At 47.3% G+C, this 261,260-nt stretch overlaps 3 protein-coding genes and 1 long non-coding RNA gene across 17 annotated transcripts; 2 read left to right on the top strand and 2 right to left on the bottom strand.

Moving 5' to 3' along the window:
* Window positions 1-33,470: 33,470 nt before the first annotated feature.
* On the bottom strand, window positions 33,471-41,698 carry SPINK2 (serine peptidase inhibitor Kazal type 2). Of its 3 annotated transcripts, XM_037896533.2 has the most exons (4): window positions 41,567-41,698; window positions 41,433-41,476; window positions 39,478-39,587; window positions 33,471-34,905 (listed from the first exon to the last, which is right to left on the bottom strand). In XM_037896533.2, exons 1-4 carry the CDS (start codon window positions 41,628-41,630, stop codon window positions 34,860-34,862), a joined length of 264 nt encoding a protein of 87 aa, XP_037752461.1. In that variant the 5' UTR covers window positions 41,631-41,698; the 3' UTR covers window positions 33,471-34,859. The 3 variants fall into 3 exon arrangements, with proteins under 3 accessions (XP_037752461.1, XP_043401477.1, XP_043401476.1); XM_043545542.1 differs by lacking the exon at window positions 39,478-39,587 and having other exon boundaries at window positions 41,567-41,686; XM_043545541.1 differs by having other exon boundaries at window positions 41,433-41,647.
* A 36,986-nt stretch (window positions 41,699-78,684) lies between these two features.
* Window positions 78,685-196,982, top strand: MFHAS1 (multifunctional ROCO family signaling regulator 1). 11 transcript variants are annotated; one of them, XM_037896529.2, is made up of 4 exons: window positions 78,685-82,063; window positions 178,144-178,270; window positions 181,977-182,078; window positions 185,083-185,544. In XM_037896529.2, exons 1-4 carry the CDS (start codon window positions 78,829-78,831, stop codon window positions 185,084-185,086), a joined length of 3,468 nt encoding a protein of 1,155 aa, XP_037752457.1. In that variant the 5' UTR covers window positions 78,685-78,828; the 3' UTR covers window positions 185,087-185,544. The 11 variants fall into 11 exon arrangements, 7 of the variants coding, with proteins under 7 accessions (XP_037752457.1, XP_037752459.1, XP_043401173.1 ...); XR_006290331.1 differs by lacking the exons at window positions 181,977-182,078; window positions 185,083-185,544 and adding an exon at window positions 143,225-143,317 and having other exon boundaries at window positions 178,144-178,275; XM_037896531.1 differs by lacking the exons at window positions 181,977-182,078; window positions 185,083-185,544 and adding an exon at window positions 172,197-172,264 and having other exon boundaries at window positions 178,144-178,281.
* A 25,049-nt stretch (window positions 196,983-222,031) lies between these two features.
* On the bottom strand, window positions 222,032-229,032 carry LOC119565986. Its single transcript, XR_005224990.2, has 2 exons — window positions 228,539-229,032; window positions 222,032-222,581 (listed from the first exon to the last, which is right to left on the bottom strand). It is a non-coding gene; the product is annotated as an uncharacterized LOC119565986 (long non-coding RNA).
* A 31-nt stretch (window positions 229,033-229,063) lies between these two features.
* ERI1 (exoribonuclease 1) lies at window positions 229,064-259,430 on the top strand. 2 transcript variants are annotated; one of them, XM_037896526.2, is made up of 7 exons: window positions 229,064-229,244; window positions 238,549-238,724; window positions 249,033-249,240; window positions 251,761-251,844; window positions 253,449-253,558; window positions 256,407-256,521; window positions 258,506-259,430. In XM_037896526.2, exons 1-7 carry the CDS (start codon window positions 229,155-229,157, stop codon window positions 258,746-258,748), a joined length of 1,026 nt encoding a protein of 341 aa, XP_037752454.1. In that variant the 5' UTR covers window positions 229,064-229,154; the 3' UTR covers window positions 258,749-259,430. The 2 variants fall into 2 exon arrangements, with proteins under 2 accessions (XP_037752454.1, XP_037752455.1); XM_037896527.2 differs by lacking the exon at window positions 229,064-229,244 and adding an exon at window positions 236,968-237,285.
* Window positions 259,431-261,260: the final 1,830 nt, after the last annotated feature.

Genomic DNA, 261,260 nt, shown 5'->3' with positions numbered 1-261,260 from the left:
CTTCTCCATTCAAAAGCTAACTGTCCCTACCTGTGCTCCCTCAGACACTTTGTAACATGTTTTGGCATGGCCTCTCATATACAATGTATCCAGCATGTCCCCTTATACAACGTTATACAGTGTTATACTTCCACACCGCCTAGAATGAGGCCATAGCTGCCCAAATGGTCACTTTGGCTGCTGTGGGATCCCCAGTGTCTCTGTTATTGGGGCAGGAAGAATAAATTGTTATTACCCTGATTATGGGAATCAAGGACAGTGGAACTGCACCTGGCCTTTTGTTATGATGGAGGGACTCGCCATCAACTAAGTAGCACTCGCTAAGCAAGGGACATGGGTTCCAAAACTCTGTGAATTGAGAGAGGCTAGGGACAGGTATTAATACTTGGTGGTATGGGCCCCCTGGGGAGGGCCTTACATGCTAATTGCACTTTCTCCTCTCTCTACTGTGGACTATCAGAGCTAATTCTGATTCTATTAGGAGTCTAGTTACAGGCTGCTGAGCTGAATTCACTTTGGGCTAATGGTGCACCAGCACTCAGGCTCCCCTACTACAAGCTGAAATCACAAAAGAGCTAAAAACTGACTAAGAGCTGAAATCACTGAGTGTTGTGTTAAGTAGTGGGGGAGCCTGAAGATATATGGTGGAGCAGTTTGCAGGACGGTGAGCAGAGCGGTTTGTCGGATGCCTAGAGCAGCTCATGGGGCGGCTGGCAGAGCGGAGCCCCATGGAGAGGTGGGGCCATCAGCTTTGGACCACGTAAGGTGCCCCTTAACTGCCCCCCCGCCCCAATCTCCACCCAGGTTGGGAGGTAAAACTCTGCAGATAAACTTTCAAACTCTGGGGCTGCCCTGACCAGGGACAGAGACTTTTGAGTCGTTGGACTTTGAGTGATTTTGGGTTGCTGGACTCAAGAACCAAAGGGAAAGGACATGCCCCAGTTTGCTTGGGGTGGGTTTTTTGCTCATGGGTTGTCTTATGAATCCTGTTGGTGGTGTTTCCCCAATATAATGCCACATTGTTTGTCTCTGTTATTAAAAGGCTTTTTGCTACACTCAGACTCTGTGCTTGCGAGAGGGGAAGTATTGCCTCTTGGAGGCACCCAGTGGGGGTGGTATATATTTGTCCCAGGTCACTGGGTGGGGGCTCGAGCCGGCTTTCCATTGTGTTATTGGAATGGAACCCCTAGATACTGAACCCGGACCTTGTTGCTGCCAACTCTGACGGGCAGAAGGGTTACAAACATATACCTACGTTCTTAGAGTACAGGCCTTTACAGACAGGCCTGAATATCTATATCCTAACACAAGACAGATCGTGTCCTGATGAGTCTTCCCCTGTCAGTACAGTAACAGGCACAACTCCAAAGAACAAAGAGAGAAATAAGTATGCAAATGACTAGGGTGCCCCTTGGAAAGCCGTGTCTCCGAAAAGGAGCTAGGTGTCGTCTGAACATGCGCTGCCGGTGCAATGCTGGGACACAAAGGGCTCATGCGATCCTGGGCTGGAGAATGGGGAGTAGTGTGAGCAGGAGCAGGGAGGTAGATGGCATTGGTGAGCCCGATGCAGGACTATTGAGTACAGTTCTGGTGTCCCCATTGAAAACTAGAGAGGGTACAGAAAAGAGCCACAAAAATGATTGCAGGTCTGGAGAAAATGCCTGACAGTGAGCCATTTGAAGAGCTCAATCTCTTTAGTTATCAGAATGAAGAAAGAGGTTATAGACTAGAAGAGCTTTCACAGGGAGAAAATACCAAGTACTAAGGGGCTCTGTGATCTAGCAAAGAAAGGCAGAACAAGAACCGATGGCTGGATGCTGCTGCCAACACATTCAAATTAGAAATAAGGCAATTTGTTACCAGTGAGGGTGATGAGCCGTTGGCACAAATTCCCAAGGGCAGTGGTGGATTTTCCATCTCAGTGTCTCAGATCAAGACTGGCTGCCTTTCTGGAAGAACTGCTGTAGCCAACCACAAGTTATTGGGCTCAGTACAGGGGCCACTGGGTGAAATGTAAGTCTGACTGGATGAGCTGATGGTCCTTCTAGTCTTGAACTCTGTGAACATGCCAGGTGGAGCAGGCACTGTTTGCAGTATAGTGGTAATCTAGACACCTCATAAAACAAGCTTTGCATTTAAATCTTTGTAAACAGACTTTCAGGGGCAGAGCACCTGGTCCTACATGCTTTACTTAGGCAAAAGACCAGCGCCCCATGTCCTGTTTAGCAGCACTGCCAGGCAAGTAGTGCGTGGGCAGCCTTCCAAATATACCAGAATTCACATTTGGAGCAGTCCATCTTGGGATGGGGTTGGGATTTCTGCAGCAGTGCCTTCATTGACTGTGTCTTGGGGGGGGGGGGAGGGGTTGCTAGAGCAGACCTGGCATGGATGAAGTGGGGGTGCATGGAGCAAGGATACCCCCTTGCAAACTCCATTGACAGGGCTGGGAGGGAGTACCTGGTGGAACCAATGGAAATCCCACCTTTCCCTCCCCCAGGGGCGTGTCTTCTCCCTGGCACAGGGAGATGTAACCTGTACTGCTCTACTCCAGAGCCTAACCAATCAGAATAAATTGTCAGTGTCTTTGATTCTCTCTCAAAGTGTATTTGATAGAGGGAGCTTTCTGAATGCAGCACAGATTCAAACCGGCTACGTATTTCACAACCCTTCCCCAGTATCATCGGCCCTCTCCCAACAATCTCCATAGAGTCAGGGGTAGCTGAGAGCTAAGTACAGACCTCAGCAGCTGAACAGATCTCTTGGGCTTTGGTGCTAGCCAAGTACTAGTCATAGGGCCTAGAGAATGTGGAACTGGTCTATTTTCTAGACTTGTCAGTTTGGCACTGCAGCAGAAAGAAGACCATCTACTCAATCTGGTGTGGATTTGTGTGTGTCTATTCCTAGCACATCAAAACTTTTCAAAACTTAACTCCCCTTACCCCTGGCAACTGTGAGAGGGAGCTCTTCTTCTCTCTTCTTCTTTATTGCTTCCTAGGAAAGGAAGGAACCCCTAATGCAGCAGGAACTCTTTTCCTTCACCTCCTGATCTGCAGCGAGCAGGCCTCTGATTTGCAGGGACAGGGCATTAGGCAGAGATGTATTTCAGTTTAACAAAGTGTTATTGTTGTAAACTTAGAGTTATTATTTCAGCAATATTCCTCTGAACACTAGAGCTGGTCACACATTTTCATCTGAAAGATTTGTTTTGACAAACAATGGCTTTTCAATTATAGAGCAGGCTTTTCAAAAAAAATTTCCAGTTTTGTCAAAAATTCAGGTTTTTTGTCAAAAATATAATCCCTCCAAGGCCAACTTTTATTTTGTTTTTCAGTTGTTGAATCCCTCCCCTGAATTTTTCATCAGGGGGGTGTTGGGTATTAACGAGAACCTACAAGATTTTGATGTAAACTAAAAGTATTTTATTTTCAGATTTGTTGAATAATTTCCTGTCCAGCTCTACTGAATAGTCCTGTCTGAAATCAGTCAGATGTGATTTTGCAGGATGTAAATCTGTTGCCATTAACTTTGTAGGTTACACATAATTGCTGTGTGTGGGATACTCAAAGGGGAAGGTTTGAATAATTCATCTGATGAGTCATCTCTTTTTCCATTGAAAAGCTCACAAAGGAGCATTAGGAGATTTGGAGGACCAGTGACTGCTACCCTCAGAAAGTTACTCTCACCAACAGAAGTTGGTCCAATAAAAGATTTTATTAAGATAAAGTTGAAGTAAAAAGAAAACGGTACAGAGTTTAAGCATAGAAGATTCTGGTTAGCAGGGAATAAGGTACAGATTATCAAGGGGTGCGAAATTCGGTTTAGGAACGGGTGGCGTAAGGAATACATAATCTGCAATCTCCCCGATTGGGGGTAAAAGTTTAACTGGTCAAAGTACAGACATTGAGATATGGGGGTATGTTGTCCATATAATGGCTATGTTCAGGTGTGGAGTATAACGAGTGGATACGATGATGAGGATGGATCTACCCTCAATTGGTGGGATTTAATGTTCAGTGAGTTTATGGTTCCAGTTCATATGGTCCAATGGAAAAAGCCTCTCAGTCCCTTTCCCATAGTGGATGCACGATGTTGTACCGGCTCACACCTCCTGGCACTGTCGGTGGCCGGTGATGTGTTCGATGTAGATGTCCCTGGACCATCGGATGGTGTCCGAGACCATGAGGCGCCACATGAGCCATGCGTAGCGTCGACCAATCCCACAGGTCAGCAGCACACGCTCGTTGCAGGGGTCCCAAGTGCCCAGGGCTCCGACGATCAAGGCGTCCAACTGCACCTCGTAGCCCTTCGCTCTCAGGGTGTCGGCCAAAGGGGCGTCTTTTTCCAGCTTACGAGCTCGGGCTTCGTGGAAGGCCGGGGTCCTGTTCTTGAAGGAGACCGTGATGTCGATGAGGATGATCTTTTTCTGGGCCTCGTCGGTGACTATCACGTCGGGTCGCAACTGGCTGTCAGTACCGGGTATTACTTACCCACCTTGTCTCTCTAGTATCCGGGGACTAACACGGCTACAACACCACTGCACGCCCTCAGAACAAACTTTCTGAAATAGGTTTCAGAGTAGCAGTCGTGTTAGTCTGTATTCGTAAAAAGAAAAGGAGTACTTGTGGCACCTTAGAGACTAACTCTCTAAGGTGCCACTAGTACTCCTATTCTGAAATAGGCCTTCCCCAGAAAAAGCCTGCATCTTATGCACTGTAGCCAGGACAAATTCTGCTCTCAGTTATGGGCTTGCAAGTCCCTTTGAAATGACCCTTTGAGCAGTCCCATTTGGGTATTCCAGGGGCAGTTGCTTGCGCCCATGTAACAGTATTTAGCCCTCTCTACAAATTGTCTGCTGGGGTAAGATGGGAGAATTGCAGGGTTAAGGGCAGAGGGAAAGTTGGCCAAGTGATCTTTAACTGAGTTTCTCCATACTTTCAGATGTTTGCTTTATTTTTAACATGGAGCCTGCACCTTGATTTCCAGACTCCCTAATGTTAAGTTTCTGTTTTTTTCAGAAAACTACCATAGTATTTTATGATGATCCCCCCTGAAGTAAGTGATATTGGGGAAAATAACTTAACTTCAGCTGAGCAAAGTCTCTGCCTTTGGATATAACTGAGAACTGCAGGACTCCCTGCACTGGCAAAGATACAGCTGCAGGAGCTATCAGTCCATCTGTGTCTGGCCAAAATGCAATGAGCCCCCACTGGGGCCACAGGGCTGTTCTCAAGGTGAGCTATGCCTTCCTGTGACACCTTTGTCCTTGGCCACTTTCAGAGAAGTGCGTAGGGTGGATTAGGTCTGTTGCTGTCTGGCAAGTTCTAGCTCATGGCTGGAGTGGTTGTATATTACTAGGACCCTGCCAAAGTCACGTCCATTTTCATCAACTTCACAGTCACAGGCTTCTTTAAATGGTCAATTTCACGGTTTCAGGTATTTACCTCTGAAATTTCATGGTGTTATAACCCTGGTGGTCCTGACCCAAAAAAGGGTTGTGGGGCTATTATAGGAGGGGGGTCATGGCATTGCCCCCCTGACTTGGGGGGTGCTGCAGCTGCTGCCAAAGGCGCTCCCTTCAGAACTGGGCAGCCGGAGAGCCATGGGCAGCGCAGATGGGAGGGTGACGTGGTATTGGTGGGGGTCATCACTCTTTTGGGGGGCAGGGCATGGTAGGAGCCCCAGTTTGGGTGCCCCCAGCTCTCCCCCTCCCCAGCAGATTTCACTGGGGAGACCAGATTTCAGTCTGTGACGTGTCTTTCATGGCTGTGAATGTGGTAGGGTCCTATATACTACCCACCAAATTTTGAGCAGAAGCACAATAACCCACCTCTCAATTCTCTTTTCTGGATTTCTGTTTCTTTAGTAAGATTTTATTATTTGACAGATAGCAGCCTGGGTTTCACTGCATGGCCTATCCCAGAGGTTACACAAGCAGATGCAAATTTCTCCGAAATGTCCCTTGCCCTGCAGTTAGGAGCGCACCTTTCCCTCTGCCCCTGCCATGTGCCATACAGAGCCATCATCTAGTCTGACCTCCTGTATATCACAGGCCACCAGCCCTCGCTGGCACCTGCACCTTAAACCCAACTGCTTGCATGGGCTTTTTTACTGCTCGGCTACATACAAACGAGTCCTTTGCTTGGCATTTCTAGTTGTAGGCTGTGTCTGATATAGATCCTTTCCCCCAACACCTTTAAGGAATGCTCCTGAGTGACTAAAATGCATACAGAGTCTACAGCTCCCTGCCAGGAGACGTCTGACAATGCTGTTGTCATCCTTAGGCACAGCATGCCCCAGCAGGTCGAGAAAGCATGCTAAATACCACACATGCACACGTGTGAGTTGGCTGCCTGACCCAGCTCACAGAAACACTGGCTTCTCACTGGAAATCCTAAGACCCGGAGAAAGATTGTAAGAGGTAACAGACCATTCATTTGGTCTTGGAAAGTTGGGCTGCTTGCAGAGATGAGAAATACCATTGTGGTTCTAAAAGGCTCCGCCAATGGGTAATCATCATCATGATGATCCCATTATGCCTCTGGCATTTAGGGCAGCAATGAAGATCCTCAGCTCCACCTCCCTTGTAAGATAACTCCCATCTCTTCATGTGCAAATATATTTATGCCTGTATCTGTAATTTTCACTTCATGCATCTGAAGAAGTGGGTTTTTTACCCATGAAAGCTTATGCCCAAATAAATCTGTTAGTCTTTAAGGTGCCACCAGACTCCTTGTTGTTTCTGTGTATACAGACTAACATGGCTACCCCTCTGATACTCCACTCCTGTCTGTTTCTGGCGAGTCTTTCAATGGTCCCCCAGCCGTGCCCCAGGTTTTTCAGCTCGGCTTCCACAGCTCTTCGCCATGTTGTTTTCGGGCAGCCTCGTTTTTGCTTGCCTTCAGGTGTCCATCTTATTGCTACTCTGGTGATGGAATCAGTTTGCATCCAAAGCACATGACTGATCCATCTCCAATGCCTCCTGGCAATGATGGTGCTCAGATCCGCTTGGCTGCACTGTGTCAATTGATCTTGGTTTGAGATCGTTCTGGGCCAAAAGATACGGAGGATTTTTCTGAGGCAGGTTGTACGGGATGAAGACGGTTCGGACATGTCAGACTTTCTCATTCCCCAGCATTCTGCACTCTAAAGTAGTGTTGAAAGTATGCAGCTCTGGTAAATCTTGAGTTCGGTTTTGGTGTTGTATTTTGATGATTTCCTGACTGTATTTAAGCTCCTGAAGGTGTTCCTGGCTTTACTGATTTTGTTCCAGATGTCTTGGCTTGTTCCACCGTCCTGGCTGATGATGCTGCCCAAGTATGTGAATATTTCTACATTGGTGAGAACATAATCCTCTATCCATACTGATGACGCAGAGGCAATATTAAAGGTCATGAGATCGATCTTATTGCAATTGACTTTCAGTCCAATTTGCTGGCTGAATGCATTGAGTCGAGTTGTTTTTTCTTGTATGTGGTTTTTGTTTTTTCTTGCCAATAGGTAAGGTAGGTACATTTTTAGACACCCTGAGCGTGAGACTCATTACAGTGTGCTGGATAGCTCTGTTAAAATAAATCCTATACCAGAGTCTCCATGGTAGAGTCTGCATTTTTATGGTGTTATAATGCAGACACAATGAATCTGCTACTGGCTGCCATTGGGTATACTTGGCAAAATAGATTATGTTTATCCTTCTGGAATAAGAATTAACTTGGCAGGTTTGTGTTACAGGACAGCTTTACTGAAAGAATAACACACTAGTAGACATGACCCATAACAGACAATACAGGACCAGATTCTGCCATCCTTGGATTTGCAGAGTACCCTGTGAGCAGCCCCATTTAAACCAGTGTAGATATCATGGAGTACAGTACTACTCTGGATGAGCAAGGGTGGTAAAAATCTGGCCCAAAATGGTGATGATAATACATAATCGTTTATATTTATTTAGTGCTTTTTACTTCCTGGGGTCCCAAAGTACAAACTTCCAGGCCAGTCAGTAAGCCACATTTTTAAGAAAACAAAACAACCAGAAAATCTGGACATGCTCAACCCCAAGTCAACCTTAACTCTCCTGCGTAGCCCTGATCACCATTCATCCCCTTGCTTACCGCTGGAGGCCACAGATCTCCACTGGTCCAAAGAAAACTCCACACGCTGGCTTGTAAGTTGCCAGACCAGTCACTAATTAAGGCCCAGAGACCAGATGCTTTCCAACGTTCACCACCTGGGCCAGAGACAACAACACCTCACAGTTTATTCTTAACACATGGCCCTGTGTTTGCAGAATCTGTAAACGCCTTCGGTCCAGCCCATTTGGATTGCAGATTCCATCAGCTACACTCTCAGAGTTAGTAAAGTTCATGAGGCGTAGGGAGAAATGTCTAAATATCCCCAAGATGGAGCAGAGAACTTACAGGCGCCAATGTTTGTAACAATTTATTCCAGAACAAACGACCCAGTCCGATCCAGCAGGAGCAGCAGTGGAAGTAGGTTTCAGAGTAGCAGCCGTGTTAGTCTGTATTCGCAAAAAGAAAAGCATCCGATGAAGTGAGCTGTAGCTCACGAAAGCTTATGCTCAAATAAATTGGTTAGTCTCTAAGGTGCCACAAGTCCTCCTTTTCTTTTTAGTGGAAGTAGACAAGGTTTAACTATCTTAAGTGAAATCCTGGCCCTATTTAAGCTGATGAGAGTTTTGCCATTGACTCTAGCGTTTCACTGGATATTGTTTAGCCCTGCTCGTGTTGGCTGACTACCCGTCTTGTGCTTCGTCCACTAGCACACAGAGCTTCCCAGGCAAGTCACTCCATTTCCCCAGTTGTGCAGTTCATAAACTCAGTCTGTAGGGAACCTTCACGACAACATTCACTATCACCAAGTGCCAGGAGCATCTCACTGGGGCGGTAACACAATGGCCTTCTGCCGGAGTGAGAGGCAGCCTACGCTGAGCTTCTTATCGCCTCTTCATGTTTTCTTCCCTCTTCAAGGTCTGGCTCAGTTATTCTTGGTCTCCATGTTGCATAGCTGCACCTTCTGAAGTGGGAGAGCCCTTCACACTGGAATGTCGAAGGGGAACTTTCCTTTTATGACCAAGAAAACGCCTTGCAATTGAATTCCAGATGATGAGGAGGCAGGGTGCTTTTGCATATGCAGTTGTTGGCAGCTGTGATGGCCATGTTGCTGTGGCAGGCTCACTGGAGGGGCCCTCTTTTTGATGTGGGATTTGGTTTTAATTTCCTCCAATAGCCATTTCTGTCAGAGCTGCTTGTGAAGGAGGCACTTGGGTTAATGTGGCCTAACAATGAAAGATGTGCTGATCAGAAAGTATGAACGGGAAGAGATGAAAAGGGACCTTGTTTGGCCACGTTCTTTTTATTAAATTATATTTTTCATAGATGTTAAGACCAGACGGGACCAGTAGGATCATCTAGACATGACCCAGGCCAGAGGACCTCACTCGGTGATCCCTGCATAATTTTAATGTGACATAATATTCGTGCCCACTGCAAGAACTTTCACAGGATTAGAACCATTCTAAGCCAGGCTCTTACCCCTAGCCCAATAAATCACTTGAGATTACAAAATGCAACAAAATCAAATACAGTAGGGTGTAGCAAATTGCCTTTTGACAGCATGTCATGTAGCACTCCGACATGACACCCTTTTATTACATATCCCACACACAAACTCTGTTAAAAGAACATTATGAAGGTTCTAAAGTCAAGCATGTAAAGGTTTGGAAATACCAGATTTACAGTTGTCCATGCAACCTTAATTTGGCCCCCTTGTGTATATACATTATGTAAGTGTCTCTAATTATATGATCACATGATCACATTGCCATATGACCTCATATTCATTCAATGCACAGTGTTCTTTTAACATTTTCTTGTGCATAATTTCCTAGGTTTTAAAAATAGCAACTTGAGAAAACAGAATTTCCATCATGTGGCATCATATTGACACCCATGTGGATCTTTGGTAAGGCTGGAACTTTTAGATCCATCACACAGCCCTCTGTCACTTGAGCTAATGGAAGAACTGATAGCAGTAGTAGGTTGTCATCCTCTCTGTGGATCAGCACTGGTGGGGGAGAGGGGAGGCACATATTTTGCCAGCGGGTTTCACAGCTATTTGCTGACAGCAGAGGAATGGTGAGACTCTGGATTCTTGGGTTCCATTCCAGGCTCTGGAGGGAGTGTTCTCCAAAGGGCACAGACTCTTCTGCCTATTTGCCACCTGTTTGATCCCTTCTGCCCCAGGTCAAAGACACCCTGTCTTTGTCCCAGTCCTCACCTATCCAATCCCAGTCTCCCCTCCTCAGGCTTATTATCCCAGGCTCAGTCTCTCCTTGTTGAGCGCTAGTCTCACTGTACAAGTCCTAATGTCCCCCGACTCCCAGTCTCTCCCTCTCCTCATATCCAGTCCCAGGCTCCTGCCCAGCCAGTCCCCATTCCTCATTCCCAATGCCTCATCCAAACTGTCTCTCCCCTGCACTCCTCCCTGTCTGTTTGTCCAGCCAGTCCCAGTTCTCCCTCAGCACTAATGCATTTTATCAGATCTGTCTACCCTCTCCCTCTGCCCCTGTTCCTCCCAAGAGTGGTTCCTAATGCCAGTGTCTTTGTCCAGCTTGTCCCACTCTCTCACCCTCGCCCCCAACTCTCGTCTTATCTCTGTGACACCTCCAGTCAACTGGGGTCCCAGTCGCGCTCTCATTTCCCTCACTGGCACCAGTCCCAAGCTCCCCATCCAACTCCAGTCTCAGGCCATGTCTCCACTACAGCTTATGTCAGCATAATCACCCCCTGAGGGATGTAAGTTACCCCGACCTGGTGTGGACAGTGCTATGTCAGCGGGAGAGCTTCTCCAACTGACATAGCTACTGCTGCTCACAGAGGTGGTTTGATTATGCCAATGGGAGAGCTCTCTCCCCTCGGCATAGAGCGTCTTCACCAGACGTGCTGTATGTGTAGCCAATCCCTCCGTCTTACCAGCCTCCTTTCCCCACACTGTTCCTTTCCCTCTCCAAAGTCCAATTTTTGTCCCCTCTGCATTCAAATACATTTGTTTCCTCCTACACGTTGCCTGCATGCCGGCAGGCGGTCACTGAGCGCACATGGCTAACAAGACTCCCTGCACTCTATTCCAGTGCCCAGCCCCATCCTGACCCAGAGTAATTGGGAGCAGAAATTATAGGGAAATCCTGTAGTCTATGGGGTGGTGCATGCTCAGATACTCTGTGGGGATGGCACATGTAGAGTCTAGGCAGCACTAGGAGTTGTGAGGGGACTGAGCATGCTCAGTGAGGATGGACTCTCTGAAGATTTTAGCTGAGCATATATGAACTGTGATTTTCCAGAGGCTCATAAGTTGGCCAAATTTGGGCTGATTTGTACAGTTAAAGTCACATCCCGGACACAAAGGCTACCCCCTTTCGAATTTCAAACTCCTGCTCCAAAGCACGGGGGGAGAACTACAGCATCTCAAAACACATCAGCTGGAGACGTCTGCTCGACACACAGGAACGGCAGTGGAGGACTGGGTCTAGGAGTGGGAGCACTGCATGATTCCACCCCAGAAAAGCTGAAGGCATGAGGCCTGATACCACGGGAGATGGCACTCAGAGAGGGCACAGACTGCTAGCTCTGCCACTATGACAAAAATCATGAGAGCTCTTTGGGACCACAAAAGCTCATTTAGGCCATTTTAGAGGAAATTCCTTGAAATGTTTTGCTCCCTCTACAGCAGGAGAGTCAGCTAAGCCCCCTGGCTTTCCAGCAGGAAGGATGCCTGAAATAGTTCATTCTGCAACCTGTTTGCCTAGAAAGTCTGGGGCCCATGCTGGCATGGTGCAGCACGAAGGTGGTAGAATTATTCTTACCATTAATTTAAAGCACCCAGAAGAATGTGAGACGCTTAGTAAAAAACATTGACAGGCACGGTCCATGCCCTGAAGCTCTTACAGTCTAAACTCTGGGCATGCGAAAGCAAGCAAGTGTTACAAACAGCAGAAACAGGTGACAGTCACGCAGTCACTCCCTTTCGACATCCGACCATCTGGCTGGTTCTGCTCACGTGACACCCAGCAAGGAAGCTAGATATGTGATAGTGAACAGTCTTGGTAGAAGGCTTCCCAGAGGAAGTGAGTGTTGGGGAGGGATTTAAATGAGGGCCAGGTCGTGGCTTGGGGGACCGGTGTGGGGAGGGCACTCCAGGGAACAGGACAGCAGGAACAAAGGTGCAGAGACACTTGTGGGAGAAACAGCCAAGCCATGGGTCAGGCTGGCTATCTGGGAGAGCAGAGGGTGAGCTGGGATACAAAGCAGTGGAATCCAGGGATAGGACACTGGACTAGGAGAATGCCGGATCCCTGAGTTCTCTTCCTGAGGCAAGTCTCCTCACTCTCTAGCCTTTTGTCTCCTCTCCTGCCTTTTATCAGACTTGTCCATGTAGCCAGTCAGTCCTATGGGGCAGGGGTGTTTCAGTACCTAGCATAATGGGGTCCTGTCTCTCTTGGGGCCTCCCGATGCTATTGTCAAACACACAGTAGTGTCAGCTAACTAGGGCAGGGTAGAGTTATGCAGCATTTTGAAGGCAAGGACAAGAAGAGGGAACGAGTGGCTTATGGCTTGGCTACTCAGGAGTAATGTAGCCATCCCAAAGGAGTGCTGATAAAAATCTTCTATGACACCACACCATCATGCAGCCCACAGCTGGCACACGTGGTGTTGACTCTAAATGAATTGCTGGAAGTGCAAGCTTAAGCATTCTACCCTGGATTGTCTGAGAATCTACGTCAGTTTCAACCATCCCAGAATAGCTGTAGGGAGATACATGATCTCATTTGCAAGGGTAGCTTGTCAAAGGCAGAAGAAGTGTTGCAATTACCATGCCTGTCACAGTAATGCCATAGTTACAATAAACAAATCCAGGTGAACAAATTACAATGACATTTTTAAAGTACATCTTGTTCCTTTTTTCTTACAGCTATTATTGGTTCCAGTGGCATTCCTGCAAGATCAGACCTTTAGCCATGAAGAAGTTAAATGCCATCTGCCTTTTCCACACGGAGAGACTGAAGCTCAGAGGTTAAATGACTTGCCCAAGGTTACACAGCAAATCCGTGTCAGAGCAAAGATAGGAAGACATGCTTCTAGCCTCTCCAACCAATGGCTATCCTCCTAGACCACACTTCCTCCCAGGCAGCCTGTCTAACCATTCCTTAGGAACCTTGATTCCCCAGCCTGCACATTCTGTTGCAGATTACCTGTCCTCTGCTACTTACACTGGCTTCCCACAGAATATCCAATCAAGATCAACATCTCTGGGCTTCTCTTTAACGCGCTCCATGTCCTGGGCCCAAGATATCTAAAAGAGTCTAAAGCTCTGGGATGGAAATTGTGGCGGACAGCAATGCTGCTCTGGCTCAGTGGAAGTCTTTACAATAATGGTAATGCTTGTCTGTGCAGGAGACAGCTTTTCCAGGGGCCGGGCCGAGACTGGAATGAGCTCCCATAGGAACTAAGAACCATCACAAACCTCCCCATCTCTCGCTCCCAGTACCGGGCGCACTGTACCAACCTGCCTTCTCTAATATAAACACATTAATCTAATTTAATCTCTCTCTCTCTCTCTCTCTATATCTATATCTATATAAACACATATGGAAAAAATATTCCAAAGAAAACATTTCACTGCACACCTTTCTCCCCCGGGGAGTGGAAGAGAGAATAAACAAGGCATGACAGTGGTTAGTCATGTTGCTTAGTGCATTACGGATGATGCTTCGATACTATGGTGATGAGTGCAGTATAAAAACCTGTATATACTAGACTAAAAGCGGCTCTTAGAAACTATTCAGCAATGTTGGATGCAGGGAAGAAGGATTAGTGGCAGGATTAGAGGCAGTCAAATAAAATTTTTGTGGCTCTGCAACTCAGCATGGAGATCATAGCTATGTACATGGTATACACCAGACTGACTGGATCTTTCCTCTGTAAAGCATTTTGAACAGTATCTAATCACACTAGCCCCAGACAGAATAGGAAGGGGTGTATATATATATATGTAACCCTTTTGCCAGGCCGAGTTGACAGCTGCAAGGGTCGGGTTCAGTACGTAGGGGTTCCCTTTCAACAATACAATGCAAAACTAGCTTGAGCCCCCACCCAATGACCTGGGAAAATTACACACACACCCCTGGGTGCCTCAAAGAGGCAATACTTTCCCTCTCGCAAGCACAGAGTCTCAGTATAGCAAAAATCTTTAATAACATGAGGTAAACAACTCAGCATTAAATTGGGAAAACACCACAGCTAGGGTTCATAAACACAAACCATGAACCAGAAGAGCCACCCCACAAGCAGATTGGGCTGTGTCCTTTCCCTTCGGTTCTTGAGTCCAGCAACCCAAAAGTCACCCCTCCCACAGTTTCTGTCCCTGGTCAGTGGAGCCCCCAGAATGGTTCTTGAGTCCAACAACCCAAAAGTCACCCCTCCCACAGTTTCTGTCCCTGGTCAGTGCAGCCCCCCCAGAGTTCAGAAATTCATCTGCAGAGTTTATCTCCCAGGTTGTGTGGAAGGGAGGGGGAGGTATGGGGGCACCTTACATGCTCCGCTGCTTATGTTAACGGCCAATTGCCACGCCTCTCTCTGGGGTTCTGCTGCAATCTTCACCACCAGCCGCACCTCCCCGCCAGCCATCCTGCTAGTGGCTCACTAATATGTCTTCAGGCCCCCCCCACTTAACACAGCTCTCTGTGATTTCACCTCTTAGGAACTTTAGCAATAATACTTAGACCTAGATATCAGTGATTTCAGCTCTGCAGCATGTAACAAGACTCCTAATAGAGTCAAAATTAGCTCTGTTATTACACCATGGAATAGAGGAGAAGTCAAAGTAGTGTTTAAGGCCCACCCCACCAGATACAAATACCTATCCCCAACCTTTCTCAATTGCCTAGCAAGTGCTACTTAGTTGAGGGTGGGTCCCTCTGTCATAAAATGCCCTGTACAGTTCTACTGTCCTTAATTCACATCACCAGGATAATAACCCTTTATTACTCCTGCCCCAATAACAAAGAGCCTGGGGATCCCACAGCAGCCAAAGTGACCATTTGGGCAAGCGGTCCCATCATGCTAGGCAGGGTGGGTGTGCCCTTGTAAACAAGATCAGCCCCTGAAGTCCTTTTCCACAGCTCACCACCAGATGTCAGGGTAGAGCCCGTTCTGACTAGACAGACTAGTGTTTTGCAGGTGAACATAGTTTGTTACCAAATTGTTTACTTGGTCCATGTGGGGCTAGGTCCTATGGCCTTTGCTCATACGAGCCGTTCCACTGAAGACAACAGGAATAATCACATGAGTAAGGGCTGTGCCACTGGTTAATAGAACTGGCCTGATAACTGCCTCTGAAACATTCAGCCTGATTCCTTCCATCCTGCCTTTGCTGGCAGCTCCCTCAGCCTGCAGGAAATGTTCCCGGTGCCTGTGAGGAGAACTCGGGGGCAGCTGAAATTGGCCTGCTTGCATGCAGCGCAAGAGGGCTTTATCTGCTCTGCAGGCCACCAGTTTCAGAGTGGCCCAGGGCTCTGTGGTTTGTCAGGTTTTCAGTAACCTTTTAAAGACAAAAAGAAAAGGAGTACTTGTGGCACCTTAGAGACTAACCAATTTATTTGAGCATAAGCTTTCGTGAGCTACAGCTCACTTCATCGGATGCATACTGTGGAAACTGCAGAAGACATTATATACACAGAGACCATGAAACAATACCTCCTCCCACCCCACTCTCCTGCTGGTAATAGCTTATCTAAAGTGATCACTCTCCTTATAATGTGTATGATAATCAAGTGAGTTTGTGTGTGTGGTTTTTGGAAGGGGGGGGGTGAGAAAACCTGGATTTGTGCTGGAAATGGCCCACCTTGATTATCATACACATTGTAAAGAGAGTGGTCACTTTGGATGGGCTATTACCAGCAGGAGAGTGAGTTTGGGGGGGGGGGGGCGGAGGGTGAGAAAACCTGGATTTGTGCTGGAAATGGCCCAACTTGATTATCATACACATTGTAAGGTGAGTAATCACTTTAGATAAGCTATTACCAGCAGGAGAGTGGGGTGGGAGGAGGTACTGTTTCATGGTCTCTGTGTATATAATGTCTTCTGCAGTTTCCACAGTATGCATCCGATGAAGTGAGCTGTAGCTCACGAAAGCTCATGCTCAAATAAATTGGTTAGTCTCTAAGGTGCCACAAGTCCTCCTTTTCTTTTTGCGAATACAGACTAACACGGCTGTTACTCTGAAATCTTTTAAAGACACAGGCAGGTTTTTACACGTTACAGCATGAACCGGATACCCATGTTATGGCAGTTTATGATTGCTTCTCAATGACAATAGCTGCCTCAAAGATCAAACCGGGTGCTGGGCCAGGGTCACTGCTCCGGTAATTAAGCGGCATTGGGGAAAATCCATGGGGAAGCTGACCACTGCAGCAGCCAGTAAGAGTGGTCTCTTGCTTCGAGGACTCCCTTTCTGATAGGCTGATCCCCAAGTGATAGCGGCTCCTCAGAAATTCCCAAAGCTGGGTGTTCTTATCCTTCTCTTGTAGAAGTGGAAATGAAGACCCGGAGCAGAGAAGTGATGTGTCCAAGTTCACAGTGAGTCGGGACAGTGTTGGCAAAAGAACCCTGGTCTCCTGGCACTTAGTTTCCTGTTTCTAGCTCTTGCATGTGGTCCCTCCCAGTTCAATGTTAAAGATTTCAGGGCTTGAAAACCCCACTTGCCCAGGGTGTGTTGGGCTCTGTCCTGGGTGCATGCCATCAACCTCTGCAGAATTGCCACCTTCATTTAAAAAGGTCATGGAGAGGTGGGGGTGGAAAGTTCTTACGCTTGCAAAGGATCCTTTTCCAGTGATGTCTTCACAAGCCTGCAGAGATGACTCCAGCATCCCCACTGCTCTTAGGGGAGAGGCTGCTGCTGCTCCTACTGTCACTGGCTGAAGTAGGGTGTCCTGGGGGGACCCAGCCACCCCACCTGAGATCTGGGGGTTGTGAGCCCCATCTGCTGTCACTCCAGGAGAGGGCTTTGCTATAGAGTCCTCTTCTGGGGTGGGAGGAGGGTCCCCATGCCCATAGCTCTGTTCTCAGGGGGTTGTGTCTGGGGACATACCCCCATAGAAGACACCTTGGTGAGGGTGGCAGGAAAGGGGCTTTCCAGCACTGGTCCCAGACTGGATGGGACCTCCCTCTGCTTCAGCCCAGTGATCTTGGGCTTGGGAGGGTGGGCTGGGTTCCAGACCAGGAGGAGGGAAACCTCAGCTCTGTGCCCTTGCCCTGCCATGTCCAATGTAGGGCCAGAGTAAACTGAGTAGAAGGGACCTGTGGGGTCCCATGGCTGTGAGGCACTGGGCTACCACCTTCCCTGAGCATGAGGGAGCCTCGTCTGGGCCTGCTGTTGATAGGGTTGCCAGGTGTCTGGTTTTCAACCAGAACATCTGATCGAAAAGGGACCTGGCAGCTCTGGTCAGCACTGCTGACCGGGCCATCAAAAGTCCAGTTGGAGCGGGGCTGGCAGGCTCCCTGACTGGGTCAGCGTGGCTCCAGGGAAGTGGCTGGCATGTCACTCTGTCTCCCAGGCATAAACTGGCTTCTCAGCTCCTATTGTCTGGGAACCAGGGCCAATGGGAGCAGTGGGAGCAGTGCCTATAGGCGCGGGCAGTGCGCAGAGCCCCTTGGCCACGTCTCTGCCTAGGAGCTGGAGAGACATGCTGGCCGCTTCCTGGGAGCCACCTGAGGTCAGTGCCACCGAGGACCCACACTCTGAACCCCGTCCTAAACCCCAACCCCCTGCCCCAGCCATGAGCCTCCTTCTACACCCTAACTCCCTCCTAGAGCCCACACCCCTTGCCCCAGCTCTAAGACCCCTCCCACACCCTAATTACCTCCTGGATCCCGCACCCCCTCCCGTGCCCCACCCCCTTTCCAAGCCCTGAGCCCCCTCCCACACTCTGAACCCCTTGTCCCTAGCCCAAAGCCCACACCCCCAGTCCAGAGCCTGTACCCCCTTCTATACCCCAACCCCCTGCCTCAGCCTGGACCCCCTTCCTACACTCCAAACCCCTCGGCCCCACACCCCAGCCCGGAGCCCCCTCCTGCATCCCAAACCCCTCATCCCCAGCCCCAACCCAGAGCTCACACCCCAGCCAGAGCCCTGACTCCCTCATGCAACCTAACCCTCTGCCTCAGTCTGGCATCCCCTCCCACATTCCAAACCCCTCTGCCCCAGCCCAGGAGTACCTTCCTGTACCCCAAACCCTCATCCACATGCCTAGCTGGAGCCCTCACCCCCTCCTGCACCCCAAACTCCTCACCCAGCTTGTTAAAAATGAGCGAGCGAGTAATGGTTGGGAAGAACAAGTAACGGAGGGAGGGGAGATGGCATGAGTGGGGGCGGGGCCTCAGAGAAGAGGTAGAGCAGGAGCAGGGCCCCAAAAAGGGGCAGGGCAGGGCGCCGGGCAAGGATGTTAGGTCTTCTGCGATTAGAAAGTTGGCAACCCTCGCTGTTGGTCAGTTCTCCGAAGACAGCAAACACGCTGCCTTCCAGGCCACCGCAGGCTCCATTGATATGCTGCAGGTTAGCGACAGGCACCCCCAACTCGAGGCCTCTGAGCATCACCCTGGAGTGCCCAGCCACTGGAAATCCACAGATTTGCTGCTTCCAAAGAAACAGGAAAGCCCAGCTTCCCCCGTTCCACCCCACTCACCGCACTGCTGAACACACAGCGCTCTGACCTGTTTCTAGAGGAATCGAGCATAAGTGTATTTCACAAAGCACATGGATTCAGGTGTTGGAAACAAAGGGGTACATAGCAAATAAAACCATAACAGGCAGTCCAGAGCCTAGACTTATTAACGAGTTACACCAATGGCTAATCCAGTACTGCTCATCCAGCGTCCTGGCAGCACGTGGTGCCCAGGCTGACCAGGACCCTCCTTTCACGAGACATGCAGGCTGTCCGTTTGCATCCCAGGTGACAGCTTCAGCGTGTCCCTCTGCACTCCAAGATATACAAAACCAACCCTTTGTCTTTATGCCTGGGCTGGACACCCCCTGCTCTTTGTTTCTGCCTGTAGATTTCCTCATCGCAATTTGCACCTGGCTCTATATGCACATAGGTGTACTGTATGAAGCCTACAATACACCAATGGCCAGACAGGGAGACAGGTGTTGGTTCCCTCTGCGTAAATGGAACAGTGTCAATGTATGTCACCTCTTGGTGACCTGCCTGAACTCCCAGTATGGCCACATAACTCCTTAAGTATTAGCTGTACAGCCGTTCTGCAATGATTATGGCACCCAGCAGGCTATTGGCTCTCAGTAGAGACCTCACATGCCATTCTTTGGTGAACTGTTGTGCAGCTGTCCGACGCAGAGAGTTCCTGTAGTAACCCATGAACCCTCCATGCCCTCTGCCAGTTGGCATCAAGGGGTACATGGGTCCCAGCCTCTCCCCCATAATTGTTTTATTTAGGGGCCGGAAGTAGCCTTGCATTAATTAGTGGCTCAGAGTGCAGTTAGTGAGAGGCTATTTTTTAGCATGTTCACACATGATTAGCAAGAATATATCTCAAGGGCGGACAGGTCGTGCAGGAAGGGGAGTGACACTATACATAACAGAAAGTGTAGAATCAAATGAAGTAAAAATCTTAAATGAACCAAACTGTACCATAGAATCTCTAGGATAGTAATCCCATGCTCTAATAATAAGAATATAGCTGTAGGGATACATTATCGACCACCTGACCAGGATGGTTATAATGATTGTGAAATACTCAGGGAGATTAGAGAGACTATTAAAAAAACCCACTCAACAATAATGTGGGATTTCAACTATCCCCATATTGACTGGTACATATCACCTCAGGGCGGGATGCAGAGATAAAGTTTCTTGACACTTTAAATGACATCTTCCTGGAGAGGGAATTATTGATTTAGTCCTAACTGGAGCACAGGATCCAGAAGCTAGAAATGGGCGGCAGGGGATGGATCACTTGATGATTCCCTGTTCTGTTCATTCCCTCTGGGGCACCTGGCATTGGCAATTGTCGGAAGACAGGATACTTAGTCTGACGCAGTATGGCTATTCTTATGTTCTTATGACTATTAAAACTCTGATGTTAAATTTCAGAAGATAAGGCCCAAGGGGACAAATAAGAATATGCCAGCACAGCAGGGTATAAAACCAGAATGTACTATGAGTATTTTAAAATGTACACAAAGCAACCTATGCAGGAAGAGATCAATAGTTTCAGTAGAAGTGTTTGTAGCGATGCCAGTTTGGTAATGCAGCCTCTGCTTTCAGAGTAGTTTGTAAAAGGTCATTTTCTGGTTCCTCTCAAACTGCGGTGGGTTTGTTGTCAGATGATGTTAAAAGACACAGGCCCTTGGGAGTAAGAGGAAACGACCATCAAACTTCTGACAGAGACAGGCACGGCTCCTTTTAGCTGCTGTGCCATTTACCTGACTGAAGACTGAAAAACCACTACCCTCCCTAAGGATATGCAGAGCTTGACTGGCTTGACTTCAGAGCATTATCTGAGCTAAAAAAGAAGTGTGGTTTGAGCAGAGACTTAACTAAGACAGCTTGAGTTCCAACATCAGCTCTGACACTGATTCCCACCCTGGGGACTGGGCAAGCCCTAACTCCTTCGCCTCTGTGAAAATGAGCATAAGATTTGCCTGTCTCCCAGCAGCACTGTGAGGGGTTAGTGTTTGTAAAATGTGAGGGAGATGAGCAGCAGTAAATGTCATTGAAAGTCCTATAGGAAACTGCAGGGTAACAGTTGCTATTATGTTTCTAATGCTCCGGTCACTGGCCGAATTTTGATATGCAGGGAAAGTCATAAGGCTCTAAACACTGGATTTATACACTGCATATTTATACACCTTGACTGGTGGGCCCCTACTTCATAAAGTGACATGAACATTCCCCATCTTACAGTACTTTGAGTACAAATTGAATTCTCTAAGAATTTACACATCAATCCACTAATTTGAGTTCCAATTAATTAAAAATGTGTCCTTTAAGGAATTAAGCACTCTGTTTCAGGCCTTTTTTTTGTTCCAAATGATGTTATTAATGGCAAACAGACTTCAGATTCCCATACAAATTCCATACTCCAATTTTTTGAAAAACTCCATGTGAGAACAAAAATCTTTCCCTTGTATTTTAATTGGTGTCAGAGCCAGATGGCATTCTGTATGTTTGCTCTCTGGGATGTGGCCCCTTTCAAATATCATGCCTGAGTCACATTCCATTCCCCAAAAGCCAGATTAAGATAGCAAATGTGAGTCCTACAGAGTGGGGGCTGGGAAGGGGGAAATGAAGATGGGAAGCCCCCTTCTGATTGGCTGTCTGCCTCACCTCCTTCAGGGGCAGGACAACGGTAATGATGCTGGTTCTGGCAGGACTCAACTGAGGATGCCAATTCAGGACAAATTGCTTAAAGCAGGGCAGTTACAGCCCAAGGCTGGGGTTTTTCCACCTCTAAGGCAAACCAAACCAGCCAAACAGAGAGGACTTTGGTTTTACCCCACGGGCCAACCACAGGTCATACAAGCAATTCCCTTAGACACTCCAGTTTTCCAGTATCACCACCAGTGCCACTCGTTATGGGGACAAATGGTTATGAAAACCAATACCCCAGTAAAAGAAAAAAGGTACTCTAGAAGATCTCAAAGGACCAAGCCCCAGACCCAGGTCAATATACAAATCAGATCTTACCCACAAATCACGCTGTTGCCAATCCTTTAGAATCTAAAATCTAAAGGTTTATTCATAAAAGGGAAAAGACATAGATGATAACTAGAATTGGTTAAATGGAATCAATGACATACAGTAACGGCAAAGTTCTTGGTTCAGGCTTGTAGCAGTGATGGAATAAACTGCAAGTTCAAATCAAGTCTCTGGAGAACATCGCCAGCTAGGATGGGTCATTCAGTCCTTGGTTCAAAGCTTCTGTAGCAAAGTTCCTCCAGAGGTATGAAGCAGGATTGAAGACAAGATGGAGATGAGGCATCAGCCTTTTATAGTCTCTTGCCATGTGGTGTTTCTTTCTTTGTTCCAAAGGCAAGCTGTCCATCACATGGCATGGAAAAACCTCACAGTTCTGTCCACAGGCATGTCCCTGCACACCTTGCTGAGTCACAAGGTGTGTCTACCTTCTCTCAATGGGTCACTTGTGTAGCTGATGGACCTTAATGGGCTCATCAAGCAGGCTAGGCAGAGCCGACACCAACTTGTCTGGGGTGTCACCCAGAAGCCTAGCATAAATTTGAAATACAGACGGTATAGAGCCAATACTTATGACTTTAAATACAAAAAATGATACATGCATACAGATAGCATAATCATAACCAGCAAACCATAACTTTGTCTTAGACACCTGGACACCCCCTTTATAACAGATTTGGTGCCACTACAGAACCTTGGTTGCAACAATGTCCTATACAGTCCCAGATTATGTCAATAATGTCGCAGCAACCAATCAGAGCTCAATCTCCCCCTCCTCCCCTCTGCCCTCCTGTGAGCAATGGGTTGGCTCCTCTGCCACCCCCCCTCTCCTGCAGCTATAGCACATCCCTGGAGGGGAGTAGCCTGGAAGGGGAGCAGGGACCCTGCTACATCCCCCCAGGGTTGGGAGGGGGGCTGAGTGTGAGGTGGAGGAGCTGCGGGGGCAGAACTGGTGGGGGCTGGATGGGACAGAATTGGGGACAGGTGGGGGCTGGACTGGTGAAAGGTGAAGACAGAACTGATGGGGGTTGGGGGGAAAGAACTGATTTGGAGACTAGGGGCAGAGGATTGATTTGGAGGTTGGGGGGGCAGAATGCATTGCTGGACAGGGGATGGGCAGATGTGGGGGTGAGAACTCCTGCAGCGGGGGCCAAATCCTCATAGCCAATTTGATTTGGGAGCCTGGGCAGCACTAACACACTCTCTTTCTGGGGACAGGCAGGGGCCATTCACCAGTCGCAGACAGACTGAAAAAACAATAGAATCTCTTTGTAAATAACCACAGTTTTGGGGGCCAATCTTCTGATGCGTTAGTGTCTGACTCATTTATTTTTGATGTCTTGAGGTTGGCAGTATTCTGAGTGGGAAGACTATTTTGGGAATGAGAAGACATGATTAATTATTAATTGCTTGTCATCCCAAAATATTATTCTCAAGTGCGTGTCACTTTCTCCACTGAACATACTTTTGTCCAGCATTCTTATATTTAGCGTTAATGTTAGTTTCCACTAATGTTAATTCTGCCACAAAAGACAGATCAGGCTCTAACATTAGCCAGCGTGGTTTTTTGATTTGAACCCTAATAGCCCCATTTGGAATTGGCTCATGAATATGCAAGAATTCATCTGGAGACAATATGGTGGTGTTCCTCAAAATATGTAAAGGCATCAAGGTGTGCCACGGCAGAGAAAAGGTGGGGAGCCGCTGCTCTATTTTAACAGTTGTCAAGGTTCCTCCCCCACTCTGAACTCTAGGGTACAGATGTGGGGACCTGCATGAAAACCTCCTAAGCTTATTTTCACCAGCTTAGGTTAAAACTTCCCCAAGGTACAAATTAATTTTATCCTTTGACGCTGGATTTCCACTGCCACCACCAAACTTTAACTGGGTTTACTGGGAAACGTAGTTTGGACACGTCTTTCCCCCCAAAATCCTCCCAACCCTTGCACCCACTTCCTGGGGAAGGTTTGGTAAAAATCCTCACCAATTTGCATAGGTGACCACAGACCCAAACCCTTGGATCTGAGAACAATGAAAAGCATTCAGTTTTCTTACAAGAAGACTTTTAATAGAAGTAAAGGAATCACCTCTGTAAAATCAGGATGGTAGATACCTTAGAGGATAATTAGATTCAAAACATAGAGAATCCCTCTAGGCAAAACCTTAAGTTACAAAAAAGGTACACGGACAGGAATAGTCATTCTATTCAGCACAGTTCTTTTCTTAGCCATTTAAAGAAATCATAATCTAACACATACCTAGCTAGATTACTTACTAAAAGTTCTAAGACTCCATTCCTGTTCTATCCCCGGCAAAAGCAGCATACAGACAGACACAGACCCTTTGTTTCTCTCCCTCCTCCCAGCTTTTGAAAGTATGTTGTCTCCTCATTGGTCATTTTGGTCAGGTGCCAGCGAGGTTACCTTTAGCTTCTTAACCCTTTACAGGTGAGAGGAGTTTTCCTCTGGCCAGGAGGGATTTTAAAGGGGTTTACCCTTCCCTTTATATTTATGACAGGCATCAAGGTGTGCCACGGCAGAGAAAAGGTGGGGAGCCGCTGCTCTATCTTAACAGTTGTGGTCTGACGATTGCAGTGGTACGTACTTGTTGCAATAAGACGTACTTGCTTGCTTTGTTACAGAAAATTATGTAGATAGTCTTTAGTCTGTAAACTTAAGATGTAAGAAAACTGTTGTAATCATTCCACATTCCAAAGATACTTGCTATAGCTCTCCCTCGCATAAAACTCTGGCAGTGTAACAATTTTCTCTAAGAAAGAGTGAAAGTGATGAATACACAAGAGGGCCAGGAGAAGATGGAACATCCAGATTCATTTAACCCTATTCCCAGAATGGTGTAAAGGTAAGGAAATAACAGGGCTGGAAAATGGAACTGGCAGGGGCTCTAAAGGATAAGGAGGGAGGCCAGGAGGGATAGCTCAGTGGTTTGAGCATTGGCCTGCTAAACCCAGGGTTGTAAGTTCAATCTTTGAGGGGACCATTTGGGATCTGGGGCAAAAATTGGGGATTGGTCCTGCTTTGAGCGGGGGGTTGGACTAGATGACCTCCTGAGGTCTCTTCCAACCCTGATATTCTATGATTCTATGATGCATTTGAGAAGATCTCCTGCAGTCTGACATGAGAGGAGTTATTTGTCAGGTATGATAAACAAAGCAGTTCTGGTGAAAAAGATAGTCAAATCTTCGAGATAGGTGTACCAGGGGCATCAGAAGAACACAAATAAATCTCCATGGAATACTTGCAAGTGCAGGACATCTAACAAATTTCTCAGATCCATGTTTCTTCTTCTCTGAAAAGTGCATATTCAGCGACAACCCCCATTTACACTCTCTGTCAGAACTAGCGGCCAGGTTCTCCACTAGAGTGTGCCAGCCTAGTGCCATTCAGATCAATGGAGCTAGGCTGATTCCACTAGCTGAGGATCTGGATCTAGAACTTGACCATGAAAACACTGTCTGTATTAAAAACCTTCCATTTATGGTACAAAGTCAATTATACTTCTTAATGGAAAGGTGTCTATAGGAGTGATTCATAGATTTACATAAGAGTACCCTGTGGTGAGAATCTCAGTGTTATACTTTTTTTGTGTGGGTGAGGAGGGGAGGATGAAAATATTTTGGCTCTTTGATCAGCAGGCTTCTTGTGGGAAGACTGAACATCATTTTATATTCATAACAGTGTAAGTGTTCGTAGCCCCCCCTAAAGTCTGGTACAGGGCGATTTATATTATTCCTTTATGCAGTTAAGCAACAACCTTGGTCTAGGACACTTCTGGGGACCTGGTTCATTAGGATGTGTGTGTGCCTACGAGAACAAAAAACCTAGACAATACTATGAGTTTCAGTTTAGCAGTTATCTTTATAGTTTCGCCAGTGACTGCCTGTCATAGTAAACTCCATTCTGAAGGCATTAAATTGCCTTTGTGAGCTAAGAGGGAACTGTAGAGAGTCTAAAACATTTCAACACAAGGCAGCTAATCTACAACAGGGGCTCTCAGCCTTTCCAGATGACTGTGCCCCTTTCAGCAGTCTGAGCTGTCTTGCCTACCCCCAAGTTTCACCTCACTAAAAACTACTTGCTTACAAAATCAGACATACAAATACAGACGTCACAGCCCATTGTTACTGACAAATTACTGACTTTTCATTTTTACTGTATAATTCTAAAATAAATCACTTGGAATATAAATATTGCGCAGACAAACAAACAATCCCCCCTCCCAACCCGAATTCATAGAGGTCATGCAGGGCATCAATTATTAAAGTGACTAACTAGATAAATAAGTGAGAAATGGCCTTTGAGTATTGGGACTAATATATACTAAACTGCAAAAGTAATTTGTGTGACCAGACATCCTCATATTTTTCCAAGCATTTCTGTCAGAGAGCGTCATTTTTTCCATTAATGCAATAGCAGAGAGCTCACTAAGCCAGCCTGTGCATGAGGGAGGAATTGCAGATTTCCAATTTCTCAGAATAACTCTTCTGGCTACTAAAATTAGTTACTGCAAGTTCCATTTCTTAATGTTAACACTGACTCATCCAGCACCCTAAAACACACAAGCCTGGAGAAGTAAAGACAGAGAGCGCTAACTATGAATGCAGAACACATGCAAGTTTGACAGGTATAGAGATTACTGAGGTGCAGAAGGTTGGCATGTAGCTATTTGCAACTCAGACATTCACAGTGTGTCGCCAACCTTGCCTTAAACAAACGTTCTGGAGTCCAGTAGCACCTGGTTAATGTCTTGTTCTGGAAGACTCGCAAGGAGAAAGCAGTTGAAGGATCTTTCACATGAAGCCAGATTCCTCCCAAGTTTCTGTTTTGACATTCAGGCAAGTTCTTTTTTCCATTTTGCTTTGCGACAGACGGAGGGGGTAATGCGAAGCATTAAGCCACCGAGAAATAACTCCTGCAAAGTGACTTTTGTTCCCATATTTCTTATTGCATGAATCCTTGAGCACAGCAGCTGAAAGAAGGAACCATGAGACAGCGGTAGCTGATATTTGTCACACATGTAATTGATGGAGGCCAGTCTATCATCTTGTATTACATCTTTAATTTTTGTGAATTCTTTCTCTATCCAAATTGTCCTTGGCCTTGATCCTGAGGCACGGGTTATCCCAAAGTGGTACGAGAAGATAATTAGTAAGATCGGATGCTGTAATCATCGTATCGCGTTGCAGGATGCCCCACGTAGATGCAAAGACTGGATTTTTCCTTAAGGTGTGGGTAGCCTCTTAAGGTATATAACAGAAGAGAGGGAACCAAATGGCACAGCTAAGCTTTTTTCCATCTCAAACCCGGCCAGAATGTATGCAGAACTACTGGATGGGAACCACCTTACAGGGCGCAACATTTGGAATGCTAGATAACAGATTCAAATCTGGCAACCCCATGCCTCCAGTTGCCCAAGATTTTTAAGGATCTTATATGACAAGCAAGGCTGTTTTTATCCCATATAAATTGCATACTAAGCCTATTGATTTCAGCAAAGAGGAGGGGAGAGGCCTTGAAAGGCAATAGGCTAATGATGTGAGTCGTTTTTGGGAAGATATTCATGTTGGCTACTTCTATTCTTCCCAGTAAATAGAAGGAGGAGATGCCACGTCTCTACATCCTTGAAAATTTCTTTTAATAGATAGTCCATATTTATAGAAACAATTTTGGGAAGATTAGGACAAATTTTAACACCTACATAAGTTATTTCCTTGCATATTTGAAATGGAAAAATGCTGAAACTGGTCCTTTGGATATATCCATTGCTTGTGATTTGTTCAAGTTACTGTGAAAACCAGAGATCTTTCCAAAAATACCTGCTACATTCAATAATGGTGGGAGTGATGAGGACAGAGTCTTCCACAGACACCCTCCTCCCAAGTTTTTCCAAATAGAACTACAGTGTTCTACAGCAGAAAGAGGCCTTCAGTCTACCACAGACATTCAACTTCTGGCACCAACAGATCACTGGCTCTAATTGTTCAGGAACTTCTCTACCTTGCTGCGTAATGGGATCTCTTTGAGCTGGATGGATCCCACACTAGGAGCACATGCACCCCAGGCACGGGAGATCACAGTCTTTGAACAGCAGGGTGTGCTGGGCTGTGCCTGCATTGGGCATGTTCTTGTGCCCCCCCACAGGAACAAAGGGATCCCTCAGTTCCCTCATTCATTCAGAAGCCTAGATAAAGGGGACTCCATAAAGGCCAGGCTATAGGGTAGGTTGTGGGATCCACTCCGAGAACCACAGTTACTCTAAGGTGAGTAACCTTTCTTCAAGTCCATGGTTCCCACAGCTGTACGCATGCGATGCACAGTGGGTACCATTGGCAGGGGCAGAGCTGTCCCCATGGCAGCTACCAGGAGCTGCAGCACTCGACGTCCACTACCCGCTCAGGTCTGGCCCCACCGCCCCTCCCCAGTTCTGACAGAGGGGTCATGGGCCCAAACCTGAGCAGCACTGCAACCCCTATGCACCAGATCACAATGCTGCTCGCTCAGTCCTGCCCCTGCTGCCCCACATCATGACGGAAGGACCCGGGGCCAAACCTGAGCGGGCAGGGAGGTAGCCAGGGCTGCTTCTCCTCGCCCCTGCCATGGGGCTGGAACCTGCACAAGGGCTCACCTGGGAGTCTGGATGGCGTTGCTGCACTTCCAGCAGCCTGTGTCCCCTCCACTCTGCCAAAAGGATTTGCTAAGTGTCAGCCCCAAGAGCTGCTGCAAGGACGAGGTGCTGCGGTGAGAGTCTGAGTGAGGGACCCAGCTGGGAGAGGGGCAGTGGGGCGCCCTGAAGGGTGAGCAGAGGCAGACATGACAGGCTCTGCCTAGGCCCCAGTGATGGGTCTCGGTGTGTGATCCTGTTTTGTTTCCTTGCTCTGGACAGGATTTTGTTGGAGAAGAAACTTTGGGCTGGAACCCGGAGGCACCATGCATTGTGCGTACTAGGTGAAAAATTTCTGGGGGTGTCCCTGTTCAATTCTGCAGCTGTGTGGTTCCAACTCTAGGAGACTGACAAGCAGAGCCCGTCTGGAACGTGGGATTGAGAAGTCCCTCCTGACTGTCACTAACTAAACTATTGTAATGCTGACCTACCAAGCTTGGCATCTGCTCATGCGGCCAGATCAAGGGCACATTGCTTAGAGGAAATAAGGGAATTACTCCACGTAGCTACCTTGCAAATTCCAAATATGGGGATGCTGCTTCAGCTTTAGTATGTGGAGGGAGCGGTATATCTCCCATTTGATAGCAAACTGTAAACCCTACATAGCCCTTTTTGATATTCTCTGGGACAAGATGGCTTGACCCTTAGAAGCACCCAGGATGGCAATAAAAAGACAGAACAAAACTCCCTCTCTCGGTAATATAACAAGGCCTCTGAAATGGGTGAGGTGTGGATTTTATCTCCTGGAGAGGAATGGGGTTGGGAAAGGAAACAGGTCATTTAAGAGGTTGGCTGAAGGAAAGGCTGATTTGGATAGAGCTAAGCAGGCCATTGCCATGCTGGAGATGAATGCACTGGAGCTCTAAAATGAGAGCTCTGGTCTGTAGCACACGAGAGAGACGTTCACCTGACCTGTAAGAGCTGAGAGAGGAAGGGTCCCTGCTGGATGGAGAAGAAAGGGTGTGTCCTGGTGATGGAGATGAGGAGTAGCCACAGAGAGGGGGTGCCGACTTTTGAAGCTACCTTAGTACCAAAAATGCGAGAACACACAGCAGTGCCGAGCGTAGAGACGCAGTGCCTATGGCAGTGCTGCAGACGTGGTTACAGAACCAGCAGGTGCCAGCACAGGGGTTGATGCTGATGCCAGTACTGATGTTGGCCTCTGCCATTTGTGAGCATTTTCAGGCACGGGCACTACCTCAGGCTTGCGCTTGCTCAGGGCCAAGTCAGAGACTGAGCCAGACTCACTTGCCAGTTAGGTGAGCAGGCTTAGTGACTTGTTCCCCAGATGGTCAAGGTTTGGGCCTCTCCTTATGGGAAGAGGAGGACCTGTACCCATAATCATGCCTATCCCTGGTCTGGGATGTCCATTGATTCAGGGAGCAGGTGGTACTGGTCTTTGGTGCTGCACTGGTGGTTGGTACTGAGGCAGTCTTCTGTGCCTGACAATACCAAGAATTTTTAGGTGATACTGACCCTGGGAACACAAACTGGCTGGCAGAAACTTAGCAGGGGGCACATGATACAGAGGCGCATTGGTGCTAGCTAGCAAAGGGTTTGCTATTCTATGTCAGCAACGCATATCAGGCCTGACAAACTCACTCACCCAATACACTGCTTTCATAGTGCTTATCCACAAAGTGTCTTGTAAGGTATCAAATGAAAGCCAATGACATGCTGCTCATTAATATCATTGTACAATGTATTTATTGACACTATATAAGAAATTGTGCAAAACAATTGCAATATGTATATAATCTGTAACAAGGCAGCGTGGACAAGCCAAGTTTTCTGCCAGCCAAAGCATGTCTATGCCTCTATTGCTATCTCGGATGTAAATGAAGCATTGTAAAGCCAACACAATGGACACCCTATTTGCATGTGAAGTCAGCAGGAAAACAGGTTGACAGGGGAGGTGAATACACTGGAGAACAAGTATTAGGGGAGAAAAGTCTTAGGTTGGGGGTTCATTTCAACGGGTTTACTGGACTGTAAGAGGAAGGTAAATGGACTCCCCTTTATCCATCACTGGGAACAAAAAGGACAGCAGTTTTTGCATCCATGAGCAGTGGATCCCAGCCAGGGGCGTTCGTGACAGTGCAAGGAAGCATTAGAAAGTGAGAAGCTGCTTTAGACAAGGATTTTAGCCTGTTAGGTTTTGACTCTAAGAAGTGTGCTATACCGTTTGTTTTACACGTAAACAGTTGTTTCCACTTCTTGTCCTTATTCACTAGGTCTTAAAGCTTCTCCTTAGATAGTAAACTTACGACTGTTTCACTATTAACGTATTTCAGAGCTACACTCTGCTGACCCATATCCAGCTTCTCATCCACTGTAATCCCCAGGTCCTTTTCTGCAGAACTGCTGCTTAGCCAGTCAGTCCCCAGCCTGTAGCGGTGCATGGGATTCTTCTGTCCTAAGTGCAGGACTCTGCACTTGTCCTTGTTGAACCTCATCAGATTTCTTTTGGCCCAATCCTCCAATTTGTCTAGGTCACTCTGCACCCTAGCCCTATTCTCCAGAGTATCTACCTCTCCCCACAGCTTAGTGTCATCTGTGAACTTGCTGAGGGTGCAATCCATCCCATCATCCAGATCATTAATGAAGATGTTGAACAAAACTGGTCCCAGGACCGATCCCTGGGGCACTCTGCTTGATATCAGCTGCCAACTAGACATTGAGCCGTTGATCACTACCTGTTGAACCTGACAATCTAGCCAGCTTTCCATCCACCTTATAGTCCATTCATCCAATCCATACTTTTTTAACTTGCTGGCAAGAATACTGTGGGAGACCCGATCAAAAGCTTTGCTAAAGTCAAGATATATCACATCCGACGCTTTCCCCATATCCACAGAGACAATTATCTCATCATAGAAAGTTGGTCAGGCATGACTTGCCCTTGATGAATCCATGCTGACTGTTCCTGATCACCTTCCTCTCCTCCAAGTGCTTCAAAATGGATTTCTTGAGGACACGCTCCATGATTTTGCCAGGGACTGAAGCGAGGCTGACCGGTCTGTAGTTCCCCGAGTTCTTTTTCTTTCCTTTTTTAAATATGGGCACTATATTTGCCTTTTTCCAATCATCCTGGACCTCCCCTAATCACTATGAATTTTCGAAGATAATGGCCAATGGCTCTGCAATCACATCAGCCAACTCTCGCAGCATCCTAGGATGCATTAGATCTGGACCCATGGACTTGTGCATGTCCAGCTTTTCTAAATAGTCCTTAACCTGTTCTTTCACCACTGAGAGCTGCTCACCTCCTCTCCATACTGTGTTGCCCAGTGCAGCAGTCTGGGAGCTGACCTTGTCTGTGAAGACCGAGGCAAAAAAAGCATTGAGTACTTCAGCTTTTTCCACATCATCTGGCACTATGTTGCCTCCCACATTCAGTAATGGTCCCACACTTTCCCTGACCACCTTCTTGCAAAACTGCTTCATGTGAAGGGCAGGTGGCAGTGAGGTGCCTCAAATTTGGAGGAGCAGAAGAGGGTAGATCTGCCTTGGAAGCTGATACCTCCTCTTGAGGGTCTGAAGTTCACCTCACACTGTTTGAGGCAATATAGCTTCAAATGGGTGTCCCTGGACTTGTTCTTACTCAAAACCACTGACACATGGATCTTATCAAGACAAGACAGACAGCAGCTGTGGCCATAAAGGGGTGGAATTAAACTGGCATAGGACAGAGGTTTAAGCCAGAGGGCTTCAACTCTGTCATGGCTCTAGTAGACTCACTGTTGGTACCCCACCCCAACTGCTGGCATAGCCATTCTTTCCTCTGTAGCACCCCCGCCACTGGTAACTCTCGTCCTGTGATGATCCACCTCATCTCAGGACTTAGCCCTCTGGCCAGGTCACATTTTAGTCCCAGCTCATCCATGGTAATAAATGTACAAAAGTTTTCCCAGACCTGAAGAGTAAGCTCAAAAGCTTGTCTCTCTCACCAACTGCAGTTGGTCCAATAAGAGATATTAGAGAGACCAGGTTGGAGACGTAAAAGTACAAGAGTCAAAAAATGCCCTGATGAAAAAGATCCTCTGACCCCTCTTGGACTATTCCTCATCCTCCCCATAAGATTTAGTCCTCTGCCCTGCTCTGGGCTCCATAATTCTTACACTGGGCTTCTATGCCCCTTTCTCCGTGCTGGGAGGAGAATCCAGGCACACCTCTGCTCCGAGTTCTGGACTAGGGACCCTGTATGAAATAGCTATGTCTGCTCCTTCATACACATTGCTGTTTCCCTGTGCTGCTTTTTACCTCCGAGCCCCTTGTTCTGCTTCGCTACAGTCTGAGCATAACACAGCCTCTGCTCTGGGTCCCAAGCCTTGGGCTTCTCCCTAGGTCCTCACAGCTCCATTCTCTGCTGGAATGCTGGCCCTTCACCATGGCTTTTTTCCAGGGCCCATCACAGGGATTGATTCTGTCCCTGTGACCTCCTTCTGTCTGCCTTCCCCAGGCTCTTCCCAGAGAGGGAACTCCCTACCTCCTCTCTCCTGCATCTTCCCTATAGTGTCCACATCCTTATTTTATGAAAGTGACCCAGCTCCTCTCCAGTTGGGTCTAACAACAAAAGCCTGACACACTAGGTGCAGTCAGGTGAGCTAACTCAGCTCTCAGACACGTAACTCTTTATTCACCTATATGGAGCAAACACCCCAGCAAGGAGGATAGAAGTGCCAAGGGACAAATTTAGTTTAGATTGTTCGGTTTTCTTGGTATGACCAGAACAACATAATAAAAGAGGCTAATATTTTGAGGGAAATTACCCCTAACTAATACTCTAAAGTAGATTTGGTTAAGGGTAATGCAAGGACTCCACTTGTTCTGTTTAGCTGCCATCAGTGGTAAGAGGGAACGAAGGGATGGTTGCAGCTGCTCTGTTCTTTGTGCTTTTGGGTGGTGTGGGTGGAACTAGAACATTCAGGACACTACTATTCAAAAGCTTCTGAGCTTGGATACATGGGGCACAGGTCAACTTAGAGTGGAAGCCACACTGACACATATTCGAAGAACTTATTTTTATTGGTCTGAATTTTTGTTCCTTATTATTAACAAGGTTCCCACTTCTAGGGTATGAAACTATTTAATAATCATCCTATATAACTAATGTTACAGTTTAACAGTAGAAATCTTGGTAAGACAACATCTAACTAAAAAAAACCAAAACACTTTTAATCCTTCTATGCAACCAAGTAACATTCTGAAACAGCTAACTTACTAGTTTATGCCTAGACTCTGCACTGGAATTGGCTATCATCTTCCTGAGCCCAGGAAGAGTCTCATTAAAGTGAATGGACACCCCAATGATGCTCTATGCTAGCAGTTCCTGATACAGCATCAGGGGCTTAGACTGTAATATGTTCCCCTCTGGGGCTAAAGTTATATATTTTAACATCAGCATCATAAGACATCACTAAGGTGGAAATGCATTAAGCTGAAGTTGTTATTTGATAATAGTGAGAATTGAATGTGGGGAATGTTAAGTTGGCACTTTGCTTTTGCTACTGACTAATGCAGAAATAACAAGATATTTTATTCAAAGTAAGATGGAGTCACACATCAAAGTGAAAAGCGTGCATAAGTAGCTTGCAGTGTATAGACTGATAAAAGCTAAAAATAGGTATGGTATAAAACTTACTGACAATTAAAAACTGTGGCTTTCAACAACAGAATCAAATGGTTACAAAACAAGTTTAAGCATTGTGGGCAGCAGGTAAGCTGTATTCCTGTTAGGGTCCACACACCACCAAGAAGAATCTGTATTGCAAATTCAGTGTGGAAAAGACAGTCCTCTGCCTATAGCAGCCAGCCGAGATCTCAGGGGAGGTAAAAGTTTTTTGTAACTAGAACAAGTTATCCTGGCTTTTTAATTAAAAAATAAAACAAAAAAACTTCATACCAGTGACTTTGCAGTGGTAGGGGATGATATGGAACATACAGCATGCTTAGAAATTTGGTCTTGTAAGTAAAAATTATGCCACACCTAGGGAGGTTAGACACATGGATGGTGCAGCAATGGTATATATAACCTGCAAGATCCCCACATACCGAGCTGCCTCAACTGCTCTATGAAGTAACCATGCCATCTCAGACAAATTCTACATAGATAATAAAATCAAATTAGATTCAGAAATCTTCAATAGTGTAGTATCTTCCAAAGAAAAAGGAAATATAGACTATGAGAATATAAATGAATCTTACAGGTACATTCATAAACATGACTACTATTTTAATAAAATAATGGTATTATGTCTATTCAAAAGTGGTATAAGAGCAAAATAGGCATTTTATTTAATCAGACTAAACTACACAGACAGCAAATTTAAGACACGGTTTCCTCTTCAATTTGGCTTTCCTCTGTTCCATGTTCAAGTTTAATACTACCGTATTAGCAGTATCCCTTCCAGCGAATTTTGACATCTCTCCTATTTTCCCTGTAACCAGAACAAAAAAAAGAAAAAAAAAAACATTAGAAGATAGATTCTAATAGAGTGGCAAACAAAACACACACTTTCCACAGTGGAATTGTATTCAGCTTCTTTCTACATCTTACAAGTAGAATCACATTCAGTGATGTTTTCAGCAAATCTTACTGCAAAACTACAATATAAAGTTTTATACATCATGCTTAAATGACTTATTAGAGAACGCCTTACTTTTGAATCTGTCATCCATGCAAGACTTGGTAACAGTTTATAAACCTGAGGAGTTTTAACTTGTGATAGAGAAAGCTTAAAATGAATGCCAAAATGTCAATAATCCAAGAATATTATCTTGGAGGAGAGGCTCACACTCCCTGCAAAGTATCAGAGGGGTAGCCGTGTTAGTCTGTATCCACAAAAACAGCGAGGAGTCCAGTGGCACCTTAAAAACCTAACATTTATTTGGGCAGGTTTCAGAGTGGCAGCTGTATTAGTCTGTGTTTGCAAAAAGAAAAGGAGTACTTGTGGCACCTTAGAGACTAACCAATTTATTTGAGCATAAGCTTTCATGAGCTATAGCATCTGATGAAGTGAGCTGTAGCTCACGAAAGCTTATGCTCAAATAAATTGGTTAGTCTCTAAGGTGCCACAAGTACTCCATTTATTTGGGCATAAGCTTTCATGCGTAAAAAACCCACTTCTTCAGATGCATGGAGTGAAAAGAGCCAAATTTAAACCTTACAAAACTGCCTGGCCTCGTCCAAAAAACCACTGGAGAACGGTGGTGGAGGGGATACATCTTCTGAACAGTGCATTCCCATTTTAGGAGGTCGTTTCTCCCCCTCCCCTGCCTCTTTTACACTTGTATCCCTCTTCAGCATTTTGAAGGGAGCAAACCAGGGAATGCAAAGTTAAGATCTAACAGAGTTTTGTTTTGGGGTACAATATTAAATTTGCTTTGTTTACAAATCAAGTTTTTCTGACTGCACTGAAAATGAGAAGAATTAGAAGCTGGACTTTTTTTCCCACCTCTTAAAGTGATGAGGTTTTACAATTGGAACTGGCACTTGTGTCGAAAAAGCAGAGCAGACCCTAGCTTCCATTTTGACAAGAGTAAAAACTTGTTTTAGTTAGTAAACAGGTGTAAGTGAGATACAAGGAATAAGGTGTTTCGGTATAGTAACTTTCCTGACCATAACCAAACTTTAGTACAATGTTGATTATAGTTTTTACAAATAATTTGTTCAACTATTCATATTGGTTAAAAATACAAAGATCCATAGTGAATACAAGATGGAGTTTCTATTATGGCCTCTCTACCACAACAGAATCAAGCCATCTGTAGAACATCGAGATTTAATTTACTCATCATAGCAGTCAAATGGAAGATGCTCATCCTTACTTTTGAGGAATTCATGTTACAAATGGCTGAATCAGAAATCTTTTTATCTGAAAGTAACAGAGCCACTTACTGAGCTGAAATGATGATCAACTTTTCTAACATTAGTATCTGTTTATGAATACTATAAACAAAAAGTTCCAACCAAAGACACAGGGCCTTCTTCTAAGTTACATTAAGGTCACTTTAGACATCTCTCGCTGTTTAAAAGAAAGCCTTATTGCAGCACCACACCAATGTAAAGGGGCTTTAGTGCAAATGAGAATAAGATCCCTAGAGTTTAGAAGATGTATGATGGCAGTGGCTAATCTTTCAACTCTCATCTGAGCACCCATTTAAGAATAAACCAGGCCCAAACTTGCTCAGCTTTAAAAAAAAAAGCACAAACCTGGATTTTATGGTTAAAAGAGAGCACTGAGTGTAAAGGGACCTGGGATGTATCCCTGGTTCTGTTACAAACTTCCTGTAAAATCTTGGGCTTGCCACGCAATCTCCATGCGTCAATTTCCCATTCTGTCAAATCTCTATCTTACAACGGTATTTGCAGCTTAAAAGTATTGTTTGCAAAGCTTTTGTAGATCTTCTGATAGATGATACAACAGAACTGCAAAGCAGCCATTCATTGCATCAGAATACTATCTCTAGTTGCAACTTACTAACTCCTATTTCTTATTCAAATAGGATGTACTTACCTATCTGCTAAGTCATTTCAGCCACTTAAGATATACCAGTCACTGTAAACATCTTACAAACTACTATACAGACATTAAGTTAAATTAAGCAAAGTTGAGGGTGGCAGGTAACTAGTGCAGGAGAAAGCACAATAAGCAGAGCTCACATGGACGAAAGTCAAGCAACAAACATGTCAGAGGGTATACAAGCTTCCTGTATGAAAGTAAGAGCTCTTCCCACTGTTCTCCTTCTTGAGAAACTTGGAAGATTTGGACACTGCACTCTTCTGAAATTAAGTGACTACTGCATATATCCATAACTGTTTTTTCAAAGCTAAACAAAGGAAGTATGAATAAACATACTGATGAATAAGGATTTCAAAGTCAAAAGTTTTAAAACAAAGTCATTCAAACGATCAGTGTGCTACAAAGCAGCCAAGTAAGCAAACTGCCAAATGGGTTGTAATGAAACTTAAAAAAAAAAATCCACTTTCAAGCTGATACCCATGAATCTTCAGTCCAAAAGACATTTTTGAGCATTTCATAAGCCATCAAATATGAGGGTTTAAGGTACCATTTCATTTATATGAAGTGTCAATCCCATAATGCACACACAAAACCATATAAAAATTACACGAGCAGTATACATCACTAGACATCATAAATTACTTCTTAATAGATGCAGGGAAAGTAATCAGGACTTCGCTTAGAAACTTCTTTTGGATTTCTCTGTACAAGATAGGGTGCTGTGCAGTGACCTATTTATAAATCTCAATTTCATCTATTTAGAACTACGTTGGAACTAAGTGGCAAACAGGAGAAAATTTTCGTTAAGTATTAAAGTTGAGACAACATGCAGACAATACAGAAGGGAAACAAATTTCCTTTAAGATATTCACTATATGAGTACTGGTATCAGGGTAGATTTGATTTAAATCACTAATCATTGGGAGGGTTTGTTTGTTTTTTTTAAATCATGGATTTTTATCCACCCTGACTGGTATTGATAGTATGTTTTGAGTAGACATATCAGAGCTAGCTTTAATCTAGTTCGCTCAGGTCCCAGACCAGTGAAGCTGTGTCAGCACTCACTTCAGCATGGGATAGGCCTGCAAGTAGTTATCCAGTGTTCCAGGTGGCCTTGTAGAGTCCATGCTGAAGTATGCCCTGCTGCAGCTTCACTGTTTTGGGACCAAAGCTAACTACTCGAGCAGCAATCACATTGTGATTTCAGTATAGATGGTATGAAGTGGGACAAAATATTTCCCCCCTCAACCATAGGCAATGCGGGGGGGGGTATGTGGGGTCATGTTCCTCCCTCCCCCCCACCAAGTTTTCTACTTGGCCTACAAGGGGAGGGGGGAGGAAGAGGCGCTTTGCCCTTCTCCCACTGGGCCTGCCCCTGGCACACCCAGCCCCTGTCCCTGGCAGCCAGGCCCATGTGGGGAGCAGAAGGGGTGGGACCAGCTGCTTTCCACGTGGGCTGCTCTCGGTCGCTGCTCTGTGCAGAGCAGCAGCTGCCTGCAAGAGAGCCTGGCTGAGGTGGTGGCCTGCCTGGCCCCCTCTGCTCCCTGCCCAGGCCTGGCTGCTAGGGACAGGGGCTGAGTGAGCCAGAAGCGTGCCGGGGGGGGGGGGGGGGGTAGGGGCTCTCTCTCTCAGGCAGCCACCATACTGCACAGAGTCAGTGACCCAGGCTACCTTCAGCTGCTGTGAGAAGTGGCTCCCTCCCACTCCCCGCCCAGGCCTGGCTGCCAGGAAGAGCAGCTGAACATGCTGGGGGAAGGGGGGTGGGGGGAAGAGAGGCGCAACAGGAGAAGGAAAAAGCCCCCCCCCTCCCCCCCGCAGGTAATTCCGGTGGGGTGGGGAGAGCACAGGAGCTCCAGGCTGGGCTCAGGGCGAGGACGACACCAGGCACAGGAGACATGTGGGGCAGTCACATCTTCCCCTTCAGACTGTGCCCTTCCAGTATCAGGAGGCACAAGTATCTATGCCCTCAACATTCGTCACTCAACCACTTTCCCTACATAAGAAACTATGAACGGTTTAAGTCTAGAGCCCAAAAAAAAGATTATAGTAAAAGCACCTCTAAGGCTGGGATAGCTTCATCCCACTCCCTCACTCTTGGGGGATACCTTTCATGTTCTATAGGTCCCTGATTCTATGATGAGCTGGTAGGGTGTTGGGTCTTATCAAGCAGTGAGCAGGAGTTATGTAGCACAACAGAATAAAATTCCCACAAGCCACTAGTTTTGCAGGATACATAAGTGAGCGTGCAGCATCTGTGGCTAATAGAATCCAAACTATATCATTTGCATGTGACACCATAAAAAGTGTGCTATAGGAGATCAATATTTGAGGAAATACTCCTACACATACAGTTTAAGAAGTGAGAGAGAGCTGAAGTCTGTTTCAGTAACGCAGCCTGGAAAATGAAAAAGAGTCACTACTTTATGTGCAAAGTTTGTTATACTTCAGACAAAAAAAAGACAGGATGTGTCCAAGTTACACAATTACCTGTTTGAAAGGCAAAGTGCACACTCATTTGGATAAGTGTGCCCATCAGTCCCACAAACTGGGTTAAAGTTCTTTGGACATCCAGGCAAACCATACAAGTAGCATTTTGGCTAGAGAGGAAACAAACTTATGAAACAGTCTAGGATAAGCAACTCCAAAACAGCATTTTGGAAACCTTTAAGCAATTTAATTGAATTTTTTTTTTTTGGATTAAGCAATTTAACAAATCCTGCCATCTTCCAATGGCATACCAATGTACTTATATACAAAATAAAAATCAACATTTCATAAAAATTTGTGGAGGGGTTGTGAGATATTGCATCACTTTCCTAGTTATGTGGAAATGTATCACTTCAGGCTTCACATACTAACTGCTCCCTACCATTACTTAGCTAAATACTTATATTGCTTAACAGTCAAGGGGACCTTAGTCATCATTGCTAAAAAAGGAGTGTTTTTTTAACCTTGGGATAACTAACGCACGGCAGCTCTCCCAAAACAGAAGTACAGTGGAGACAAAAGGTTTTAGTTTTTGCACGAAATAAACTCAGAGGTCAACCCAAGTTGGGTGTGTAAGGCTGGCCTCCACAAATTTACCTCCTGGTAAAACTGAAGTGCTTTGTCTTCACTGTGTGTTTACCTCAGGATCATTCATGCACTTCAGTTACCCTGAAAGATTAAAAAAGCCACCACAGCATTTTTCAGAGTAACAGCCGTGTTAGTCTGTATTCGCAAAAAGAAAAGGAGTACTTGTGGCACCTTAGAGACTAACCAATTTATTTGAGCATGAGCTTTCATCCGATGAAGTGAGCTGTAGCTCACGAAAGCTCATGCTCAAATAAATTGGTTAGTCTCTAAGGTGCCACAAGTACTCCTTTTCTTTTCACAGCATTTTTAGCAGTGAAGACATGGTCACTTAACAAATCAACAGCATACTGTAAGATGGAATCCATTCAAAATCACGTTCGCATAACATTTTAGGGCCAGAATAGGAGGTTTTATAGTGAGAATAAGCTATCTGGAGCTAGTTATCTTGCTATAAAATCCTACACTTAAATTGTTAGTCAACACAGCTATGTTGGTCAGGGATGTGAGAAAGCCCCATGCTACATATCCGGTGCTGACCTAGCCCCGGCTGTGGGCACAGCTAGGGCAGCGGGAGAACGTTTCCGGCAGCCTAGCGGCTGTGGCCCAGGGAGATGCTCTTCCTACACCAACGGGAAGCCCCCCCGCAGGCGTAGGCCGTGTCTGCATTTCACGTTACGCTGCCATGGCTACCACGCCGTAACTAGTGTAGACATATCCCTAGTTGAAGCATCAGCTACCCCGCTGTAAAATCTTCATCCCGACGTGGCTAGCGGGGGTCAAGCTCCGGTGGGAAGGGGGGGAAGCGGAGCACTGACTACAGCGAAGGACGCAGCTGCGGGCCTGGTCTCCGCCAGGGTTACAACGCGCGGCGGCTGAGCGGCCTGGGGGAGCCAGACAACCCCCGCGCCCAGGCAGCCGGGGCGGAGGGCAGCCTCCACGGAAACGCCGCCGCACAGAGCCCGCAAGGCGGCGAGACCCCCGGCCAGCCGGGCCAGGGGCTGCCCGCGCCGCAGCCGGGGAAGGCCCCACGCGCTGGGTATTCCCGGCGGGGGGCTGCCCTCGCCGTCCTGCGGGCAGGCACCCCGGGGCTCCGGGCCTGGCTCCCCAGCCCGGGCTCCCTGGGACGGAAAGGGGGGGCACCCGGGGCTTGCCCTGTGCCGGGGGGATGGGCACGGGCCCCTGCCGCTGCCCGCAGACACCCGCCGGGGGAGGGTGCCAGGGCGGGGCGCTGGGAGGGGGGCAGGATGCTGCGGGACCCAGCGCAGCAGTGCGGGGCGCTGGGGACCCGGGGGTGTTGGGCGGTGCCGCGGGCTGCCCCCCCCCGCACGCCCCGGCCCCACTCACTCCCCCGCCCCGGCCCCACTCACCGAGGCGGCGGCGGCGGCCCGCGCGGGCGGCGGCAGGAGAATCCCTGCGAGGAAACAGGAGCGCAGTGTTACCATGGCAACGGCAACCCTCCCCCCGGCCCCCGCCCCCGCCCCCGCCCCCGCCCGGCCGGTACCTGCCAGCGCCCCGCACAGCAGCAGCAGAGCGGTCGCGCGCGCGACGCGACATCGCACCCCCATCTCCGCACCCAGCGGCCGGCGCCGCGGGCCGCCGGCTTATAGGGCACGTGCCCCCTCGCGTCACAACCCGCCCCGGCCACCCTGCACCACTGACCACGCCCCCGGAGACCCCCCCCCCGCACCCGGGGGATGGGGGCAGGGTCAGTGGTGCCCATGGGAGAGAGGAGAGGAGGTGGGGCACCTGTGGGGGAGGTGGCTCCTGTGGGGTAGAGGGGCTGGGATACCAGTTGGGGTGGGGTGCTGGCTCCAATAGGAGTGGGGGGATGGTGGCACCTGTGGGTGGGGGGATGGTACAATGGGAATGGGGGGGGGGGGGGTCAGTGGCACCTGTGGGAGCAGTCCACAGGGCAAGGAGCCAGCAGGGACCTTGCTGCCGAGCTCAGCTTTCCCCCCAGGCTGGCTTGGGTAGAGGCATCCTGGTGCACCACCCCACAAAATTCAGTGACTCCCTTTGTGAGAGATGCCAGCTGTCCAAGTCCTTATACAGTCCCTAGCACCTCCCAGCCATCAGTGCAGCCGGCCTCCTCGCACCCCACGAGGCAAGAAGGCACGGTGCCCATTTTACAGAGAGTAAGCTGGGGCACAGAGCAGATGACGTTACATGCCTAAGCTCACAACAGGGAAACTGTGGCCAAGCCAGGAACTGAACCAAGCTCTTCTGCATCCAAGTCCATACAGCATGGTCCTGCACTGCCTCTCTTCTGAGCAGGAGATGGTGGTAGTTGCTCAATGCTGTGACAAGTGTGACATTTTATTATAGGCAGGACTGCTAGCACCACTCATTATTAAGGTTGCTTCCCATTATAAGATCCTGTTTTCAGTTGTATGCAACAGGGGTGGCCAAATTTTCTGAGCCACATATGACAATCTTCAGAAGTTTGAGAGTTGGGGCTCACCTGCTGGGGCTTCAGCCGCACAGGAGGCGCCTGCTGGGGATCAGGGCTTCAGCCTCACGCCTGCTGAAGCTCCGAGCCCCGTCAGCCATGCCCTGTGGGGCTGAAGCCCTGAGAACCCCTCCTCTGCTGGGCAAAAGCCCCAAGCCCCACCACCCCACCATAGGGCAGAAGCCCCAAGCTCTCCCCTCCCACCTATTCTGGTAGGCAGAGAGTGTGTGTGTGTGTTGGGGGGGAAGTGGGGAGCTCCATGAGCTGCACTTTAAAGGTAAAAGAGCTGCAGTTTGGCCACCCTGGTATATAACTTTGCCAAACTTTAACTATTTGGGCTGAAATTTTCCATGCCTCAGGCTATATTTTTTTCTGAAAATTTTCAGCCAAAACAGTTCATCCTTATCTGAGAATGAGGCTAAAATTCTTTGAGAAGCTCTATATCCTCATGCTTTGGAACAGAGTCTTGAAATTTGGCAGGGTGTGGCCTTTGTGTCAGACATGTGTCTTTTGCCAGCCTCATGACAATCCACCCATATTTGGCCAAGTTATAAGCTTCTGAAAAATTTCAATTTGCACATGCTCAGTAGAGATTTCTTAGAGTTTAACCACAAAATTTCCTGAGGATTCCATCTGCACTGCACCTTCTTCAGCCCAGGGCTGAGCAAGTATTCTGCTGTAATTGCTGCTTTGGGCTGCTGTGAGCCATTCCGGGCAGTGTTTTCCCCAGGAATTGAAATTAGGGAGGGTGTTTGAATTTACAGGGGAGGGTGTCAGGGCCGATGAGGGGTGAGACCATGAGGGTGAAGGTGCACTGTATGGCACCCTAGTAAAAACTCAAAAATGTTTCATGACTATTTTATTAGATTTAACTCAAGTTAAAATCACACAAATTAACAAGACTTCTATTAAGCACTACATCTACATCCTTCTTGGTTTCTTGTTATAATTTTGCACAACTCTGTTAATGAACTTCTCAAATGCAATGCGTTCATCTTTCATAGTTTCTCATGTGTCCGGTACTTCCATTCCTTCAACTGATATGCTCATTAGTTCATTCACATGATCAGTCAGAAGGCGACTTCTTTCAAAACACAAAATTCTATTCAATAAAGAAAAAGAATGCTCAGCTGTAGCTGTTGTGACTGGGAGTAGCAAGAGATGAATTCCTACTTCTTTCATCCCAGGAAACAGAGCACAAAGATCGGGTCCAGCCACTAGTGATGATAAAAAAGAAGTTGAAGTCAAATCTTCATTCATTCATGGTATGATATTCCACGCTGTGTTCAAATTCTCTATTCTGTCCTGAGCACATGGCAGCCCCATTGCTGGAGTGCCTCACTCCACTCAACTGTTGGTGTTTTATAGGACAGGGATCTGTAAAAGCTACGTAGAGGTTGAGTAGAATCTAGAAGTTGCTGTTGTAGATTTTTAAGACTCAAGTCTGTGTACTTTTTCAGTTGTCTTAACAAACACTTCTTGTCCTCTTCACTTAAGGATTCAATATAAATGCCTTCATTAGTCAACTTCTGGACTGAAGTCTTTGCTTCTTCCAGTACTTTTTCAATGGATAGCTCTCTGATTGATCCAAATGTAGCTTCTATTGCTGGACAAAGATCTACTACTGGTGTAGCAGATACCTGGATGGCATTGTTTAATGACCCAAGTGGTTTCAACAGTAGACTTACAAGAGAGAGAATGGCAATAGTCTTCTCTGAACGTAGTAGCAAAAGTAATCCACCAGCCTCACTACTTAGATCCATCCCATCTTGGTAGATACTTTCCAAAGCCAGTAATAATGGCTGGAGTAATTTTAAGACAACAGCCAAGGATTGCTGATGAAAAAGCCAGCGGGTTTTCCCAGGTTGCACTAATTTGAACTTCAGTCCCAGTGTATCTTCTATATTTTCCAAGATATTCAGTCTTTTTGGACTCTTGCTGAAAAAAGAATATAATGAAGACATTAAATTTATAGCCTTTTTAATGTCTTTTGAAGATTCTGCAGCTCGTACTAGTGCTAGTTGGAGTAGATGGCCTCTGCAGTGTATATTGGAGAGATTAGAGTTACACTTTTCTCTGAGCAAAGCTTGTACTGCACCATGTCTTCCAAAGAAGTTTGCAGCTCCATCAAATGCACAAACAACCATCTTTTTGGGGTCCAATTGACCAGCATTTAACTCTTCTAAGATGTGGGTTGTCACAGATGCAGCCGATGTGTTTTCTGTAACTTGAATATCTAGAAATGCATCTTCTGGCCTACCACTGACATCAAGATAACATATACAGTGACTTAATACTTGATGCCCATTTGCATCGGTGCATTCTTCAGCCATTATGCAAATTTTTTGAACGTGGTGAGAGAGTTCTTCACTTTTTCAACTGTTGAGTCTTTCACTGTTGCACCGCATGCTTCTAGCCAGTCAGTTGAATGCTGACCACACTGAATGCTGATGAACTGAATGCTGATCACAAGGGAATGACATACCAGAGCAGTGTTGTTGTAGCCAAGTAGGATATTAGAAAGAGAAGGTGGGTGAGGTAATATCTTTTATTGGGCCAACTTCTGTGTGGCTTGAAAGCTTGTCACTCTCCCCAACAGAAGTTGGTCCAATAAAAGATATTACTTCCCCTACCTTGTCTCTCTGATATCAGAGCTTCCTCCTTCAGCCACCATGGTAAGAAATACCTGCCAAGCCCTGAGCAGTGACTTTGCCCAAAGGCTAGATACATACAGGCAATTCTGTGGAAGTGCATTTATTTCTGCACAGGGCTTGGTGTTTTCCAAGATAAAATAAAGTTCAAGTCTCCGCTGCAGTATTCCTTATGGACATGTGCATTAATACTGGTATGCTACCAGAATCCTAGAGCTATCCACTACATCCAGTCTATCTAGGTTTAATACCATGCCCATCACTGTGGACCTAATTTAGGAGGAAAAGGTTTCATAGTAATGAGCCAGAAAGGTCCCTTTGATCAGTTGATCAGTCCCATTATCACAAAATCCGGAGCTGATAAACTTGCAAGAAACAGAAATATATGAAAGTGTAGAAATTTATAGTGAAGATAACTGAACTACTATAGCTGCCCATATAGCTAAGCCCTGAGGCAATAAAAAAAATCTATAACATAGCTTCATTTTATCAGATGCTGCAAAAATTAGAACACATTAATCTTAATCATTCAGTGGGTGTGCCAATTCCAGGTGCCTTTATGGTTGTATATGATCTATAGACAACAAAATGGACATTACGTTCCTGATCAGACAAATAGCACAACCAGTTCTGATCTTCATAAAATACTGGTTCCAGCTAGATCTTGAAGGTATTCAACTCCTCCCAGATTCAGGCTCTGTGATTCCATGCACCAGCCAAGTGTATCTCAGTTAACCCATCCACAGAATGAGTGTTATAATACTTCTCTACCCCACAAAGGGCTGCTGTGAGAGTTAAGGGCTAGAGCCACAAGGGTGGCTTAGGCTTAGTGTTGCAGACCCTAAGTTTAGGCACCTGACCACCTGTGGAATCCAGGAGTTAGGTGCCCAGGTTCCCTATACAATACATGGGGAGAGTTAGGCACCTGAGAATAGGATCCACAAAAGCCAGCTGTGTGGGGAGCCACCTAAGCTAACCAATAAGAAATGCTGAGGAGATGGATGTGGCCTAAGCCTTGCCCCTCAAAGGGATTTAGGTACTTAAGTCTGGATTGGAGGGTGGTGCCCATCTCCACTCAGGAGTCACAGCTGTGAACCCTCTGCTGGAGTTAGATGCCTAAACCCTCTCTCCCTAGAGGAGGTAACATGGTAGTATCCCCCTTACACACTTTAGCCCAGTGGTTAGGAAGACCTAGGTTCAGTTTCCCCGTTTGCCTGACTTGGAGCAGGGATTTGAACCCGTGTCTCAGGAAAGTGCCCTGGGCCATGGGATATTCTGGGATGCAGCATGCCCCAGCTCTCTTGTTGAAGACATTCCAGTTTGTCCAATTAAATTGTCACTGGCCAGAGTTCAAGGGCCTGTTCTAGTTTCTGTTTTATTATGAGTGGAATGGCTTCAACAGGACAGACTGAAAATCCACCCACCCCAGAATACCCTGTAGCCCAGTGGTTAGAGCCCTACCTGGGAGACCTGTGCTCTGATCCTTGCTCTGAAGCTGGTGGGTGTGGGAATAAAACCTGGGTCTCCCACATCCTGGGTGGTGAAAGCTTTAACAACTTGCTATAAGAGAGCTAGCACCCCCTCTATCTATCTTTTAGGCAGGGCCTGATTCAGCAGATGTGCTTTAAGACAGCCTCTGAGAACACCTGCCAGATCAGGCCTAGCCCGTGGAGACAGGCAAAGGAATGCCTAACCTGAGAATGCTGCTGGGATTTAGGCTTGAGTTAGGGCAGCTCTATCGAAGCCCACTGGCAGATTTTTAGGCACCTAGGGGACAGGAGATTTGTTGGCAGAAATGTAGGTGTAATACCGACAGACCCCAGTCGTCGGTGGGCAGGATTGAACCTGGGACCTCTGGAGCTTAGCGCAGGAGCCTCTACCACATGAACTAAAAGCCAACTGCTTGTTAACTAAGGCTGTAGAGCAGATCATTGTCTCTCTCTCTAAGTGGTCTCAGTGCCACTAGATGGGACACACCACCACACCCAGGAGGTGTGTGGGTTATAGAGGCACAGAGGGACTTTAGGACTTCAGGCACTACAGGGTTAGGCAGCAGCTGAATGGGGGTTGTGAGGCTCTATATTTTGAATTTAGCTGCCTAAAGTGGAAGTTCAAACTTAAATCCTTTTGTGGATTTAGCCCAAAGTGTTTGTAAAGTGCTTTGGGCATGATGAAAGGTACTATATAGGCACACATTATTACTATGAACACACAAGAATTGGGTGGTTTTTGCCATGCCATTTCATACCCTGTTGTTGCACAGACACAGACATTTATGCTGTTATTTTTCTTTCAGAATGAAACCATTTCGAGTTGCAAGAGAGCTAAGAAGCCTCATTGACAAGTCAAAGTCCATGAGAGCAGCATTTCTTATTTAAACAAATCCTCTGTGAAGAAAAGGTTGAAATACCTTTCGAGGTAGCCTGATACATAGTTGTTTTCAAAATACTGGCTTGAAGAGCAGTCAGTATTGAGTTCCTCCACTTATCTATGTACTAAAACAGTCAAGAATGTTAATTGGCAGTGTCCCAGTAAACCATTTATTCCAGCATTCAACAGAGACTCTTTGTAGACAAACTATCAGTGACTGTCTCTCACAATTTCAGTAGACCTTTCCCTGTGCGGGTATTAATCCTTTCATGCCAGGAGTTAGAATTTCCAGTGCTACATGTTGACAGTCTTATTTATGGTTAAATGTAAGGTCAGTAAACAATTTAAAGCAAAAGCAAAGTTGTCTATTAACTACTTTTCAGTCCACTTAAATGTGCACTTTTCTGAGTGGCTTTGTTGGCATATTTATTCGAGATTCACATGATGTGTCGGTTGGAGGAGTTGAGAAATATCTATCTGCTAGTTGCCCATGTAAAGTTAGATTGGCTTAATTCAAAGCACTGAAATATAAGCCTATATTTCTCTGGAGACCAATGCTTTGATGTCTTCAGCTTTTATAGTAACACAAAACAGCTTCCACTCTATTGTAAGATAAGATTAGAATCGTGTTAATTCTTTGGTTCCAGGATCAGGTCATAAATGACATATCCATTTTTTTCAGGTTCTTTAAAGTTTAAAACAAAACATTTTTTCTTATGTACACAAGGAATTATGAGTTTGTTAAAAGGCATCATGACACAACAGCCATAACTCTGACCCATGGACTGTTTTTTAAAAAACTATATTTTTGTTATTCTGATTTTCAGAATTTAATTAAATATTAATTAAATATTTTCCTTTAAGATATACTGCTAAGTGGGAAGCTTTATCAGCTAATAAAATATTAAATAATATTTAATTTTTATCAAAGTATTTATAAAGTACTTATAATTGCTTAAGAACGTGTTATATGTAATTTAATCAGAAAGGTACTCCTGTTCATTACATTGTTTATGAAGAAACTGTAAATGCTGTATTCAGATCAGCAGATATTTATATGTGTGCAGTTAGCAGAAAATATCTTAATTAGGACAGATCATTAAGACGATATGTGACTTAAAACCCTATTAAGACTCTGATCTTTCATGCGCCTACGCAGGTGCTTAACTTTATTGACTTCAGTGGCACTACACGCAGGTATGTAGCTAAACTCATGTGTCACTGTTTGCAGGATTGGGATGTAAGTGTAAGAATGGTTCATAAGCTGGAAACAAATCATTTTAGGCTTCTGCCTGTTTTCCCCCAAGTAACATACATAAATAAGAAAACAATACAAAATACACTATATTAGCAGCACATTTGAATTAAGACAGCAAACATACATCTATTGCTTTCAGTGATTCAGTAACAGATCAGACTTGCACTAAGCAAGATATCCCACTCCCAGCAAAATAGGCAAAAAATGGCACACATTAAATCTGAATGTCAAAATTGCTTCAAAGAGACCATCCATATGATCAATTATTCATTGGGATTTTACCCCCACTAGGTGTCTCCCTAGACAGCATAATGGTTGTGTGCACACATGTGATCCCACAAAGACCTTTCAGGGAAATACAGCTAAACTGGTTTTTATCAGGAGTTTCCTTACACCCCCCGCCTCCCAGTGATCAACTAGTTACATGCACGTAGTGTTGCCAATTTAGTCATTAGTTGGAAATTTGAATTGAAACTGAAACTTTAATACACACTTTAAAAGCATATACAGCATATGATAAAATACTTGTACCTGAAAAAGTATACTAGGTTAGTGTAGTGAGGCCTTATTGGCATTTCTGGGAGGCAGGTGGACATAAACCTGCTCCCTTCTAAAGGCCCTTCCTCCAGCCATGTAGGAGGATCCACTGGACCCAGGAACCAACTGAATTGGGGGGACAACTAATGAATAACAGGGACAGAAGTGGGGGTCATAGGTTCAGAACTAGGGATCAGAAGGGGATACTGAGCAGAGAACCCCGGACAGCGCCCACCGCTCCTCAAAGCTGTCTAGGGAGCCAGTGGACGCCGCCCACAGGAACTCTGCCTGGATGCGTGAGACCAGGGAGGTGAGAGAGGCCGTCATGGTCACCAAGCGGTGATCTGAGAATGGGACTGGCTGAATGCAGGAGGAGTGGGCCTGTGCCAGATGGAAACATGATAGATAAATGCGGTCCAACCGGAAGTGGCGTGACCTGTCGACCTCCACCCGGACATAGATAAAGGTGGTATTCTCATCTGGGTGGTAGTCGCGCCAGACATCCACCAGGAAGTGATGGTCGATGATCTCCCTGAGGACACCTGTGGCGGCCTGGCTGCTCTCGAGCCCTGAGCAATCCCAGTCCTCAAGGATGGTATTAAAATCCCCAACCAGGACCAGGCACTTGCGAGGATCCAAGATGTCAAGGAAGGCGGATGCCTGCTGATAAAAATGCACCCACTCCAGGCCTGCATTCGGGCTGTAGACATTGACTAGATTCAACGTCAGCCCCTCCACACAAGCCAGGATATGCAGCAAGCAACCCGGCACGACCTCAGAGACCCCCAGCACCTCAGGCCACAAGTTGGGGGAAACAGGGTGGTCACCCCAGCCAAATGAGTGCTAAGGTGGCTAAAGTACACTCCGTCCCACCACTCCAGCCGCCAGCTAGCCTCGACGGCTGGAGCCATGTGGGTCTCCTGCAGGAAGATCACAGAGTACCTCCCTTCCTTCTTGGAGGAAAGAGAGCACCTGGCTCCTGCAGAGACCCACCCTACAGCCCCTGGTGTTCAAGGAGCAAAGATGATCTGTCTCATAGTGAGGGCTGGGGAGGATCCTCGCGGGCAGGGGTGTCGGCAGCCCTCGGTGGGCCTCACAACAATCCGTGAGGAACCGCGAAAGCCAGCAGGGAGTCACGGAAGTTGTGGGCCTGCTGGTAGGCCATGATGTCCTGCCTCTTGGTCCCCCTCCCCCCTTCAAAATGGCCCTCACTGCCTGGAGAACGAGATGGAAGTCCCCCCAGCGCTGGGGAGAGAGCTGAACCTTAACCCGTGGCTTCAAGGATTTCCAACAGAAAGCAGTCCAGTTCATCACGCAGCTCAGCGGCAGACGGGGTCACGGACCTGCTGCTGTCCTCCAGCTGGGCCCCTGTGATAGTCCCACGGCCCATGGAGACAGGCAAACAGGGGCAGACCCCCGGTGCACCACACAACCCCTCTCCATCTCTGGCAGGGGAGGGGGCGGTGGAGGGAAGAGAGCAGCCCCTAAAGGGTCAGGGATGGGAGGCACAAAAACCGCCCCCTGAGGGTTGTCCGAGGACAGGGGAAACAAAACAACCCTGGGGGTGGTAGCAGCAATATGGGGGGGAGGGAGGCAAAGGTGGGGGGCAATGCATCACCGGGGTCGGTGCTGGGGTCAGGGCCAGGAATGGAGGCAGGGAAGGGTCAAAGGTGGGAGCGGGATCCCCAGCAGTTATGTCACCAGGGTGCGGCACCTCTCAACTGGATTCAGGGGCTGAGGGGGTGGGTATGGGAAGGGGGCCCTCACCGCTGCCAGCCCTGGGCACTTCAACAAGCTCAGTGTCCTCAGCCATGGCATTGGGCATGGTGGCATTAGCAGCAGGGCCCCCAACCGGGAGGGAGGCAGCCACCCCGCCTCAGAAAGGGGCACACCCAAGGACTCAGGGCCTGGCCACTCAGCACTGGCCATCACCACCAGGGGCTCGGCAGCCATGAGCCGGGTGCCATCTGAGATCAGGCAGATGGATGAACCCAGGGGCGCTCCAAGGTCAAGAGTGGGGGCAGCAGCCTGGGGAAAGAGGAGGAGAGGGCGGCGAGAGCAAGCCGCCGCCCAGATCGAGGTCCACTGGCAAAGGGTCGCCCTCTCCCTAGGCAATTGGGGTCAGACCCAGGGCCTCGATCTTCCCAAAGATGGAGGTGGAGTCACCCCCCCCCCCCACCACTCCAGAGTCCTCCCTGCCAGCAACCGAGGCAGCAATTGCCTCAGCGCCAAAGGGGGCACAGGTGAAAAAGGGGCTGGGAGGGCTCCATCCGAGGCCTCTCCTGGGAGAGGCTCCGAGCGGGGGGAGGTCCTGCCCTCCCCTCCGCTGCCAAGGCTTTCCCAGCCAGCTCCACCTGTTGGGCTCTATCATGGGGCACAGCGGAAGGCTTGGCAGCAGCAGACCCCAAAATGGTCTTGCCTCCTGCCCTCCGCAACAAGGGGGAGGTTCTGAGCCTGAGCCTTCCTTTTGCTGCGCTTCCCCTGCACAAGTACCCAGCCCTCCAAGGTGGCAGTGGAGGGCTGGCCAGCAGGGGCAGGGCCGGGGGGCAAGGGCGATGGTTCCATAGGTTGGGGAAGGGAACCTCCCCTGGGGTGGGCCCTCTCTCCCATGGGCCCTGCCAGACTACACATGATGGAGGTCAGGTGCACCAGGTCATCTGGGCACGACAGGGGGGCTACCCCCAAGGCTCAAGTGGGATCAATTGCAGAAGGAGGAGGGGCAGCTACGGGGGCTGTGCCACCATTTTCGCTAGAGATGGCAGGGCCGGCACCCTCCCGGGTCTCAGGCGCCACTCCATGCTGGGCCAGGGGACAGTCCCTCTGGACGTGTCCCATCGCCCAGCAGAGGTAACACCGGACCTCCCCTGAGGAGTAGTGCACCTGGTAGTGGGCCCCATGGTAGGGCTCTAAAAAGGACCCCTGGAGCGCCACCCCATCACATGCTGCCAGCAGCAGTTGGAGTTGGACCTGGCAGTGAAGGACAGGACGTGATAGAGAGTGGGGTCCTTGCAGCCCAGTGGGAGAGGGCTGATAATGGAAATGGGCTTCCCCAGAGTGGAGGGGAAGGGAGAAAGGTCAGCGTTGGGCCCGAAGGGAGGGATGGAGGTAAAAACCACCCATACACCCAGGTCCTCAAGGGGCTCAATGGGTACATATATGCCCCCCCTGCCGCCAGGCCCTGCTCCATCGCTTCCTGGGCAGCGGCCTCCAATGTCAAGACGACGATCTTCCCGTACATTTGGAGGCCACCACCATGGCCACGGGCTCCACCATCGGTGCCAACGTCCATATGTAGGTCTCCATGTGGGGTGAGGCAGGCACTAGGAGGTAATGGATGCCATGCTTCCTGGTCAGGGTAGGGAAGGGACCCCAGCCACCAGGGATGGAGCTAGCGGCAGTGGTCAGGAAGACGATATGGCAGTGCATGGAGGGGCTGCAGCCACCTGGGCATATGCTCGGGGGGCCACAGGTGGAACACCCTCAGAGCTGGGGGGGGGAACAGCAGGATTGGGAGGGGTGCTGCAGCAGATGACGGGGCCACAGCGGGGTGCACTATAATCAACACAAATCTGTGCGAGAAGTTGGGAGACTTGGGCATGGTCAGGGGCTGGTCACTTGGCTTCACCTGCCAACTGCGGTACTTCGGAACAGGTTTGCCTTGTGTACCTACAAAATCAAAAAGGACAGATAAGGGTCAGTTACCACGGCTTTAATTACACTCTCATTCCTGTTCGACCGTAGTATAGCTCAGCAGCCAAGAGGATGCAGTCAGGGAATAGTGTTTGAACACTAAAGAGTAGTGACTGCTTCCAGTGGCCTGGGTACTCCGCCCTAAGCAACGGGAGGTGCATTTGTAGAAGCATGCTTTGGTGGTTTTGCTGTTCAGTTCCAGCTGTGCACATGTACCCTTAGGGGCCTGAAGTGCTGATTGCCAGGTTGCTTTCTTAACGTGACATAAGAAACATCCTCAGAGGAACAGGCTTTAGACTAGTTTAGGCGACAGAGGCCTTGGCAGTTCACTACAGCAGTAGACTCAGGACTGCACATGGATGCTGCATGTCCAATAAGCCCAGTCAGCCTGCGTTCCAGGCCCTGACCAGGAATAGCCAGCTCATTTACCAGGTCTTGTCTCAGCCTGGCAAGTTCTTCCTTTTCCCGCTCTGCCTCCTGCTTTCTGGCCTCTTCTTGAAGCCTCTCTTGTTCAGCTTTCAATGCCGCTAGTCACTTTTTGGACTTCTCACACTCTTTAGCTCTCTTCTCTGTTGCCATCTCAGACCACGTGATACATGAAGGGGGGCAGGGGAGTAGCTTCCTTTGATGGGCACCCCGCCAGCCAGTTAGCTATAAAATCCCTCTTGGTGTCTGTTCTGTTTGCTTTACCTGTGAAGAGTTAACAAAGCCACAGGTAAAAGAAAAAGGAGTAGGCACCCGACCAAAAGAGCCAATGGGGTAGAACTTTTACATTTGGGGAAAAAAAACAAACAAAAAAAAACTTACCCTTTGTTGTTCTCTGGGCTGTAGGGACAGAGCAGCAATGCTGTGTAAGGCTTGAACCAGGTATGACAATTCGTCTTCCATACCAGGAAGAAATTTGGATAGGGAATGTTTAGACAGACACAATCAGGTTTATTTTGGCTTGTGGATCTCTTCTGTGCTAACCCCAGATGCTTTTGTTTGCTTAAAGAAAAGGAGTACTTGGGGCACCTTAGAGACTAACCAATTTATTTGAGTATGAGCTTTCGTGAGCTACAACTCACTTCATCGGATGCATACTGTGGAAGCTGCAGAAGACATTATATACACAGAGACCATGAAACAGTACCTCCTCCCACCCCACTCTCCTGCTGGTAATAGCTTATCTAAAGTGATCATCAAGTTGGGCCATTTCCAGCACAAATCCAGGTTCTCTCACCCTCCGCCCCCCCCCCCCCCCCCCCACACACACACAAACTCACTCTCCTGCTGGTAATAGCCCATCCAAAGTGACCACTCTCTTCACAATGTGTTTGATAATCAAGGTGGGCCATTTCCTGCACAAATCCAGGTTCTCTCACACCCCCCCCCCCCCCAAAAAACACACACAGAAACTCACTCTCCTGCTGGCAATAGCTCATCCAAACTGACCACTCTCCCCACAATGTGCATGACAATCAAGGTGGGCCATTTCCAGCATAAATCCAAGTTTAACCAGAACATCGGGGGGGGGGGGGGGTAGGAAAAAACAAGAGGAAATAGGCTACCTTGCATAATGACTTAGCCACTCCCAATCTCTATTTAAGCCTAAATTAATAGTATCCAATTTGCAAATGAATTCCAATTCTGAAACCTGTCATTTTATTTGCTTGTAACCTTTAAGCTGAACCCCCAAGAAAGCTATTTTCGGTGCTTGATTTTTGGAATGGCTCTTTTAAAATCTAGCATAAGCCTAAGTTCTAGATGTAATTACTTCTTTTTTGTTTTAATAAACTTTACCTTTTTAAAGAACAGGATTGTATTTTTGGTGTCCTAAGGGGTTTGTGTATGTTCTTTGATTAGCTGGTAGCCACAGCTAATTTCCTTTGTTTTTTTTCCTCAGCTCTTCCCCAGAGGGGGGTGTGAAAGGGCTTGAGGGTACCCCACAGGGAGGAATTCCCAAGCTCTCCTTCCAGGGGTTAAAAGGTTTTTTTTTTTTTTTGCATTTGGGTGGTGGCAATGTTTACCAAACCAAGGTCAGAGAAAAGCTGTAACCTTGGGAGCGTAATGCTTGCCACTCCGAGCTTGTATTAGCTTTAAAAATCCTTGCAGGCCCCCTGTAGCAAAAGTCAAGACTCACCGGTGCGGTGCCTCCTGCTGGTCATCTTGGGACTTAGCTCTTTTCCAGCATACGGAGCACCCTCTGCAGGCCAGTGTCTCACCTACAGCTGGCCCCATGTCCCAGTGCCCTTTCCCTTGGGGTCCTGCCCCCAGCAGTAACCCACAATCTGGGTCTCCCCTCCTAGGGGAACCCCCAACCCTCTATCCCCACCTTGCCTCAGTGGCTACTGCCAGTCATTATCTAGCCCCCACTCACTGGGGCAGACTGCAGTCTGTAAACCACTCATCACTGGCAATGGGGGGTTTGGACCTGCTGCCTTTCCCTGCAGCCCAGTACCTCTCTTTAGGCCTTGCACAAGGCCTGCATTTTGGGGAGTTGCCAGGCTGGAGCTCCTCTTGTCTTTCCCCAGCACTACTCTACCTCTAGTACCCTGCTCCCAGGCAGCCAGGTCCTTCTCTCTCCAGCACTGGAGAGATACTGAGCCAGCTCCTGGCTCACAGCCCTTTTATAGGCTCAGCTGTGGCCTGATTGGGGCGTGGCCCCAGCTGTGGCTGCTTCCCCAATCAGCCTGGCCTTTCACAGGAGCGGGGTAACTGCTCCGCTACACCCCCACTTCTGCACTCAGAGTGACAGAGTGGGGATTCAGCCTTGACAGAGCTTTTGGGAACTACAGGACCAGAAAGGCTCTCTAAGTTTAGAAAAAGAGGGAAGAACATTGGCGCAACAGTCGCCCAAAGCATAGCTACATTAGGGTTAGACGGAAGTTTCACCCGCTAGAGGTCCATGAGTCAAGTGGATTAGTGGAGGCAGCTGGGATTTTGGGAGAAGGAAGAGAAGCTTATGTGCATCTGGGATGCTCTAATACAGGGTCATTGCTCCAATAATGGGGCAATGAATGTAGGCACTGGTCAGTATAGGGCAGAGGTTCCCAAATTTTTCTTATTGCCTACCCCCTTCCAGAGTTACCAGTTGCCGACGTACTCCTACCTTTCTCATCACTGATGCCTTGTGTGTTCTTCTTAACACACCTGTCTTTAGACATCTGCTCATATTTCACTGTTATATGCAGATAGTTATAGTGCGACGTATACAACCGGAAAGAAAAAAAAAAGACACAACCCTGACTAAGATCTGAGCTCAGTTAGACTGGAAAATTGCTGAGCAACTGAACCCCGCCATATGGTGACTGAGGTGTATGTCAGCGTCTGTGTTCTTATTGGGACATCTTGAAGTAAATTAACGACTGTATTTTAAACAACAAATGCACACAGTTTTAAAGCTTCGGCTGAGTAGCCTAGTATAAAAATGCAGTAAATAAAATAAAATCCACCATTATACAATTTTCCCCCTCATTCTTCCCAGAGATGGCTTGCATACCTTCAGGGGTATACACACAGTTTGGGAATTCCTGGTTTAGGGGACTTCTTGGAAGAGTTCTTTACAAACAGACTTTTGAAGGGAAGGTTGTTGCAGGAGAGAGAACAGACAAAGGCTCCTAGTTCCCACAAAACAAGCCATGGCCCTCTTCATAAAAGAGAAGGAAAGGAAAGGAAAGGAAAGGAAAGGAAAGGAAAGCCTGGTAGCTACTACAGAAGTGTTCGCTGTCTCTACAGGGAGCGCCTTGCATGCTCTGTACCCTTATCCCAAGCTAGTAACTACTATCTGCCAACTGCAAAGCTGTTAATGCAGCTGCCATATTGAGCAGAGGAAGGGGCACTGAAGAGAAAACCATCCTCCTCCCCCTCCTTAGGTACTGAGGCTATTGGGGGGTTTGTTGATAAAATATTGCACAAGCACCACTAGCTATGGAAGGCAACTGGCTTTGAAACCTGACCAGTCGTTTTCTTCACAGGTTGTCCTAAAAAGGAGAGAACCCCATGAGACTGATATGGAGGAGGAGCAGTTTATGCTCATCCAAAACCTGTGTTCTCTCTGGAGTTATGTGTGTTCAATCAGGCCTGAAAAGTCATCCTCAGCCCTTTCTATTTCACAAGATAGTTAAGCTTTGTTTCCAGGTAGATTTTGTGCCCCAATACACTTTAGACATGCCATTTGGCATGGTTCCAGAAACATGCTGTTAAGAACATGGAAAATCTGTTTTGGTGGATATCTCTAGCTCGGTCTATTCAATGATGGTCATGCTGTCTGCTACATGGTGCACAGATCTGACTCAGGGCTTGGCTACACTTGCGAGTTACAGAGCATTAAAGGAGCCCCAGGCGACTAGCTCACTGCCCGTCCACACTGGCAAGGCACGTAGAGCACACTGACTCTGCGGTTGGTCTGCTCCTGGTACTCCACCTCGGCGAGTGGAATAACGCTCGCTGAGCCCCCGCTGGAGCACCGTGGAGCCAGTGTGGACGCCCTGGTCCGTTAGTGCGCTCTGATCGGCCTCCAGAAGTGTCCCACAATGCCTGTTCTAGCCACTCTGGTTGTCACTTTGAACTCTACTGCCCTGCCCCCAGGTGACCAACTGCCAGACCCGCCCTTTAAATTCTCTAGGAATTTTGAAATTCCCCTTCCCGTTTGCTCAGCCAGGCGTGGAGTGCTCTCAGCGAATCTTTCCAGGTGACCATGCCTCCACGCACCAGGCGATCCCCAGTATGGAGCAATGGCGAGGTGCTGGACCTCATCAGTGTTTGGGGGGAGGAAGCTGTCCAGTCCCAGCTGCGCTCCAGCTGTAGGAATTACAATACCATTGGGCTGATATCAAGGGACATGATGGAAAGGGGCCATGACCGGGACGCACTGCAGTGCAGGGTTAAAGTGAAGGAGCTGCGGAATGCCTACCGCAAAGCCTGCGAGGCGAACAGCCACTCCGGTGCTGCCCCTGCGTCCTGCCATTTCTACAAAGAGCTGGACGTGATACCTGGAGGCGACCCCACCTCCACTCTGAGTACCACCGTGGACACTTCAGAGCCCAGTTCAACAGGCGGGAGGAGGAGGAGGAGCAGCAGCAAAGCGGGAGCGAGGGTGCTGAGGTGGAGGAAGACACCCCGGAATCCCTAGATGCATGCAGGCAGGAGCTGCTCTCAAGCCAGGAGGAAAGTAGCCAGTCACGGTGGCCGGTGCTTGGGGAAGGACAAACACCAGAGGAGGTTCCTGGTAAGTGGCTTTTATTCTGGGAAGGAAGTTATTCGGTGTGGGCTGTTGGGGCGAGGAGGGTTAGGGATGCATGCATGCCTAGATGCGGAATAGGGCGTTGATGTGCTCTCTCACATCGTGGTAATCGGCCTCAGTGATCTCTTCAAAGGTCTCATCCGGAACTTGGGCAATGCGCTTGTGCAGGTTTCTCGGGAGAGCCACGGTTGTCCTCATCCCAGTAAGGCTAACTGGTCCATGCCACTGTGCTGTGAGGGGCGGGGGGACCATTGCTGCACACAGGCAAGCTGCATATGGGTCAGGGCGGAAGCCGCATTGTAGTAGAAGACCTTCCCTTGCTTCCCAGGTCACCCTCAGCAGCGAGATATCTTCCAGGACGAACTCCTGTGGAAAATGTGGGGACAGTGTTCAGTATAGGGGCCCCCTGCCCCTGTTGGCTCTCCCCAAGGCACAGAAACCCAGAGGACAGTACAGCCGTGAAACAATCAGTCACGCTTGACCCTGTGCTTACTCACCATTTTGGGGCTCCTGTGGGTTATGTGCGCTCGTTTTGGGACAGGCAAATTATGCTATTGTGCAGACTGTGCTTGCCCTTAAGTATGGGGGAATCACTGCTCTGTCTGGTGTGAACAATGCTGCCTCTGTTAAGTGTTGCATTTTGCCTTTACAGATGCAACCTTGAGATCTCAGCCGTCCATGTTATCACCGGCCAAAAGACTCCAAAGAATCAGAAAGAGGCCACGTAGAAGCAAGGAAGACGTTGCATGAAGTAATGCAGCATTCAAGTAATGAAAATCGAAAAGTGCAGGAGTGGCGGGACAGTGAAAGGAGGATCCACCAGAAGAATGAGGAGCGCCGGCACAAAAGCGCGGTGTTCCGGCAGCAAAGCACGGATCGACTGATAAGCATAACAGAGAGCCAAGCGGACTAGATCCAGGTGCTCGTAGCCATGCAGGCGGAACACTACCGTGCCTGACCCCCCTCCTGCAGCCCTTGTCCCAAAACCCTTTCCCTTGTGCCCCCATGTCACCTCCAACCCAGTTTCCCCAATATCCGGGTTCTTACCACCACCAGCTGCCTCCAACACCTGTAGCTTCACCACCCAGCCCTGAAAACTACGACCCTGACCCTCTGCACTCAACTCCCATCACCATGCAGTATAGCCATCCTGAAGTGTAGCACTCATTGCACAGCACTCCAGACAGGAAGGCTGAGTATGACAACAGGACATACGCAAATCGGTGATTGTACCGTTCCCCACCCCACCCCCTTGCCCTTTCTGTTTCCCAAGCTGTTGGGTTTCTTTTCAATAAATGAATTTTCTTTTCAATAAATGGATCTTTTGGCTTTGAAAACATTCTTTATTATTGCATAAAGTAAAAGATACTTTAGCCCAGGAAAGAAACAGGCACTGCAAGTCAGCATAGCGAACATAGATTCCTACTAACATTGGAGCCACTGCACTTCACTCCCGTGCAGGGCACCAGACATTACTGGTGGCTTTCAGCCTCAAATTGCTCCCTCAAAGCATCCCTAATCCTTGCAGCCCCACACTGGGCCCCCTAATAGCCCTGCTCTCTGGCTGTTCAAATTCAGCCTCCAGGTGTTGAACCTCCAGTTCCATGCCTGAGCGAATCGTTCACCCTTCCCTTCACAAATGTTATGGAGGGTACAGCACGCGGATATAACAGTGGGGATGCTGTCATTGGCCAGGTCCAGCTTCCCATACAGAGAGCACCAGCTGGCCTTTAAATGGCCAAAAGCACACTCCACAGTCATTCTGCACCGGCTCAGCCTGTTGTTGAACTGCTCCTTGCTGCTGTCAAGGCTCCCTGTGTAGAGCCATGACATTAAAGGGTAAGCGGGGTCTCCAAGGATCACAATGGGCATTTCGACTTCCCCTACAGTGATCTTCTGGTCTGGGAAAAAAGTCCCGGCTTGCAGCTTCCTGAACAGGCCAGTGTTCCGAAAGATGCGTGCGTCATGCACCTTTCCGGGCCAGCCTGCGTTAATGTCAATGAAACGCCCATGGTGATCCACGAGTGCCTGGAGAACCATAGAGAAATACCCCTTCCTATTAACGTACTCGGAGGCTAAGTGGGCTGGTGCCAGAATTGGAATATGTGTGCCATCTATCACCCCGCCACAGTTAGGGAAACACATTTGTGCAAAGCCATCCACAGTGTAATGCACGTTACCCAGAGTCACAGTCCTTCTAAGCAGGATGCGATTAATGGCCCTGCAAACTTGCATCAACACGATTCCAAAAGTCTACTTCCCCACTCCAAACTGGTTAGCGACCGATCGGTAGCTGTCTGGAGTTGCCAGCTTCCAGATTGCAATAGCCACCCACTTCTCCCCCGTCAGGGCAGCTCTCAATCTCATGTCCTTACACCGCAGGGTGGGGGTGAGCTCCTCACACAGTCCCATGAAAGTGGCTTTTCTCATCCGAAAGTTCTGCAGCCACTGCTCATCATCCCAAACTTGCATGACGATGTGATCCCACCACTCGGTGCTTGTTTCCCAAGCCCAAAAGCAGCGTTCCACGGTGGTGAGCATGTCTGTGAATGACACAAGCAAACTCGTGTCATATGCGTTACTCGAGTCGATATCATTGTCAGAGCCCTCACTGTCACTTTGGATCATAAGGAATAACTCGACTGCCAAACGTGACGTGCTGGCGAGACCCATCAGCATACTCCTCAGCAGTTCGGGCTCCATTCCCACAGACCGAAAGGGAAGACAGAGCGCGCAGTACAAAAAACGCTGCAAGGTGGCACCAAATGTGGGCGGAAGCACAGGGATTGCTGGGATGCGAACCGATGCATCATGGGGCGTTGGGACAGGACCCGGAATGCCTTGTACCCTCTGCCCCCTTCCCACAAGCCACAGGGCCAGAATGGGAAGAGGTGCTCTGTGGGACAGCTGCCCATAATGCATTACTCCCAATGCCGCTGCAAGTGCAGCAAATGTGGCCACGCCAGTGCGCTTGTTCCTGTCAGTGTGGACAGACAGCAGCACTTTCCCTACTGTGCTCTCCGAAGGCAGGTTTAACTCAAAGCGCTCTACATCCGCAAGTGTAGCCATGCCCTCAGATCCAGGTAGAGTTACATCTGCAAGAAGGCAGATAATGGCTGTAGACAGCTCATCACCAACACTAAAACACTAAAGAACTTGGAAATGATTAAAAGCCTCAGTCCTGAACCTATGGGGAAGCGGAGGGTCTGGAGACTAAGGCCTTGTCTACAGTGAATTTAATGCAGATTAAGGTAAGTGTGAATTTAAAGCAGAGTAGCTATTCCTCATTAACTCCCTGTGCGAGTGCTCTTATCCTGGATTAACCCAATCCACTTCCAAAGTGGATTACAGTACTACGGAATAAAAGGCCTCATTCCAGAAATAAGAGCATCCACACACGGAGTCATAGTTACCCTGTACAGAGAAGCCCTGAGAAGCAACTGTAACTCAGGGCTACGCCTGCACTGCCCCACAGTTTGGACTGCAGGGATGTGGTTTTGCATCCCTGCCCATCCTGGCTAGTAGCCTATCCTTGATGAATTTATCTAGTTCTTTTTTTGAACCCTGTTATAGTTTCGGCCTTCGCAACATCCTCTGGCAAAGAGTGCCACAGATTGACTGAGAGTTGTGTGAAGAAATACCTCCTTTTGGTTGTTTTAAACCTGCTGACCATTAATTTCATTTGGTGACCCCTAGTTCTTGTGTAATGAGGAGTAAACAACACTTCCTTATTTACTTTCCAGCCCATTCCACCCCCTCCCCTGAGTGTGCAGCTGATCTTAGCGGTCAGGAGGCGCAGAGAGTGAGGGGGGAGGTGCTGATTGGTGGGGCCCGCCAGTGGGTGGGAGGTGCTGGGGGGAAGGAGGGAGCTGATGGGAGGGCTACTGGTGGGTGCTCAACACCCACTAATTTTTCCCCAGGGGTGCTCCAGCCCCGGATCACCCACGGAGTCAGCGCCTATGGAGGGGGCTGTCTCTGCCCAGGAGGGAATGGAAGGGTGGGATCCAGGTTACTAACACTCAGTAAGATGCCATCCACAATAAACGTATTTTAATCTCTGCTCCAATTAACATTTGAGCCATAGGCGTGGGCAATACTTACTGTAAATGAGAAAAGGACATTCTACTGACAGGACAAGGGGATTATTAGCACAATAGATTACTGGCTCCCTAATAACATACCTCCAAAATCTACTCCTGGAGTAAGCAAAGGAGAAAAATTCAGGTGACTATGTGGCAAATGGATAAAATATGTTTTAATAAAAATTTCAGCTTGAAAAATGATACACGAGTAACTTTTTTTCCTCACTAACCAAGAATGACTGCTGGCCTATTGTTTACTTTTCCTGAGAACAGAAACACGTCAGATTTTGATGAATAAGCTACACTTGTATAGGGCGTGTAATACCATATCATCCAACCAGAGCTCAGAACCATCCCCAAGGAAATACACTGATTTCTAATGTCACAGCCAATACTGATACTTACACTACTCACGTTGTAAGGGCGCTCTGAAGATTCACTTCCAATTGAAGAGCACAGACTGTTGTGAAACAGATGTAACTATTAATGATGATGAATAATGTATCATCACATATGTTTGCTAAAGGGAGGTCCAATGTATCACTGAATGTCAAAGTGCAATAGAAATGAATTACACTGACTCTGCCATAAAACAGTGAAAACCATTCGGAGTTTAATCATCCAGCAGACACTTCCCAGTATGCCAGATTAAAGCAATGGAAATATAACCTCTATATGGGACGAGAAGAACTGGTGTGCTGAAAACTGTGTGTTCTCTTCTTCATCATCTTCTGGTAGGAAGCAGCATATTAGAGAGTATTTGTATTGTGATAGCACCAAGGACCTCGGAGTACTGGTTGATCACAGGATGACTATGAGCTGCCAATGTGATGTGGCCATGAAAAAAGCTAATGCGGTCTTGGGATGCATCAGGAGAGGTATTTCCAGTAGGGATAAGGAGGTGTTAGGACCATTATACAAGGCACTGGTGAGACCTCATCTGGAATACTGTGTGCAGTTCTGGTCTCCCATGTTTAAGAAACATGAATTCAAACCGGAACTGGTACAGAGAAGGGCTACTAGGATGATCCGAGGAATGGAAAACCTGTCTTATGAAAGGAGACTCAAGGAGCTTGGCTTGCTTAGCCTAACCAAAAGAAGGCTGAGAGGCGATATGATTGCTCTCTGTAAATACACCAGAGGGATAAATACCAGGGAGGGAGAGGAATTATTTAAGCTCAGTACCAATGTGGACACAAGAACAAATGGATATAAACTGGCCATCAGGAAGTTTAGACTGGAAATTAGACAAAGGTTTCTAACCATCAGAGGAGTGAAGTTCTGGAACAGCCTTTCAAGGGAAGCAGTGGGGGAAAAAGACATATCTGGCTTCAAGACTAAGCTTGATAAGTTTATGGTAGGGATGATATGATGGGATATCCTAATTTTGGCAATTAATTGATCTTCAACTATTAGCGGTAGATAAGCCCGATGGCCTGTGATGGGATGTTAGATGGGGTGGGATCTGAGTTACTACAGAGAATTCTTTCCTGGGTGTCTGGCTGGTGAGTCTTGCCCACATGCTCAGGGTTCAGCTGATCGCCATATTTGGGGTCGGGAAGGAATTTTCCTCCAGGGCAGATTGGCAGAGGCTCTGGGGGTTTTTCGCATTCCTCTGCAGCGTGGGGCACGGGTCACTTGCTGGAGGATTCTCTGCACCTTGAAGTCTTTAAACCACGATTTGAGGACTTCAATAGCTCAGACATAGGTTAGAGTTTTGTTACAGGAGTGGGTGGGTGAAATTCTGTGGCCTGCGTTGTGCAGGAGGTCAGACTAGACGATCATAATGGTCCCTTCTGACCTTCAAGTCTATGATTCTATGATTCTAAGGAGAGCCAGTTGTGGCCCAGGACCCCATTGTGCTAGGCACTGTACAGACACAGGGCAAAAAGAGGGTCCCCACCCGCAGAGGATTGATAGTCTAAGCAGAAAATAGAGTTGAGATTTAAAACTGGTAATAATAATAATATTTTGCAGTTAAAATGCCAGGCACACTGGGGAAGAGCAATAGTAATGGGGCCAAAATTATGTTCTAAGGTAAACAATTATTAAAATGCGCCCTACATACAGATTTGGGTCCTTGATTTTATTGGGTGAATGTTCCCACATCCAGGTGTGAACTTTCAGTCTCACTGCTCTGTGGACTCCCAGAGGAGCTCTGTTTGTGGGACAACCCCAGGGGCACTTCTTGTTGCTTTGTTAGCAATTCCTTCAATTCTGTTATTCCATGCAGAGCAAGGTTGCTAATGGGGAGTGAAGGAACCCCTCAAGGTTTAGGGGGAAGATTTGCAACACCTCTGGGGTGGGGCGCAAGGGCTGTTTTTACAGGGGTCCCTCACCCGCCTGGTGCAGATAGGCAGATGCCTCTGGGGTAGGGTGTGGGGATTGTTTATAGAGATGTGAGGGCCCCCCAAAAAACGCAAACTGTCTTGGGAAAAAAACTTTTAATGTTTTTTTCTGAAGCCTGGTATGGGAAAAATTGAAAAGAAAATGGCATATGAAATATTTTCTCTCAAGAAGCAGTAGAAGAAATTTTAGAGTAATGTTTAAAATAGCATTGTTACTGCTGCCCCTCACCCCTTCGAAATGTTTTCTACTAATAACTAATCAGTATTTAAAATGAATAAAATGTTTCCTTAGAAACATGAGTTTCTTCTGCCTGCATCATACTGTCAGGTCGGGTCTATCTACACACCATTTCTGAGCCCACAGTATACAACCTTCCTTGCTGTTCACAAAAACATGGATAAGAATGGCCATACAGGGTCAGACCAAAGGTCCCTCTAGCCCATATCCTGTCCTCTGACAGTGGCCAGTGCCAGGTGCCCCAGAGGGAATGACCAGACAGGAAACATCAAGTGATCCATCCCCTGTTGCCCATTCCCATTTGTCAACATTTTATATTTATTCCTGTTTGCCAACTGTAATGACACGGCCTCTGGCGGGACACTACTGAGAGTATCAATTCAGGACAAATTGCTTAGAGCAGGGCAGTCACAGCCCCAGGCTGGTGGTTCTCCACCTCTAAGCCACACCAAGCCAGCCAAACAGAAGTCATACAAGCAATTCCTTCAGATACTCCAGTTCCCTTGTATCACCACCAGCACCACTGCTTATAGGGATGAATGGTTATTGTCATAAATATAAAGGGAAGGGTAACCACCTTTCTGTATACAGAACTATAAAATCCCTCCTGGCCTGAGGCAAAACCCCTTCACCTGTAAAGGGTTAAGAAGCTAAGTTAACCTCGTTGGCACCTGACCAAAATGACCAATGGGGAGACAAGATACTTTCAAAGCTGGAGCCGGGGGGGGAGGGGGGGGGGGAGGGGACAAAGGGTCTGTCTGTCTGTGTGATGCTTTTGCCAGGAACAGAACAGGAATGGAGTATTAGAACTTGTTAGTAAGTAATCTAGCTAGAAATGCGTTAGATTTCCTTCTGTTTAAATGGCTGGTAAATAAACTGTGCTGAATGGAATGTATATTCCTGTTTTTGTGTCTTTTTGTAACTTAAGGTTTTGCCCAGAGGGATTCTCTATGTTTTGACTCTGATTACCCTGTAAGGTAACCATCCTGATTTTACAGAGGTGATTCTTTTACTTTTTCTTTAATTAAAATTCTTCTTTTAAGATCCTGATTGCTTTTTCATTCTTCTTAAGATCCAAGGGTTTGGGTCTGTGTTTACCTATGCAAATTGGTGAGGATTTTTATCAAGCCTTCCCCAGGAAAGGGGGTATAGGGCTTAGGGGGATATTTTGGGGGGAAGACGTCTCCAAGTGGGCTCTTTCCCTGTTCTTTGTTTAACACGCTTGGTGGTGGCAGCATACGGTTCAAGGACAAGGCAAAGTTTGTACCTTGAGGAAGTTTTTAACTTAAACTGGTAAGAATAAGCTTAGGGGGTCTTTCATGCAGGTCCCCACATCTGTACCCTAGAGTTCAGAGTGGGGAAGGAACCTTGACAGTTATGAAAACCAATACCCCAGTAAAAGAAAAAAGGTTCTCCTGATTCCAAAGGACCAAGCTCCAGACCCACATCAATATACAAGTTAGATCTTACCCACAAATCATGCTGTTGCCAATCCTTTAGAATCTAAAATATAAAGGTTTATTCATAAAAGAAAGAAATATAGATGAGAGTTAAAATTGGTTAAATGGAATCAAATACATACAAGAAAGGCAAAGGTCTTGGTTCAGGCTTGTAGCAGTGATGGAATAAACTGCAGGCTTAAATCAAGTCTCTGGAGTACATCCACAGATTTGGATGAGTCGTTCAACTGTCTAAGCAACAGTTCTGCAGAAAAGGTCCTGGGGATTACAGTGGACGAGAAGCTGGATATGAGTCAGCAGTGTGCCCTCACAGGGGCCGGTGTTCTTCAAAATCTTTATTAATGATCTGGATCATGGGATTAATTGCACTCTCTATACTGTCACAGTTCATGTCAATAACATCACACCAACATACAAAAAAACCCAAACAAACAAACCAACCGCCCCCGCCTCCCCGCACCACCACCATTTAAGTACCTTATTGTGTAGCTGCAACTCCAGCCCTAATACTAGGTATTTTTGTCATTATTATTTGAATCAAAACTAATTAATCTATATTTAGTTCATAAATACACCAAGCAGGCCTTTTGTATGTTCTAACTATGTATAATATGTCTCATTCTTAAAGAAGTAAAGAAAGTTTAATTTCAATAAGCAAGTAACTACTGCAGATATTTCAATTTTTCCCAACATTTCCATTTTGCCCAAAAGCAGGAAAGAATGTTTTTCCCAAGCCTTCAAAGTTTCCAGCTATTTTACATCCCTAGGTATTTATATGGGAATTGCTCGCCCAGCACTGAGTTGCAGCTGCCTCTGGGGTAGGGCGCAGGGGCTGTTTAACAGCCAAACAGCATGCCACACAAGCCTTTTGGCCAGGAAGTGAAAGATAATCCTGCTTCCAGCTGAAACTGTAGGGAACATTTAGAATCATCCCAGTGGGGATTCAGCCAAGACACCAGGGTCACAGCTCCCCCTGTGGGGGAAGCTGCCTGGGGATCGCTAATGAACACAATGGGGTCTCTATCAGGGTCCCTTCTGGGGGTGTCATTCCCTTGTCTTCACCCCAGGAGGGGGCACCTTAGGGCTTTGGCAAAACATGTTTCCCTCAGTCTCCTACAGGCATAACCCTCTGGGGCTCAAACTGCCCCAGAGCTCTGTCCCATGCCCTGCAGAACATAGATCATTGCCCGCCTCCTCAGTCCCCAATTCTGTATCCCAACTCACCAGCGCTCAGACCCACCTGCATCTTCCTCAGTAACAACTGCCTATAGGGTTGCCAACTGTCTAATGGCACAAACCCAAACACTTTCTCTGCCCCCTTCTCCAAGGCCCTGCCCCTTCTCCGAGGTCCTGCCCCCTGCTCATTCCATCCCCCTCCCTCCGTTGCTCTCTGTCTTCCACCCTCACTCACTTTCACTGGGCTAGGGCAGGGGTTTGGAGTGCAAGAAAGGATGTGGGCTCTGGGCTGGGGGGTGAGGCCAAGGAGTTCGGAGTGTGGGAGGGGGCTGAGCCTGGGGCAGGGGTTTGAGGTGCAGGAGGGGATGTGGGCTCTTTGAGGGAGTTTGGGTGTGGGGGAGCTCAGGGGTGGGGCAGGGGTTGGGGCACAGGAGGGGGTTCAGGGTGCTGGTTCTGGGAGGGAGTTTGGGTGCTGGAGGGGGTTCAACGCTGAGGCAGAGGTTTGGGGTGCAAGAGCAGGTGTGGGCTCTGAGAGGGAATTAGTGTGGAGGATTGGGGTTGGGTTGCAGGAGGGGGTGTGGTCTCTGGGCTGGGGGGTGTGGCCAAGGGGTTCGGAGTGTGGGAGGGGGCTGAGCCTGGGGCAGGAGGTTGGGGTGCAGGACAAGGTGCAGGCTCTGAGAAGGAGTTAGGGTGTGGGAGGGAGTTCTGACCTGGGGCAGGGGGTTGAAGTGTGGGAGGTGGTGAGGGGTGCGGGCTCTGCGAGGGAGTTTGGGTGCAGAACGGGACTCAGGGCTAGGTCAGGGGGTTGGGACTCAGGAGAGGGTTTGGGGTGCGTGCTCCAGCCGGGTGGCGCTTACCTTGGGTGGCTCCCAGAAGCGGCCAGCATGTCCCTCCGGCTCCTAAGCTCAGGGGCAGCCAGATGGCTGTGTGCTGCCCTTGCCTCCAGGCACTGCCCCCGCAGCTCCCATTGGCTGCTGTTCCCAGCCAATTGGGAGCTGTGGAATCAGCGCTCAGCCAGTATGCAGAGACCCCCCTGGCCACACCTGTTCCTAGGAGGCAGAGGGACGTGCCAGCCACTTCCAGGAGCAGCACAGAGCCAGGTCAGGTAGGGAGCCTGCCTTAGCCCTGCAGCACCACTGACCGGACTTTGGCCTATTAAAATCTGCTGGATGACTTTCAGTAGCCATCGGGAGAGTGAAGCCGATTCTGGGAGGGTTGGCAACCATCTACTAAGGACACCCAAGTGCCTTCCTTGGGCTCACACTCTTACTCCACAGCATGCCTGGAGTTGTAGTCTTCTGCTTCCTGCCCCAGTTGGTGCAGAGGGGCTGAGCTGTTAGTGTGGGATGGAGGAGGTGGCAAAGTCCCATCCCTATCTGAACTCCTCCCTCTGCAGCCCCTGGGAGGAAACAACAGCCTTTCCCAGAGGCCAAAAGAGCACCCAGGGTAGGGTTTTGTTTAATTTTAAATCACAGAAGGTTATTAGTTTGCCTTACATAAGGGGCTGTATTCCTTAAAAACCCACCCACCAAGATGGACCTGACTGAGGGGACCTGTTTTCTGCACCTACCAGCTCTGTTTTAGATAATTTTTTAAACCAATATAGTTAAACTGGTGTAACTTCTTTGTATAGACCAGACCTTAGGCACTGGCAGCATGTGTGTAAGTAGGTGTAAGGGAGCCTCAGTTAGTAGAAGGGAGTCTGACACCACCCTATGCACCACTTCTGAATCTGGTCCTATGTGTTTGGAGCATGTTGGGAGCCACATCTCTTAAATATGGCATTTGCTTGACTCGGGGTTAGAGCCAGGGTGATTTGCCCTATGTGGGCATGGTGTTTACCTGGGAAGAGGGTTGTTTCTGTTGTCCCTCGTGGCAATGTAGACTGATTTAGTTTTCATTCTATAATGCCCTAGATACCACTGTGACATGAATCTCAGGATGAGGAAAGGCAGGGTTTTTTTCTCTAGTTAGAAACATTTTTTAACTTCACAAAATATGTTGGTTCTATCAATAATCTCTACACATAACATGGAATTTATAAAACATAGTTGCTAAAGATCTTCAGCCCAGGAAGCCTATAGAAAGCCTGCAGCAAAGTTCATGTTCTTCTGGGGCTCCGATGGTGACATTTATTTGGAATAAGTGCTCCCCCAGCGTTCAACTGCAGCACTGGATGACTAACTGGGTAATGCATCCGATGAAGTGAGCTGTAGCTCATGAAAGCTTATGCTCAAATAAATTGGTTAGTCTCTAAGGTACCACAAGTCCTCCTTTTCTTTTTGGGTAAAAAGAGATGCAGCACTGTAGACATTGGAGATTGGAATCTAAATAATAGAGTTAAAATGGAAGGGGGAGGGGATTGTTACAGCTAAATTCTGGCAGCCCCTCAAGTGTTCCTGTTGACTCCAGTGAAGTAGCATGGTGTGCAAGATGGTGCAGAGTTTGACCCAACACATGCAAAAAGTATTATATGATGTTTGCATCTCCAAACCTCTCCTGCAAATGCATTGCACAGATGGTTACATACAAAAAAGGACAGGGTCACAAGAGGTCTGGCTTCAATTCCCAGCTCATGGTAAGGTCTTGATCCTGGCTCAACTTTACGCATTTGACTAGTCCTACCCATTTCAAAAGGGTTAAGGGTGGGTACAACCATACTCCTTTCCCGCACACTTTGGCTGTTAAGACCCCAATCCTGCAAATAGTTATGCTCAGGTTTAACTCCATGCATGTGAGTAGCCCCGCTGAAGTCACTCATGTGCTTACAGTTGGGCATGTATATAAGTATGAGCAGGATTGTGACCTTATACTGTGAACTCTTCTGGGCAGAGACTGTTTCTTACTATCTGTATGTATAACACCTGGCACACTGAGGGCTTCATCTCAGACAGGACCTCTGGGTGCTACTGTAATACTGCTGGTAATACAAATCATCATCATCGTCACTGTTAGTATTTAAACAGGCATACAATTCACCAAACAAAATTTTACTTTGTTCAATATTTCTAACAACACATCAAATTATTTATTTAAAAATAGCTTAAAATGTAGAAAAAAACATACAATGACTCAGTAGCAGAGGCTGCAAGAAATAGTTCTAGACCAGTCAAAGGTGCAAAATAAATGGCAAGGGTTTAATTTTTTTTTCAAAGACTAAAATAAAGAATTGGAAATATAATAAAATACAACTTGCAAACATTTTTGAATACCCAGAACTCTCTTTTTACCCTCGTATTAGGAATAAAAAATAACAGACACAATAAAATTGGATTTATTTTTAGTTACTTTAGCATTTTGCAATCAGGCTTGGAAAAAAAATCCTAGAAAAAAAATGATTGGTGTATTTGAATTACAACTCGATACATGTCTGAAAAACCGAAACGCTTGCTTCAAACACAAAAGCTTCAGAAATACTCTGGAGCCTTCATAATGTATCTCATTTAATGTGTGCCTCTCCGTTCCCACACGGTGCATAAGGATGAGTTATTCTGAGTAACCCAGAAATGAACTATAACGAGCATCATGTGTGATAGCAGTAGGAAGGAACAAGACATTGCATAAGCTGCAGTGGATAGCATGAACCAGACCTAAATTCCAGTGAAAGCTCCTTTCAAGAAATTCTCCTCTTTAAATTCTTTTAAAAAACGATTCTTGAAACTTTATCATCATTTTATATCTGCTGTTTTCAGATTAAACTGAAAACTGGAATCCTTTATTCCTAGAAAAATGAAATGTTACCGAGAGTCAAATCTTTCCATAATAATACTTTTTAGAAGTATTAGTAAGGTTAGTAGACTTTTGTGTCCTTTGGCTCATAGATACACTTTTAGGGATGGGATTTTCAAAATCACTCAGGATTGGCCCAACTCTGTGGTTCCCATTGACTTAAAGGGCAGTTTCTCTACTGAAGACCTGGGGTGAATCCTGGCCCCATTTACATGAATGGTAAAACAGCCACTGAAATCAACTGGAGCAGTTAGGCCAACACTGAGCACTTTTGAACACAGACACACACTCCCATAAAGTGCTCCTAAATAGAGATGTTCTCACCAAACTACAGTAAAAGCTGTGTTATCCCGCACTTTATTAACCGGAAAGCTCTATTAACTGGCATTTCTGATATCTCTCAATACTATTCTTCAATCTAGTAACTGGGACTAGCATACTGCCCAGGAAGTTGTGCAATTGCACATTCTGAACTCTACTTTTATGCAAAGGAGACAAAAGACAAGTAAGCAAGCTGATATCAGGGATTTATTCAAAAAAGCAGCTTCCAGGGTGTGTCATAGGGTCAGTTCCAATTCAGCCCAATCTCTTACACCTGCTACATCTACGATGATAATTGATGTTGAGAATGACGACCCTGAGGCACTGCAAGATCCTGAAAAGCCTTCTGAATCATCAAAGAAAGATTAAATTATATTCAATATCGTTTTAGTGTTGTGTATTTTTAGTGACCTGGGTGTATGCCATGTGCTGCCCATAGTAATATGTAGTGTCAAGAAAACTTTACCTGTATACACTTAAGTGCTTCAAGAAACCAACCACACTGCAGTGCCGGACTACTACTGGATTGGTGAGTACCTGTCTACTATTTTATACTTTATTCATTTTACTGTATTCTAATTCTTTGAAAATTGGTATTTCATTGGTAAGTATAACTCTTAGTTAACCAGAATTTGTGACTAACCAGCACCCCCCATGTCCCCAACATGCTGGATCACAAAGTTTTTACTGTATTTTTATGAGTGCAGGGGACTGGACTAGGTGACCTCTGGAGGTCCCTTACAGTTCTATGATTCTATATTGGTTCTGAAAGAAAGGAAACTTACATAATGGCTCAGATTTCTCTCTTAATTCACCCCATTGCAGCAGGCCGTGCAGCTTGCATAGACATCAGTTGGACGGACACTTAGAATACAGGAACGTTCTTACATTTAATAGGAGCTAAAATATCTAGGCACAATAGGTGAATTGGGACACAAAATCTAGGGCAATGGTAGTGAGAAAAGAAAAAGATCTATTCGATCATTGAGCCATTTCCTTGTTCGGGCAGGATATAACCCTTCAATAAAGGATGTATCAACTTTTAAACCAGGGGTCGGCAACCTATGGCAGGCGTGCCAAAGACGGCACGCGAGCCCATTTTTAATGGCACGCTGCTGAAAATCCTGCCCTGCCCTGCCTGGCCCGCTCTTCTCCGCCCCCGGCCCCCTCCCGCGGGGGCAGGGGGCAAGGCAAGGGGCAGAAGCTTGGTCCTGCTGGCTCCCCTGCCTCTTCCCGCAGTGTGCTGGGCTCCTGCCCCTCCTCCTCCTCCTCTCCGTCCCTCCCTGCTGGCTGATCAGCTGATGGCCCTTGCGAGGGGGTGGGGGAGGAGTGGGGTCAGCATGCTCGCTGCTCTCTGCGGAGGCAGAGAAGAAGCAGGGGCAGGGCCTTGCAGAAGGCGGGGGGGTGGTGGAAGCGGGGCACACCCCCTACAGCCCCCTGCCGTGAGCACCCCACGACCCCACCCAACACCCCCAGCCCTCTGCCCTGACCCCCTCTCACACACACCCAGCCCTCTGCCCTGAGCCCTGCAGCCCCGCACACCTCCCAGGCCCCTGCCCTGAGCCCTGTACCCCCCTCACACACACCCAGCCCTCTGCTTGACTCCTTCACCACCCCCCCACAACCCCAGCCCTGACTCTGGCACCCCCACACGTACCCAGGCCCCCCACACTCCATGCCCTGACACCTGCACCCCCCTCACAGGCCCCCAGCCCTCTGCCCTGACTCTTGCACCCCCCAGATACCCAGCCCCCCACATCCCATGCACCCCCCACATCCTGACTCTTGCACCCCCCACATCCCCACCCCCACCCTGAGCACCAAACGGGAGCTCCTGCACCACCCCCACACACATTCCCACCTGCACCCCTCCCACCAAATGGGAACTGCCCAGGTAATCACTCCACATCCAAATCTCCTGTCCCAACCCTGAGCCCGCTCCTGCATTCTAGCTCCTGGCCAAACCCTGCACCACAACCCCCAGCCTGCTCCTTCACCCCCAGCCCTGTGCTCAGCTCAGTGCAGAGAGAGGGGAAGAGAATGGGGTAGAACCAGGGAGAAGGTAGGTACCCGCTCTATGTGGGCAGGGCCGGGACCCCAGACCGGCAGCAGGCTGAGCAAGTCCAGCAGCCGGGATCCCGGCTGGCAGGAGCTGGCAGATGGAACCTCTGAGCGGAAGCGGGCTGAGCCGCTCAGCCCACTGCCAGTCTGGGGTCCTGGGCGCCAGCCCCTCTCAGCCCGCTGCCGGTCTGGGGTTCTGGCTGTCGGCCCCTTGCCAGCTGGGGTCCCGGCCGCAGGACCCGCTCAGCCCGCTGCTGGCCTAGGTGAACAGAACCCCAGACCAGCAGCGGGCTGAGTGGGCCGGCGGCATAAGATCAACATTTTAATTTAATTTTAAATGAAGCTTCTTAACCATTTTGAAAACCTTGCTTATTTTACAATACAACAATAGTTTAGTTATATAATATACAGACTTTTATAGGGAGAGAGTTCTTCTAAAAAACGTTAAAATGTATTACTGGCACGTGAAACCTTACATTAAAGTGAATAAATGAAGCCTCGGCACACCACTTCTGAAAGGTTGCCAACCCCTGTTTTAAACTGATAAGAACAGATTTTAAAAGTTTATTAAAGCTAATGTTTAAAATCAAATTTACACAAGTTAAGAGGGAAGGTACTGTACATCTGGGGTCAGGCTTGAGTTTTGAGGGATTACAAGTATTGGTTACAAGATTACAGGATACATACATAGCACATAACCAGCATAGACCCAGATTGGGTTGCGGGAGTTTTTAAAACGTCAGTGGATAAGTGGTCTCGGGTACGCCACCCACTGAATGTATTTAGAGTCCAAGTCAGTATTGGTGTAGTGAATAACTACATGGGTGGGGTTCATCAGGGGAGGAAGTGGGTTATTTCCCTGACTGGCGTTCTCGATTACTCAACCTGGTACTGACGATGTCCCATCATGTGTAGATGTCTCTGGACCACCTGATGTATGGGACACTTTTATCTTTGCCAAATAACCTCTCCATTTCCTGGCTTTTTTGTTTTAAGCCAGATCTCTACTGATATTTTAAAGGCACAAGCTAAAATCGTGTTTGTTTTTTTTCTCTCTTCAAAACACGGGCATTGACTTGAAAATCACAAATATATTTTAAAGCACACTAGTTGAAAAATCAGTTCATCCTTGGAAGCGTTGGCACCAGAACAGGACACAGTATCGAGTACTGGTCGCACTGATGCCATATATGGTGGTAATACCACCTCGCGGTTCCTATTCAATATTCTCCTGTTTATTCATCCAAGGATCACATTTGCTCTCTTAGTTACGGCACCACATGGGGAGCTCATGGTCAACTGCTTTCCATCATGACCCCTAAGTCCTCTTCTGAGCCACTGTTTTCCAGAATGCAGTCCTCTTTCCATGGCCTACACTTTTGGTTCTTAGATTTATGAACTTACAGTTAGCCCACCTTACCATATGATCCAGATCTCTCTGTATGACTGATCTGTCTTTCTCACTATTTACCATTCTATCAATCTGTGTGACAGCTCCTAACTTTCCCAGAAATGATTTTATATATTCTTCCAGATCAGTGGTGCCAACTCCACATGGCAGGAAGTTGCCAGAGAAGCCCTGGAAAGTCGCTAGATGTTGCTAGTTAAGCATTCAAAAAGCATCAAAAATGTCACACAACAAAATGTCCACAGAATTCAATGGCGAATTCTCTTTCTATATCAACCTGTGCTGGGCGAGAGGCCGCTCCCAGCTGCTGAGCAGAAAGCAGTGGCAGTGCCGGGCGCTCCCTCTCCGGCTGGATCGTCTGGGCAGCTGAGTTTATTTTGTTATCACTGACGGGCTCTGTTGGTGTCTCTTAGTTGGGAGGGGACTGGCAAGTGGTTTCTGGTTGTCCTAGTTACACGGGGCAGGGCTGGGGTCCCCCTTACTTCTTAACCTGGCACTGGGCTGCCTGGGTGGTGGGTGAACCCCTAGCATGGGGAGGTGGCTAGCTCCCCAGCCCCGCCCCTTCCACTTGAGGTCCTGCCCCGTCTGTGCCCACCGGAGCCCAGCCACCACTGTAGGCGCTGGCGCCTGCCCAGTGCTCCCAGCCCCCCCTGCACTGTGGCTGCTGGCCCCTGCTCCAGGCTAGCGCCCCCCAAAGTGCTGGGCAGCGTGGCCCAGCCTCCCCAGGTCATGCTGCCCGGCTGGACCCCTGGACGGCTGGCCTCCCTTGCCCCAGCACTCAGTGGGCAGGCAGGCAAGCAGCTTGGCCAGAGTGCCTCCAGCCTCGGGCAGGCGTCGTGGCCAGAGTGACCCCAGCTCCAGCGCTGGGCAGGCAGCAAGGCCCCAGCGCTGGGAGGATGAGCGGCGTGGGGCGGCCCCCAGAGCGCACCCCGGCCCCCAGCGTGCCTGCTCCAGGGAACAGCAGGCAGGATGGAGCCTGGGGGTGGAGCATGGGTGGGGGGACGTCAGGCTGTTTGGGAAGGCAACGTCTTCCCGTGCCTATGGTACCTGTCACCCATGCTGGGCTGCCCCTCTAGCTCTGCCGTCAGGGCTCTGCTCCCTGGGGGTGCAGCCTAGATTCCCTTAGACCAAACTGCCCCTCTTGGCAGTGAGGAATGAGTTCCACAGGAGCATTTTCTTCAGGCAATGGCTGCTCTGGGGGAGGCAGGTTCACTTTGCCCAGGACAGCTCATCCCCATAGAGGCTAAGGGAATCTGGGCCATGCCCCCAGAGAGCAGAACCCCAAAGGGAGGGCTGGAGGGGCAGCCAAATGTCAGCCCTGCCCTGTGTAACCAGGACAGCCAGAAAGCCCTTGCCAGCCCCCTACCAGCCGAGAGGTGCCAATAGAACTGGTCAGTGATAACAAAATAAACTCAGCTGCCAAGACCATCCAGCCGGAGAGGGAGCGCCCAGCACTGCTGCTGCTGCTTTCTGCTCAGCAGCTGGGAGTGACCTCTTGCTAGAGCAGGGTGAGCGCAGGAAGTAGTAATAGGGGCAGGTTCAGCAGAGTCCCAAGGACTCACTCGCAAGCCAGCTTCTCCTTGGAGAGGGATTTTGATCAGTTAATGTTTCAGCGGACAAAGGCTCAAAGATCTGTTGACAAATAAGAACATAAGAATGGCCACACTGGGTCAGACCAAAGGTCCTTCTAGCCCAGTATCCGATCTTCTGATAGTGGCCAATGCCAGGTGCCCCAGAGGGAATGAACAGAACAGGACAATGATCAAGTGATCCATCCCCTGTCACCCATTCCCAGCTTCTGGCAAACAGAGGCTAGGGACACCATCCCTGCCCACCCTGGCTAATAGCCTTTGATGGACCTATCCTCCATGAATTTATCTAGTTCTTTTTTGAACCCTGTTATAGTCTTGGCCTTCACAACATCCTCTGGAAACCGGTTCCACAGGTTGACTGTGCGTTGTGTAAAGAAATACTTCCTTTTGTTTGTTTTACACCTGCTGCCTATTAATTTCATTTGGTGACCCCTAGTTCTTGTGTTATGAAAAGGAGTAAATAACACTTCCTTATTTACTTTCTCCACACCAGTCATGATTTTATAGACCTCTGTCATATCCCCCCTTAGTCGTCTCTTTTCCAAGCTGAAAAGTCCCAGTCTTATTAATCTCTCCTCATACGGAAGCCATTCTATATCCCTAACCATTTTTTGTTGCCTTTTTCTGAACATTTTCCAACTCCAGTATATCTTTCTTGAGATGGGGCGACCACATCTGCACGCAGTATTCAAGATGTGGAGGTACCATGGATTTATATAGAGGCAATAGGATATTTTCTGTCTTATTGTCTATCCCTTTCTTAATGATTCCCAACGTTCTGTTTGCTTTTTTGGCTGCTGCTGCACATTGAGTGGATATTTTCAGAGAACTATCCACAATGACTCTCAGATCTCTTTCTTGAGTGGTAACAGCTAATTTAGACCCCATCATTATATATATATGGCAAAAGTCACTCCCCCACCCCCAGCAGTTGGGGTGCAGAGAAAGTGACAGCCTGATTCTACAACCCCTGTGTGACAAAGTGGGATTTTCCCCCTTGTTATGTTGCATGTGAATCTTACTGTCCTGTATGAACACTGTGTGTACCCCAGTTTCCCTGTGTGCTGCACCAAAGCCTAGGTGATGGGAATTGGGTGTGTGACTATTGTTGGGGCCCTCAGGGCAGGTGAGACTGCTCCGGCTGTCTGCAGGTAAGCTATGGCTGGTGCCCTTCCTAACCTGAGAACCAGGAGGGGGATGCGACCAGGTGACACCTTGCCTGGGAAGTAGGACAAAGACCGGAGGAGGAGCAATGGGCATGTCAGAGCCCAGGCAGCAGGGTCCAGGGCAGTCTGCCATGCGGGGCTGAAGGAGAGGGGAGTCCAGGGTGTCTGGGGTTCTCCTAAGATGGACTTGGCTGAAAATCACTGATTTCTGTGCTATGGTGTGCTCCTGTGGACTAATAAACCTTCGGTTTTACTCGCTGGCTGAGAGCCATGGCTGACTGCGGAATTGGGGCGCAGGGCGCACTGGCTTCCTCAGGAGCCCTGCCCAGCCCAGGCGGGCTCGCCGCGGGAAGCGCACGGTGACACCGGGATGCTGAAGGCGCTGAGCTCAGACCCGGGAGGGCCGAAGCCGGACAGGCGCCGGGAGGCTCGCTCAACCAGAGCCCTGACCGGCCTCATTCAGCGCAGTTCCCGAGCACCGCCGGGGGGCTCCCTGACACTGCCTAAGTCCAGGGGACCAAGGCTGCGCCGTGAGCCCAACAGCCTGGCGCCCCCCGGCCGAGGCGCTCGCTGAGGAGACCGCAGGCGGCGGCGCTGCTTTGCAGGCAGGCTCCTCAGCCCGGGAAGGGGGCGGTGCGCCGGATCCCGAGCAGCTGGGGCGCGGGGCGGCCGGGGTGCGGGAGGCTGAGCCCGGGCTGGGGTGAAGGAGGCGGGAGGGGCGCAGCTCCCGGCGCCGGGGGACGGGGGCGGCGATTGGGGCCCGGCCCGTGTCCCGCCTCCGGCAGGGGGCGGGCCGGCCTGGGCCCCTCCCCCGGCGGGGCGGCGCAGCGCGGCGCGGCGCGCCCCTCTCCCGGAGCCGGCCGGGCGCGGAGCATGGGGCTGGCGGCTGCCGAGGCGCCGGCGGGCTGGGGAGGGCCCGGCCCGGCGGCGAGAGGGGGCTGCGCCGAGCGCTCCGCGGCCAGGCCCGGCCGGTAGGGCAGCCGCACTCCCGCCCCGGCGGGCCATGGCCGAGCCCGAGCCCCCCGCGGCGGCCCGGCGGTGGCGAGACGCCGCCCTGCGCGCACGGAAGCTGCGGAGCAACCTGCGGCAGCTGAGCCTCGGCCCCCGCGAGGAGCCGGAGCCCGCCGGGCCGCCCGCGCCGCGCCGCCCGCCGCTGCCCGCCGGGCCGGGCGAGCCGGCGGCGCTGAGCCTGAGCGGGCGCGGCCTGGAGGAGCTGCCCGAGGGGCTGGGCGCCGCGCTGGGCGGCCTGCGCGTCCTCAGCCTGCGCAGGAACCGCCTGTCCCGGCTCCCCGCCGCGCTGCGCCACCTGGGCCGCCTGGCCGAGCTCGACCTCAGCCACAACCGGCTGGGCGGCCTGGGGGACGGCGAGGCGCTGGCGCCGCTGCGGGAGCTGCGCAAGCTGAGCCTGAGCCACAACCAGCTGGGCGCGGACGGCGCGGCGCTGCCCGGGCGGCTGGGCGCGCTGCGGCGGCTGGAGGAGCTGGACCTGAGCTTCAACCGCCTGCGCCGCCTGCCCGAGGCGCTGGGCCGCCTGCCGCGGCTGCGCTCGCTGGACGTGGACCACAACCAGCTGCCCGCCTTCCCGGCGCCGCTGCTGGAGCTGGGCGCGCTGGAGGAGCTGGACTGCTCCGGTAACCGGCAGCTGCGCGTGCTGCCCGAGGGCATCGCCGCCTTGCGCTGCCTCAAGATCCTGTGGCTGAGCGGCACGGGGCTGGGCGCGCTGCCCGAGGGGCTGTGCCAGCTGGGCGCCCTGGAGAGCCTCATGCTGGATGGGAACCAGCTGCGGGTCCTGCCCCCCGGCTTCGGCCGCCTGCAGCGCCTCAAGATGCTGAACCTCTCCTCCAACCTGCTGGGTGAGTTCCCCGAGGCCGTGCTCGCCCTGCCCAGCCTGGAGGAGCTCTACCTGAGCCGCAACCAGCTGCCCTTGCTGCCTGCCCGCCTCTGCCAGCTGCACCAGCTCCGCACCCTCTGGTTGGACAACAACCGGATCCGCTACCTGCCCGACTCCATTGTGCAGCTCCACAGCCTGGAGGAACTCGTGCTGCAGGGCAACCAGATCGCCATCCTGCCCGAGGGCTTTGGGCAGCTCTCCCGGGTCACCCTCTGGAAGATCAAGGACAACCCGCTCATTCAGCCCCCTTACGAGGTTTGCATGAAGGGCATCCCCTACATTGCTGCTTACCAGCAGGAGTTGGCCCACTCCCAGCCTGCTCTCAAGCCCCGGCTCAAGCTGGTCCTCATGGGCCTGAAGGATGCTGGCAAGACCTTGCTGAGAAGGTGCCTGATGGAGGAGGAGAGGCAGAGAGACTCTCCCCTGGCTGCAGCTGGCAAAGATGGTGGGAGAACCCAGCAGCAACAAGACATCGCTCTGGGCCTGACTCCTGAAGGTGGTGGGAAAATACAGCTAGGACACAGCCCCATCACTGAGCCCCGAGATGCTTCGACTTCAAAAGGCTCCTCGGTAGGACATACCTCCATTGAGCAGCAGGACCCATTGCTGTCCCCGTCCCTTAAAGTTGCTGGGAAAATCAAGTTAGAGCACCAGGACATCTACCTGTCTCCATCCCCAAAAGTTAATGGGGAAGCCCAGATAGGACACTTCCCCATGCTGCTGGAGCGAGATGCCCCCCTAACGCCATTGGTAGCAGGCCTGACCGGCACCAGACAGGGTATCGAGGTGACGGACTGGACGGCAGATGCAGAGAGGGGTCTGACCTTCATTGTGTATGAGCTGGCAGGTGACCCTAGCTACGACGTGATCCAATCCTTCTTCCTTTCGCCGGGAGCCTTGTATGTGCTGGTGGTGAACCTGAGTGCCTACACCCCACATTGCTTCTACTCTGCAGTGGGCTACTTCCTGCACTGGCTAGGTGCCAAAGTGCCCCATGCTGTAGTGTGCATGGTGGGCACGCATGCTGACCTGTGTGCTGAGCGGGAACTGGAGGAGAAGTGCCTGGACATCCACCACCAAATTGCCCTTCAGGAGAAGCGGGATGCCGAGGGACTCCAGAGCTTGGCCCAGCAGGTGGACAATGCCCTGGGACAGGACTTTGACCTGCGTTGCTCCAGCCCCCACACTGCCTTCTATGGGGTTTCAGACAAGAACCTGCGGCGCAAGAAGGCCCAGTTCCAGTATCTGCTCAACCACCGGCTGCAGATCCTCTCGCCGGTACTGCCCATTAGCTGCCAGGACCACTACCAGGTGCGCCGCCTGCGGGACAAGCTTCTGTCAGTAGCTGAGCACCGGGACATCTTCCCAAACCTGCACCGGGTGCTACCCAAGTCCTGGCAGGTGCTGGAAGAGCTGCACTTCCAGCCGCAGGCTCAGCAACTGTGGCTCAGCTGGTGGGATTCGGCACGGCTGGGCTTGCAGGCGGGCCTGACCGAGGACCGACTCCAGAGCGCCCTGTCCTATCTGCATGAAAGTGGCAAGCTCCTGTACTTCGAGGAGCATTTGACTCTGCGGGAGTACGTATTCCACAATCTGCCTGGGCTCATTGACATCCTCAATGTCTTCTGCCAGCAGGACACCACGGTGCTGCTCCAGAAACTGCTCAGTGACACCCATATAGATGAACTGAGAACCACCCAGCTCCACCACTACGTGGAAGGGTTCCTGCTGCATGGGCTTCTTCCTGCCCATGTTATCCGCCTACTTCTCAAACCCCATATCCAGAGCCGGGAGGACCTGCAGCTTATCCTGGAGCTGCTGGAGAAAATGGGGCTCTGCTACTGCATCAATAAGCCCAAATGCAAACCCCTGAATGGAGCCACTGCCTGGTACAAGTTCCCCTGCTATGTGAAGAACGAGGTGCCCCATGCAGAGGCATGGATTAATGGTACCAACCTGAGCGGACAGTCTCTTGTCATTGAACAGTTGCAGATTGAATACACCTTCCCCTTCATTTTCCCATCTGGGTTATTTGCACGCTACAGTGTCCAGATTAACAGCCATGTGGTTCAGCGGTCCGATGGCAAATACCAGATTTATGCCTACAGGGGGAAGGTACCTGTGGTGGTGAGTTACAGGCCTGCTAGGAGCACTCAGCAGCCAGATACTCTGTCTATTGCTAGTCACGCATCTCTACCAAATATATGGACAGCCTGGCAAGCTATTACCCCCTTAGTGGAAGAACTGAATGTACTGCTTCAAGAATGGCCAGGTCTGTACTACACTGTGCACGTCCTCTGTTCCAAGTGCCTTAAAAGAGGATCGCCAAACCCATACGCTTTTCCAGGTAAGGTGTGATTCAGCTTGGCTTTAGCAGCCTTTACATGATTTCAGTATCACTCATTCTTCCAGAGCACTGGTTTTCAAAGCTGTTTGGTTTTTGGGTAACTTTTTGGGGGTAATTCTCTTCCCAGCCTAATTCCATCCCTTCCCTACAACTACAGTACGTGGTTACATGAGGGAACATTAGTATGGTCTGAACGAAACAGGATCAAAGTAAACTTAATTTGAGATGTGCGGCTGCTGCATGGTCGTATTTCCCTTTGTCCCCCCTTTTCTAGCTGTATGGTCTATTTTTGTCCCTCAAGGTGGGGTCTTCAGGGAGTAAGGCTTAACCCCCAAGTTGCCTGCGCTCCCTACTCTGCATTTTTGTGTTCACATTTTATTGCTTCCCCTTCACTTTGGGGCTTTCTGTAACTCAGTTGTGTTTGAATTTACATACTCAAAAAAACAAAAAAGGAAGCTATGAATGCAAAGAAGGTTTTTATTTAATTGATTTTTTTGTTTAAAAAAAGCCTTCAGAAAACCTCAAATTCCTGTCTAGATCTAGGAGGAATAGTCACTTCCTGAATACTGAAGGGTGCTTCATCATCTTTGTTAAGCAGCTCTGCAGACCACCTAGAAGTGAGTCTCAGATCTCGGTTTGAGAGCCATTGTTTGGAGAATAACTCCGAAACATTTTTTAAAACAAATTTTCATTGATGCTTTAAAATATATGTGAAACTTTAAAACAGGGGTGGGCAAACTTTTTGGACTGAGGGCCACATCGGGCTTGCGCAACTGTATGGAGGGCCGGGCAGGGAAGGCTGTGCCTCCCCGAACAGCCTGGCTCCCGCCCCCTATCCATCCCCTCCCACTTCCCACCCCCCTCAGAACCCCCAACCCATCCGACCCCCTGCCCCTAACTGCCCCCCGGGACCTCACCCCTATCCAACCCTCCCTCCCCCCCCGCTCCCTGTCCCCTGACTGCCACGACCCCATCCACACCCCTGCCCCAACTGCTCCCTGGGACCCTATCCAACTCCCCCTGCTCCCTGTCCCCTGACTGCCCCTTGGGACCCGACTGCCCCTTATCCAACCCGCCCGCTCCCCACCCCCTTGCCATGCTGGAGCCAGCCACGCTGCCAGGCTGCCCGACAGGAGCGGTGGGTCAGAACGATGCCCGCGCAGCGGCGTGACTGCGGGAGAGGGGAACAGCGGGGGAGGGGCTGGGGGCCAGCCTCCCTTGCTGGGAGCTCAGGGGCCGGGCAGGACGGTCCCGTGGGTCATAGTTTGCCCACCTCTGCTTTAAAACCAGTGTTTGAAAGAGGTGATAGTTATCACAATAGTACATATCTAGGTAACGGAAATTTTCAGATGGCCTCTGGTTTAGATTCTGTTCCATTTAGTACGTATGCAGATGCTGCTATCTCACTTCATAGAACTGTTGCCACCTTTGCTACTGCAGCCTCAAAGAGAACCAGAAAAGGATGCATTAGCAATCGTGCATATGCTGGCATAAAATCAAAGTAAACTCTCGACCTTAAGCAATGCTCTGAGATTTCTTGCTCTCTTCCCCCTTCCCCCAATAATGAAAGCACTTTGCAATATATTTTATTTACAAAGATTTTTAATTGGAAAGGAGGTGGAATAGTACTTAAACTGAGGATAGTGGGGCTGCTGCTTCAGCTCATGTGGTATAATGTGGACAATTTAAACATTTCTTAAGCTCTTCAAAGCAGAGAGCTGCTCGTTGTGTCCCAGCCTATGTCCTGGCACAGTCACTTACGTCTCTGACTCAGTGTATTAAGTTATGTAAGTGACTGAAGGGAGAGCGTGAGCTTCCATTTCTGTGAGCCGTTGATAGCTATTTAAATATGAGGTGCATACCTGGACTTGTGTGGACACACAATACAGTTTTCCTTGACTGCTGACCAATCTGGTGTTTACACTAAATTGAATTAATTAAAAGCAAAGCAAAAAAATTAACTGCAAAAAACATAAGTAAAATGCACAAATAACAGCCGTAAGCACTGCATGTGCCTGCATCTCGGTCTGGTGGATGTTCGCTAACCCTCCCCCATGATCCATCCTGGTCCCTGCTTGGGCCAGCAGTGATAATTCCTGGGCTGTAACTGTGGTGTTGATAAATGGAGAACTCCGCTTCCAGCACTTATCAGGTGAACTAAATGCATCTAAAAATCAAGTACAAAGGAAGACCTCTCTCTCTCTCTCTCAATATTGGCAACAGGTGTTGAGTACTCTCCATCAACCTGAGTGGGAGGCATAACAAAACCCCCACTCAGACCTAAAAAATCCCTTTTCCTCTTTGTGTTTAGTCTCCTGAAATTGTTGCACTCTGATTTTTCCCCTGACTTCTTTTTCTTTTGTAGCTGTGTGAAAGAGTGCATTAATTGAAATCTCAGTTGGAATCCGTATGTGTACGCAAGAAACTCGCATCAGTAATACTGATAAATTGTGTGTGTTACTCTTTTGTGTGAATGCTTTGACTAGTTAAAAGGTTGCTTGGAATGGCTCCTGTATGTTCATAGAATCTGTTGCAACTCTAAGAAGATTAGATATTGTAACTGAAATACTTTCTTCTACTTGGAAAACTTTAACAGGATCAGTCTTTAGTTTGAAATAGATTAAAAATATTTGAAATTTGTATCCTATGAACCGGAAAGACTGAGAGATATGGCAGCTTTTTGTTCAGTTAAGAATTATTACAAGGCAAAAGAGTATTCTACACTCTGTAGGTTAAAATGTAATTTTGGACACCCAAGAAAACACTATGTCCAGATTTTCAAAATTGCCCAAAGCCAGGATCCAGGGTTATTTGATTTTCAAAAAGTTATGCACCTGGCAGGGCCCATTGACTCAAAGCTTCTACTTTTTTTAAAGAAGTTGGTCTCTGCGTTTTACTACAGAGGTTGTAATGTGTGTGTTCTTTTTCTTCTGATTGTGTGAAATGATATGCTGTCGACAAAATTCAAGTATTGTTTTCTTAAAAGTTGACTTATCAAAGTCAGCTGCATTGCTGTAGTGTGTCTGGTGAAGACCCTCTGTGCAGTGGGAGAGAGCTCTCCCCTCGGCATAAACTCCACCTCCATGGGAGGCGGTAGCTATGTTGGTCGGAGAAGCTCTCCTGCTGACATAGCGCTGTCCACATCGGTGCTTAGGCTGGTGTAACTTACGTCTCTCAGGGGTATGGATTATACCAAAGTAAGCTGTAGTGGAGACCAAGCCTTAGTTTTTGTCATTTGGGGGGGTTACTTTGCTAAGCTTTGTCAGACATCAAAGAATTAAAATGATCTGTTTGCTTTTGGAGTGTATTTGTGAGAATGTCTGATTTAATATCTTATTTCTGATTTGGTTTTGTTCCGTTGTTCTCAAAGTGGGGAAGTCTTGTGCTGGTCTTGGTTGAATCTCAGCCAGCTGGCATTCATCCAAGCTGCAGTTTATGTAGGATACTTCTACATATTTTGGGGGTGGGTTTCCAAACCCTTAATGAGGGTTTAAGTGGCATGGAGGAGCTTATGGGGACTCTCTAAGTTTCACTACTGGAAAGCAGTCTGTGTTTTTGCATATTAAGCTGACGTTTCAAGTCCACATTAATACAGCCCAAGACTGTCTCAGATTGGCAGTTATATCAGGTGCAGAGAACTGGTCAAACACGGTAGTGGTGGGACAGATGTGGCCAAATTTTCATGGAGGGGAAAAAAACCTAGCTAGGATACAGAAAGCAAAGAACAGGATGAAATGGTCAACTTTGATCATGGCCAAAGGTAAGCAGAAGCTTCTTTGGGATACTGTGTGCAGTATTGGTCACCTCATCTTGAAAAGGCTATTATAGAACTGGAAGAGCTCAGAGAAGAGGGGTGAGAATGAATAAGGGCCTGGAAAAACTTTCCCATGAAGAGAGATTGAAAAGACTGGGATTGTTCTTAGACAGTAAATGAATGAGAAGGGGACAGGATAAATGTACCTACAATAATGAAATGTCTTCTAGAAAAGATAGATCAGGAACTTTTGGTCTTCGTGTCTCTGATCACAAGAACAAGGGGACGTGCCATGAAATTAAAATTAAAAGGGGACGTGCCATGAAATTTGGGAAATTCAAAACTGACAAAAAGGAAATACTTTTTCACGCACGATGTGAGTTCACTGCCACCTGAAGTCATCTGGAATTGCCAGGCTGGATCAGACCCATGTTTTCCAAGATGCTCAGTGGCTAGGAGCTCCTGCTGTTCTCAGGTGGGTGAAGGGGAGAACTCTGTCATTTGCAGTGGGAGCTGCTGGAAGCTGAGCTCTTCTGAAGATTTAGCACCAGGTGACTCATGTTGAAGTTCACTTTGAAAATTGGAGTTGCTTCTGAACGAAACCCCAATATCGGGTGTCAACATGCTCTCCTTTATTTATTATTAAATTCTAGGCTGCTGTTTTTCATAGACCCAGTTGCTGTGCAGCAACATCTCCTGTAATAGAGCTTGAGTCTAGCATGTGGCAGCATTTACATAGCCTGCAGTGGGCTTTTTTCTTGCCTTATTTTGAAGATAGCTGCTGTAGCTGTTTTGTCCTAGACTTGCATTCTTCTAAAGGATGTTATTTGTCTTAATGGAGCAAGAGGTCAATCTCATCTAAATCTGTGGGGCAAGGCTTACTTTTATATAACCACTGGGTGTTTGAGGGTTAGACTGTGGAAAGTCACGGATCAAGCTGAATCAGTTCTGTTGAGTTGGGTTAAGAGGATAGAAGATTAGCTGTAAAATGTAAGTAAACTGTAAAACTCTAGCGCTGGCTGTTAAATGTGTCCAGGTTTTCCCTACTGTTGAATGTTGGGTTTGGATAATGTAGTTTGCTATAAATAATGGGATACAAACTACTCTGTTTTCCCCAAAGACTTCAATCATATCTACAGGAAAAAAGCCAAAATGCCCACCACAAACTGTACATACATACTATGAATTTCACGTTTCGTTGAGGATGCCCAGCACCTGGGATGGATGATGTATTTTTGTTCTATATTTAATAAATCTAAATGAAATATTACAAAGAGGAGAAAATTGGGAAAGCCCACATATTCTATGGGAGAGATTGTCAGAAATGCAGAGATCAGTTAGGTCCCCAGCTTTCGCAGGGTGGCTCGATTTAAATCAGCAAACAGAAAAGCTTGATTTAGATAATTGATTTTAATCATGCTTTGCACTTGTACATTTTAGTTTTTTTTTAAAGAAAGGTTGATTCTCCTTGGTTACCATTAAAACATGTTATTTGCAACTAAATATAAACTTTACGCTACAGGGTGGTTCTTTTTGCTGATCAGGAGGATATGCTAGATCTACATTTATTTTAAGCAATTAAATAGCTTAACTTACTATGATTCATCTTCATGTTTATATTTTTACGTTAGAAAATGGTGAACAATGCATTTCTTATTTACTAGATTAATTTTTTTATTTATAATTTATGAAGCCCTATTTGGATGGAAAATAAAATTCCACTAAAAATACACAACTAGCATTTTATTTTTTTGTTAAAATTACTCCAAAGTGTGCTTGCTCTCACGCTCGCTCTCGCTCGCGCGCGCTTTCACACTCTCTAGGAAAAAAACTTGATCAAAACATATATTTTGCATTTAAAACTAGTTGATTTATTAAGCAAGGAAAATATCTGTAGCTAATGAATTGAACTAATTGTTTCTGATCCCCATGTCCTTCAAGATTTTAGAGCTAGTAGAATTTATCGTCCTATAGTTTATTCAGATTTCCTGCTTTTTCAACTCCAGATTGGTTTCTTAACTTTGAATGAACTAGCTGAATAAACAGAAATGAAGCAAATACTCTCTCTGCAGCCACAGAAGAGGCTACTGCTGTCAAAAGCTGGTGTAGCCCTTCAGCAAGCTCTGGTTCCAGGTGCTTAGCCCAAGACTTCCACCAGTTCAGTGGTCTGACTTCCTTTGAAACGGGACAGCAAACATTAATATTATTTTTATATTTATTTTAAATTATTTTAATAGGTTACAATAAATGTAGGCATTAGTATAGATTGTCATAATTTCAAATCTGAAATAAATTTATTTCAAAAAAGTAAACCTGTGTTTAAATTAGAAAATTGGATTTTTGATTTAAATCAGATTTTGTTCAGTTAAAAAAAAATCAGTATTCATGCTGCCAGCTGGCACTAAAAGTCGCTGGGAGGAAGAACTACTGGTTGCTACCTCTTTTCAGGGTTGAGGCCCAGATTATCCATGTTAAAGGTGTCTCTGTTGAGCTTACACCACAGGGAATGGAAAATGCAGATGAACTTGCTGCACGTGTTGGCAGAAATGTACAAGTTATTTGTAAAAATACTGATACTTTTTAGAAAGCGACCCCTGGGTTAAAGTTACTGTACCAAGCACTTCATGGATTCCTTGATACAGTAGAACTTCAGGGTTACGAACACTTTGGGAATGGTGGTTGTTTGTAGCTCTGAAATGTTCGTAACTCTGAATAAAACGTTATGGCTGTTCTGTCAAATGTTTACAACTGATCATTGACTTAATACAAGCTTTGAAACTTTCCTATGCAGAAGAAAAATGCTTTTTTTAACCATCTTAATTTGAATGAAATAAGCATAGAAACAGTTTCCTTACCTTTTCATTACCTTTTTTAAACTTTCCCTTTATTTTTTTAGTAGTTTATATTTAACACACTACAGTACTGTGTGCTTTTTTTTATTTGACTCTGCTGCTGCTGACTGTATACTTCCAGTTCCAAATGAGGTGCGTGGTTGACTGCTCGGTTCGTAACTCTGGTCTTTGTAGCAACCTGCAGCCTGTCAGGGTAATCCGTTGGCGGGCTGCGGGACAGTTTGTTTACATTGACCGTCCGCAGGTATGGCTGTCCGCAGCTCCCAGTGTCCGCGGTTCACCGTTCCTGGCCAATGGGAGCTGCGGGAAGTGGCGCGGGCTACAGGGACGTGCTGGCTGCCACTTCCCGCAGCTTCCATTGGCCAGGAACGGCGAACAGCAGACACTGGGAGCTGCAGGCGGCTGTGCCTGCGGACAGTCAATGTAAACAAATGGTCTCACGGCCCACCAGTGGATTACCCTGATGGGCTGCAGGTTGCCCCACCATTGTTCTACTGTATTGTTTTTTTCTTCTCTGAGTGCATGTCTATGTCCATCCAATGCTAGGTGTGTGCGCACTCATGTGCACGGTGGCCGGAGGTTTTTCCCCTTAGCCGTATTGGTAGGGCCAGCTTTGGAGCCCTCTGGAGTCCCGCGCTCATGCACTGCTATATGGGGCGCTGCTGACCCCCGCTCCCCCTCAGTTCCCTCTTACCACCAGTGATGGTGGCTGAAACACTCCTTGCTCTTGCAAGTGGCCTTAGTGTTGTTTCTGGACTCTGAGTTGTTTCCTGTAAATAGTTGAATAGTTAGTTATCTGTTGTTTGACCTGCCCTCCATCCCTGCTGTTGGAGCAAGAAGAAACCGAGAGGGTGTGGGGCTGATGCCACCCCATATACTGACACATGAGTGTGGGACTCCAAAGGGTGCCAGAGCCAGCCCTACGGATATTGCTAAGGGAAAAACCTCCTGCTGCTATGCACGTGGGTGTGCACACGCCTAGCATGGAATGGACATGTTGGCGCAGAGTCTGTGCCTTTTTAATGCAAATAACGCTTGATTTTTTAAAATTAATTTCTAAAAATAAATGCTGTAAAACCCTTATTTCCCTTTCCTCCCTCCCACCCCTTTTCTTAAAATGTTTGGGTAGCCCCAATTCACAAATAACACTTCAGTAAGTAGTCCACATTTCTGCGTGTGATGAAAGCAAATTGTCAAGGAAGGGACTATACAGTATTATAAATTACAGTTAGGAAAAAAAGTTTTTAAACAATAAGGAAAGCTTACAATTATTATACTTTAAAGAATCATGGGTAAACAATATAAAATGGGTTTATTAATTCAGCAAAGTTTCCCTTAATCTTGTCAGCTGGTGGTCTTTGGGCCAGCGTGGCAGGATATGACATTCCTTGTAGACAGTCATCTCTTGCTGTAGGCCCTTATGATGATTCCCCAGCTCTGTGACGATAGTGTAATACTGTGTTCAGTTGAATGGATCTTTCAGTTTGGCTAGTGAAGCAAAACAGAATTCTGTGCCTTTATTTCATTACTTTTTAGACTTGCGGAAATTTTGTTTGTGCAGGAAGTGACCTGTAAAAGGGATGCACTGCTTTGAATTGGTCTTTGTTTTCTGTTACATAAATGTTAATTAACAACCACCTTTCTGAGTTTATTTTGTTGATGTAAAGCTCGTGTAGATTTTTGCTTTATGGATTAGATTGACTGCATTCATATTAAGACTTGTTTCTGCTGTGTTTCATCATCTCTGCTAATGAGTCTTGTGAACTGTCTGGAGACACTGTTCTGTAGTAAGAAGAACAGGAGTACTTGTTTCAGAGTAGCAGCCATGTTAGTCTGTATCCGCAAAAAGAAAAGGAGGACTTGTGGCACCTTAGAGACTAACAAATTTATTTGAGCATAAGCTTTCGTGAGCTACAGCCCACTTCATCAGATGCATAGAATGGAACATATAGTGTGAGAGAGAGAGAGAGAGAGAGACACACACACACACACACACACACACACACACACACACACACACACACACACACACACACACACACACACACACACACACACACACACACACACACACACACTGGAAGTTACCATACAAATTGTCAGGTTTCACAGTAGCAGTCGTGTTAGTCTGTATCTGCAAAAAGAAAAGGAGGACTTGTGGCACCTTAGAGACTAACAAATTTATTTGAGCATAAGCTTTCGTGAGCTACAGCCCACTTCATCAGATGCATAGAATGGAACATATAGTGAGAGAGAGAGAGAGACACACACACACACACACTGGAAGTTACCATACAAATTGTCAGGTTTCACAGTAGCAGTCGTGTTAGTCTGTATCTGCAAAAAGAAAAGGAGGACTTGTGGTACCTTAGAGACTAACAAATTTATTTGAGCATAAGCTTTCGCTCATGAAAGCTTATGCTCAAATAAATTTGTTAGTCTCTAAGGTGCCACAAGTACTCCTTTTCTTTTTAGTCTCTAAGGTGCCACAAGTCCTCCTTTTCTTTTTGCGCATACTAATTGTGAGAGGCTAATTAGATGAGCTATTATCAGCAGGAGAAAAAAACTTTTGTAGTGATAATCAAGATGGCCCATTTAGACAGTTGTCAAGAAGGTGTGAGGATACTTAACATGGGGAAATAGATTCAATATGTGTAATGACCCAGCCACTCCCAGTCTCTATTCAAACCCAAGTTAATTGTATCTAGTTTGCATGTCTGTAGTGATCTCTTCCATCTTTTACCAGGTGTATCAGAATCTTGTATTGTCTGTTTGGTTTAAAAACTTGATGATTTGTAGTTCTAGTGGTGTTAATTTACATTGTTAGGGTACAATTCAGTAGGCTTAGTGTGATTAGAACCACATGTCTTCAACATGCGTGCCATTGGCAACAGTATGAGTGGAATTGCATTTGAGACTGGGTGTTTTTTCTAAAAGGATCTGCTCTAAGAATTATTTTGGGAAAGGTGTGTGCCTGTGTTTATACAGGAATCTATGAATAATCTGCTCGTGCAGAGCAAGAGTAACTTGTAACGTAAGCTACAGCGAAAAGGTTCAAATCACTGGTTTTGTGAAAAATTCTTTGAAGAGATGTTTGTTTTTAGCATTAAAGATAATAACCCTGTGTGTATCTCTTCCAGCGGAAAATACTGTTAATACTGTCAGAATCATTGTGGAGTGTTACTCTGAATAGTGGGAGCAAAAGGCAAGGGAGAAGTGTGAGGGAAATAGAGGACTAGAGAGAGTGAAGAGAGTGGTGAGGTGACATGGGGAACAGACAGTTGGTCAAATGACCTTGTATGGCAGCGACTCATTGGTATTGGAAATCCAATTCTCACTGCATAACCAAGCAAGAGCTGCTTTCCACCTAAGCCAAGACACATTGGGAACTGATCTGAGCTATATCACTTCAGACACAGCTGTTCTCTTCCACTTTCTGCTGTTTGTCAGATCTGAGCTTAGAAAGATGTTGAATTGCCACCTAAGGAGCAGTGTGGCTTTGAGTTGGGCATTGGATGCTCTCAAGTGCTAATCTGCCAGAGTTATGTAGCCTTCATCTGTGTCTGATTCCCCATCTGTAAAGTGGGGATGATCATTCTTACCTATCTCACTGGAGGATAATCTAATGCATGTTTGTATGGTGCTTTGCAAATGTAAACAGCTGTGCAACAATATGGACAATACAGGTCTAACATTCAGGCAGTGTCTTGTGCTCTGCAGTCTCCTTGATGCTGGAGTATTAAGCAGCTATCCGCTTACAGTAGCTTGGCCTGTGCTCTAGTCAGGACTCTGGTTAATGACAGCACAGACTAATTGGCTGTCACTTACTTCCTTCTGGCTCATTACTGGGAAAAATTAAGAGAGAGAGTAGTCAATCAAACAAGTTCTTGGTCCTGTTTTTTTATTTGATTTTTCTGTTATGATTGGAGTCTGAATGCAGAAAAATAACTACATTTGTCTAATGAAAATAGTTTTTTGGATTAAGTATAAGAAAATTACATATCTCCCATCCCCACTTCCCACCGAGAGAATTAAGAGAACTAACTGAAGTCAAATAGCTATTTGAATGGGTCTGTTGGCCCAGGTGAGCTTACAGGACACCGATTAAGGGCTATGCTATTTTCAGTCTGTTTTTGTTATCTGATTACAGAAAGGAGAGCGAAATCCTACAAAAAACACGGTGGATAAAAATCAATGTTTTTTTAAATAAAAAAAATTGGATTTTTTTTAATAAAATGCTTTTTGAGGGGAAAAAAAACCTATCTAAAGATAGGTTTTTAATTAAGATACATTATAGCTCAAAGATACCTCATCATGGAATAGAGATTATAAATTCTAATTCAAAAATATAAGACAATATATTAATGTAATGTTTAAGAAAAGTTTTGTAAATGAGTTCCAATAGTTCATGGATTAGGGACCCAATTTTATGGGGTTTCAGGGGCTTCTGTATAGATTATTTAGGTTAATCTTTCTGTCTACCCAATGGGACTCAGTGCTCAGACTAGAAGGTACCATCAGAGATGCTTAGTTTTGCAGTTCTCAGACTGTGGATTTATCTCTCCAGAGATGATATGCTTGTTAACAGCAAAAATGTTTTTAAATAAATAATATATAGAGGTGAGAAATAACAGACCTCAACCCTGTTGTCCCTCTGCAAATTTGTGTACACAGAGTCAATCCCTTACCTCTCTCTAAAAGTGCAAAGTTTCAGAAAGTTCAATGAATAGAAGATTGTTGGGGGTGGAATGGATCTGGACAAGGAGAAGAAGTCTGGAGATAAATGTGAGAGGGGAGGGACAGGCAGTAGAAACAAAAGTGAAGTGTTTGAGCAGCATATTCCAGAAGTCTTGAGGTCTTTCTGAGTATAGCCTTCATTGATTTGAGATCTACCATACCATTCTCTCACTAGAAAGGAAACCTATCATGGCAGCAGGCCGTAAAAGAAACCGAGTTTGGGAATAAGAACCATTCAAGAAATATGTTTGCTGATGTTTTAAAGAAAGTTTCAGAGTAACAGCCGTGTTAGTCTGTATTCGCAAAAAGAAAAGGAGTACTTGTGGCACCTTAGAGACTAACCAATTTATTTGAGCATGAGCATCCGATGAAGTGAGCTGTAGCTCACGAAAGCTCATGCTCAAATAAATTGGTTAGTCTCTAAGGTGCCACAAGTACTCCTTTTCGTTTTAAAGAAAGTCATACCAGTGAACTGGTGGAAGTCACTTAAGCACTTGGATTCAGAGACTTTTGAAGTGATGATCTCATTTTTAACAGCAGTTGCTTCTTCTGCCGGTGTAGAAAGAATATTTGCTTCCTTTGGACTAATTCATTCCAAATTGAGAAATCGTTTGGGACCTGAAAAAGCAGGAAAGCTTGTTTTTCTTTTCCAGACTGTGAACAAACAGGAATATGAGGGTGAAGAGACTGAGTTAGCTGCAGAAGCTAATATTTTAAGTTTCTCATGTTGACCTGGCTGACATAGTCAATTTAATTTCTTTTAACTTCATTTAACTATTTTAGGTAAATACAGTTTTAACAAATGCAAACCTGATTTTAAAAAACGTGAATGTTTAACTAAATTCAAAAATTCATATTCTTGTTTTGTTAAAATGTTATATGTTTGCTGTTGAAGAAAAAAATCCAGAATACGAAATGTTGTTTTAGTTAAATAAAACAATTTAAATGTCTGTCTGGAGATGTTCTCCTCCTAATACAGCATGGCAAGAAAATCCTCCAAATATTAATGATAGTTCACCTCCCAATGACTTCATAAATGTCTGCTTCAATTACCTTTGGTAAGTGAAATGACCAAACAATCATTCATTTTCTGATATAGCTGTAAAACTAATCTGAAAAGTTTTCAAAATAAATCACTTTAAAAATGTATAGTGTGTACCTTCTAAAAATGAAACCTATGTCTGTCTCTGAGTTGTGAACAATATGTATTAAGGTTATAACAACCAACAAGAATGCGCTTTTGTGTAGAAATCCATGATTAAATCAAGGCTTCCTGAGTAGTGATTTAAATCACATCCACCCTGACAAAAAGCTTAATGGAGTCCTAAAAATATCATGTAAATGTATAAGCAAACCAACCACCTTGGTACCTTGGGGTTTGCGGCTAGGTATGAATATTTCTCTTTTTAAGAAAATTATGTAACTGGTTTGAAGCACTTCCGACCATAGTGCACTTTACTATAAACAAAGGACCTGATTTTAATTTAAGGAGTCAGTCACTAGAATTTGATGGGATTGTAATATGGCAGATTAATGTGAATTTGCCAATGATCCTTCTTTGATTTAAAGGAGAATAAAGAGAATTAGATAAAACAGAGCTGATTCCTGGTTAATGCCTCCAATAAGAAATTAATTATCAAAATCATGGTCTTTAGCTTTACAACAAAGAGTAGGTGAAGAATTTCTAACAGAATGGGCATTTGGAAATGGGCTATGGGAGACGATTAATGTCCTTCCTTCAGAAGGACTCCTGAAGTTGTTAAAGGTAGGGCATGCAAACCAGGATGCAATCACCATGATGCTTTAGGCTCATCAAGATGAAGGCAAGAACTGTGGGAATATAGGTGGGTCTATGAGCATTCAGTGCTGCCATGTGTGTGAATTCGATTTTATTTTCTGTAGCTGAGCAGTAGTCTCTCTCCAGTGGGGTTATGTTTTTGATATCCTTTATCCAATCAGACTCCGAGGGTGGCTGGCTGAGTTTCCATTGTGTGGTAATTCTACATTGTGCCAGGAGTGCAAACCTTTTCTTGCATTTGTGTCTCGGATTTGGTGAGACTGTAGTGGGGACAGGCTCTTGGAATGAAAGGCTTGTTCAGACTTCCACACCTGTTTGTTTCCTGTGCATTTCTAAAACGTCTGGCTGTGAACATGAGGGAGACTTGGCATCCTTCAAAGGACTACCTTGAAGTACTACTAAGTACCACTTGGCACATACCTACTGCATCTGGTGATGCTAGCTTTTTGAGGACTGGACTAAAATGTTGCTTACGTTTCAGGGGTGTTGGGTGACGGGGGCACCTAACCTGTGTGTCATATAAAGATGTATACCCCAAAACCGTGGACTTTGTAATTCCTTGACTCCACAGGCCAACTGTGGAAAATGCAGTAGGCTTAGGATCACCGCTCACAGCTGTGGAAATGTTACCCAAAGCCCATCAGATACACCTCATGTAAAATGCAGACTGCGATTGGTATGCAAGACTGGCTAGAGACTGGCAGAGCCCCAAGGTTGTTCAGATGGTATTCTGCACATTTCTAGACTTTATAATGCTATTTAGGGTGTAAGTGTAACCTTAATTTCAGACAACCATTACAAAGCTGAAAGTCTGTTGAGAGCTCCAAACGTCACTTAAGTAAATGATGATAATTAAGTTGGAGTTCAGGTTATGCGTTTGGTGAGATTTTTCTTTTGGTCTGGAAGCAGACTTCATACGGTGTAGATAACTGCGTCTATTTGGAACTTTTTTTGTTAAGTAGGGAGCTCTCCTTATGCACACCAGAGAACTGATAGTGCAAGTGTGAACATCTTCTCATTGTGAAGTGATGAGGCTTCATAGATTTGATGCTAGGAGGGCATTATGATGATCTGTTCTGACCTTCTGCATAGCACAAGGCATGGAGTTTCACTTGGTGACTTGTGCATCAAGGCCAATAACTCCTGGGCGAGCTACAGAGTTTCTTTCTAAAAAAGCAGCCAAACTTGATTTGGAGGTCTTAAGTGAAAGAGAGTCAGCCACATCTTTGGTAGATTGTTCCAGTGGTTAATTACTCTCACTGTGGAAAACAAACACGTCCGTTCGAATTTGTCTAGCTTCAGCTTGCAGCCATTTGGATGTAATGCTGGCCTCAGTGTTCATTAATTCAGATAACTTGGCACTGTTGATTTTAGTTGGAAGTAAATCGTTTAGTTCAGATGATGCCATGCTTTGACAAAGCTCTACTTAATGGGATTTCACTGTTAACTCACCCTATTATAGTACATCTGTCTCAACTTGCTTTGTAGCTACAGTCTTGTAACTTCTTGGTACCATTCACAAGATGGCACTTTCTGAGTCGCTGTCTGTTATAACGAAATGGCTGTGCCACGGATGAGGGACCCAAAGCTACCCTGACGCTTTTCTGTCTTATTTTGTTAAGAGGTTTCAGAGTCCCACCAACTAGACGTGTAATAGGAAGGAAATAATTATCAAGAACCATCATGGTGGGATGGGGCCGAGGGGAAATTCCAGGAATATAAAAATTGCTTTGATTATAAAATTCATGCCAAATGTAACTAACACAAACTGGACATTGGGGCACCTAATGTGAGCATTATTCTTCTATAATTGCTCTTTAGGACTTTCACCGTGTAACTGGCTGACTATTAAGGGAAACGTTTTTCCGTCAGGTGCGCATCCTGTGGCTCAGCGTGCTCCGTGGTGTGGTGACAAAGATGTCTGTTACTAACAGTACTCTGTTACTGTACTGAGTGAGCATTAGACTGCAATGTGACACAGATCATGCTGCCATAAAGCTGCGCATGTTGTTAATGTGTTTCATTAAAAATGTACCAGCCCTGATTTCCCCAGCAGCGTTTATCTTAAGGATTGGCCTGGGCAGAAAAGGAGTGTTCCAACTTGCTTGGTTTCAGAGTAGCAGCCATGTTAGTCTGTATTCGCAAAAAGAAAAGGAGGACTTGTGGCACCTTAGAGACTAACCAATTTATTGGAGCATAAGCTTTCATGAGTGGTATTTTCCACTGAATGCATCCGATGAAGTGAGCTATAGCTCACGAAAGCTTATGCTCAAATAAATTGGTTAGTCTCTAAGGTGACACAAGTACTCCTTTTCTTTTTGCTGACTTGCTTGGTTATTTCACTGGTATCTTTTTTTCTGTGCAGCATGAAAATCCCTCATGGAAGCAAAGAATAGCTCTCACTCCGCTTCACCAGTTTAAAAAATGTCGGAGTTCCCATTTTGGGCAGTTACCTAGTTCAGCGTGTTGCAGAGCAGTGAGTAGTTTCCCCACCCCCTCCACAGCACTGGGACCAGTTATACTGATCAAAGTTTAAAATCTAGAAAAGGAGCAGACTGGGTGTCTCATGAGATGAGGGCCTAGCCTCACGGTGCTCAGTGAAACACTCAGAGATCTGCACAAATATGAAAGAAGAATGTGAAGTCCAATGCAAGAATAAATCAAATGAAGTAAGGGCACCATTCTACTTCATAGGGTACTGGAAATGCTAAGTATGGAGTTCAGGAAGCTGATTGTCCCTTTTAAGAAGGGAGCATTGAAGGGGAGTGAAGAGTTTTCCCTGTAGAAGAGGAGGGGTTTGGCTCGCCTCACCTGTAGATCTCAAGAGAGCTGCTAAAGGTCCGGGCTTTTAGCAGAGAGATTCTTGGTGGGAGAAAGGGGCTCAGAGCATGGAAGGGGAGTAAGGTGTTTCTTGACGGATCAGCATTCACTTACTCATGTATTTTCTGTATGGTTGAGGTGGGCAGCGCTGCAGAAAATGCCCAGTCCCTCCTGCCCTGTATAGTCTGAACTTCATGGAGCTCCTGTTGATGACTTTCTGCTGGTATGGCTCATGGCAGAAGAGAGGGCCGTGTCCTGGAGTTGGCACTCATGCCTTTCCCGTGCCCACTCCAGATCAGTCCCCTTCCATGTGTGTAGGTGGAGGGATGGGCCTGAGCCAGTGTTTTAGACTTTATATGCAGCTATGATCCTTTGAGCTCTGCAAATTCCAGGTCCCCATAGCCTGGGCTCCTGGATGTTTGCAGGGAGTCAGTTGCGAACAAACATTGCCATGAGAGCTGCAGACCTGAAACATAGAACTGCCAGGAGAAGACCAAGGTGGCACCATTCTCACGAGCGGGATTCATTGAGCGCTAAGGGCACTGTAATCAGTTCCAGCAGCTGTCCAGAGAACTGCAGCGGGGGAAGGGCGGAATACCTCTGTCTCCTGCAAGGAGAATAGTCCTGCAGCTGGCTTTGCGGTGGAAGATGGGCTTTGCTGGGTGGCCTGGGGCTGTCTGCATGTTCATTTCTGCTTGTGCAGAGCAGAGGGGCACGTTTTCCTTTTGAATTTCAGTATTGTACTCTGCCTCTGCACTGGCAGTTCTGGGCTATCAGGGAAAGCGGCCCCCCCGGATGGATGTTTCAGGAATTTGCCTTTAGTGTAGGTTTTCAGAGTTGTATAACCAGCATGCAGCTCAGTCACAGCCTATCGGATGTGTGTTCTGGCCAGGTTTCCCCCTCTTCCCCTGCAACCCCTCCCCCCCCCAGCTTTGAAATGCCTCATGGTGTAGGGTTTTTGCATGGCGGTGCAGTGAGCATCTACTGAAGGGCTTGGTTGGTGCAGTGCTCCAGGAGTAGCCTGGTGGAGATGTGACTTGAAGTGCAATTAGGGCAGCTAAGATGTCAAATCATGTACAGGGATAGTCACTCCTGCATTTACACTCCAAATAAGCACAATGGTTAGTGCATATTAATTGCAGAGCAGAAATACTGAATAGTCCCTGTAGCTTGAATGCACGAAAAGAGTTAGAGAGACAAGATGGGTGAGGTAGTATCTTTTATTGGACCAACGTCTGTTAGAGAGACAAGATGGTTCAGTGAAAGCTGTTGCCTCCACCACTTTGTCTCTCTAATATCCTGGGACCCACATGGCTACAACACCACTGCAAACAAAAGGAGTTAGGCATTGTGATTGTCAGTGTCATAGTGCCTAGAAAATCACTGTAATTCACAAAGGATGAGTTAGGTGCCTAAGCTCCTATACAATGAATGGGGGAAAGAGGTGTCTTAGATTTAGAGTGACAAAAGCCAGCATCTGCGTGGGGAGCTGCTTAAGGTAGACAGTGAGAGATGGCAACGAGGGGGTGGGTGCTAAGCCCTGCCCCTCTGTTGGTGTTAGGTTCCTTAGGCACATCCCTCTGCTTGGGATTCTCAGCTGCAAACTCTCCCTTGGCGGTAGGCGCCTACCCTGTTGGCAAGAAGCTGGGAGGAGGAAGAGCTCCTGCAGAACTTCTGGCGCAGTGCGTAGGGCACTCACCTAGAATATGAGAGAGCCCCTTTTCTAGTCCTCCACTGCTGAAACAGAGCTCTGTCTCCTCTCGGGGCGGGCTCGAACCATGGGGCTATGAGAGAGACTGATGAGGGGCTCCCTTGGTCTCTCCTATTGAAGCTGTTGCACTGTGGATAAATAATCAGTGATTGGAGCGGGGCACTGGATCCTGGGGCTCCCACCTGCCAGGTGAATGCTGCAACCCCCAGGCTGTGGAGTCATTCTATAGCTGTGTGCTCTGTCTTTTAAAGAGTAATTTGGGCCAGAGAATTTGTGAATTGCTTTGGGGCTTAGGTGGGAAATAGCTACCCAAGTGCCTAGAGGGAGGCAGGAGTGTGCATGCCTGGAGGCAGAAGCGTGGGTGCTGAGGAGACTTTTACTGCACAAACATAGGTGCCAAATGAGTTTAAGTGCCTACAGGATTCAGCAAGAGTTATATGCATCACAGTGGGCCCTAGACTGGGGTTTAGGCACCCACCTCCTTTTGTGCGTTACCACTAGAGATAAGTGTACAGTAGCACAGATGCTGTGTGCTAAATGGGGTTATTACAGTTCAAATCAGAAAATGTTTAGAGCCCTAATGTATTAGATTCTTTGTAAATGAAGGTCTGACTAGCAAGGAAGACAGCACACTTATGAGTAAAGGGGCATTGGAATGGCTGCCATAGGCAGCCATCATCTCATCGTTACCCTGTGCTCCCCTGTCTGTTGTGTTGTGCTCCTCATGTTAGAGGACTTTCCCTTCGCCCCCTGCCCTGGTTCATGTTACGGAGACAGAAAACAGAAGACCAGAAGTGTGAAGTGCCGGCAATGCGATGTTTATTGGCATTACTTTCCAGCAAGCATGTGTCCCATAACTCTGACGTCACAGAGACTTGTTTCCCAGTATCCCTTTCCCAGCTCTGATGCCACAGAGTGTTTATCCCTCCCCCCCCGCTTCCCAGCTCTGACGCCGCAGAGCCTTGCCCTGTGTCCCCATTTTCCCCATTCCAATTTCCTCCCCCTTAGCAAGCCCAAATATACCTACAATGCATGCCCTCAGTCCCACCCCACACAACTTATGGTCATGTTCCATTTTGGAGAGTCGTGAGTCTAGGGTCTTCGTTCCACTCTTTTGTATCCTATGGGAGGGGTGAGGAGTGAGGTGGTGCTACGGTCAGGGACAGGCATTTCTTTGGCGTTTTAGTGTTTTATACCTTCCACCCCAATCCGCCATTGTCCCTCCCGGCTGGTTGCTTGACCTTGCCTTGAGAGAAGAGTCAGGCAGCCTTCCAGTGTATTCCCAAATATTAAACTCCTACCATAGCCTGTAACATTTTAGTTCCATCTCTTATCTCTCTCCACCCCCATCTGCTTGTGGGCAGATGTAACACACAGTGTCTTTGTCCTTTTGTTTACACATACTCATATAAGATATAAGAGTATCAAAAAGTCAAACCCAAAATTCTATCTCAGGCTGACAAACAAGCCTATATACTAACACTGCCCAGCGCGAGGTGGCCCGGAGATGCAGATAATAAGTGGGGAAATCTTCCTGCTTTCCCCTGTCACAACTTAGCTGAATGAGCACGCTAGGAGAATGTAACTGGGCTTAGGTGAATGGCAATGAGGGAGGCAATTCGCCATATGGGAACCAAATCTTCTATTCTGGTGTGTCCATGGTGCAGCCTTTTGGAGCTGAGTGCGACAGATTCTGCACTCAGAGATGCCTACCACCAGCCCAGACCCTGAACACCGGTAATTCAGAGTGTTCGTTGTGCATGTTTACAAACCATTGACAGATTGCATGGTGGTTAATTGGTGTCAAACTATGGAGAGCCTTAAGCTGTTAAAATATGAGAGGAGTCTGACAGATATGACTGCTTCCTTCAGTGTTCTTGAAAGACCCTATTGTGTTAAGTTTATGTATTGTTGTGGGCCCGGATTGTGTGTAACTTCTCTAAGGGGGAGATGTGATAAATGACCATATTGAAAATGTGCCAGACGAGTATGGACTTTGGGACAATAAGTGTTAAGAGGATTCTCCATAGGGATTCCCCAGGAAAGTTAATGCAAATTCCCCCGCTCTGGTTGTGTAAAAACCAGGCCTTTTGAAGCTCTGCTCTGAGAGAGCCATTATCTGCTGATCACTTGTTACACAATGCCAAGATCAAATTGCCCAAGAAGCATAAAGAAATAACCGTTCTGCCCAGCCTTGGTTCTGGTTCTGGATCGCAGATGGATGTGAACTTTGTAACCACAGGGAAAACCCGCTTACGATTGTGAAAGACTACAACGTAGGGCACTGGTAGGTTTCAGTTTAGTGTGACCTCTGGTAAGCTTTTCAGCATGCATGTAGGTTCTTTTGCAATTAAAATGTGTTTTCTATGTAATGTTTTCACCTTAAGAATATGTGTGCTTGCTCAGAAGGAGCTGTGCACTAACTTTTAACTGCAGGCCATACACTGTTTCATGTCCTCAGAGAAAGCCAGGCTGTTTAGGGGCTATCCGTGTTGATCAGGGAGCTGTGCAGCCTTAAAACCCCCAGTGGGGAGGAGGAGAGATGCGGATCTCCGCACGGCAGAGGTGACGGCTGGGAACTGGGAGCCTAGAGCAGGTGCCCGTGGTGGACCGTGGAGTGGGAATACAGGGGCAGTTGCCGTAACCTGTGACAATCCTCCTCTCGTTCTCCCTCCTCACTGTGTGCCTGAGGTCTGGTGTCTACCCCACACAAGGCCTGAGTGGAAAAAGGGCCAATTAACCTGTGACGGGCTGCCCCGGGAAGAGAGTCAGGGCTGAGAAGACCTAGTGGATGATGAAGCCCTGCAGGGGCAGGCGGAGCAAATATAAAACCCAGAAGTGTAGAGCAAGCAGGGGCTGCAGGGAGGAGATCTGCAGTCGTTTCATAGAGAGCAGGGAGTTGGCTAGATACAAGGCGGTCTAGGGGAGAATAACCCCTGGGATCCTACCTTGTACTGTAGACTCTGGCAAGAACCTGAGTGGGGTGAAGTAGCCGCAGGGAGTAGAGGAAGCTCCAGTGGTAACCCGGGGGGAGGCCCAGAAGATAGGGAAGAAAGGTAGGAAAGAGTCCAGGGAAAAGCGACAAGGTTAGAGCTTAAGCAGACCGTGGTTTCTGGGTTTAGGGTTCCTGGGCTGGAATCTGGAGAAATGGGTGGGTCTGGGTTCCCCTGCCCGCCACTGGGAAAGTGGCACAGACTGGCCAGTGGGTTGGAAGGCTGAGTCTGCAGATCGTGCTTGGCTGGTAGGCCGTTGTTATCCCGGAAGTGGGGGGGGGGGGGGGGGGGGCGGGGGGGCTGTAGTGCCTGGCTAGAAGGCTGTGTCACAAAGAGAGAGTAACCTGAGTGCATAGAGAGAGACCGACCACAGGGCGAGCAACTGAAGGAGGGGGCATAATCCCCTTAATCTGGGGAGAGCTAATCCCCAGATGAGCCACATGAGGGCGCCCCAGGGGCGAGTAGTAAACCCCATGAGAGTGCCATTGTCTCTTGTGAATGATCCCATGTTGGTGTCACTCTAGGTTATTCATTAATATATCAAGTGATCAATCAAAGATAGGAGTCAGATGATCACTACTGCACAAAGAAGTCACGGTCTGGAGAACCCAGATTTTTATAGGAAGTATAGGATGATGTGTGGGAAATTTCAGTGACTTCATCTGAAGTGGGATTTTACTTGCATACCCTGGTGAGCTTTATATTGTCTTTAGATTAAATATACTGCTCCAGGAAAGCTTCTAATTGACTGTGAAAGACAACTGGTCCAACCTGAACTAGCTTGCAGGATGAAATAGTTGTCTGAAAAAGTTTGCGTGTTACAGCAGGAAGCAAAAGAGTGTAATGTTCCATTTGAATTCCCTCTCCAAGTTGCACTGTTGTTTTCTCAGTCTTACAGTGATGGATTTTTAAAGCAGAGCAGCAGTCAAAGCTGAAGTACTGAACCATGGCATTCAGTGACAAATATCCAAAGACAAGAGGCTGCAGAAAGCACCAGGACTAATTAAAAAATGTTATATAAGTGGAAGGGGTTTTCATGTCTCTTATTGCAAATCTGTGTTTTCCTTTAGCACAAGCTGAAGTTGTCCAGTTGAGAGAGATTTGAGACTCATTTCAGGAGCAGCATATATTCTAGCCACAGAAAACGCCTAGATAAACCCAGTCCATTGGGATACAGGTGGCTACAGTAGGGAAATGATCTAACAGAGCACAACCACATGTATTCTGATGGGTGCAGTATTTTGACACTTGGAAGCTGAATGTAGTTTGGGAAAGCACTAAAAGATAGCAACATCCTAAGCAATAACTAATTTCTGTCAATGTGTTTGGGGGGGAAGAGGAGTACGAGGGCTTCAGCTCATACCAGTGCTTGCGTTAGCATGGTCCCGAGTTGCGTGGCAGTGCTGGCCTTCAAAGAATCATTACACTAGAGTCTACCCTGACTCCCACCAGGGGAATTTAAGGATCTTTAAAGAGCATACTTTATTTAAAAAAAAAAAAAAAATACCCTGGTGCCTTTGCCAACAATTCATCTTCCAGTACCACAGGTTCTCAGGTCCAGGGTTCTGGGAGCGTTCGTACCGAGTGCAGGCAGAATAGCAACTATTTGCCTTCACGTTATCTCTCGCTGCCAGACTCAAACTCCTGGGAAACCTGAGGCGATACATAGGAGTAGTAAAATACTGTATAAAATAGGAACACTCAAGGACCAGTCAAGGCTCCAATTCAGTTTGTCTTTCATCCACTAATTACTTCATTTAATGTATGAAAATTAGGTGAATTATTCTAATATGCAAGGTTGGCTATGAACCATCTGAGAGTTGGGAAAGCACTTGGCCCAGACATAGTGTTCATCTGGGAGCGACTTGGATTCTCAGTGTTTTAATGCTTGTGATTAATGGAAACACTTCTGAATACAGGCTTCTTGAATCTCGTAGCTTACAGTTACATTATGGGTTCCTGAGTGCTGGGAGTTCCCCATCTACTCCTGTGCTGGGTCTGTGTCTGAAGAACTTGTTCAGATTGGTGCTTTGGTCATCTGGGTGCTGATGAGAATAGAGCAAACATTTCCAGAGCTGGAGTAGTTTTAGCTGTTCTTGCTCACAGCAGCGATTGCTGGAAGGAGTGGGGGAGAGGTCACTAATGGCTCAGGGTGTGCCTCACTATGTTTTTGGGGTTCCTTTGCACTTGTGGGGAGCAGGCAAAGGGATTGAGAGAGACAGAGATGAAGAGGGAAGGAAATAGACAGGGAGGTATGAAGGGCAGAAGTATGGACCAGAGTAGCCAGGAGTCTCTCCTCCTGCCCCTGAACTCCTGGGTGGCTGTTTTGGCTTTGTGAGGGACACAGTGTGCTGCCAACCTCTGAGCTGCAGGCTGCGGTGGTAGCAGAGTGTAGAGGGAATAATTTGTTGGGTTATTTTCTGGATGGGTGAGGAGGGATCATTTGGGGGAAGGGATAGCTCAGTGGTTTGAGCATTGGCCTGTTAAACCCAGGGTTGTGAGTTCAATCCTTGAGGGGGCCATTTAGGGATCTGGGGCAAAAATTGGGGATTGGTCCTGCTTTGAGCAGGGGGTTGGACTAGATGATCTCCTGAGGTGTTTTCCAACCCTGATATTCTAGGATTCTATGAATCTTGTTAACGAGGCAAATACAAACCTCTTTCAGACCACTTCATCAGTTCTGATCTGTCTCTCCCTATGTACGAATAGCAACCTCACGCTTTTCCCAAACTCATCATCTTCCCTGCCTTGCATGGAAGGTCAGCAGCTGGAATTCTGATCCAGTATGCCAAGCTGAACCAATTCTAAGCTAACAGATCTTACTTTGATGGTGAAACCTTGGAACAGCATGCAGAAATAATCAGTATGTGACAAAAATAGAGTTCAGGGGGCCTTGATTTCCAGTTCTGAAATAGGGCTGTGTGTTGAGCTCCAGGGAGTTGTCATAAGGCTTTTCAACCTTGCCATTTAGTTTTTTAGCCTATTTTCTGACTATAGCAGTGCATTAGGAGCACTGCATTTGCGTTAAAAAAAGGAGGGCTTGTGGCACCTTAGAGACTAACAAATCTATTTGAGCATAAGCTTTCATGAGCTACAGCTCACTTCATCGGATGCATTCACTGGAAAATACAGTGGGGAGATACAGCTCACAAAAGCTTATGCCCAAATAAATTTGTTAGTCTCTAAGGTGCCACGAGTACTCCTTTTCTTTTTGTGGATACAGACTAACACGGCTGCTACTCTGAAACCTGCATTTGCGTTGTAGTGATGGTTCATCACTACTATATCCTTACAGATAGGTCATGTGTGTGTATACTGCAGTGTGTCTGGTGACATGACTATGTTAGATGCTGCAGATATTCTCACCAGAGAATTTCACTGAAGTCCTAGATCAAGAATTTGCAAACTTGTTGAATTGCCTCATTGACTTAGCATATTCGGATTGTGTTAGAACTTCGTGGCAAGAACTGTGTGTTTCCTAAGTGCTAAGACTGTTTGGAAAATCAGTATAGGTGTGACTGGAGGGAGATTCTGAGCCTTAGTGTGCCAGAAAAGGGAGATTCTTGATGAGCATCTTTGCCTGACCTTCTCTCTCTTCTTCTCCTCCTCCTCCTCCGCCCGCCAAACCTGGCTTTGTGCATGGCGGAAGTGAAAGAGAGCTTGCAGCTAGAGCGGCTCAGTACTGCAGGCTGTGCCCTCGATACTGCCTTGCAGTGCAGGACGTAGAGCAGTTGCTAGGGTGCCAAGCAATCTCTGAAGAAAAGACGAAAGAAAAGGAGGAAGCTCAGGAGTGAGAGAACCATTTCTTTAGATCAGTAATTGTTACAGAAAACACAGGTAGATACAGAACCAGTCATTTGCAATAAAGAACTGTCTCCTCTTTCATGCTGCTGCTGTTCTAGCAGTTACTTCAGCTTTTTCATAACCACCATATAAAAAGGGAAAATAGTAATGCAAGACGTGGCCATCCTAAAGCCTATTGGGCCAAGTTTATTTCTGGTTTAAATCTGCTGAAGGGCTGAAATTGGCTCTTATGTCTTTATAAAAACTGATGTTTTGCAAACATTATCCTTATTTGTATTTGTTCTCTTAACTAACTTTGTCAAGGATGCTGTGCTTGCCTAAAACATTCCTTGCCTACGTAGTCCATTGCGGCTGGGTATGGACTTCAAAGGGCGCTGTGCCCATACACGCACTGAAGCATTTGGCCCTGAATTATTTTGTATATTTGATTAACTAAAATTTGAAGTCTTTCTGTGGGAGAATAGAAAGTAATTTTTTTTCTTTTTCTTCCAGAAATCTACCTAGAGTCCTTTCTTCTTTTGAAGGTGCCTTTTATTCTTAACTTTTTCCTTGGCCTTTATGAAGTAAACTATTTGTTCCTCCCCCAGCAGAAGGCTGCCTTCTGGAGAGCCTAATGCATTATATTTAGTTTCTCTCTAGACACTCTGAATATATATAACATTAAGAACATTTTGCCAAACAAGGCAAGATCATGCAAGTGTTAGAAATTGCAACACAGCACTGTGATAAAAGTTCTTTAGGCTGAAGTAGTGTTGACTAAACAGCCTTTGGTCAGAGCAGACATTTTGCTGTTTTCGTTGTTCATGTGATTTTTGATTTAGTGTTGTCTACCTGTCCTTTTAATGGAATAAATCAGTGTTGGGACAGAATGTTATCTCTTTGTACAATTCAGGTGTTCAGCATAGCACTGTTGAGGACTGGAGCATTGGCTTCAAAAAGAACATAAGAATGGCCATACTGGGTCAGACCAAAGGTCCATCAAGCCCAGTATCCTGTCCTCTGACAGTGGTCAATGGTAGGTGCCCCAAAAGGAATGAACAGACAGGTTATCATCAAGTGATCCATGCCCTGTCACCCAATCCCAGCTTCTGGCAAACCGAGGCTAGGGACACCATTCCTATCCATCCTGGCTAATAGGTCCATCAATGGCTATCTTCCATGAATCTATCTAGCTCCCTTTTGAACGCTGTTATAATATTGGCCTTCACAACACCCTCTGGCAAGGAGTTCCAGAGGTTGACAGTGCGTGGCATGAAAAAATACTTGTGTTTGTTTTAAACCTGCTCCCTATTTATTTCATTTGGTGGCTCCTTGTTGTATTATGAGAAAGAGTAAATAACACTTCCTTATTTACTTTCTCTGTACCACTCATGATTTTATAGACCTCTGTCATATCCCCCTGTAGTCACCTCTTTTCATACTGTGGTAAAGGTGAAGTGGAGTTGTCTGAATGTTACAATTTCTCTCACTTTAAAATACCCACACTCGCACCCCAGGTGATGGATACCAGGCTGACAGCACTGGGAATGTCAGGCCTCTCTCCCTAGCCTACATGCAGCTCTGGCAGCAGGAGTACTACAAGCGTTCCCTTCCTGCTTGCTTCTGATGTGGAAGAACTCCCTCTAGAGCGTGTTATTACATGCTTTACATTTCAGAGTCACAGCCGTGTTAGTCTGTATCCACAAAAAGAAAAGGAGCACTTGTGGCACCTTAGAGACTAACCAATTTATCTGAGCATAAGCTTTCGTGAGCTACAGCTCACTTCATCGGATGCTTTACATTAGTGCCAAAGCTTCATAGATGTTCAGGTCAGAAGGGACCATTGTGATTGTCATCTAGCCTGCATAGCACAGGCCAGAGAATCCTGCTTAGGGATTCCTGCACCCAGCCCAATAACTTTGTGCTGAACTAGAGTGATCCCCACCAGGTTTGTGGTCCTGTTATGCCAGGCCCTCTACACACATGATCCTTTGCCTGAGAGTTTACAGTCTAGAGCAGTGGTTTTCAAACCGTGGGAATGTAAGGCACTGAGTCATGGCATCTGTGGTCAGCACTGCCGACCGGGCTGTTAAAAGCCGGTCAGGTCCGGCTCCTAGAATGGCGGGGGGGGGGCCACAGGGCTCTGGGCACTGCCCCCACCGTGAGCACTGGCTCTGCAGTCCCATTGGCTTAACCCTGTCCTGTTGAGAATGCTGATGAGAATGTTGGGTGTTGGTGATAGGTTTTGGAAGCTTGTTGAGACCACGAACTCCTTTCACATTGGCTGTCAGTCAGCAGCTGGATGGTGGCAGCAGGGTCATTACTAACTTGGTAGCTACACTGCCTTCCGGAGACGATGGGCTCTGTAATCCATTACCAATATGCTGGACCACCCACTGCTCCAATGTGGCACCTAGTTCTCATTCTTCACTACAGTCTTTAGACTCTTAAAAAAGAGGAGGAATCCAGACTCTATCTAGGAGTACGTTCACCCAGCAAAAAAACCCCAAACCACCTGCGGTAGTGAGTCTGAGAGCCTGGGTCAACTGACTTGGGCTCGCAGATCTCAAGGTATGGGGCAAAAAACAGCAGTGTAGAAGTTCTGGCTCAGGCTGGAGCCTGGGCTCTGAGACTCTTCCTCTTCTCTGGGTTTCAGAGCCCAGGCTCCACCCCGAGCCAGAACTTCTACACTGGTAGTTTTAGGCCTGTAGCATAAGCTCAAGTCAGTTGACCCAGGCTCTGAGACACAGTGCAACAGTTTGTTTGTAGTACAAACGTAACCTGTAAAGGGTCTGGCTGCACTGTAACAGACTACTGGGTTGTACGTGGGTCTGCTCTTTGGAACATATACAGCACACAGAATCCCCCTCTGAGCTTTCATGTAGACACTTGGATTGAGAATTGTTTGAAAAATTGTGGCTATTAGATGTCTGAGAAAACATGAACTTGTGTTTTTGTTTTAGTCTCTGTCGTGCTTTATCCTTAGTTGTGTAATGCCTGAGTCAGTTAATCTGCTCGTCAGCACCAAAAGATTTAAAACTCCTATAATCAGAAATTATTTTTAAAAAATAAAGCTTTGCCTTGCTTGGAACACTGCCCTCTCAGTCCTGTAGTTAAACAGAGACTAGGCTGGCAGGCAGAGGCAGATGTGGCAGAGTGAGATCACGGGGGGAAAAGGATTACTATGCTTAGTACCTGGGCAAGCAGTGATGTAGTTATAAAATGTGGTGTTGGCATAGGCATTGCCATCCCAGGTCAGATCTGAGGTCCATCTAGTCCTGTATCTAACGGGCCAAATGCTTCAAAGAACGGTGCAAAGAACCTGTAGATGCATGTGGGAGTTAGGTATCTTGGCTTTTCAAAATCTTCCCCTTAACCTGCCCATAGGAAGGGGTGGGTTGTTCCTAACCCGTCAGGTCGTGGCTGGCTCGTGCTCTGAAGCATGAGGGCTTATATTGCTGTTTATTAAAATCCTGACTAAAATAACTTGGATATTCTCATGAGTTCCTTCCAGTTGGCATTCCCATGAGTTTGGCAACATTGAATTTCATCTGACGTGCTGGCTGTTCACCTACTGTGGTTAGGTCCCTCTGAAGTTCTTACCAACCTAGGTAATTGTCATCTGCAAACTTTGTAGCTTCCTTGCTTACCCTTCTTTTTAAGATCATTACTATATTAAATGATTCCTGTTGACCACTTATTCCTACTTCCGGTTTTCCCCCGGGGCTGTTTCTGTTCAGTGACATTACTTTGCCTCTTAGCCCATGACTACTTGGTTTCTAGTAGTGGTACTACATTCCTTTGCAGTGGCTGGTTGGTTAGACCCTATCCTAGCCTGTCCATCTAGCTGTTTTATCATTTTAATTTGATTATTTCCACAGGTTTACTGGATCATGAAGTAAGATTAACCGGCCTGCAATTCCTAGGGTCATCCACAGTGTCTCCCTACGCAGATAGCAAATGTTGTGCCGACCTCTGTGTCACTCATTTTAATAAGACTGCATATTTTTGTTGGTAGTTTAGCCCCTTTAAGATTGTTGAGAAGTCTTTGAACAGACTCCCCAGGACTGGGTGGCAATTAATCAGCTTGTTCAATCCTCTCTCAACATGTCAGCCTGACGGTATCTTATCAATACTACTTACACAGAGTTGGCCCAGGGTCGGTATGTCTGTAACCTTTTCTGTGGTGAAGACAGATTCAGAGATCTCATTCAGCCTCTTTGCAATGGCCAGACCCCCTTAACTGCTCCTGTCACTCTGCAGTGGTCCAGCAGGCCCACTAGTTCTTTCACTGGCTCCTGCTTCTGATACACTGATAGCATTGCTTGTTCATTTTTATGCCTTTGGCTCTTCCAACTCTGAGTCTCCTAATTTCCATCTGACATTTTACCTGCCTTTGCTAAGGCTTTTTTTTCTTGACTTCATTTGGGCTGGATTTCTAGTTTCTGGAGGATTTTTGTTTGTGTCATAATCTTTTGATTCTAACCATTTAATCATATTAGGGTTTTTCCCTTGCCTTTCAGTTTCCTCTGTTTGCTTAGGGTGTGCATACCTTCTGGGACTCTATCCCAGCATGCTTAGGGAGCCTCAGTGCTGAATCTAATGTCTAACATTAGGTGGTTTGACTTTTTTTTTTTCTGTATTCACATCCTGCTTTCTAAAGTTTCATGTCTCTAATATCCAGTCAATAAACTGTCTGTACTGGGAGTTTCATGAGTTAGCCCCGTGTGTGGATTTTGATGATGTTGTATGTGAAAGGAGAAAGGAAGAACCTAACTCTATATAGCCAGCCAGATTAATTCTGACTGACTTCCATATGTCTGGTTGGGAAGGAATTCGCGCCCCCCACCCCCCATTCCCGGTCAGATTGGCAGTGATCTGGGGGAGGGGGTTTCGCCTTCCTCTGCAGCATGGATTGTCACTTGCCAGGATTATCTGGGTACATCTCATTTAATCCTTTCCCTGCCATTGTGGGGGCCTCAGGCGTTGGTGACACCTTGGTCTCTTCTGTTCCTGGCCAGTGGCACAGTTATGGGCTCTAGTACTCTTGGAGGCTGCAGTATGCTGGTCTAGTCTGGGTTGTTGGTTTTAGTGTGCTGGTGCCGGGGGATGGCCCGTGGCCTACATGAGGTCAGGCTAGATGATCTGGTGTTCCCTTCTGGCCTGAAACTCTGACTACTGAACGAATTCACTTCCTGATCCCTGGAGCTGAGGCTGGGCTGATGTGTCACCGCTTCAGGGCTAGTGTATTGCCTGGGGAAATTTACTCTTGACCCAAACTTGGACCATCGAGGCCAGCAACTGAGCAAAGTAGAAATGGATTGAGTCCATTGGCCCTGAGTGGGAGGTAGAGACTTCATGGTTAGCCATCAGAAATAAATGAACCTCAGCCAGCCACAAAATAAACAAAGTTTGCTTAGTTTCCTGACCTCCTTAAGAACTAGCCATTGTGCTAAAACCCTCGTGGAGTTAGGGGGGCTGAGGGCAGAGAAGGCCAGCAGCAGTTTATGTGGGTGGGGCAAGTTACCAGCATTAGCACAGGATGGAGCGCAGAAAGCATTGCTGATTGCCAAGTAGCTCATGTGTAGGCACTGGGCAACAAACTGGAAGAAGCTAAAGATAAAGAAGCTCGGGTTTCTGTGGTTGCTTTCCCTGAAAGTTGCTGTCAATGGGAGGCTGAGGTGATAAAGTAGAGAGGATGAGATTTATGCTTTAGACATCAAGGAAAAGCCTAGGGAAAAGAGAATCTATAGAGAAGGGACAGACTCCATCTTAACCAGGTGTGAACCAGCGAGCTGGCGGCAAATACTAGTTAATTCTGATGGAGGAGAGCTGGTAGGTCCAGAGGAGTACTAGGGTAGACAATGAGACCCGCACGTGAGAGCGGGTGCCTGCAGGCACAACATAGAACAATGTGTCCCATGTGACCGTCATTGTGGTAAAGATTGTAAAGATAAAATATGGGTAGGATCTGAAGAGAAACACTCAAATGAAAGAGTTCCATTCAATTTCATCACATAATGGCAGACCATTTAAAAAGGGACAGTTTTTTAAAGTGCTTATATACAAATGCTAGAAGTCAATATTGGGTGAAATACAGTGCCTTGTATTAAATGAGGATATTGATATTATAATAATAGGTGTATCACAGAAACTTGGTGGAATGAGGTAATCAATGAGAGTCATACCAGAGTACAAAATATATCGGAAAGACAGAACAGGTCATGCTGGTGGGGGAGTGGCACTATACGTGAAAGAAAGCATGGAGTCAAATGAAGTAAAAATCTTAAGTGAACCAAACTGTATCATAGAATCTCTACGGATAGTAATTCCAGCTTGAATAATAAGAATGTAGCAGTAGGGGTATACTACGAGCACCTGATCAGGATGGTGATAGTGACTGTGAAATGCTCAGGGAGATTACAGAGGCTATAAAAATAAAAAACTCAATACTAATGGAGGATTTAAACTTTCCCCATGTTGGCTGGGTACATGTCACTTCAGGGCGGGATGCAAAGATAAGTTTCTTGACACTTTAAATGACTGCTGCTTAGGGTATGGCTACACTTGCAGATGTTGAGCACTTTGAGTTAAACCGGCCTTCGTAGAGCACAGTAGGGAAATCGCTGCAGCGTGTCCGCACTGACAGCTACAAGCGCACTGGCGTGGCCACATTAGCAGCTCTTGCAACAGCCACAGAGAGCAGTGCATTGTGGTAGCTATCCCAGTATGCAAGTGGCTGCAACTTGCTTTTCAAATGGGGGGGGGTGGGGTGGAGTGGAGTGTGACAGGGAGTGTGTTGTGTGTATGTGGGGAGAGAGAGTGGGTTTTGGGGGGGCTGAGAGCATGTCCGCATGCTGTCTTGTAAGTTCAGACAGCAGCAGACCCCCACCCCACCTCTCTCTCTCTCACACACCATTCCACACTAATGGTTGCTTTGTCTCGGAGCAGATAAGAATGCCAGCCTTCAGAAACGGAGCTTTCAAAGGGCATATCCGCATTCCTACAGCGAGCTCAAAACAATGAGAAGAGTGGCCATTTGACTTAAGGGGATTATGGGACGTTTCCGGAGGCTGATCAGAGAGCAGAAATGCAACACCTTTTTCGCACTGGCGCCTGGGCGTTTCAGCCAAGGCGCAACAAGCGTTAATCTTCTCGCCGAGGTGGATTACCAAGAGTGCTCTAGCCATGGAGTCAGCGCGCTCTATGTGCCTTGCCAGTGTGGACAGGTACTGAGCTAGGGCGCCCGGGGCTGCTTTAATGCGCTGTAACTCGCAAGTGTAGCCAAGCCCTTAGAGTAGGTAAGACCTAGAACCCACAGGAGGAGAAGCAATTCTTGATTTAGTCTTAAGTGGAGCACAGGATCTGGTCCAAGAGGTGAATATAGCTGGACCGCTTGGTAATAGTGACCGTAATATAATTAAATTTGACATCCCTGTGACGGGGAAAACCACCACAGCAGCCCAGTGTGGTAGTATTTAATTTCAGAAAGGGGAACTACACAAAAATGAGAAAATTAGTTAAGCAGAAATTAAAAGGCAAGCTGCATGGAAATTTTTTAAAGACACCATAATAGAGCCTCAACTTGAATGTGTACCCCAAATTAAAAAAACAGAGTGTCTCCAAAAAGAGCTACGGTGGCTAAACAACAAAGTAAAAGAAGCAGTGAGAGGTAAAAGGCATCCTTTAATCCGTGGAAGTTAAATCCTATTGAGGAAAATAGAAAGGAGCATAAACTCTGGCAAACGAAGTGTAAAAATATAATTAGGAAGGTCAAAAAAGAATTTGAAGAACAGCTAGCCAAAGACTCAAAAAGTTATAGCAAATAAATTTGTAAGTACATCAGGGAGCCTGTTAAACAACCAGTGGGGCCACTGGATGATCGAAATGCTAAAGGAGCACTCAAGGATGATAAGGCCATTGCAGAGAAACTAAATGAATTCTTTGCATTGGTCTTCACGGCTGAGGATGAGGGAGATTTCCAAACCTGAGCCATTTTTGTTAGGTGACAAATCTGAGGAACTGTCCCAGATTGAGGTGTCATGAGAGGTTTTGGAACAAACTGATAAACCAGACAGTAATGCCTCACCAGGACCAGATGGTATTCGCCTGAGATTTCTGAAGTAACTCAAATGTGAAATTGCAGAACTGCTAACTGTGATATGTAACCTATCATTTAGATCAGCTTCTGCACCAGATGACGCCAATTTTTTAAAAAGGCTCCAGAGGCAATCCTGGCAACCTGTGGAACTCATTGCCAGAGGATGTTGTGAAGGCCAAGACTAATAACTAGGTTCAGAAAATAACTAGGTAAATTCATGGAGGATAGGTCCATCAGAGGCTATTAGCCAGGATGGGCAGGGATGGTGTCCCTAGCCTCTGTTTGCCAGAAGCTGGGAATGGGCGACAGAGGATGGATCACCTGGTGATTACCTGTTCTGATCATTCCCTCTGGGACACCTGGCATTGGCCACTGTTGGAAGACAGGATACTGGGCTAGATAGACCTTTGGTCTGACCCAGTATGGCCGTTCTTATGGTGGCCAGCAGAAGAAGCAGTCACCTAGAAAAGTGAGTCATTACAAACAGACTTCTCAATGACCCTTATCTATGCATGCTGCCTCTATAGCCTGTGGCGCTGGAACCTTCGCTCCAGCTTGAGAGGCGGGTCAAGATCTGCAGCTCCGATTGTAGCACTGTCTCCCAAAGTGAGTAGGGCCAGCTAGGCAGCCCTTTTTATCCGGGTGACTTAGAATCATAAAATCATAAAATATCAGGGTTGGAAGGGACCTCAGGAGGTCATCTAGTCCAACCCCCTGCTCAAAGCAGGACCAATCCCCAATTTTTGCCCCAGATCCCAAATGACCCCCTCAAGGATTGAACTCACAACCCTGGGTTTAGCAGGCCAATGCTCAAACCACTGAGCTATCCCTCCCCCCATGAACACGTGAGCATTGTGTTCTCTTCCATTTCCACCTTCTGGCAGGACTGTAGTATTTGCTCTGTGGGCTGCCACAGAGAGATTTAACACAGGGATTCTCAAACTGTGGGTTGGGACCCCTCAGGGGGTCGCGAGGTTATTCTATAGGGGGTTGCAAGCTGTCAGCCTCCACCTCAATCCCTGCTTTGCATCAAGCATATATAATAGTGTTAAATATTTTAAAAAGTGTTTTTAATTTATAATGGGTGTTGCACTCAGAGTGAAAAGGGTCATCAGTACAAAAGTCTGAGAACCATTAATTTAACGGGTAAGGAATTCTGCAGCATAAGAGGAGAGACTCCTTGGTTTAGTTCCAAATAGCCAACAGGATTAAGTTCTGAAAGTCTCTGGTTGATCCACTACATAACACCCTTGCTTGAATAATTCAGCTGCTTATCACCTTCCCAGGGTAATCGTCCTCTGCACTGGCACTTGGACGCTAAACCTCAAAGGGGGGGGGGGGGGGAGCTTTTAAAACGAGGAAGATAGAAACAGCTTGAAGGGAGAAGTTGGCAAGCAAAATCCACACAATCAGCAGGGAAGCGTCTTAAGAATGCTGTATTGGTGCTAAGGGGGAATGTGTAGAAAGAAGCAAATCCAAACATGCTTGCATGAAAGTTCATGACTTTATTTAGCTACAAAAATGTCCCTCTAAAAATGGATCTCCTGTCTAAATGACGCTAATAAAACATGCAGGCAAAATGTAAAATAGAGGTTGAGACAGTTTGAAGAACAAATCATATAGCTATAAAGCCAGGCTAAGTTTTGAATAAATACAAGAATCCCATAGGAGAGATGGGGACCCTTAAGCCAGGAGGGTGGAAGGGGCACAATCAGAAGATAAGGAGCTAAATGATTCTTTGGCATCAGATTTCACCTGCCTTGGAGGCTGATGAATTATTTACTGCTCTCGAGGTTATTCTTCTGGTAATGAGGATGAGATGCCGTAGGAGACAGAGATCTTAAAGCAAAAGAAAAAAAATTGCATTAAGTGACCCAGAACAGATGGCCTTTATCTGAGAATTCTGGAGGAACTAAAGAGCAAAGTAGCTTAGCTACTGTCTACAATTACATAACTTATTGATTTAAAAACAGCTTCTGTCTCAGAAGAGTGAAAAGTGGCCATAACTTTCAGGTTTTTTGTTTTGTTTTTAATCAGTCAAAAGTGAGTAAGATGTTACCTTGTAAAGTCAAGGTAATAAAGAATAATGCAGGAAATATGAAAATGCCGTTCTAAATAACTGCTACATCATTGGCCTGACTACAGAGCTTGGTTTTAGTCACCTCATCTTAAGAGACATCAGAAATGGAAACGTCTAGAGAAGGACAGTGAATTGATTGGAAACATTGGGGTTTAGGGCTTCAGCACAAAAAGGGATTTAAAAGATTAGGTCTGTTCCCTTTGGAAAGGGGACAAATAGGAGGAGATATTTTGTAAGCTTTTTAAAACAATGCTGGTATTAGAGGACAAATAGAATGAAGCTATTTACCCTTTCTTTCAATACAAGGCTAGCAGTTTGTTTATGAAATTAAAAGGCAACAGGCAAAAGAAGGAAATGCTTTCAAACAGAAGATACCAGGCCAGGTTTTAAAAAGAGCTCCTCTGTCCGGGAACTGCCTGGTGCTGAGCTCTCGGGGAAATCTGCCACCTTAACCTGTCTGCGAGGGGAGCGGTGTAGCATAGTAGTGCATGGTTGATCGTGGAGTCTCACTGGTGTGAACAGGAGAGTTGGACTAAATCCTGCCCTGCCTCGTGATGGGGTACGTCGAGTGTAACCCCATGTATTTCAGCGGTTCTACTCTGCATCGGCAACCGTGGCACTGAGAGGAGAGTGTGGGGGGATGGCTCAATTTCCACAGTCACAAAATGGGGTGGTGATAGTTGCCTGTTCTTGGGAGTGTTGCACAGTCCAGCAGGATACGTTCCACAAGGGGCTGTACGGGTAAAGGGGTACTGTAGATGTGTGTGCAGTGCCTAGCTTGTCTCACGGTGAGAGGAGTACCATGTGTACTGCAGAGCCACCTTCCGTCTAGAAAAAAGAGAGCCACATAGGGAGACAGTGCGGGAGAGACTCTAGGCTTGACATAGGCTTGGTACAGGATTCACCTCTTTGATTCTCATGTATCTCTGCTGGCCCATCAGTGTAAGTTAGAGCAGCTTAGGGAATGTCTGTACTGCGCACTCTTTTCAGAGGAATGTCGACATGGGCAGCAGGTGGAGCCTCGCTTTGGGGAGGCCAGACCCCGGCTCCACCCCTCTGCCCATGCCCTCCTCATGGCTGGAGTCCCGAGACCCTCTGCACCTCCCCCCACAACTGCAGGAGCCCCAGGCTGGCGAAGCCTGGAGCCCGCCCCCCTCCCCCCCCACCTTCCTGGCTCTGCTCCCCTCCCCTTCCTCCCCCCCAGGAGGAGCCCAACCCCCCTGCCTGGAGTAGCCCGGGGCTGGCTGAAGCCATGCTGTGCCTCCCCTCCCTGGACCCATCCCACGCAGGGGAAAAGCATCTGTTAGAAGATACTTTTGATATGCCCCATGCAGGTTCCAGGGCAGCTGAGGGTGTCTCCCCAGCCACCCCGGAACCTGCATGGGGCATAATAAAGCAGAAACTTCACTGCCAAACCCCGCAATTGGGGGTCCAGCAGCTGCGGCAGTGCTGGAGGAGGCAGAGCCTCCTCTGGCCTATTATTCTCGTCGCCCATGAATGCATAGTACATACACTACATACCCCTCCCCTCTCTTTCCCTCCTATAAATAGCAGTGTATAAATAGCATATAAGTATAATATATAAATATAAATATAAATAAGTATAAATAGCAGTGTAGGTGGTGAGGTACTGCTTAGGCAAGTAAAGACACTTCTGAGCCTGTGGGTATGTACCCAAGTAAATATCCACAGAACTCTCTACTTGCCGAAGCCTTGCCTCCTCATCTACACTGGTATTTTTAGCAGTGTAGCGTCCTGCTGCTGGATTCTTTCCTCATTGCAAGGAAAGGCTCCTGCGATGGGGAGGTGCCGGAGCCTTTCTCCTCTGCCTCCCTCCTGCCACAGCCTTTCACTGACACATGTAGCTATGCAACGCAGGATGGATGTAGCCTGTTCTTCACTGCGGTGTGTAGCTATTCATACCCTACATGCTGCCGAAAAAGATTTGCAGCATAGCTGTAGCCTTAGATGCAGCATAGATGTAGTCTGTGAAGTGGTGTAGTGTGGGCATGCCCTACCCAGTCCCTATGGTGGATTGGGGGAGAGGCATCTGGCATAGAAGCCAGCTGTGCCCCTACACTTAGAGGAATTCTGTACATTTTTAATTCAGCTTGTTGGGAACAGTTATGGAGAGATGCCTCATTCTCTGCATACGCTGATTACTGTACGGTAGTGCCTTGACAAGTCAGGTTTAAAGAGAGATCTGTGATAAGACAAGGGACCCATGCTGCTATGCCCTCTCCGCTTTAGAGGAGGAAGATTAATTCAGTACAGTAATTCAGTACATTAAGTTCCTTTTTGCACTTAAATTTTACATTTGAGAAGGTTCTGAGCAAGTGAAGAAGGCAAGTTAGAATTCCATTCTGTTTCTGTCGGGGTTGAGGTCTGATCCAGCAAGTTCCTTCTCTCTCTAAGTTGTTGGAGAACCGGACACTTGGCTTGTAAACTTTTCAGGATAGGCTCTTGTCGTCTCATGTCTGCCTATGCATAATTCTGTTGCTGCAGAAATAACTATAGAGTGCACTATTCAGATATGGTGTTGCTGAGTAAGTAGTTGAAATGTCAGAAGACTTGATAGAAAAAATGAAGGCATGAATTCAGTCTGAGTCATTCAACAGTAGGTTCTGTTACTACAGATACAAATAGGAAACTGGGAAACTGACTAGACAAAGTGATAACAAATGCACAAAATAAACTCAATTTTTTTCTCTACTTTTTCAGTTAAGTGGTCATTTTAGGTGTCACTTCTAAAAGTTTAGACAGAACTTTTACATTCTTTTGTGTCCCTCTAAGTTGGGCAAAAAGATCAACTGATAATGAGGGGAAAGAATTTTCTTACTGTTATCAAGCAGACTGGCTGCATATTCTACTGCCTAGTCTGTACAAATCTTAATATATTCAGTTAAAACCCTGAATATAGCTTTAAGATGGACCAAAATAGCTTTAAAGTGACATACATAATATGGTTATATAAATTAGAGAAAAGTGAACACAATGCTATTCAGTAAAGCCAGGATAACCGTGAATTTTAGGAAAACCCCAGTCTGACGGATCAATTGCTTACTAAACACATTTAAGGTTTGGAATGGCCCTGCAGCAAAGGCCATTGCGAAAGAGCCAAGTTATCTTATTCAGGGAAAAGTTTATTTAGTCACAAGAAAAACTGTTCAAGTGTGCGTGCGTGTGCTCACCCCCTCTGTCGAAAGCCACGTAATTAAAAATTAAGGCAACATCACTGTGGAGAGAGAAAAGATTCCGACAAGCAAATTAATGAGAAGCTGTTAAGCTTAAATTTAAATATTCTCTTTTGTGTCATAACCTCAGTGTGCCTTAAATGTGTGTAAGTAAAATAAATACATTGGAGCTCTGTCACGCCATCTGGAGTGGCTCACGACTGAGTGCCTACCTCTGGGGCAGGCTGTCAAAAGCACGGCAGACCCCCCAAACTGGTGGTTATGTTCTATAATTAGATTTCACTAAGGGCATGGCTACACTGTAAACTTCAAAGCTCTGTCACGGGAGCGCTCCCACAGCAGCGCTTTGAAGTGCGAGTGTGGTCGTGCGCGAGCACTGGGAGAGTGCTGGTAATCCACCTCCACGAGGGGATTAGCTCCGAGCGCTGGGAGCATAGCTCCGAGCGCTCGGAGCCTGTTTACACTAGCGCTTTAAAGCGCTCTGACTTGCTGCGCTCGGGGGGTGATTTTTCACACCCCTGAGCTGGCAAATTGGAGCGCTATAAAATGTAAGTGTAGCCAAGCCCTAAGCCAGTAATAGACGTGAGCTCCTAAAGTACCAGCATAGTCTTCTAATGGAGCCATAGACACTCATAGATCCCTTAGGCTGGATTGTCTATCTTGTCACCCAGGCAAGCTGGACGATGTGATCAGTGGTCACTTACACCAAAAATCGTGAATATTCCAGGTTACTCCCAGTTCCAAGAGATCAGTCAGTCACCCAGGTCAGTTTGCATCCTAGATCGCACACGAAAGCCACTGCTGGTGCTTAGTAAACTAACTAGTTAGCTAAGAAAAAGGAATGAGAGTTATTGAGAGGTTAAATCAGGTAAAATATGTATACAGGTGAGTCAGTCTATAATTCCAAATGGTAGCAGAGATATAGTAATCTGCCAGTTTCCCAAAAGTCTCTCAGGGCTACCCAGAATAACTCTGGGGATATCCATAGTCTTGTTCAGTTATTCTGCCCTGTTAGTATCCAAACAGTCCAGAGATGAAGAATTTTCCCTTGTGTCCATACTGGGGATGTTGATTAATCGCAATTAACTCACACAATTAACTCAAAAAAATTCATTGTGATTAATCACTGTTTTAATCACACTGTTAAACAATAGAATACCCCAGTTGAAATGTATTAAATATATTGGATGTTTTTCTACATTTTCCAATATATTGATTTCATTTACAACACAGAATGCAAAATGTACAGTGCTCACTTTATTATTTTTTATTACAAATATTTGCACTGTAAAAATGATGAACAAAAGAAATAGTATTTTTCAGTTCACCTCATATTAGAACTGTAGTGCAATCTCTTTATCGTGAAAGTGCAATTTACAAATGTAGATTTATTTATTTTTTTTTGGTTACATAACTGCACTCAAAAACAAAACAATGTAAAACTTTAGAGCTTACAAGTCCACTTAGTCCTACTTCTTATTCAGCCAATTGCTCAGACAAACAAGTTGGTTTATATTTGCAGAAGATAACGTTGCCCGATTCTTATTTACAACGTCACCTGAAAGTCAGAACAGATGTTTGCATGGCACTTCTGTAGCTGGCATTGCAAGGTATTTATGTGCCAGATATGCTAAACATTCATATGCCCCTTCATGCTTCTGCCACCATTCCAGAAGACATGCTTCCATGCTGATGACACGTGTTAAAAAAATAATACGTTAATTAAATTTGTGACTCTTTGGGGGAGAATTGTATGTCCCCTGCTCTGTTTTACCCACATTCTGCCATATATTTCATGTTATAGCAGACTCGGATGATGACCCAGCACATGTTGTTCGTTTTAAGAACACTTTCACTGCAATTTTGACAAAACACAAAGAAGGTACCGATGTGAGATTTCTAAAGATAGCTACAGCACTCAACCCAAGGTTTAAGAATCTGAAGTGCCTTCCAAAATCTGAGAGGGCCAAGGTGTGGAGCAGACTTTCAGAAGTCAGAGCAACATTCCGATGCAGAAACTACAGAACCCTAACCACCAAAAAAGAAAATCAGCCTTCTGCTGGTAGCATCTGACTCAGATGATGAAAATGGACATGCGTCGGTCTGCACTGTTTGGATCATTATCGAGCAGAACCCGTCATCAACATGGATGCATGTCCTCTGGAATGGTGATTGAAGCATGAAGGGACAGATAAATCTTTTGCGGATCTGGCATGTAAATACCTTGCAACACCATGTGAACTCCTGTTCTCACTTTCAGGTGATATTGTAAACAAGAAACAGGCAGCATTATCTCCTGCAAATGTAAACAAACTTGTTTGTCTGACAGGTTTCAGAGTAACAGCCATGTTAGTCTGTATTCGCAAAAAGAAAAGGAGTACTTGTGGCACCTTAGAGACTAACCGATTTATTTGAGCATAAGCTTTCGTGAGCTATAGCTCACTTCATCTGATGCATACTGTGGTAATAAGCTATTACCAGCAGGAGAGTGGGGTGGGAGGAGGTATTTTTTCATGCTTTGTGTGTATATAAAAAGATCTTCTACACTTTCCACAGTATGCATCCGATGAAGTGAGCTATAGCTCATGAAAGCTTATGCTCAAATAAATTGGTTAGTCTCTAAGGTGCCACAAGTCCTCCTTTTCTTTTTGTTTGTCTGAGCAATTGGCTAAACAAGAAGTAGGATTGAGTGGTCTTGTAGGTGCTAAAGTTTTACATTGTTTTGTTTTTGAGTGCAGTTACTTTTTGTACATAATTCTACATTTGTAAGTTCAGCTTTCATGATAGAGATTGGGCTACAGTAGTTTTATTAGGTGAATTGAAAAAATACTGTTTTGTTTTTTACAGTGCAAATGTAATCAAACATAAATATAAAGTGAACACTATACGCTTTGTATTCTGTGTTGTACAGTAACTCCTCACTTAATGTTGTAGTTATGTTTCTGAAAAGTGTGACTTTATGTGAAACGATGTTAAGCAAATCCAATTTCCCCATAAGAATTAATGTAAATAGGGGGGGTTAGGTTCCAGGGAAATTTTTTTCACCAGACAAAATACATTATATACATACACAGTATAAGTTTTAAACTATTTTAACCAAACAGTTTAATATTGTACACAGCAATGAATGATTGTGAAGCTTGGTAGAGGTGGTGGAGTAAGAGGATGGAATATTTCCCAGGGAATGCCTTGCTGCTAAATGATGAACTAGCACTCAGCTGAGCCCTCAAGGGTTAATACGCTATTGTTAATGTAGCCTCACACTTTACAAGGCAGCATGGACTGACGCAGGAGGGAGGAAACAACAGATGCAGGGCAGTAGCTGCAAATACTTCCCTGCAAAAACTGAACATGATGATGAGCCCACGCGATCCAGCTGGAGCGCACCACTCCCTCCTCCTGATGGCACATGCACAGCTGCACAGGTGTTGACTCTTCAAAGTGCTGGGGGGGGGTGCATGCATGATTGACAGAGAGAGAGTGAGGTATATTGCCCCTTTAAGTGCTTGACCCCATTTCAACTACGTTGCCCTTTTAAGCAGATCAGCCAGTTCAGACAGGAAGCAACAGCTTCCAGCAAGCTCCCTCCTTTCTGTCCCTGAGCCCTGTCCCCCTCCTCTGCTTTGTGGAGAGGGGGTACGGAGCAGGGGGCGGGGAAGAGCAGGGGGACATCCTGCTTGCTGGGAGGGGGGAAAGGGGTGCTGATATCAGGAAGTTCCTGGGAGCAGCTCCAAGGCAGAGGGCAGGGCAGGGGCAGCACGGCAGTGGGGGGAGGGACAGCTGAACTGCTGCTGAGCAGCTGCCCAGCCACAGACCTTACAGGGAATTTAGGGGAGCTGATAGGGTGAGAGGGGAGGGAGCTGCCAGTCCCCTGGTTCCAATCCCCACAAGGGGGGGGGGGGGGGCTGCTCTTCCAGAGACTCCTGCAAGCCGTGGACAAAGCAGGCAGCTTCCAAAGGGCATTATAAGGGAGCAATGTGCAACTTTAAATGTGCCTGTTCCCTGCTAGATCAGCAATGCGACAACGTTAACCAAGGAGTTACTGCAATTGAAATCAATATATTTGAAAATGTGGACAACATCCAAAACCATTTAAATAAATGGTATTCTATTATTGTTTAACAGTGCGATTAATTGAGATTAATTTTTTTAAATCACATGACAGCCCTAGTCCATACTTATAGCTGCTTCTCACAAACAAGCTGCCTCGGCTCTTTCTTTGAAGCGGGGAGAGAGGAGCACATTTAGAGTCTTTGATCTCTGAGCCTCACACACAATGATCACTTGCTGTCAAATGTGCAAAAAATAGCCCTTTCCAGTTAAAGTTCATTTGAGTTACACAAGGCTTCTTTCGCATTTGATGGTTTATTTTAGTTACAGGGGTATATACAATGTAAATGTTTGCTATTACTTTATAACAGGGTACAGATAAGTGAAAACAATGCATGCAGAGACTCATTAGTTTTCATGAATTTTAAACACCAACAACATTCTTGTACATTTAAGAATAACTTTGATCTATACTAGTAAGCAAGGGAATTGGCCTGCCTCCCAGCTGAGCATTTTGTAACATTCAGTGAGGCCTGAGGTTTTAGCCTGAGTTGGCACCTCATCTGCCAGCGTCACAATCATATTTTCAACAGCATAACTATTTGAGGTTATTCGTGAATGCTTCTCGTTCGTGATCGAACTTGTGTCTAGCAAGTAACGCCATTGTTAATTAAAACTTTCTGTGAGTTTCATAGAAGAAATGTCTCAGGAGTTTGCATCACTGTTCTCAGTTTAGAAGAGGTAGGGATGCAACCTTGGCTGTGCCCATTTATTGTATAAGGGTAGAAGTCCATTGGATTCTTAGTCACTGAGGACTTAAGGGATGGTTTGAAACAGTTTCTTAACCCAGCTCTTGTTCAGTGGGTCCTCCTTGTGTCAGAATGCTTGAGTGCATTGTCGCTGCCATAGGGGTTTCTGTATGGTACAAAATGTGCCCAAACCCAGTTGCCAAGAGTCAAGTTAGATGGCGAGTTGCTGACCCTGACTAACCCCTCTGCCTAGACCATGGCAAATCGTGTTGGCTAATTCAACTTCTAATAACACAATAGCATTTTGTAATGCAGACCATTTTCCATGAGTGGTAACTGATGCAGCATTCCTACAGTCCCAAAGAAAGGCTAGGTACATGCACTAAGATCTGGAGACTGCATTGTCTGGGGATTATGCATTGTGTGGGAAATCTGGATTCATAGTTAATGTGAGTTAAGTATTTGGATTGGCTGCATGCAGAAATGTCCAACATGCAGGTGGAGGGTGTGTGTTGAGTAGTTTGTGTTTTGTCTTTGGTGAGTGACTAAGTAGCAGCATCGTGAGAGTCCGTCAGCTTGTTCTTGCGGGTTGGCCTTGGTTCTGATTCTTTGTCTTGGCAGATTCTGAGCTAATGGTGTCTAGGGTAGGGAAATAACCCAGATGCAGATTCTAGGCACGGTTACTCTGTTGCCTGTTTCTGTTTGGGGATGATTGTTTTCACTGAGCCTGCTAGATTAGACTGTAAAGCCAACAGTGCCCATTTAACTTCAGCTAACATGGTTCTGAAATGTTAATGAATTACGTTATTGCACAACCAAGTTATGAAAAATGGATTGTAATACAGCACTCTCCACTGTGCCAGCCACAAGGATCTGTTTATGGCTGGACTGGTTGGTACAAGAAGGCTGCGCAACATCATCTGAGCAGCTTGCAAGGTATCCAGTGACTTTGGAGGAATGATAAGCCGCTTCTGGAAGGGTTCTCCCTTTGGAAAAATTAGAGTATGTAACACACCTGGAGCACCCAAAGGCTTAAACCACGCCCCCGCCCAAGAAAAGCACCATCCATTGTTATTTGTATTGCTGTAGCAGCTAGGAGCCCCAGGATCCCATTGCACTAGGTGCTGCACAAACAGCAGAAATGTGATCCCTGCGCTGAAGAGCTTAAAATCTGTCTATTCCAGTGGTCCCCAAACTGTAGGGGTGCGTGGGCGAACGTTCAGGCAGGCGCGTGGTGGGTCCCAGGCCAGCCTCCACAAGGGATGGGGAGGCAGTGCCACCTACCCCCCCTCTGCCCCCAGGCCAGCTCTGCCTCTAGCCCCAGCTCCTCCCCCACCCCCAGTTCTGCCCCCAGCTCTGCCTTCAGCCCAAGTGCCTCTGCAGTAGTGGAGTGGGGGGTGGACAGATTCCGTGACTGGTAAGGGGGAGGGGGGGCTGAAAGGAAAAGTGTGGGCCCCACTGGTGTATTCACTACAGCCAGGTCTCCCAGTCATCTCTCTGACACAGTTGTGTACCCCAAGGGATAGTGTCATTTACTGTAACACCTGGTTTCATAGACCATTCAGTGCCAATGTAAATATATTGAACTTGCTGCTCCACCCTCGTTGGTTGGCCTTCTCCCCCTCGGTGCACTCACTCCCTTTTCTCTTTCCTCCTGTGTCTGCTTGTCTCTTTCCATCTGTCACCTGTGGGATTTTCAGCTCTCCTGATTTTTCCCTCTTTTTAACTCCCTTGCCACCTTATGCTGTGTGCTTCTGCCTCTCCAGTCATTCCCCTTTCCCCCCTTGTTCCCTTCAGTCTTCCACCCCCAAATCTGGTTACTCCAGTCATGCATTTCCTTGTGCCTGCCAACTTGCTTTCCTTCAGAGGGGCAGGGGCTGCAGGAGTTGCCCTACTTGGGAAGGGGGTGAATACAAGGGGGAGACAGGTGAAGGTTGGGAGGCTCGCAGGATGGGGGAGAGGCCTAAGGACCCACTCTGCTGGGCTAGGAGACCCAAAGAGCTGCTGTAGCCTTTGGGTGAGGGCTGCATCGCTCAGAAGAATAGTTCATGCAGGTGGCTATGGGGGCACTGTCCTAGCACAGTAGTGCTCCAGCAGGGAGCACTGCAGTCTGCGCTTGCATACAGCGGTGGGAGGGAAGGCAACACACAGGGAGCTGTCCCACTGGGTGTTGGGCAGCCTAGCCTGAGCCGGATTTGTACGATTCTGCTAGCTTGCTAGAGGTGTCTTAAAAAGACACAGCTTTAATATTCATTAAATCTCCTAGAAACTGAGTACTTTTTAAAAGTGATTGAGCTGCTTCTGTTAGACGTGAAATATCAGCTCTTGTGGCTCATTGAACTGTCTGTGCGTAAAAGAAACGGCTGAGCTAAAACCGGTCTCAGCCACCCTGCAAAGGAGTTGGAACTCCTGAAGTTGGGGGAAGTTCTCATCTCTGGTCAGTCTGTGTGATTGGAAGGAAGGAATGCGGATCATGGAGTGGAGACGTGCAGCATGTGTTGGAGAGCTGCGTGCTCTAGATGTAGCTAATTCCACTCACTAGTAGGCCTGTCTAATAGACTATGGGTTTTAGCGAAGGTGTGCTTGGAGAGAGTACTGTCTGGATTTACATGGAGATAGAAAGCTCTTTATCACAGATTTCAAGACTAAACCCGGCGTCTACGTCAGAACTCCCTTCGTGAGGGAGGGTGTTGCCCTAGGAATTTCCAAATCAACCCTGGCTGATGCTGACTGTGTGGGAATAGCATGTTTTTGCCTTCGCAATCTTAATCTGGAGATAGGGTCCCTTGGGGGTGGAATCCAGAATATTCAGGGTGGGGGGCAGTCCAGCAGCAAAGCGTGGAGTAAGGAAAGTTGAAGACCCCCAATACAGATATGGTCCTGTAACTTTGTGTGAAGTAGTGGGTCTGTGGAAACCACACAAGCTCTGATACTGCTCTCAGAGTGGCTGTTAGTGAACCTGAGCACCATAGGAAACTGTGTTGGCATTCAAGGGCAATGGTAAATGGTAGTTAATGGTAAAGTTCAGCTGGGTGGACTCTTGTGTTTTACAGTCAGAATTGTTAGTTGTCATTATGGGCAGTCTGTTTCCCTTTTATGTGTGAAAAATATTCTTATGAGCCAGTTACATATATTGTGTGTGTTTCATTTCATAAACACCCTTGTTGCTTTTTCAGGTTTTTACCTCCTTTTCTTTTGTCTTGGGAGAGGGGACAGGTGTGCAGTTTTTGTTTTTGTTTCCTCCCTTCTCCCCCTCCCCACCCCAATTGGGGATGATCACAATCCCCTTCCTCCACACCAGATAACTCTGGAAAATGAACTGCTGAGTCTGGGGATAGCACATAAATGCTCTTAACATTTAATGTTTCACGAGAAATGTGAAATAGCAAAGTAAACCTACTGGCAGCGCAGGTAGCTGCGTTTGGATTAGTAAAAAGAAATTAAGTAGGCATCTGTTACACGTCATGAAACAAGTGGCTCATACAGAGACACATCAGGTTTGGCTGGTACTGGTCATGTGATGCACAGGGAACTTAGACCTTCGTTACCACCTCTGGGTCTCTTCCTTTGTCATTACCGTGAGCGAAGCGATTTGGGGGCAGTCCAGGATCGCGAAGGCTTGTTTTTCCCAGATTAAGTTGAAAGTCTGAGTGCCATGCGAGGAGAGGCCTCGAGTGCAGAACTCAGATGACTCATGAATAGGGTGTGGAGAGCACTGCAACCTTCTGGGCTTTCTTTACGCTATCCTTTCAGTTGCCCCTGACCTAAATTAATAGCTCAATGCATGACTTGGGAAACATTTTTTAAAAGTTGTCTTAAAGGTGAAAATTCTCTCTCTGAAAAAGCATTTTTGTCTGCATTGCTCATCACTGAGAGCTGGGCAGCTAAAGCCATCCCCACGCTGCACTGCATAACGTGAGCACCCAGTACCAGCCCCACTTAGAGGGAGACTGCTTTTTTCTTCTGTCGTTGTCTTGTTTTGTTATCGGAAGATAGAGCTCTCTCGTCATCCTAACCTCTCCTGAAGAAAGGTGAATTACTATCCAGATAAAGACGTGGTTTGTTAAACTTAATTAAAATCTTGGATTCAAATGAGAAGCTCTAAGCTAAGTATTCAGAATTCTTTCCCATATAATAGCAAAGTAATAACAGGGTTTGCTCCGAGTTCTGGGCGAAATCTGAGGGCTAGTCTACACTGGCAACACGAAAGGGCTGTCACGGCAGCGCTTTAAAGTGGCTTGTGTAGTCACGGCAGAGCACTGGGAGAGAGTTCTCCCAGCACTCTCAGAAAACCACCTCCACCAGAGAGCACCTCCCAGTGCTGGTGCACTGTCTACCCTGGCGCTTTATAGTGCTGAAACTTGCTGTGCTCAAGGGGGTTGTTTTTTTTTTCACACCCCTGAGCCGTCAAGTTGTAGCACTGTAAACTGCCAGTGTAGACAAGCCCTGAGAGATTGCTGGTGTGGTTGTGTGGAGGACTTTCCACTGTGCTTTGCAAGTGTGAATAATGGAGAGCTTTCTCTGTAGTTAAACAATAAGAGAATACAGTGTTTATGGAGTACATTTTAAAAAAAATCACATTGGAAGTCAGGACTATTAGCATCTATATGTGCTATACAAACAAAGAATTAACCACTGCATCTTACATGAATATATGGTTCTCCCAGTTACCTTTAAATAGGTGGCTTCTTATCACGTAGCTTTCGTTAGATGTTTATTCATCAAATTTTGTTCATGAAAATTAGTAGATGCAACCTAAAATCAGAATTAGTATTTTAAACATTTTCTCTAATTCGGCTGATTATTTTAGCACTAGTTTCAGCAGCTGATTCTAACATACAGTCATGCACGTTTTCCTGAATTTCCTTAGTGTAAGGAGGGAGCATGGACTGTCCCAAATAATCCAGCTCAGGGATGCCCAGCATTGTGCCTGAGATTTCTCCAGTTTTAATGTTTGTATTCCATTGCTTTTCAGGGGACGGGAAAAAACCTGCATTTAGAGCTGTTAGGAATGCATAATTGACCAAAGTATAATGGATTGCATGCAAACCGCTGGGATCTGGCGATAAGGGGGAGAGAGAGAGAGCAGTGATTTCAGGATTGGAGCCATTATCTTTGCAGCCCACCGAAAGTGGGGGAGGGGGGATGTTTAACTCTTAGCAAGAATGGAAAGCCCTTTAATTCACTCAGCAGCAACAGAGGCTATGCACTCAGCCCACCCCAAGCGGGTGAGTGGGGGAAGGGCGCATACTTTTGAATGAAGGGCAGGGGAGGGGGTCTAGGGCTTTGTCAGCATGGCCGAGAACACAGACTGCTGAGGTGGAGAGTTAAACTTTGTACTTGGCATCTTGTTTTACTCTTGGTCTGGAGGTGGGGACTGACTTTTTGAATGCAGTTTAGACTCAGCTCTACCTGAATGTGGTAATAGCTGAGGGAGGACTCCAGCCCTGTATGAGGGTGGTGTGACTGGGGCTATACTGCTGGAGGTGTCCCAGGCAATGCAAGCCAACCCAGCCCATGTTCCTCCTGGGACTCCCAGCTCATGCACTGCAGAGGGAGCCCCACCAGTTTGTGAGTGTGCACCCCTCTTTCCCCTGCCACGTTCTGTTGGCTTTTCTGTTTGCTTTGGTGTGTCCTCTCGCCATGCTCTCCTCCATGAGGCTAAAGCGGTCTTGTGCAATGTCTGGGCTCCCCACCTGCATTCTGCCACGCCCTTGTGCAGGGTGTGTGCTGGAGAAGCTTGGCTGGTGGTGCTGTTCTGTTTAATGCAGTGCAGGCATAGGTAAGAGTCTCCCATTTATGTGTCAGAAGATGTGGTCAGTCGCGCTGGGGCATGATGTCTTTTTAAATGAATTTTAGCACTTGACACACTCTTCTCTATCTCCCTATCCCAATTCGCAGAAAAATAACTTGCTAGTTGACCATTTAAAGACATCATGGTTCTCTGTGTAAAAGGAATATGAGTAACTGCATTCTGCCTATCTATATTACTCACGCAGTTTCAGTAGGACATGGTCTGCTACTCGTCCTGTCCTGGGTGCTCCACCCTGGAGGTGGCTGCATTTCTGTGTTTGATTATATTAAACGATCCTTTTGTGTGCTAATGAATCTGCAAGGCAGGGTGGATAAAAATCAATGTTTAAAAACAATTTTTTTTTATTTTTGTTTAAATTACAAGATGTTTAAACACAGTTATTTTGAAAGAAAAAATGAAATCTGAATTTAAAACAAAATTAGTTAAAGCTGAATTTATTATAATCTCTTAAAACATTTAAATAAAAAATAAACTTTGTTAAATCCGTGAGCCTCTGTCAGAAACTTGAGTTAAAAGGCTGCTTTTCTGTATAAAGAGAGAATTGGGGGAAAACATCTAACTTTGGAGGTCAAGCTTTATAAATATGGCACAATAGGTCATGTGCTGTGTTAAGGGCTTGATCCTGTGGGGAGACCCAGCGGCTGTGCTCTTCGGAGCAAGAGGCTGGAAAAGTCATCAGAGATATTGGGACCTGGCCTCTGACTCTAGGAGACGTCGTCATTTAGCTCATCAGAATCATCTGCTGAGCCCACTTGGGTGGTCTCATACTCCTGTTTTATAGCTTCTCCCCATCTGAGTTCTGAAATTATGAATATTTATGACTCCACCCATCATTCACCATTTTCTGACATACTAAAAATGTACAGTTAATAAGAATCTGAAAATATTAAGCTATATGATTGCTTAAATAAATGTATATAGTTGTAGTGGACTCTCCTAGGTAGCAAAAAGATGCACCAAATCTAGTGTAAAGGCTCTAGTTAGTTGTAAATCAGCATGTTTTAATGGTTAGATCATCTAAGGACAATGCACCGTTTTTAGAAATGAACTGAAATACAAATGGAGAAGTTGATTTTAAATTGAGGCTTTTCACTTTAAATCAGTCCACCCAAAGTGCTTTGGAATCATTTTGAATGGAAAGCACTGTATAAAGGGGAGACCACTCTACCTACAAACTAAAAATATTAAGGAAAATCCAACAAGTGATTGTCTCAGAGTCAGGAATACCTGTAAAGCCAATTATACAGCTTGCTAGAAGATGGACCCCAAACTTGTCAGCACTTAATAAATCACATCATCCAGCTCCTTTTAGCTATTATGGGCCAGTCACGTTCTTACATTTTGAGGGTTTTTTCATTCCAGAGAGTTGGGGGTAGTTTGGCATGGGCTGCAGTTAAATCAGTTTGTTGTGTGTTAGGAAAAGTGAGAACCCTTTTAGGTCCAAATAGAATAGTGCCCTTTCGGGCATGTATAGTTTCTGGTAGCATGAAAGAAATACACATTCAGACTTGCATCTTATGAAGAGGGCATCTGTGGTAAGAATAGAAAAATCCTCAGTGTTCTTCTCTTAGCTTCTGGCAGTTCTCCAGATGGTCTGGAAAAGTACTGTTCATGCTGGCATTCCAGCCATGCAGTGTTCAAACTGTATCACCTCTTTGCACAATAATGCAGTGGTTTCATCCCAGAGCAAGGAGGTAATAGTCCTTCCCCAGGTGGCTAAGAAAACATCACACCTACCGTGCTATAGCAAGAGAGATGTAGGGTAAAATTTTCAAAAGTCCCATCTCAGAGATGGCTGGAGAGCCGAACTGTCAGTGCCTTTTAATGTCACCTTGTCCCCTAAAACGCGTGCTTTTTAAAACTTTACCCATAGACAAATTGGAGGATAATTCTGAGAAGAACAACAAGAGCAAGTTGGGCTGCTGGGAATGTGTGGTGAATGAGGGATTGCAAGGACCAAATATGAAGACACAGGGTGGAAATGTAGGATTACTACTTGTTCTGGCATTAAATAGGCAAGTTAATTCTTTCAGGCTGGCATTTGGCATGTCTGCTCTCAACTGGAGTGTTTTGTGCCTCATTTCACAGATGGTCATGTGTCTGGTTTTGAGTTATTGTGATCCTGCATTAGCATCATCTGATTTAATAGCTGCACATGTGCTGTGGAAACTGCAAAGGGAAGTAATTAAACGTAGGATGCACATCTTTCCAGAGTAAGGACCACGATGCCGCTCTTCAGCACGAGCATGGTGCTGCGTGGGCATGCTCTGGAGATGGCTGCTTCGAGTTGAGTGCTGAATGCACATGAACCAGCCGCGCTGCTCTTCCTGTTCCTCTGGCACTGGGAGGGCAGGATTAGCCAGAGCTCTGTAGTGTTGGCGCCGGGGTAGTGCTGCAGGGCACGGTGGTACAGAGAGCAGTGAGGGGGATCAATAATAAAATAGGGGCTCTTCGCACAGTTGGGTTTTTTGTATTGAAAGCTTTTGTTCAAAAAAGGCCTGTGTGATAAATTCTTGATGTTACTGCAATTTTCTATTTTCATGACATTTTCCTCCATATTTTTACCAAAACGTTTACCCAAACCATTATAAAACCTCTTTGTTCACCAAAAACTGTTTTCTTGCAGAGATTTGGATTTTTAGTAAACAAAACTTGTGTAAAAATTCAGTGTTATGCAAAATTTCATGAAAAACAGAAATCTGTTTTGACCCTGGGGAAATGGGAACAATGTCAAAACCTCAGTTTTCCAAGACAGACTGTGGTTTTTTCAACCAGCTCTAGTTGTTAACTTTCTGTTCTCTTCTTTCCCTATCTTTTTTTGTTTTTGCTTTTATTTCAATCCAGTAGCAGTAAAAATGAAGGTACAATAACTGATCCCTTTGGCTGGCGGGGTTGCTTTGTGGTTAGTTGGTAGCATCCCGGGGGTGCTGTCACCCTTGGGGTCTTGTCGATGACGCTGGCGGGTTCCCAAGTAGCTCTCTCACAGCCAGCTAGAAGTAAGAGATGCAGAAAAGGGGGCAGATGCCCCCTTGATTCAATGGCTTAGTCAGATACAACAGAAGGGGCAGAGTAGAGCTTAAATCTCCCCTAGGCTGTAGCCCCATAGCAGATACAGAGCTGAGTCAGTCCTTGGGGGTAATTACCTCTAAGTACAGATCTGTAAGTTCTCCTAGATGGAGTCACACATAGTGGGTGCCCCATGCCTCCTGCTTATTGTTGCTTATCATGTAAGCTGCAGGCCCCTGCTAGCTGCAGCCTGGCTCTCTGCTTCCCAGCCAGTGTCCCTAACCCAGCTTGTAGGATGTTGCCGGCTGTGCTGGATTGCAAGCGTGAGGGCAGGCTCTGCTGAGGGAGGGGAAGGAAAGCCAGCATGCTTAGCTGATGGGCTGCACTGCCATGTATCTCTACATAGCAAAGGGGAGAGGGAGAGGGATAGCTCAGTGGTTTGAGCATTGGCCTGCTAAACCCAGGGTTGTGAGTTCAATCCTTGAGGGGGCCATTTAGGGATCTGGGGCAAAAATTGGGGATTGGTCCTGCTTTGAGCAGGCGGTTGGACTAGATGACCTCCTGAGGTCCCTTCCAACCCTGATATTCTATGAAGACCCAAATGCTGCCAATAAAATAGAGGTCAGCAACCATGTTAATAATGTAAAGTCTGGTACCAGTGGGTTTAGGAGGACAGTGCTGCTCTGGTGCTTAGCACTAGTGCCCTGGAGTGATGGCTAACCCTTGCCCTCCTGCAGAGTTGTCATGGAGGAGTGCTGTGGCATGAGTGTGCAGTAATGCAGTTAGGGTTGCCATCTTTCCAATTGCACAAAACAGAACAACCGTGTCCTACCTCCTGCTCTGCCCCTTCTCTGAAGCCCAGCCCCCCTCCCTCACTTTCACTGTGCTGGGGCGGTAGGGAGTGTGGGGTCCAGCTGGGGTTGTGGGCGCTGGGGTGGGGCCGGGATGTGGGTTTTGGAGTGTAGGAGGGGCCTCCGGGCTGGGGCCAAGGGGTTTGGCATGAGGGAGGGGGCTCAGGGCTGGGGCAGGGGTTTGGAGTGTGGGAGGGAGTGCGGGGTCTGGGAGGGAGTTGGCGGGGGAGGGGATTCTGACCTGGGGCAGGGAGTTTGCGATGCTGGCTCCAGCCGGGCAGCGCTTACCTCAGACTGCTCCCGGAAGCAACTGGCATGTGCGACAGAGGCATGCCAGGCAGCTCCCATTGGCCGCAGTTCCAGGCCAATGGGAGCTGCGGAGCTGGTGTTTAGGGTGGAGGCAGCGCGTGGAACCCCCCGGCTGCCCCTGAGCCTAGGAGCCAGACATGTCGTCCATTCTGGGATCTGCGTGACGTCAGACAGGCAGGGAGCCCGCGTTAGCCCCACTCTGCTGCCAGCTGGACTTTTAATGGCCCGGTCAGCGGTGCTAACCAGCGCTGTCAGGGTCCCTTTTCTACCAGATGATCTGGTTGAAAACTGGATGCCTGGCAACCCTAGATGCAGTCGTAGAGGGGCAAATGCACACAGGCACCTGGGTGGGACGAGCACTGTGCTCTGGGGTGGTACCTTGGGCTCGTGGCTGGCACAAGGCCCCCGAGCAGGAGACTCAAAGGGAACTAGAGATCAGATCACGGCACCAGTCGTGTCTTGATTCCCTACCTGACAATATGTTCCAGAACCTTTAGGAGAGAGGGGCTGGGAACTGAAACCACACAGGGCTCTCATAGACACTTCCTTCCTGCCGTCAGCTTGTGTGTTCCCCAGGGAAGTCATTGCACCAGTCCCAGTGATGATAGCAATTGCCCTACAGTAGTTAATGCAAGCCTTGGCGTGCGTGTGTGCAGACACATGAGAGAGAACATTAAACAGGTTGGGGGCTCTTTTAATGTTTGCATAAGCAGGAGAGGGTGTCTAAGAGGTAAGTACTTGGGTACACTTCTTTCAGCTCTTGGTGTCTTGCACTCTAGGGCTTGCTAGGCAAAGGAGGCATTGATTTTTAAACTGTTTGTTTTTTAAACCTTTTCGGTCCACGCACACGCTCTTACTGATTTAGGTGCTCAGGGGGTTTTTTTAAGAAGGTCTTTTTAGTTCAGTCCTTTGCCATGAAATGTATAATGCTGAGAGACAGCACTCCCCTTGCACTCTGCACTCTCAAAACAGCATCATTACATTTTTAAACATTGTATTGCTTTAACTATTTTGATTAAGTGCGTGCAAATGGACCGGTGATTATGTCTGCTTCTTGTGACAGACAAGTACCTTCCTTGATGGGCTTTATTCACAGCAATCCTTCTGGGGAATGATGCTAGGAAGTCCCAGCCTTGGGCTGCCTTATGTTAGAGCATTGGTTCCCAAACTGGGGTTCACAAAATGTTACAGGGACTTCTCGGGGAAAAAAATCCCTAATGGCGGACAGAGCTGTCCCTAGGGCCAGCAGCCCAGAGCCCCTGGACTTCCAAGAGCTAAGCAGATCAAAGCAAGCATTTCTGTCACACTGAGGGGATTTAAACTTCAAGACTCCTTATAAGAAATGGAAAGGGAGGTGGATATTTTTTGCTGTTTTTAAAATTAAATAGGCTACTAGTATTGTTTTTAAAATTATTGTGAAGAGCAAGTTTAAGCTTTGTTGTAACGTGCGTTGTTTGCCTGGACAGCTCAAGACCTGAATGTTTGTGTAGGAGGAACTCTTTGAGCTGGCTTCTTAAATACCTTCATGCTGTTTCACATCTGATACTCCTTGATGAAACCTAGGAGCCTTGTCTTATAACAGGCTTATTCAAAGTGATGCAAGCTACGAAAATGAGATCTTGGAAGAGTGTTGCCATTTTCATAATGTAATAAAAATACTGTAATTATAAATAACAGTAATAAATAGTGTGTAATAAGCATGTCATAAAAACAAATTTTATATTTCCAAGATCACTGCTTTTATAATTTATACTCAGATAAAGGAGAAAATCCCTGGAAATATTCATTTTTAGGAGCAGGTTTGCGAGACTTGACATTTAGTCAAAGGGGTTGACAGGTTGTTAAAGTTTGGGAACCACTGTGTTAGAGGAAGAACCAGTGCTCTGTCTGAAGTGTTGGGAATCAAACAGTTTAATGGTAGAGCTTCTCTTTCTGCTGTTTCTGTTTTTGTGTTCATGCTGACTTCTTTTAAGAGCCTTGAATCACGACTGTTGCACGCACTGTACAAATATGTCAAATATTTGGTGCTGTTGCTAGTCTGCTTGTGGTGGTTGTTTTAGGTTTCTGTTGACCATGCGGTTGCACTAAGTCAGTGGTCTCCAAACTTTTTACTCCCAAGATCACTTTTTGAATTTAAGGGCAACCCAGGATCTGCCCTGCCCCTCTCACTCCATCCCCCCTCTCTCTGTCGCTCACTCTCCACCACCCTCACCCCCTTTCACCAGGCTGGGGAAGGGGGTGCGGGCTCTGGGCTGGGGCCAAGGGGTTCATGGTGTGGGAAGGGGCTCTGGGCTGAGCCTGGAGCAGGGGGTTGAGTGCAGGAGGGGGTGAGGGGTGCAAGCTCTGGGAGGGAGTTTGGGTGCAGAAGGGGGCTCCAGGCTGGGGCACAGTGTTGGGATGCAGGAGGGAGTACAGGGTGCGAGCTCTGGGAGGGGGGTCAGGGCTGGGGCTTGGGTTGAGGAGGGGGTAAGGGGTGCTGGGCTCCAAGAGGGGGCTCGGGGCTGGGGGTTGAGGTTTGGCCTCCCACCGGGCAGCACTTACTTCCGGCAGCTCCCGGTGTGTGATGCAGCGTGGCTGCCGCTAAGGCAGGCTCCCTGCCTACCCTGGCCCCACGCTACTCCCAAAAGGGGCCAACGCACCCCTGAAGCCCCTGGGGGAGGTGGCGAGGGGCATGTGGCTCCGCGTGCTGCCCCTCTTTGCAAGCACTGCCTCTGCAGCTCCCATTGGCCGCAGCTCCCATTGGCCACAGCTCCCCGTTCCCGGCCAATAGGAGCTGCCGGGGCGGTACTTGCAGGCAGGAGCAGCATGTGAAGGGAGATCCCTGCGCCCCTCAGGGCCATGCTGGCCGCTTCCAAGAGCAGTGTGGGATCCTTAGCGGCAGCCCCACTGCACCACCAGCGATCACAATCGACTGGGAGATCCTCTAGGGTCAACCGCGATTGACCAGTTGGTGACCACTGCACTAAATATACAGCCTCAGAAGTACCACTTTAAAAGGGGACTTCAGTCATAATGATCCTTCCGTGGGAGAGACCAGGCACCTCATGCAGATGGGAGCAGCTCTGCACAGTACCCACAAGTTACTGTGACATTACATTTGTGCTCAGAAATTCAGTTCGTTAAATAATGTAACTGTGAGCATGAAGTCACTGCTGTCTGAAATGCCTTTCTTTTAAAAAAGGGGGAAAGTGTCTAGGTTCCCATTATGGAAAGTTTTTAAAATTGTCTGCAGTTCTGCAAGCTCCGAAGTGCAAATAACTGACCTGCTTTTCAGAAGTGCTAAGCATCCAACAGCGCTCATTAAGGTCAATGGGATTACTCGGGTGTCTGCAGGAGTGGGGCCTCAATGAACAAGACTAGCAGTAGATAGGAGGCAGGAAGTCTGTATATCCCCATTTTTGCAGATGGGATCACTGAGGCACAGACAGACATGGCAAAGTATTTTCTGTGGGGGGAAAAAAGGGGAAATTCTAGGTAACCTGGAGGGATCTGGAAGAGGGGTGGATGTGGGAAATAGGAAAAGAGAGTGATGGGGAGGAGGGGGTTTGCAATGATTATAGAGACCAGTAGGAAGAAGCGAAGGCAAAGCAATGAATCCCTTTTAAGGATTTCAGTGGTTACAACAATTGATTTCTACAAATGTATGACCTTTTTGCCATCTTCGGTGCTCTAAATCAAAAAGAGGCGAAATATGTCAAGGATCATTTCTGTTAGATGCTAAATACAATTGCATTTGAGCTGACAGCTTGTGCTGCACCATTCATGGAATAGTAACAAGAAAAGGTCTAGTTTTAGTAATGGAAATACTGCCAAAAGTAATCACATTATAAACTGCCATATGTTAATATAATAGTGTGCTGTATCAAAGTGTGGTATTCCATGTACAGAATACTTAATAGCATTTAGGAGAGATCGTGTGACAGCAGAATATGTTTAAGAAAGATGTGTGTAAATTAGATTGTATTCCTAACGGAATGAATGAAATGATTGTTTCTCTAAAGATGCTACTAATGCCTGATAAGTTGATGTCTTTGATTACAGAATCTTTCAGCTAATGGCTTGCTAGCCTATTTGTGGATTTCGGTTTCAGAACTAGTGGCAGAATTAGCAGTTATAGCCAGTTCTACGTATGTTTCTATGCAGTATATGCAGGTGTATAACATTGTGGGGGGGTGTGCTGTGTGTCTGTGGATGAAAAATGTGTTTAAAAATAGTCTAACCGTAAGCTCCTGAGTTACATTACTTTCAGAAGCCATTTTGTTCTATATGGAAACTAAATTTCTGCAATTTTATTTGACTTCATATTTTTTCTTTCTACCACAGAAATTCACCTGAAAGTAGAACAGCGGTTTGTGAACTCTCAGCCCATACATTATGCATGATATCACTATGTGGGCTGGAGCTGGAGAAGGCAGTCATGGCTCTGATGTGGAAGGCCTTAATGACTTACTGATTTGTTTTCAGCGTGCTGCTCACATCTCTAACACTGGGACTGGGTAGAACCATCATTTCTGTTCAATTTTTAGCAGCTGACTGCTTTTTCCGGTGATAAACTGCTTGAAATAATTGACTAGCATGAGGTGGATTTTTCTACTAGTGGGAGGTTTGTCTGTGAATAGGACAGTTCTTATTTTATCTTTACCTCCTCCGGTGCTTGTTTGCGTGGTTATAATGCTCTGTGTTTGGTGCTCACTGTAATTTCTGTTAACACATGCGGAAGTCGATCTTGCATATTTGGGGGCGGGGTTGTAAAAATCAACTCTTGTAGGCATGCTCCTACAACTGATGATAAGAAAACATAAATTTACATGAAACAGCTACATGTGTAGAATAGCACTCTTTGACCGATGTGAGCACGTCCCACATCCTCTCCACATACATAGTATGGAGACTTAAACCCGGTTAAGTGGAGTTAAAATCCAGGGTATTTGCTGGGAGGAGTAGTTCAGAAGTACTCCTCAAGTTGCCAGGATGAGAAAGTCATTCCACAGATTTCTATCTTAAAACAACTTTTACGTGCGTTCCTACCATGTCCTGCCTCACCCTAGTTTGCTGGGCCCTGCTCTGATTAATATCTTGGCGTGCACTGTGCTGTAACGCACATCAGTCACCAAGTTCTGGCAGAGCCTTGGCTGCAGGGAGTAGGTGGAGGGCACTACTGTGCAGTTCTACAAATATTTTACATCCTATGAAATGATGCCAGCTCTAGAAAACTGTACAATTTTGCTGGGAAGAGACCTCCATGTTAGGAGGAGTTCGTTGACTGCCTCCATGCAGCGCCAGAATTTGGTTGATATGACCTCATGAGTGCAGTCACTCACAGCAGGAACCAGCGATCTGGCTTTAATGTGCTTGAAGATAGGTTTTGTTTTTTTTTTAATTTAATACAACCTCAGTTGGTGACGAGTCTAAAGGATTATAAGTGATGGCTTACCTCCTTTACTCCGAGCATGCTGGTGCCCTAAAAGCAAGATTCAAATCCATGCCCCACAAATGCTTCAGTAGTCAATGAAATTTTACAAAAACTGATTTCTACTCATTGAAGAACAAATCCTTCAGTTCAGTATTGTCCATGTTTACTCACAACCAAATATTACTCAAGGGAAAAGCAGGAAGCATAGGCTTGCTTGGGTAGAATCTATGTAAATCTAACTCTTGTGCACAGTATTGTGAGGAGTATATTAAAAATGCATAACCGCCAGCGCAAAGGGAGTTCTCCCATGGGATGTTTGGAGGAACAAGCTTGCCTGTGTAGAGACAGTCATTGAGAGTATGTCTGCACTGCAGTAAAAACCCTGTGGCACAGAGTCTGAGCTTGGTTCAGTTGGTTTGGGCTTGTGGGGCTTGGGCTGCAAAGCTAAAATCTGCAGTGTAAACATTGGGGCTGGAGTCTTTGCTGGGTTTCAGAGCCCAGGCTCCAGCATGAGCCTGAACGTCTACACTGCAGCGTTTAGCCCCGCAAGCCTGAACCAGCTGACCTGGGTCAGCCATAGGTCTTTTATTGCAGAGTAGACATATGCTGAGGGCTTATGTCGGTATAACTTAATGTCGCTCAGGGGTGTGAATAAACCACCCCCCTGAGTGACGTAAATTACACCGACCTAAGTGCTGGTGTGGACAGCGCTGAGTCAGCGGGAGAGCTGCTCTGACCAGCATAGGTGGTGCAGCTTGCGGAGGTGATTTTATTATGCCGACGGGAGAGCTCTCTCCTGTCAGCAGAGGGTGTCTCCGCCAACGTGCTACAGCGTCATCGATGGAGCTGCACTGCTGTAGCGCTTACAGAATCATAGAATATCAGGGTTGGAAGGGACCTCAGGAGGTCATCTAGTCCAACCCCCTGCTCAAAGCAGGACCAATCCCCAACTAAATCATCCCAGCCAGGGCTTTGTCAAGCCGGGCCTTAAAAACCTCTAAGGATGGAGATTCCACCAGCTCCCTAACCCATTCTAGTGCTTCACCACCCTCCTAGTGAAATAGTTCTTCCTAATATCCAACCTAAACTTCCCCCACTGCCACTCGAGACCGCTGCTCCTTGTTCTGTCATCTGCCACCACTGAGAACAGCCGAGCTCCATCCTCTTTGGAACCCCCCTTCAGGTAGTTGAAGACTGCTACCAAATCCCCCCTCACTTTTCTCTTTTGCAGACTAAATAACCCCAGTTCCCTCTGCCTCTCCTCGTAAGTCATGTGCCCCAGCCCCCTAATCATTTTCGTTGCTCTCCGCTGGACTCTCTCCAATTTGTCCACACCCTTTCTGTAGCGGGGGGACCAAAACTGGATGCAATACTCCAGGTGTGGCCTTACTAGTTCCAAAGAGAGGGGAATAATCATTTCCCTTGCTTTGAGCAGAGACTAGCCCTGAGATGCAAATGTTTAATAAGCAGCACCTGTCATGCCAGCCTTCCATGATCTCTGCAGTGATGAAACCTAAGATTCAAGTAGTCCAGACAGGAAAGAGTCTTGGGAGCCTGAATCATAGAATATTAGGGTTGGAAGGGACCTCAGGAGGTCATCTAGTCCAAACCCCTGCTCCAAGCAGGACCAATCCCCAACTAAATCATCCCAGCCAGGGCTTTGTCAAGCCTGACCTTAAAAACTTCTAAGGAAGGAGATTCCATCATCTCCCTAGGTAACACATTCCAGTGTTTCACCACCCTCCTAGTGAAAAAGTTTTTTTCTTAATATCCAACCTAAACCTCCCCCACTGCAACTTGAGACCATTACTCCTCGTTCTGTCATCTGCCACCACTGAGAACAGTCTAGATCCATCCTCTTTGGAACCCCCTTTCAGGTAGTTGAAAGCAGCTCTTAAATCCCCCCCTCAGCCTCTCCTCATAAGTCACGTTTTCCAGTCCCCTAATCATTTTTGTTGCCCTCTGCTGGACTCTTTCCAATTTTTCCACATCCTTCTTGTAGCGTGGGGCCCAACACTGGACACAGTACTCCAGATGAGGCCTCACCAATGTCGAATAGAGGGGAACGATCACGTCCCTCGGTCTGCTGACAATGCCCCTGCTTATATAGCCTAAAATGCCATTGGCCTTCTTGGCAACAAGGGCACACTGTTGACTCATATCCAGCTTCTCGTCCACTGTAACCCCTAGGTCCTTTTCTGCAGAACTGCTGCCTAGCCACTCGGTCCCTAGTCTGTAGCGGTGCATGGGATTCTTCTGTCCGAAGTGCAGGACTCTGCACTTGTCCTTGTTGAGCCTCATCAGATTTCTTTTGGCCCAATCCTCTAATTTTTCTAGGGCCCTCTGTATCCTATCCCTACCCTGCATAGATTAAAAAAGAAACAAACATGAAATCATCAACTTTATTTTTTTTTATAGGTTTCAGAGTAGCCGCCGTGTTAGTCTGTATCTGCAAAAAGAAAAGGAGGACTTGTGGCACCTTAGAGACTAACAAATTTATTTGAGCATAAGCTTTCATGAGCTACAGCTCACTTCATCGGATGCATACTGTGGAAGATTCAGTGGTATTTTCCACTGAATGCATCCAATGAAGTGAGCTGCAGCTCACAAAAGCTGATGCTCAAATAAATTTGTTAGTCTCTAAGGTGCCAGAAGTGCTCCTTTTCTTTCTTTCTTTTTTTTTTTTATAGTGGCTTTTAATAAGATTTTTTTTCCCTTACACTTTGCAGTTAAACAGCCTCTTACAACCACTAACCTGGTCTTAAAAGCATACAGAACAATATAAGCCGCGAGGGTGTATAAAATTAGTCATCCTATCTCTTTAGGTTATTCTCCAAATACAGGAATATTTCCCTGTTTATTGCTTTACTTGATCTGGTGCACATCTTACAAGAAGCTTCTGCACAGTGGGATGATATCAGCACTTGTCTGGTCATTGGTGTGGTGACTCCAATGCTTACCTCCTGGGTCACGTTCGTTGTCTTAGCTAGGAGCAGCCGCACTAAGGAATCTGGGGCCTGGCCTCTCCAGTGCATCCCATTCTCTGTGGCTGTTCTTGGGGGCCAAGCCTTCTTGAGGTATGTAATTTATAACGGAGAGCTCAGAATGGGAGGAAAAGTGCTTCTCTCGTGTCATCTCTTTGCAGGGCTTTAGAGAGAGAGAGAGAGAGAGAAAATGAGATGTGATGCCAGTGCTGCAGATCTTGCAGTCTGCGTCAGAATCAGAAAATCAACAACAGGTAGTGGTGGGGGAGGGTACGGGGGGAGGGGGGGGAGACGAGGTGGGACAAGCAAAGGTAGCATGGGCTGCATTATACTGTATAAAATGCTCCTGAATTCTGATATTTGAAGAACTGCCGTTTAAGGTGGGAAGAGGGCGCCATGCTCTAATGGGGCAAGGCGGAAGAGGGCAGAGGAGTGTGGAGCCTAGGAGAATGGGCAAAGGGGGGTTGTTCCGAACCTAGGGATCAGCATGTAGAAAGCACAGAGGTGAATGTGGGTGGAGGAGCAGGAGAGCAGTGGGCAGAGCGAGGGAGGGATGGGATATAGGCAGGCAGAGCTGTGTAGAACAGTAAGTGGAGATGAGGTAGAACTTCATGCAGTTTCAGGGGGCCCATTGGCGGGTGTATGTCCACACGTGTGACATGGTTAGTGTGTCTGGAGGGTAACACTCCTCTAGCTGCAGAACACTGCATGGAGTGAAGAAAGGCGTGTGTGAGCTGTCTTGGCAAAAGAACCAGTGTGTCCCCCATAGGCTTCGGCGGTGGGTCACCCTCTGTGCTTTGTGGGCTGCCCTCCCTCCTCATTTTGAAGGCGGAAGAACTGGCGTTCGGAGTGCAGCACGCACTTGCCATGAAATCCTTTTGAAAGCTGTTGATTAGGGATAGTGTTGCTGCTGCTGAAGGCCAACTTTTAAAAAGCCGTTTAATGGTAGCAGAAGAATATCATGTAAAGGGCAGTGTCTTACCTCGGCTTATCTGCTAGTGCAAAATCAGAACAGCCCTGTACTGTAAGTGTTAACTGTTGAAGTTGTGTAGTGGTGGTTTGATCCTTTTGTAGGATGCTGGGCATTAGCTGTTTGCAAGCCATGTGTCATAGTGTAATCTGAATTCTGACTTCAGAAGATTCAGTATAATAGTTAGAAATAAGTGCTTCTGTTTTCCTGTGTGTTCTGAACAAAGCTACCGCTGTGTAGTACAGCTTTTAAGGCAAGCCATTTTCTTAGGTCAAATTTTTCCACCCTGGGTGCCTAAATGTAGGTTCCTGAATCCATATTTCGGCACCCCAATAAAAATGACTTGATTTTCAGAGGAGCCCAGTGATCCCAGCTGGAACCCCAACTTTTGTTGATGTTAATGAGAGCGACAGGTACTCAACATTCTCTGACAACCGAGTTGCTTCTGTGTAGGTGTCAAATCTGGATTCAGTAGGTGAACTTTAGGCACCCGGCTTTGGAAAACTTGACTTTTTTTTTTCTTTTAAACTTGTTGAGCGTAATTTATGCAAATCCAGATAAGAAATGTGAGATCATAAATGACCCACGTTTCTATTGCTATCATTTATCAGTATCTAGGGAGAACGTTCTCAAACGGTGCACAGAGGTTTTATCTGGGGCTCCCCATAATAAATACAATCTTTACCTCATTTCACAGTTTTAGAGATGAGGAAAAGAAGTGTAGTGACTTTCCTTGGATCACACAGCAAGTCACAGGTCATGGGGAGATTAATCCACCAATCTCCTGACCCCTCTTCTAAGTGCCCTATCCATGGGACCCCCACTATTCCTCAGTGGTTGTTTGGCTAAGCACCTATCTGTCTCTTTGATAGTTCACCTGCAAGATCCCCCAACCGATCAGTACTTTTGTAAAGATGCAGAGTAATCTGTGATATGTAGTATCATGGCTGTGACCCAGTGGTAGCTTGATGTTTACTTATATAAAACCATAGATGTGTACATAGCTGTACAATGGGGAGAATGTGCTGAACAGATCCCTGTGGAAAAGAATTTACAATCTGATGACACAAAAGGGTAAGTACAATACAGAATAAATGGCATAGGGAACTTCGTGCTGTTTGGTGTTTCTCTGGAAATCACTAGCATGTGTGTGTGTTGGGGGAAGGTGGGGACTTATGTAGATTTCCCACACCATCTGTAAACTCTACTCTTTGAAAGCATTTCACTTGTCAATTCACCTTTTCCTGTTTGTAAACTTTCTGTGTACTAGAGACCACCAAATGGAGGGAGGTGGCTGGCTGGCTCAGGTGCCAGGATGCAGTAATTTAATGTTCTTGTCAGTATGCAATTTTCATTGTTGGAACATGTTTTCCTCTTAACCTTGGCCAATCAGAGGTTTATGTGGCATTTTATGGGTATCTTTATGGGTATCTTATTTGACTCTGTGATATGCCCTCTTCAGAAAGATGGCATAGCAGTTACAATGGGTCTAACCTTTTTTGTTTTTCATTTCTTTCCCTTAAGTTAGAAGAAGATATCTTTCTTTGAGAGGGTAGCAAGCCTTGTGGATAGTGGGAAGCAGTAGACGTGGTATATCTTGACTTTAGGGAGGAGGTGAGCAGCCCTCAGTGGTGAAAGAACAGGTTAAGGACTATTTAGAAAAGCTGGACATGCACAAGTCCATGGGTCCAGATCTAATGCATCCAAGGATGCTAAGGGAGTTGGCTGATATGATTGCAGAGCCATTGGCCCTTATCTTTGAAAACTCATGGCGATTGGGGGAGGTCCCGGATGATTGGAAAAAGGCAAATATAGTGCCCTATCTTTAAAAAAGGGAAGAAGGAGGCTCTGGGGAACTACAGGCCAGTCAGCCTCACCTCAGTCCCTGGAAAAATCATGGAGCAGGTCCTCAAGGAATCCATTTTGAAGCACTTGGAGGAGAGGAAGGTGATCAGGAACAGTCAACATGTATTCACCAAGGGCAAGTAATGCCTGACCAACCTGATTGCCTTCTCTGATGAGATAACTTCCTCTGTGGTTATGGGGAGAGTAGTAGACGTGATGTATCTTGACTTCAGCAAAGCTTTTGATATTGTCTCCCACAGTATTCTTGCCAGCAAGTTAAAAAAAAAAAATCTATCCACTTTATAGTCCATTCATCCAATCCATACTGACTAGACAGTTGGGCTCAACCGGTAGTGATCAACAGTTCGCTTGATGCCGGCTGCCAACTAGATATCGGAGTGCCCCACGGGTTGGTCCTGGGGCTGGTTTTGTTCAACATTGTCATTAATGATCTGGATGATGGGATGGGTTGCACTCTCAGCAAATTTGCGGATGACACTAAGCTGTGGGGAGAGGTAGATAAGCTGGAGGGTAGGGATAGGGTCTAGAGTGACCTAGACAAATTGGAGGATTGGGCCAAAATAAATCTGAGGTTCAACCAGGACAAGTGCAGAGTCCTGCACTTAAGATGGAAGAATCCCATGCACTGCTACAGGCTGGGGACTGACTGGCTAAGTGGTAGTTCTGCAGAAAAGGACCTGGCGTTTACAGTGGACTAGAAGCTGAATGAGAGTCAGCCGTTTGCACTTGTTGCCAAGAAGGCTAACGGCATATTGGGCTGCATTAGTAGGAGCATTGCCAGCAGATCGAGGGAAGTGATTATTCCTCTCTCTTTGGCACTCGTGAGGCCACATCTGGAGTACTGCGTCCAGTTTTGGGCCCCTCACTACAGAAAGGATGTGGACAAATTGGAGAGTCCAGAGGAGGGCAATGAAAATGATTAGGGGGCTGGGACACATGACTTATGAGGAGAGGCTGAGGGAACTGGGGTTATTTAGTTTGCAGAAGAGAAGAGTGAGGGGGGATTTGATAGGAGCCTTCAACTACCTGAAGGGGGGTTCCAAAGAGGATGGATCTAGACTGTTCTCAGTGGTGGCAGATGACAGAACAAGAAGCAATGGTGTCAGGTTGCAGTGTGGGATGTCTAGGTTGGATATTAGGAAACACTGTTTCAGTAGGAGGGTGGTGAAGCACTGGAATGGGTTACTTCAGGAGGTGGTGGAATCTCCATCCTTAGAGGTTTTTAAGGCCCGGCTTGACAAAGCCTTGGCTGGGATGATTTAGTTGGTGTTGGCCCTGCTCTGAGCAGGGGGTTGGACTAAATCACCTCCTGAGGTCTCTTCCAACCCTAATCTTCTTTGATTCTGTTATTTGTAAAGCTTTTGATAGTGTCTTGCATGACCTTCTGATAAACAAACTAGGAAAGTGCAACCTAGATGGAGCTACTATAAGGTGTGTGCAAAACTGGTTAGAAAACCATTCCCAGACAGTAGTTATCAGTGGTTCACAGTCATGATGGAAGGGCATAAAAAGTCGGGTCCCATAGGGATCTGTTCTGGGTCCGGTTCTGTTCAAGATCTTCATCAATGATTTAGATAATGGCATAGAGGGTACACTTATAAAGTTTGTGGCCAATACCAAGCTGGGAGGGGCTGCAAGTGCTTTGGAGGATAGGATTAAAATTCAAAATGATCTGGACAAACTGGAGAAATGGTCTGAAATAAATAGGATGAAATTCAATAAGGACAAATGCAAAGTACTCCACTTAGGAAGGAACAATCAGTTGCACACATACAACATGGGAAATGACTGCCTAGGAAGGAGTACTGTGGAAAGGGATCTGGGGGTCATAGTGGATCACAAGCTAAATATGAGTCAACAGTGTAATGCTGTTGCAAAAAAAGCAAACATCATTCTGAGATGTATTAGGAGTGTTGTAAGCAAGACACAAGGAGTAATTCTTCCGTTCTACTCTGCTCTGATTAGGCCTCAACTCGAGTATTGGTGTCCAGTTCTGGTGCCATATTTCAGGAAGGACTTGGACAAATTGGAGAAAGTCCAGAGAAGAGCGACAAAAATGATTAAAGGTCTAGAACACATGGCCTATGAGGGAAGATTGAAAAAATGGGTTTGTTTAGCCTGGAAAAAGGAAGACTGAGAGGGACAAAACAGTTTTCAAGTATGTAAAAGATTGTTACAAGGAGGATGGAGAAAAAATATTTTTCTGAACCTCTGAGGACAGGACAAGAAGCAAGTGGGCTTAAGTTGCAGCAAGGGAGGTTTAGGTTGGGCATTAGGAAAAACTTCCTAACTGTCACAGTGATTAAGCACTGGAATAAACTGCCTAGGGAGGTTGTGGAATCTGTCATTGGAGATTTTTTAGAGCAGGTTAGACAAACACTTGTGAGGAATGGTCTAGATCAGGGGTGGGCAAACTTTTTGCCCAAAGACCACATCTGGGAATAGAAATTGTATGGCGGGCCATGAATGCTCACAAAATTGGGGTTGGGGTGTGGGCGGGGGTGAGAGTTCTGGTTGGGGGTGCGGGCTCTGTGGTGGGGCCAGAAATGAAGAGTTCAGGGTGCGGGAGGGAGCTCCGGGCTGGGGCGGAGGTGGGGGCTCCGGCTGGGGATGAGGCGCTTCGGGTGTAGCAGGGTGCTCCAGGCTGCGACCATGGAGTTTGGAGGGCAGAAAGGGGATCAGGGCTGGGGCAGGGGGTTGGGGTGCAGGCTCCAGCTGAGGGTACAGACTCTGGGTGGGACTGGGAATGAGAGGTTTGTGGTGCAGGGGGTGCTCCGGCCTGGGATTGAGGGGTTTGGAGGGCAGGAGGGGGATCAGGGCTGGGGTTGGGGTTTGGGGGGAGGTTCAGGGGTGCAGGCTCCAGGTGGCGCTTACCTCAAGCGGCTCACGGAAGCATCAGCATGTCCCTTCTCCAACTCCTACGCGGAGGTGTCGCCAGGCAACTCTGCACATTGCCCCACATGCTGCCTCATCCACAGGCACCACCCCTGCAGGTCTCATTGGCCAGCTCCCAATGAGAGCTGCAGGTGCAGCACTTGGGGCGGAGGTAGTATGCAGAGTGGAGCCCCCTGGATGCCCCTATGCATAGGAGTCGGAGGGGAGCCACGTGGAGCAGCCCCAGGCCCTGCTTCTTGATTGGCGCGCCAGACAGCGGCCATGCCCCAGACCCTGGGTGCTCCCCAACGGGAACTTGAGGGCCGGATGTGACCTGCGGGCCGTAGTTTGCCCACCCCGATCTAGCTAATACTTAGTCCTGTCATGAGTGCAGGGGATTGGAATAGATGACCTCTCAAGGTCCCTTCCAGTTCTACGATTCTATGATTCTAAGTTGCAAGTATACAATCCTGAGTGAAATAAAGGCTTGGTGCTTGCCTGCAAGCCTTTTTTCAGGCCATTCACCAAAACCAAAAATTCTTAGTTAGTTCTGTAGAGCAACACAGAAAACATGTTAAATTTATAACATACCACTTTGTTGCTTGTCAAATTGAATAGCATCAACTTCAGCAATTTAAATTTTTTAACATCCTACACTGCAGTTCAGGTTCATCAGGTAATGGGCTAAATCTGTAACAAGCAACATCTTTTAACCTATAGAGGCTAGTATTTTCCAGACTGCAACCTACATAAATGGTTCTAGGGTCTGCAGTATATAGGACTGCAGCCTCCCACCAGGCTGAATTATACTGTAAAACAAGCTTTCGCATGAACAGCGAAAACAGTTGCAGTGAGAGTTGTATTTCTGGGGCATACACTCTCAACAGTAATCATAGGGATTCAGCTGCATGAGGCATACTAATGACAATGGGGAGTAATAGGCCTCATTATGTAGGGTATTAAAACTGTATTCCTAAATTTATAGCATTCAAAATGTCTCCCTTTCTCCTGCTCCTTTGTTGTGTGTTTTACTTACTGCAGGAATCTCCTAAGCATGGTCTGTTCCCAGCAATTGTTTCTGCTGTGAACAAGGGGGAGGTCAGTGCCCTGACCAGAAGGGCTGGCAATCTAAAAACACGAGCAAAGAACATAGGAATGGCCATACTGGGTCAGACGAAAGGTCCATCAAGCCCAGTATCCTGTCTTCTGACAGTGGCCTATGGCAGGTGCCCCAAAGGGAATGAACAAACAGGTAATCCTCGCCCTGTCACCCAATCCCAGCTTCTGGCAAACAGAGGCTAGGGACACCATTCCTGCCCATCCTGGCTAATAGCCATTGATGGACCTATCTTTCATGAATCTATATAGCTCCATTTTGAACCCCATTATAGTATTGGCCTTCACAGCACCTTCTGGCAAGGAGTTCCAGAGGTTGACAGTGCGTTGCGTGAAAAAATACTTTCTTGTGTTCATTTTAAACCTGCTACCTATTAATTTCATTTGGGTGACCCCTTGTTCTTGTATTATGAGAAGGAGTAAACAACACTTCCTTATTTGCTTTTTCTATACCACTCAGGATTTTATAGACCTCTATGATATCCCCCTTTAGTCGCCTCTTTTCCAAGCTGAAAAGTCCCAGTCTTATTAATCTCTCCTCATATGGAAGCCGTTCTATACCCCTAATCATTTTTGTTGCCCTGTTCTGAACCTTTTCCAATTCCAATATATCTTTTTTGAGATGGGGCGACCACATCTGCACGCAGTATTCAAGATGTGGGTGTACCATGGATTTAAATAGAGGCAATATGATATTTTCTGTCTTATTATCTATCCCTTTCTTGATGATTCCCAACATTCTGTTCACTTTTTTGTCTGCCACTGCACACTGAGTGGATGATTTCAGAGACCTATCCACTCCCAAGTGACTCCCAAGATCTTTCTGAGTGGTAACAGCTAATTTAGACCCCATCATTGTATATGTATAGTTAGGATTATGTTTTCCAACGTGCATTACTTTCCATTTATCAACATTAAATTTCATCTGCCATTGTGTTGTCCAGTCACCCAGTTTTGTGAGATCCTTTTGTAGCTCTTCACAGTCTGCAGTCTGTATAGACTGTATAGGCCATACACAGAGGGGGTGTGGCTGTGCTAAGATGAATTGGAGGGCTGTTAGTGACTGTTGTTCCAGAGGCTGTTCTGGGCACAGGGAGATGTAAGAGAGCATCAGATGGGATGGGTCAAGGAGATGATTGGGGTTAGGGTGCTAAAGTGCACAAAGTGTGGGTTCTGTCTCCAGGGCTGCCTTAGGATTGCAGTGTGATAGCCTCTCTGTGCTCTCAGTGTCCCATCTGTGAAATGCAAAACAATTAGAAGGCTCATTTCATTAATGCTGCCAAAATGACAGAACTGGGTGTGAAGCCCTGCACATCCTAGGAAGGGGCTTTGAAGTGCCACACTTGTTCAGTCACCTAAGTAACAATAGTGGAGATTAAAGCACTTCTAGGGCTGCGTTCAGTGCTTGGAATGTGTGACTGTCGACCTTCAGTGTGATGGCTCACTAGCTTTCTTGGTGATCTCCGGTCTGTCTGTGTGGTCTTCATTTTAGAGGAGCTGGGACAGAAAATTCTTCTTTGAGATGTTTTGTCTGTGTGGATCCTGCTCATGGTGTACATGAATCTGGTAAGTCCAAGGGGCTTGCACACCGGAGGCGCACATGCACCTTGAGTGGGATCCACACAGGCAAAACGTCTCAGAGAACTAGTTACTGTAAAGCAAGTAACCATTCTTTGTGTCACACAAACTCAGCAGAACCCACTCAAACCTCTCCCAAATAGATGTCTGCTGCTTCTGCAATATCGTAGGTGGTAAGGTGCCAAGCAGTATATTAATTATTAGGGCTGTTGATTAATAGCAGTTAACTCACGCAATTAACTGAAAAAAATTAATCGCGATAAAAAAAATTTATCGCCATTAATCGCAGTTTTAATCGCACTGTTAAATAGAATACCAATTGAAATGTATTAAAAATTTGGATCTTTTTCTACATTTTCATAGATATTGTATTCTCTGTTGTAATTGAAATCAAAGTGTGTATTATTTTTTATTACAAATATTTGCACTGTAAAAATGTTAAACAAAAGAAATATCATAAATATCTTGCGATGCCAGCTACAACAGTGCCATGCGAACGCCTGTTCTCACTTTCAGGTGACGTTGTAAACAAGAAGCGGGCAGCGTTATCTTCTGCAAATGTAAACAAACTTGTTTGTCTGAGTGATTGGCTGAACAAGAAGTAGGACTGGGTGGACTTGCAGGCTCTAAAGTTTTACATTTTTATTTTTGAATGCAGGTTTTTTTGTACATAATTCTACATTTGTAAGTTGAACTTTCATGATAAAGAGATTGCACTACAGTACTTTTATTAAGTGAATTGAAAAATACTATTTCTTTTGTTTTTTACAGTGCAAATACTTGTAATAAAAATCTAAAGTGAGCACTGTACACTTTGCATTCTGTGTTGTAATTGAAATCAGTATATTTGAAAATGTAGAAAATGTCCAAAAATATTTAAATGGTGTACTATTATTGTTTAACAGTGCGATTAATTGCAATTAATTTTTTTAAATCACTTGACAGCCCCACTAATTATAAATGAAAATGAAACTTTTTGTTGGAAATATAAAATTGAAATCTTTCCTATTTCCACAAATGCATGGGTCTAGTGGAACGGTAAGCTAAAGCAGTGAATGCATGGATTCATATATGGCTTATGTCAAAGCTGAAAATGAGTTCAGTGGTTTCATAGTCAGTCTTCATTTATATCACAGACACTGCTGTGCAATTGTGTGTGATTCAGTTTCTGCTTGGGAGGCTTGGGGCCAGGACAGCAGTGATGATGCATGGCAAAGTTCAGGTGCGTTAGCAGAGTTCTGTGATGGTAGTCTTGTGTATTACCCATTTTCTGTTTGCGAAGAGGAACATTTTCAAAAGCACCTAAATCCCGTTTGCAAAAGTGATTTTGGCTTTCAATGAGACTAAGCTCCTAAATACCTAAGTTGCATTTTAAAATGAGATGTAAGCTTCTAAGTCACTTGTGTGCTTTTGAAAATGTTATCTAAATCTCCTGTTACCTCTGCTCCTGTTAAGAAATTTAATTAATTCCTAGAAATCGATCATTTTAATTTTTATAAAGAGTCTAATTAATCCTCACTGTTAAAGACAGCATTTTACCCAACAATCTTTAAGGTCAAAGCTTTAATTTACTCTCTGTATATTACTGTTAAGAGGAAAGCTGTTCTGAGAATAGAAAAATATGTCGGTGAATGTTTTATGTATGTGCTTGTTGCAGTATGACTCTTCGGGGGGGGTAGGAGGGGAAGTTTCCAATAACGAGTGTGTGACATGCTGCTGAAAGAATGCACCATCAAAATATAGAGTGACTGGTTAAACATTTTAGCCAGCAAAAGCCTGGGTTTCTTTTTTCTTGTGCTTTGAGAGAGGAGGGGCATGTTCACTCCAAGTGACCCTCTCCTGACACTGCTGCCCCACAAAGCATGTCTAATCCGTCGCCAAGTGACAGGAACTTTATGCCACAGAACAGGAAAATGGCGTGTGTTTCCTTTCTTAGGTGGGTTTATATTTATATAACCCTTGGCACCAAACAACCAGCCAAGTGGCAGACTCGGAACTGGAACGAGGGAGAGGGAAAAACCCTCATGGAAACAAACGAGAACAGAATAATCCCTCCAGGAAGAAGGGGCTGCTCAGACTGTGTAGGATTTTATGATTAAAAAACCCCAAATAAACATGCATGCCAGTGGTCTGGTTTTACTGAATAGTAGCACGGTAAATTACTTCATCCCATCCCACCAGTCCTGCTTCCTACAGAAAGATTTTTATATCAGTATTTTCTCCAGCTCAAAGAACATCACAACTCTAAACAGAAATGGTAAGGAATTGAAATACTAAAGAGTTACACTTGAGTGGGGTCCTAAAATTGTTTTAACATTAAATAGACTTTAAAAGTTCTTTGTCAGCAAAGAATTTGTGTCAAGCCTCCATTTTGGTATGACACAAACTTCCATTTTGGTCCAACACAAGCATTCTTTCTCAGCAGAAACGGGCTCTCATCAGGAAGACATACAAACAGAAAGGAAAGTAGTGCTTTGGTGGAAAAGCAGCAAAGTATGCTGTCGGATGTGTGTGTGTCCAATCAGTAGGGGAGAGATGGGGAAAAAATAAACTACAAATTAGTTAATAGTATAGGTGTGTAGACTTTAAAAAATGAGTGTGTGCATGTGTGAAGGTAGAGAGAATCTCTGCTGAGGGGAGCACTGTAAGGGTGAGTTTTTGCATACATAATAATGAACATAACTGCTATGCTGCTGCTATTAAAATCACACCATAGCCATTGGTCACACGTGCTGGAGAAGGTAACTGTTTCTTCGAGTGCTTGCTCATCTCTATTCCACTGTTGGTGTGTGCCGCCCATGTGCACAGTTGTTGGAGATTTCTGCCTTAGTGGTATCCGTAGGGCCGGCTGTGGTGCCTTCTGGAGTGATGCGCTCATATCAAGCGCCACCAGCCCCTACGCACTCTCAGTTCCTTCTTATCGCCCATGACGGTTGGGTTGGAGCACCTGGTCTTGCATCGCAAGGGCATTAGCGGTTCTTCGCTGTTCAGATAGTTCTCCTTCGGTATTTAGTCAGTGATTACTTAGCTGTTACGTGTTTTAGTAATAGTTTAGTACTTTGTTCCAGAGCAGGGCATGCCCCGTTCCCCAGGCTTCAAGCCCTGTTCTGAGTGCAGCTGGCCGATGCCCATCAGTGACCCTCACAATAGCTGTTTAAAGTGTCTGGGGGAATCCCATAGAAAAGACAAGTGCCAGATCTGCAAAAACTTCCGTCCCCGGACTCAGAAAGAGCAGGACATTTGGTTGAGAGCTCTCCTCATGGAGGCTGCTCTGAGACGGCACTGGAGCCCTCGCACTCAGACTCCACACCTGGCACTTCAGCTTGCAGTGCACTGCTGGCACCAGAATCCGCCTGGCACCGTTCCCCCTCATCGGTACTGAAGAAGCGGTCTGAGTCGACTGGTCTGCAGGTAATGCACAGGAAGGGAACTTTGGGCAAAGGACCTGTGTTAGGCCTTGTGTCCGCCACTGTGGTCAGACCTCCTAGCCCAGCCAGGGACCCGACTCCAACTCGGGAGAGTTGCAGGGGGTCCCAGCCCATCACAGGACTATCTGCACCCAAAGCCGGCCCGGCGGCCAAAGAACAGTTAGGCCAACTGGCACTACAGGCACCTGGCTTCATGGTGGATCCAGCCAAGACACCGGTACCGACAATCCAGCCAGTTATTGGACCACCCCCTAAGGCAGTAGAGCGTCTGCGGACTGCAGGCATCGTTCCCCTTCACTGCAGCCAGGACTCTGGCACCACAGTCTCAGGCTCTGGCCAGGAGGCCCAGGTCTCTGACTCCATGGTCCCCACTGACAAGACATGGGACCGCAGAGTCGCGACGCTGATCCCCGTACTCATGGTACTGTGAAACCTCCCTCCAGAGATCGCCAAGACGCCAATCACTATCGCCTCACAAGTCTCCCAAGCCTCGATCCCCTACTGGATCTTGGTTGCGGCACCGGTCACCGGGGCCCCGGGACCGTTCTGCGGGCAGGTGCCGGTCCTCGCCTTCTCTGCACCGGTTGCCGAGTAGGATCAGTTGACAAGCTCAGGTTTCGACAGCCCTGCCTTGGTCACCAGAAGGGCAGTGGTCGGGGTTGGAGGGCCAGTTCAGCCCTTCCCCCGTGTAGGGTGAATAGTCTCCTAGCCAGGAACCCGCCAAAGTGCCTGCGGCACCAGCACAGGGTCAAGGGCAACGGCCCCCCCAGTGGCAGTACTGGAACCTGTGGTGTGTACCTGTCACGCCGGCACTGTACTCCTGTACTGCTCCTCCCTGGCTGCATCAGACAACCTGCGGCCAGTGCAGCTGGCACCAGAGTCGGAGCGTGGTGCCGAGTCTGACGTGGGAGCTTCGCGGCAGTCTCTAGTGGCTGCAGAGTGGTCCCCAATTGAGCAAGGGGATGCTCCCCACCCTCCAGCAGTGCAGTTGTCTTCATCATCCCCGGATGAGGCAGTGGCGGGGCCCTCGCAAACCAATAGCCCCCCCCCGCCCCCCCCCCCCCCCGTTGACTTCAGTGAACACCAAGCCCTGCTCAAGAGGGTGGCGGCCAACCTGTATTCGGAGGTCGAGGAGCTAGCTGAGAAGTCCAACGACTTCTTCAGTGTCATCCCCTCCTCCGCCCCAGCCCAGGTCTCACGGCCCATCCACCCAGGGGTCCTAAAGGTCGCCAAGACTGTATGGCAGACGCCATCTTCCATTCTGCCCACATCTAAGAAGGTGGAAAAGAAGTACTACATCCCCACAAAAGGGTTTGAATACCTGTACACGCACCCTCCTGACGGTGGTCGCCTCTGCAATAACCATGAGGCACGGCTCCTGGTTACAGACCTCCGGGCTGTCCCTGGAGATGCAGTCCACCCTCCAGGACTTCCCTTTCAAGGGAACGGGGCTATTCTCAGAGCCTACTGATGGAAGGCTCCATGGCCTTAAGGAGTCCCAGGCTACCCTTCACACCTTGGGTCTCCATACTCCTCAGCAGGCCAGAAAGCCATTCCGCTCACTGCTCCTCCGCTTTCATTGAGGTCTTGGGGGGGTACCCTTTGGGCCGGCTCCTACAAAAAGGACAGACACAAGGATTTTAAGCGGTGCCACCCATCATGATCTCGTCCCCCTGCCCAGCCTGGTCCTTCCAGGAACCAAGGCAGCCAGAAGCAGGCATTTTGAGGATGCGCCCGAGGACGACACCCCAGTCAATTCACCGAATCCGCTTCCTGTCCTCCTCAACCGCCTCTGCCCTTTCCAGTCGGCCTGCTCCCGTATCACCTCTGACTGCTTGGTGCTCGACACAGTTTGGGGCTATATCCTACAATTTATAGCCAACCAGCCCTTCCAACCTCCTTCCCGGTCCCTCTTCAGGGACCCTTTTCATGAGCAGCTCCTTGTCCAGGAGGTCGAAAACCTCCTGCAGCTGGTAGCAGGAAGAGGTTCCTCAGAACATGGACGGAAGAGGATTCTACTCCTGCTACTTTCTAATTCTGAAGGCAAAAGGGGGCCTCAGACCTATTCTAGACCTCAACAAGTCTCTCAAGAGGTTGAAATTTTGCATGGTCTCCCTAACCTCCATCATTCCATCCCTGGATCCAGCAGACTGGTACGCCGCCCTCGATTTAAAGGCCGCGTATTTCCATATTCCCGGGGTACTGGCATTTACTCTGTTTCATGTTGGGCCAGCACCACTTCCAGTTCACGGCCCTTTGGTCTCTCGTTGGCCCCGAGGGTATTCACAAAGTGTATAGTGCCAGTGGTCACTTACCTACGACATCAGGGAGTCCAAATCTACCCGTACCTCAACGACTGGTTGATAAAGGATCAGTCCCCAGATCAGTTGCAGAGGCATCTCAATCTGGTCTGTTCCACCTATTGTGACCAGGGCGGTACTGTACTCCACTCGGGCCAGGGTCTTCCTCCCCGAGACTCTGTTCCAAGCCATGGTGGACCTCATTTTGTTTCTGCGAGCGCACCTGTTCACCGCTGCCCACATGTGCCTGAGGCTGTTGGGCCACATGGCGGCATGCATGGCTGGTGTCGGTCTATGTCCCCAACTGGCACAGCATGGTAACGATTCCAGACTGCGTACTGTCGTCTCTAACCTGGTGGCAAGATCCCGCGTCGGTGCTGGTGAGAGTCCCGTTCGCGGCCCCAGTCTCGTCAGTGACTCTCATCTCTCATGCTTCGGACCTGGGTTGGGGAGCCCACCTGGGCTATCTCAGTACTCAAGGTTGTTGATCCAGTCAAGACTGGTCCCTGCACATCAACGTCCGGGAGCTCAGGGCGGTTCGCCTAGCTTGCCAAGCCTTTCTGCTTCACATACAAGGCATGGTGGTTCAGGTCACGATGGACAACATGGCCATAGTCTTCTATATCCACAGGCAGGGTGGAGCCAGGTTGTCTGCCCTCTGCCAGGAAGCCCTCCGGTTCTGGAACTTCTGTCTGCAGCACGACATCAATCTTGTGATTGCTCACCGCCCAGGGGCCAGGAATGCTTGGGTGGACCACCTCAGCAGGACATTCTCATCTCGCCGTGAGTGGTCCCTTCACCCGGAGGTGGTCAGTTCCATCCTCCACAAGTGGGGAACTCCCCGGGTGGACCTATTCGCATCCAGGCAGAACAGGAAATGCCACGTTTTCTGCTCAATTCGTGGCATGGACAAAGCATCCCTGTCGGATGCCTTCCTGCTCCCGTGGTCAGGGGCTTTGATATACGTCTTCCCTCTGGTGTCCTTGCTACCCAGAGTCCTCATGAAAATCAAACAGGACAGGGTGAAGTTCAGCCTCATAGCGCCGACGTGGCCATGCCAACACTGGTTCAGCACTGTGCTGGACCTCTCGGTGGCGACTCCATTCCAGATGCCTCTCAGGGCAGACCTGTTGCCCCAGAACCACGGCCGTCTCCTGCACCCGAACCTGGCGGCGCTACATCTGAGGGCTTAACTGCTGCGTGGCTAAACGCACAGGAGCAGCGGTGCTCAGCCGAGGTCCAGCAAGTCCTACTGGGAAGTAGAAAGCCCTCCACCAGAGCGGCCTACCTGGTCAAATGGATGCGGTTCACCTACTGGACCGTGGATAAAGGTGTCCGCCCCAAGTGAGCTTTGCTGCAGCTTGTGCTAGACTACCTCCTGCGTCTCAAGCTCCAGGGCTTGTCCCTCTCATCAATCAATGTCCATTTAGGGGCCATCTCAGCCTTCCAGCGGTCATTCAAAGGCAGGTCGGTTTTCACTCAGGATATCATGGCCGGATTCCTTAAGGGTCTGGAGCACCTCTACCCGCATGTCAAAGATACAGTTCCTCTGTGGGACTTGAATCTGGTGCTGTCACAACTCATGGGTCCCCCCTTCGAGCGTCTGGCTTCTTGCTCTTTCCTCCTCCTCTCCTGGAAGGTCACATTCCTGGTCACTGTGTCATCAGCCCTCTGAGTATCCGAGATTCAGGCACTCACCTCAGAAGCACCTTCCACAGTCTTTTACAAGGACAAGGTCCAGCTCAGATCGCACCCGGCGTTCCTTCCCAAGGTAGTCTCTGTTTCATTCGAGCCAGGACATTTACTAACCAGTCTTCTTTCCAAAGCTGCACAAGTTGGAAGAGGAGCATAGGCCGCATGCCCTGGATGTCTGGAGGGCTCTGGCCTTCTACATTGACAGGACCAAGCCATTCCATAAGTTGACACAATTGTTTGTCGCTGTGGCTGACAGGATCAAGGGTTGCTCTGTATCCGTTCAAAGGATTTCCTCCTGGATCACTGCCTGCATTCGCTTCTGCTGTGATCAAGTGAAGATGCTGCCCCGGCGATCGTCACCGCCCACTCTACAAGGGCGCAAGCCTCTTCGGCAGCCTTTATGGCCCAAGTGCCTATCCCTATCCAGGACATCTGTCGAGTGGTCACCTGGTTGTCTGATCATACCTTTACATCCCACCTATGCGCTTACCCAGCAGGCCTGGACGATGCTGGCCTTCGGTAGTACTGCAAGCCGCTAAGCTGTGAACTCTGAGCCCAGCTCTGTGGGATACTGCTTGTGAGTCACTTAGAATGGAATCGACATGAGCAAGAACTCGAAGAAGAAAAAAATGGTTACCTACCTTTTCATAACTAGTGTTCTTGGCGATGTGTTGCTCATGTCCATTCCATGACCCGCCCTCCTACCCCTCTGTACTGCCGCATGAGCATGCCACTTCAGAGGGTGCCGCAGCCAGCCCTACGGATACTGCGAAGGCAGAAATCTCCGACTGCACGTGGGTGCGCGTGCGCATACTTACCATAGAATGGACATGAGCAACACATCTTGAAGAACAACAGTTACGAAAAGGTATGTAACTGTTCTTTGTGTCTGTTTTCCCAGGTAGAGTCCTAGCCTGCTGTATGAGATGTAACTGCGATTCACACGTCAATCTAAGGCCTGGTTTACACTGCCAAGTTTTTTTGCCAAAAGGAAGCTTTTGGCGCTGAAACAGCAGAGGTGTACCCACTGCGAAGCCACTTCTTGCGGTGAAACTCCTCAGTTGCAACGCGGTAGTAAAACCACCTCCACAAGAGGGTAAGGCTTTCTGGGTAGAGCCTTTAGCGCCCCAAGTGCTAGTGTAAACACCTTGATTGCTTTTATTGCTGCAATTGGCCTTCGGAGGTGTCCCACAAAACCTGCAGTGACCACTCTGCTGCTTGTTTTGAACTCAGCAGGCATGCGCTCCTCCCCTTTGAAAGCTCCGTTCTGACCGCTGATCTGCTGTGCTGCTCTGCAGCGGGAAACAAATCATTAACATGGGATGCTCTTGCTCTCTCCACACTAGGAACACAGAGGCAGGCAGGCTGGGGTGGATGTGTGTGAGACAGAGAGCCTCTCTGCTGTGCAGAGCCAGGGAGGGAGGCGGGGTGGCGGTGTCTGATGTTGGGGTTTTCCCCTGCCTCAGGACTGGTTGCTTCCAGCAGGGTAGCTGTCTGAACTTACAAGACAGCATGCCGACATACTCTCCTCCCTCCCCCCGCCACACGCTCCCTGACTCTCACGCCCCCCCCCCCCACACACACTTCAGTTGAAAAGCGGCTGTCAATCTAGTAGGATGCCCATGGGACAATGTGATTGAGAAACCTGCATCATGTGATGCGGTACCTGCCCGATAAGGTATTGCAAACCCTTCCCAAAGCACCGCACGGCCAGTTGCAGGGTGGTAGCTACCACAGTGCACTGCTATCTGTGTTGATGCAAGAGCTGTTAGTGTGGATGTGTTCCAGCAACACAAGGAGCACAGTGTGGACACGCAACAGAGGTACCAATTTATAGTTAACTGTACTCTCCATTCGGTAAGTCCATCCTTAAGGGTTGTTAACATGGGAGAGTTACTTTTCAAACCAGCAAGTTGAAAATTGGTCCTCAAGCTCAAGCACAGGGAGCAGTCATTCTGTGCTCAGCTGCGCTCTTCTTCGAGTGACGGCCCCAGTTGTATTCCATGGAAGGTAATGCACATGTGCCCAAAGCTGGAGCTTTTCCAAATAGAAATGTCCATTGGGCTATGCATGTGCCCTTGTACTGCCTTATGGTTTTGACTGAGGGGATGGGGGTGGGGACAGATCAACCGCGCCTTCAGTTCCTTCTCTCAGCCGCATGGACTGAGTCGCCGCTCTCGTCCCTTGTGACACATCTCGGTACTGGATTATGCTGAAGATGCCGGGTTTCACGATCTGTGCTTCCTGCCCTCACTCGTTTTTGACTAGCAATGAGCACCAGCGCCGTCTGTACTCCTTGGGGGAAGCCCATGTTGTGTCCCGGTGCAGTATCTGCCTCTTGTACCTGGAGGCCGGGCTCTCCATCTTGAGAAGCACCTCAAGGAGGTTGCCCTGAGGCCGCAGTAGATCCTGGACAAGGACCCCCATGTACATCAGCTTGAGCAATCCAGGAGTGCCCCTCCTATTGCGGAGCTCCAGTCCAGTTCCACTGGTACCAGCACTATCAACACTGTGCTAGGCCTAGACATGAGGCAAGGAAGCGTGTGCATAAGTATGGCAGTAAGTCTTCCTCAAGGCTCAAGAAAGATGACTCATAATCCATGAGTTCCAGCCACGGAGAAGTGGTGCGTTCCAAGGCCCACAAACATGACAAAACATTGCACCACTCGCCAGATCTGCTAGTCCTGGTGCCTGAACAGCATATCCGTTTTGCACCAGTTCAGCCGAAGTCCTGTGAATCGTCCGTTCCGATGCAGCTTCCCATTCTGGTTCCCTCCATGGACCGTGTGCGGTTGACATGAATCTGCCTCTGAACCTCATGAGTTGTTTCATGAACTGTTTGCCCTGGACGAGGTGAGGTCTCCGTGGGCATCTTTGCTAACTTGGGAATGCTCATCTGCAGCGTGAGACGTTCTCTCGAGCGGCAGGAAGGAATCCATGAGGCAATTCTATCAAGGCAACTGGAAATGTTTCACCTCCTAGGACCAAGAGAAAGGCCTTCCTCATAGGCCATAAGTCCATATGCTCTTGGACTGTCTTTTGTCTCTGAAAGAGTTGGGGCTTGCTCTGAGCTCCATCAAGGTGCATGTAGTGGCCATGAGTGCTTTCCACTCCCCTGTGGAGGGGCACTCGGTTTTCACTCACCCATTGACTGTTCTATTGTGGAAGAGCCTTATGCGGACATATCCTCCCAATCCTCACAGCATTGATGAGGTCGCCCTTCGAGCTCCTGGCCTCCTGCTCCCTTTCTCTTCTCTCCATGAAGGTCGCTTTCCTGGGAGCTATTACCTCTGCAAGAAGGGTTGGTGAACTAGGGGCCTTTCACCACATTCCGTAAGGACAAACTTTCCATGCATTTACAACCAAGTTTTCTGCAAAACGTGGTTTCCAACCCTATATTTACCTGTCTTTTTTCCGAAGCAACACACCTTAGAAGAGGAACGACATCTTTACTCCCTCAATGTCCATAGGACCCTAGTCTTTTACCTGTAGAGAATGAGGCCATTCTGGAAGTCTCCGAGGCTATTCGTTGCCATAGCGGAAACAAATAAGGTCCACGCTATCGCCACTCAGTGGATTTCCAAGTGGGTTTGGGGTGCATTATGCTCTACTATCAGTTAACTATCAGTCTCATCCCTGTGGGATGTGGGCCCACTCTATGAGAGCGCGAGCATCAACTACTGCCGCGCTTACTGACATAAGAGCAGCAAGGTCCATCTAGCCAGTATCCTGTCTTCTGACAGTGGCCAGTGCCAGGTGCCCCAGATGGAATGAACAGAACAAGGAATCATCAAGAGATTCGTTTCCTGTTGCTCATTCCCAGCTTCTGGCAAACAGAGGCTAGGGACACCTTCCCTGGCTAATAGCCTTTGATGGACCTATCCTCCATGAATTTATCTAGGTTTTTTTTTAACCCTGTTATCTTTTTTTTTAAAAGGCGAACATTTATTGAATACTCAATCATAAAGGACATTTTTATTCATTGAACAAACTAAAGAAACTAAAACTTAACTAAACTTAATTTTTTTAAAATTAACAACTAAACTTTACTTTAAAAATACAAACTTACAAAATGAGACACAAAATACCAAATTTTTGCTGTCGTGCTATCCAGGAATATACAAAAATACAGTCAATTTTCACGATCTTATCTTTAACCAGATAATGAGCTAAGCCAAATTGACCAAAGCAGATTAACGTTTCTTCATCTTCCTGTCCTAGAGAATGAGACATCGCTCATCAGGTGTTATGGACTTAAATTCCTCAATCACATCATTGTAATTAACTGACGAAGTAATTAACAATGTACAAAATCATGAAAAGAAAAGGAGTGCTTGTGGCACCTTAGAGACTAACCAGTTTATTTGAGCATAAGCTTTCGTGAGCTGCAGCTCACTTTATCGGATGCATACTGTGGAAAGTGTAGAAGATGAGTCTAGGCGCTGTTGGGACATTGTACTTCTTAGTTTGTCTTTTACATGTGCTAGTTTCAAAAAGGCTTTCACATGAACAGCTTGTAACAGGTAAGCCTGCAAAGCATTGAATAGGTTTGTAAAAGGCCTGGAACATGGAAGACGGATCAGATTCCTTTAGCCGATCAAGCCACTCTCTGGTGGTGTTCGTAATGCTACCTTTAAGAACAGATCCGTCATAACCGCGAAACAATCTGACTTCAGCTTCCAACTCATCCAAGGATACTTTAAATATTTTGGCAACGATTCTCATATTGTCCCTGCCAATGTCTAAGCTCAGCAGTTTTCCCATTGCAGTCACAATTTTACAAGTCTCCTGTTCAAATCGCTGGTCAGTGCTGGTAATCATTGAGTCTAGGAGTGGGTAAAATGAAGTTATTCTCTCCTGCTCCTCTTTTGTATCAAAGTGATGCTGGGACTCAAACGCGTCATCAATACGAGTGGACGTTTTTCTCTTCTTAACTGGAGGAATCGATATATCATTCTCTGCACACATTTTCACACTGTCATTGAAAATAGATTGAAAATATTCTGGGCCACTTCTCATCGCAGCCAAAGAGTTACACAAGCTTTTCACCCCTGTCATTGCAGTAAGTAAGTTGAGATCTGGAGCTTGAAGAGCCTTACTCACTTTTACGACCATTTGGAGAATAGGGTGCATCATGTGAAGGGCAAAGATGAACTTGAATGAATTTAGTTCATGGATAAGGCCCCTGGCTTTTATTTTAGCATCAGCAAGGCAACTTGTTTCTATAATCTCGTGTAAAGCTTACAAAATGGTGGAGTAATGTTGTTTTACAGCAGCCACTGCTTCTGCTCTGCATGCCCATCTTGTGTTTGACAGGGACTTCAAAGTCTTCAGCTGGGATCCTACTTCTTGTGAAATCTTCTCCGTTACTGCACGTCGCACAGGATTCCCCTCCGTGAAGGCATAAAGAGTCTGAATAACACCAAAAAAATCAGACAGTTCTGTTTTGTTTACTTGAAGTGCATGCATCTACTAGGATAAGGTTTAATCAATGCACATAGAGTATTTCACTGTTTCTTTCTTTACATTTCATTTGAACTCCCGCCGTACATCCAGACATAGTAGATGCGCCATCAAAACAGACAGACGTCACTGATGACCAGTCAATTTTAAGAATGCCAAGGGCGTCATTTAACTGGTCAAAAATAGACTGAGCATCAACTGTTAATAGTCTCTGAACAGACACAAAATGTTCAACTGGACTATGTTTTTCATTGTCAAAATACCGCACCACAATGGACATCTGTTCATGGTGTCCACAGTCAGTAGTGTCGTTGGCAATTATTGAGACCATTTTTCCATTTAGTGAAGACACAATCTTTTGTTGCACAAGGTTGTGCAAGGCTACAATTAAATCATTTTGGATGCGATTACTCAGAGAGGTAGCGTTTCGAGGAGATTGTTGCACATGCTTTGCCATTATGGGATCATATTTTTGGAGCATATTGACAAGATTTAGAAATAAACCTTTCTCACAACTGTCACCTTTTCACTGTGACCCCTGAATGGTCTCCCACCTTTCACCAAACACAGAACAATGTCAGTCAGTCGCTCCATTACACTTCGGTTATGACACTGTTCTTCTTCTTGTTTAGACAGATAAGCCTGCTTGCCCTCATCCAACAATAAATACATCAATAGGTTTCCCTTCGTTAAAACTTGACCATGAAGAACAGCTCAACACATGAGATTTTGACAGTTGGTGATTTTTAAAACATTTTTTAGCCCTATGCCAGTTTCTGAATCCCTTACCAATAAATGCTGGATCAGTGTGACCTTTGTTTGCTGCATCATTAGAGGAGAAGAAACGGCAGTAAAAGCAAAATGCTGCGTCCTTTCATGGGCTATATTCTAACCACCTATACTTTTCATACCAATCGGACTGAAAACTTTTGTTTATTCCCTATTTTACTTCTAGGAAACATGCTCAATCTAGGCTGATAAGGACCTCTAGATAATCGAGACTGGTATTCTAATCTATTTTTTGGAATATCACACACCGGGTCATCAGATGGAATGTTTGATGGCTTTGAATAGGAACTACAGTGACCTGAACTAAGAGGCAAAGTCTGTTTCTGTTGGTCATTACTCAGTTTATTGCACGCACTGGAACTGGTGGCGGCATTATCTTCATGTAATTTCTTAACCGAGGAGTCCAAGGTATTTTCACTACGATTAGCACATTCATTATAATTCAGTTTGTCTGTTCCTTTCCTTATCTTAACGAACCGATCCATATTTTAAAATTAAAAGGGGATATCATACGATTGAATTCAGACATAAAGCCACGGGCTTGTTATGCTATTTCAGTAGAGTACACGCGACAAAGATTACAGACACTGTAGACAGTGCGCTGGGCACACCTGACGTGGCCGCTTATATAGGTCAAAGAATTTTCTAGAATAGTAGTCGGAGGGGAGGGGAGGACCAATGGTAATGCAGCGCCGCAGTAGAGGGGGTGCATGCTGTGAGCAAATGTGGGCTTTCTATACATTTCTACAACATCTAGATTACACAATTCGGCGCTTATTGCATTGTACAACATGCAAAACTAAAAGAGCATATCATGCAATTAAATTAAAACACAAAGCCACTTTTTTTTTTTTTTTTAGACATTAGGGCAGGGGTCAGCAACCTCAGGGTTGGGGCAGGAGGTCTGGGTGTGGAGTGCTTACCTGGGCAGCTCCCATTTGGTGGGAGGGATGGAGGTGGGAATGTGGGGGTGGGGGGTGCAGGAGCTCCCGTTTGGTGCTCAGGGTGGGAATGTGGGGGGGTGCAAGAGTCAGGGCATGGGGTGTGGGGGAGGCTGGGTATGTGTGAGGGGGTCCAGGAGTCAGGGCAGGGGGCTGGGGGTGTGTGAGGAGGGTGCAGGAGTCAGGGCAGAGGGCTGGGAGTGTGTGTGTGTGGGGGTGTAGGGATCAATGCAGGGGGCTGGAAGCACCCCTACGACCCTAGCCCGCACCTCCACGACCCTAGCCCACACCCCCAGCCCCCTGCCCAGAGCGGCTCACGGCAGGGGGCTGGAGGGGATATGCCCTGATTCCACCCCTCTTCCCCAAGGCCCCGTCCCCACCTCTTCTCTGCCTCCTCCCCGGAGCAGCGAGGGCACTGCGGCTCCGCTTCTCCCCCTCCCTCGCAAGGGTCATCAGCTGATGGGTGGCAGGGAGGGAGAGGAGGAGGGACAGGAACCCAGCACGCTGGGGGAAGAGGCGGGGGAGGGCATGGGGGCGAACTTGCCTGCCCTGCAGCAGCAGCCGCCTGGGCCAAGCTTCTTCACCCTGCCCCTGCGGGGGTGGGACAGGGCAGAAAAGAGCGGGATGGGGCGGGCAGGATTTTTAATGGTACGCTGCTGCCTGCCGGGTTCCCAGCCCCGCTCAGTCCGCTGCTGGCCTGGGTTCAGCAGCGTGCTGAGCGGGGCCGACAGCTGAGACCCGGCAGGCAGCAGCGTGCCATTAAAAATTGGCTCACATGCCGTCTTTGGCACCCGTGCCATAGGTTGCCGACCCCTGCATTAGGGTGTGCCTGGGCACACCCCGTACACACGCCTATGGGCTTGGCCTTCACAACATCTTCTGGCAAGGAGTTGACTGCGTTGTGTGAAAAAATACTTCTTTTTGTTTGTTTTAAACCTGCTGCTTATTAATTTCATTTGGTGACCCCTGGTTCTTGTGTTATGAGAAGGAGTAAATAGCATTTCGTTCTTTATTTTCTCCACACCAGTCATGATTTTATAGACCTCTATCCTATCCCCCCTTAGTCATCTCTTTTCCAAGCTGAAAAGTCCCAGTCTTATTCAACTCTCCTTATATGGCAGACACTCCATTGCCCTAATAATTTTTGTTGCCCTTTTCTGAACCTTTTCCAATTCCAATATATCTTTTTTGAGCTGGGGCGACCACATCGGCACGCAGTATTCAAGATGTGGGCGTACCATGGATTTATATAGAGGCAATATATTTTCTGTCTTATTAACTATCCCTTTCTTAATGGTTCCCAGCATTCTGTTAGCTTTTTTGGCTGTCGCTGCACATTGAGTGGATGTTTTCATAGAACTATCCACAATGACTCCAAGATCTCTTTCTTGAGTGGTAACAGCTAATTTAGACCCCATCATTTTATATGAATAGTTGGGATTATGTTTTCCAGTGTGCATTACTTTGCATTTATCAACATTGAATTTCATCTACCATTTTGTTGCCCAGTCACCCAGTTTTGAGAGATCCTTTTGTAGATCTTTGCAGTCTGCTTGGGACTTAACCATCTTGAGTATCATAGAATATCAGGGTTGGAAGGTACCTCAGGAGGTCATCTAGTCCAAACCCCTGCTCAAAGCAGGACCAATCCCCAACTAAATCATCCCAGCCAGGGCTTTGTCAAGGCTGACCTTAAAGACCTCTAAGGATGCAGATTCCACCACCTCCCCAGGTAATCCGTTCCAGTGCTTCACCACCCTCTTAGTGAAAAAGTTTTTCCTCATATCCAACCTAAACCTCCCCCACTGCAACTTGAGACCATTAGTCTTTGTTCTGTCACATCACCACTAAGAACAGCCTAGCTCCATCCTTTTTGGAACCCCCCTTCAGGTAGTTGAAGGCTGCTATCAAATCCCCCCTCACTCTTCTCTTCTGCAGACTAAATAATCCGAGTTCCCTCAGCCTCTCCTCATACATCATGTGCTCCAGCCCCCTAATCATTTTTGTTGCCCTCCGCTGGACTCTTTCCAATTTGTCCACATCCTTTCTGTAGTGTGGGGCCCAAAACTGGACACAGTACTCCAGATGAGGCCTCTCCAATGTCAAATAGAGGGGAACGATCACGTCCCTCGATCTGCTCGCTATGCCCCTACTTATACATCCCAAAATGCTATTGGCCTTCTTGGCAACAAGGGCACACTGCTGACTCATATCCAGCTTCTCGTCCACTGTAACCCCTAGGTCCTTTTCTGCAGAACTGCTGCCTAGCCACTTGGTCCCTAGTCTGTAGTCATTTAAGGTGTCAAGAAACATGATCTCTGCATCCCGTCCTGAGGTGATATGCACCCAGTTAATATGGGTATAGCTAAAATCCCCCGTTATTACTGAGATTTTTATTTTAACAGCCTCTCTAATCTCCCTGAGTATTTCACAATCACTATCGCCATCCTGGTCAGGTCGTCGGTAATATACCCCTACTGCTATATTCTTATTATTAGAGCATGGAATTACTATCCTAGAGATTCTGTGGTACAGTTTGGTTCATTCAAGACTTTTACTTCATTTGATTCTATACTTGCTTTCACGTATAGTGCCACTCCCCCACCAGCACGACCTGTTCTGTCCTTCCGATATATTTTGTACCCTGGTATTACTTTGCCCCATTGATTATCCTCATTCCACCCAGTTTCTGTGATGCCTGTTATATCAATATCCTCATTTAATACAAGGCACTCTAGTTTACCCATCTTATTATTTAGACTTCTAGCATTGGTATATAAGCACTTTAAAAACATGTCACTTTTTAGCTGTCTCCCATTACATGGTAGAATTGAATGAGACTTTTGTTAATTTGACTGTTTCTCATCAGATCCTACCTGTATTTTATCATCTTCCATCCCCTCCTCCTTACTAGGACATAGACAGTCTCCATGAGCAGATCCTCCCCAAGGGATGTCTCTGTCCGAACCCCGTGCTCCTCTGCACTGGTCGGCTTTCCCCCAGCCCTGAGTTTAAAAACTGGTCTATGATCTTTTTAATTTTAAGTACCAACAATCTGGTTCCATTTTGGTTTAGGTGAAGCCCCTCCTTCCTGCATAGGCTCCCGCTTTCCCAAAAGCTTCTCCAATTCCTAATAAATCCAAACCCCTACACCATCATCTCATCCACACATTGAGACCCCGCAGTTCTGCCTGTCTAACGGGCCCTGCTCGTGACATGCCTCTTACAGACATACTCACCTTCTCTTCCCATTATGCCCTGGTGCATGACTCTGTGACGAATGCTTTGTTCAGTGCAGCATTTCTCCATTCCATGGTTCCATCATCTTCCTCGCACCCTCCTCCTATCTGGGTACTGCTTGTTAAATCACCCTCAGTGGAATGCAGTAGAGACCCTCACTCGAGGAAGAGGAGGTTACTTACCTGTAACTGGAGGCTCTTGGAGATATCTGGTCCCTACCTGTATTCCAGTTCCACCCTCTTTCCCCTCTGCTGTGGCTCTGGTTGATTTGCAGTAGAGAAGTAACTGATGGTGCAGTTGGTCTGCCTCACCCTTTGTCGCCTCGGTCAAAAACGTGAGGCAGTACAAGGCTGCGTGTGCGGAACGATGGACACTACTACTTTTAAAAGCTCCGGCTCTGGGTGCATGCACATAACCCTCCATGGAATGCAGATAAGGGCCACACATTTCGAAGAACCTCCAGTTACAGGTAAGTAACCCCCTTTTCGCTGCACATTCATGGGCAATTGCAGTTTCTTGAAAGCATGTGGTTATTAGTCTAGTAGAGAGAAGGAACTCAATTTATTTGAAACCCACTGGAGCACCTTTTAAAACTTGCACTTGTACAGAGAGAACTGCTATAGGAAAGAAAGAGAAACCACTTCTGTCGACTTTGCTTGAATCCTCTAAACCAACGGTTCTCAACCGGGGGTCCATGGCCCCCTGGGGGAACGTGAACACTTTCAAGGGGGCCGTGGGGCCCCACGGCTGAAACCCAGAGCCTGAACCATAGCGCCCCCTGTGCTGAAGCCAGGAGGCGCGATGCTGAAGCCCTGATCCCCGGCACCGCCCACAGGGCAGAAGCCCAGAGCCCATGGACAGAGTTGGGGGACATGGAGGGCATTCCCCCCACAAACTGCAGCGCAAGAGCACAGTGGTCCTGAGGGTAGCGCCACACCTTCCCCCGTCTCCTCTCCCCCGCTCCCTGGCCAGGTCGCAGGCAGGACACTGAAGCCAGAGCCCGGCAGTGCCGGGCAGCTGGTGCCATGGAGCAGGCAGCGGCAGCGTTCCCTCATCTTCTGCTGGTGCTGGGAGTTGAAGCTGTTCCTCAGTTCCCAGCACCCTTTGCTCCCGCAGAGGCAGCCGGTAAGAGTGACCCGGGTGGAGAGACCCGGCTCTGTGGCTGGCAGACCCCTCTGGGAACGGGGACTGCAGGGGAGCCTTCCCATCTCACAGCCCCTAATATCCCTCTCCCTGCACCCTGGCTATGCCCTCCCTGCACCCTGAGGCTACCCCCTGCCTGCATGCAGTCCCTAGCTACCCCCCTCCCTGCACACTGAGCTACACTTCCTGCCCGCACAGAACGCCAGCTACCCTCTGCTTGCACCCTAAGCTACCCCCTGCCCTCACACAGCCCCTAGCTACCCCTCCTTGCATCCTGAGCTACCCCCTGTCCACGCACAGCCCCTAGCTGCTACTCTCCCTGCACCCTGAGCGACCCCCTGACCACGCACAGCCCCTAGCTGCTACTCTCCCTGCACCCTGAGCGACCCCCTGTCCACGCACAGCCCCTAGCTGCTACTCTCCCTGCACACTGAGCGACCCCCTGTCCACGCACAGCCCCTAGCTACCCTCTGCCTGCACCCTAAGCTACCCCCTGCCTGCACACAGCCCCTAGCTACCCCCCTGCCCGTGCACAGCCCCTAGCTACCCCTCTCCCTGCACACTGAGCTACCCCCCTGCCCGCACACAGCCCCTAGCTACCCTCTGCCTGCACCCTAAGCTACCCCCTGCCTGCACACAGCCCCTGGCTACCCCCCTGCCCGTGCACAGCCCCTAGCTACCCCTCTCCCTGCACACTGAGCTACCCCCCTGCCCGCGCACAGCCCCTAGCTACCCCCCTGCCCGCGCACAGCCCCTAGCTACCCCTCTCCCTGCACACTGAGCTACACTTCCTGCCCGCGCACATCCCCTAGCTACTGCCTCCTGCACCCTGAGCTACTCCCGTGCCTGCACACATCCCCTGGCTACCTGGCTGTTTTCAAATTTTTGAACTAAGCCCCCCTTTTCAGTTACAATTTTTGGTTGCAGCCGCCTCTTCCCCCAACCCAGACAGGCTTGGTGACCTGCTTAGGTGAGTTGGGGGTGGATTTGGTGCTCCCTCCCTAGACACCCCCCCCCCATGCAGAGGTGGTTTGAGCCCCGCTGGCCCCTGCCCCCCAAAATAGAAGTCAAACTATGCCTATGCCCAAGGCCCCTGCTCCAAGGCCCCCCCTACCCCTGCTGGGCCCTGGAGTTTTTATAGCGTGTGGAGGGGGTCTTCTGAGAGAAAACGGTTGAGAACCCCTGCTCTGTACCTGACCTGATTTCCTGATGGCTCTGAGAACATCTACACTCTGTGTTAGAGCTTGTACCACTGCTAACAGCGTTGCAGCTGCCCTGGTGCTGGAAAATGGGTCTGGAATTGTGTCGTGCAGGTGCACTTTAGTATGTTCTAGTTTATATCCTGGTTAACCTAGGACTTGTCATTCATATAATTGACGGCACGGTTTTAGAATTAACTTTTAATTTCAAGTAGAAGGTAATGTTCTTCTATTCCAGGAAAGTGGGTGCGCCTTAAAAGCAACTAACGTTTTTGAAGATAAAATGTAGGTGAGAGACTTATGTAAATACTCCATTAACTTGAATTTAACTGGTCACTATACAGACTGTTAGGGAAACGTTTGAATTAGCAGCTATTTATTAGGATGATAGAAGAGAAGGGAAGAGTCCCGATAGATCATACCAAACTCAGGGTGCACATGTGTGCTTTCTACTGCACTTTGCAAACCACGCTGCTTTTTCAAGCAATGAACTGAAATTTACAAGAATCCTGCTTTGATTGTTTTTTAAAGACCAAGAATTTTGTACATCTCCTTGCTCACAAAAATGGAGAAGATAACCACAACAGAAAAAAAATGTGGTAAGAACAGCGCTAAATTTCACTGTGCTTATTGTGGAGTCACTGCCAGTACAGTTGTTCTGTTTGGCTTTTATGGGTGGGGGGTATCTTTTGTAATAGGATTTTTTTTTAAACTTATCAGCAAGATTTATCAGCAGAATGCTTTGAATAAATTTATTCTTGGGACCAGATGGCTCGGGGTTGGTAATGGGAACATGTCAGCACATCGTTGCTGCTTAGCAAATGAGAATAGGTGATAACATCATGTGGATGATGTCAGTGTCACAGTTCAGAGCGACTGCGCCTGCGTCCCGTCCCCCCCCCCCGTGGTCCGGCCAGGCACCCGCTCTAGGCTCCTGGCTTCTCAAGAGGGTGGATAAAACAATCAGTGGTGGTGGGTTTTTTATTTAAATTATTTTTTTAATCTGTTTTGAAATAAAAGCTGAATTTAATACAAAATGTGTATAAACTACTTATAATCTCTTAAAACATTTAAATAAAAAAACTAAATATGCTGAATCCACGAGTTTCTATCAAAATCTTTGACTTAAAGGCCGCTTGTCTATATAAAGAATCAGAAAAAAATCTGACTTTTGAGGTCAAGCTTTATAAATATGGCACAATAAATCCTGGACTGTGTTAATGGCTTTTTGTAGTAAAAATAAATTTGATATGCTGTTTTGTGTGTATAATTAAAATTCCAGTTATCATGCTACTGCAGCTTGACCCAAATCATGAGCAAAAAGTTAATTAACTGGTAAATGAGCAATATATCATTTACCGTTTTCTAACATACTAAAGTGTACGATTAGGAAGAATCTGAAAATGTTAAGCTATATAATTCCTTAAATAAATGTATATAGTTATAGTGGACCCTTCTAGGTAGCAAAAAGATACACCAAATTTAGCGTAAAGGCTCCAGTTGTAAATCAGCATGTTTTAATGGCTAGATCAAGTTGTGAGAGTGCTTTTTAGAAACTGAAGTACAAATGGAAAAGTTGATTAACATCAGTGATTTAAATTGAGGCTTTCCACTTGGGTATTTAAATCAATCCACCCTGCTCTCCTGCCATCACCTCTCTTGCACAGAGGCCTGCCTCTTTCTGCCTCCGGACTGGGTTTTCCCAGGCTGCACAGTTCCCTGCCTATACTGTATATTCTCCAGCAAGTCAGGCTGCCTCAGCCAGCCTGCTTTGCCTCCTCCTCACAGGCTGTCCCAGGCAGATGCTTGAGATGAAAGTGGCGTCATCCCTGGCATATTAGAAGATACCTGCTTGTGGCTTCGCAGCACGGCCATCATTTCTGCTTTCTCAGTTTGTGGAGGGTCTTTGCATATCTCAGTGCTTTCAAATGAGTCATCCCGCCAACTCTGCCACGGTGAGGGTCTGTCTGGACACAACAGCCTGTCTGCCTTGCCAGTAAACTCCTTGGGACTCTGCCAGTCTAACCCTTGTCTTGCAGGTAGCCACCAGCAAATCCCAATTCTCGAGTCCCTCAGATACCCCCCTGCAGTGTCCCTTTCACTGGACAGTCACAGAAATTGTGTGTTTCCTCCAAGGAAACGGCGCACACATCAGCCTGTTAGGTTAGGTGACGACTCAAGCTTTCATTCAGAATAGCAGCACTAAGATGGTTTGGTAAGAAAACAAGAATAAATGTATTAACAAGGAGATTTAAGTGATATTAAGCAAGAGAAAAAGAGACAGGTCTGGTTACAAACAACCAAACCAGCTTTCTAGTGACTGAACCGTGATCTTAGCAAGTTACAATCTTTGTCTGAGCAATTTTCTCATTTACCTCATGTTACCAGCATCTCCAGCCCTCCAGGTCAGAAGACCCAATGTTCACAGAATGAGAGGGTGCTGTTCCCTTTGTTCTCTAAGCGATGAGTAACTAAAATGTCCTTTTTTTCTCTGCCTCAAGAGCCAGAAACACTCTGACCCACAGCCTGATAGCTTGTTGGCTTTGTTTACCTATATGTAAATATACTTTCATTGTTCTCTGCCAGTAACTAAGGCAAGATGGGTGAGGTAATATTTTTTTATTGGGCCAATTTCTGTTGGTGAAAGAAGCTAGCGTTCAAGCTACACAGAGCTCTTCCTCAGGTCACGCCAGTCAGAGAGGTGAATCCAGACTCCTTTGTCAGGCTTCGTGTATGCACTGCCTCCCAAACGTATTCTAAGAACATATTTCCAGCCCACCCACAAGCTCTTGAATACCACCTGTACATACCTCACGCAGTGACTTCTGAGACCAGTGTGTAATGGGTTTACATGTGATACCTGACATGACAACAGAAAGTGGGGGGGGTAGTGAGTGTGTCGGGCCTGACATGAGTTACAGTATGGTGGGCCCTCTGCCAGCTGGCATTGAGCCGCTCTGAGGGTCACAAGTGTTGCAGACAACACACATTCAAGCCAATAAAAGAAACTACTCAACAAGCTGAGAGAGATCTCCCTGAACTCCAGCAAGGGTTCTGGCTGGTGATTAATCTCTCAGACCCCACCGAAAGGTTTTTCTGTGGTTACAAGCACATAACCACTTGGCTCAGAACAAGCACCCCAGGAATCTGAGGGTCACTTCTTTATACCATTTTTGGGCCTTTGATCTTGTCCTCGTGTAACAGCTGATCAGCAGCCAGTGGACCCTTCCTAAGGGCAAAGATTCAGAAGGCTGAGTTCTTGCATAGCCGGAAGGGGTCTGTGTGCATACACCGAGAGATTTCCTGGGACACCCACTTCACTTTGAAAGTTCCTTCTAGCTTGGCCTTTTGTTTCAAGTAGCCCTTTGACGCTCTTACCGTTTCCCAGGGTTTACATCAGTCATGTCTCCCTAGAGATGTTGTATCCAAGGGGTGGCCAAACTGCAGCTTTTACAATTAAAGTGTGGCTTGCCAAGGGCCCCTTCCCCCATTCTCTGCCTACCAGACTGGGGAGGGAGAGCTCAGGGCTTCCACCCTGCGGTGGGGTGGTGGGGTTAGGAATGACTTCTGTGCAGCAGGGAGGGGTGTCTCAGGGCTTCAGCCCCAAAACCCTTCTTCCCACAAAGCTGAAGCCCTGAGCCCTGACTCTCAAACTTCTGAAGATTGTCATATGTGGCTCAGAGGGTCAGTAAGTTTGGCCACCCCTGTTATATACAAACCCATAATAATACATAAAAACACTGACGTTTTTAATACAACGAACTCCTAAGATACTTGAACCTAATTCAGTTAGGTTTGTCCAGGATATGGCAGGAAATTGCCATCTTGGTCCATCAGTACTTCACTTCTGATCTAGGTCAGTAGCAACTTGCTTGTTACCGTCTGACAGGTGGCCTTGTAAGATGAGCTGGTAATCCCAGTCCTGTTGCTGGCGTACAATTGTCTGACTTACACACACACAACCCTCAGCATTGGGACAGTTGGCATCTTTGTCAGCAGTCTAGGCAAACAGGCAAAGTGCTTAGTGGACGCTGATGTACCTTATCACTGGTAAAACGGTCACCTCCACATCACAGTGGAGACATTGTCAAGTAGGATGGGTACTTGCAGTGCTGATGTCTGCACGATATCGCTATAGTGCTCTCAGTCCAACATCTCTCATTGCTCGGCAACTGTTAATGGTGTATTGCATCTGTGGCCTGAAACCTGTGACCGTAGTCGTGCTTTGGATAATCATTACTGCGTGAAGGAAACCTGAATTAGACATGACTATTCTGAAATAGTTTAATGCCAAGTTTTACCCTGGGCTGTGAATCAGACTTTTGTTGGTCAGGAGCAATGCCCAGGAAGAGAACACTACAGTAGGATGGCATGATGTGAACTTTTAGACTTGAAATCACTCAGCTATCACTCCTAGTTTAGAGAAGCCAGAGAGGTTACAAATGAGAGCCGTGCTGTGGGAAGGCTATTTGCACAAGCTAAAGACTAAAGGTGAGGCTTGGAAAATAAGTAAGAGTTGTCTTCTAATGGAGATGGGCAAACCTCCAGAGATATGACTTTTTGTTCTATTTCTGATTTAGCCTTCCTGTCGCTCTCTTCTCTCCCCCCCACCCCCATTTACTTAATGTGTAAGCAAGTGCATGTGTCATTCCCAGCCTATTGTTCTTAACTGGACATTTAAGAGAGCCTGCTATGGGCTCTTCTTGTTCTCTCTCTTCTCACTTGAATGATCATCAATGTCTGTGGTGTTGTTTAATGGGCTGGTTACAAATGGTGAAACCCAGCTCACTGTCCCAGCGGTTGCTCCCAGAGATGGGAGTAGAGGGGTTAAACCTGAGGGTCCCAAAAACTTCCATACCACAGACCACATCTTAATAGAGAGCATCGCCTGGCCAACTGCCCTCCCACTCACCATGGCATGGGCTGCTGCCGTAAGCAATCCGGTAAGGTTCCGCTGGCATCAGCAGCTGGGGCTTACATGGAAAAGTAAAATGAGGGACATTATTTAATGTATTTTTAGCTGCTTTTAATGTGATTTAGCAGCTGAAAATGCAGAGTAACTGGCACCCTGTGATCGGCCAGCTCTCCTAGAACAGCAGTTCCCTGCAGACCACTGATACTCCCTGGGCCAGTTTGGGAACTGCAGTTCTAGATCCAAGTGCAGACCATGGTTCCAGATAGGGGTGTTAAATGGTGCATCCCTGAGGATTAAGGGACATTGCTACAACAGCTCTTTATTCCAGGGTCAAACACTCAGGGCTTGGTCCGTTTGTCTCTTCACTTATATCTTCGTCACATGACTGTAGCTGGTGCAGGGCCCTCCCTTGACTTCTCTGTGATTTGGGGTGTCAGGAACTGGCTAATCAGGAGTAGCTTTTTATCAAACAAGTGAACTTGACTGACTCATGGCGTAGTTGCTGAAGGGAGCCCTGGTGAATGGGTCAGCTGTAGAAATGTACCACCACTGCCCCTCAGCAGGCAGCTGCGGCATGCTCTTGTATTTGCTTAATTCCGTAAGGGCCAATGCAGAAGATGGGTACTTTGTGCAAAGGTCAAAGTAAGAGGCCCACGTTCTGCCTTGGAGTGCACCCCTGGAACTCCCATTGACTGCATGGAAGGTTGTGCAGGAGCCTCTGGGAGCAGGATTTGACACACAGCATTTTGCTCTAATGGGAGCGTAGGACACGTACTCCAGCCAGCAAACAAAGAGCCAGCAGCCTGGTGCAGCATGATTTCTGAGCTAGAGAGCAGCAGCCCCTGGGAATGTTGCATCCCCAAATCTAAATTTTTAATGAAACTCAAATTTGGCCACTGCTGGTTTATGCAAAGGAATAGAGTCTCCATCGGGTAGTCATAGAATCCCTCTAGCTAGATTTGTACGGACTTATTCCATGATAGAGTAATCTCTCTATGTGGGGTGGGGGTGGCGGTTAGAGTACCAATCACAGTACTGCATAGACACAAATAATAGGGGGATGACTATAGCTCTCTCCACTGATCTGCCAGCTGGTTTACTGACACCTGCAATTCATATAGTATATGCAGAGCTTCGTTGGAAGGTAAATTTCAGATCTCATCTGCCCTTGAATCCTAATTAGGAACACCTACTCTGCAGTCCTTGCCTCATTAGACTCCAGAGACCCACTTCAATTTGCCGTGTCTAGCTAAAGATCTTTGGAGTCCGTCTGTGGTGATGCAGGTTAGGGGAGCGGGGTGTAATGGCAGATGTTGCCTTTGTCTGGAGAAGCGTTATTCCAGCTATAATCACCATCATGGTTATGCAGATGAGAATTTTGTTGGGTTGAAAAATAAAATTCCTTATAGAACTTTTATGACATTGGTCTTAGGTGCCTCCCTTATCAGTCTTTGTGAAATGAGCTGTCTTGTGAATATGGCTGTGATGCTCAATGTCTCTCTCTCTCTCTCTCTCTCTCTCTCTCTCTCTCTCTCTCTCTCTCTCTCTCTCTCTCTCTCTCAGGAGAATTGCTGAGTCAGCCTAGACCAGAGGGAGTGACGGAGATCGTCTGCCCCAGGAATGGCAGCGAGCGAGTCAATGTTGCACTGGTTTACCCCCCCACTCCGACAGTCATCAGCCCTTGTTCCAAGTGAGCTCTGAGAGACGCACGGACCCCCAATTTCAGTACACGCCAAAAACCCTACATAAGACAAGCCCTTGCTAAGCATTTTTGAAAACTAGCCACCACAGAGCCCAGGGACTGTTCTAATTATTAGTGGGATGTGGACATCCCATTCTCAGAATAAAGGTACAGTAAAGCAAAATCCTCTGTTTGTTTTGCTGAATGAAGCAAATGTTTGACTAACTGGTGATTTTTCTTTGAGTGCTGGTCTGTGCGCATATTCCATGTGTGGGTACACATGCGCACTGTCCTCCCATGCCCAGAGAATTTAACAAGCAGTGTCCTTTGGCGCAGTAGATACCCTCAACTTGGGAGCACGAGGAGATCAGAGGCAGTGCGGGTAGATGCCACCTCAGTTCCTTCTAACCACCACATTTCCTGAGTTGGAATCCAGTGTCTTCTCTTTCTTCAGCTTTTCAGAAAACCTGTAAATAAAATGGTTGGTGAATAATTGTTCTTTTTAGCTTAGTACAGTTATAGTTCTAGAGTAGTTTGTTTCCCTGGACCAAGGACTTCTTCCCCATGGTCTGGGACTATGTCCAGAGTCCCATGCTTCAAAAACTGCATCTCCCGCTCTAGATCCTTTTCTGTCAGTGACAAATAGCAATGCTGCCTCTACTGTTTGGGTGAGATGCATATTTTGTCGCTTGTTTCCACTGAGAAATCACGAAGTCCTTCAGCTTTGCCTTAGGAATGCTTGATGAAGAAGGCCATGAGGCCCTTCTCTGATCCAGCCAGGGAGACACCCATGTACTTTGGCCTCAACAAATGAGCAGCGCCCTTATGAGCACATGCTTAGGAGTGGAGTCCTCCAGGGCTTCCCACAAAAGTAAGGGGCACTCATGGGCACAAGGACAGACGCCATCAGTGACTGTCCATAAGAGATGTGCTCCTTCCCTGAGCCCATTGAGGTCAGGCAAACCTTTACATATCTTAAAGAACCAGTTCTGACAGACAAAACAAAAACCCACAACAAAAACAAACAAACCACACACAACCCAGGCTTGAGGGTAAAGTATATAGGAAGAAGACTGCATTTGTGAAGCATAAAGACAGCCATCTGCTGGTTCTGTCCACAACGGTCCAGACTCTTTGATACTGACTTACCTCCCCAAAGACCTCATCATGCCCAGGAATGTACCCGTACTGTTGGTGCCGACCAGCTGAACGCCCCGTGCATTGGGACATACTCAGACCTACAACGCACCAGAGGATACCTTTCTCCCCTGTCCACAGTCTCCCCTCTTCTCTGGCCCAACCCTCCTGAGGACATTATTAGACCAGAAGACAATAGTACATTGTTGTCCCAGGAACCATCTCACTTACAACCATCAGGCAGCATTGAGCTGGTGCTGCCAGCTCTGCCATTCCAACAGGAGCAATTTTCAGATTCAGATGAATCTGATGAGCTGGCTCCTCCTTCATTCTCTCACACACACACACACACACACACCCCCCCCCGACAGCCAAGCCCAAACAGGCAATCCAGGACTTACAGTTGCTACCTGTATAGTCATGACTTTCCTAGGGATTGACAGTTTCCCATGCCACAGGGTCCCCCTCAAACAGTTGGCCCCTCTTTCTGGCCTTATTGGGGACTGTAGGATCCTGATAGCAGGTGCCTGGGACTCACCCAGGAGACTTTCCACCCTTCTCCTTCTCACCCACAGCCAGATTCATTGGTGTATGAGGAGGAAGAGGTTGTCGAACCAGAACCACAGGCACAGACAGTCCTGATGGGAATCTCCTCCTCTTCCCCATCCCCACTGGACAATCATCAGCAATACCACAACTTGTGTGAAGAGTGGCTAATTGTCTCTAGATACCTCTGGAGGAAACCCAAGGCCCACACCAACTGTTAGACATTCTGTAGCCTCAGGGCCCAAGTAAGGTGGTCCTCCCAGTTAATGAGGCCATATTGGAACTAGTAAGATTGGCACATCCCATCATCCTGTACTCCCACACCTCTGAGGGCCAACAGGCACTTTTTGGTCCCACCAAAGGGAGGCAAATTTTTATTCTCCCACCCTGCTCCAGACTCTGTGGCGGTACAGGTTGCTACAGAAAAGACTAGGTCACTATACCTAGGGACCATCCCATCACACAAAGGCTTCAGGAGACCGGACCTCCTGGGGAGAAAGGTCTTCTTTGTGGGCTTGCTATTCCGCATCACCAAAATACAACTTCAACAACTACTCTAGGCTGGTGGCCTTTCAGGACAAACTTTCCCCGGGTGACAGAGCCCAATTCCTGTCCTTACTAAAGGAGGGCAAGTTGGTGGCAAAAATGGCTGTTTGGGCTGCAGTTGATGCAGTGGATAGAGCATCAACGAGCTTGGTCACTGGTATTGTTGTGAGGAGGGATTCTTGGTTGCAATACTCGGGATTTCCCAGGGAAGTGCAGAATACTATCCAAGATCTTCCCTTTGACAAGTTGAACCTCTTCAATGAAAAAATTGATGACTCTCTTTATTCGTCAAAGGACTTGATATCTGCCCTCTGCTCCTTGGGGATCTGCCCACCAGCCCCAAGAAGGAAGCACTAGAGGCAGACCTATAAATCAAGACCTCCTCCTCCTCCTCATGCTTTCTACTACCAGCATCCTGCTGAGCCTCCATGCAAGCAACAGAAGACTGAGAGGCCCTGCTTTTAAGCCCCCTCTACCACCTCAACCATTACCCATTCCCAGCCCACTGCTAGGAACCACTTTTGACATCTTAGTCGAGACCCAAATGCCATCTCTGATGCCACCTACCCTTTTTTCCACCACCTTTTGGGGCCATCTTACTCTTTTCACCTGGAACTGGGAGCTAATCACGACAGCTGGTTGGGTTTTTGGAGATTATCCATCAGGGATACTCCATAGAGTTCCTCCCCTTCCCTCCGCACAAGCCCCATTCCGCTCCCTCTTTGGGGACCAGTCTCACTAGATGACCATTCAACAGGAAGTAGAATCCCTGTTATACTGAGGGGAAATAGAACACATCCTGCCTCAGTATCAAGGAAGAAGGTTCTAGTGTCCATATTTCCTAGTCCCTAAAAACATTGGGGGTAGAGACCCAATCTGGATCTTTAGCACGTCAGCATCTTCACTGGAAAGTCAAAATAAAGGATGGTTACGTTGGCATCAATAGAGGAAATATGGGCCGTAGCTCTCAACATGGATGTATATTTTCATATAGATATTCACCCTTGCCACAGGAGGCTCATATAGTTCATGGTGGGTAAGGAACTCTTCTAATTCCGGGTCCTCCCGTGTGGACTAGTGGTAGCCCCCAGAGTGTTTATGAAAGATTTTTTTCTGTGGTGGCAGCACAGATGAGATGTCAGGGCCATACAGTTTTTCTGTATCTGGATGATTGGCTCCTTTTAGGACCCTCTCGGCTGAAGATCGCATCAGCTATTCAATTCCTCATTCAGCTTCTCACAGCACTGGGGGTTTGCGTGAACAGAGAAAAATCCATTTTATCCCTCATGAAGCCAACAAAATTTATTGAACTCTTTCTGCAAGAGCCTTCCTCCCCGCAGAAAGGTTTCAAATGATATGCAACCTGATTTATTTAATTTCCCACAGACCAAATGCTACAATGAGAATGTGCATTTTGCTGCTAGGCCATGTGGCAGCGTGTTCTAATGTGACACACTTTGCTAGACTTCATCTATGTTGCCTACAGGCCTGGCTCAACTCAGTCTACTCACCCAACAAGGACCACATCAACTCCAGGGTTCCCACCAGGATCATTGCCTCCTTCGTTCGATGGTCAAACCTTAAAAAGGTACGCTTCTCTGCTCCCTTTCTCTACTCCCGCTCCCTGTGCCACCATCCATGAAAGTGGCGTTGTGGCCATCGCTTTGGCCAGAAGGGTCAACAAATTGGGAGCCCTCATGGCAGATCCTCCCTTTACGGTATTTCAGAAAGACAAGGTATCCCTTTGCCTTCACCCTGAATTTCTTCCCAGGCTAGTCTCTGAATTTCACCTTAACCAGCGTATTCACTTACCTGTCTCTTTTCCCAAACTCCACACTTCTCCCAAAGAGAAGAGACTTCACTCCCTTGACGTTGGGCATTCACTGGCTTTTTACCTGCAAAGAACTAAACCCATCAGAAAGTCACCGAGGCACTCTATCATGATAGCTGAGAGATCCCGAGGTCAAGCTATTGTGATGGGATCCCCAGGGTGCAGCCTGGGACTTCTGGGACCACTGTACCTCCCGAACTCTCTCCAGCCTGGGCTTTCTCTCATAATGCCTTGCTAGTGACCAGCAGCAAACTGCTCCAGGAGCTGTCATCACTCAGCACAACAGCATGTGAAGCCCCACACCCAGCTAGATTGCATGAATGCTCCCAGAGCCACTCATGAATCACACAAGGAAAGGCACCACAGCCAAATCCCCCCAGCTCCCAGCACTGTACCCCAGGAATATACCGTCTTGCACTGCGCAAGACGAGCAGTGCACGTTTATTAATTGGTTCACCAATTCATCAACGGAAAGTGGATATACACCAGCCTTTGTCAATCCTGAGCAGATTTGCCACACGCTTCGTCCAACCTCACTGGTAAAGGTAAACAGTTAAACAAATTTATTGACCACGAAAGATAGATTTTAAGTGATGTTAAGTGATAGGCAAAAAGTCAGAGTTAGTTACCAAAAGAAATAAAATATAAGCATGCAGTCTAAATTCTCAACCCTATTAGACTGGGAAACATCTAGATTAAGCAGTTTCCTCACCCCACTGGATATTGCAGTCCTTAATATAGAGGTTTGTTCCTTAAACCTGGGCCGATATCCTCTGCTGGAATCTTGTCTTCTTCTCAGTGTCTTAGTTGCTTGCAGTGTAGGTGGGGGCAGGAGAAGAGGCCAAACATATGGCCACTCTGTCTGTTTTATACCCTCAGTTCATGTGCTTGGAAAACACAAGTCCAAGCATGACTGGGGGCATTGCTGAGTCTCCAAGCAAGGTTGAACAATTCCCTGGTGTGGCCTCATGCAGGTGAGTCATTGCATTGTAGCTCCCTTGCTGGACAATGGCTGTTGATGGGTTGTTCAACACCCCTCCCGGGTGTTGGTTACTTTTCTTGCTGTTGCCTCTGGGGAGCTAATATTTGGCTGATTCCCCAATTTACAGCTTGTATTAGTGACCACCATACAACACAATTCTCATAACTTCATATGCATTAATGATACACATCTATGGATAGAGAAATGACTTTCAGCAGATCATAACCTTTCCCCTGATACCTTACAAGTCATGCTTTAAATGTAAGATCACAATTATATAAAAATGAGGAATATGGGGGTTCCAGGACGCTCTGCCAAGGTGTAGAATGTCACAGTTATATCGTCTCAAAGGATTTCTAGGTGGGTTTCTGGCTGCTTATCAAGTGCTACATGCTAGCTCACATTTCGCCTCCCGGAGGCATAATAGCACATTCCACGAGAGCACTGGCCGCCATGGTAGCATCCCTGCAGGAAGTCTCAATGCAGGACATATGCAGAGCAGCTACCTGGAGTTCCAGACACACATTTGCTATACATTACGCACTGGGCCAGACCTCTACTACAAATGCAGCAGTGGGATCTGCAGTAGTGCACGCATCTTTGTTGCCTGCTTCCATCTCCAGTCTGAGGACTGCTTGCAAATCACCCATGCATGGAATACATGTAGGGACCAGCTCTTGAAGAAGAAATGGGGGTTGCTGACTGTAATGGGAAGTTCTTTGAGATGTGTTGTCCCTCTTTGTATTCCATGACCCGCCCTCCATCCCCTCTGCTTCAGCTTTCTGCTTCAGGTTAAATTCGCAGGAAGAGGAACTGAGGGGGCATCGACTTGCACTGCCTCTTGTACCCTTGTTCAGGAGCATGAGGAGATCTACTGTGCGTGCGCAGACCAACTGATGCTGCTTGTTAAAATGTCTCGACTGGGGCGCATAGGGCACATGCCTGCCCATGCATGGAATACAGATAGGGACCACACATCACTTGATAGAAAGGTCCAGGTTTTAAAATGGTGTCTTTGCTTCTCTGGATGCAGTGGGGCAGAGGTTCCTAAACCTTTTGCTGAGTCCCTCTTCAGAGATTCATGTTTCATGTGTGCCCCCTCGTGGGGAGGGGTGTGCTCTATAACAGTAGCAGACAAAGATGTGCAAAGAATGTCAGCTGGGTACGTGGCCAGCTGTTCTCATCTTGGGTACCAACCTTGGTGTTCTTTCCTGCTTTTAGATCCTCAGTGGTCTCATTCACCGTCTGAAGCTAGTTCTAAGCACCGTTTGCCCTTGTTTCCCTGCAATGGGCCAACTGTGTTTAAAGCAGCTTGGGAGAGGGGGGAAGCTGTGTTGAGTTGTGTGTTAATGCAGTTTTCAAACACAGCTCTGTCTGTAGACCTTTCATCTCCTGAAGCCCCTGAACCACACCTCCTTTTGTTTGTTTGACACTGTGTTAGATCTCGGAAGCAAATACATTTCTACCCTCAAACTAAACAGTTTGAGATGGAACACAAACACTGTAAGGCTTGTCCCTCAAATATTCAGTCTGCCCTAGGCAGCATCTAACACTCATGCCCCAGTCCATAGTAGCTGTGGTGGTGACTCATTTGCCAGCAAACCTATGACAAAAGAAGCACTGTCTGTTCTGAAAAAGAGCCATTTTATTTAGACTGAGTACTCACCATATTTGGCAACTGGAAGAAAACAGAATGTGTATTAATCTGTTCATGATGAACACTATAAGCCATGAAAGACTGCTGCTACGTGACAGTTTCTTTGTCCTTCTCTCCTCCAGATGAATGACAATGCTAGTGCTAAAGGTTTTATATCGGGCGGCGTGTGAAACCGTGATGTGGCTGAAGGATCTGTAGGGCTACTGTCTCTCTTGGGTTTGGAGTCCTGCCTTTACAGCGAGACCAGACTTTGGAACTCTGAACTATTTGAAGTGGGAACAGAGCTAAGCGTGTCTCTCTGGAGATACCCTTGAGAACTGAAGTGTACAGCGCAATCTGAGGGTCACTGATGACCAGATGTGACGTGAAACGATAGTCTTGCAGCAATCAGATGGCATCATTAATGGCTGGAGATGAAACACTGGGATTGAAATTCTGTTGACCCTTTGATTACCTGCTGTGCACCCATTTGGACCTGTTGATGAATGTAAAAATGTTCTCAGTACTGTTTCATTCAGATGTAACTGAAGAAAAGTCAGCTGAGACTTGCTGTTGTGGAGCTTCCTGGAGTTGCTCCCATACAGGTGAGTGTTTGGGGTTGCATCAGTCACAAGTTTCAGTGGGGTCTGACAGCGTGCATGTAGCTATCGGACCACTTTAAAAGCAGACCGGTAGAGCAGGCCAGTGGGATCTGGCTCCTCTTCACCATAGCACTCTATAGCACAAATGTTCCTCCCATAATTTGGTGGAGGGATGGACTGGGGCAGCTTGTTAATTGAGTTTCACATGGTATGAATTCCAGTAACAAAATTACTGTCCCGGACAGTTAACTGCAGATGCCTTTTTTAACTATGAGGTTGTAAATGTAGGTGAACCTAATTCACTCGCGAGTGGATTTCACATATCGAAGGTTGAGATGGAATAAGAGGACAGTTCAGCTCTGGGCTGGCATGTGCTAGGTTATAGTTGACACATGATGCTTGGTCTATAGCAGGTTGAGTTTAGGAGCAACTGAACTGCCGCTGACCAATCAGCTACGTGTTTTAAGTCCCTGACGTGCTGGTGCTGCACAAACCCACACGCTGTCTGTACGTATCCTGCTTTCTGTGGCATTTGTAAGAGGAATAGTCTGTAAACCTTGAACTGAAGTTCTTTAAATATCAGCCAGATCTGTTACTTTGAATCCTCTCCTAAATTCACGATGGTGTAGAGCTAGGACGTTATCCTAACCCTTCCCATTCAAACAACACTCACTGGTACGGGGCTAGGAAGATGCCCCTGCCCTTCTCAGTTTCATCTGCTCTCTTACGAGATGTATCCTCCATTCACTACTGGTCCCCGCCAAACTCCGAGTGCTGGCTGGACATTCCATCGGAACGGACTGGTTTGGTGGGATCGGAATGTGCTGCAGGAACAGCCTGATTCCACCAGCACTTGTGCTGGGCACCAGGCAGGCAGACGGGCCACTGGGGCTCCCTTGTTCTCCGCAGCTCACCTGGTGGGCTTCCCAGACTGTCAGCTCCTTCTGCTACCGCAGAGCAGCTGATTCCAGGGAGCACATTTTGTTTTGGAAACACTGCAGTGGTGCCACTGAGGGAATGTGTTAGTATTTCCAAAGCAAAAAATTTAGGAATTTCATCCCCACAAAAAATTCAAGTTTTGTGGCTTTTTGTCCTGCTTCGGGATGATACTTTCCCTCAAACTCAATTTTTTGCAGAGCAGAAATCCCATCTCCTGGCTGGCATTACAGAACTGCTTTTATGAGTATCAGTGTTCACTGGCTCTAAGCCCAACCTCATTACATGACTGGCTGCAGCTGAGTTAATATCTACAGTGTCCTTCTAAGAGACAAGCACTCTTCCCCCTCACCTCCAAGTCATGTCTGTGCCCCATGCAGGCTCAGTTAATATTGATGCCACACCCCGTTGCAGTGAATACAATGTGCCACTCCACATCCCCATCCAGTGAATACTGGCCATCCGCTCCTCCACACTGCTAACATTGGCTGCCCTCTCCCAGTGAATGCTGATTTCCCCTGTCTTCCCTGTCCCTGGAAGGACTGGAGCTGCCAGGAGACTGGCTAGGGGTGGCAGGAGTATGGAGGAAGCTGCTGGGCAGTACATTGTTCATGGATGGCAGGGGGCAATAGCCTCTCTGAAAAAGGCAGCTCTCTTTCTTCCCTCCCAGTTCTCTCCTTGCTTCTGGGAGGGGAGGGCAGAGCTGAAGCAGGAGCCACCTTGTCCCATCCAGGGGAAGCCAAGTCAGTGGGGGTGGGACACAACTCCAGGGCAGAAGAAGATTTTAGTTGGTTAGGTCTCTCTCTGTATGTGCTGGACCCTTAAAGAAAAGGAGGACTTGTGGCACCTTAGAGACTAACAAATTTATCTGAGCATAAGCTTTCGTGAGCTACAGCTCACTTCATAGGATGCATTCAATGGAAAATACAGTGAGGAGATTTATATACACAGAGAACATGAAACAATTACTCCTTTTCTTTTTGCGAATACAGACTAACACGGCTGCTACTCTGAGATCCTTAAAGGGCCATCCCAGGGGGTGGGGTAGACTGACCACTAGGTGCTACTACCCCATCTTACATGGGCTAACGTAGGGGAGAACACCACCACAGCCGGCTTAATATGACTGACTCCACTCCCTCCAAAGGGCCCTGTCAGTCACCTTTTAAGGCAGACAACTCTTGGGCTTCTTACTGCTCCTCTCCTCCTCCTCAGCGTGCAGATGTGTTGAGAAAAGCAACTGCAAAAGTGCCACTTATTGGTCAGACACGTGTCCCCAGATTTCAGTGGCAAATGAGTGCTTTACCTCTGGGTGAGTGAGATGGGTTCTCTTCCAGCTTGTGCATCACACACACTGGTCTAACCCTTCCGATTGCGGGTCTCTGGTGCTGACGATGGTTTACCAGGCAGAGTGCGTGGCTTTCGCTCCCCTGCAGGGCTGGCGGTTGGCTACCCACCACAGTGCTCAGACGCTGGGCATTTGGGGCAGACACATCGAAGCACAGTGAACGGGAAGCCCCACAATGCCATTTTCAGCCACTGATCAGAGCAGAACTACGCCCTTCCTGAGAACCCTTCCGGATGTGTCTCGCACATGGTGATCTGAGCTGCAGGCATGCTGCCGTCGCCCATGGCTGATAAATACTGAATGCGCCAGCTAGTATAAAGTTTCCTCTGCCCACATACTGCCTGGGTGCTCTGGTCGTGCGCGGAGCATCAGGAGAGGTGATATCCAGAGCGCAGTTATAGCATCTCCTGGCCGGTGGAGCAGGGTATCGCAGCCGATGGAGCTGTGTAAACGCTACAGGTCTGCGCCCTCACCCCACTGCTGTTGGAGCCTCTGGAGCCAGCCTGGAGACCCTTTCTGGTTTGTAGGGGATGTGTAGGAATCCCTATTAGGCTGCACTGCTAGTGGCTCCCAGTGTAACCACTGTGTGGGTGTGGCGTGCCTTACACTAGCCCCTGTGCTGCTGTCCGATTTCCCCCATGGAGCAGGTACCTCAGCAAATCATGCTGGGGGAGGGAGATGGGGAGAGACAGAAGTCTTTCAGAAGCTGCAAGCATTGCTCTTTGGCACTAGAGTCAGGTCGTCTTATGTGAACTGGTCTGCTTGGCTCACCTATTTGGTTGCATGTGCCCAAACCCAGTTTAGTGTCTAGTAACATTACCCTTTACTGATCCCACTGTGGTAACTATGCTGATCTGATCGGTAGAAGATGATGCCAGGACAGGAAAGCTAATAGCAAAGCTAAAATGTGTGTTCGCTACGAGGATGGGCTGCCTGGCGAAGTCTAAAGAGCAGGAGGAATCCTTTCCTGCTCAGAGATCCCCTGCAATTCTACGTTTCCCCCACAAAGACCTGTTCAGACTCCTCCAAGTGCTGGTTTGGTTAATCTGCTGGGAACTGCCTCTCTCTGAATGTGGTTTCCTTATGTGTTCCTAGGAGGCAGACTCTAACAGAGTTCCCATCAGCCTCCTGCAGGGACTGCACAGAAGACTGGATGAATTCAGTCACCGTAATGTGCCTGAGTATTGTGTCTGACAGGGACAGGCTAGGGATCAGCTGGATATTGACTGGAAGCTCTTAAAATTCACTGAGGCTTTCTGGAGAGGAAAAAACACTGTTGCCTTGTGATGAGACCTAGATGCTTTTGAAAGCTCTTCTCCCCGTTCCTCTGGGTGTGCTGCCGGATATGACACTTTGCTACCCAGAGCAAAGTGCTGGCTCCTGTTCCTGGTGGGCCACTAGGGGGCGGTTTGGCCTGCGGGGGCTGCAGCTGCCATCTTACAGCTGAAGAGTCCTACACTGTGTGTGCTGGGCTCTGGCCATCTATTGCCAACGGGTGAGGTGGAAAAAGGAAGTAGCAGTTTCTCACTAGGCAGGACGCACAGCTCCACTAGTGTAATGGAGTCCTAGGAGCTATCTCGGGAGGGGCCGGGGCCGATTCACCCTGCCCTGCCTTTGGTGCAGCCACTTACAGCAATGCAGAGCAGGTGTGACATGCCACCAGCTTAGGAAAGTGGGGAGAATCAGGCCTTCACGCTCCCTTTGTCACTGCTAAGAGAGGGCTGGCTGCTGCGCGAACCCTTCTGCATTTTAACCCCAGACAAATGCATGGTGTCCTCCTGAAAACTTTGCTCAGCGAGAGCCTGCTCCTGTAAACAAGGAACCGGACTTGTTCATTGAAGTCCCTCGACAGAATTCCTGCCTGGCTGGGAACTGGAGCTCCCTTGGGGTCTGCACTGCCAGTCGTGTGTCCCTACTCGGCAAACCGCACAGTGGCCTGAAAGCTGCCAGGCTGGGCTTGTCCTTCGGGAGCTGGGCTGGAAAGGTGCACACTCCCCGTTCTCGGGCACCTTTGGAACCAGATCTCTTGGTGTGGGCACACGTGGCAGGAGTGTCAGACTGACCAGCTGCTGTGGAGCGCTCACATGTGCAGTCGCTGCTCCACAGAGGGAGCCACGGAGTGCAGTCACGTTGTGTAGCGAGCTGGTAACAGCCTGAAGAAGAGCAGTCTACCAGGGCTATTCAGCCACAGACTTGAGCTCAGGGCTTGGAGGAGCCCATGGCTCCAAGTGCCTTCAGCTTCTGCAGACCATAAGGGCCTGCTTCCTGCTCATGAGGGCTGTACCCCTGCGGTTCCTAAGGGAAACTCGCAGCAGCATTCTGTGCGGGACGTGGTGCAGAACTGCCTTCCTGAGGCTGCTGGCAGATGGCTCCAGCACTGCTGCTCATGTTGGCACTTCCTGAAGCTGTGAGCAGCAGTAACATCACCGAGAATAGGGGCAGCCTCACTCTGCTGCTTGGCAAAGCTGTGAGTAGCATCAAAGACAGACCTGCGAGCTGTGTTGGGGGAGCAGAGTGACAGCGGACTCCTTGCCTGCATTGTCAGCTGTCAGGTCCCCACAGCAGTTTTGGGCCCCACACTACAAGAAGGATGTGGAAAAATTGGAAAGAGTCCAGCGGAGGGCAACAATCATGATTAGGGGACTGGAACACATGACTTATGAGGAGAGGCTGAGGGAACTGGGATTGTTTAGTCTGCAGAAGAGAAGAATGAGGGGGGATTTGATAGCTGCTTTCAACTACCTGAAAGGGGGTTCCAAAGAGGATGGCTCTAGACTGTTCTCAGTGATAGCTGATGAGAGAACAAGGAGTAATGGTCTCAAGTTGCAGTGGGGGGAGGTTTAGGTTGGATATTAGGAAAAACTTTTTCACTAGGAGGGTGGTGAAACACTGGAATGCATTACCTAGGGAGGTGGTGGAATCTCCTTCCTTAGAAGTTTTTAAGGTCAGGCTTGAGAAAGCCCTGGCTGGGATGATTTAGTTGGGGATCGGTCCTGCTTTGAGCAGGGGGTTGGACTAGATGACCTCCTGAGGTCCCTTCCAACCCTGATATTCTATGATTCTGTGATCAAGAACCCACCGAAGGCTGACCCCAAAGACCCCTGCACAGGCTCCAGGAACAGGATCATAGTGGGGTTGAGGGGACCCTTCCCCACAGCTCTGGGGAGGGATTGGCTTCCCACCTGGATGTTTCCTGTGGAGAAGGATGCGGGGCGGGGGAAGGGGGACTTGGTGGGAAGAGAAGAGAGCAAACATAATAGGAGCTGGGGAATGAGGCCAGGAGCTGGGAATGGACAGAAGCTGGGAATGGACGATGGGATGGATCACTTGATGATTAGCTGTTCTGTTCATTCCCTCTGGGGCACTTGGCCACTGTTGGAAGACAGGACACTGGGCTAGATGGACCTTTTGATCTGACCCCGTATGGCCATCCTGTTCTAGGACAGGGAACCACTCTGCATAGCTCAGAGTCTGCGGGATTGGGAGCGTTGCCCTAAAACCGAGTGCGCTCTCTCCCTTGTGCTAACCGTGGTGCTTTCCATGGTTTTGTTTTGGAGCATTCTAGGCTCATCCTGGCCTATCAAACAACGAAGATCAGGTGGGGTCGGTGACCCCTGAAATAACCGGATACCAGAAAGAGCAGTTCAGCACTACTGAGATGTGGACTTGCTGTGAGAGCCGGGAAGGGGTTGTCACTAGGAAGCTACTTGGAGAAGAAAAATGTAGGCTGACCTCGACCCGCTGTGTCTGATCAAATAGTCAGTGAGCCACCTGGGCGCTGGAGGCCACTGCACTGCTCAGCACGAATGTAAAATGCACTGATCATGTGCGTGGCCAGGGGAGTGCTGGTCTGCTGAGCAGCTCCAGCCAGCTTAATTGAAGAGGTTTTTTATAGTAGTAAAAATGATTTCTCTGTAGCATCTAAAGTGCTGATCCAGAAGGTAAAGCTGCTACGCTACACTCCTCAAACTGCAGTTTAAACACGTCTGTGCTGTGGAAGGTAATCGGTATGTTGTGATTTTTCCACTGAAGTCCAGAAACCTCGGTTGCAAGGGTTTCCTGAGGTGCTCACGCAGAGACAACGGCTGAGTCGGCACGCCATGGCAGCACCCCACACTGAGTTACTCCTGCGGGACTTCTGTGCCAAAAAAATAAAAATTCTGCACACTATTTTAAAATTCTCAAAAATCTGCATACAGTATTTGTCAAAATAACGCAATGTCATCACACTATTTTCAGTTCTTTGCTGACAAGTATTTTGAAATAAATTACCAAAATAATTGAAAATGATGTGATTATATTGACAAATAAAATATGCAGAATTTTGCAGAATCTTAAAACCTTTAATTTTTTGGCACACTTTTTAAATTTTGGTTTAGAATTCCCTCGAGTACCAGGTTTTATGTGGAGCAATCAGGGTGTGGGCAGCTTGGTGTGGGGGAGGGAATCTGGATGCACAGGGGTGCAGGGGGAATGGAACTCTGCAGGGGAGTCCAGGTGAAGGTAGTTAGGGCTCAGCAGGGGGGTCTGGGTGTGGGGGGCTCCCAATGCATGGGGTGAGTCTCTGGAGGGTGGGGATTTGGGTGTGGGGAGGTCTGGGTGCAGGAGGCTCCTGATGCAGGGGTGAGGCTCAGCATGGTGGGAATTCGGTTGGAGGCTGCAAGGGGCTCCCAATGCAGGGAGGCCTCATGGGGGGGTTCTGGGTGTGGGGAGCGGGGTCTAGATGCACGGGGGTTGGGTGGACGGGGGAGAAGCTCCCTGTACAGGGACTGCTCCCCCCTGGCTGAGGAGTGATGGGGCCAGGAAATGGCGGGAGAATCAATGTACGGGGAGTTGCTCCCCCTGTCTGCCCAACGCCCGTGCATCTGGACTCTTCCCCCCACTGACTTGTCTCTCCCGCAGCTGCTCCAGGTTCCCAAACCGATGTGTCTGCACTGCCAGGGAGGGGTGAGTGAGTGTCACGGAGTCACCGGGTCAATGCTCTGGAACTACTCCATATGAAGCCATTCTGGACTCTGTGGGAGCCTCCTCTCTCTGAGCATATTGTCACCAGGGCAAGAAGCTTCCACAGCTTTGACCTTCCTGGGTCTGACCTTGGAACATTCAGCATCCCCTTCCTCCCCGTGCACTTCCCATAGCGAGTCCACGTGGCCGGGGCTCCTGGGAAAGCCAGAGGGCCCTGCACCCCAACTGCGCAGTCAGACATGACTCTCAGCCAGCCGGTAAAACAGAGGGTTTATTAGTTGACAGAAACACAGCGTAGAACAGAACTTGTTAGCACAGAAATCAGTGACTTTCATCCAAGTCCATCTTGGGGATGGAGAGCCCAGAGCTAAGGCTCTGGCCCTCCCCCAAGTCACCTGAGATTGACTTGCTTCCAGCTGCTTGGCCATTGCCCTGCCCGTTGCTCCTCCTCCTCCGGCCTTTGTCTCGCTTTCCAGGCCAAGAGTCACTGGTCACATCCCCCTCCTGGGTCTCAGTTTATGAAGGGGACAGCCATGGCATCCATGCAGGCAGCTGGAGCAGCCACCGCATAATTCACACACCCTTATTCCCACCACCTAGACATTGGTGCAGTACACAGGGAAACTGAGGCACACACAGCATTCATGCAGAACAGTAAGACTCTCATCGGCTCACATACAACATAAGGAAAAATCCCCGCGTCGTCACAGTGAGCACTGGGAAAGCTTCTCTTTGCTTCCCCACAGAAACCATTTTTCTGCAAGGAAGCGAAGAGAATCAGTGGGGGGACATGTTTCTGTGCGTGCGCAGTGGCGCAGAATCCCCCCAGGAGTACTGAGTGCCCCTGTGGCTGAGAGCTCGAGATGTTACAGAGCCACGAGGCACACACTGAAATGGGAAGGCCTTGCCTCCTTGTCAGGAATAGTTTGGTGTTTGTTCCCATGAACTGTGCCAAGGCTGGTGCTGGTCAGGTTTGGATGAATACCGAGTCCTCAGCTTCTCTGGAAGTCCCATACTTAAACCCGAGCTTGAGCTGCAAAGACCTGTGCACCCACAAGTCGGGAACACAGGCACTCACAGATGGAGCTTTGGATTGGACCAATCTCTAGTCATGACCAGTCGAAGCCCTACAAGCCAGAGTCAGTGGGCAGTGTGTAGCTGGCTTCTTTTCTTTCTTTACATTATTTTAACTGTAAACAAGTTTAGTTAGCTTCTGTACAATAGCTTAACTATTTGAGTGATCTTATCAGCAACAGCTAGTGTGTATTAGGTGTTGGCAAAACCTTTCCAACATGAGAGGGCTGGGAATGCTAGTCTGGGCTAAGAACTGCCTACCTCTGGTTTTGGGGAAAACCTCCAAATCCTCTGGCTCAATAAAAAGGAGGTTTCTCCAGGAGCAGAATGGCTTGGGGACAGCGCTCTGTTGACACAGTAATTTAATCTACATAAACTTGTCTTTTCAGGTTAATGTTGAAACCTTCTCCAGTGACGGTCCACTTAGCACTATCGTAAAACCCACCAGTGAACTAAATTCACCTGCAAATGTTGGGGGAGTTGGGAGGACACAGATGTTCAAAGGGGCATAGAGACAAGGCCAGCCTTACGGGTTGCATGTTCTCCAGCTGTTGGAGCTCAGTGTCACTGCTTGGAGGGGGCAGGAGAGGCACAGAATGCCCACATGGATATAGGCTTTGTTTGGGCCCAGCGCTGGGGCTGGATAAATAGCAAGGATCTCCCATCATTTACCACATTTGGAAACATTCTCCTGTTCTCTTCACTGCCACTGATGTGTCTCTCTCACTCTCTATTTTCCCCAGAGGAAGAAACTAGTGATTTATTGCTGTGATGTTAAGTGAGGAAAAGAAAACCCTGGACTTGAATCTCTTTCCCAGCTGGAAGACCGTTTCCTGATAACTCGGCGTGATCTATGGACACACTAACAAGAAGAGTTCAGATGTTTTCAAGGAATAAATGCCGTGGCTTGGTAAAGCAGAACTGAGTAAATGTTTTACACCTGAACCTTAGAATCATGATCATCCTCCAAGGAAGAGCTGCTTGACAAACGAACTGTGTGAGCGGCTTCTCAGGGATTCTGTTTGCTGTACACAAATAGCCATAATGTTGGGATTGATGGCAGTATTTAGAGCACTCCAGTTTGTTTCTATTTCATGTGGAAGCGGGATCATTCACCTGAAGTTCACTGCTGTTCATTAACTGGTGTGGAACAATGTGGTTTGTCTTTATTTTTGTAATGTGCAAAACCATTTAATTTTCTACACAGTTTAAAGCTTCTAGCATTAGTGACCACTGGGTGCAATATTCTGCTTGGTAGCCCTGCCAAATAGTCCGTGGGTTCTTGGTTTGTTGTCGATATGTTCAAGTATCTATCACTGTTCTTGTGTCCCTCACACACAATGTTAGCTCACCAAGTACACTTCAGACTATCACTATTGAGCAGCTCACAGGAGCGGCTGCTTCTGGGGACGTTCTCCCCTCTCCGCGGTGAGGATATGCTGCCTGATGTTAATCATCCCTGTCTCTCTTCACTTCCAAGAAACCCAAAAGAACCCCCCAGCCTGAGGCAGAACGAGGCAGCCAGAAGATACTAGTTTGGGAATACCTTCACTTCCAAGTGCCATGCTTCAACCCAGCACAATGGCAAGGAGCAGGGGGACTAGGCATTCAATGAAAATAATCTGTGACTAATCACAGGCCAAGCATCAGTGAAATTGGTGTCGCTGACCTCGTAGTGGAGGAGATGGTGCTAAGGTGGGCAGGGAAACCATACATTTTCAGCCGGCATGCACACCCCTCACTGTCATACTATGCTTGGGAGTTAATGAACTGTTGTAATCAAGCCGGCATTCTCAACCAGAGAGCAGAATATTGTGCTCACTAACCGGTTGCCAGTCTTCAGGTTGCTGTCTGATCTGTGTTCTACATAAATAGCACAGTTCAGAAGGGCAAACCAATACATCATTTACCCTTGGGGCAACAATGGGAGGCAGACAGCACCATTATTCTTTGGGATGTGACCAGTAGCATCTTATATTGCATTTGAAAGCAGAATCCCAGCACTGAAGAGGCAGTTCCAGTTAAATGAAGCTCAAATGCAGCAGTCACTCTATGTGCTTACTTTGTGTGTTGACAGAAAATGTGCATAACTATATGTACGTAATCAGTGAGAGCATGGAAAGGTGGGAACTCTGTCAGTGGATTTTACTTCACATGTCTTGTATAGTGAGAAATCTGGAGTATTCTTGCAGTACTGGATTGTTGCTGGACCACATACATCCCTGGTTGTAACTGCATTGACACCTTTGGAGTTCTTGCCAGAGAGGAGTTTGGATCCATAGCCCCAGTTTCCGCTGACTGCTTAGGCTAAGGCCAGGGTTGGGCTGACTAGTCCCTTTTCAACGTGCATTGTTCTCTCCAGGTTCGGCCTTTGTTAAACGCTTTAGGACTCCGTTTTAAATCTGAATACAGCTGAAGTCTAAGAATTAATTAAGGTTAACCAGGTTTGTCTGTACTGCAGGCTCTGAAGGCAGCTCAGGGTTTGTGCAACAGGAGTCAGAACCGAAGGAGATGGTTTCCCTTGGGCAGCCCCCCCGTGTAACTGTAAACCTTAAAAGTAAAGGCAGGTGTATGTGTTCAGCTTCTCTGGGGACATGCGCATGCCTGGTCCCTGCTATAGGGTTTCTGATCAGTGGGGGTCATACCAGGGTGAATTTTTTTTGTGTGCTGTTACCTAAACCTGCCCAAGTGGCAAAGCCTGTGCCCAGGTGTGACAGGCGCTGTGCTGGCGGGGTGCAGGAAATGTGTGAGAATGGCTGAAGAAACAAACAATTGGAAATGCTCCTTCGCTGGGCAGGAACATTCACCCTCTGTGCAGGAAGCTCCTTTCTGTCTCATCACCTGGGAGCTTTACAGCCAGACTCCCAGGGAGCTCAGCTGCTGCAACCCCAGGCTGGATCCTGTTGGGACAGCATCACTGAAAGACCTGTGTCAGGCTCTTCAGGAAAAGGTCAAAGTTCTACTCCAGTAAGCACAAGAGCAACGATTCTGACCAGGCAGGTCCCCCCAGGCCAGAAACTTCTCCTTGAGGCTGTTCTGTCTTCTGCTTGTGCCTCTTGTGGTAGAAAAGCCAGTTCCCAAGTTTGTGTCCAAGGCACTGCCCACGTGTTTTTCCTTCCTGAAAAGGTTCACTTGCTTCTGGGGGACCTGTCCTTGTGATTTGCACTCTTGCAAGAACAGCAAGTGGTGGTGGTGTAAAGCTGATGCTGCAGCTACAGTTATCCATTAATCTCCATAACTGGGCAGAAATTTAAAAAATATCCTCGCCAAAAAGATTGAAAATAAATCTGATCTTAACTTGAAACAAAGCAAAACTCTTCCCATTCATTTAACTCATCTCAGAATTTCCATCACTTCCCCCCCCCCCCCCCCCCAAATTGATTTTTGGCTTTGAAGACCCAGGGCCTAGTTATATTTTTGAACTATGAACATAGAAGATTGATGCACACCCTGCATAACTGGGATTTGATGGCGGAGCCATAGGCTGAGTACTAATTACTGTGGTAAAATTCAAATTCAGATAGATCATATAACTCAACAGACCGCAAACACTTGTTCTGTAACAGCATGTGTGGCCCTCTGGAGCTCCCATAGTCCCTGTTCCTATATCTAAATACTAGAGAACATATAAACTCCACCTCTTTTTGTTGCTGTTTCTCCAAATGGCACTCACTCACAGTAAGTGTAAAGAGATTGTCTGCACGTACAATGTCTAAAACTTGAGCTCTACTGAAGGAGACATCAGAGCCACAACGAATGGGAGGGATAGATTAATAATCGATGAGGTGTTCAGGCAGAGGCACCTGGTAATTGCTGATATGAGGGGGGCACAATTTTTAAAGGTTCTGGTGGTCTGCAGGTAATCAAGAGACAAAGGAGTTTTGATTTCTAGAGCTACTTTTGATGTCATGATTTGCAATATTATGTAATAGCAGATGGAGACATTTCTAAAAGAGAGCTACACAACTCTGAAGCAGCTCTGGATTGTACTGGCATATTATCAGTTCGAAACAGTTCTCAACCAGGGGTGCATGTACGCAGATGTCTTCCAGGGGGTACATCAGCTCATCTAGATATTTGCCTAGTTTTACAGCAGGCTACATAAAAGGCACTAGCGAAGTCCATACAAAGTGAAATTTCATACAGACAATGGCTTGTTTATACTGCTGTATATACAGTATTGGTGTTTCTCAACCTGGGGGTGGTGGGATGGGTTTCAGGGGTTGGAAGTGCCAGGCTGGCAAGCAGGGGCCCCGCGAAGTTAAGAGACGTGCTGAAGCCTGAGCCCTGCTGCCCATGGCTGAAAGGGATTCAGTAGTCTGGAATGGTTGAGAGCCGCTGATTTGAAGAACAGAGATATTTGCAAACAATCCTTTTCGAGCTCTTGTGATAACTGCCCCCAATAATTATGTCAGGAATCTTTTCTAATGTAACTATATCAAATTATTTTGCCTCTCCATTTGAATCCATTCGCTCTTGTGGGTTTACAAGGAGACCTGAGCTCTCTTGGTCATCACAAGTACCAGAAATCTCTTGCTAACCTTCCTGGTGCCTGTGATGTCTCTTCTGGCAGCTGTAGTATCAAAGAATGCTGAATGTATGGCATCATTAGCAAACCTGGAAAAACAGATTTCATAGCAGGAGAATAGTGGTTTGAAAGGCTTTTTGGAAAGTAGAGAGAGCACAGAAATCTCTGTTAATCGCATGTGCCTAGGCCAATTAACAGTGACATTCGAGGCAGGTTTCTGAGCTTTCCTGCAATTCAATTCTCTCTGTACAGTTAATTTCTAACTAGAGATGGACCCTGAAAGTAGGACGCAGAATCTAAACCACTGAGAACCACAAGGAAGGTCAGCTCTAGATTTCAACTTCACAGCTCAGGTTTATTTTATGATGGGCCAGTTCAGAACCCCAAATCCCAACCCTCTTTGTGAAGCGGGTGGGTTTGGATCCGAAGTTTAAGAACTGGAATTTGGATCAAAGCTTCACAACTGACCCCCTTTTGCTATTAACATTACAAAGTTTAAGAGTGTGACTTTCCAGTTCTTATTATTTATTAGAATATATTCTAACATTAAGGCCCCAATCCAGCAAACTTGTAAGCATATGTTCAATTATAAACAGCGGCATGGTCCATTGACATCAATGGACCTGCTCAAGTGCTTGGACTTCCCATGTAAGTCCACTGCTGGCTTAGTGCCTTCAGAAACAAGGAAATAAAACATCAGTCACAGTTGCAGGGGAACTGCACTTGTATTCTCCCCACCTCCCTATTACTCCTGGCCCCTGCTGCCTCTGCACCCGCCACCCCTTGGCCCTGCTGCCCCCCCATCTCTCCTCTGGCCCCCTGCTGCCCCCCCTTCCCCCACCCCTGCCATTGCCCTAACCTCCCTTCTGCAGCCTCCCGTCCTAGGCAGGCTCCACGGCTGAGCTGTTGTATCTGCAGCTGCTACCAGCCCGGTCTCGATCCCTGCTCCCGGCACCACTTAGCAGGGCTTAATGAGAGCGCTCAGGGCTGGTGCCTTTCCCAGACACGTTCCTCTCCGCCACGCTGACCCCATGTCCCACCCTGGCAGGAATTAGGGGCGGGGGCAGGTGCTTCCGCTGTGGGAGAGCAAAGGCTATGGAATGAAGGTCCTGGGACACACGTCCTCTCCTCGCTGCCCTGGCTTGTGAAGGCCGGGCTGCCCGTGTTCCCAGCCTGGCGCTGTCTGAGGCACTAGCAGGACTTCTGAGCCAGCCCCCGAAGCAGCGGTACCAACTCCACACGGCAGGAAGTTGCCAGAGAAGCCCTGGAAAGTCACTAGATGTTGCTAGTTAAGCATTCAAAAGGCATCAAAAATGTCACACAACAAAATGTCCACAGAATTCAATGGCAAATTCTCTGTCTATATCAACCTGTGCTGGGCGAGAGGCCGATCCCAGCTGCTGAGCAGAAAGCAGCAGCAGTGCTGGGTGGTCCCTGTCCAGCTGGATCGTCTTGGCAGCTGAGTTTATCATAGAATCATAGAATATCAGGGTTAGAAGGGACCTCAGGAGGTCATCTAGTCCAGCCCCCTGCTCAAAGCAGGACCAATCCCCAACTAAATCATCCCAGCCAGGGCTTTCTCAAGCCTGACCTTAAAAATATCTAAGGAAGGAGATTCCACCACCTCCCTAGGTAACGCATTACAGTGTTTCACCATCCTCCTAGTGAAAAAGTTTTTCCTAATATCCAACCTAAACCTCCCTCACTGCAACTTGAGACCATTACTCGTTCTGTCATCTGCCACCACTGAGAACAATCTTGATCCATCCTCTTTGGAACCCCCTTTCAGGTAGTTGAAAGCAGCTATCAAATCCCCCCTCATTCTTCTCTTCCATAGACTAAACATCCCCAGTTCCCTCAGCCTCTCCTCATAAGTCATGTGTTCCAGTCCCCTAATCATTTTTGTTGCCCTCCGCTGGATGTTTTCCAATTTTTCCACATCCTTCTTGTAGTGTGGGGCCCAAAACTGGACACAGTACTCCAGATGAGGCCTCACCAATGTCAAATAGAGGGGAACGATCACGTCCCTCGATCTGCTGGCAATGCCCCTACTTATACATCCCAAAATGCCATTGGCCTTCTTGGCAACAAGGGCACACTGTTGACTCATATCCAGCTTCTCGTCCACTGTAACCCCTAGGTCCTTTTCTGCAGAACTGCTGCTGAGCCATTCGGTCCCTAGTGTGTAGCAGTGCATGGGATTTTTCCGTCCTAAGTGCAGGACTCTGCACTTGTCCTTGTTGAACCTCATCAGATTTCTTTTGGCCCAATCCTCTAATTTGTCTAGGGCTCTCTGTATCCTATCCCTACCCTCCAGCGTATCTACCACTCCTCTCAGTTTAGTGTCATCTGCAAACTTGCTGAGGGTGCAATCCACACCATCCTCCAGATCATTTATGAAGATATTGAACAAAACCAGCCCAAGGACTGACCCTTGGGGCACTCTACTTGATACCGGCTGCCAACTAGACATGGAGCCACTGATCACTACCCGTTGAGCCTGACAATCTAGCCAGCTTTCTATCCACCTTATAGTCCATTCATCCAGCCCATACTTCTTTAATTTGCTGGCAAGAATACCGTGGGAGACCGTGTCAAAAGCTTTGCTAAAGTCAAGGAACAACACGTCCACTGCTTTCCCTTCATCCACAGAGCCAGTTATCTCCTCACAGAAGGCAATTAGATTAGTCAGGCATGACTTGCCCTTGGTGAACCCATGCTGACTGTTTCGGATCACTTTCCTCTCCTCTAAGTGCTTCAGAATTGATTCCTTGAGGACCTGCTCCATGATTTTTCCAGGGACTGAGGTGAGGCTGACTGGCCTGTAGTTCCCAGGATCCTCCTTCTTCCCTTTTTTAAAGATGGGCACTACATTAGCCTTTTTCCAGTATTCTGGGACCTCCCCCGATCACCATGAGTTTTTAAAGATAATGGCCAATGGCTCTGCAATCACATCCGCCAACTCCTTTCGCACTCTCGGATGCAGCGCATCCGGCCCCATGGACTTGTGCTCGTCCAGCTTTTCTAAATAGTCCCGAACCACTTATTTCACCACAGAGGGCTGGTCACCTCCTTCCCATGCTGTGCTACCCAGTGCAGTAGTCTGGGAGCTGACCTTGTTCGTGAAGACAGAGGCAAAAAAAGCATTGAGTACATTAGCTTTTTCCACATCCTCTGTCACTAGGTTGCCTCCCTCATTCAGTAAGGGGCCCACACTTTCCTTGACTCTCTTCTTGTTACTAACATACCTGAAGAAAGCCTTCTTGTTACTCTTAACATCTCTTGCTAGCTGACTTCAGGTGTAATTTGGCCTTCCTGATTTCACTCCTGCATGCCCGAGCAATATTTTTATACTCTTCCCTGGTCATTTGTTCAATCTTCCACTTCTTGTAAGCTTCTTTTTTGTGTTTAAGATCAGCAAGGATTTCACTGTTAAGCCAAGCTGGTTGCCTGCCATATTTACTGTTCTTTCTACACATCGGGATGGTTTGTCCCTGTAACCTCAATAAGGATTCTTTAAAATACAGCCAGCTCTCCTGGACTCCTTTCCCCCTCATGTTATTCTCCCAGGGGATCCTACCCATCAGTTCCCTGAGGGAGTCAAAGTCTGCTTTTCTGATATCCAGGATCCGTATTCTGCTGCTCTCCTTTCTTCCCTGTGTCAGGATCCTGAACTCGACCATCTCATGGTCACTGCCTCCCATGCTGGTGTCTCTCGGCTGGTAGGGGGCTGGCAAGGGGTTTCTGGCTGTCCTGGTTATATGGGGCGGGGCGGGATCCCCCTCCAAACTCCCCGGCGGAGTTCTGCTCCCTGGGGGCCCAGATTCTCTTAGACTCCCTGAGATTCCCTCTTGGGCAGCGTGGAATGAGCCTTTTCTCTGTAGGAGCCTTTTCTCCAGGCAACAGCTGCTCTGGGGGAGACAGGTTCTCTCTGCCCAAGGCAGCTCATCCCTGCAGGAGCTAAGGGAATCTGGGCCGTGCCTCCAGGGAGAAGAGCCCCGAAGGGAGGGCTGGAGGGGCAGCCAAATGCAAGGATAAAAAGGGGGGGGGGATCCCAGTCGTGCAGGGGGAATAGGAGGGGCACCCAGTGCAGGGATGGGGATGGGGCTCTGGCATCCCCAGCACCCGCTGTCTGCAGGGGGAATTGGAGGGGGACCTTGTGCAGGGATGGGGACGGGGGTCTGCCACCCACAGCACCCTCCTTCTGCAGGGAGCACGCGGGGCAGGAAGCTAAAGGGTGGCATAATTATGGCCAGAATAAATGTTTTCAGAGGCATTTACCAGACTGGGTCAGCTTCCCTCTGCAGTTTGTCCTAGGCATCAAGCCAGGGCAGAGACTCCAAACTGTGATGGGTACTGGGAGCCTGGCTGGGTGAGCTTCACCGACGTGGGCTGTCATCTAAATTCCAGCTGTCGGTGGCTTGCCGCCTCATGGCCTGGGCACGTCCCTTCCCATTTGGGGCTGCAGTGACCTCCTGCCCTCCTCCTGGGGAAGAAATGACATCCGATAGGGATGTGGGGCAGCAGATGCAAACAGGCAGAGCCATACCATGTGACCAGCCAGCTCGCCATTGACAACCTGCAAGTGCCACAGGGGCCACTGGTGATCTGTGGAAGGCAGCATGGCCCAGTGGTTAGACACTAGCCTGGAACTGGAGACCTAGGGTCACTTTCCATCTCACCACAGACTCTTGCCCAAGGTCACATAGTCACTTACATCTCTGGGCCCAGTGGCATCTCCCTCATAGGTGTTGTAAGGCACTCAGAGACAACAGCAAGCGGGGACACACCGACACCTTGGTATCTAGGTGGATTACATCTTGGGAGCCAATGATGTGTCGCATCAGGAGGGAAGGTGTACACGTCCTGTTGCTCCCAGCTCTGGGAAGAGCCTGTCCCATGCTCTGCGCTCCCTGGCTTGGTTCTGCAGTGGCTCTAGACTTCCCCTGACCCTGCAGCTACAGTTCCTGGCAGTTTCATCCTATAAAGTGCAAGCCAGGCCGCCAGCCCAGCGTGAAGTGAGGGTGGCATATGCTGCTTTTCTCCTGCCAGCAGGAGATCAGGTGGGCTGTCAAATACAGGTCAGTTGCTCCTAATTCACTACCAGACTTTTACAAGGATTAATGTATAAACAGCAAGATTATGTAGGAGAAATGGTTAACTAAATGTTACTGACCGGTTTAGGGAGACATTTGTGCTGAGATCACGGACTTGGAAAGCAATGCTCAGGCAATAATATAGAGGTGTTTCTGGTTCTAGAAACCTGTTCTTGCCACCCATGGGCCCCTTAAGATAGCCCTGTGTGTCTCCGATTCCCCAAACCCTGGTGCCCTGGGGTGATGACATCTCTCGTAGACTTTTGACCTTTGTTTCCCTCTTTGGAATGGAGGGAACAGTAGCATTATTTTCTCTTCCTGCTTCTCACTTCCTGTGTTAGAGTCAATCCCAGGCACTAAATGGCTAGAAGAGCAAGGGCATCAGCAATAAAAATCTGGGCAGGAAAAAGGTAACGTTTAGAGAAAGCATGAGCTCCAGGCACCTAGAAAGGTACCTCCAGTCTCCACTGGGCTTTGGGCATTTGGTAACGAGTCTGGGTCCAGCTACCAGGCTTGGAGTTAGGTTCTGGCTTCAGCCAGCTAGATTAGATTAGTGAGTTCTGTCCTGGTGCAGCCGGCTCGGAGGCAGAGCTGTGGTTAAAGCAGGGACGCACCCGTAGAGGATAACATGCTGGATGTTATGTACTCCTGGATAAACTCCCTGTCACACAGACTGGAATCCTCACATTTTGAGGGGCCCTGCCCAATGGCAGTAAAGAGGGAGCTACAGGCAACGGACTGAATTTGTAACAGAAATAGATTAATCCATTAAGATAATTCACATCAATTGATAATACCCTGCCATGGCTTTTTGGAACTGACACTTTCAACCGCTCAGGTTCCAGGCCTAAAGATGTTTCTCTCATGGTGGGAGCAGGGCCGGATTAACCTTTGGTGGGTCTGGTGCCAAACATATTTGTGGGCCCCCTATGGGGGAAATGGCGCATGGAGCATGGGGCGGGGGGTGTCGGTCCCCAGAGTGAGGAGCCAGTCGGCAATATGGCATGGCAGGGGCAGCCCCGCTCCGCCCAGTGCAGGGCACTATTTACAAACCAGCAGTTGCCGGATGCATGATGGCCCACCCAGCCCTGTGCTGCCAGCGTGCCCCTTCCCCTCGGGGGTGGGCCCATGCCATGCCACACCCCCCCCCCCCCCGATTCCCTATGGCCAGAGCCCCTCCGGACCCGCTATGCCCAGCGCCTCCCCCCCAGACCCTGCCACAAATGCACAGCGCCCAGCACACCACCACAGATCCCCCACTCCCTTGTGCCCCAACACACAGCCCAGCACACCCCCACCTGCCCCGGCCAGGCCCTCTAGAGACCTACTCCCCCAAGCCCTGCCTCCCGGCCCCACTTACCGGCCCTGCTGGGAGTTGACTGTGTCTGCTGGGCTGAACCGCCACTGCAGCCAGAGCTGGACCTGGGGCGGGGAATCACTCCGGCCCCTCGGAAGTGGCACGATCAGCCAGGCCAGGGCCTGCCCCTGCCGGGCTCTGTCAGGACCCATTTGCCTGGAGGGGCCCAGACAAGCTCCCCCCCCCCCCCCAACTGCCCTCCCCAACCGGTCGAGACTGGCCAGGCTTCTGCATCAGTCCCAGGCAGCTCAGCTCCGGGGAGACAGGTGGGGCCCGACAGGCCTGCAGCTGGAGATGCACTGGGGTCTGGCCAGGGGGCAGAGAGAAGCTGGCAGGGGGGCCACGGGGTGGAGAGGAGCCCTTGGCTGGCTGCTGAGCAGGCTGAGAGGAGCAAATGATGGGCGGGGGTGGGGAGCCAGCAGGGTCTCAGGGCTCAGTGCACGTGGAGCAGGCCGGGTCCCCTTCTGAGCCTGGGCCTGGCTCCATGGAGCCACTGGCACCATTGTAAACCCGGCACTGGGTGGGAGAGATCTGGTCAAGGCACAGCAAGGGGTACACACATGATGCCAGTCCCTATGCAGCTGTTCTCTGTAAGTGGGAAGCAGGATGTAGATGGGGAACAGTGCACATCTCTTATTGCTGTTAGTAATGATCTAGGGCTGTCAGCAGGTAAGAGTGGGATTCCTTAGAGGCCCTACCCCTTTCAGAGAGGGGCTTCTGTCTTGGCAAGGATGGGTCCTCGCTATGCATAGTGGGAATTCCCCTCTTTCCTCTTTGTGCTAAGGAATGACGAGTGACACACAATGGAGGCGGACACCTGGCTAACTTACTGAACCTTCAGGGAAGACCAGTCCCAAAGAGATCTCTGGGAAAAGGATGGACAGATGAACATTCTTGCAGCCCGGAATCAGTGGTGGTTTTGCCCCCTTTGCTCTCCACACATCTGGACTAAGAGGCTGAGTGGTCTTCTGGGGCACAGCAAAGGGTGTGGGCAGGTGATCCTCATGGCATCCCACACTCATGGAACCATAGAATATCAGGGTTGGAAGGGACCTCAGGAGGTCATCTAGTCCACCCCCTTGCTCAAAGCAGGACCAATCCCCAACTAAATCATCCCAGCCAGGGCTTTCTCAAGCCTGACCTTAAAAACCTCTAAGGAAGGAGATTCCACCACCTCCATGGGTAACCCATTCCAGTGTTTCACCACCCTCCTAGTGAAAAAGTTTTTCCTAGTATCCAACCTAAACCTCCCCCACTGCAACTTGAGATCATTACCATTACTGTCCTGCTGTGAGGGACCTGCAGCCAAAGGGTGCTTCCCTCTCCCTAACCCCAGCCTCCCAGTAAACATGATTCCCAGACCAAGCTTTCTGCTGTCTCCACTTGGATTTATTAATAAAACATTTCCATGGCAATCATGACACATGGTGCAATAATTTTCAACTTCTCTGCAAAAATATTATCCTCCAGCTCTTCCAAGCAGCTGTGTGAGTCACCTGGGACATTTCCTGTGTGTTTGTGTGTTTTGCTTGCAGGTGCTGGATTGAGAGCCTATCCGTTCACTGAACAAGCACAGCCCGGGCAGTGGGCATTTGCCAGTCAACGTACATGCTGATTTGCTTCAACCTACTGTGGAGCTACCCGCCTTGGGCAGGTCAGTGCTCAGTCTAACTGGCTACTTCACCTCTGTGGAAGCCTGTCCAGCAGGAACTGGATGGAGGCACCAACTCATTTCATAGGCCAGAGAGCAGAAGTCAAATGTAAGAACATCTGGTCACTACCAATCTATGTTGAAAGGCTTCAGCTAACATTGCAAGGCTGCAGCTTGGCTTTCAGTGATACTGTGATGGGATGTTGCTGGGAAGACGTCTATCAGGCCCTTGAAAGATCATGGCAGCTCCAAAGATGTGGTGCGCCAAAAGAAGAGCCTTTCTGCTGCGATTATACCAGACTTCAGCTAACTAGTCTGCTGGCCCCAGCCAGGTGTCATGCACTGATATGGCTTCAGAAGCTAGCTCAGGACTCTGGGGCCCCCACAGGTCCCACCTTGTTTGCAAGGACAAGTTGAAAATGTGTGGAGCAGGTCTTGCAGCAATGGTTCCTAATAGGATGATCTTACCCTTCACTACCCTCCATTGAGCACTATTGTGAATGGACACTGTGGCCCAGAGAGCTTTGTGGCTTAAATCTTGAATTCAGTTTTCCCGACTAAACTCTCTTACGCCATTAAAAAAAAAAAAGTCTGCTTCTGCTAGCTGCATCTGGAGCCATCTGTTCACTCTGAGTTATGCGTTCAGCTGAACAGTGCCCTACTCCACCCTGAGTCAGGTGACAAAACTGAGGGGACTAACGTTGCTTAGCGAAAGTCTCCAAAGCCCAGAAATGGGGGTGGAGAGAAGGCTGCTCACCCTAAAGGCCCTTATCTGGTCACATCTTATTGTCCGCTCACATCTCACATGTTGGAAGGTCTTTGTCTGGTATCTTCTCCCGCTCGTGGCCTCAGGTTCCATTCTCATGCCCTTTCCTTTCTATGCCACAATCTCTACCTCATTTCTTGCAAAGGCACTTCTGAACGAAAGAAAAGGAGTACTTGTGGCACCTTAGAGACTAACCAATTTATTTGAGCATAAGCTTTCGTGAGCTACAGCTCACTTCATCGGATGCATACTGTGGAAAGTACAGAAGATCTTTTTATACACACAAACCATGAAAAAATGGGTGTTTACCACTACAAAAGGTTTTCTCTCCCCCCACCCCACTCTCCTGCTGGTAATAGCTTATCTAAAGTGATCACTCTCCTTACAGTGTGTATGATAATCAAGTTGGGCCATTTCCAGCACAAATCCAGGGTTTAACAAGAACGTCTGAGGAGGGGGCGGGGGGTAGGAAAAACAAGGGGAAATAGGTTACCTTGCATAATGACTTAGCCACTCCCAGTCTCTATTCAAGCCTAAGTTAATAGTATCCAATTTGCAAATGAAGGGAAGCTATTTCCCTGCCAGATTTCCATTTCCTGCTCTCAGCCATTGGAGTGCTAGAGCTGTTCAAAGAGAGGTTGGAGAACTGTTTTATTGTTAGCGTTAATCTCACACCCGCAGCTGGACAATCCAGTTTTCTCAAACTTGGGAGGGTGGGGGGGAATGTTCAGGAAAAGACCAGACCTGGGAAGCTAATAGTTCTGGAAAGTTATAAGTAGCTGAAAGCGATGCGTTGGGATCGACATGGGGATAGTACCTGTTCTGTAGTTGTGGCACCTTAGAGACTAACACATTTATTTGGGTATAAGCTTTCGTGGGCTAAAACCCACTTCATCGGATACGTGCTGTGGAAAATACAGTATTTTCCACAGCATGCATCTGAAGATGTGGGTTTTAGCCCACAAAAGCTTATGCCCAAATAAATGTGTTAGTCTCTAAGGTGCCACACGTCCTCCTCGGTTTTTTTGCTGATACAGACTAACACGGCTGCCGCTCTGAAGCCTGTTCTGTAGTTGTCATTGCTGCTGCTAGAACAGACACTTGGACAAGTCTCCATTTGTACTGGAGGCTTTCCCTACCACTCCACCACAGTGATCATTACTGCTAATAACCTGGCCTCTACATCCTGTTACACATCTGGACATTTCACCAGGCCAGTCCTCCTTGAGTCCGTCACTACTCGTACACAAGCCTTGCAGCTACAGCATCTATTGTGCCTCATTGTCTCAACATGCTCCTCTGGGCAAGCCAGGGTGGCAGCTTCCCGGGGGCTAGGAAGCTCGGCAGAGTGGAACCTCACACCAATGTCTGGCTGTTGTCTTGAAGGATTAGTTGACCAGCCTCCCAGAGCTCCCTTTCACGCTGAAATGCGATGTGCTCCCCAGAAGTGCCAGGTGTCCCCCAGAACAGTAAGTGACCTGGCTGGCTGAGCTATGCAAACACCTGTCCATCTCCTGTGCCGCCAGCCAGTGTCACTCGCTGAAATGTTCCACAGACCTTGGGTGGATCCCTCCCTCAGCTGGGGCTGGAGGCGGCTTGGTGGCTTCCCCGGCCAACAGCAGTTCCGGAGAATGGAGCTGTGGTGAGGCCAGACCCTGGAATGGGGAACTCCCAAGGTCACTGGGTGATGGAGCCAAGTCATGAGCCTGGTCTGCCAGCATACGCGCCAGCTCCCCGCAGTGCAGTAAAGGCCCCACAGTGTGTTCGTATCCGCCTGATTTTCATGCCCTTTCGCCGGCAGGCTGTTTGTTCCATGTGTCTCCAGTGACACCTACTGAGTTAACAGGCACTAGCAAACAGCAGGTTTTACTCACTAGCAGGCCTGCTTTTTAATTGTCTTTTCTGCTCCGAATCCTCCCAAAGAGCCAGGCAAGTCCCTTCCAAATCTGTTTCTCCTTGATAACAAATATGCAAGCCCTGCTGTAGTGGGTCACTGTAGTGGGTCACTCTGGGGCATCTAGGCTGTGGCGGCTCTATGTATATAACTTTGGTTATGTTTGCAAAGGTTGGGGCATGGATCCCAGCTGACTTCCCAATCCAACCCATTTACTCCCGAGGGCACTGTGCAGCAAAAAATTAAAAATTCTGTACCAAAAAAATTAAAATTCTGCGCACAATATTTTAAAATTCTGCAAATTGTATTTGTCAAATAAATGTGGAGGCTCCAGCATGGCATTGGGGAGCACAGGCCACTAGCTGCACATAGGTGGGAGACCACTGTACAGACCCTGACTCAGCGGTGAGGCTGCACCCAAGCCTGACACAGTGCAAGGACTGGGCCTGCCCCAGAAACACCCCGGGGCCCTGCCCCTCCATGCCAGGTGCACCAGGTGTGGGCAGGCAGGCTCAGCAAGGCAGGATCCAAGTGTGGAGGAGCTTAGTGTGGGGGGATCCATGCGTGGGTTCAGAGGATTCTGCATGGGGCAATCTGTGTTTGGGCGGCTCAGTGGGGGATCTGGGTATGGGGGGATCTGGATGCACAGGGGCTTGTTGGGGGGTTCTGGGTGCAACGGTAGTGGGACTCTGCAGGGGGGTCCAGGTGAGTGCAGCTGGTTGGGGCTCAGCAGGGTTGGGTGTGGAGGGGATAGAGCTCTGCACGCGGGGTCTGGGGGACTCAGTGGGGGGGGTCCAGATGCTGGGGGGAGTGGGATTCAGTGGGGTGGGGATCCAGGTTGGGGTTCGGTGGGGTGGGGATCCGGGTGTGGGTGGCTCGTCCCTGTGGTCCAGGTGCAGGGGGAATGGGCTCCTCGTGGAGTTCTGAGTGCAGGGGGGTGAGGCTTGGTGGGAGGGTCTGGGTATGAGGGGGTCTGGATACACAGGGGTTGGGCAGATGGGGCAGCAGCTCCATGTACAGGTATCCCTCCCCCTGCAGCTGAGGAATGATGGGTGCAGGAAGCAGGAGGGGGGTTGCAGAGCTTCCTGCAGCCAGGGGAGAAATCCTTCCCCAGCCTGGCAGGATGCAGCAGAGCAGACACTGCTGTGTCTGATGCAGACCAGAGTGCTACCCACACATTGGTGAGTCTGCAGCCCCACAGTGAAGAGGGAGGGGAAAGCTGTACTTCCCATGATAAGCACGGAGAGGATAAGCCCACCGCCTCACCCCTTGCTCTGGGATCATCTGCAAAAGAGGCAGTGAACCCACCTCCGCTGGCCAGCCAGTCCCAGGAGCGGTGCTTGCAGGCTGGTGTGCATGCCTGCCTTGTGACAGTGCCCAGAACCCAGCCAGAGCCGCCCATGGTTCCTTCACACGGTGCCTGCGGTGGGACTGGCATGCGTCAGGTGGAGCCGCTCCACAAGGGCATTCTCAGCCCCTTCCCTAGCGCTAGTGTGGGAAGGAGCAATAAGTAGCAGCTGCGTGTGACTTCCTGAGAAGTGTCTCCATCTCTCTCTGTGGCAGGGCAATTCCCACCCAGCCTTCCCACACTCACACCACAACGCCTGCCAATAGCCCAGCTGGCCTGGGTCTCAGCAGTGTGACAAAAGCAGTCACGCCCTTCCTCCGGTGACAGCCCATTGGCACACACTGTCTGTCTCCGGCTGCAGCAATGCCAACTCCTGACCACTGTACCTGACTCCCATGCCCTTCGGTGGTCCCCTCTCATCTCGGCTAAGGTTCCCGAATCTCGGCCAGTCCACCTCCCCATGGACAGCTGTCACTCTTCCCTCAGTACCAGCATGTGGCCCAGCTGGTCCCCCAGTGCTCCAGACCAGTCACACAGGGAAACACAGCGACCCAAGCAAAGGGACCATCAGACTGTCTCTAGCTCTCTGGGGTTTTCTCTCCTCCTCCGGCCAGCCAGGATATTCCCCCTTTCTTCCCTCCCACTTCACAAAGGGCAGCCCCTCTATTCCCCGGGAGCCCCTCCCTGACAAGTCGCTCTACCATCCTGCACCCAGAGTGGGGGAGGATTTTGTCTCAGGCTAGTGCCAGCTCCCCAGGTGAGGGGGCTCCCGGGACCTGTCTGCCCCGTGGGGCTGCTCCTGTTGCTGGCCTGTGAGTGGAGGATCTTCCCTTGGCAGAGCAGTTCTCACACCTGCCGTGCCCAGGCCCACCTGCCAGAGGGGCTGAGCACCCCCACACGTGGGGAGCCCGGCTCATCGTTGCCATGTAGACCCGGGAGATCCTTGTTACCAACAGTGTCCTTTCCCTACTGCGCCCCCCAGGGCAGGGCTGACACAGGAGAGGTGGGACTCGAGAGGAGAAGAGACGAATGCCCCAATCGCTGTCCCCTGTGGAAGGCAGCAGGAAGGGGGCCAAGCTCCCGTCTCCCCCCGCCAACCCCAGGAGTAACAGGACAAGGTGGTGCTGCCTGCTGGGCGGGCGCGAGGTGAGAGCCCAGCCCAGAGTGGGAGCGAGGCCTGCCTGTGTGCGCCTGCTCTGGCTCCAGACAAGCGCCTCCAGCAGGCTTGCCACCCCTGGGGGCTCCCTTTGTGAGGGCAAAGTGTGGAGTCTCCGCTGGTCTGCGAACGGCTCGGGGCTCGCCAGCTCCGGCCTGTGCCCCCCTCGCATTCTTTGACCATGTTGCTGCACAGTGGGCAGGCTGGCAGCCGCGGCGAGGAGCCCAACGCAGCGCGAGGGGAGCAGCGGCCTCTCCCTGCTCTTCACAGAACTCTTTGGAGTTGATGGCTACTCTTGGAGATTTCCGAGACTCCCGACCGGGCCAGCTGCTCCTCCCAGAGCAGTGGGATGTGCTGCTCCCCTGACAGCCTGCCCTAGTTTGTTGTGGGCCATTACACAAGAGAGCTCTGGTAACATTTCTTCTAGTCACAATGTTCTCCTTATATGTTAGAGGGTCCCTATGTGGTGCAATGCAGACGGACAGGATGCAGCACTTCCAGGGTCTCTGACAAACATGATCTCCAAGTGCAAGCTTGCCAACCTGTGAAACTACATCTACTCCATGTCTCCTTGAGATGATGGAAGAAAATGGGAATGAAGCCAGCAGCCCTAAGGAGACTCCAACTAGTAAAGGAGACTGCAACACAGCTCCTGCAACACAGCTCCTTTCAGCCATCATCTGACCTATCCCCTCCGCTTCTACACTGGCTCCCCATAGAATAGTGAGGCAAATTCAAGATCTCGATCACTGTCTTCAAGCGGTTCCATGGCATATCTAAAAGAGTCTAAAGCTGCAGGATGCAGGCTGCGGTTGACAGCTCTGCTCTTCAGGCACCATGGTACTCTTCAGTAGGGTAAAACTATGCAAGAGACAGAGCTTTCTCAGGTGCCAGTCTGAGATGGTGGAATGAACTCCTCCAGGTGATAAGAACCATCACAAACCTCCTCACTTTCCACTCGGATTACGAGGCGCACGGTGCCAACCTGCCTTCTCTAATGCAAACACCGAGCAGCATGGACATGTAAACAAAAAAAACCTTCCAAAATCACGCCCGACATTGCACATACAATTCTGTCCCTGGGAAGGTGATGAGAGAAAACCCCACACAGTAGATATGTTAGTCATTGGCATAATGCACAACTGGAAAGCATTCCAATACTACAGTGATGAGAGCAGGATAAGAACCAATATGGGATAGAATAGAACTGCAGACAAACAACTGTCCTGAATGTGACCCTGTTCGCAGGGACTGTCTGCTAGTACTGCCTAGGATGTGACTTGCTTTTCAAATATCTCTTTGCTTTGAAGCTTGAAAGAGCTGTACAGTATCATTAATTGTCACTCCTGGACAGAGCGTGTCAACCTTACTCGAGTAGTCCTACTGATTTCAGTGAAAATACAATAGGATACAAAAAATACAGTAGGATACAACTCAATGGGTGATGTCCTCACTTCATTGAAGTCAATGGCAGTACTCCTCCCAAAAATAAATGTGTTAGGCTCTTTAACCATGTCTAGCCCCTTAAGCTGGTTTTGCCAGTCTTGTTCCGAATCTCACTTTTGGAGTGAGGGAATACTCAACGTGAGCAGCATGGCAGTCAGGTTAGATATCTGTATGTGAACAGAGCACTGTTAAAAACCAGACTGTAAAACTGTGCGAAGCGGAGTGCCCAGGGAAGTGCACATGCCATGTCTAGCTTGCCAATATTCTAAACGAATGCTGTGAATGGGGCACTGAACAACACTCCATGTGTGAAAGGCCGGTGCTTTCAAATGAAGGTAGGCAACTAAATCCACATGTAGCCACCTAACTAGAAGGGACCTAATTGGGTGGTGAGTATGTGTGACTTGTGTTGAAGGCCAGAGGAGTTAGGTACCTAACTTAAACATTCAGTTTTGAAGGAGTCAGCCTTAAAGATGAGCCCTGTGTTAACTCAAGAACATAAGAACGGCCATACTGGGTCAGACCAAAGGTCCATCTAGCCCAGTATCCTGTCTTCTGACAGTGGCCAGTGCCAGACACTTCAAAGGGAATGAACAGAGCAGGGCAATTTATTGAGTAATCCATCCCGTCATCCAGTCCCAGCTTCTAGCAGCCAGAAGCTGAGGGAAACCCAGAGCATGGGGTCGCATCCCTGACCATCTTCTCTAATAGCCATTGATGGCCCTACCTTCCATGAGCTTATCTAATTCTTTTTTTAACTCATTTATAGTTTTGGCCTTCACAGCTTCCCCTGGCAACAAGTTCCACAAAACAGTGTGTGAAGAAATACTTCCTTGCGTTTGTTTTAAATTATTAATTTCACTGGGTGACCCCTGGTACTTGTGTAACGTGAAAAGAGGTAAACAGTATTTCCTTATTCACTTTCTCCAGTCAAAATTTTATAGACCTTTCTATCATATCCCCCATGAATCATCTCTTGTCTGAGCTGAACAGTCCATCGTCTTAATCTCTCTTCATACAGAAGCTGTTCCATACCCCTCATCATTTTTGTTGCCCTTTTCTGCACCTTTTCCAATTCTAATATGTTTTATTTGGGATGAGGTGACCAGAATTGCACACTGTATTCAAGATGTGGGCATGCCATGGATTTATACAGTGGCTTTATGATATTTTCTGTTTTATTATCTATCCCTTTCCTAATAGCTGCTAAAATTCTGTTAGCCCTTTTGACTGCCGCTGCACATTGAGTGAATGTTTTCAGAGAACTATCCACAGTGACACCAAGATCTCTTTCTTGAGTGGTAACAGCTAATTTAGACCCCATCATTTTATATGTATAATTGGAATTATGTTGTCCAATGTGCATTACTTTGCATTTCTCAACACTAAATTTCATCTGCCATTTTGTTGCTTGTCACCCAGTTTTGTGAGATCCCTTTTGTAACTCTTCACAGTCTGCTTTGGACTTAACTATCTTGGGTAATTCTGTATTATCTGCAAACTTTTGCACCTCACAGTTTCCCCCTTTTCCCAGATCTTTTATGTATCTCTTGAGCAACACTGATCCCAGTACAGACCCCTGGGGTTCTGGAGGACACCATTATTTACCTCTCTCCATTGTGAAAACTGGCCATCTGTTCCTACCCTTTGTTTCCTATCTTTTAACCAGTTACCAATCCATGAGAGGACCTTCCCTCTTATCCCACGACTGCTTACTTTGCTTAAGAGCCTTTGGTGTAGGACCTTGTCAAAGGCTTTCTGAGAGTCCAAGTACACCATATCCAGTAGATCACCCTTCTCCACATGTGTTTTGGCCCACTCAAAGAATTCTAACAGATTGGTAAAGCATGATTTCCTTTTACAAAAGCCATGTGACTCTTCTCCAACGTAACGTATTCATCTGTGTGTCTGATAATCCTGTTCTTTTATTATAGTATTTAGTTGTCGTCCATCATGTGATGTAATTGAATGGGACTCTTTTGTTTCACTGTTTCTCTTCAGTTCCTACCTGTATTTTATCAACTTCTAGCCTCTCCTCTTTACTAGGATATGGAGTATCCCCTTTCATAGAATCATAGAATATCAGGGTTGGAAGGGACCTCAGGAGGTCATCTAGTCCAAACCCCTGCTCAAAGCAGGACCAATCCCCAACTAAATCATCCCAGCCAGGGCTTTCTCAAGCCTGACCTTAAAAACTTCTAAGGAAGGAGATTCCACCACCTCCCTAGGTAACGCATTCCAATGTTTCACCACTCTCTTAGTGAAAAAGTTTTTTCTAATATCCAACCGAAACCTCCCCCACTGCAACTTGAGACCATTACTCCTTGTTCTGTCATCTGCTACCACTGAGAACAGTCTAGATCCATTCTCTTTGGAACCCCCTTTCAGGTAGTTGAAAGCAGCTATCAAATCCCCCCTCATTCTTCTCTTCCGCAGACTAAACAATCCCAGTTCCCTCAGCCTCTCCTCATAAGTCATGTGTTCCAGTCCCCTAATCATTTTTGTTGCCCTCTGCTGGATGTTTTCCAATTTTTCCACATCCTTCTTGTAGTGTGGAGCCCAAAACTGGACACAGTACTCCAGATGAGGCCTCACCAATGTCGAATAGAGGGGAACGATCACGTCCCTCGATCTGCTGGCAATGCCCCTACATATACATCCCAAAATGCCATTGCCTTCTTGGCAACAAGGGCACACTGTTGACTCATATCCAGCTCTCGTCCACTGTAACCCCTAGGTCCTTTTCTGCAGAACTGATGCCTAGCCATTTGGTCCCTAGTCTGTAGCGGTGCATGGGATTCTTCCGTCCTAAGTGCAGGACAATGCACTTGTCCTTGTTGAACCTCATCAGATTTCTTTTGGCCCAATCCTCCAATTTGTCTAGGCCCTCTGTATCCTATCCCTACCCCCCAGCGTATCTACCTCTCCTCCCAGTTTAGTGTCATCTGCAAACTTGCTGAGGGTGCAATCCACACCATCCTCCAGATCATTTATGAAGATATTGAACAAAACCAGCCCAAGGACTGACCCTTGGGGCACTCCACTTGATACCGGCTGCCAACTAGACATGGAGCCATTGATCACTACCCGTTGAGCCTGACAATCTAGCCAGCTTTCTATCCACCTTATAGTCCATTCATCCAGCCCATACTTCTTTAACTTGCTGGCAAGAATACTGTGGGAGACCTTATCAAAAGCTTTGCTAAAGTCAAGGAACAACACTGCTTTCCCCTCATCCACAGAGCCAATTATCTCGTCATAGAAGGCAAATAGATTAGTCAGGCATGACTTGCCCTTGGTGAATCCATGCTGACTGTTCCTGATCACTTTCCTCTCCTCTAAGTGCTTCAGAATTGATTCCTTGAGGACCTGCTCCATGATTTTTCCAGGGACTGAGGTGAGGCTGACTGGCCTGTAGTTCCTAGGATCCTCCTTCTTCCCCTTTTTAAAGATGGGCACTACATTAGCCTTTTTCCAGTCGTCTGGGACTTCCCCGGATTGCCATGAGTTTTCAAAGATAATGGCCAATGGCTCTGCAATCACATCCACCAACTCCTTTCGCACTCTCGGATGCAGCGCATCCGGCCCCATGGACTTGTGCTCGTCCAGCTTTTCTAAATAGTCCCGAACCACTTCTTTGTCCACAGAGGGCTGGTCACCTCCTCCCAATGCTGTGCTGCCCAGTGCAGTAGTCTAGGAGCTGACCTTGTTCGTGAAGACAGAGGCAAAAAAAGCATTGAGTACATTAGCTTTTCCCACATCCTCTGTCACTAGGTTGCCTCCCTCATTCAGTAAGGGGCCCACACTTCCCTTTATAAAATCTTCCCCTAAGGGATGTGTCTGTCCAAATCATGTGTTCCTCTGCATGTGTTGGCTTTTAGTTTGAAAACTCCTCCAAACTCCTCTCCAACCTTTGTACCTGTACATGCCAGCAATTGAATTCTGTTTTGGTAGAGCCTGTTTTTCCTGTATAGGCTCCTCCTATTCCAAAAGGTTCTGCAGTTCCTAATCAACCTAAATCCCCCTCTTCCCTCCACCATTGTTTCATCCACGCAGTGAGACCTTGCAGTTCTGCCTCTCTAAGGGTGTGCGTGAAGGCTGCTCTCTCCAGGTGCCGATATTACACACTTATAAAATAGGCATTAAAAAAGTGGCGTATTTATATAGCCCTAACTTTGTGACAGAGATGAGCAATAATCACTCAGATTAACAAACCCCTAATGGAACCTGAAAGGGACACTATTAAAAACAATCTGGAGTGAGCTAGGAAATCTCAGCAAATTCCTCAGATTGGCTGTGCTAAAATAACTGCAGCTTTCCCACAGAGTCACGCACAATTATGCACAGACTTTTTGCTGCCAGACCACATGGGCTGGCCCCAGAAGGGCCTCTCCAAATGACCCTGTCCTCCAACAAATGCTGGGGTCCTCGCTCACATTCCTACAATGAATATCCTCAGGAGCCACAGGGCAGCTGGTGGGGAGAGATTTGTCGGCTCCCCAGCTCTGCGAATGACCTGATTTCATAGTCACCTAGTTGGCTGAGCTCGCCCGGGCTCTAGCCCTCATCAGCGTGTCTGACACACGTTTGGCCCAGCTCTAGTTTGGAAATCCTCAAACCATTGCTCCAGCTTGTAGGTTCCCCACTGTGTTTCACAGGCGGTTCTAAATTTTGCATGGAGGTGAGTGGGGAAGCCTAGTGTGTCCAGAGAAATTGTTGCCTTGGATAATGGAGGCGATATGGAAGCCAGTTTGAATATGCTTCCAAAAAGGCAACTACTTTGTACCCAACAATTGCTGTTTGTTTGAGTCTATACGTGGGAGTGAGCATTCTGTTCTCCCGGGGCTGTAACCCAGTGAGTATCTGCATGGGACTATTTCATACTTCTCCAATCTGATCAGGCTTACTCTTTGAGACCCCTATCCCCTTCCAGAGACACCTCAAAAAGTACATGACATCTTCAGTAAGGGAGGCCCCTAGAATCCAAACCACAAGGCAGTAGCCCAGAAATACAAATCTGGGGCGACTGGGCGTGGGGCCTCACCCAGAAGAGATCCAAGGAGTTTTTAATGGGTGAAGTCATTTCATAACATTTGGTCAGGGCTGGGTTTCATAGGAATCTCCAGTAGCTGAAAGTTAGCTCAGACCATTGGGATGAGTAGTCGGTCCCCAAAAGTTAAGAAAAATGCATCTCATTAATTTTGCCAGCTACCCGTGGACAGTGGGATCTGAGCACATAACAGGAGCCAGAACCGTAAGTGCCTTGCCAGGGGCATGAAATACAATAATTTCATTGGCCATGTTCTTATCTTTATATAAGACATTCTTATCTGGGTCCACCACCTCAACGGGTTGCTGATGGGCCTATGGCAAATACTGGGGCAGAAGCAGGTGTTCACTTTCCAGCTGATATGATTATTTGTAATGAATAGGATGGGCAACAGTTGTGTTTACCCACAATCGAGACTGTGAGCTCAGCTTGGACCCATTATGTAATAAAGCATGTGAATGGGTTCAAAGAGGTGAACCAAGGGAGGTCACCGATTCTGGAGGGTGCATGACATTCCATCGTGGTGGGTGATGGGACAGCTCAGCACAGGGAACAGGGGCAAGGGAATAAATGTGTCACCCAGCAGCCCTGCGTGTGTGTTTGCCGTGTGGAGCTGTGTAAGGGCTCAGCCCTCCTGTTCCCACCTGCCCTCTCTATGGACAGCAAGGGCGGTGCTGTTCGACCGCCCTGGATCCTGCAGGGGGGAGGTGGGGCAGAGTTCCCTTTTCCCCTGGAAGGGGGGAGGGCTGGAATCAGCAGGCTCCCCCCTTCCCTGCTCTATCCCTAGCGGGAGGGATAGCTCAGTGGTTTGAGCATTAGCCTGCTAAACCCAGGGTTGTGAGTTCAATCCTTGAGGGGGCCATTTAGGGATCTGGAGCAAAAATTGGGGATTGCTCCTACTTTGAGCAGGGGGTTAGACTAGATGACTTCCTGAGGTCCCTTCCAACCCTGATATTCTATGATATCCCTGCAGGAAGGAGGAAGCTGGTAAGAGACTGCCCAAGGGACAATTCCTCTCTGCCATTTGGTGCTTTCCCCAGCACCATTTGGTGCTGCCCCCGGCAGCCCCACTGATTTTCATTAGAGGCAGGAAGGGCCAAGCTCCCCCCAAACCCAGGGGAGGTAATGGAGTGGACCCCTTGGGGAACTGCCCTCCCTAGTGATAAAATTGCAGGTGATTGAGTGCTCAGAGCATGGAGGCCTGTTTCGCTCTGTGAGAGCCCTTTTGTCACCACACAATGGATGAGCTGGGCTTTGCCGTGGAGCGTCTGCTTCTTGATGTATTTCAGCCAGCCCTTCCCCGTCACCAGCATTGTCTGCTCAATGTCTCCTCAACGGTGCCAGCCCTGAGCCGTCCCAATGGCACATCAGGCCCACAAATCCCAGGGGTTTTAACAATACGAACTGTGGGGTGTGTCTCCTGGCTGCCTGGTGCTGCAGCCTGCAGGGGTCATGGTGTCAAGCTTTTCTTTACAAGCACAGGGAGCTAGAACCTTTTCTTGGAAGCTGAAATCTGGAATTCTTATGTAATCCCATGGCTCCAGTAGCTGGGCCTTTAAGAAAAACATCAACTATTGCAAGACTTACAATAAGATGAGGAGAGTTCGCAACAGTAGAGTGCGTAGTTTACAGTCTGCCTCTTACAGCTAGGGATATGTCTGAGTGGCAGGGGGAGCGTGACTACCATTTTCAGGCAGTGGCTGCCTGTGAGCCCAGCTGTCTGTTCATCCAGCCTAGGGGAGTCAATATATCTGTGAATTATTTTTTCTCCTGGAGTAGTTCCAAGTAGGGTGTTTTGCAATTGTCCCACATTGAGGCTAGCTCAGTTATTCTTGTGCTGCTAATACAATGGTATGTGCTCTTGCTCCTGCAGTGAACACATATTATCATGGGTACCTGATCTCTTTGTCAGTAGCTCGGCTTTGCTATCAGTGTTCTACTTTGGCTAGGCAGGTGCAGTAAGTAAACGAATCCCTCATTTGTCAGTTTTGACATTACCTTAATGATCATGTAGGCGAAAATGCCCTAGAATGGATTAAAAGTAGGGCAGGCTGAGTATAGTTATTTCTGGGATATGCCCTCTTCAGTCTGCTCATCACATGGGGACACTCACCAAACTCAGCATTGCTAAAAGTCTTCCTGTGTGTAGTGAAGCAGCATGGCCTCCCTCCAGCACAGAGGGGTTAACCCCGCCTTGGGGGGTTCAGCTCACCCCACTCCCTCACAGGAAGTGCAGTGCAGGGAAGGCAGTATAAGGGCAAGGCCCTGCTACTCAGCTGGCCTGGACCAGATTAGGAGGCAGACCTCCATCCCAGGTAGCTGAGCCCTCAGCTGAGCCTGCAACCGGCAGCAGGGAGGAAAGGTGACCCACTGTCCCAGGAGCCAGACAACCCCGGAGAGAAACAAGTGGAAGGGCTGCCTAATCAGGAGGCTGAGACCCAGGTCCCAGCAGGGATGGAGCAGCACCTGCTGGAGCTGGTAGGAAGAAGGAGAAGGAAACAAGACTTGGGTCCGATGGTACTGCCAGGATGCAAGGTAGCAACCACACTAGGGTGAACATCCATCCCTAATTAGGCAGGACAGTCCCAGAATGTACATTTCAAGTCCCAGTCCCAGTCTGAATGACTCTGGGACAACATTTGTCCCGGATTCCCTGTGGCACTGCTCCATGCCTGCCCAAGGCTCAAGGGCAGCACCAGCCTCTTGGTGGGGGCGGGAGCGGGCTGAGGTGGGCCTTAGCCCCCCCCCTTGCCACAAGGCCATGCCTCCTGCTCCTCTCCCCCCACCAAGGCCCCACCCAGGACAGATGGAAGGTCCAGGGCTCCCCACAATGGCCTGGCTCCCTGGGCAGCTCTTACCACTGCCAAGCTCCGGCTTCTGGAAAGGAGGAGCAAGGATGGGGCCAAGAAGGGGCGGGGCTCCTGCATGTGTCCTATTTTTGCATTTCAAAAAGATGGTCCCCCTAGACTGCATGTTTTCCCGCTGACCCTGTGGCAGAGTCACACACCACTTCTAGGGCCCCGGGCTGGAGCAGGGTGGGCCCGGGTCCACCTACCTCCAGCCCCATATGCAGATCTGGGTGTGCTCTGACTTTTAGACCAGTGGCTGGAAATGCTACCTGTTTGTTTGTTCAGCCCTCATCTTAGGAAGCCTGTGCCATCAACTCTTATTGGCTGCTCCAGCCAGGAGGCCGGAGCCCATGAAGGTTTAAGTGCTCAATCCTCACCCTCGGAGGCCCACGATATAGACTGCCTGTTAACATGCTGAACCTGCACCAGGTAGGTTGAACTATCATTTGTGAGCCACCTACAGCTTCATCTGGTGTGTGTCCCGAACCCCCATGCTGCCACAGGGGGCACCCTGGCCTGGAGATGCAGCAATCTTATATTGTGTTAGTCTTCTCTCTTGTTAGACTGAGCGTCTTCCACATGGATTCTAGGTAGGGTGACCAGACAGCAAGTGTAAAAAATCAGGACAGGGGGTGGGGGTGCCTATATAAGAAAATAGGTGCCTATATAAGATATAATATATATATATAATAGGTGCCTATATAAGAAAAAGCCCCCAAAATTGGGACTGTCCCTATAAAATCGAGACATCTAGTCACCCTAATTCTAGGCAGCTTTAATGCCTACTGGGGGTTTGCTCAGCCTAAGCCATGGTCACTGGGGGCCATCACTGATTTTTGTCCCAGATGTCACCAGTTTCCAAGAGTTTTGCTGTGAGGCACTGTTTTTGTCCAGAAAAGGCAAGGTGGTTTGCTGTTGATGTCAGTGGGAAGAGGGGCTGGCTTCAGGCGTTTATCTGTAGCATTAGCACCCGATACTGCAAAGTATGGCTCAATCAGGGCAAACTGAAAAGAATAGGGTAGACGATTCCCAAAATTGGTGGTTTATCCCAATAATTAGAGCCACCAAGTCAGTAACATAACAGCTTCTGCAATACCTTACTGGTTACCAAGAAGCTAAAATACGGTTCCCCTTAAGCAATCCATCCTTTGGCTCCCAACCAGGCAACGAAGTCTAATATGGTGAGGATTACATAAAATCTTATTCACTAATATAAAGTTCTACCAATCCCAAAAGATTGGGCACATTACCCACCACGAGATCAATGTATATTTCAGATCTTACCCAAATACACGCTTACAGCCAATTCTTATGAACTAAACTAAGATACATTAAAAAAGAAAAGAGTTACTATGGTTAAAAGATCATTATACTTACACATATGAATAAAGTTCTTACGTCAGTTTCATAGTAGAAATGGTGAGCTGCTGATTTGCAAAAGTCCTTCCAGAATCAATTCAATCGGTTATAGTTCAACAGGCCAGTGGTTCTCAACCTTTCCAGACGACTGTACCCCTTTCAGGAGTCTGATTCTCTTGCGTACCCCCAAGTTTCACCTCACTTAAATACTACTTGCCTACATAATCAGACATAAAAATACAAAAGTGTCACAGTGTCAATTTGTCACTGACAAATTGCTTACTTTTACCATATAATTATAAACTAAATCAACTGGAATATAACTACTGTACTTACATTTCAGTGTAAGGTATATAGAGCAGTATAAACAACTCATTGTCTGTATGAAATTTTCATTTGTTCTGACTTTGCTAGTGCTTTTTATGTAGCCTGTTGTAAAACTAGGCAAATATCTAGACGAGTTGATGTACCGCCTGGAAGACCTGTGTACCCCCAGGGTACATGTAACCCTGGTTGAGAACCACTGCAAGTGCTCAAACTCTTCCATGAGAATTAGCGGTGGACCTGGAGATCTAAGTCTTGTGACTTAAACTGCCCCTGACAAAGTTCAAGTAGATCTGAGATGATAAGGATCAAGCCCTAGAGTTCTTTTACAGTTCTCTAGCAGGTTGTGAGAGCCTCTTGACAGCAGACACCACAGCACGGATCTCTTGGATGAAGAATAGGTAACATACATTGTTGCTTTGAAGTAAGTCTCTGTTTCCTAGGCACACACCGGTAACTAGCTGCATTCATTAGCATAAGGTAATTAACCATTCAAGCAGTTCATAAACAGTTTACCACAAACTTCAAAGAGATATATAGACAATGATATTATTACACCCAAGTTTCATCTAAAGTTAACATTCCTTTTTCGTCTCTGAATCAATAGAATATAGTAACAGACATTACAGTTAGGAACTGAAGTTTAGCATCTACAAGCTAATTGGATCACATTGTTAATCTTCTAATAAGCAAAAAGAACAAGGAGTACTTGTGGCACCTTAGAGACTAACAAATTTATTTGAGCATAAGCTTTCGTGGGCTAAAACCCACTTCATTGGATGCAAGCAGTGGAAAATGCAGTAGAAAGATATATCTATACACAGAGAACATGAAAAAATGGGTGTTGCCATACATCATGAATAGGTCGAAATATGAACAAGAGGCTGCTAGGTAGCTCTCTAACTCCACATTCTACAGGCCATTACCCTCTGAGGATTACCAAAAGAAACTACACCATCTGCTCAGGAAACTCCCTGAAGAAGCACAAGAACAAATCTGCACAGACACACCCCTAGAACCCCGACCAGGGGTATTCTATCTGCTACCCAAGATCTATAAACCTGGAAATCTTGGATGCTCCATCATCTCAGGCATTGGCCCCTGACAGCAGGATTGTCTGGCTACGTGGACTCTCTCTTCAGGCTCTACGCTACCAGCACTCCTAGCTTTCTTTGAGACACCACTGACTTCCTGAGAAAATGACAATCTATTGGTGATCTTCCAGAAAACACCATTCTGGCCACTATGAATGTAGAAGCCCTCTACACCAACATTCCACACAAAGATGGACTACAAGCCGTCAGGAACAGTATCCCCGATAATGTCACAGCAAACCTGGTGGCTGAACTTTGTGACTTTGTCCTCATCCATAACTATTTCACATTTGGAGACAATGTATACCTTCAAATCAGCGGCACTGCTATGGGTACCCGCATGGCCCCACAGTATGCCAACATTTTTATGGCTGACTTAGAATAGCACTTCCTCAGCTCTCGTCCCGTAACACCCCTACTCTACTTGTGCTACATTGATGACGTCTTCATGATCTGGACCCATGGAAAAGAAGCCCTTGAGGAATTCCACCATGATTTCAACAATTTCCAACCCACCATCATAGAATCATGGAATACCAGGGTTGGAAGGGTCCTCAGGAGGTCATCTAGTCCAACCCCCTGCTCAAAGCAGGACCAATCCCCAACTAAATCATCAACCTCAGCCTGGACCAGTCCACACAAGAGATCCACTTCCTGGACACTACAGTGCTAATAAGCGATGGTCACATAAACACCACCCTATACCGGAAACCTACTGACTGCTATACTTACCTACATGCCTCCAGCTTTCATCCAGACCACATCACATGATCCACTGTCTACAGTCAAGCTCTACAATACAACCACATTTGCTCCAACCCCTCAGACAGAGACAAACACCTACAAGATCTCCATTAAGCGTTCTTACAACTACAATACCCACCTGCTGAAGTGAAGAAACAGATTGACAGAGCCAGAAGAGAACCCAGAAGTCACCGACTACAGGACAGATCCAACAACGAAAGTAACAGAACGCCACTAGCCATCACCTTCAGCCCCCAACTAAAACCTCTCTAGCGCATCATCAAGGATCTACAACCTATCCTGAAGGACGACCCATCACTCTCACAGATCTTGGGAGACAGGCCAGCCCCCCAGCCTGAAGCAAATACTCACCAGCAACCACACACCACACAACAGACACACTAACCCAGGAACCTATCCTTGCAACAAAGGCCGTTGCCAACTGTGTCCACATATCTATTCAGGGGACACCATCATAGGGCCTAATCACATCAGCCACACTATCGGAGGCTCGTTCACCTGCTCATCTACCAATGTGATATATGCCATCATGTGCCAGCAATGCCCCTCTGCCATGTACATTGGCCAAACCGGACAGTCTCTACGCAAAAGAATAAATGGACACAAATCAGACGTCAAGAATTATAACATTCAAAAACCAGTTGGAGAAGACTTCAATCTCCCTGGTCACTCGATTATAGACCTAAAAATCGCAATATTACAACAAAAAAACTTCAAAAACAGACTCCAACAAGAGACTGCTGAATTGGAATTAATTTGCAAACTGGACACCATTAAATTAGGCTTGAATAAAGACTGGGAGTGGATGGGTCATTACACAAAGTAAAACTATTTCCCCATGCTTATTCCCCCCCCCCCCCTTACGCTCACCTTCTTGTCAATTGTTGGAAATAGGCCATCCTGATTATCACTACAAAAGGTTTTTTTCTCCTGCTGATAATAGCTCACCTTAATTGATCACTCTCATTTTAGTGTGTATGGCAACAGCCATTTTTTCATGTTCTCTGTGTCTATATATATCTTCCTACTGTATTTTCCAGTGGATTCATCCGATGAAGTGGGTTTTAGCCCACGAAAGCTTATGTTCAAATAAATTTGTTAGTCTCTAAAGTGCCACAAGGACTCCTCGTTCTTTTTGCTGATACAGACTAACACGGCTACCACTCCGAAACCTAACAAGATATAGGTAAACACAGACAAATACAATTGGTACTGACAAAACTGGTTGTTTCAGGGAGCCCTAACTCTCCTGTTTGGAATCCTAATAATTTTTGTATGTTTTCAGTTACTTTCCTGTTGTATCCAAATTGTGTCAGGCATGCTACACAGATAGCTGCCCCAAACCAGAGTGCTAATTTGATGATTTTAAATATCACTGATGAACAAAGAGATAAAGAACGATTGATACGTGGAACCCAGTCATTGCTGATCATTGCGTAGCTTGACCAAAAGGAGGGATTGTGAAAGTAGAATGAATTATATTGAAATTATAATTCATTAAAGAAATGCTGCTTGAAAGATTTGTTGAAATATAGTTGTCAGGAAGAGAAACATTAAGGAGTGTGAGACAATGGGCCTCAAACTAATTAACTTAGAGCTCCTACTGAGCTAGGAGATTGGTAAACGTTAGTATGCAAATAAGATATGTATGTATATTTGTCAGTTTCTGCTTCCTTTTGTCTCCTATGTTAAATTGGCTTTGGCTTATCTGTATAAATAAGTTAGCAAAGCGCTTTGCCAATGCACCCAGATATATGTGAGCCTTCTGCAAAAGCTCAAGCTAACTTATTTATACAGATAAGCCAAAGGGTGGGCACTGGTGGAGGCCCAGCAGGCTGAGAAGCTGGAGAGAGGACATAGGAATAGTGCAGGGACTGGCATGGACTCAAAGGGAGGACATTTTTGAAGAGGGTAGAAATGGAAGGCCATGGATGTAGGCGGTTTTGGGAGGCCAGCACTGAAACTCCCCTTATATTTCCCACTGCACAGCTCTGACCCACTTCCATCCCCCCCCCGATTCTCCTGCACTGCGCTGACCTCCCCTTTCCCCTCGAAGCAGCAGCATTCAGGGAAGCCTGGAGCCCCTTCCCCACAGCTGGCGGAGGTCACATGTGGAAGGACAGGAGTTCTGGGTTCCTTCCCCCAGCAAGAAACAGTGGAGGGAAAGGGAACCCTGGAGCACTCCCCTTCGGCTTGGTGCAGTAGCCATGAAGACTAATTGTAAAGGCTAGGGGTATTTGTAGATGAGGGGTAGGGGCACTCCACTCCCCCCCGAATGTTACTGAAAGGAAGATGCCCAACTTTCCCTCTCTTTGTGGTTTTGCTGTTTTCTGAGTTCCCAGGGAGCAAATGTTCCTTTGAGGATGAGCCCCTATTCAGTGAGAGATTGTGGAAGAATAGTTTTTAGAAACCTAGTTCTTCAATGCTCTAGTCACAAGAACAGTGTTTGGGGGTCCCTTCCACTGATAGGGGTCGTTGTCTAGGGCCGCACTGGTCCCTCAGAGCTCAGTAGCTGTGTCAGAGCACAGCCCTAAGGGGCAAAGGTTGGCCAAGGGGTAGAATTCCCACCATGACCCTCCCAACTTGCACAGCCCCTACCCTTCTCCAGTGCCCTCCCATCCCCCCCTCACTGCTCCAACCTCCCACATACTCCCCCATCACTGCCACGACAGACAAAAACTACTCCACCTCGTCCACCACACGCACACCCTGCCAACTCCGCCCTCCTCCTTACTTCTCTGTGACCCTTGTGAACTTGGAGACGTCATGGGGCTGTGACGGGGGCATGTACCAGCTAGAGGCAGGAGAGAGCAGGAGCATGGTGATGTGGAGTGCCTAGCCCAGATCTGAACTACCAGGTTTCGATTTGTGGAGTCCCTTCCCCTAGTGCAGGGGTTCTAGTGTGGGCCAGAACCCCAAAGTGGGAAATAAGAAAAGGAGCACTTGTGGCACCTTAGAGACTAACAAATTTATTTGAGCATAAGCTTTCGTGAGCTACAGCTCACTTCATCGGATGCATTCATGAATTCATCAGATGAAGTGAGCTGTAGCTCATGAAAGCTTATGCTCAAACAAATTTGTTAGTCTCTAAGGTGCCACAAGTCCTCCTTTTCTTTTTGCGGATACAGACTAACACGGCTGCTACTCTAAAAAGTGGGTAATGGGGTCACCAGCGCTGGCTTGGACTTGCTGGGGCCCAGGGCCAAAGCCTGAGGGCTTTAGCCCCGGGTGGCCAGGCTCAGGTTATAGGCCCCTTGCCTGGGGCTGAAGCCCTTGGGCTTTGGGGAGGTGGGGCTTTAACTCTCCCTGCCCCCGTCGGGGTGGCAGGGCTTGGGCAGGCTCAGGCTTCGGTCCCCACCTCCTGGGGTCTTGTAGTAATTTTTGTCAGAAGGGGGTTAGGGTGCAATAACGTGTGAGAACCCCAGCCCTAGTGCATGGGAAAGGCACTATTCTCAGCCTTCAAAGTCATATGAGGCTTAGTGAGGTGTGAAGTGGCCAGTTCATCTCATTAAAATATTCTCCTCTGAAGGAGAATGCCCATGGAGATGAATGCAGCCTGGAACAATGGCACTGAGAGGTACGAACAGCTTCATTCATCTCAGAGTGTGTTTTCATCCCCCCTTCTGTGGTGCCAGTAGTGCTGGGCTTGTACTGTGCACTGAGCCTGCCTGTTCTCAGCGGAACATTTTGCCTCTTTCCTGCTCCAGCCTCTGGACTATGAACATATACTAACGGGAGCATTCAAACCAAGGGACTGAGGGCTTAAGGTAATCTGGAGCCTTCATAGTTCCTTGATCCTAACCCTCAGAAGCATACCAGCGCTTACTATTTCTTTGGCTCAATGCCAGAATTGGTAAACGGGAGGACCAACCCTTCGCCCTCTTTTGGTGCGTTCAGGTCTAAAGCTGCACGTTTACACAAGCTGTGATAATTCTATGCACAGGTGGTGAAACCTGCTAAGTCCAGGGCCAGGTCTACCCGATAAACTTACATCACTATAACCAGGTTGCTCAGCGGCGGGAAACCCCTCAGCCACGCAGTTAAGGGTGCAGAGGGCACCGCGCCGGCCGGAGGGCTTCTCCCAGGGGCACAGGCAGAAGAATGCCCGGGGCCCGCTCGCCCGGCCCGGGCGTGACTGACGGGCCGCTCTAACCGCCCGCAGTTTCAGCCACCCGCGGCTGGCCGCGCTGCCTTCCCCCGCCGGCCGCCCTGGCTGGCCAGGCAGGCGCTGCACCGCTCCCGGGTGGCCACATCCGTCCCTAGGTTGGGGCGCCGCCGAGGCCTGCCCCGGCCGGGCTGCGGCGCGTCCCGGGGAGCGCAGGAGAACGCGCGAGGGCCGGAGGTGACAGGGCCACGGGGCAGAGCCTCCAGCGCCCGCTGCTCCCCAAGGGGCCGGCGGGCACCGCCCGGGGTCGCCCCAGCGACTCCCACGCAGCCACCGGGTGTAAGCCCGGGAAACGCCGCCGGCGCCGCGCCCGCCCCTGCCGGCACGCGCCGCCCGCCCATCATCCCCCGCCCGCCCGGCGAGGCGGGGCTGCGTGGCGACGTGCCCGTGCCACGAGGGAGCGGCCGCTCCGCCTCTTCCCAGCGCCGAGAGCGGCGGGGCGATGGAGGAGCAGAAGGAGAACCGGCCGCAGGGAGCCCGCAATGAGGCGCTGGCGCGCGCAGAGCGGCCCGCCCTCCCCAGCCACACTCCGGTCAGTGTCGCTCGCGCGCGCGGGGAACCCTCGCGACCGCCTGGCCCAACGGGCCTAACCGCCGTCACGTGACGCCGCAACGGCTGTGACTGGCCGCAGCAGCCATAGCCCCCGTTCAGTGGGGTGGGCTCTCTTCCCGCTTCCCAGCGTGGGTGCCTGCGCCGTCACGCCGTGTGTGTGTGTGTGTATGTGCGCGGGGCGGGATACTTTCCTGCCCTCACGCCGTGTGTGTGTGTGTGCGCGCGCGCGGGGTGCCCTGCGCCGTCACGCCGTGTGTGTGTGCGCGCGCGGGGTGCCCTGCGCCGTCACGCCGTGTGTGTGTGTGTTTGTGTGTGTGCGCGCGCGCGGCGGGATACTTTCCTGCCCTCACGCCGTGTGTGTGCGCGCGCGCGCGGGGTGCCCTGCGCCGGCACGCCGTGTGTGTTGTGGGTCTGCCCGCGCGCGCGGGGTGCCCTGCGCCGGCACGCCGTGTGTGTGTGTGTGTGTGCGTGCGCGCGCGCGCGGGGTGCCCTGCGCCGGCACGCCGTGTGTGTTGTGGGTCTGCCCGCGCGCCTGCTGGGGCACAGGGTCTCCTCCCATGCCGCACTGCGTGTGTCTGCTCGGGGAAAGGCCCGTGGTCCTCCCGTCCTTCCCACCAGCTGCTCCCGGCCCTGGCCACGAAGGAGAGCAGTGCTGCTCTCAGCCCAGCGCTGGGCTGGCAAAGAGCGGCTAGGGCCCAGTGGCGGCGCTGAACACCCCAAAAGGCAGGTGGAGAGCCTTGGCGAACACTTGGTCCCTGTTTGCTGAGCTCCCGTCAACAGTCTTTGCTCCTGAAGAATTATTCTAGTTAAGTGATAACGCCAGGAGGCTTTTGCTGTGTTTTTGTGGAGCAGTTCACTATGATGATGAGCTTAGTCCAGACGACAGGGATGTAGCTACAGTACATAGCCCTGTAGTGTGGATGCAGACTCCAGTAGTGGAAGCGGCTTTTCTATCGCTGTAGAAACACCAGCTCCCCGGGCGACGGTTGCTAGGTAATAGAAGTGTTCTTCCATTGACCTAGCTGTGTCTGCACAGGGCTTAGGTCAGGTTAGTTATGATGCTCAGGAGGCTGTGGATTTTTCATACCCCTGAGCGCTGTACCTATGTCAACCTAAGTTTTTTAAGTGTAGACCAGGCCTTGAAACCCTTCCAAAGTTAACCTGGGAAAGGGCACTTATACCAGAATAAGTGTGTCCCTCTCAGGGACTTACGCCAGTGTAACTATAGTGCTTTAAAGTCATTCCATACTTTTTACTGGTATAACTTCTGTATGTAAACACACGCTTACAAGTGTGTTGGACACAGTGTGGACACCCTGGTCTGTTACAGCACTCTGATTAGCCTCCAGAAGTGTCCCACAATGCCTGTTCTAGCCACTCTGGTCATCACTTTGAACTCTACTGCCCTGCCCTCAGGTGATCAACCGTCAGAATTCTTTAAATTCTCTGGGAATTTTGAAAATCCTCTTCCTGTTTGCTCAGCCAGGCGTGGAGTGCTCTCAGTGAATCTTTCCAGGTGACTATGCCTCCAAGCGCTAGGCAATTCCCAGTATGGAGCAATGGCGAGGTGCTGGACCTCACTGGTGTTTGGGAGGAGGAAGCTGTCCAGTCGCAGCTGTGCTCCAGCCGTAGGAATTACGATACCATCAGGCAGATATCAAGGGACATGATGAAAAGGGGCCATGACCGGGATGCACTGCAGTGCAGGGTTAAAGTGAAGGAGCTGCGGAATGCCTACCGCAAAGCCTGCGAGGCAACAGCTGCTCCGGTGCTGCCCCCATGACCTGCTGTTTCTACAAAGAGCTGGACGTGATACTTGGGGCCGACCCCACCTCCACTCTGAGTATCACCATGGACACTTCAGAGCCCAGTTCAACAAGGCGGGAGGAGGAGGAGGAGCAGCAGCAAAGCGGGAGCGAGGGTGCTGAGGCGGAGGAAGACACCCTGGAATCCCTAGATGCATGCAGCCAGGAGCTGCTCTCAAGCCAGGAGGAAGGAGCCAGTCGCGGCTGCTGGTGTTTGGGGAAGGACAAACACCAGAGGAGGTTTCCGGTAAGGGACTTTTATTTTGGGAAGGAAGTTGTTTGGTGCGGGCTGTTGGGGCGAGGAGGGCTAGGGATGCATGCATGCCTAGATGCAGAATAGGGCGTTGATGTGCTCTCTCACATCATGGTAATCAGCTTCAGTGATCTCTCTTCAAAGGTCTCATGCAGAAGCTGGGTAATGCGCTTGCACAGGTTTCTCAGGAGAACCACTGTTGTCCTCATCCCAGTAAGGCTAATTGGTCCATGCCACTGTGCCGTGAGGGGCGGGGGGACCATTGCTGCACACAGGCAAGCAGCATATGGGCCAGGGCGGAATCTGCATTGCAGTAGAAGACCCTCCCTTGCTTCCCAGGTCACCCTCAGCAGCGAGATATCTTCCAGGACGAACTCCTGTGGAAAATGTGGGGACAGTGTTCAGTATAGGGGCCCCCTGCCGCTGTTGGCTCTCCCCAAGGCACAGAAACCCAGAGGACAGTACAGCCATGAAACAATCAGTCACGCTTGACCCTGTGCTTACTTACCATTTTGGGGCTCCTGTGGGTTATGTGCGCTCGCTTTGGGACGGGCAAATTATGCTATTGTGTAGACTGTGCTTGCCCTTAAGTATGGGGGAATCATTGCTCTGTCTGGTGTGAACAATGCTGCCTCTGTTAAGTGTTGCATTTTGCCTTTACAGATGCAACCTTGAGATCTCAACTGTCCCTGTTATCACCAGCCGAAAGACTCCAAAACATCAGAAAGAGGCCACGTAGAAGCAAGGAAGACATGTTGCATGAAGTCATGCAGCATTCAAGTAATGAAAATCAAAAAGTGCAGGAGTGGCGGGACAGTGAAAGGAGGATCCACCAGCAGAATGAGGAGCACCGGCACAAAAGCGCGGTGCTCCAGCAGCAAAGCACAGATCGACTGATAAGCGTAATAGAGCGCCAAGCGGACTAGATCCAGGTGCTCGTAGCCATGCAGGCGGAACACTACCGTGCCTGACCCCCCTCCTGCAGCCCTTGTCCCAAAACCCTTTCCCTTGTGCCCCCATGTCACCTCCAACCCACTTTCCCCAACATCCGGGTTCTTACCACCACCAGCTGCCTCCAACACCTGTAGCTTCACCACCCAGCCCTGAAAACTACGACCCTTACTCTCTGCACTCAACTCCCATCACCATGCAGTATAGCCATCCTGAAGTGTAGCACTCATTGCACAGCACTCCAGACAGGAAGGCTGAGTATGATAACAGGACATACGCAAATCTGGGATTGTACTGTTCCACACCCCACCCCACCCCCTTGCCCTTTCTGTTTCCCGAGCTGTTGTGTTTCTTTTCAATAAATGAATTTTTTGGCTTTGAAAACATTCTTTATTATTGCATTAACTAAAAGATACTTTAGCCAAGGAAAGCAACAGGCCCTGCAGGTCAGTGTATCATACATAGCAAACACAGATTCCTACTAACATTGGAACCACTGCACTTCACTCCCGTGCAGGGCACCAGACATTATTGGTGGCTTTCAGCCTCAAATTGCTCCCTCAAGGCATCCCTAATCCTTGCAGCTCCTCTCTGGCTGTTCAAATTCAGCCTTCAGGTGTTGAACTTTTGAGTTCCATGCCTGAGTGAATTGTTCACCCTTCCCGTCACAAATGTTATGGAGGGTACAGCAGCTGGATATAACTGCGGGGATGCTGTCATCGGCCAGGTCCAGCTTCCCATACAAAGAGCACTAGCGGCCCTTTAAACGGCCAAAAGCACACTCCACAATCATTCTGCACTGGCTCAGCCTGTTGCTGAACCGCTCCTTGCTGCTGTCAAGGCTCCCTGTATAGGGTTTTATGAGCCCCGGCATTAAAGGACAAGCTGGGTCTCAAAGGATCACAATGGGCATTTCGACTTCCCCTACGGTGATCTGGGAAAAAAGTCCCGGCTTGCAGCTTCCTGAAGAGGCAAAGTTCCAAAAGATGTGTGCGTCATGCACCTTTCTGGACCAGATTGCATTAATGTCCATGAAACGCCCACGGTGATCCACAACCGCCTGGAGAACCACAGAGAAATACCCCTTCCGATTAACGTACTCGGAGGCTAGGTGGGTGGTGCCAGAATCGGAATATGTGTGCCATCTATCGCCCCTCCGCAGTTAGGGAAACACATTTGTGCAAAGCCATCCACAGTGTCATGCACGTTACCCGGAGTCATGGTTCTTCTGAGCAGGATGCGATTAATGGCCCTGCAAACTTGCATCAACACGATTCCAACAGTCGACTTCCCCACTCCAAACTGGTTAGCAGCCGATCCGTAGCTGTCTGGAGTTGCCAACTTCCAGATTGCAATAGCCACCCACTTCTCCACCCTGTGGGCAGCTCTCAATCTCGTGTCCTTGCGCCGCAGGGTGGGGGTGAGCTCCTCACACAGTCCCATGAAAGTGGCTTTTCTCATCCGAAAGTTTTGCAGCCACTGCTCATCATCCCAAACTTGCATGACGATGTGATCCCACCACTCAGTGCTTGTTTCCTGAGCCCAAAAGCAGCATTCCACGGTGGTGAGCATGTCTGTGAATGCCACAAGCAAACTCGTGTCATATGCGTTACTCGAGTCGATATCATTGTCAGAGCCCTCACTGTCACTTTGGATCATAAGGAATCATTCGACTGCCAAACGTGATGTGCTGGCGAGACTCGTCAGCATACTACTCAGGAGTTCGGGCTCTATTCCCGCAGACCTAAAGGGAAGACAGAGCGCGCAGTACAAAAAACGTTGGAAGATGGTGCCAAATGTGGGCGGAAGCACAGGGATTGCTGGGATGCGAACCTATGCATCATGGGGCATTGGGACAGGACCCGGAATGCCTTGCACCCTCTGCCCCCTTCCCATAAGCCACAGCGCCAGAATGGGAAGAGGTGCTCCGTGGGAGAGCTGCCAATAATGCATTGCTCCCAATGCCGCTGCAAGTGCAGCAAATGTGGCCACGCCAGTGCGCTTGTTCCTGTCTGTGGACAGACGGCAGCGCTTTCCCTACTGTGCTCTCCGGAGGCAGGGTTAACACAACACACTCTACATCCGCAAGTGTAGCCATTCCCTTACAGTGTTAAGCCACTTCTCTGGCTTTTAAAAACTCATTTGCTCACATGTTTTAACCCAGTGATGCTCAGGGTGAGGCTTGTGAACTGCAAGTGGCTCTTTAATGTATCTCTTGCAGTTCTTTGCAGCACATGATGTTAAAACAATGTGATTTAATTATTAACCAATCTAAGTTAGGATGCTTTTCCTTTTTGTTAACCAATTGTAGTTGATAAAATAATAATACTTGGTCATTTTGCTGTGAGAATAGTATATATAATATAAATAGCAAATGAAACAATGAATTCACACTACTGTGGCTCTTTTGGATAACGCTGATTGCTAATTTGGCTCCTGAACCACTGGGGTCTGAGTATCACTGTTTCAACTATTGGCTTTTAACCACTGGCAAAGACAGGATTTAACACTTTTTTTAAAGAAAAGATCAACCTTTAGGGGAGATGTCAGTGCTTGGGACTCTGGATAGAGACATGGATGAGGAAGTCAGGTTGATCTGTCATCTGTGGATCTTGGAGAGCCAGTGTGTGAAGGAAAACCTACTTCTCTCCCCAGATAGGCTGCTCAATGGCAGTCTGCTAGCTAGGCTGTGACCCTCACATGTAGGAGCCAGATAATGTGAAAATCCCACTGATTTCATTTTACCAAACTAAAAAGTACGTGTGTGTGGGATTGGACTTGCAGGCAGTGAGTATTGCAGAAGCCCATATATTACGTATGATCTTCATTGTACCTGGGATTATCACCCTTCATGAATGTGAAATTATATCAGAAAGAGTTGTTAAAGAAATAAAATAAGAAGGGTAAAACAGTAACCAAGACAAAGAACATCTCATATACAATAGCCAGCTTTATAGCTGTAAACAGGGACCCCTCAGCCTTAAGTCTGATGGGAGGGCTGCTCTGTTAACAGGTGTTGATGGGGTGGGAGCAGGCCGTGAGCTGACAAGCAAAGCTGTAACTTGGTGCCCAGAGAGAGTGGGGAGGGGCCACTGAGGCTAAATCATGTCTACCTAGGGGCTCATGGGGAAAGCCATAAGTAATACAATGTCCTTGTAGGTACTGTAGGTTAAAAATAACAGATTCTCTAAGATCTGTGCACTGTTTGAGCAAAATGTATCATATTTTGTTTTGGAGAAAATGCTCCTGTGTCACTGCATATTGTTACTGGCTACAGGCCCCTGGAGGAGAACTTTTGTCAGGGTCCAAGTCTAGTTGGCCTGCTATGTGACGTAGTTGGCAATATGGGAGGTGTAACCCAAGAGACCTATTGGAGAGTGGTTGGGTTAAGTGGTGTACTTGGGGAACTGGAAAAAGTGTCTCAGACGGCACAGTCTGCAGCTGGACTGTGATACCATGATGAGAGGAGTAGGACAACTAGCTGTCCATGAGTTCATGCTGATAGAATTGCTCGCCAAAATATTAAGCCTACAGCCATTGTTTCTTGTCACTGCAGTTAGGAAACTTGGGAATTGCCAAGTTGAATCAGGCCTGTGGTCTAAATAGTGAAATATCCTGTTTCTGGCAATGTCCCACGATCAAATGCTTCAGTCGGATCATCTGCCTCCCAGGGAAGTCACCTCCTGATCACTAGTAGTTAGAGATCAGTTTAAGTCCGAAGCACAATGTTTTATATCCTTTCCAAAACTCTTAAAAATACGTATTATTGTAACTAGTCTTTCTTTTTATATAGGTCAACGTCCATTCCCTCAGATACTTGTTAAATTAGGCTAGTCTTGCTTTTTGAAGGAAGTTGATGACGAGAATGTATTAAAATAAAAAAAAAATTCTTTACATAAGTGCTGTGTGATTAGTGACAGTCTTTGCTAAGGCAGAGACCTGCATGTATATTTAAAAAAAAAAAAACCCAAGAAAATATGGATATTGTTCCAAAACAGTGGTCCCAAATCCTGCAGTTTATCCGATAGAGTAGTTACTAATGTGTTTTGGGCTGAGTATTCTGCAGTAAATATTTTATTTTTTTATCCAGCCCCCCTGTTTTTTTCAACAGGCCCTAAGCCTGGCACATTCTTTCAGCTAAAACATTTTATGCTTTCATTTCTATACGATTGATTTACCTTTTGTAAAATGTATTCAAACTTTGGTTCTGTGTTATTTAAAATGTCTTTCCTGTTAACCCCAGTACTTGGCAGGCCACTAGTTTTCATTGAAGAGCAGTCACCTAACTATTTAGAAACAATTTCATATTTTACATAAAGAAATCAGTCAGTGATTGTCATTTTTATAATGTTTTTATTGTGTATTTCTCAAGTGCTATCCATACTGTCCCAGGGATTTGGGCTGTGAACTGACCTAGGTGAATTCCCCAGCCTATTCCTGAAGTGTCTTTTATCCACAGGAGATGATGGAGTTGGAGTGAAGTGGATGCCTTTGAAAACATGTTCTGGTTTAGACAATGTTTCTCAATAGGAGAGCACAGCTTGCAGGGTGTATGGAGATCCATGCAATTGAGTTGCGGCTGATGAACTGTTCTTGGCCAAGTTTGCAGTGATCTTAGCCATTTTTTACTAGAGCAGTAACGTTATGTGCATGAATGCTAACAGTCCAAAGTAAAATCAGAGAGTTGTCTCATGGTTTTACCTGAAACTCAAGGATCGTTTTGAGCGTGGTCTGGAGTCTGCCCTTTGGAAGATAGCTTTAGAAGATTTGTAATCCAGGACTGCTCCATAAACTCCACTGCTTACACAGTGATGAAAATGAACTTTTCAAGTTTGTCTTATGCCCAATGATGGGAAAGTCCTGATGCTGTCCTGAAAGCATATTTCATCTTTTGGGATAAATAATCTCTGATTAACCAGTCAGTGAAATATGGATATCCACACATAAATATCAGGTCTTCTCGAGTGGGCTGACACTTCTGCCAGAAACTTCATGAATACTTTTGGGGTGCGGTGAGTTCAAATGGCAGAATCCATTGCTGTTGGTGTTAGTCTCTTGCACAATGTGATGTATTTCTGATGAGCTGGGTGGATTATAATATGGAAGGACGCATCCTTCACATCAAAACTCTGCAAAGCCTCAAAGAGAAATGTGATCTGAGCTAATGCACCAAGGGTGTACACTTCACCTGCAGCGGGAATCAAAACACTTAGTAACATGAATTAAGTGCCAGTGCAAGATGCTGGCCTGTCTGACAGCTCTGATGATTGATATCCTCTCTAGAATGGCATAGAAAATAGGATGGCAAGCTTAAATATTACTCTGTCCATGTGCTTGAGCTGGAAGAACCATCTGTAGAAATGAGGAGTGTTGGCAGCTTGTAGATTCTTTCAAACTTGACAATCAGAGAAAACTTCAGAAAAGGTTACAATGCATCATGTGTACAAAAATGCAGAATAGTTTCTGGGGTGAAATAGCCTTTAGTATAGATGACCACCTAGATACAGTGATTTAAAGTGAGTTGTGGTAGAACTCAATGTGATTTTGCAGCTCCTTTCCTGAACAGAATGACTATAAAACTTAGTTGTCGTATTGACTTTATACACTATTGCTGGCAAATGTGTAAATCTTGGTCAAAACTAGTATAGAAACTCTTATATTTTCCCTCATCCAGCTAAGCCTTTGACAGCTCACATTTCTGGCACTTTCATTATGCTTAAGTGTGACAGATGTCTGCTCCCACTTTCTTTCCCCATTGGTATGTCATACTAGGGATGTAAATATCGTTAAAAAAGTTAACTGTTTAAAGGATTAAAATTATATCGTTGAACTGGTTAATCGATTCAAGGGAGAGGGCCTGAGACTGCTTTGGCCCGCCCGCCTGCCCGGCTGGGGCTGGGGCTGGGGCTGTTCCAGTCGGTCTGGGGGTTAACGGTTAGGGTGGGTTAATGGTAAGTCTAATGCTTACTGTTTAACATTTAATATTTTACATCCCTATGTCATACCAAAAAACAATTTTAAATCCCAGTCTCTTCTTTTTTCTACCATCTGTATATTGCAAAGATATATGATGGAAAGGAGACAGGATGGCCTTTCAAAACTGATACAGTAGTTGGCATATTGATGTATTTTTAGCTATATAAACCAATACATACTATCTGTGAGGAAAATTGCATGAGGCTACATTGAGTTTTGGTGATGGAGGTATGTGACAGTTGTAATTACTTAATTTCCATTTTAGCTTTTTTAAACTAATTGCAGACTTTTTCTTCTAGGGCAAGCAGCGTTGTAGACTTGATGGCGAAGAAAATAATGGACAACATTGCACTTCCAGTTCAAGTGATTACAGTGACCCAGTGTATAAAGAAATTGCTGTGACCAATGGTTACATTAATAGAATGAGTAGAGATGAGCTCAGAGCTAAACTTGCAGAATTCAAACTTGAAACCAGGTAAGATTTAGTTATAAGCCTGTTAATCATTTCTGAGAATGACTGCCATGGCATTTTCTTGGTTCCATTTGTAAAATTGCTGTAGTAAAGTAGGGAAAGTCTTCTATAATCTGAATATTAATTTTAAAAATATTTATCTTAAGATTTTCTATAATCCCATCTCCATAGTATCTAAGTGGTAAATGTAACCTCTATTATCAGACAGCATTTTTTAAAAAAAGAGACTCTTGGTGAGATCTACACATAGTTGTGTAAAGCCGGCAGGTATAGCACATTTTTCTGAATAACTCTTGTTCCCATAACAGTGCTGTCCTAATCAGTGATGTTTATTCATAAATTAGATAGAAAGATCATGTAAATTATAAGGTTCTTAAGATATGTTTTCTGTCATCTTTTCAAAGAAAAAGAACTGTAGTAATTTTAAGGATTCTAAAATAATCTTTCAAAACATTCAGCATTTAGAAAAACTAATTTAAATGTACTTATTATTTATATTGTAATACTACCTAGGGATCCCAATCATAATAAGGCCCCATTGTACTAGGCATTGAACAAACACAGATTAAGAAACAGCCCCTGCCACGAAGAGATTATAATCTAAATAGAGAAGATGAAATGTTGCAGGGAGGGTATATAACATACAATCAAGTGAACAGTGTGATGTTTTGCTGGCATCCTGTTGGTTCTGTGCTGTGTGTATGGGGGGGGGGGGGGAGGGTGTTTGGTTTTTTGTTTGTTTTTTTTAAATGAGGCTGTGCTGGAAGGGAATTAGTTAAACAAAGCGTGAAAGGGACAGGTGATAGGGGAACACAGAAGACAGGTGGAGTGAGGCTGAAGAGAGAGAAAGTTTAGAGTAAAAAGTGAAAAAAGCAACCAGACTCTGAAAAAATCATTACTGTCCAAAAGTCCCAGCTGCTGCTGCTTTTCTCTGCTCCTGTTGGCTGTGTTGCTGGGTGGCTCTCTCTCAACAGTTTTTGTTCCCCAGTCTTACATGGTTAGGGCCCATGGACCTTGGAGTGAGGAGGTCTCTCCTACCTCTCTCTCCCTAATGGTGCTACTGCACCTACTTGCTTCTGCTGCTGCCAACAGATATTGCCTGGATATTATCTTTTAAATTGCGCTCCATAAAGAGGATCTTTGAGGCTCTTGAAAAGTACAAAACATAAAGTATGCTTAATTTGGAAGGCAGGAAAACTGAAAAATGTTAATGACAGTGTTATTAATTTTATTGCTTTTCTATTTTAAAGATCACTTGTAAAGGAAATTTTTTTAAATTGAATTTTTTTCTTTATGACAAAGGGTTGAAAGGATTTTTTAAAGGGTTGTTTTCTGCTTGCTTACTACTTTTTGAAATACATGGAATGTAAAGTTTGTCTTTCCTGATTTTGCTGGAGGACCTCCAGGTGATTTCAGTGATATTTACTGTGAGATCTAGCACTGTAATTAAAGGGGTGAAGGTACTGAATCTTAAAAAAAAAAAATTAAAGAATTCCATTATCCAAATAGTAATTAGTCATTCACGTTAAAAGGTGTTAATGAAAAAAACCCAAATTTTAAAGTCTGACTAAAAAAATCCCTTTCCTTCTGAAATAGTGAACTTTAACTCTCTTGACTCTTGTAATTTCATCACTTAATTACAGGTTTCAGAGTAGTAGCCGTGTTAGTCTGTATTTGCAAAAAGAAAAGGAGTACTAGTGGCACCTTAGAGACTAACCAATTTATTTGAGCATAAGAAGGTATTTTCCACTGAATGCATCCGATGAAATGAGTGTAGCTCACGAAAGCTTATGCTCAGATAAATTGGTTAGTCTCTAAGGTGCCACTAGTACTCCTTTTCTAATTAAGTGATAAGTTCTTCAGACACTGTAGAGTCTTCCGGCTAAGATAAGATCTGAATTCCTAACTTAAAAAGAAAAAAGCAGGAGGAAAAACATTGTAAACAATCAAAAAAAAGAAAAAAGAAAGCACAAGACTAATTATTTTCTTTTGCACATTATCTTTAAATCTCTGTTTATGTGGAACCAGTGATGCATTATTTGACATAACTGGTGGCAGGGTGTGTCAGCATTTCCAATATATTCTTTCAATTTCAGGGGTCTTTTAAATTCACTGCAGAATTTTTGACTCTGAAGATCCGTACTGAAGTAACTACTCTGAAAAGTGGTTTTCTGAAAGTGGTATCATTGGGTCTCAGTGGCTTCTAGCGCACAGCTGTAGTCTTTTATTTCTTTCCTAACTGCCAGCTCTGCAAAACTAACGTGGAATTTAAAAGTCAAGCTGGTTTTTTTTTCTGGCTTATGCATCACCAACAAAGATTCTACAGTCAGAACAATCTGTTGATGCAAAAAGAAAAGGAGTACTTGTGGCACCTTAGAGACTAACCAATTTATCTGAGCATAAGCTTTCGTGACCTACAGCTCACTTCATCGGAGTAGTTGAAGTTTCGGGAAACAAAACAAATATATTTTTTTTTAATTTTGAGAAATGCACTAGAGGCATTTGTCAGTGACAGTGGCTTCTCTTACCCCATCAGTGTGGATGACCAGGGAAGTACACAGAACAATAAACAGAAGAATATATACAACTTTAAAAAATCAATAAGGTCTTTGGTATAAAGAAAAGGACATATGAGTCTAAAGTAAAAAGACTGGCTAACCTAGTGAGGTGGGCTTTAAACTTGGTTAGAAGGGTCAGGTGACCAAAGCCCACAGGTAAGTCAAGAACATGGAAACCTAGGGGAAGGTTTGGAATTTGGGGGGAAGCATGGGCTGTTATAGCAGGGATAAAGGAGAGACAAGACAGAATGGGGCGGGAGGGAGGAAATCAAATCAGTATTTTAGATGTCTGTACACTAATGCTAGAAGTATGGGGAATAAGCAGGAAGAACTCAAACTGTTCGTAAATCAGCACAACTATGACATAGTTGGCATTGCAGAGACCTGGTGGGATAATATGCATGACTGGAATATTGGTATAGAAGGGTACAGTTTGCTCAGGAAGGACTGGCAGGGGAAAAAAGGGAGGAGCTGTTGCCTTATATATTAAAAATGTATATACTTGGACTGAGGTTAAGATGGAAATAGGAGACAGACTTGTTGAATGCCTCTGTGTAAGGATAAAAGGGGTAAGAAACAAGGGTGATGTCCTGGTAGGGATCTACTACAGACCACCTAACCACCTACCACACTTGTTTCATCTACAATGGGCAGGGAGAACAGCACACATCACATGCTGAGCCTCAGCCAATCACTGATTTTACTGTTCAGGCCTTCTGATTGGCTCACGTCCCCGGGCTCAGCCAGTCAAAAACAAGCGGCAAGGCTACCTGGCAACAAGCTAGCCTGGCCGTGGAAGCCAATCAAACAAGAGACTGCAAGGGACCCCCTTCCAGCTCCATTCATTATAACACGACCACAAAGTTATTTACAAGCAACTCGGTAAAAAGCAAGCCCGGTTCTGCATAGTATGTTGCTGGCATTCTGAGCAGCTGCCTGCCTTGTTGCCTGCCTCCCTGGCTGTCTGCCCAGCCTGTCTCCCAACATTGAACACATTGCATCTGTGAATAGGGGCATATCCAACACGTACAGCTGCTACAGAGAAATTTACAAGGAGAGGAGGAGAACATCTGTCCAAACTTCCTTGGACACTTTAAGACTGCAAGAAGACTCCAGAGAAACCTGCAGCCCAGGCTTCAGAGAAGCCCCCAGCCAAGAGCCCTTCAAAAAGTTCTGGAAAGTCAAAGCATATGTGATTAGTCATCTATAATTCATTTAGTACACTTGTTTGGGTTATTGTGGTGAAAATAGTGCATCAAGCCTTGGTTCAGGAACCAGTCCCCCCTTTAAAACCATTGATTCCTATGGGAAAAGCAGTTTCGATTTACGTTTCAACTTACAACACAATTCTGAGGAACGAATTGTTTTGTAAGTCTGAGATTCCCTGTACTACGTCCCCGCCAGAGGGGTACACTTCCTCTTCTCCAACTGGCCTCCTAATTCCTTTGTGGTCGACGCCGCTAATCAACGCGGAAAACAACAACGGTTTAGGTCAGTGGTCTCCAACCTTTTTACGCCCAAGATCACTTTTTGAATCTAAGGGCAACCCAAGATCTAACCCGCCCCTTCCCCAAAGCCCCGCACCCTCCATCTCCCCCCCCCGCCCACCTTGGTCGCTCACTCTCCCCCACCCTTACTCACTTTCACCAGGCTGGGGCAAGGGGTTGGGGTTCGGGAGCAGGTGCGGGCTCTTGGTTGGGGCCGAGGGGTTCACAGTGTGGGAGGGGGCTCTGGGCTGAGCCTGGGGCAGGGGGCTGGGGTGGAGGAGGGGGTGAGGGGTGCAAGCTCTAGGAGGGAGTTTGGGTGCAGGAGGGGGCTCCGGGCTGGAGCACAGTGTTAGGGTGCAGAAGGGGGTATAGGGTGCTGGCTCTGGGAGGAGGGTCAGGGCTGGGGCAGGGTGTTGGGGTGCAGGAGGGGGTATGGGGTGCTGGCTCTGGGAGAGGGATGGGGGGCAGGGTGCTGGCTCTGGGAGGGGTTGCAGGGGTGGGGCTTGGGGTGCAGGAGGGGGTTCAGGGTGCAAAAGGGGGCATGGGGTACTGCCTCTGGGAGGGGGCTCAGGGCAAGGACTTGGGGTTCAGGAGGGGGTTTGGGGTGCAGGAGGGGGTTTGGGATGCTGGCTCTGGGAGGGGGCTCAGGGTGGGGTTTGGGGTGCAGGAGAGGGTTTGGGATGCTGGCTCCGGGAGAGGGCTCAAGGATGGAGGTTGGGGTGCGGCCTTCTGCCAGGCAGCACTTACCTCTGGCGGCTCCTGGTTGGTGGTGGGCGCAGCGAGGCCAAGGCAGGCTCCCTGCTTACCCTGGCCCCACACCGCTCCCGGAAGGGGCCAACGCGCACCTGGGGGACGTGGCTCTGTGCACTACCCCTCTCTGCAAGCACTGCCCCTGCAGCTCTCCCAGCCAATGGGAACTGCGGGGGCCGTGCTTGCAGGCAGGAGCGGCATGTGGAGGGAGAACCCCAGACGCGGGGTGGTGCTGGCCACTTTTGGGAGCAGTGTGGGGCCGGAGTAGGCAGGGAGTCTGCCTTAGCAGCAGCCACACTACACTGCCAGAGATCACGATCAACTGGGAGATCCTCTAAGATCTACCAGTCGAGTGCGATCGACTGGTTGGTGATCACAGGTTTAGATCGACCCCACAGGACAAGGAACACACAAGGATCGACCTCTTCGGACAAAAAGTTTACTCCTTGGTGACGCTACAATTTAGATTTCAGAGCGGTAGCCGTGTTAGTCTGTATCAGCAAAAACAATGAGGAGTCACCTTGTGGCACCCTAGAGACTAACAAATTTATTTGAGCATAAGCTTTCGTGGGCTAAAACCCACTTCATCACATGCATGGAGTGAAAAATACAGTAAGCAAATAAATTTCTCTAAGGTGCCACAAGGACTCCTTGTTGTTTTTACAATTCAGAGTCACCAACTAGTCTGCTTTATTAGCTAAATATGGTTATGATAAATATGATGAGCTCTTTCACTGAGGAGCTTCCAGAAGAGAAACAAACACATTTTAAGGCTATTCTAAATGAGAGCCAACTTGTTGCTTGAACAGCCCACCAAGCATCCTGGGACGTAGCAGATACAACAGCTATAACCATGGCCACAGCCATGGTTATGCAGCAAGCACCCTGGTTACAATCCTTTGGCATACCTGAAGAACTCCAAACCAAAGCCAAAGACCTACTTTTCGACCGAGAGAAACTATTTTAAACCAAGACGGATAAGGTGCTCCACTTGATGAAAGATTCTAGAGCCACTCTTCACACTTTGGGGATCTACACTCCACCTGCAAAGAGAAGACGTTACCAGCCTTATCAGAGGATCAGAGATTCCTCATCCAATCGACAGCAACAGAGGCAGTATGAGAACCAAAGATTATAACGTTGGCAGCGACAGAGACCACCTCAGTCTCAACCCTTGACATCTCAAACGGCTGCACCCAAACAACAATTTTGAAGTTTTTGTCTAGGGTCTGAACAACCTCCTTCACCCAATCTGTCCCCATGCTTTGTTCATCACCTTCGCCCATTCTATCATATCTGTGCGTCAATAACTACGGACTAATGGGTGTTAGAGATTGTACAGTCAGGCTATACCATCCATTTGGGGACGGGATAGCTCAGTGGTTTGAGCATCGGCCTGCTAAACCCAGGGTTGTGAGTTCAATCCTTGAGGGGGCCATTTAGGGATCTGGGGCAAAAATGGGGGATTGGTCCTACTTTGAGCAGGGGGTTGGACTAGATGATCTCCTGAGGTCCCTTCCAACCCTGGTATTCTATGATTCTATGATCCCTTTTACCTCCCGCCCACCTACCCTACCCCCATCCCTGTCCATCTTCAGGGACCCTTCTCACAAGCATCTGTTCAGACAAGAAGTTGATCATCTTCTACTACTAGGTGCCGTATAACGTGTGCCTTCGCAATACGGGGGGAAGGGGTTTTACTCCCACTACTTCTTGACCCAGAAGAAGAATAGGGGATGGAGACCTATGCTGGACCTCAGGAAGCTCAACAAGTTTGTACGAACTCAAAAGTTCAAGATAGTCATACTGAGTACGATACTTCCAGCACTGCAAAAGGGGGACTGGTTTTCAGCCCTCGACCTCCAAGATGCTTATTTTCATATTACTATAGAATCATAGACTATCAGGGTTGGAAGGGACCTCAGGAGGTCATCTAGTCCAACCCCCTGCTCAAAGCAGGACCGATCCCCAATTAAATCATCCCAGCCAGGGCTTTGTCAAGCCTGACCTTAAAAACTTCTAAGGAAGGAGATTCCACCACCTCCCTAGGTAACGCATTCCAGTGTTTCACCACCCTCCTAGTGAAAAAGTTTTTCCTAATATCCAACCTAAATCTCCCCCACTGCAACTTGAGACCATTACTCCTTGTTCTGTCATCTGCTACCACTGAGAACAGTCTAGATCCATCCTCTTTGGAACCCCCTTTCAGGTAGTTGAAAGCAGCTATCAAATCCCCCCTCATTCTTCTTTTCCGTAGACTAAACATCCCCAGTTCCCTCAGCCTCTCCTCATAAGTCATGTGTTCCAGTCCCCTAATCATTTTTGTTGCCCTCCGCTGGACTCTTTCCAATTTTTCCACATCCTTCTTGTAGTGTGGGGCCCAAAACTGGACACAGTACTCCAGATGAGGCCTCACCAGTGTCGAATAGAGGGGAACGATCACGTCCCTCGATCTGCTGGCAATGCCCCTACTTATACATCCCAAAATGCCATTGGCCTTCTTGGCAACAAGGGCACACTGTTGACTCATATCCAGCTTCTTGTCCACTGTAACCCCTCAGTCCTTTTCTGCAGAACTGCTGCCGAGCCATTCGGTCCCTAGTCTGTAGCGGTGCATGGGATTCTTCTGTCCTAAGTGCAGGACTCTGCACTTGTCCTTGTTGAACTTCCTCAGATTTCTTTTGGCCCAATCCTCCAATTTGTCTAGGGCCCTCTGTATCCTGTCCCTACCCTCCAGCGTATTTACCTCTCCTCCCAGTTTAGTGTCATCTGTAAACTTGCTGAGGGTGCAATCCACACTATCCTCCAGATCATTTATGAAGATATTGAACAAAACCGGCCCGAGGACCGACCCTTGGGGCACTCCACTTGATACCAGCTGCCAAACTAGACATGGAGCCATTGATCACTACCCGTTGAGCCCGACAATGTAGCCAGTTTTCTATCCACCTTATAGTCCATTCATCCAGCCCATACTTCTTTAACTTGCTGGCAAGAATACTGTGGGAGACTGTGTCAAAAGCTTTGCTAAAGTCAAGGAACAACACGTCCACTGCTTTCCCTTCATCCACAGAGCCAGTTATCTCGTCATAGAAGGCAATTAGATTAGTCAGGCATGACTTGCCCTTGGTGAATCCATGCTGACTGTTCCTGATCACTTTCCTCTCCTCTAAGTGCTACAGAATTGATTCCTTGAGGACCTGCTCCATGATTTTTCCAGGGACTGAGGTGAGGCTGACTGGCCTGTAGTTCCCAGGATCCTCCTTCTTCCCTTTTTTAAAGATGGGCACTACATTAGCCTTTTTCCAGTCGTCCGGGACTTCCCCGGATCGCCATGAGTTTTCAAAGATAATGGCCAATGGCTCTGCAATCACATCTGCCAACTCCTTTAGCTCTCTCGGATGCAACACATCCGGCCCCATGGACTTGTGCACGTCCAGCTTTTCTAAATAGTCCCGAACCACTTCTTTGTCCACGGAGGGCTGGTCACCTCCTCCCCATGCTGTGCTGCCCAGTGCAGTAGTCTGGGAGCTGACCTTGTTCGTGAAGACAGAGGCAAAAAAAGCATTGAGCACATTAGCTTTTTCCACATCCTCTGTCACTAGGTTGCCTCCCTCATTCAGTAAGGGGCCCACACTTTCCTTGACTTTCTTCTTGTTGCTAACATACCTGAAGAAACCCTTCTTGTTACTCTTAACATCTCTTGCTAGATGAAACTCCAGGTGTGATTTGGCCTTCCTGATTTCACTCCTGCATGCCCGAGCAATATTTTTATACTCATCTCTGGTCACTTGTCCAATCTTCCACTTCTTGTCAGCTTCTTTTTTGTATTTAAGATCAGCAAGGATTTCACTGTTATGCCAAGCCGGTCGCCTGCCATATTTACTATTCTTTCTACACATCGGGATGGTTTGTCCCTGTAACCTCAATAAGGATTCTTTAAAATACAGCCAGCTCACAGAGAATACACCCCGCTCACAGAGGATACCTGCGGTTCACAGTAGGACAAGAACACGTCCAGTACAGAGCACTACCATTCAGCCTAGCCGCTGCACCAAGGCTTTTCTTCAAAACCGTACTGGTAGTAGCAGCATATCTACGCAAACAAGGGATATTGCTCTTCCCATACCTGGACCATTGGCTTCTCAAAGGCCCAACTTGGCAAGAAGCACTGGACACAGTCCAGACAACGATCACCCTATTCAGGGATCTAGGGCTACAGAAAAATAAAAGAAAATCTACCCTAATCCCTGTTCAGCAGCTGGACTTCATTGGGGCACATCTCAGCACCATAGAGGCCAAAGCATCCCTACCACAGCACAGATTCACAACACTGATAAACCATATCTCAGAGGCCAGAGTCAGCCCCCAAACACTGGCCTATACAGGTCTGCAACTGCTCGGACACGTAGCAGCCACAGTGTTTGTGGTGCAACAGCAAGACCACATATGCGTTGCCTACAGGGCTGTTGACCTCTTGATTTGTAAGATGGCAGTTCTCAGCTAGCAACTCCCCGTACAAGGGTTTTAAAAATAATTTTATTAGAAAATAAAAGCTCTCTCCAGTTTTTAACCTTCTGCCATTATAAACATTATCCAAATTAAAAAGAACAGGAGGACTTTTGGCACCTTAGAGACTAACAAATTTATTAGAGCATAAGCTTTTGTGGGCTACAGCTCACTTCATCGGATGCATAGAATGGAACATATAGTAAGAAGATATATATACACATACAGATAACTTGGAAGTTACCATACAAACTGTGAGAGTTAAGATAAGCTATTATCAGCAACAGAAAAGCTTCAAAAACAGACTCCAAGGAGAAACTGCTGAGCTTGAATTAATATGCAAACTAGATACCACTAACTTGGGTTTGAATAGAGACTGGGATTGGCTGGGTCATTACACATATTGAATCTGTTTCCCCGTGTTAAGTATCCTCACACCTTCTTGTCAACTGTCTAGATGGGCCATCTTGATTATCACTACAAAAGTTTTTTTTTCTCCTGCTGATAATAGCTCATCTTAACTAATGAGCCTCTTACAGTTTGTATGGTAACTTCCAAGTTATCTGTATGTGTATATATATCTTCTTACTATATGTTCCATTCTATGCATCCGATGAGGTGAGCTGTAGCCCATGAAAGCTTATGCTCAAATAAATTGGTTAGTTTCTGAGGTGCCACGAGTCCTCCTGTTCTTTTTGTGGATACAGACTAACAAGGCTGCTGCTCTGAAACCTGTCATTATCCAAATTGCCACTGACTTCAAGGGTACAGGATCACAGCATTAAGGTTTTTCAAAATACTGAAAAGTAAATCATTCTACTTTAGGATCATATAGCTGTTTTGAAGATAAAACTAGATTGCATAGTGACTTTGTGCATCATTTATGACTCTGTTTTGAATAAGCAGAAGAAGTAGATTTGGCTTCATTTCTGGAGTGATGAAGCAGTTAATATGAACAAAATTGGATTGGAATGTGAGTTCTAATACCTTGTCTCATTCCTTTACAGAGGAGTGAAAGATGTACTGAAAAAGAGGTTGAAGAACTACTATAAGAAGCAGAAGCTGATGCAGGAGCCCACTAATGGAGACAGTTACTATGATTACATCTGTGTTATTGACTTTGAAGCAACCTGTGAAGAGGACAATCAGCCTGAATTTACACATGAAATAATTGAATTTCCTATTGTTTTATTAAATACTCATACCCTAGAAATAGTAAGTGACCTACTTGCTTTGCCTCATTGCTCATCGTATGCTCATTGCTTCAAAGAGTAGGAACTGATCAGTTTTTAAATAGTTACAGAACTTGGAGTTTAAAGGGACACAGCTAACATGAAATACAGCCAGTTTTTCTTTATTTAAAAGAGAGAGCATCAGGAATTATATTTGCTTCTGCATTTTTTATTTTTTATTTTTTTTAAAAAAGACCAGATTTGAAGCTGACCATGTTCCTTAAACAATTATACTTTGCATTTTTATATCTGGGTAATAAATTCACTACTTGGTTCTTCTGCCCTTGTTTGGTTTCACATTTTTAAAATGTCTGTTTTTCTCCAAAGTCCACGGAAACAGGAGAAACAGTACTCTCAAATGCATAAAATAATTTTTTTTCTTTTTTTCCCCTTAATCTTTTTTTTTTCTTTACCCAGTTATGGTAATCTTGGAGCTAGTCTATATTAGAAAACTTGTACTATTTGTAATTAAGTCAATTTAATATCAACCTAGTTTCACCACTGCACATTTTCTAAAATGGACGAGGTCTTAATTGTATGCTGAAAATTGTAGGCAGAAATGTGACTTAAGTAGATGTTGCTGTATCTTTGTGTATACCTCTGTCCAGTTCAACCAACTGTCATTTAGAGTAGAGTCCTCAAAATCTTCCCATGTTGACAACGTCCCTTAAGATCTTCTCTATCTTCAGAGAGACAAAACTAGAATAATACCTGGTGGTGTATATGGTGGTCTAGATCCTCAGAGTGGTGATCGCTTAGCTACCTGATAGGATTGTATGCAGTTTAGTTAATAGTTCCTCATCTATAAAATAGGGATACTTAAAACAGATTAAGGGACTTGCTGAAGGCCTCACTGCCAATCAGAGCTAGGTTTAGGAGCCAGGAGTTCTTGGCTTCCGGCCTTGAGCTCAGTTCATTACACCAACTCCAGGATAGGCAGCATGTTCCTAAACATGGAGTTTTCTCCAGTTTGACTTTCTTATAGTGCTGGTCAGAGATTAATCAGTAGTGTTATGTCTTCACTGCAGAGTCAACTCAGATAGTCGGCACCCAGGTTAGCTTAGCCTGAGTATAAGCAGCAACACTGCAAAGCCACACCTTCATTCAAACACTGCAAAGCCACTATACCTTCATTAGTGCTGCACTAACTGGGGTCCCATTTTTCTTTATGCTGTAGTAAGTTGAGCTGCTCTGATTCTTTCCCAGTGAATTGTGGGAGAACTTCTTTCCTTTTGGGCACACAAGTGGAATTTGGGGAAGGCACTGGAGTATTAACAACATTTTAATGGTTTAGCCTGCATTCTCACTGCAAAGTGGGTGGGTTACAAACCCAAATGAAATCCTCACTCCATCTTTAGCATGTACCCCAGGATGAACCAACCAGTTCAGGTTGAAAGCACCATTAATTTTGGGTCAGAGGTCTTTGTGTGTGGATGGACTCTGGATAAGGAGTAACACCTGAATAAGAGCCCAGGTTCACTCTGCAGTGAAGGCAAATGTTTGTTACCCTGTTGGGACCCCAGTGCATAATCTCTAAGGCCTGGACTACACTTAAAACCTTAGCTGCTATAGCTATGTTGTTACAGGTATGATTTTATTTATTTATTTTATTTATTTATTTATTTTTACAACATAGCTACCAGTAAAACTCTAATATATATTCAGGAGTACTTGTGGCACCTTAGAGACTAACCAATTTATTTGAGCATATGCTCAAATAAATTGGTTAGTCTCTAAGGTGCCACAAGTACTCCTTTTGTTTTTGCAAATACAGACTAACACTGCTGTTACTCTGAAATATATATTCAGTTATACTGGTATGAGCTTTCTTATACTGAGAGAATTGTATCCACACTAAAGAGTATTTTGGTATAGCTAACTGGTATAACTACACCAGCAAAACTGGCTAGGGTTGGTAAGGTGGTCTACTTCATATGGCCCTACAGAAGTTAGTTGTAGCCAAAGATTAACTTTTGGGCCTTCCATTTGATGGTGTGCAAAAGAGAAAGGATCATGCGGTTAGCAACATGCTGAAACCCAGCATATATATGCACCTCAGTGGATAGATATATCAGGAAGCTTTAGGAACAGAGGTCATCCAACAATCAAATCATATCACATCAGAGTGCAGCCCATGGCTTCCCTGTAACTTCAGTTGATGAAGGAAAACAAGCAACTCCTAGTCATCTATCAAAGATGACGCATGGAAGAAAATATATTTATGTGGATTTTATTTTTGATAAATGGCTTTTACCTTGGAACAGTATATCACAAAATTTTTGTAGTCATTTATTAATTGCATTATTGCAGTCCCATTTATTTGGTAAACTTAAAATGATGGACAATGGCTAATAAAGAGGGCTCAAATATGAATATTATCTGGCTGTTTGCTAGTTAACCATTCTTTTCAGGCACAAGGCTAAAATCCTATGAAATCTGACTTGTGATTGTATGTTTCTCCATGTCACTGTAAAACATTTGACTTTTTTATCTCCTCTTGTAGGAGGATACCTTTCAACAGTATGTGAAACCAGAGATTAATCCCCAGCTTTCAAACTTCTGCATCAATCTGACAGGAATCACTCAGGTAACATCTTCAATATCTATGAGTCCAGATACAGGTATGAATGAAAAGGTTACATTTTGTCAAGGTTTTTAGACTTAAGTTTCAGTGATTGATTTTAGGGCTTACCGGTACTTTCCTGATTTTTTCCCCTCCCTTCTCTGTCTCACCACTTAATTTCTTTCTGAATCAGTCCTTCAAGCAGCAAAGTTGGGAGCTCAGAGGAGAAGCACAGATTTATTCCAAGTCCAAATATATGCAAACCTATGCAGATAGCCCAAGGATTACATGACTGTTAAGAATTAAATCTTTGCTCTTTTTGCTTGAAGATTGTTTTTTAAAAGAGTTATAGTTAGGGGAATTGGAAATGGAGACTTACAAGAATAATACAGCTTTTAAAGTAAGTACAGTTTAAGGCCTAAAACCTTAAAGTCCTTAGTAGTTTTCTTAGGCCTTGTCTACACTGCCACCTTACAGCGGTGAAACTTTCTCGCTCAGGGGTGTGAAAAAACACCCCCTGAGCGATGCAAGTTTCAGCGCTGTAAAGTGGCAGTGTAGACAGTGCACCAGCACTGGTAGCTATACCCCTCATGGGGGTGGGTTGGTTTTTTTTTCACAGCGCTGGGAGTGCTCTCTCCTAGTGCTGGTGCTGCGACTACACAGCCATGTTAAAGCCAAGAACTCATCATATTTTGACTAGTTTGGATTAGTTCAGGAACGATGTAATGAGCCAAGTTTCTCCACTTTACAAACCAGCTTAAAACTACTATGGACTGTTCTCAGTGTAGATGCTCAATCTGTCTTTGGTGTATAGACTGAGGTATTGTTTCTGATTTCTGTGTTCAGACCTCATGAGTGTGTACATTGATGAACATCAAAACTTGCTGCGCTCATAGCTGTGTTTTGGTTTTTGAGAGAAGGGAGTTTTCTGGTATCTGTTTTTACTTCCAACAATTAAGATTGTGCATTAGTGATAATTCCTCTCTAATGGCTGGACGTGGATCCTCTATAGCTGCCAGTTTCCTGCCAGCCCAAAGAATCTTAAATGGTTGCAAGATGAGTGGTAGTGGTTGTGGACTAGGAGACCCAGACTTCTGGGGTTTAGTTTAAGTTCTGTCACTGGCTAACTGCTTGACTTACTGCAAGTCACTTAAGTCCAGATTTTTAGAAGTATTGCAGTGTTGTTTTCAGTGTTGCAATGCCTAACTGATTTAGGAGCCTAAATTGACTGTCAATGGGATATAGGTTCCTAAGTGTCTAAATCACTTTAAAAAAAGACTTAGGCTGCTAAATCAACTAGGCATTTTAACAGTGAGTGCAGCAATGCCTCAGTATCTTTAAAAATCTGGGCTCTAAGGTCTGATTTTCATCCCCACCCTCCCATAGGTGGTGGTAATTGGATCTGTGAGTACTTACCACCTGTGAAAATCAGGCCCTTAAGCTCTCTTTGTCTCTGAAACTGGGATAATGCGTAGCCACCTCAGAGGGGTTTTGTGAGCCCCTCTTTTGTTTAAATGTTTTTAGTTTGTTGGAAGTATGTAGTGTTAGTTCCTGTTTAACTGTAATGTCTTACACTACACATTTTCTTTTAGAAAACATACCTGACTTCTGTTTTTATGTATTCTCAGGACCACGTAGACAAAGCTGATGCATTTCCTCAGGTTCTACAAAATGTTGTAGAGTGGATGAGACAGAGAGAGCTGGGAAGCAAGTATAGCTATACCATATTGACTGATGGGTATGTCTCGGAAAGCAGGGTGCAAATTTTATATAGTAACCTTTCAAATGCATTTCAATCTACTTTTTGTAACCGGTATTGCCAAAATTAGAATATAACATTGGCCCTAAGAGCACACTAGAGTACTTTTTCATTTGGGCTATAGTTCTGAAAATGAAATTGAGTAGGAACTAAAGCTTGAATCCACTAGGTGGCACCAATTATTTTCCAGCATTCTCCTGGCTTATGTGAGCCCAAAATGAAAGCTTTATACACTTTTCAAATCCTTAATAAAATTAACAAATATGAATACAAAATATAACATGCAGTATTGAGGTTGTGTAGTTAGATTAAAAGTCATGAAAATATGAAAGTTGATGTTCTAGAAGCAATGTTAATGTTGGTTACATAATACATCTTATGCTTTGCAGCACCATTACCTGTAATATGTGCTAATATTTAACAAGAAAACAGGAATAGAAAATGCTGTATACTACATGTTAGGAACAGTGGCCTAGTGAATAGAACACTGGAGTTTGACTCAGGAGACGAGCATTCAGTTCCTGGCTCTGCACAGAATGTTCTTATGCTAGTCAGTCTACCCTGTGCCTCAGCTTCCTAGCAATGATAGTTCCTTATTTCACAAGGATTTTGTGAGAATAAAATACATTAATAATTTTGAGGTGCTCAGATACAATGGTGTTGAGGACTATATAAGTTTCTAGATAGATGTGCAATGTAGACAACATAACATTGGTCTCGGAATCTTCACTTCTGCATCTCATGGAGTCACATATTTTAAGACCAGAAGGAAGAATTATGATCATCTTGTCTGACCCACATAGTGCAGGCCAGGGCACTACATCCAGTCAATTGTGTGTCTCTTTTTAACTGTGAAATTTTAACATTCTGTTAACTGCCTTTGCAATCCTTTTTTTTTTAAAAAAAAAATGAGATATAAGCAGGACAGGCAATTTTAAATGTTAAACTTAATATTATCCCAATCAGGCTTCATAGTGCACACCTTAGTGAGGTGAATGGTATCTGTCATGGGGTTCACTCTCTGCTGGAGGCGCCTCCTCCTGGCCATCCTCGGGATTAGCTCTGGCCAGGCATTGCGCCTTCCTCCAGCAGGGGGGGTCTCATGTCCTCCTCTTATCCTATGGCTCTCTCACTCCAGGAATCTCAGCCTTCCGGCCATGTGACTCAGCCTTCCGGCCATCTCACTATGTGGTTTCCTCTTCCAGGGAGGAGTGTAACAAAGTCTTTCCTGGACCAAATTGTCCCAGACAGTCCACTGTCCTCTGCCTGGTATTTGCTGCATCCCCAGTGGCTGGTAGGGGAACCTGGGCTATATCCGGTTAGCAGCCAAGTCTGCACTTCTATTCCTTGCTGCTATTCCCCTGAGCCTTCACATACCTTCCTGGCTTTCCCCCTCTTGGGATTTGCCAACTTCCCAACTCCCTCCACTCAGGAGGTGACTGCAGCCTACTTCCCTGCAGCTTCCTTCTGCTGCCAGCTACCTGGCTTTATGTAGGCCCCAGCTGTTCCTGTCCAGCTGAGCTTGCTTCCAATTAGTTCCCTGCTCCTTGGCTCCTCCTCCAGGTGCAGCCAGTGGAGTTAATGGGCCTGTCTGGCCATCTTAACCCCTTTCAGTCCTACGTGGGGTGGACACACCATCACAGTGTCCAAAACAAGCATGTTCTTATCTGGTAAACATTTTCTGTTAGGCTGGGTTAACAAGGCAACGGTATATCTTATGTTGTGATCACTGTATCATTGTCCCGGAAGAAGATAAACAAATGTATTCTATGAAAGCATGTAATTTAGAGAAAAGAGTAAAGAACCCTTTCTCATGGGGTCAGCAAAATGATTTTCTCTGCCAATGTCTTTTTCCTGTTCTGGGTATAAAGGTAGCCTTAAAATATATTTAAAAATGCTAATTTTCAGTGGGACACAATCTTTCTTTCCAAGTAAATTGTCCCAGTAGCAGCCCCTTCCCCTTCTAGACCCCCCTGTGTTATCCTGGAAGAATGTGCAAGGATGTCACAGAGAGGGCTGAGCTTATTTTGGGTCTAAGATTTTAGTAGGTGCCAGTGTCTTGCTCAGTAGTTGACTTCTTTTCAGTAACTTAACATTATTTTTATCTCCAAACCAAGAACAAGAATGGAAACATAATGGAAGTTTTTCACTAACTTTAAATGTAGTGTGTGCTGAGGAGGCTCCTACAACAGAATATTTACTTTTCATCCACAAATCTGACAGATTTAGAACTTAGTTGGGGAACTGGCCCTATTGATTTAAAAAAAATACTTTGGGATCTTGAATGGTCACCTGTCATCAAATCGGTTTCATTACTTAATTCAGGAAAGTAACCTTCATAGGGTAAGCTTCAAATATGTTCCTGAAGTGACTTTCACTCAAGGGGAGAAGATACAATAGGATTCCTTACCAGTCAGCTGTGTAGGTAGAAAACACACTTTTTGGGATGGATGTGCATGAGATTGGAAGGGTGACTGGCTTCAGAATGCAGAGTTGGAAATGCCTGGGGCCATGTCTACATCCTTCATGAGTGAGGATACGGTCCTAAAAATAAGAGTGCTTGCTTTAATGTCTGGAGTTGACTGGAGACAGTAGCCAACAAGTCCCTCTCTTTTGCTGATGTTGTTTATTACGAGTGATAAAATTTTTCTCATGCACTATCTTTTCCCTCCTGTCCATTGTCCCAAAGAAAAGACAAAGAAAACTTGTGCTACAAGTTTGCTATGTTGAAAATGTTTCATATAATTGTCTCTTTTGCTCCCATTTAAGATTTGCTGTTAAAGTTTTGTCTTTACTTTTTCTCTCTCTCCTGCTTTTCCCCCCCAAGGTCTTGGGATATGAGTAAATTTCTGAATATCCAGTGCCGTATCAGCCGTATCAAATATCCCTCTTTTGCCAAAAAGTGGATCAACATTCGCAAATCCTATGGAAACTTCTACAAGGTTTGAATTGATTGCAGATTCTCTGGGGAAAAATCAGTCTAAAGTTGGAATAAGTGAAGTCTTGCACAATATTTATGAAAATTATTTTTGTACTGTCCAGGGTCAAGCTGTAAGACCTTCCGGTTTGTATAATTTCAGTAGCATTTATTTAGGTCACAGGGCCTTAACAAAATGCTAATTTTGAGCACCCACAGCCTCTGTTGAATTCTTGAACATGAGACCACTGCTTAGGTGCTTAAATAAAGATATAAGACTTTAACTTTAGTGTCCTGTCTTTGAAAATCGTGGCTCATGTTTTCACTGTTGCAACTTGAAGCAATCTTTTGTACAGTGCTGGTGCTCCTGGAGCTATGTAGCTCTACCACACTGGAACTAGTTCACCCAGATGTGATCATGTTTAGTATTACTGTAGCAATTACTGCTTTACGTCTTCAAAAACCATACACTACAAAGAGCTAATCTCACAATTCCTATGTGAATTATAGTAGCTAAGCAGCATTATCCCCATTTTCTGAGACACAGTATCACAGGGGGCATGGAGAGGAAAGAGAGATTGCAAACTTGCCTAAAGTTGCAACAGATCATGCGGAGCTAGGATTAAAATCAGGAATATTTATCTCATTTACTGCTAGACCATGCTGCTGCTTTTTATCCTGATGGAGCTTAAGCTGCTATACTTGATCCTTTGGGGATCTAATGAACTCTGAGTTTAGCAGCCTGGTTAGGCTGTTCAGATCAGAATGGGGCCTGGCTTTACCATCTGATTCCGACATGGCAGTGAAACGACTAGATTACGTAAAAGCCACTGTAAATCAATTTTGGAATTAGTCTATCATTTCCACACAATTTCTTATCCAAAGAGGCTGCAGTGTTGAAGATCATTTCAAACTTTTTAATAATCTCTTCCAAACTCCTCTTGAACATATCTAAAATAGTAGAAGATAGTAAAGATGTTATAATTAATGTTATGTTAAAAGTGTAATGAGTAACTTACTCTAATTTTCAGGGAGACAATTGGATCTCGTATCTTACCTTTTTAATTGAACTGGCATAGTACTACATCATTGTGAAAGGGAAATATCCCACAACTTGCATGTATGATTTTTTTTATCCCTTTGAGGAACTTATCTATGTAACTGTCTCTATCAGAGTTGCTTGTTGCCAGGTTTTGGCAAATACACAGAACACTGATAATGCTGGTGGTAAGTGGAAGGGCATCTATCTTCCAGTGCCCTGTACTTTGCAGGATTTTTTTTGAAGACCAAATTTCACGTTTTAAAGAAAATTAAGAATATTATGTATTTGCACTGCAACAGTGTCATCTAGTAATTAGACAAGTGAAGGACTCGAAATCAGGACTCATGGTCTTCTGGGCTCTGTTGCTGGTGTGGCCTGTGCCTTGGACAAGTCACTTAAGCTTTGACTACACTAGGGAAATCTTTGCAAAAATTTCTCACCATTGCTAACACTGGTCACCAGCATTACTGATCTCCCAAGTGTAGATGAGTCTCCAGTGTTTTGAAAATCTTCCCTCATGATGCTTCTAACTCCCTTGAGCATTTTTGAGAATCTGCTCCATGTCAGTTACCTGCTGCTCTGAGCAGTGTCAGATAATACAGTGCTTGGAGTACTGGTGGCAGTCTGTCTACCCATGTCTCCTACTGTTGCCACCACTGGCAAAACTGAACTAGAGATGACAGTGGTGGGAAACTTTTGCAAAACTTTCCATAATCTAGACAATACTCTTCTCTGTGTGTCTTTGTCCTCATCTGTAAAAGGTGGATACTCCTTTGCTAGGTCACAGAGATGTTCTGAGGTTTGATTGTGTGCAGAGTGCTTTGAGATATGAATCAAAAGTGGCACAGCAATGCTAGGTAGTCGTAGACCCACTGCAGTATGAGAACTTATATAGGATAATGTAGAGTGTTTCATGCTGAGATATTTTTTGTCTGATTTCTTTAACATGGTTCATTTTCTTTGTCAGGTTCCCAGAAACCAGACCAAGCTAACAATCATGCTTGAAAAGCTGGGAATGAACTATGATGGGCGTCCTCATAGCGGACTTGATGACTCTAAGAACATTGCACGGATAGCTATACGTATGCTTCAGGATGGATGTGAGCTACGTGTGAATGAGAGAATGCATGGTGGGCAGCTAATGACTGTATCATCCTCTGCCCCAGTAGAGGGAGCCCCTGCTCCACAGATGCCCCGTTTTAGAAACTAGGCGTTGAAACATGCTGCATTATGGACCAATATTGAAGACTTAAGTTAGGAATTGTTAATAAATCTTATCACGTGGCCATTTCAGTGCACCAGTTCTGCAATGCAAAATCTAAAAGCACCTTAAACAACTGTCTCTGTTAAAATAAATGGGGGAGCATATGAACCTTGTTAATTAAAACTTGTGCGACAGCACTTTTCATGCTGATAATATTTTTGTAAGTCATCTTGGCACCTTTTCATACAAGGTTGATGTATAGTATGCTGGCAGGATGTTCAGATTTCTTTTTTGTGTGTGTGTAGAATAATTAATACAAAGTGTGGTTAGCCAGTGTGCCCTCTCCCTCTCCCGGCTCAAAGGAGAGAGCATGGTTGTAGTAATGTTTAAAACACAATGTGCTGCAAGAGCTTTTAGCATCTTGACTACCCTTTGCACTTCCAGAAGAACTGTACAGTACCCTGACCAGACTGGCTTTATCTACTGTGCACATTTGATAGCAGCAGACAGCATTCTCTTTTTATGTAAGGTAGGAAAGGTGGGGGCATTCTTTACTGTTTTAATTGCTTTTAAAGCATTGGAGAGGGGAGGGTCTTTTAAGGAATACAGTTGTCAGTTTCTGTCTCTTAAATAATTGAGTAGCGTTGGGTGTCAAAAAACTGTATTGAATAAAAAGCTTTCATACAGCTATTGGGATTTATTGATTTTTTTTAATGTACATATAATCTGTCTGTAAAAAGGTTTTAATCTTCAGAATTTCATGTACTTCCAGATAATGGGTCTGCTTATTTCTTCTCTTCTCATTCCAAATCAGATTAAGTGTAGTTGTTTAATCCATACCAGTCACCAGGATTCTAAAGAAAGGGTGAAGTAAAAATACTTATAATATTTAACATAATGTAAAGTACGGCTTGGTATACTTGTAGTGTCACTTGGATATTCTGTAAAAACTGTTTTGTATGGCCAAAGAAACACCAACCGCATTTATGTAATGAGCCATACCAAACAGTCATGAAAATGTCAACCTTGATGTATTTTAAAGAAGCCTGATTGAGGGCACATTAACAAACCATCCCAATGTGCAGAAAGAATAGCAAATATGGTAGGCGACCAGCTTGGCTTAACAGTGAAATCTTCGGTGAGCTTAAACTCAAAAAGGAAGTTTACAAGAAGTGAAATTTTGGACAGATGGCTAGGAGGAGTATAAAAATGTTGCTTGAGTGTAATCAGGAAGGCACGATTGGAGTTGCAGCTAGCAAGGGATGTGAAGGGTAACAAGAAGGGTTTCTACAGGTATGTTAGCAACAAGACAAAGGTCAGGGAAAGTGTGGGACCCTTAATGAAAGGGGGAGGCAACCTAGTGACAGAGGATGTGGAAAAAGCTGAAGTACTCAATGCTTTTTTTGCCTCGGTCTTCACAGACAAGGTCACCTCCCAGACTACTGCACTGGGCAACACAGTATGGGGAGGAGGTGAGCAGCCCTCAGTGGAGAAAGAACAGGTTAAGCACTATGTAGAAAAGCTGGACATGCACAAGTTGATGGGTCCAGATCTAGTGCATCCAAGGGTGCTGAGGGAGTTGGCTGATGTAATTGCAGAGCCACTGGCTATTATCTTTGAAAATTTGTGGTGATCAGGGGAGGTTCCGGACAATTGGAAAAAGGCAAATATAGTGCCCATATTTAAAAAAGGGAAGAAAGAGAATCTGGGGAACTACAGATCGGTCAGCCTCACGTCAGTCCCTGGCAAAATCATGGAGCATGTCCTCAAGGAATCCATTTTGAAGCACTTGGAGGAGAGGAAGGTGATCAGGAACAGTCAACATGGATTCACCAAGGGCAAGTCATGCCTGACCAACCTGATTGCATTCTGTGATGAGATAACTGGCTCTGTGGATTTGGGGAAAGCGGTGGATGAGATATATCTTGACTTCAGCAAATCTTTTGATAGGGTCTTCCACAATATTCTTGCCAGCAAGTTAAAGCAGTATGGATTGGATGAATGGACTATAAGGTGGATAGAAAGCTGGCTAGATTGTTGGGCTCAACAGATAGTGATCAATGGCTCGATGTCTAGTTGGCAGCCGGTATCAAGCGGAGTGCCCCAGGGGCCGGTTTTGTTCAACATCTTTATTAATGATCTGGATGATGGGATGAATTGCACCCTCAGCAAGTTCACAGATGACACTAAGCTAGGGGGAGAGGTAGATACGCTGGAGGGTAGGGATAGGGTCAAGAATGACCTAGACAAATTGGAGGATTGGGCCAAAGAAATCTGATAAAGTTCAACATGGACAAGTGCAGAGTCTTGCACTTAGGAAGGAAGAATCCCATGCATCACTACAGGCTGGGGACCGACTGTCTAAGCAGCAGTTCTGCAGCAAAGGACCTGAGGATTACAGTGGACGAGAAGCTGGATATGAGTCAGCAGTGTGCCCTTGTTGCCAAGAAGGCCAACGGTATATTGGGCTGTAATAGCAGGAGCATTGCCAGCAGATCGAGGGAAGTGATTATTCCCC

Source organism: Chelonia mydas, chromosome 4, assembly GCF_015237465.2.
Source record: "Chelonia mydas isolate rCheMyd1 chromosome 4, rCheMyd1.pri.v2, whole genome shotgun sequence".
In the NCBI taxonomy this organism is placed as follows: Eukaryota; Metazoa; Chordata; order Testudines; family Cheloniidae; genus Chelonia; species Chelonia mydas.
Note: the sequence above shows the minus strand (reverse complement) of the source record. Positions and strands in the feature narration are given on the sequence as shown.

Excerpts from the sequence above, each read along its gene's own strand:
- MFHAS1 (XM_037896529.2), top strand. The coding sequence starts at position 78,829 with ATGGCCGAGCCCGAGCCCCCCGCGGCGGCCCGGCGGTGGCGAGACGCC. Across the intron at positions 82,064-178,143 it reads AAACCCATACGCTTTTCCAG|GAGAATTGCTGAGTCAGCCT; the intron begins GTAAGGTGTGAT and ends TCTCTCTCTCAG. Across the intron at positions 178,271-181,976 it reads GTCATCAGCCCTTGTTCCAA|GCCTGGCTCAACTCAGTCTA; the intron begins GTGAGCTCTGAG and ends TGTTGCCTACAG.
- ERI1 (XM_037896526.2), top strand. The coding sequence starts at position 229,155 with ATGGAGGAGCAGAAGGAGAACCGGCCGCAGGGAGCCCGCAATGAGGCG. Across the intron at positions 229,245-238,548 it reads CCCTCCCCAGCCACACTCCG|GGCAAGCAGCGTTGTAGACT; the intron begins GTCAGTGTCGCT and ends TTTTTCTTCTAG. Across the intron at positions 238,725-249,032 it reads GAATTCAAACTTGAAACCAG|AGGAGTGAAAGATGTACTGA; the intron begins GTAAGATTTAGT and ends ATTCCTTTACAG.
- SPINK2 (XM_043545541.1), bottom strand. The coding sequence starts at position 41,630 with ATGGGGGTGCGATGTCGCGTCGCGCGCGCGACCGCTCTGCTGCTGCTG. Across the intron at positions 39,588-41,432 it reads GGGCCGCCGCCGCCGCCTCG|CCAAAATGCTACTTGTATGG; the intron begins GTGAGTGGGGCC and ends TTTCCTCTCTAG. Across the intron at positions 34,906-39,477 it reads GCACTTTGCCTTTCAAACAG|GGAAAATAGGAGAGATGTCA; the intron begins GTAATTGTGTAA and ends TTCTGGTTACAG.